Consider the following 282,415-nt stretch of genomic DNA (forward strand, 5'->3'; position numbering starts at 1 on the left):
TACCTTTACTGTATATTTACCTTTACAAATGAGATTTATACTTTCATATGTGCCCTTGTTACTACTTAGCAGCCTTTCTTTCAGCTTAAAGAAGGTTCTTTAACATTTCTTGTAAGGGTAGTTTAGTGGTGATGAATTCCTTTAGCTTTGCTTGTCCGTAAAACTCTTTTATCTCTCCTTCAATTCTGAATGGTAACTTTACTGGGTACAGTATTCCTGGTTGGAAGTTTTTTTTTCTTTCATCACTTTGAATATATAATGCCACTCCCTTCTGGCCTGCAAAGTGTATGCTAAAAAAAAAAATCTGATGATGGTTTTATGGGGGTTCCCTTGTATGCAACAAGTTGTTTTTCTCTTGCTGCTTTTAAAACTCTCTCGTCTTTAACTTTTGACACTTTAATTATAGTGTGCTTGGTGTGGGTCTCTTTGGATTCCTCTCTTTTGGTAGTCTTTGGCTTCCTGGCTCCAGATGTTTGTTTCCTTACCCAAGTTAGGGAATTTTTCATCATTATTTCTTCCAATAAGATTTCTGCCCCTTTCTCTCTCTCTTCACCTTCTGGGACTCCTATAATGCAAATGTTAGTCTATTTGGTGTTGTCCCATAATTCCCTCAAGCTACCTTCACTCTTTTCATTCTTTTTCCTTTTTCCTGCTGTAATTGGGTGAGTTCCACTGCCCTGTCCTCAAGTTGACGGATTGTTTTTTCTGCTTCATCTAGTCTGCTGTTGAACCCTCTGGTGTATTTTTCAGTTCAGTTATTGTATTCTTCAGCTCTGTTACTTCTATTTGGTACTTCCTTATATTTTCCATCTCTTTGTTGAAGTTCTCACTGTGTCTATCCATTCTTCTCCCTAGTTCAGTGAGCATCTTTATGACAATTACTTTGAACTCTTTACCAGGAAAATTATTTATCAGGTAAACAATTAAATATCATTTAATTATTTCACTAAAGTTTTTTTCTGGGGTTTTTATTTTGTTCTTTCATTTGGAAACTATTCCTCTGTTTCTTCATTTTGCTTGACTTTGTGTAGCTTTCTATCCAGTAGATGAAACCACCACCTCTCCCAGTCTTGAAGGAGTAACCTTGTCTAGAAGATAAAACTTGTTCAACCCTGCCCCAACTCTTGATTTTCCCTCAAATTTTGTACTTGTCCAAACAGCCTATTCTATTTTTAATAGCTCCCAGTAGTTAAGAATGTGCCAAGACCTGTCAATGTCCCGAAGAAGAGGATCTCAGTACCTAGATTCATGCTCATGCTGACTGGAAGTCCGACCTTCAGGCAGCAGCTTTTAAAGTATGCAAATACACACAGTCCTGTGGAACTGTAAGCGTAAGCCCTGCGAGCCACCAGAGCCAGGTGATCTGGAGTTATCCCCTGGGCCACAGTTACAAAAATCAGGGCTCCTGATGAGCATAGCTCTTTTCTTGGTGATACCAGTGAGCTGGAGCAAGGCAGGTGGAGAGTGCCAAGATGGTGTCAACAGCCTACACGCCTTGAGAGTGGCTCTGTAAGCCACTAACTGTGGGCCAAACCTGAAGTCTGTCCCTCAAGCTGATGCTCTAAGATAAGCAAAGAAGGCTTCTTCACGGAAAGACTGGAGGGTATGCCTCAGTCCACTGTGCCCCGGGGGTGGCAGCCTGCCAAGAACCATCTCTCCAATTGCCACAGTCCTGTGCGACTCAGGAATGCAAGCCCTCCTAGTCCTCAGAACCAGGTGATCAAGGGGTGTTTCCTGGGTGGCCGCCACCGAAAAATGGGCACCACACAAAAATAACAGAGCACCAATGCAGGTAAAGATACCCTCCAGAAGACATGGCACTCTGTAGCACGGCAGAGGATAAGCAGAAAGATAACGTCCACCCTCCGAGATCTCTAGAAAAGATTATAATTAGCCCCTAAATGCATACCTAATTAGAAGCCTGCCCCTCAGGCCTCAGTCATGATGATTAGCCAACAGGCCTTCTTCATAGAAAGACAAAGCTCCTGGGTCTGTTACTTCTTGCTGAGCCTGAGGATGGCTGTTTAAGAACTCTTTCTCCATTGCTTACAGTCCTGTGAGACCCACGAGTGTACGCCCCACTGGCCACCAAGGCCAGGCAATGTATCAATAGATGTGTCCCCTGGAAGTCGTCACAAAAATCAGGGCACCAGACAAGGGTATGAGCTCCTTTCTGGGTGACGCCAGTTATTACAGTCCTATGGGACGAGGAATGCAAGCTCTTCTGACCTCCAGAGCCAGGTGATCAAGAGGCATCCCCTCGGCAGCAGCCACAAAAATCAGATGTGTGTAGAAGTTCCCTTCCAGGAGATACTGGTGCTCTGGAGCATGGCAAAGGGAAAGCACAAGCGCTACCAGTCTCCATCCCCAGAAAGTGTTCTAGCAGGCTCTTAGATGTGTGTGTTAAATTAGATGCCTGCCTCGCAGGCCAGTGCTTTAATATAAGCAGATGAGCCTTCTTCACTCTAAGTCTGGGTGTGATCGGCTGCCTGTGAGCTGGGCCCTAGAGTGTGTGGGTCCAAGTGCACCAGCCCTTTATAAGAGTCTCCACTCATATCGTTACAGTCTTGTGGGTCTAGGGGTGTGAGTCCCATTGGTCTTCAAAGTTAAATGTTTTAGGGGCTCGTCTTTCAAGTGCATGTCTTAAAAGCTGGCATGCCTGATGTGGGCACCTCTCATCAGAGAGAAGCTCCAGGTTTTGAGCTCCTTCCCAGCCGCTCCTACCCACTTCGATGTGGTTTTCTTCTCATTTGCTGAGTACAGTTATCACTCAGCCAGCCCTTAGGTTTCTCTAAGGGGAAATTGTTCCATATATAGTTGTAGAGTCAGCGTTTCTGTGGAAGGAGGGGAGTTTAGGATCTTCCTAAGTCACAGTCTTGAACTGGAACCAGGACTACATCAAACTAAAAAGCTTCTGCAAAGCAAAGGAAGCCATCAACAAAATGAAAAGGCAACCTACTGAACGGCAGAAAATATCTGCAAGTCAAATGTCTGATAAGGGGTTAATATCCAAAATACATACAGAACTCATACAACTCAACAGCAATAAAAAATAAATAAACAATAAAAAATTTAAAATTCAATTTAAAAATGGGCAGATCTGAATAGACATTTTTCATAGAAGACATACAGATGGCCAATAGGTACATGAAAAGGTGTTCAACATCACTAATCAGCAGGGAAATGTATATCAAAACCATAATGAGCTATCACCTCACACCCGCTAGAAAGGCTACTATCAAAAAGAGGAGAAACGCAAGTGTTGTCAAGAATGTGGAGAAAGGGGAACTCCTGTGCACTGTTGGCAGGAATGTAAATTGGTACAGCTACTATTGAAAACAGTATGAAAACTTCTCAAAAAATTAAAAATAGAAGTACCATACGATCCAGCAATTCCACTTCTACGTATTTATCCAAAGAAAATGAAAACATTAACTCAAAAAGATATATGTTCCCTCATATTCATTGCAGCATTATATACAGTAGCCAAGACATGGAAACAACCTAAATACCCACTGCTGGATGAATGGATAAAGAAATTGTGGTATACACATACAATGGAATATTATTCAGCCATAAAAAAGAATGACATCTTGCCATTTGTGACAACATGGATGGACCTCAAGGGCATTATGCTAAGTGAAATAAGTCAGACAGAGGAAGACAAATACCATATAATGTCTCTTATAAGTGGAACCTTTAAAAAAAAAAAAAAAAAAAAAGCTCATAGATATAGAGAACAGATTGTTGGTTGCCAGAGGTGGGGTTAGGGGTTGGAGGAATTTTTTTTTAATTTAAATAAAATAAAATTTTAAAAAATAAATATTTTCTATAAAGTAAAAAGTATAGGGGACTTCCCTGGTGGTGGAGTGGTTAAGAATCCACGTGGTAATGCAGGGGACATGGGTTTGAGCCCTGGTCCAGGAAGATCCCACATGTCGCGGAGCAACTAAGCCCATGCACCACAACTACTGAGCCTGTGCTCTAGAGCCCACGTGCCACAACTACTGAGCCCAGGTGCCACAACTACTAAAGGCCGCGCACCTAGAGCCCATGCTCTGCAGCAAGAGAAGCCACCACAATGAGAAGCCCATGCACTGCAACAAAGAGTAGCCCCCATTCACCGCAACTAGAGAAAGCCCACGCGTGGCAACGAAGCAAAAATAAACAAATAAAATAAACAAAAAAATGATAGAACTGAAAAATATACTAACCAAATTAAAAACTTTGCTGGATGAACTCTCTAGTAGACTGGAGATGACAGAGGATATAGAATCAGTAAACTTGAAGAAAGATCAATAGAATTTACTCATTCTGAATAACAGGAGGAAAACAGACTGAAAGATAAAATGAACAGAGCCTCACAGATCTATGGGACAACGACACAAGATCCAACATTTATATCGTATCATTCATATCATCTCAGAAGGCAGGGAGAAAGAATGAGGGGGTGAAAAAGTAATTAAATAAGGTCTTTTAAAACATCCCAATTCTTACAAAAGACATAAATGTACAGATTCAAGAAGCTGAGAAAACCCTAAATAGGAAAAACCTAAAGAGACCCACACCAAGACACATCATGATTAAACTTCTGAAAGCTAAAAGCAAAGAAGAAAATCTTAATAATAGCCAGACAGAAATGATGTATTTATAATAGAGGAATACCATTCAAATGATAGCAGATTTCTCACCTGAAACCCTGGTGGTCAGAGGTGAGTGGCACAACATTTTTCAAGTGCAGAAAGAAAAGAATAGCCAATTGCAAAATCCAGTGAAATTATCCTTCAGGAAGGCAGGGGAAATAAAGATATTCCTAGATGAAGAAAAACTAAGAGAAATTTAAAGAATGGCTAAAGGAAGCTCTCCGAATAGAAAATAATAACAAAAGAAGGCTGGAAACTTCTTCAAGAAAAGAACAATGGAAGGACAAATATAAAGATAAACAGGGAATTCCCTGGTGGTCCAGTGGTTAGGACTCTGTGCTTCCACTGCCAGAGGCCAGGTTAGATCCCTGGTCAGGGAACTAAGATCCTACAAGCCACGTGGTGTGGCCAAAAAGTAAATAAAGATGAACACAATAGACTACTTCACTTCATGAATTTCTTTAATCACATTTTATGGCTAAAGCAAAAATCCTAATACCATCTAATGTGGTTCCTCAACGTAGAGGAAATACTGAAGACAGTTGTATTTTAAAATTTGGAAGGATAAAGAGACATTAACCAAAGTGTCTACACTCACTCAAAGTGATAAAATGTCAACACCAATGGACTGTGATCAGTTATATATGTATATGGAAATACCTAGTGAAATCACTAAATAAAAGTATGCAAGGCAATATACTAAAAAATGTTACAAATAAATCAGAGTGGAATTATTAAAAAAGGTTCAAGAAATCCAAAGAAAGCCAAGGAAAAAGAAACAGAGGAATGAGAAACAAAGGGAAAAAAACAGAAAATTTAAATAACAAATAAAAGCCTAACATACCAATAATTAACTATATATGGTCTAGATACACCAATTAAGAGACAGAGATTGGTAGAATGGATAAAAAAACATGCTCCAACTACATTCTGTCTACAAGGAACTCAGTTCAAAATAGAATGAAAATAAATGGATGGGAAAAGTATACCATGTAAACATATACTTTTTATTATTTTTATGATTTATATTAATATAGCAGGAGTGGCTATATTAAGTTGAGATAAAGCAGTATTCAGAGCATAGAAAATTACTAGGGACAGAGATGGACTTTACCTAATGATAAAAAGATATACCAAATAGGTATAGCAATCTTAAGTGTGTATGTATCAAACAACAGAGCTTCAAAATGCATGAAGCAAAACTGGTAGAGCTGAAAGGAGAAATTGAAAAATCCGGAATTAAAACTGGGGACTCTCAGGGAATTCCCTGGCAGTCCAGTGGTTAGGACTCTACACTTTCACTGCCAAGGGCACACATTCAATCCCTGGTCGGGGAACTAGGATCCCACAAGCCACATGACACAGCTGAAAAAAAAAAAAAAAAAAAAAAGTTGAGGACTCTCAGCAATTGATAAAACTACCAAACGGACAAGGATATAAGAAGTGAACAACACCATCAACCAACAGGAATTAATACTTACAGAACACACTCTACACCCAACAACAGCAGAATACACATTCTTTTCAAGTGCCCACTGACACCCACCAAGATAGACCACATCCTGGGTCATAAAACAAACTTTAACAAACTTAAAGGAATTGAATCACACAGAGTATGCCCTCTGACAATAATGGATTTAAAGCAGAAATCAGTAGAAAGACAAGAGTTTGTAGGAAACTCTACAAACACTTGCTTGGAAATTTAACAACATATCTGAAAGAAGAAGTCTCAAAGAAAAGTAAGACACAGAAAACTGAATTTAAAAAAAAGTTGTTGGATGCAGCTAAAGCAGCACTGAGAGGGAAATTTATAGCATTATGCATACATTAGGAAAGAGGAAAAACTGCAGATTAATTACCTAAGCTCCTATCTCAAGAAACCAGTAAAAAGAAGAGAAAAATAAACCCAAAGGAAGGGGAAGAAAATACAAAGGATAAGAGCAGAAATAAACAAAATAAAAAACACAAAGACTACAGAGAAAATAAATGAAGTAAAAAGCTGATTCTTAAAAAAAATCAATAAAATTAATAAAACTCTACTAAGATTGACAAGATAAAAAGAGAAAAGACACATTACCAATATCGAAAATGAAACAGAGGATATCATAACAGATCCTACAACCATCAAAAGGATCATGAGAGGATGCTATGAACACTTTTATACACATAAATTAGACAACTTAGAAGAAATGGACCAATTTCTCAAAAATTACAAACTACCAAAACTCAGACAAGATGAAATAATAACCTGAATAGTCCCATAACCGTTAAAGAAATTGAATTGTAGAGAAAAACAAATACCGTATGTTAACACATATATATGGAATCTAAAAAAAAAATGGTTCTGAAGAACCTAGGGGCAGGACAGGAATGAAGACGCAGACATAGAGAATGGACTTGAGGACACGGGGAGGGGGAAGAGTAAGGTGGGATGAAGTGAGAGAGTGGCATGGAATATATACACTACTGAATGTAAAACAGATAGCTAGTGGGAAGCAGCCACATAGCACAGGGAGATCAGCTCAGTGCTTTGTGACCACCTAGAGGGGGTGGGATAGGGAGGGTGGGAGGGAGACACAAGAGGGAGGGAACATGGGGATATATGTATACGTATAGCTGATTCACTTTGCTATACAGCAGAAACTAACAAAACATTGTAAAGCAATTATACTCCAGTAAAGATGTTAAAAAAAAAAGCCAATTTCATTTCTATATACTGAAAATGAATAAGAAGAAAGGAAAATAAAAGATGCAATACCATTTACAATTGACCCAAAGAATACAAAGTGTTTAAGTACATATGTCATTGACATATATACACTACCAAAGGTAAAATAGCTAGTGGGAAGCAGCTGCATAGCACAGGGAGATCAGCTCGGTGCTTTGTGACCACCTAGAGGGGTGGGATAGGGAGGGTGGGAGGGAGACGCAGGAGGGAGGGGATATGGGGATATATGTATACATATAGCTGATTCACTTTGTTATACAGCAGAAACTAACACACCATTGTAAAGCAATTATACTCTACAATAAAGATGTTAAAAAAAATACTTAGGTACAAATCTAATAAAACACATGCAGAATCTATATGAAGAAAATTACAAAATGCTGATGGAGAGATCAACGATGTAAATACTTGGAGAGACATACCACATTCATGGATTAGAAGATTTAACACAGTAAAGATGTCAATTCTTCTTAAATTGATTTACAGGTTTAGTGCAATTCTTACCAAAATCCGAATGAGATTTTTTGTAGTCTAGACAGGCTTATTCTAAAATTTGTATGAAAAGGGAAAGATCCTAGAATAACCAAAACAAGTATAAAAGAGAAAAAGATTCACAATGTCAAAGCTGACCATATAGCTACAGCACTCAAGACAGTGTGGTACTGATGGAGGGGTAGACACATAACTCAATGGAATAGAACTGAGAACCCAGAATAGATCCACTGAAATATGTCCAATCAATTTTTGATGAAAGAGCAAAAGCAAGTCAGTGGAGGAATGATAGCCCTTTCAATAAATGGTGCTGGAGCCATCAGGGGGTAAAAATAAGAACCTCAGCCTATACCTCACACTGCATACAAAAACTAACTCAAAATGGATCATGGACTTAAATGTAAAACATGAACTATAAAACTTCTAGAAAAAAACAGAAAATCCTTGAGACTTAGGACTTACATTAAGATTTTTTAGATGATACCAAGAGCATGATTCATAAAAAAATTTTTAATAAATTGAACCTCATCAACATTAAAAACTTTTGCTCTGAGGAAGTCTATGCTAAAAGGATGAAAAGATTAATCACAGACTGGGAGAAAATATTTGCAAATGACGTATCAAACAAAAGACTTTTACCTAGAATATATTTAAAAAATTTAAACCTTAACATTAAAACAATCAATCCAATTAGGAAATGAGCAACACACTTGACAGACATTTCACCAAAGATATATAGATGGCAAAAGGCACACGAAAAGATGTCTACCATAGTTAGCCAGTGGAAAGATGCGAATTAAATCACAAGATACCAGGACCCACCTATTAAACTGGTTAAAGTACAAAATATTGACAGTGCCTGTATTAATTTCCTACTGCTGCTTTAACAAATTACCACAAATTCAGTAGCTTAAAAAAAGTTACTTTCTCAGAGTCCTGGGAGTCAGAAGCCCCAGATGGGTCTCGTGGGGCGAGAATCAATGTTGGCAGGGCTGTGTCCTTGTGGAGGCTCTGGGAGAGAATCCTCTTCCTTGCCTTTTCCAGCTTGCAGACCCCACCTGCATTCCTTGGCCCACGGTCCCCTCGACCTGCAATTGCTGGTCAAGTCCTTCCATCATTACAGCACTCTGACACAAACTCTTCTGCCCCCCACTTCCAATATCTGGATGCAGAGGGAGTCCATGGTGGGCAGTGCAGAGTGCTGGGGTTGCAGTATCTGACTGCCCACCTGCTACAGCCATCACCCGGATCCCATCTGCCTGGGCTCCCAAGCTTTCAGGAGAGCCCGGAAACTGAGACTTCTGTAAAATCTCATTTCCAATACCAGCAATGAGTTTAAAAACAAAATTTTTTTTTTTGGCCACGCCACACAGCATCGGGGATCTTAGCATCCAGGATCTTAGTTCCCCGACCAGGGACTGAACCCGCGCCCCCTGCAGTGGAAGCACGGAGTCTTAACCACTAGAACACCAGGGAAGTCCTTTAAAGATATTTTAACGGGTATGAAGTTTCACTTTGGGAAGATGAAAAAGTTCTGGACACGGACGGTGGTGATGACTGCACACCAAGGTGAATGCACTTAATGCCGCTTCAAAATCGTTAAGATGGTAGATTTTGTGTTATGCATATTTACCACAATAAACATGTTAAAGGATGTGGACCTCCTGACTGCCCTGGCGACCAGGTCACCTTCCCACCTTGAGGTCAGGAGAGGAAGGGAGGCCTGAGGAAGTGGGGAGGAGAACAGAGGGAGGAGGGAAAGAGGGATGGGAACAGGGGAGATGAGAGCAGAGGGGAGAGAGGAGAGAAAATTGGAGGTGGGGGAGTGGGATGGAGGAAGGGGGGCAGAGGAGCAGAGGTGGGGGGAGAGAAATGGAACAGAGTTAAGAGGGGAGCCGAGGGGGCCTGGCCAGGGACTGTCCCCCCAGGGCTGGGGCTCCTTGAAGGAGGGCAGGGTGGTGACCTCTGTCAGGGTCTCTGAAGGCAATCGTGAGGGGCCAGCCAAGGCCAGGAGAAGCAGGGGGATCTGCAGGTGCAGGGTGGGCGGGAGGCCTGGCTCCAGGAGGCCGGGGGTGGCAGGCGGTGCTCCTCCCCTGCCCCACTGCTGACCCGCCATGGGGTGGTACCCCAGAAGGGCTGCAGGCACCAAAGGCCCTTCGCAAGCATGGGTCATTCTGCAGCTGAGGAAACTGAGGCACGAGGAGCCAGGCACCCTCCACCTCCCAATGGTGGCCTCCAGCCTGAGGCAAGGTTGGGGAGACTCACAGGTGCACCTCCAGCCATGGAGGTGGGGGTGAGAGGGGGGCAGGTTAGGGGGATCCATGGGGTTACGGTGCCCCTGGAGGGGTCAACAGGTGCCTCTTCAGGACCTGTCGCCCTGCACACCTGGGCCCGGGCCTGCACCTTCCGCCGGCACAGGGTTTCAAGCTTCCTAGTGGAGCAGGTCATGGGCCAGGATCCTGGGACCATGCGAGGTGAGCTGGGACCAGCTGGGCCAGGCGGGGAAATGAGGAGGGAGGACCGGGAGGGGGGGGGGGTAGTAAAGGAGGGAGGAGGGGAGGCAGATAGGACGCAGAAGCTGACAGGGGCTCTAAGGGGCCTGGCCGCCACCCACCCCCACTCCACTCCCCTTCCCCAAGCCTGCTCCTCTTCAGCACACATCAGAAGCTTCTCCCTGCTCGAATCCTCAGGAATTTGGGGTGAAATCCAAGGCATGACCCTGGCCTTCAAGACCTGGACTCCTTGGACGCCCATTCCCCCATCCCTGGCCCCAGGCCCTGGGGTATGTGGGCATGCTGTGGGCTCCACCTGGCCTGCCCGCCCAGATCTCTGTGCTTTATATGGGTCACTAAGCCAGGAAGTCGGGGGTTCCAGAGGCCATGCTGTCTCCATCCAGCGTAAACACAGGGTGCGCCGTCTTGTGACTGGCGCTGGGAGGCGCTGATCCACAGTCCGAGGGGGCACCCAGGATGTCCTGATGCCGTCCAGTCCAACACACTGCGACGGAATGCTCCAGAAACACCGCCTGCCTCCCCCTTGACCAAGGGCTAACAGCTCCCCCGAGGAGTTGGCACAAACCTTGCACCTGGGAGACTAGGGGTGGCCCGCATTGATGCTTTGCCCTCCCAGACACAGATGGGGCTGTTCACCTTGAGGACACACAGGATGTACGGGGCCCAGCAGGGAACGTCCTCTCCCCTCCTTCCTGCCCCTGCTTCCACTTCCCTTTGCTATCCTCCACCCTCTGCCGGCACCCTGCACCCTGGCCCATGGTCTCCTGCCCCTGTGCCCTCTGCACCGGCCCAGCCCTGACAGGTGGTCACTGAGGCTGCTGGCAGCTTCCCCACCTGAAGCCCCCGCTCTGCAGCCCTTCCCTGGCCTCTTGTTAACCCCAGACCCCCTGTGAGACGCTGTGTGGGCCAGGCACACCATCTTTGGGGCCTCTGACTTCCAGTGCCGCAGCTCAGCGATCTTCCCAAGTCCAGGCCCACCGGGGGACACTGCTCTAACCCTAACCGTAACACGATGCTCCTGACCCCAGTCCCTGCAAGATCATAACCTGGGCAGCTTCCCAATTACCCAGCCCCTCAAGGAGCAGCCTTCCCATCCCTGCAGGAGGGACCTCCCCCAAACCCCTGCTGCACCATTGCTTCACCGTGACCTCCGGTGGTCCCGTCCAGAGGTAGCCACCCCTCAGGGTCCTCCTCTGCAACGTCTGGGCTGATAGGGTTTCAGTAGGCGAATGCTGGGGGCCTTCCCCCCTCCTTCCATCATCCACCTACAGAGCATCAGCCAGGGCCAGGCCATCTCTGGGGTGACGCTGGGAATGGGGGCAGGAGCGGGGGCCCAGCTCACACCTCGGGGGTGACACTTCCTCTGTGGCCACTGCACAGTGGGGGTTTGAACCAAAATGTCCCTAATGCCCCATCCAGCGCTGGCCAAAAAGCCTAGGATCCCTCCCAGGAGGAACCAGGACAGAGGTGGTAGAAGGCCTGGCTCGAGCTCCCTGGAGAAGCCCTGACTCACTCTCGGGTCCAGGCACCTCTCTCGCGACGGCCTCCATCTCCAGGGGACAGGCTCGGGCCTGCCCTGCAGGAGGATGGCCGCGTCAAGCCCACTGGCTCTCTGTCCACAGCTGGCGTGACTCTTGTTCTACCAGGCTGGCCCCTCTCCGCACCATCAAGTCCGAGTCAGTCGCCAGACTCTCCCAGGGTGGGCTGCAGTGCGTGACCCCAGCCCCGCCCTCCCCACGCCAGCAGCAGCAGGTGCTCGAGCCTGCAGAGTGGGGCTAGGACAGCAGAGTGGCGTCCAGCTCAGGGCTCCGGGCTAAAAGGGGAGGACCTAGGACCCCCAGCTAGCACCCGACGGTCCTTTCTTCCCTCTGAAGGGAAGCCGGTGACCCAACCTTCAGTTGTAAAGAATAAAACCAAGGACGTAAGATAGAATAGACCAGATAAAACCATGCTCGTGTGGACTGGCTGAGGGGTGAGCTGAGTCTGAGACTACAGAATATATTCATTTTTCCTTGCCCCTGAAGTTGTGACAGGGACCTGAAGGAGGGGCCTCGGGATTCCTAACCACGTCCACGGGGGCATCAGGGAGCTGAGAGAGAGCATGCCAACCTGGTGTCCAGGAAAGGTATGCCGAGCAGCAGCCAGGCTGCAACCACCCGGCTCCCAGACCAGGGGGGAACCAGTCCCACGTGTGCACCACTGTCGAGGGCAGGAGCTCTGCTCTAGAGCCTGCCCTCTGACGAAGAGGGAGAGAGCGCTTACCGAGGAGTGGCGATTGCGAGTCCACACACCATTCTTTATTCACGGAAACAAGTCGTCCAACCTGGGCTGAGCCTGCTGCCAGCTGGCCGTCTGGGGAGCAGAACGGAGGGGGGTTTGGGTCTGTTCCCCAGACTGTGTTCTGGGTGGTCAGGTCTTTGAAGGCAGCTGCCACCTCCTGGACACACTGGCACATAGACTACTCCTGACTCTTCTCCCTCCCGCACACTTTGGAGGCAAACTGTTGAGAGATGGTGCCTCTCCCTCCTGGCAGATTTTTCCTGCCCTGGGAGTTTGCAGTTCGCTTGGTAATTCCACTGCTGAGCCCTTTGCACATTCTTCACTCATTCAAGAAATGCTCACCAGGTCCTGCCCACTGAGCATGGCCCCTGGAATGGGGGAACGGGCGGGGGGGGCTCTGGAGAGGCTGCCATGTGACTGAGGAAGGGGATGTGTCACACACCTGTTATGTCCGGAGCGGGTGCAGGCAGACTCGTGAGCCCAGCGTTCCGGGACCCGTGCAGGTAAATGGGGCACTGAGGACCCTCGGGCTGCAGCCTTCTGACTCCTGTTTGGAAATGCACGCAAGCTCTAGAGCTACAATCTTTTCTCCTGACCAAAACCTTATTAGATTTCTGAAACCTGTATGGAGTCTTGCCAGGATGCAGGCTGGATGAGAAACACCTCTGGGAGATATTTAGGAATTTCCCATTTTGGCGTTTGCTGTGTACGCGGGCCTCAGGGCTAGAATTCAGGTAATGACCACACAATGAGAACTGTCTTGGCAACGATCGTCACACACAGACCCACAAGTGCTTAAATACAGATTTATTGCAAACCAACACCAGAGACAGGGTGATTTCGCAGGTGTGCACCCCACTTCCTTGGACCTCAGCTGACGGAGCTCAGTGGCCGAACTGCTGCTGCCAGGTTTGAAGAGAGAAAACAGGCAGAGTGCACAGGCTCCAGGGCCCAGGCCGGCAGCGAGGGGCAGAGGTCTCCCACGAGACGGCGAGGGCAAACGAGCACTCCCTCCCCTGAAGCCCCGCACTCCCAGATGCCTGCGAGCTGCTGTTACAGCGGGCGGGGTGGGGAGAAACCAACACTGGAAATCAAATCGGGCAAAAGGAAGACAACTGACCACCGAGTCCACAGCTCCCCAAGTCTCCCAAACAGCTGAGGTGCAGGCACCACACCCAACCTGGTCACAGCAGAAGACCCCACGGGGGTGGCGGAGGGGAGGAGGAGACAGGGGCGTGTTGAGAATGGTTCTCTCACAGACACGTGCCAGTGAGACCTTTCACTACGTGGGACAGGTGTGCAAATCCTGAGGGCGCTACAGAGGGGCCTCCAGCAGCTCCGTGACCAGCCTCGGTGACAAGTGCAAACAGCAGGGCCCTGTGCTCCCGTGGTGGCGCTTCCCCCAGCCGCCTGGTGTCCACGCCTCCTGTGATGGCAACAGAGCAAGCAAACGCTTCCCAGGGACCCAGGGATGTGTCTACAGGGCGCTGTGAGCCAGAAACCTGCCCCCACAGACTGTGATGAAGCAGCTCCCACCTCTGCAGTTGAAGGGGGAAGTCTCCAGAAAGAACGCGCCCCGGACAGGGCTCCTTCCTCGCCCAGCCCAGAGAACAGAGCTCACGAGGGCAGGTTCCAGGGTGCAGAGACCTGCAAGGTCACTGCCCGGAAGGGCAGCCCCACAGTCCTGGTGAAGGGCACAGGCTCTGGGTCCTGGGACAGCGGTGGGAGCAGAGCCACAAGCTCTGTGTGGTGCAGTCTGGCCTCAGCCAGGAAAGGACCGAGGGCTGCACCGAGCAGCTGACACACCACGGGGCCTCCTGAGGGTGCCTGGCCCAGCTCACTTTGACAAGAACCGGATCCCCCGAGAGAAAAGTGATAGGCTGGGTGGCAGCAGAGCAGCCCGGTCAGGAGAGGGACAGATCCTGCCGTGCCTGCACCCGAGGCCACGAGACACTTTCTTCCAGCGTCCAGATCCGGCGGCAGGACCCCAGTTTCCGCAGCTCCTCAACGAGGCTGAGGCAGGCGGTGAACGAGTACAAGCAGGCGGGCAGGACCACACGTGAACACACCCAGCAAAAGGTCGAGGCTGCGCTCTCCCCTAACTGGCCAGGAGCTCGGCCCTCAGGCTGCACAGCCCTGCCCACGCTTCAACAGCCGAGCAGCGCCCACGCCCGCCCCAAGCGTGAGAACGGCAAGCAGAGAGCACACGAGCAGCAAGCGGAGGGAGGGGGTGGCTAACGGCCGGGAGGGGCCGGAGCTGCGCCTGCCAGGACACCCCCTGCTCTCTAACACCCGCCCGGCACGGGTCACGCAGCCCCCGCCCTGCTCTACAACAGTCTGGAGATGCAGGGCCAGCGTGGAGGCCGGGTTCCCCCTTGAAAAGAAGGATGGCAAGGGTGAACCAGGCGAGCAAGTCCCCGCCGGCGAGGGCTTCCTTTCCTTCGGTCATTAAAACTGCACAGCCCCGGGGGAGATGTTGAACATGGCCGGGTCGAATCGCTGGCCTCGGAAGGGAGAGCCTTCAGCATCCCACCCCTTCTTCAGCATCTCATGGACTTTCTACAAACAGAAAATAGAAAGGTTAACTGTAGTCACCAGGCCCGCACGTCCTAGAGCAGGACTCTGCTCTGCTTCCTCCGGAAGAGGACCTGCCCAGGGTGACAGCAGACCCTCCGCAAGACTGTGCTTCCCACATGCAGATTCCACCCCCATCTTGTCCCCAGCGAAGCACCGGCTATCTTCCTGGCTCAGATGCTGTCCCTTCTCACCAGAAATACCTGTCTGAACTCCAAATGGCCTGAGGGCTACAGCCCACAGGGCTGACTGAGGTGCAAAGAGGGGTTCTCTGCTCCCCCTTCCCAGGGAGAAGGCTGGTGGCCTCGAGGCCTGCATCCTCAGATAGTCTGGGAATGACCCAGGCTGTGACTCAGAGAGACCTCAGGGAGTCTGGCTGTGGACCCACCAGTCACCGACCCCTGCAGCCCTTGGGGGGCAGAGGTCAAAGCTGCTGGATCACGTATCCCAGCACATGGGTAGCCTGGACCATCCAGCCTTCAGGGGCGGCAGCAGGCCAAGCACTGTGGCCTGGGCCAGGGCACGGCAGGAGGCTGCGCCCGTGAGGGAGGTCCCTCGCGGTGCTGTAGGCCCTCCTTCCCCGCGGGTCCCCGGGTCTGCCCTCTGTACTTCCCCGCGAATACATCAGGCTGGGAACCATCTCCCCTTCCTTCTGACCAGGAGAAACAAAGAGACTCACTGCCGCGGGGCCAGAAAGCCCTGCCCACCTCTGCCCTCCAGGCTGACAGACTGAGCTGAGGGGAAAACTCCCGGTATCTGGCGAGGCTGCAGGACTCCCCTCCTGACGGGGGCCTTCTTTTCCCTGTTATGAAACCTACGTGGTGCAGCAGCAAACACATCAAAGATGGGTAGTACATCTCAGGAATTAATCCATATTACTCCCAACTCGGTACAGATGACACACGCCAGGGATGCTGGGAAGGGCACTGGAGGAGCGGGCAGTGCTGCCCGCAAGCCGCCCCCCGGGGAGAAGGGGCCAGAGGGGCCGGCCCCGCCCACCAGCCTGACTCCGGGGCTTCCTGGCAGCCCTGCTGGGCCAGGCCTCCTCCTCCGTCCCATCCCTCTTCCTCTAGCTCTCGCCCACCTGCCCCTCCGAAGCCCCCTCCTCCCAGTCTCTCAACTCACTCTGTGCCCCTCACCTGAGCACCTCCTCTGCTGAGTGAGCCCTGACCCACCTGACGGGCCCCTCACGCTCCAGCTCCATGGGGCCCCGGCCCGCTGCCCGCGCTGGTCCTGCCGCACGCCCCTCATGGGCACCACCTGCTTTCTTAAGCCGCCCCTCCTCCCCGTAGCCCCCATCTGAAGCCACCAGCCAGTCCTGCTGACTCTCCAGCCCCAATTTCCTTCTTCTCCTGGGGACACTTTCCTCCGAGGACTCCAGAGACTGTCCGTGGCTTCAGCACCGTGAAGCCCAGCTCCCTCACCGCCAGGCCACGCCAGCTCTACTGGCTCCTCGCGTCTCCAAAGCTCTTCTCTCCGTCCAGATCCTGCTCCCCACACTGAGCTTCCCTCAAGGCCCCGTGTACTGAGGACAGTCCACATGGAAGCCTGGGAGGCCCCGAATGTCTGCTAAGCCCAGATGAGTCCCAGACAGCAGTGCTGGTGCTCCCCCTCTACCACCACGGCCCTGAGCTGTCAGTCCTCTACCATCTCCAGCGAGGGCTGGCGAGCTGGAGGCCCCTGCCCATCCAGGAGCAGGTCAGCTGGGCGAGGGGTCACCCCTGAGTCCTGCCGCCTGCACCACCAGCCATGGGCTCCTGTGTGTCTGCTGAAGGTCTCCGCAGGGCACTGCACTCGGCCAGGCACTCACGCCCCTTCATGGTCAGCACACTGCCTGGCACACGGCAAGCCCTTCCAGAATCCCTTTCGACTCAAACCACAGAGGTCTTTCCATTAGACTGCAGGGTCTTCCAGGCTCTTCTTCAGATCCTTCCTGATCGGCCGGCCCCATCCCTGAGCTCATCAACAGGGACTCGGCTTCCTACTTGGGTCTCACAGCCAGGTGCCTGCCCACTTCGGGGCAGCAACACCCACACTTTCGATGGCTGCACAAGGTCCCCTCCCGTCAGGCCAGCGTTCAGAGTGCTCTTTCACCTGGTGGCCACAGGCAAATGCAGCACAACTGGCTAAAACTGCCGCCTAAACGTGCACAGAGGTGGGTTGCACTCCGCGTCCTGTGCCCTGCGAGCTCAGCGATTACAGCCAGGGGCCAGTTTCCGTAGACAAGACCAGCAGATGCCTGTGATCCAGTGGTCAACCGTAGCCCTGGCCTCTAGCCCCAAAAGCCCAGGTGGGTCAGGGAGCCAGACCAAGAGGCGATTCAGAGACTTGGGGAGGGGTGACAGACAAGACTGGAACCAGCTCAGGGTTCAAACCCCAGCCCTGCTGCCAGACCAGCTGTGGGACCTTGAACACGTGCTGTGACCTCTAAACCTCGACCCCCCCCTCTCAGGGGTGCTGCAACAGGGACCATGCACTCCCCTCCATGGCTCCTTGGCCGTTGAAAGAGCGAGGCGGGCCGTTTGCATGCGAGGTCTGAACGAGACAGAAAGGAAGGACCACAGGCACGGGGCAGTGGGCGGGGGCGCTCGACGGCCCCAGGCCTAGAACACTCACAGGAGCCACAAAGTGAGGCCCCTGGGAGACAAAACAGGACGCCTGAGAATCTGAATGGCACTGGGGGTGGGGTGGAGGGCGGGCCTCGCGTCTGACACGTGAGCAGCCTCGGAGATGGGCCGTGGTGCCATGGCTCAAACTCCCGGTGCTGTTCACTGGGAACTAAAAATAACCTGAGAAAAGCAACCCTCACTTCTGCAGGGAGCCACTCTTGGGAGTATTAAAGCAGAAGGAAGACGGTACACGTCTAACTAATCCTCCTCGTTGTGGCCACCACAGGCTCAGGCACGAGCCTCCTCTTCAGTCACTAACTTCCTCCCGTCCCCCCACAGCCGCAGGCACACGTCTCACACCTCTGACGTTTGGAAGTGACTTGGAAGGACTTTCTTCCCATTGGCCCTTTGTGGTCAAAACCGAACCGCCCCGAGGCAGGGCTGGGCCTGACTCTCCCTCCTGTGCTGAGGGTCCTGGAGGGGCTGAGGGGAGGGATCCGTCCGCACGGCCCCAGCGTGTCAGCTAGCAACACGCGATACCACCGGGACCCCCGCGGACAGACAGCTCTTGGCTCTGCCGGCTGGGCACCCCATCCCAGGCGGCCAGGAGGCCAGCGTGCCTGCGCCAGGAGCCCGCAGCAGCACGCCCCGCCCCAGCTCCGGCCCCAGAGGGCCCGTACCAGCTCGTGGCTCTGCGGCTTGCCCTGCAGCTTCTGCTGGTAGTCGAAGGCGAGCCTGTCCAGGACGGCGCGCTCCTCCTCGTCCACCGTGGCCATGGAGCGCTCCTTGTTGATCTGGTCGATGTCGATTTGCTCCTCCCCCTCCAGGATGGCGTTCCACCAGTACTCGCCCACCTTGTTCAGGCTCACCTGGCACACGAGGGCAGAGACACAGTCAGTGTCAGGCAGGTGGCACCGGGGACCCAGCGGAGCTGTCCGGACCCCGGGCACTGAGTATTCCACTGCCCACCACCATGACTGGGCGGTGCCTGCAGTCCTTGTCCCCCAGGTCCTCTCAGAAGACACTGACCCCGTAGGCATCAGCACCCGCACCGCTTGGTCACCAGGAGCCCAGCCCGCTCGGACCAGAGTGGGGCGTTTCCCAGCACTCCGAGCTGCCCCATCCGCTGGTACCCAGACCCCGTCACGGTCTCCCGAGCTGCCGAGGGAAGCTTGAGCCCAAACAGGAGCTTCTGTCAATATCCACCTGCCCGGGCCCCGCTAGCTCACCCCTCTCCCTCCTGCTGACCGTTCCCGCCTCCAAGTGCAGCACCCAGGCTCCTGCCTGCTGGGGGGACCAAGCACTCGGCCTGACAATGACTACCCCCCCAGCCAGACGCCCAGGCGCCTTGTCCCATTCTCTTTCCTGGCCAGGCGGCTGCAAGAGTGGCTCCCCAGCCCTGCGACCGCTGCATGTGGCTCACCTGCCACTCAGCCTCACGGTGCAGCCCAGGAGGGACGGGGGGAGTCGGGGGGACACAAGAACTCAGAGACGGGGACTGCAGAATAGCAGGGCTTTGCCTGAAGCTGATGCCAAGTACACGCATCCCAGGGACCACACAGGGAGGGCCCAGGCCACCTCCTCCCCACGGTCACTGGCCGGCTCATCGGGAAACTCTTTACTGACTGGCCAAGAACTGACAGGGGGGCTGCCCACGCTCCCTCACTCTGTCCACTCTCAGACGGGATGTAAGCCCCACTCATGCCCAGAGGGGCAGGGAGGAGACACAGAGATGGCGGAGCCAGCAGTGAGAGCGGCGCTTCCTCACAGGAGCACCACGAGGAGAGGCTCACTGGCCAGCGGGCAATCCTGACAAAGTGGAGTGCGAGCTGGCCCACGGGCGACATCTGTGAAGACACCGCAGGCCCATGGGTCCTAAGGAGTCGGCCCCGTGGCTCACGGGCTGCGGGGAGCGGTGCTGCCAGCTCCAGCCCTGCTGCCCGAGTCCACGGAGAGCCCCTGCGGAGCCCGGGTCCCACGGCGTCACAGCAGAGCTAAGTCCCGGCCCTGAGAGCGGCTGAGGCGTGGGCAGTGATGAGGGCAGGTCACACAGTGGAGACAACCTCCAGGAAACCACAAGCACAGCACTAATGTCAGCATCTCAGCACATTACAAAAGGAAGTTGCCCCACTTCTGACCATCCTGGGTGGACGCGGGCGTGAAGATGGCAGGGGTGAGATGGCAGGGGTTCTGAGCACCCGCTGCCCACCTGATCAGATGAATGACCTCTACCCTGCCAATGCCACTGTTTACATTCAGGGTGCAGCTTCTGTTTTCAGATGCTCTGTCTAGCCAGCTTCTGGCCAACTGCACTCTCCTGCTTGCACGCGCAGACCTGACCTGGCCCTCAGAGCCCCCAGTGCCGAGCACTGAGCCCCGTCTTTACAGAGCTGCAGATCACTGCGCCAGTGCAACAGAAACCTTCCACGGGGGCAATACATTCTCTTCTTACCATTCCAGGAGAGACTTCTGAGGAAGTCGGCCCTCTGTATCCACAGGTTCTGCATCCACTGAAGTCAACCAACTCCAGATCAAAAATATTTGGAAAAAAAAATTTCCAGAAAGTTCCAAAATGCAAGACTTGAACTTGTCACACTTCAGCAACTGTTTACATAGTATTTACATTGCATTAGGTATATGATGTGAAGTAAACAGGAGGATGTACGCAGGTTACATGCAAACACTACACCGTTTATGTAAGGGACTAGAGCATCCTTGGACGTTGGTATCCTTCGGGGGCGGGGAGAGGTGGGGGGAGGGCTGGGTTCTGGAACCAATCCCCTGAGGATACTGAGAGACGACTGTAAATCTCCAGAGACAACAGACCCTTTAGACTCATTTTACTTGTATCTTCGTTAGTCGTCATCATGGCCAAGATCTCTCTAACATGTATTGTTAGCGTTCACAACCTCTGTAAAATACCCACTATTACCTCTACCTGGAAGTCAGCGCCTCGCCTGGATCGCCCAGCGCTACAGGCAGAACAGAGCCATGCTCGGGCCAGCAGCCCGTGACAGCGCTGTGGGGTCAGCCCAATCCCCGCCCCGTAGAGGTACGTGCTGCCGCTTCTGCACGTACGAACCACACACGGGGTGTCCCAGCCAGGTCCACACACACATCCAGGCCCGACACAGCTCGGGGGCTCAACGGGACTGACCCTGAAAACAAGGAGCCTGGTGGGCCTCGCTGCCCGGGCCTCGTGTGTCCACAGAACAAGTCCGCCTGGGCACTCTGCAGACCCAATAAACATCAAGATGAGCCCAGCACCACAGTAAAAATAATTTAAGGTGAAATTCACATTAACATAAAATTAACCACTTTAAGGTGAACAGTTCAATGCATTTAGCGCCTTCACAAGGGTCTGAGCTATTACCACCTCTTATCTAGTTCCAGAACGCTCTCATCGCCACAAAAGGAGAACCCGTGCCCATGAGCAGTCACTCCCCGCTCTGTCCCTCCCCCAGCCCTGGCAACAAATCACTTATTTGCCTGTTCTGGACATTTCCCAAAAACGGACCCACAGGCTATGTGCCCTGTGCTTGGCTTCTTTCACTCAGCACAACGTCCTCACGGTCCGTTCACACGCTAGTGAGCCAGAACTTCATCCCTGTTTCAGGTGGAATAACAGAGTGCAGCAGCAAGAGGACACGGGTGAAATGTTCTTGGAATGGAGCTCAAGGATTCAGGTCTAAAAGTAACATCTTTGATAAAGCAGTCTGATGCTTTAACATTTGGGTTTGATTTTTTATTTTAACATTTTTTAATTTTTTTTTTAAATCAGGTTTGCGGAGGCGTAAGCTGGCACACAGTAAAATTCACTCTCTTGAGGGTGCCTCCTATGAGTTTTGACAAATGCAGCCACGTAGCCACCACTGCTATCGAGCACACTCCAAAGCTCGCGGTCCCCTTTCGACGGCGATCCCCTCAGCCCCCGACACTTGCTTTGCCATTTCGCTGGTCTGTGTCTGTTGGTCTGCTCTTCTCTTAGCGCAGTGGCCTGGTGTTCAGCCATGCTACGCGCGCATGGGGGTCACCCCCTGACATAGGCCGACGCACCTGTGGGTGGACAGGTGGGTGTTTCCAGGGTTCAGCGGTCAGCTACCAGGCTGCCTGCAGGGCTTTGTGGTCTCCTTTCCCCTTCATAGGTATCCAGCAGTGGGACTGCTAGGTCCTATGGTAAGTGCACATGTAACTTTATAAAAACTGTCAAACTGTTTTCCAAACCACCTGCACGGTTTGGCCTTCCCATCCACAGTGCAGGGGAGCCCCAGGGGCTCCACACTGTCACCAGTCCCTGCTCCTGTCGATTCTTTCCAGGAGCCAATCAAATAAGCGTGAAGTGACATGTCGCCATGGTTTTAATTGGTATTGCCTTAATGACTAACGACGTTGAGCATCTTTTCATGGGCTTATTTGCCATCTCATTTCTTAAAACATTCTATTTAGAGTAATTTCAAACTTATAAGTCATTAGAATTATTCAAGTACAAAGAATACCTTTTCCTCGAGTCACCCACTGTTAACATGCTACGCCTTTTCTTTATCACGTGTGTGTGTGTCTGCACATACGCTCTCACTCTAGTGTAAGTTTATAATATGGGGTAAATTACCGGTATTTTTTTGGAATCATCTTGGCCCTTTACCCCTAATACTTTGGTGAGTGTCTCCTTCCTGAAGGTACGGAAGTTCTTTACTATAGTAACTTCAGCTCACCTTCCCTCCTGCACAGGATCCAGTCCAGGGTCCTGACTACATCTTAGTGGGCCTGTCCCCTTTCATCTGGAACATTCCACCGCCTTTGTCTTCTGTTGTTAAGGACCATCCTTCATTTGGGGTTTGTTTGGTGCTTCCTCCTGATTAAGCTCAGGGATGTGCCCCCACAGGACCTGCACAGGTGATGCTGCAGCCCTCCTGGGATATCCCCCCGGAGGCACAGATGTCACGTGCCACATTCCCGGGGCTCCTCCCTGACCCCATCTGCCCCACAATATGGCAGGGACACGACACTTCCAGCCCCAACAGGTGCTGTGCAGGGGCCAGCAGGGGCCTTCTCCCCCATGATGGAGCCACTTACGCCTCTGTCGTCAGCACCGGCTCCTGGACACGTAGCATCTCAATGGCTCACTCATTCCCATCCCTGATCACACAGCGCTCAGAGTGCCCCATCTTGGCTGGTCACGGGTGGTTGCTGTGACCTGATAACACACCCTCGTTCCTTGGCTTTCCTCCAGGTTCCTTTTAGCAATCGGTCCCAGACCTAGAATCAGTTTCTCAGGGGAACCCCTAGAGTGCTGGTTGAACAGTTTTCCCAAAATGTCCTCAGAGAAACTTCCAACTCCACATGGCTCAGCTCACCTCAGCACCCCGATCTGTGTGGTGATGATGACTCACCCACACTCATCTCCCTCCCCTCCTTTGTCACAGAACGCTGCTTCTATTCAGAGAGGGAGGCAGTGCGCCCGGCGAGGAGGATGGCTCCTTGCAGCTGCCCGTACGTGGGATCAAGCTTGGGCCAAGGAGATGCAGGTGAAAGCTGTGGGATGGGGCTTCAGAGAGGCGCCTTGAAACAAGGACAGAGGACAGGGAGAGGCAGCGGGGGCCTGCTCAGCTCCAGGCGCTTCTGTGGAGAGGACGCGGCCCCAGCCAGACCGCTGGCCTCTCAGGGCTCTGCCAGAGGCGGCACTGCGGTGGGCAACCTCCTGGTTTTAATGTCGTCAACAAGTGTTTTAAGCTCAAACATTAAAGCACTGTAGGGCCAGACAGAACCTGGCCGTGGTGGGCTGTGGCTGCGAGGCAGGTGACCACGCAGTGCCAAGCTGCGTCTCCACTCTCCTCCCCCATGGGACGAGGGGACGCGCGCTCTGTCCACCAGGAGCGTGGTCTTCCAGTTCTGCTCGACACGTCCCTTCTATTCACGGGCAACTTCTCTAGAACATGCGGACTCGGGCTACCTGCTTTCTCAACACCCGGTGGAGATCCAGGGGTTGGTGATGATGCCAAAAATGTGACCACCTTGAGAAACACGACGGGTCCTAGGAGACATGAGCGCTGAAGGCCAAGAACTCGCATTTCAGTCCCTGGACTAATTTCCAGGCTTTGGGCTCTTGCCAAAATACTAACGTAATTTAACTTGTATTTTAAGCTGAACGATGGCCCCTCAGAGCCAGGCAGGGGGCCGGTGGCCACCAGCGACAAAACAGAAGTGGTGAGCCACTTCACAGAGAAACACACATCCCCACTCGCAAACAGCCCAGTGCCAGGGCACACAGGGATCTGCTGATGTCACAGAAATCCGACATCCTTCTTAGGGGAGCCCACGGCAATGGCCGAGGACTACACTCAGCCTGTAACTCTACTTTTGAGAACTGTAATCTAAATATATAATCTAAATACGGGGCACGCAGCTTATATAAAACACTCATAGGTTCAAGCACCAGACACACCCAGTAGCGCGAGCTTTAAGGCAAGCAGATGAAGGTCTGTGGACACTCTGCAGCTACTGCACCAGCTTTAAATGACTCGAGTGTGGATCGTGTCAGCGTGTGGACTGGCATCGCCTCACGAATGGCTACAAACGCCGAGACCGCGGAGCCTCGAGGGCTCGAGGCCATGGCCTGCAGGTGCCCATGGCAGGGCCATTAGCCCCACCTGCAGGGAGAAACCAGGACAGTGAGCTGAGGTGGGTTCTGGGACAGAACAAGGCACGGGGGGAGGCCCCGATTTCGCGTCTCGGGAACCAAGAAAGGAGCTTGCCTCAGAATCAAGAAGCCTCATTTAACATTCTCGAGTGTGGGAGGGAGGGAGGCAGGAGCTGTCATCCGGGTTTAGCTGCCACCCCTGCCTGCTCTGAAAGCCTGCCCGGGCGTGTCTGATGTGGATCCGGCTCTGGCAAGGAGGGAGTGGTGGCTGGGCATCAAGGGGCATGTCTGCACTGGCCTGCTTGGGAGGGCTGGACCCGGACCACGGACTCTGGTAAGGTGACAGGCACGCCTGGGGTGACCCCTCCTGTCCCAAGTGGCCCCCACAGAGATCATGCCACGTAAGGCCTGGGCTAGTGTCCGGGGGCAGCCGTAACAAAGCGCCACGCGCTGCGGGCTTCAAACAAGACACTTATTCTCTCCGTCTAGAGGCTGGGAAGCCAACACCAAGGTGTCGCGGGGCTGCACTCCCTCCAGAGCTTCCAGGGGACCCTGCCTTGCCTTCACTTCACTCTGTGTCTGTCTCTTTTCCTCTTGTAAGGACACCTGTCACTGGATTTAGGGCCCACCTGGATAATCCAGGATGATCTCATCATCGCAAGGTCCTTAACCTCATCACATCTGCAAAGGCCCCGTCTCCAAATAAGGACCTATTTGCAGGTTCTGGGATCTGGCGAGGACATCTGGGGGCCCCTTTCGGCCCACGCAGCCTTTAGGAGGAGGGCCCTTGGCTATTTTCCTTAGTCGCCCCAGTGCCCAGCACAGGGTCTACCACTTAGTGACAAGCAACCAACAAACGTCTGGGGATCAACCAACCAAGGCTCTGGGCCTCACTTCAAGATCGAGGAGCGGAGGTCCAGTGAGGCTGAAGGCGGCCAGTGAGTGGGGCTGAGGCATAAAGCAGGCCTGGCCACCTGGGCAGCCACGCTCTCCCCCTCCAGAGGCTCGAGGGAATGGCACTTGTTCTGGTCAGCAAAGGCCCCAGGGTCTTCACACATCAAAGCCATATGCTTACTGAGCTACAATATCATCTCAGATACGTGGTCCTCAATGTTACCAGTAAATAAATAATTACACTGAGAACACACCCAACCTTTAGCTCCATAAGCAGCAATGTCTCCATTAAGACACTGGCATCGGCTGTACCCGAGGACCGTGGTCAGGAGGAAGGCGGAGACAGGCAGGATCCCCGCAACTCCTGAGAAGGTGCACGCCAGGTGTGCAGGGGGCTGGGCTGGCAGGGAAGCTCCGGAAGAGGATGTGATGCTCTAAATTAAGTCCTCTTCTTTTTCTACAAGTGGTGGAGCAGCATTAGAAATGTGATGCCATCCACGGATGATGAAAGCCACTCGAAGGAACCTCGGGAAAGAACCAGCCCAGCACCTGCAATTCTGAGAGGTGTCTCCGTGGACCTCGCAGGGTTACGCCGGAGCAGAACAGCCAGAAGCCACGCTCACGGGCAGTGACAGGTGCACCGCAGCCCGTTCTGCTTCTTTATAACTCCTCGAGCAGCAGGTGCTTGGCAAAAGCAAACTGGAAAACTAAAAGGCAGTCAGGGCACAAGCCTCCCCCTGGACCAGAGGAGGGCCTGGAACGACCACGGGGCCTGGGAGCATGACCGGACACCGAGGCCGTCTCATCAAGGTCAGCAGGGAAGGCGACGCACCAGTCTCCCTGCTGGCCCGGGGCTGTTGGTCACAAGCTACGCTGCGCCGCTGCCAGCTCTCCTCCCCACGCCTACTCGCTCCTGGGTGCCTTTCAGCTGAAAGTTAGAGAAGGAGGGAAACGGGAGGCTTCTGGGTCTGGGGTCTGGCTCCACCCTGAGCAAGCTCTTCACCCTCTCTGAGCGTCAGCATCCTGATTTGTACAACAGGCTTGCAGAGATGAAACAGCAGCACCAGGCACCTCACAGAGCCAGGGCCAAAGTGTACCCAATAGATGGAGGCCATAATTACAAGGAGTTAATGCCCTGGCCACAAGCCACGTCCGTATTCAGACGCAAGTTGCACAAAACACGCAAAAAAGGTGACACGGCTCTGGAACAGGCATGAGGAAGTCAACATCGCCTCTGGCAACGAAAATCCCAAGAGTGAGGTACCTGGTTAACAACCACATCTCTGCAGAAGCCACGTCAAGTGCAGGGAATCCTCGGTACCCTGATCACAACCCCGACAGACCTGCGTGTAAACAGTGGCTGTGGACCTTCAGCGTCCAGCAACGAGGTCAGTCTTTCCGTCCCAGGCGGGGACTCGAAGACAACAGGGCTGAAGACAACAGAAGCACCCCTCAGAGGGAGCAAAGCACAACCAGCTGTCTGCCGGGACGAGCTCTACGTGCACAGCTCTGGGCGGTCCATCAACCCCACACAGGAGGAGTGAGGCCCGGCATCCGTGGACAATGGGGCACCCAGGATCACGGGTCCACGCTCCCTGTGACCACTTGAGCCATCACAGCGGCACCGGGAGAGGGTGGGCTGCCTGCTGCGGCCTCCCGCTGGCTGCCTGCGTGACCTCGGGAGGCGGGGGGGATAATGAGACCCTGGCTTCCTACTTCCCACAATCGTGGGAGGTGCAAATGAGACCATGCCCATGAAGGTATTCTGCAAATGGAACTGGTGGTTAAGAGCATGGGCCGTAGTCTGGGGAGCGGCACTGGGGGTGGGGAGGCACGGGGTGAACAGACGAGCGACTGAACCCCAGGGTGATAAGGGGGAAATCATCATGACTGTTGCACACTAGTGGCGAGAAGCAGAAACCTCGGAAGGGCAGGGGAGGTGCGACAGAGCACGGTTTAAGCAAGACTCGGGCAGACTTGGCCGGCGCTCTGCCACCGGGTGTTCCTGTCACACAGAGGGGCCTGTGTGTGCTCGGGGGTCCCGGGCATGCCGAGACCTCCAGCCCCCCCAGCAGTGATGGAATGCTCTCCGCTCCACCGGGTTTGTGTGTCTGCGAGCTGCGAGCAGCCAGAAGAGAGCGCCGCGGGCCTTGTCGGTCAGGACCAAGCAGGCAGGCCCATGGGCACCTATTCCCAGAGAGAGTGGATCACGAAGAAACGGCACACTTTGCACGTATAAAGAACATGCCTATATAAAATTCTGAGGTCTTTTGTGCCCAAAGACTTAGTATTTTTCTTTTCATCTTTACCCCTTTCACCACGCCCTGGTTAAGCATCCCAGCAGGAAGGAAGAGGAAAGGAACGGACCCAAATATATAGTCTCCCTTCGCTGTATGAAGCCTCTCTTCGCTGTATGAAGCCTCCCTGGGTGCTGCCCACTGACCAGGTGCAAGGCTCTGACGAGGGAGGATGGAGCCACCGAAGACTCTAGTAACTGGAACACGTACCCCTTCGTTTGGCTCTTGCACCCTTGGCTAGCTTAGCCAGTTGAGACCCACTTTGTCAAACAGGCGGTCTGTTTGAATTTAGTAACTCCGCATCCCCCAGACTGGCATTCATGAAAGCGACCTGCCTTTTAATTTTTAACTTCTTTGGTTTTGCCGTAGATGTAACTGCATCCCTGGAGAGCAGAAGCCTCTGGAACTGAGGGGACACGTCCGGGGTGAGCACAGCCGCGCTCTGGGGATGATGCCCCAGCGGGACCTCCTCCGTGGTCACTGCATGCGGTCTGTGCATGGGCAGGACAGGAAGCAGTGAGAAACACTGCACTCCAGCGCCCCTCCGTTTGTTGTTGACACGGGCCCCACCTCAAGGAAGCAAGCAGTGGGACGCCGAGAGGCCAAGGCTGTAGATGCAGCAGTGACAGTCAGCTGAGGCCCACAAAGGTGCCCTTCGAGCTGCTCAGAAAACACCGAGGAAACTCCCCAGCTGGCAGAAATCAACACCCTCACAGCATCACTGCCCACACTTACCAAAACGCACTTCCCGGGTTCAAGGCTCCAGAGGGAGCTCTCGGTGTTGATCTTGTGGGTGAACTTTCCTTCCATGAGGACGCGCTCCCCGTTTTCCTCCAGCACGGCCACCCGGATGGAGCTGCTGCTGAGGGCCACAGAGACCTGGAACAGAGCGGAGGAGAATCGTCTCGCGCTGGGAAGGTGGTGGCCGGCATGCTCCAGGGTGGGAGGGAACGGAGGTTTCCAAGGCGCCTGACCTCACACTGCAGGAGAACAAGAACCAGCCCGGAGGTCATCAGGCTCTCTGAATGACGAAAACCATACCAACCAATTCACACGTGAAGCAGCCTCTGCATCATCGTCTCCTCCAAGGAAACGCACTAGAAGATGCCTCGATACGCGTAACGGTAACGCGGGGGACTTTGTGGGAACCGCTGGTTTCCTGCCGCAAACTCTACTCCGGTTAGGGGAGGCCAACTCCCTGGGCAGAGGGCAAGCAGGGCCGGCAGCAGGGGCTGTGCTCCCCTGACGCCCACCCTGCTGTCTGGCGTGGACAGCAGCCCTGCCCTGGAGGACACGCCCGGGGGGGGCAGAGCAGCCGCGAGCCCGGCTCTGCTGCCTGCCAGGAGCTGCTGTGCCATCTGTGGCCACAGCTCAGCTTTCACCCAGGAGGGTAAGGCCAGGTGCTCTGGTTTTATATTTTGTCTTTGTTCTCCCATCTCCTCATTCGCTGGAAACGCCCTCTCCCTGCTCTCACTGTCTGTCTCCACAACAGCGCTGGAGCTGCTGGACTGGGGGCCTTATTTCGTGTGTGTACCCCGGCCAGCAGGATCCCAAGCACGTGGACCCCAGGACGTTCGGCAGACCAGTAAACAGAGAGGAAAGAAAACAGAACTCCGGGTTTATTTTTCCCCCACTTCTTCTAAATTCTAAATTTTGTGTTTTATAACGTAAAAATCTTTTATAATAGTATTTGCATAATGTCCGCATTAGGACTTTCTCACGGGTGGGTGGTGTCAGTCAAGGCGCCAAAACAGCCTGGAGATGGCCCTCCCATGTCACTTGCAAAGTGCTTATTAAATGCACTTGAAAAGAAACCCTCGGCGTCACAGAATTTTCAAACTGGAGTCTACACCTGTCAGTGGCATCTGATACTATAACCTACCTGTATTTTAAATAACCATAAATAAGCGATGGAAAAGGAGAGAGATGCCTGCGCACACCGTGTCCGCATGCAGGCCCCAGGGGGGTCCTGTGAGCCCCAGCTCCAATTGCACCCAATTTCTGAGAGAATGTACCACTTAACTCGGTTCTGCTAAGGCACGGGCACAACTCACTTCACTCCCAGCTGCCCAACAGCGGCCCAGCGCACTCCTAGAAAGATGCAGACAATCGCTGGCCAAATCGCGTGTCCCTGACCACGAACTCGGATGTGCGGTGAACACCTGACAAAGCGGACCAAGGCTCCACCAGTCCTGGCCTCCCAGGAACAAGCTCACTTTAACAAATAAAATCCTCCAGCCAACTTTATGTAACGGGATAATTTCCAAACCTGGGTGAGCTTCTCACAACGCTCGTCTCTTATACAAAGGGGATGTACCCAAGCACCAAGGGGAAACCAGACCAGAGATGCTTCCAGGAGCTCCACAGTTCAAGACGTCACTCTGGGAACAGGCGGCCGTCTCCTGAACTCCATGACCCACAGAGATGACAGGAAGAAAGCATGCAGAGAAAAACCCCAGACAACACAGGGAAGAAGGGAGAGGCCAGGACAGAGAAACTTTCAACAACTCTATGGAGAGGAAGGAGACGCATGTGGCGAGAGACAGCACGGAGCAGGGACAAGCACAGCTGAGTGGTGCTTCTGGCTGGCAGTCAGCAGGTATGGAGCATGGAAGCAGAGCGGCTGAGTCAGTCCACGGGCAGCCGTGCCAACGGAAACCCCGTGAGAAGGGATAAGAACCCACTGTGTGCCATGGAGCTACAGGGGGCCCTGCTCCAGAAAAACTGGCCGGCAGTCTGAGGGAACTGGGTGGACACCCAGCCCAACAGACTGCATGGCAAAGGCAGCCAGTCAACTCCTCAGCTGTGAGCAGCGAGGGGAGCGGCAGACCTCAGACACGTAAAGGAGAAAACCATCAACCTCATCCCACACTCCAAAGAATGGGGAAAATTTTTTTTTCTTTTTTGCCCCACCACACAGCATGCGGGATCCGACCAGGGATGGAACCCGTGCCCCCTGCAGTGGAAGTGTGGAATCCTAACCACTGGACCACCAGGGAATTCCCACTATATTTTTAAAATAAAAAACTAACAGGGAACTAAGGATTGCATTCTATGAGAAAAAGCAGCAGCACAAAAAGACAGACTTAAGTTAAAAAAAAAAAAAGATTACAGAGCTAATTAGGAAAAAAGGGAATTCTAAAATATTTCCAATTTATACCCTCAGAGAGATTTGAGAAGATACGGTATCTATAGAACCAGAATAAAACATGAAAACAGAACTAGACAAAACAAACGCTTAGAAAAAAAGAGAGTGAAAATAAGATTTTCAACAGAAAAGCTGGAAGATAAAAGTCAAAGAAATCAAGGTGGGCTTCCCTGGTGGCGCAGTGGTTGGGAATCTGCCTGCCAATGCAGGGGATGCGGGTTCGAGCCCTGGTCTGGGAAGATCCCACATGCCGCGGAGCAACTGGGCCCGTGAGCCACAATTACTGAGCCTGCGCGTCTGGAGCCTGTGCTCCGCAACAAGAGAGGCTGCGATAGTGAGAGGTCCGCGCACCGCGATGAAGAGTGGCCCCCGCTTGCCACAACTGGAGAAAGCCCTCGCACAGAAACAAAGACCCAACACAGCCATAAATAAATAAATTAATTTAAAAAAAAAAAAAAAAAAAAAGTCTCTGTAAAATAAAGAAACTACAACACATGTCAAACAGAAATAAGGAGGGAAAAATACAAAGAGGCCAAACTGAGACCAAAATAATCGTAATAAAAAAAAAAAAAAAAAAAAAAAAAGAAATCAAGGTAGAGCCAGGAACCAATCCAGGCAATCAGTTTGGCATTCCAGAAACTGTGACAGCAACAAGACAATTTTCCAGAGCTTAAGAAAAATATGGCTTCAGTTTAAAAGGACCCACTGAGGGCTGAACAGGACGAATGAAAGACGACTTCCACAAACTCATGACATTTCATACCACTGAGTATTTAAAATAAGGTCTTAAAAGTTCCAAATAGGAGGGGAAAAGTTTACTCACAAAGAACCGGAATGGAAGACATTTCTAGAAGCAGTAACAGCGGATGTAAGAAGACAGGAGAATAATGCCTTCAATCTTGTTAGGGGAGATTTTTTTTTTTTGGCCACACTACACGGCTTGCAGGATCTCAGTTCCCCGACCAGGGATCGAACCCGGGCCACAGCAGTAAAAGCCCAGGCTCCTAACCACTACGCCAGCAGGAAACTCCCAGGAAAGTATTTTTTAAAGTTAGAATTCTATAAAAACTCAAACCACAAAATAAGCAGAAGTTTAAAATAACCGCATTTTAAGACATTCAAGAACGCTGCATTTATTACCACACAACATTTCGAGAAAGTTACCTGAGTCTATACCACAACAAAATGAGGATGAAAACAGAGGAAGATCCTGGATGAGGAGGGGGGTCAAAATCCACTTACAGAATGAGTAAGTTCTGGGGATCTAATGTACAGCATGGTGACTGTAATGAACAATACTAAACGGTACATTTGAAAGTTGCTAAGAGAGTAGAACTTAAAAGTTTTCATCACGAGAAAAAATTTATAACTATGTGAGGTGATGAAGGTTAATTAAACTTATTGTGGTAATCATTTTGCTAAACATACACATCCCAAGTAATTATGCTGTACACCTGAAATTAATACATTATATGTCAAATATATCTCAATAAAACTAGGGGAAAAAAAGAGGAAGATCCAACAAGGATCTAAAACACAGTGAATTTAACCTAGAAGTGCAGTGAAAAGAAGCTCCAGGATGCAAGCTATACAACCGAACTAGAAAATAATCAGTCCGGATGGGAGTCAGAGGCGAGAGGGTCTGCAGGAAGTGATTTCTAAACAATACACAGTACTAGTGAGAGTCTGAATAATTCTGAGATTATGATGAAAGTGTACTATTTTTTAACAAGAAAAAAAGAAAGACAGCCAGAAACTCCAGAAAAACAAAAAACTATACAAGAAACTACTGATCCAAAGGGATGTAACGAAAATGGAGTAAGGACCTGCCAAGCAACTTGATGGGAGGAGCAGCAGAGACCAGAGCCCTGAATGTAAGGGGTGGCGGGCTCAGGGCACTTGCACTCTCCGCGTCCCGGCAGCCTGAGCCAGATGACACGGGAAACCCTAGGTCCCCTGAGACCTTCCCGGGCAGCCACTCTGGCTGGCAGGCACGGCTGAGGCCCTGGGGGCACGGCGGCAAACACCAGAGACCAGAACCGCCCTGGTGGGGCTGACAGAGGGAATGGGGCGGGGGGGGGGGGGGGGGGGGGGGGGGGGGGCGCACATCATCTGTGCTGAAGGTGGGGCCGCGAGGCTATTTATTCATAGTTGACAACTTGACAACATATGCATAGAAAACATCTGCCCAAAGATCCCAGGAACTAGTACTGTGATTTCTGAGGTTGGGGTGGGGGCTGGTATAGGATAAAAGGGCAGAGGCAGGAAAGAAACCTCTCCTTGTACATTTTACAGGTAAATGTCCTATGCATTCAAACAAAAACAATTTTTTAACAGATAAATGCAGCCTATTAGCCTTTTCTGCTATGGAAGTTTCCTATAAAAAAGAGTCTTCCTACATTTTTTCTAAACGCCTTCTAAGAAGGGAACACCGTGTAATAGAGCTTTTAAGCACAAATTCCTACAGCTGAATCAAGCTCTGGGGCACAGCGTCACTGTACAAGACATGCCCAGGGGCCTTGGTGCTGTTCTGGAAGGTTCCCATGGTGAGGCGAGAGATGGCATGCAGCATGGCCGTGAGCCCACCAGCCAGCAGGAAGGGCCTCATCCGTCAGTAAAGACCATGCACAATCTCCGAGAGGAAAGAGAATACTGAGAAGGAAAGTAATTCACTTGTCACTCAATGTCATCCAGTCATGACTGTGTGCAACAATATCATGACATTTTCCACGCAAAAGACAACTGATCAGACAGGGAGGAGGTGGGAGCCGGGTCCTGCGCTCCGCTCCACCACCGTCTCACCGGACAGTGTGGCGCCCTAGAGGTTTGTGTCTCCAGGAGAGCTCTCTCATCTTCAAAATGAGAGTCAGACTAAAACTCTCTGGAGTTCAATTTTCCTGCATTAAAATCCTATGATTCAATGAAATGCCAGGTTTATAACCAGCCCCAGCTGACATTAGCGATCACACACACAACGTCCTGATGGCAAAGTTCCTTCTCCCTACCCCATGGCTACGCTGAGGAAAGAATGCGGAACTCGGCTGCTTTTCCCGTGCAGAGCGGACAGAACAAAGAACGTGATGAAGCAAAGACCTAACTACATTTCACTGATGAATGAAACCAAAGCTTCATGTTGAGAAGTTTTCCGTTAGATGCACCAGCAAAATGATAAAAACAACAGACAAAAAAAACAGTCGCATGTAAAATAAGAACGCTTGAACTTAAAGCGTTACGCACGTGCGTTTATCTGTTCCCCACTACCCTTGAGAGGCAAATACGTTTTCCACAGGGAAAAAATTCGCAAGGAGTAAAGGAGGGGCAATGTTCTGAGGCCTCAAGCACCAAGCTACAGCTGAAGAAGAGGGGGCCCAGGACCCCCCTGCATTAACCCTCAGTGCTCCCACATCTACCCATTACCCCCAACACCCTTGGCCCCTCACACACAGAGCTAACTACAAACCCAGAACAACTGCGACTTCATCAGCTGAGCCGCTACAATCACAGCTACCAGCATGATGCTATCGGATAGGTGCCACAGACAAAAATAAACACTGCTGACAGGTAGCCGTGACAGGTACCGCAGGGAAGAGCTGGAAAGGAGCCAGCCCAGAAAGAAAGTGGCAACTCAGAAAAAACCCTTAGGCCAGCAAAAGCCGAGAGATACAAAATAAACTTATCCCTAGGTTTAAAGTGAGGCATGCCTAAAACTCTTTAGATCACCAAGAACTAGAGAGACCATGCATTTTTCAAAGGTTGCAGTATAAAAGCGACCTGGAATTTGAAAGTTGCTAAGAGAGTAAATCTTAGAAGTTCTCATCACACACACACAGTTCTGTAATATGGTGAGCATGTTAACCAGACTTACTGCGGTGACCATTCTGCAGCACACACAGGTATCAAACCATTATATTGTACACCTGAAACTAATATAACATTGTATGCCAATTATACATCAATTTTTTAATGATATGGGGAAAAATACTATTGAAGGAGAAAAAAAATTCAACCACGTAGGAGACTAGTGTAAATTAAGTCAGCAGGTGTCACAAAGTGCCAACACTAGATAAATAAATGCCTTACGGGGAACACGCCTCTTCCAATCCCGGCGTCACAAACACCCAGGCTCATCCACACCCCGCGAGTAATGGGAGCGCTGGCTCCAGAGCAAGCCAGCCTGGAGAGACCCTCACTGTCTCCGCGTTTCCCCCTGTGCACACCGCAACGCCTCGAAGGGCTGCTGGGAAGAAGGGCCCAAGGGGTGCCAACAGCCTGTTTATGCTCCGCACGGCACCCGCCACACCCTGGAACTGTACTGGCGCACCTGCTGCCATCAGCTGAGCCCCACGCAGGTCAGCTCCAGAGCAGCGATCTTGTTTGAGTCTTGGGGACCATCATGTGGTCAGTAAACGTCTAATGCAGGAATGAGCAAAACCCAGGGTTATCCTCAGTGAAAGCGAGGCCATCTCCTCCCAGAGATCACAACAAGTGGATTTAGGAGGCATAGGTATGACTGAGGCATGACGGTCTGTCCCTCAGCGCGATGAGACGAAGGACAGGCCCCTCACAATACACCGCTCATGGCAGGGCAGCATCGTGAGACTGACACCCCAATGACCAGTGTGTACATCTGAGATGCTGTTTTCAATGGGAAGGTTTCCCGGATGGCTGTGGGAAGTTCAGCAAGAGATGCCAGGTAACCTGTGTCTCTTAAGTCAAAGAAAGAGAAAATAACTAGTTGTTTTTTTTTCTTTCTGGCCGCACAGCGCAGCTTACGGGATCTTAGTTCCCCGACCAGAGATTGAACCCTCATCATCGGCAGTGAAAGCGCGGGGTCCTAACCACTGGACCACCAGGGAAGTCCCCAAAATAACTAGTTTTAGGTTGGGCCTAACACAAGTCCTTCCAGAGAAAGCTCCAGAAGTTCATGGAGAAGTTAGAAGACAGACACTAGACCAGGAAGCTGTAACATTTTTAGCCAAGTAGTGAAGTATAGTTACCAACGCTTTTCATAATTTATTCGCCTACAAACAAGGCAATCCTACCAAAAATCAAAATGAAAATCAACACCTGACCCACTAAAACTCTAAAGGATGCTGAACAAACTATTCTGACAAGGAAGGTCAGCCTGCACCCACTATGACCCACCACAATCAGCGGGAACACAGTCATCAAAAGTAGGACTCTGTAGGGATGACCCCTAGTTACCTGGTCTGACCTGGATCCTAAAGTCCATTGGGTCACTGGTCGCTGAGCCTTGGTGAGATCTCCTGGGATGGGGTGGGAAAGGGAGAAAGGGAGGAACGAGCAGACAGTGCTGCTGCAGCCACCATCTCCATGACACCCTGACGCACACCCACGTGGAGCCGTGAAGGCTCAGGGGCTCCTGTCCGGCTCCTGTCTTCCGTGCTGCAGAATGAACTGCATTTGTCTGACACTGGCGGAAAGTAGCAGTATTCTTAGAGGCTTCCTGGGCCCCACCCGGACTCCTGCACAGGGCAGGCCTGTTTTAGGTAGAGCCTAGGGAACCAGGGAGGGAGCAGCAGGGGCCTCAGGACAGGGGTGGGGTGGAGGGGAGGCCTGGAGGGGCTCACTCACTGCTCAGAACCTGGATCCACACACGTACCCAGACCAGCAGGAGCCACTTTACAGGGCATTGTTTCTCGAAAATGTATATGAAACTCAACTTCTGTTTTACTTGCTCTGGGACCTTCTCTTTGACAGAAGCCAGCAGTTATTTCGCTTTATCAAGTGAGGAGTGGGACACAGGGAAAACAGCATGAGCTTCAGAAGCAAACACACGTGAATCAAACCACGGCTTTACCACTGCACCCATTCAGCCATTCACTCCTTCAGAAACATTCGGGCAGTGCTCACTGGCCCCGGCACAGCAAGAGTGACGGAGACACATGGTGACTTTTCCATGTCACCTGGATAACCAAGTAACTTCTCTCGCCCTCAATTTCTGATCTATAAAACATAAAAGATACTACTTACTTTGCACGTTGTAGTTTCTCATTATGACTGAAATAAGGAAACAGTTTCTGGCATATATCGGAATTTTTTATATTACGGATTATAGTAACAATGTCCCATTTCACGTGAGAGTTTTTCCTTTAAAGTGATGCCTACCTGTTTCCAACGAGCTACAATCATGCTATTCTCAGCAACGTCCCCAAGTAAACATCTCTCTCCTGCTAAAAGATTAAATTTCTACTCACTCAAGCTCATTAAGATGGAGAAATCAACTCAAGCTGTAAATGTTACAACTCCACAGAGCACAGGACTGGAAGTCCACTTGTCACTACAGAACATGTAGTTCTTTGCTTTGCCTCTTGGGACTCCACTTTCTCCATCTATGAAATGGGTATAACAATAATTGCTTTGCCTACTCTGTAGTGCTTTTGCAGAGACTAAAGGCAATAAATGATATGAAAATACTGTCATTAAAAAGCAACAACAAAGCTCAGGTTCTATTCACATAGGGGGCTGAGCTGGGTCTCATACTTGACGTGGTTAAAGAGGATATGGGGTGGCAGGCTTGTGACTGCAGAAAAGAAGTGGTTTTGTGTTGGTGGCGAAACGGGGAGACCAGCTCCAGTGCAGCCCACAGCCTGAAGCCTATGCCCCAAGGAAAGAAGCTGAGCAGAGAAGCTGGGAAGAACCCCCGGGGTTACCTGCTTGCCCTTCACCACGTGCTTGGGCACCGGCACCTTGAGCTCCAGGTCAGTGTAGTCCTGGGACCAAGCGTAGTTCTCACGCACAGCACCATTGTAGCTGTCGGGGTTTCTCTGGAACTGCTCCTGCCTCCTGAGAAAGAACAAGAAGTAAGGTGACAGCCCAGGCCCACACACAGGGCAGGAAGGCCACAGGGGAACCCAGGTACATACTGTCTCTAGGTTGTGAGAATTTTCACCTAATCTCACTTGGTTTTGCATCTAAAACTCTCCCTCTCTCTGGGCAATTTCGTTTCTAACACCCCAGCTCGAGCTTCCTGGGAGGTCACAGGAACAAAGGGAAAAGCCAAGGAGAAGACCCTGAGTGCAGCACCCTTAAGGTTAGGGAAAGTATCCGCCACCATAGATCACGGCACAGCCTGGTCCTCCCGGTCTTCATGAAGCTTAGAAACCAGGCCAGCCCACAAACCAAAGAGCCTCATTAATAAAATCCTGAGGGGACTTCCCTGGTGGTGCAGTGGTTAAAAATCTGCCTGCCGATGCAGGGGACACGGGTTCGAGCCCTGGTCCAGGAAGATCCCACATGCCACGGAGCAACTAAGCCCGTGCGCCACAACTACTGAGCCTGCGCTCTAGAGCCTGAGAACCACAACTACTGAGCCCACACACCACAACTACTGAAGCCTGCACGCCCTAGAGCCTGAGTGCCGCAACTACCGAGCCCGTGTGCTGCAACTACTGAAGACCACACACCTGGAGCCCATGCTCTGCAACAAGAGAAGCCACCGCAGTGAGAAGCCTGCGTACTACAACGAAGAGTAGCCCCCGCTCACCACAACTAGAGAAAGACCGTGTGCAGCAACGAAGACCCAACACAGCCAAAAAAAAAAAAAAAAAAAAATCCTGGGGCTTGTGGGTGCCTGGTTTCTCATAAACTACTTGGCAGGACGTATCTCTTAAAAAAAAAAAAAAAAAAAGGCAAAACAAGTTCAGCCTACAGCTGCTCAACTTCAATCCTAATCCAACACCAGCCTCCATTTTCTCTCGGTAAATAAATGAAAGCCAAGGCAATGCACTAAACTGCAGGCTTTCCTAAGATGCGAGCAGTGTGCTTATGAGACAGCCTAGAAAAAACCCAGTCAGCCAAACCCTCCTGTACACGCATTACCAACCCAGCACAGATGCAAACAGGCATGGCCAAGAAGCTGATGTTAAAAATAAAATACAATAAAAGACTTGCCACAGAATTTAACAGTGTTAATGATAGTATGAACACCATACAAAAATAAGTGTAGAGTCCATCATAGTGAGTTTTAGATCTAAATTAAAGACAGAAGCTTAGTCGGGGAGCAGGCAACACCTATGAGGAAGGACATCCCCCAAAACAGATTCATTCGGCCACCTTCTCCTGCCCCCGGAGAGCCCAGCAGATGCACCTGGAGGGAGAGGCCGACGGATGAGATTCCCCTCACTGTGAGCATCTGCATGTGTGCAGATGGAAACACCCAGAAAAGGGTCAAGAACACATGTACCCCATCAGCCCCTCACCTCTGGTCAGGAGGAGTTGGGAGCGGTGGTTAATGAGGACACACTTTTTCTGGCAAAAGTTTTAAGCCAAGAACATGTTTACCTCCTGTGGGTATGCTTTACACACCTTGTATCTGAGGCTGGGCGTCCATCACAGCCCAGGCTCTCTGGGCTGGTAAACTGGTGGCTGCTACAGGCTGAACCATGTCCCCCAAAATTAATACGCTGAAGTCCTAACTCTCAGCACCTCCTTTGGAGACAGGGTCTACACAGAGGTAATCCAGTTAGAATGAGGTCATTAGGGTGGGCCCTGATCCAATGGGACCGCGTCCTTAAAGGGAGAGAGATCCGGACACGAAGACACACGCACAGAGGGACAACGTGTAGAGACTCGGGGAAAAGACAGCCACATGGCGACGGCGAGGCAGCTGCAAGTCAAGGGACGCTGAGGGCTGTCAGCCACCCCAGAAGCTGGAAGAGGCAAGGAAAGGTTCTACCCAGAGTCCCAAAGGGAATGCAGCCCCACAACACCCTGATCCTGGACTTACGACTGCACAACTACGGGAGGATTTATTTCTGTTGATCTAAGCCACCCAGTTTGTGGTACTTTTTGCAGCAGTTTAGGTCAGGGGCAGGGCTGGGCACTGACCAATCAGAACAGATGCCAGCCCCAAACTACCTGCTCACGTGGCCAGGGAGGGATGGCGGGCCCCTGTGGGGCCCTAGAGCCACAGAGGAAGCAGGGTGGGGCAAAGGAGACGGGAACAGCCAAAGCCTGGCCACAGGGTGGTCAGAGTAAGCCTGATGCGGATGCCACCAAATGCAAGCGTCTGCAGAGGGGCTGCAGTGATGCGAGGAAAGCTTTCAATATACTACAGAACTGACAGAGGACATGCAGCTTTTGTGCATAGTACAGGTTCAGTCTTCTAAGAAAACACACACACAAAGACGTGTGTGTATGTATAAAAGGAAGTCCATTAAGCCTCTGTGGTTGTCTCTGGGTAGCAGGATCACAAGCAGTTTGATTTTCTTTTCTGTATCTTTAGGTATTGTCCGAATTCCCTACAACATGCAGACACTTTACCACCAGGAGAAAAAGAGCTCTCTTTAAGAACACACTGACAGGAGACGGTGATCTGCCCTGTGGCCCCCACTCCCGGGAGCTCTCCAGTGGCCACGCCAGCCTGCTTGCCTGCTGAGCCCCTGAAACAGGTCTGGGGGACAGGGTGGCCCAATACCCACGTGTCCCTGACCCACAGGCTTCCTCCCCGCTCTAGCACCTACTGCAGCTGTAAAGCTCACATCTGACAAACACTTGAACGTGCACAGAATACCGCCAATGAGCACCAAGTAACAGGAGGGGTGGGAGGAGGCCTGACCCTCCCCGTACATCTTCTCTGCATGGCCTTTTGAATCGTGTGTGTACGTTACCTGTATGAAATAATCAAGGTTATGAAAACACGGAAATAAAATACCCACACACAAAATAAAAGCCTATGTGGCCTGGCACTGGCAGAGGTTAGGAAATAAACCTAAGGACCCTCAAAGTGGGGGGACAGCTACTTCCCATGACATACGGCTAAGCCCTTATCGGCTGCCATCCACATGGGCCCTCCGACCAGGACGGCCAGCAGACAGCAGAGGACGGGAGATGCCATGAGGTCACACCTCCTCAAGGGGCCACCCTCCACCCCAGGGCGGCTGTGCTCAGGGAACCCCCTCCCCCAGAGCAGGAGAGGCGCGGCTCAGCAGGCGCTTGCCCCCCTCCCCCCAGACCTGCAGCCTCTTCCCAGCGGAGCCAGGAGAGTCGCTCCCAGCACAGATCAGCAAGCTGCTGGGCGTTTTTAACTCTAAAAATCCACCTTCTCTTTAAATACAGTTGATTACTTCCAGCCAACAGTGCGCAACAGTAAGTCTCCTGCCATGTGCAGGTGCTCTGGGCCCCCGCCCTCACCCTGTCCCCCACCAGCCTGCGGCCACCCCCCTGCAGCTGCTGGCCAGCGCTGGGGGTGGGGAAGGGGGAAGGAGGAGCGTGAGTCAGCAGCCAGGGCCGCGGCGGTGGCGGGCGGCGCTGGCCACAGGCCTCACTGCAGCCCCCACGCCTGGAGCCGCAGCAGTGGATTACAGGGTTGCGACCGTGTTAAAGGAAACGCCAGGCCCTGTGTCTCCAAGGGACCGGCTCTGCTGGGCAGACGCCCACAGCCAGCATCACCTGCACAGGTGGGGGATGAGCTCAGGCCGCCCCCACTCTCCCCCTCCACGCCCCTGCGCCACGGCAGCGTGGGAATTAGAACAGCCAGTGGCAAGGAGGAGTCGTCGCGGGTAAAAGGGGTCACAGCCCCCAGATAAAGGCTTTTGTGCAGCAGGCTGGAGCCCATACAGGGAATGGGTTATAATTCGGGGAGAAGCCGGGGCTGCTCTCAGGCCCCTTCCCAGGCTCCCGGGGTTGGGGGTGGCTCCCCCTACGTGAAGACAGGTGCTGGGCAGTGCTCACCAGGCTCCCAGAGCCAGAAAGAGCTGCTTTCACCCTGGAACATCCTGCCTCCACACACTCACACTTGCCCCTCATGACCTAAGGCAAAGGCCACCTCTCCACTGTCCTCAGTGGTGCCCAGGTGTGACAGCTCTGGCCACACCTCCCTACCCACCTGTAGATGCCACTGCCCCTGAACCCAGTGGGAGGGGCCAGGGCTTATGCGTGTACGAGCACACGTGTCGTGCATGGGTACGTGTGCATGAGCACATCATGTGACCATGTGTGCTGTAAGCATGTGCATGGTGTGTACGTGTGGTGTGCACGTGTGTTATACGCATGTTTGTGGTGTGTGTGCGTGTACGGGGTGTATTAGGTGGTCAGTAGACAGCAGCTCATCCTCTCTCTTCACAGACCAGCTCCATCTCTCATCGACTTCCTTCTCTTCTCACTGATCCCACCATATCCCACATGTGGATGGGAGCCATTGGAAACACAGTGATTTTTCCTCTGGATTTCTGCATCTTCCAACCTATACAAAGTGAGCATTGTTAGAACACCTGCCCACCTCGGAGCCCCAACTCCCTGCTTCGGAAGCCCAGCACCAACTGTGCCCTCCTGGAAGCAGGTCCCCGGGCAGCATTCTCAGCACTGCAATTTGACTGTCGGGGCCTGGATCCTTAGCCATTGTGACTGCCTGGGATGACCACGCCACACCATGTCACACTTCACCTCTGCAGCTGAGAAAGGAAAGCGTCAGATGGCAGCGTCGGTCCACATGACCTGCCCAGAGGGCGCTCTGCGCCAGGCGCCCCACCGTCCTCCCCAGCCTCCTGCCCAGTCTCCTCTGGGGCCCCCCACCTGCAGGATCCTTTCTAGTACCTGCCTCTTCTCAGCTCCTCAGGCAACAGGAGCCAACACCACCGGGCCCCAGGTGCGGGGCTCAGAGCCCTCTACACCAGGCCCAGTGGTCACTGAAAACCCCGTGTCCACAGCACTCAAGGCCCGAGGCCGACCCCATGTCACTGGGTGCCAGTCATGAAACCTCAAGCAGGTCATGGCACTCCGGTCCCTGGTCCCCAACCATAAAACCAGAACACTGACAGCTCTGTCCCAAAGAGTGGCCAAGAAGAATAAGCGAGACAAACGTGTAAAATGGCCCAAACGGGAAAATGTTCAGGGTCACCGCCCTCTGCGCGCTGGATCACTGCCCTCTTCAGTGCCTTCCCACCCAGTTAGAAAGTCTGCCTACGGACGCAAGACTCAACAAGTGACTTTTATGAATAGAGATTTCTTGACCTTCTGGGGCATTCAGGGAGGGAAGTTATGCATTCTGCCTAATAAGCTTCCAGTTCTACCCTTGAGTTTCTTTTTAAAAATCTCACATCAATAAGTTTATCTACACTGATCTCACTAGTTTAGCAACTGCCACCAATCGGTCTCCCCAGATAGTAGCGGGCCTGCCTCACCAACAGGACCAGAGCCCCTGTGGAGAGGTGGCTAGTCTCCAGCCGGCCTAAGCTAAGTAGTCCCCTGAGAGCAAAGATGCCATTCAAGGTGAGGAGGGTCCCACGAGAGGCACACGGGACCCCCAGAGGGCTCCTGCTGGCCAAAGATGGGACAATTTGAGAATCAAAAAGAATAATGTGAAATAGTTAAAGATCCATGAGCTCATAAAACCCCAGTGGTCACCTCTGGTGAGCAGAGCATAGCTCAGTCTGAAAATTAATTTAAAAAAAAAAAAGGTTCTACAGGAACTGGAATTTCAGAAAAGCCAAGTCCCTTTATAAGGATTCCAGAAAAGCCAAGTCCCTCCATAAGATAATAAATGAAGGTATAACAGAATGAGAAAATCACCACTGTGTAAACTACAATGGAAACGTTGAGGCTGGGCAGCATCCCTTGACAGACGCTGAGCGCTAGGTGAGCGGCAGATGGGAGTCGGCCCACGGAAGGATCAGAAAATCACCTATGTCCGCAACAGCCAGATACCAGGCACCTCCTGAGAGAGCCTCACCTTTGCTGTAGTCCTGCACCAACGCTGGGCCTTAAATCCACCCCACCCCACAGGTCTAATCACTAGACTATAGGGAGCACAAGGGACAGAGAACATCTTCATCAAAACCATGTACATTGGGGCTTCCCTGTGGTGCAGTGGTTAAGAATCCGCCTGCCAATGCAGGGGACACGGGTTCCATCCCTGGTCCGGGAAGATCCCACATGCTGCAGAGCAACTAAGCCCGTGTGCCACAACTACTGAGCCCATGCGCCACAACTACTGAAGCCCATGTGCCCTAGAGCCCACGTATCACAGCTACTGAGCCTGCATGCTGCAACTACTGAAGCCCGTGCGTCTAGAGCCCATGCTCCGCAACAAGAGAAGCCACTGCAATGAGAAACCCGCGCACCACAAGGAAGAGTAGCCCCCACTCACTGCAACTAGAGAAAGGCCGTGCGCAGCAACGAAGACCCAACGCAGCCAGAAAAGCAACACCACCAAAAAAAAAAATAAAACCAGCCAAGTCCAGAATCTGGAAAATTACAATAGACAAAACTCTAAGTTTCTTTACAAATAAATGGCATAAAATGAAAAAAGAGAAGGGAAATGATTCTAAATTAAGAGACTTAGAAGATACAGCAACCAAATGTAATGTTTGGACCTGCTGGAATACTATTTTGAAAAAACTAACTGAAAAAAGACATTTTGAGACAATCAGGAAAGAGTGAACACAGACTGGACATTAGATGATTATAAGGAACCATAAATTTATAAGTTACGATAATTACATTAAGCCCTTATTTTTTTTTTACTGAAGTATATATACGGGTGAAGTCTGGGATTTGCCATATCAAAAAAAAAAGTCTGGGATTAGGGACAGAAATGAAACACGAATCATGACATGCTGCTAACAAGGAAGGGGGGAAACCTCGTGGACATTCGTTATGCTACGCTTTCCTTTTTGTGTCACAAAACCTGAAGGGTTTGTCTTGGTTATGCACCCAGGAGTGGGCCTGCTGGGCCAAGAGTGTAAAAGTAAGCAACCCACCCTTAAGAGGCAGCGCGAACTCATTTCCAAGGGCTGCCCCAATTCACCATGCACCAGTGGTGTGCACGGGGTCCCGTCAACCCACGGGGTCATGTTCAACACTGTCACACTTTCTAAAGTTTTACGAAGTAAAAATATATAAAAAATAGTATTTCCGTATGGTCTTGATTCACATTTCTCTGCGTATTAATGTTAACTGGCCGTATATGTGACTCATTTCTGTGAAATTCCTGCCACGGCTTTTGTTTGTGCTTTCCCTGGTTTGAAGAAGTTCTCTATAAACTTTTGATAAGAATTCTTCGTTGGTTTCATAGTTTACAAACGACTTCTCCTGGTTTATTAACTTGTCTTCCTACTTCCTTCCAGATGTTTAACTCAAGCTCCATCACTACCACCAAAAGATCTTCACAGCTCCTCACCTCCTTGAGGTCTGAAGGGTGTCGTCGCGCCTATTTTCTAACAGGAATACTCTAAGTTTTTAATCTCTACTTTTTGGAGTTATTGCTCCCTTTGCATTCAGCATGGTTTCCTTGTGTAGTCTTTTCTTCTCTTGACCAGTTGTACCAGGAGCTTGTCTAAATATAAAGGGAAAGTCCAGCTGAGGAACACAGAGGGGCCAGCTGGGGACAGGACTGGCCCGTGGTCACTGCGTGCACCAGCCTAGCTCCTCCAGGATGCCTTCCATTCCCTAGCGCCCACTCACGGCCAAGACACTGTCAGGAAGGCTCAGTTTAATAAAAAAAAAATTCTTACAAAAAGTATATTTTGAAAATGTGCTTTTAACATTGTAAAATTAATTCTGGGGCTTCCCTGGTGGCGCAGTGGTTCAGAGTCCGCCTGCCGATGCAGGGGACACGGGTTCGTGCCCCGGTCCGGGAAGATCCCACATGCTGTGGAGCGGCTGGGCCCGTGAGCCATGGCCGCTGAGCCTGCGCGTCCGGAGCCTGTGCTCCGCAACGGGAGAGGCCACAGCAGTGAGAGGCCCGCATACCGCAAAAAAAAAAAAAAAAAAAAAAAAATTAATTCTGTAGCACAGTTAAAAATATGAGAGGATTCTATATTTACCTAAAATAAATGAGGCAAGGTGCTTGGAGTCTCATGATAAGCCCATGAATCATCTGACAGGTAAAAATGCACATTTAGGGAACGTCTTTGACAATCTGTATCAGATGGTCAGCCAACAAAAACATAATCAATATTTACTATGAACTCTTCTAATTAACTAAAGATATAAGTTGGTTATAGTGAAACTTTTTCTTAAATCGTGTTAATTACTTCAACAAGGGAAGGAGGCATTCCAATTTTTTACAAGTATATAAATATGAAATATACATTTTAAAACAAAAACTAGATAATCTACTCCATAAATATGCTGAATTCTTAGTCTTTAACTCAATTTTCTATTCCTAGTCATCCAAAATCAGGACAGTTATGACCAGCTTTACTATTTCAAGTCCCAACAGACTTCCCAATTGAGCAATACAAGCACACCGCAGAGATACGGTGGGCTTTGTCCCAGACCACCACACCACCACAATAAAGTGAGTCACATGAATTTTCTGGTTTCCTAATGCGTGTAGAAGTTATGTGTCCTCTACACTACACCATATAACTATTCTGTAGTCTGTTAAGTGTGCAACAGCATTATGTCTAAAAAGACAATGTACATACCTTAATTAAAAATATTTTATTGTTAAAAAATGCTGACCATCATCTGAGCCTTCGGCGAGGCATAATCTTCGTGCTGGTGGAGGGTCTTGCCTTGGTGTTGGTGGCCGCTGACTGATCAGGATGGTGGATGCTGAAAGCAGGGGTGGCCGTGGCCATTTCTTAAAACAGACAACAATGATGTCCGCCGCATCGATTGACTCTTCCTTTCACGAATGATTTCTCTAGCAGGCAATGCTGTTCGACAGCATTTTACCCACAGGAGAACTTCTTTCAAAATTGGAATCAATCCTCTCAAACCCTGCTGCTAAGTTTATGCAATATTTAAATCCTCCGCTGTCATTTCAGCAATCTTCACAGCGTCTTCACGAGTAGATTCCATCTCAAGAAACCACTTTGCTCATCCGTAAGAAGCAATTCCTCATCCGTTAAGTTTTGTATTTATAACAAATATAATAATATTGAAAAGGTTTGAAATATTGGGAGAAGTACCAAAATGTGACACCGAGACCTGAAGTGAGCAGATGCTGCTGGGAAAATGGTGCTGCAAGGTCTGCTTGACAGAGGGCTGCCGCAGACCTCCAACTCGTAGGAAACACAGTATCTGTGAAGCACGGTAAAGCAAAGCACAATAAAGTGAGGTACAGCCTGCAATTAGACCGGAGGGAAACAACACCCAAACCTCAGAAGGGGTGAACCCAGCAACACAGCCACCTGTCAGAATCGCCTGCATCAGAAGCTGCCCGTGGAGACAGCGTAACAAGGGGCAAGAGGCCCAGTGAGGGGATGAAACGGAACCCAAACCAGATGCGTGCGTGAGAACCGAGCACTGCCACACGCTCACCACAGATGCAGACTAGAAGCCACACCTGGCCGCAACATCAACAAGCCTCAGCACTCAGCCCCTGCCGTCACTAGCACTGACTATTCATTACAGCAACTTCCCCAAAGAGCCCTCAACTCTTCCATGAATGTAAACTCAACCCCCACTTTACACCCAGCCTCTGAATCCCTCAAAATCGTAGCCTTGCAGTTTCCACCAATCCTGACTGTCCTCACCCAGTCCTAATCAAGACTCCCACCCCACGTTCTCACGTTGAAAGACCCACCTTATATATATCAAACTTCTAATTCTCAACAAGTTCTGGCCTTACCACCCCCTCCGAGAGGCTGTCAGAGCTCTGGAGGTGGTGCTGTCCCTCCCGAGGTGAGCAGTCCTCAGCTGTCTCACCAACAGATGACATGGTGGTCTCTGGGGCTGCCGTACGCAGGCATGCAATGTGCACATGTGATGTGCATGTCAGGACACAGCAGAGTGGCTCTGAACCCACAGGGTCTGCTCTTTCTGATGCTGACATCCCATAATAAGTGAAGTTCATCAACTCCTGCTTCAGGTGGACCAAGTTGTGACGAATGAAAAGTACCACACTGGAGGAAAGAGATCGGCATTACTTTTATTGAAAGTAAAAATCAAAAAATAGGAAAGAAGGAAACTTGGGAGGGCTGAGGAGGGCTTCCCTGGGCCCAGGTGAAGAGGCGGTGAAAGTGTCAGGGTTGAGGGGCAAGCCTCAGGCCATACAATCGGCTGGCCACCTCTGTCCTGGTGACAAAATGAACTGGTTAATGACACCACCACTATCACTGTCAAAGAATTTACAGCCCAATCCGGGAAAGTCGTGTGCCCAGCCCAAGATGAAAGGTGCAAAGTGTTAGCTGCCAGCGCCAGGCTGCCCAGTACCTGCGAGCACTGAGGGACTTCGGGGGGGCGGGGGGAGGCACGGAGAACGTGGACACCCCGAGATGGGGAGCAAGGCGAGGCGTGGCGACTCTTATCACTAGGACATGTGGTCAGGTCACTTGGGATGCGGGCTCCTCCACTCCCAGGGGCTCCATCCCGGGAAGGGGCAGCATGGAACAGCAGACGCACAAGGGACTCAGGATGATTAGCTACGACCGCTCACGCCCTCTCTGGGCTGCAGGTTCTTCATCTCCTTTTCACCTCCCAGGATTCTTAGGTGAGAATCACATGGAAGTGCATGCGCACAGTGCACCTGCTGACAGGCATGCTCTGTGTGATTTTATCTAGTGCTTCCCTCCCATAAACCACCACCCGCAACTCCTCAAGGAAGAAACCAAATGCCCTTTCATCCTGGAAGCTGTCTGCTGTCCTCTTCTCTCAACATCTTCCTGACCGTCCCACCGACTGGACGACCTCACCCACAGACCGAGGTGGCACGCCTGCATCTCTCCAGTCCAGACCATAGAGAGAGGAGGATAAGGCCCAGAAAAAAGAGAGGTAGGGGAATTAAAATAGAGACCAAAAAGGATGCCAAGAATCACCAAGATAATTCTAAAGAAGAAGAAAAACAAGGGGGGAGAACAGCCCCTGCTGATGTCAAGTGTGATCCTGGCACTCGGAGCAAATGGCCACCAGGGAGAACACCCAGCCCTGAACCAGCCCCTCCCACGGAGACCAAGGTGGCGCACGGGTGGGAAAGAATGGCTGCCTGACAAAGGGCAAAAAACTAAACCTATATGTGAAAAACACTCTTGTCTTTAAAAATTTTATAGGGAAATGTTTTTATTAAATCCAAGTAGAGAAGTATTAACAAGACACCTTATAGCATAGAAACGACCGATCATTTAGGGCTTCCCTGGTGGCGCAGTGGTTAAGAACCCACCTGCCGATGCAGGGGACACAGGTTCGAGCCCTGGTCCGGGAAGATCCCACGTGCCGCGGAGCAACTAAGCCCGTGTGCCACAACTACTGAGCCTGCACTCGAGGGCCCGTGCACAACAACTACTGAGCCCGCAAGCCACAACTATTGAAGCCCGTGCACCTAGAGCCCGTGCTCCACAACAAGAGAAGCCACCGCAATGAGAAGCCCACGCACCACAACGAAGAGTAGCCCCCACTTGCCACAGCTAGAGAAAGCCCGCGCGCAGCAACGAGGACCCAATGCAGCCAAAAATAAATAAATAAATGAATTGGGGGGGAAAAAAAAAGGTAGGCCACAGAGAGGAGGAAGATCTGTGACACATAACCAACAAAGAACTGGAACATATAAACAATCTCTACAAATCAGTAACAGAAATAGGAACGTCGGCAAGGGCTATAAGGAGGACATTCAGAGAGGAGGAACCCGAACTGCCACTGAGCATAGGGCTGCATGGTCTCCCGAGTAACTGCAATCATGACCAAAATGACGGACTCACCCATCGACTGACAAAAAGGAAAGGAAACCACTGAGGTAATCAGAGAGCAGGGCAGGAGGAACATAACTCTGCACACACCACTGGAGGGTGCACACCCTAGAACAACACTTCTCAGAGCACAGGGCATAAAATCTACATGTGGAACAGAACACAAAATGGAACAGACAATGGGAAGCTGTACTGCAGAGAAAGAGCCAGCACAGCTTCATGGCGCTGCCCCCATGTTGGTACCGGGAATCTGAGGGCACAGCCAAGACAGTGTGCAAGTCGCTGCCTAAGAGAACCTATCACACACGCAGGAGAGGAACTGCACCATGGTCAGGAGAGGTCAGGGAGTCGAGAGAGGGTCCTGGGGTAGAAAGGGGGTCACAGAGTGAGGAGGACACCACATCAGAGATTATCTAGTAGCCAGTGAGGGTGAATAAACAAATGACAGCAGGTTCAATCAGTGGCCCGGTGTATGAGGCTGAATAACTGGAAACAGAGCTTAAAGATGAAGGGTAACGACTGAGTGGTGCTAGCGTTGGGGGAAGGACACACCCATCATCACAAGAGAGAGACAGAAGAAGCTGGGGGCTCACAGTCAACCAATCAATCACAAATGTAGGAACACCTCCTCCAGCACACATCCAAGCTGGGACACAGAATTCACCTATTAGAAGGATTTGCTAATTGCATCACAGGTGCAGGTGACAGGCGCCATGCTCTGGTTCTCAGAGAAAGGTACAAAGATTTTAATATATTTCCAGAAAGAGAGATATAAAAATAAGGAGACAAGTATGTACACTGACAGGGCCCAGAGGCAGGGGCGCCCAGCAGCAGTGAGCTCATCCACTGCCACATACGGTTTCTAAACACTGTCCTCACACAAAGCAATCAGGCTCCTTGGAGAATGGGTGGAAGAGAAAATACGAGATGAGCCTGGAGCACCTGGCAGTGCCAGAAAGTAAGGAAGTGCTCAAAAAACCACAGGATGCAGAATGTCAAAAGGACAAAGAAGCCAACCGGAGAGCTCCCAATGGGCAGAGCTGGAACTGATATGAGTGGCTAAATATATAAAACAGCACTGGATTATAATGCAGAGAATAGGGACTTCCCTGGTGGTCCAGTGGGTAAGACTCCACGCTCCCAACGCAGGGGGCCCGGGTTCGATCCCTGGTCGGGGAACTAGACACCGCATGCATGCCGCAACTAAGAGTTGCTCAGAAAGGTCACAGAGCCACAACTCCGGTCAAGGGAGCCACTCGGAGGCTTGACAGGTAGGAGGAGGGTGCCTATGACCCCGGTGAGCAAGGGAGGCGCACAGCTCCAAGCCAGCTCTGCCACTGACTTGCCGTATGACCCTGAGCGGATGCCTCAAGCTTCTCACCTGTAAAATGGGGACGCATTAGTACCGACCTCAGAGATGTGAGGATTAAATGGGTCGAGATATATATAAAGCCCTCAGAGCAGAGCCTGGCCCAGAGCAGGTGTCCCAATCATCAACATCTTTACTCACCTGGATCATCAGTCCTGTAAACACTGCCACTGTTTTGTCAAAGAGAAGAAGCAGTCGTGCCAGGCAAGACCTGGGCTTTTAAAACCAGGCAGGGTTCAGAATTTAATCAAAAAGTCATAGGTAGTCACCACAGCGTTGGAACAGGGAGTGACATCATTTGATTGTTTTAAAAGGTCCCTGCAAGGTTGCCGTGTGGAGGCGATCGGATGGCAGGACGCCCACCGCATGGGAAAGGAGACTGGTCAGTGCCGGCGGGAGTCGGGCTGGTGAGGTGTCGGCAGGGATGGGAAGAGCTGTGGAGGCGAGGGTGCTGGGGGCCCAGCCTGCAGGCGGCACAGGAGCCTGAAGGGTGGCAGGAGGGCGAGCACCTGGAGGGCTGGCAGAGCCCGACACTCAGAACGTGGGGGCTGAGGGTGGAGGGCCGGGTGACCCCCGCCCCGGAGGCCTGCCTCACCTCATCCACCCGCTTTTCTCAGCCCGCTCATTCCATCCTTTTCCCTCACCGCCAACCTCTACCAGGACCAGGCTTCCTCCCTGATGACAAGAGGGGTGAATCTCCCCCTTCACACTCAACACCAGGACACAGACGACACCGCAGACACACCCAGAGCAGGTCATCCTGCACTTACACTCAGGCAGCCACATGCATAGCTGTCATGGGGTCCCATATGAGACCACAATCTTCCAGAAGAAAAACCACACCTAACATGGGGTCTAACACACTGGTATACAGTTGGGACAAATTTTGAACAAACTGAATGTAAACCACAGAACTTAACGAAATACATACATCATAATCTTATGGAAGAACTTCTCCCCCTGTTTCCTTTAAATCCATCCAAAAAGCTTCAAGTTACCAATGTCTGAGTTTTGTTTTCAATCTCCCAAGAACACCCTGGAACTCTAAGTAGAGATGTAGTCCATCTCCTCAGCTGTGAAGGCCTGGAGTTATCAGGGGTGCAGAGGGGTTTCTACTGCAGCCTAAGGCCCAGCCTGAAGGTGTCCTATTGCGGGTCAGCCCTCAGGTCAGCCTTCTGCAATATGCACCAGCTTCCTCTCAGTAAAGTCTAGAATGTCTTTTCTGCAGGCAAAAACACCTGGAATTTAAGATCATAATCCATTAAATTCTGATAAGTAAATATCGATCACAAACTGAAGGCCCGACGCACTGAAACAGGACCCTGGCATAAGACTGGGTGGCCAGCACGGGGCAGCTGCAGGCCCAGGCCCCGTCCGGCCATTTCTATCCTCTCTGCTTTCAAGCTCCCTGAGATGAAGTTGGCCTGGCTCCTCCATCCCCACCTCAGGTTCCCGCTGCCTGGCTCTCGCCCGCCCCCTAGACTGTAAATCCAAACAGAAAAAGTCAAGGCAGGGGAAGCAGCCCTCTTCTCAGCCAGGCATTCGCATCACTCCCTCCACACCTTCTCCACCCTTGGCAGGGCTGCGGGAGGAGGTGCACCAACCCCTGAAGACCTTCACTCGGGTGTGGCGTGGCGCGTACCTACATTTGCAAAGAGAAAATCCCCAATGAACTAAGGAGTCTGCTGCGGAATGGAATCTTCGGGTAAATGCTTTTGGTAAAGCGAAGCATTATTTTGACACAGCAAAGCTCCACTCCTCACTGAACACTATATAACACGGAACTTCGACGTCAACTAGAAATGCTGAGTCCTGGGGACCTGGGCTGTGCTCTTGCTTCTTGCTGTCAAGGTCAACGGGCCAGGCCCCCTGGCCAGCTCCTGCTCGACCCCTCCCACAGATATCCCCTGTCCCTCACAGCCACACTGCTCCAGCCCTCACACCTCACCCAACCTTAAAGACAAACAAACAGGGACTCGAAATGCTGCTCCCACCCTGCCTTCCCTTCAGGAAGTCACTTTCTCTCCACCTCACCTCCCAGCACACCCCACTGTGAAACTCTGGCCAGCCCAGCGACCTCCAAGTGTCAAAGCCAAACTGGCCTTTCATAGGTTTCAGAACCTGCTTTCCCCTACAACATCTGATATCAACATCCTGCCCTAGACACACCTGGTCTCCCCCTCTCTCCTCCACCATCACACCCACCGCCACCTGGTCTCCTTTGGCTGACCTCTCCTCCCCATAAGCTCCAGGCGACACAGCAGTAACCCTGCCTCTTCCACACACACCCCTGGAAACACTGCAACAGTGAGGTATCCTGTCTGCATCCCCAACCTCATCCACTGTGTCTGCTCCCTGTTAACTTTCAAACAAGCCGGAGTACGGAACTCTTGAGTTAGAAACCACTGGGTAGCCCACTCTCCACAAGATAGACCCACTTCTTCAGCACGATACTCAGGGTACTTGACCGCGTCATCCCAGCCCCCCAGGTACACAGACAAGCCCTCTCTCCTCCGACCTCCCGCGGGACCACAAGCACTCCAGCACTGACTGTACAGGAATTCCTCCTGACAGGGTGCCTGCCCTTCTCAGCCTGCTGACCTCCCATGCCATCTCCCCCACAGTTGGGCACAGTCTCCCCACCGACTGCTCCTGGTGTTCCTGTCTGCTTTGTTTTTGGAAGGGAGGAGGACTGCTGCTGTGAGCGTGTGTGCACACACATGTGCACAGCAGAAGGTGCATTCCAGACTCTAACACAGCATAGGCGGTCCACATGGTGTCAGGACCGGAATCAGCAGCTCTGAGCTGATGTGCCACTGAGAAGCAACGAGTACCCGACCCTAGTGAGAAAGTGAAAGACTAGGCAAAGGGGTTCACATGTCAGACCTCCTTAAGGGAAGGAAGGTCTTCGAAGGATTTCAGATTAAAAAAATAAAGCAGAATAATTTAGTGCTCAAGGACACAGACTCTGGAGTCAAAGTCCCTGCTGGCCACAGACCAGCAGTGGAACCCTGGACAAGCTGGCCCCACTCTCCAAGCCTTGGTGTGCTCATCAGTGCAATGAGGGATGTAACCCCTCACTGCGGAAACAGCATGGACTTGCGAGCTAACAGACCGGCAATGGCTGACACCCCCAGAACCCACCTACGGGTTGTGTTGATCCAATCCTTATCCCCAGTTTACACACATGAGGCTGCACAATTCAGGTCCAGACACACGCTCTAGGCCCAGCTGTGACCTCTGGGTGCCATCCACCTGCCCACCCACACGACCCTGAGCCCTGAGAGTGTGTGGTCAGACTTTCACGCTGACAAAACGCACTTCTCCATACACGTCCAGGGTCTTGTGTGGCTGCTTCCGCCTCCTGACAACAGCTCAGCTTGGAAGAGGTGACGGCCCAAGAGTACAGCCAAAGCAACAAGGTGCCATGGGAGCACTAACGCCTGCTGGATTTCAGTCTCTGCAAATAGTACTTTCCGTTCTCATAGTTACAGGCTGCCAGGGAATTTTAGCTGTGAAGACAGTGAAGACAGGCTGGAGAAACACTCCTACTATTTACGAAGTTCTGTGTCAGACTCGATCCTCCCTAACAGCCCCCGCCCCCCATATATATGAGCTGAGACCCTCCAGCAAGTGCTGTTCTGAGGGGGGCTGAACGGATGGCTGGACCAGACCCAGGCCACAGACTGGCCAGGCCCTCCCGCAGCGCCAGCAGGGAGCTGCAGCTCGAGGCCACCCAGCCTCGCCGAGCTTCTCTGCCGCTCGGCTCCTGCTGCCTGTCCCCACACAGCAGGGACTGTTCACTTTACTGCCTCCTAAAAAGTGCTTCCGGGCTGCCCTGGGGGCGCAGTGGTTGGGAGTCCGCCTGCCGATGGGGGGACACAGGCTCGTGCCCCGGTCCGGGAAGATCCCACATGCCGCGGAGCAGCTGGGCCCGTGAGCCGTGGCCGCTGAGCCTGCGCGTCCGGAGCCTGTGCTCCGCAGCGGGAGAGGCCACAGCAGTGAGAGGCCCGCATACCGCAAAAAAAAAAAAAAAAAAAAAATAGTGCTTCAGAGGAGCCTCTTAGACTACGGTATATATTTGCAATCTCTGTAATTTTACCCTTTAAAGAAGCAGAACTAGATGCTCTATCAAACATAATTACCTCATTGGACTAACAATGCCTGAGGAATGCAGCCTGGTTTCTGGCAATGTAGACTGGAGAGTTCTATGTAGAGGCTTATAGAGAAAGGTCTTTCTTACTATAACAAGAGTCACAAACAAAACTAGTGTCAGAAAGGCATCTCTGACAGACAGCCTTTCAAATGCAGCACATCTACTCAGGCTACTGATGAAAAGCAACTAGTTCTGCCTTCACGGGGACTCCCCTGGTGGGGCAGTGGTTAAGAATCCACCTGCCAATGCAGGGGACATGGGTCCGAGCCCTGGTCCGGGAAGATCCCACATGCCATGGAGCAACTAAGCCCGTGCGCCACAACTATTTAAGCCTGCGCGCCTAGAGCCCGTGCTCCGCAACAAGAGAAGCCACCACAATGAGAAGCCCACGCACCGCAACGAAGAGTAGCCCCCATTCGCCGCAACTAGAGAAAGCCCGGCGCGGCAATGAACACCCAACGCAGCCAAAATAAATTTATTAAAAAAAAAAAAAAAAAAAAAAAGGAAATGTTGCCAAGGATATGGAGAAAAGAGAACCCTAGTACATGGTTGGTAGGAATGTAAATTGGTGCAGCCATTACGGAAAACAGTAGGGAGGTGCCTCAGAAAACTAAAAATAGAGTTACCATATGATCCAGCAGTTCCACTCCTGGGTATATATCCAAAGAAAACAAAAACACTAATTCGAAAAGATATCTGCACCCCAGTGTTCATAGCAGCATTACTTACAATAGCCAAGATACAGAAGCAACCTAAGTGTCCGTCAACAGATAAATGGATAAAGAAGATGTGATACACACACGCACACACACGCACACACACACAATAGACTATTACTCAGCCATAAAAAAGAATGGAATTTTGCCATTTGCAACAACAATGGATGGACCTTGAGGGGATTATGCTTAGTGAAATAGGTCAGAGAAAGACACACACTGTATGTTATCACTTATATGTGGAATCTAAAAAATAAAACGAATGAATATAACAACACAAAAAACAGATTCACAGACATAGAGAACAAACTAATCGTTACCAGAGAGAGGGTCAAGGTAGGGGTAGGGGATTAAGAGGTACAAACTCCATGTACAAAATAAAATACAACAATATATTGTACAGCACAGGGAATATAGCCAATATTTTACAATAACTTTAAATGGAGTATAATCTATAAAAATGCTGAATCACTATATGTTGTACACCTGCAACTAATACAATATTGTAAGTCAAATACATTGTAATATAAATCAATCAATCAAGCTTCTTCCATGTCAAAACTGTATGCAAAGAGCACATGAACAGAACAATCTGCTGATTACCAAGTCCTGCCATCCCAAATGTGGCCACATGGTTGAATGGGTGAGTTCAACTCCTCGAACTCACTCTCAGTCCACTGAGTCCCACCCTGCCCCCGCCAGACGGCTCTGCCCGCTGTCCCAGCTCAGGTCAGCGAGTCTTTCCCAAACCGTCTTGCTCTCAGATTCCCCCTCCACCCGTCTTTCCCCTCTTCAGGGATTCCTTTTCTTCCACCGTCGACAGTCCCCAGAGCTTCAGAACGCTTTCCCCCAGTCTCTCACTGGCCGCTGCCCTTCTCACTCCCTTCAGAGACAAAACTTCATTTCCAGGGTTACAACCACCACTGCCAAGATGATGACTCTCACACCTGGCTCCAGCTTTTGCTTCTCTCCCTAAACTTCAGACTGACATGTCCCTGTCAGCTAACCGCTTCCACTCACATGTCCCAGTCACCTCATACCTGAAACCAAACACACACTTCTTATACCACAGAACCCCCAAAGGCTCTCGAGCTGGGGACACAAGTTACCTTAGAAAGTAGGGAAGTGGGGCTAAATACTGAGGACAGGTTAAGGAATCTGTCTAGGAAGAAGTCAGCCCCCTCTTCTATTCCACGAAGAGGCAACTACCCCCCCCCACCCTCCAAAACCCTAGAGGTTTACTCTACAGGGAATTGGAGACAGATAAACACACACACATACACACATCTCCATCCTCGTGTGTGTGTCCATCCTCTCACAACAGTGAGAAGATACTGCAGCCTTGAAACAATAACAGATTATGTAAAAAACAACCCCTTTCAGAAAACAAAGAAAGAACTTGCGGAAATGAATACTGATAGCAGAGTACAAACCAACTCAATACAAGGACTGGAGGATACAGGTGAGGAGATCGTGCATGAGTTTCCCAGAAAAAAAGAGAAAAAAGTCAGAGACAGAATACACAGGCTTACCACATTTTATTGCATTTTGCAGATACTGCATTTTTTTTTTTTTTTTTTTTTTACAAATTGAAGGTTTATGGCAACCTTATGTTCATTGTCAGATGATGGTTAGCATTTTTTATCAATAAGGTATTTTAAATTAAGGTATGTGTATTGTTTTTTATATATAATACTATTGCACACTTAACAGACTTATAGTGTAAACCTAACTTTTTTATGCACTAGGAGTGACTCGCTTTATTTTGACATTTGCTTTATCGCAAAGGTCTGGAACCAAACCTGCAGTATCTGCAGAGTGTGCCCGTCAGTCTGACGGGCCCACCAGGCACAAAGCACATCAAACTGAACTAGAGCCAAACTCAGAGAAGCAGGATACACTTTTGGAAGAGCAGGAACACTGGGAAGAGTAAGCTTCCCACCAAGAGCAAGAATCCGAACACCCTCCAGCTCCCTAGGAGTGACACTGTGAGCCAGAAGAAAACAAGGGAATGCAGGGCACACTGCCAACCTAACACTATATAGAGCCAAACTATCAATCAAGTATAAAGAAAACACAGACACATTCAGACATTTGGTAGAGTGGCCGGCTTGCTGTGGTTTCCTTGGGGCTTTCTTTGCTTCAGCACTGGATTCTCACATCCTGGGAAGCTGCTCAGTCATGGGCAATAGTTTGCCCATAAAACTAAAAGTCCCTAATCCCAAGAACCCTTTAATCCCAGGAAAATCAGCAAGATTGGTGAGGTCTCAAAAACTTTCTCTCAATGGTCACTTTCTCAGGGAGTTACTAGGAGGTGTTCTCAACCAAAACATGAGAGTAAAGAAAGACTAAGGCCCACAGTTCACATCACACTTAAGGGTGAAAGCCTGAATGCTTTTCCCCAAGTCTGGGAACAGGACAAGGATGTCCGCTCTCACAATTTCTAGTCAATGTTGTACTGGAGGTGCTAGCCAGGGCAATTAGGCAAGAAAATAAATAAATAAAAGACACCCAGACTGGAAGAAGTGAAACTATCTCTATTTGCAGACGACATGATCTAGATAGATAGATAGACAGATAGATAGATAGACTGACAGACAGATGCTTAAGAATTCACTAAAAATTATTAGTTAATAAGAGTTAAGCAAAGTTGCAGGTCACAAAATCAATATGAAAAAATCAATTGGGTTTCATAACGGTAGCAGTGAACAATCTGAAAAAGAAATTAAGACAATTCCATTTACAACAGCATCAGAAAGAATAAAATGCTTAGGAATAAATTTAACAAAAAAATGATAAAAACTTACACTCCAAAAAGAAAACATTGTTGAAAAGAATTAAAGAAGAGCTAAATAAAATTGAAAGGCATCTCAAGTACAAGGACTGGAAGACTTAAATACTGTTAAGATGACAATACTCCCCAGACTGATGTACAGAGTCAATGCAATACCTATCAACACCCCCACTGGCTTCTTTGCAGAAACTGGCAAGCTGATTCTAAAATCCATACGGAAATGCAAGTGATCCAGAATAACCGAAACAATCTTAAAAAAGGAGAACAAAGGTTCCAATTTCAAAGCTTACTTACTAACAAAGGTGTAGTAATCAAGACAATGCGGTACTGGCGTAAGGACAGGCATGGAGATCAATAGAACAGAATGGAGAGTCCAGAAACTCTCTAATTCACGGTCAACTGATTTTCAACAAGAGTATCAAGTCTATTCAATGGGGAAAAAAAACAGTCTTTTCAACAAATGGTGCTGGAATAACTCGATATGCAAAAGAATAAAGTTAAACCAATAGCTCATATCATATGCAAAAATGAACTCAAAATGGATCAGAGACCTAAATGCAAGAGCTAAAATAATAAAACTCTAAGAAAATATAAATCTTTGTGATCTTGGGTTAGGCAATGATTTCTTAAATATGACACCACAAGCATATGCAACCAAAGAAAAACCAGACAGACTTCATCAAAATTTTAACCTTTTGAGCTTCAAAGGACATTTTCAAGAAAGAGAAAAGATAACCCACAAAATGGGAGAAAATATTTGCAAATCATTTATTTGATAAGGGCCTAGTATCCAGAACATGTAAAGAACTCTTCTATCTAATGATAAAAAGACAACACAATTAAAAACGGTATTAAAGGGTCTGAACAGACATTTCTCCAAAGAAGATATACAAATGGTCAATAATCACATGCAAAAACTCTCAGCATTTGTAGTCACTAGGAAATGCAAATCAAAATCATTAGGATGGCTACAATCAAAAAGAGAGATAATAACAAGTGTTGGCAATGACGTGGAGAGATTGGAGCCCCATAAAGTGCTGGTGTACAATGGTGCAGCCGCCGTGGAAAACAGTCTGGCAGTTCTTCAAAAGGTTAAACATTGAGTTACCATGTGACGCAGCAATTCCACTCCTAGGAATATGCACAAGAGAAACGAAAACATGTATCCAGACAGAAACTTGTATGTGAATGTTCACAGCAGCATTATTCATGACAGACAACCAAAATATGCATCAATGGATGACTTAACAAAATGTGGTCCATCCATTCAAGGAAGTATTATTCAGCCAATAAAAGGAATGAAGTCCTGACCATGCTATACCACTGATGAATCCCGAAAGCATTATGCTAAGTGAAAGAAGCTAGACACAAAAAGCCAAATATCATATGATTCCATTTAAATGAAATGTTAGAACTAGCAAATATAGACAGAAAGTAGGATGCTGGTTGCCTAGGCCTGGAAGGTTTGGGAGGAAATGAGGAGTGACTGCTAATGGGTATAAAGTTCTTCTGGGGTTAATAAATATATTCTGGAACAGAATTAGATAGCAGTGATGATTGCACAACCTTGCAAATTTACTAAAAACACTAAATAGCGTATGATAATAGGTATTTTATGATGTGTGAATTGTATCTCAAGTTTTAAAAACTGTGTGTGTGTGTGTGTGTGTGTGTGTGTTGTGAGCATGGAGGAAGGTATGCAAGAATATATTTTGTGGTATATTAACACTAGCTACAGAATTAGGAGGAAGAGTTTACTTTTAAATATACTTGTAATTCACCTATTATAGTGGCCAAGCAGTTTCTAATGTTAAAATGATCTAAAAAAAGAAATAGCAAATGTAATTTTTTTAATTGGAAGGAAATTCAACAGTATAGTAATACTGATGGAACTTGAATAATTTTCTCTATTTTCCAAATTTTCTAAAACCTGCCTTTATTACTTTTATAATTAATTAACTGCTTTCCTAACTGCCACGAGCTGTAACGAACAGTGGCAGAGAAAATGCCATTCCTAAATGCAACACGAACATTAAAAACGTGGATATTAATTGAACTCAGGATACATGAAATCTGTCTATAACCCTCCAGGGCAACTTTCTGTAACTGAATTTAATGAGAGAAGGAAAGGAAGCCATGAATAATGCAATGATATACCTGCTTTTAACAGGGTATTTAATGGGAGTATAATGATAACATATACTGCAAGGTAATATGCAGTTTTACCGTAACATCAATTAAAGACCCAAAGGCATATAACACAGAACTTGATCAAGTCACAGTAAAATTCATTTTAAAGAAATCAAACAATATTAAAGAACAGGCTCAAGCCCCTTGCACACAATGGAACGGTACATCCAACCTACGACTTGAAAAGAGAGAGAAATTTCTAAAATCTAACAACATAAAGGAAATCACTGAACACAAGATAGATGTGGCAAACTCCCTGCACAAAGTTCAATGAATCAACTGGAAAAAGAAAAGCAGCAAATAAGAAGACACGTTAAGTTTTATTTGTGAAACTCTACAGAAGGGAAATACCCGGATTCCAGGTACTGGAATAGTTAACAGAAACACCAATTTTAAATCACTGCACAGAAAATGTAATCTTTCTTATAATTAAATTAATGCAAATTAAGGTGTAAGGTACTGTCACACATGTTTAACTGAAATTTAAAACTTGCTTGTTATCCACGACGACCAAGTAGGCCTGTCCCAGAAGAGGCAAAACACAGAGAAATAGGAATGTGCTCCATCCCGTCACCACAAGACTCTCTACAGACAGCATACCAGACTCTACCACAAGCCCTTTTTAAAAAACCATCAGTATGTGTAATATTCACCACCACCAAAGCTAGACTAACCACAGGAAAAAAACTGTCACCACTGATGACCCCTGAGGCTTCAAATCTACCCATACACACTCTCTCCAAAGGACACTAACGAACCAACTACCTCCAAGAAATAGAGGAAAATATGACTGTGGCATGAAAATAAAGGTGAAAAGGACCTGATGCTTTAACTTTGGGGGAAAAAAGAAAAGGGAGATCAAAAGTTTAAGTACTGGATGGAGGGTGAAACAACTGCAGTTTACACTGAATTCATAAGCACAAGACACTCCACATGACGTAATTCCACTACCCAACCTGTGACCATTATACTTTTCACAAAATTTGCAATAAGGGATTTTAGTTTTCTTGGAAAAACTTTCAGTCTTTGTTAAAGTCTATTTGAACTGCATCATGGTTCTTTTCCACGCCCACACATCCTAGGTGGCCCCAGACAGCAGACCCAAGGACTAGCCTGGCCGCAACCCTAACCGTCTCACAAGCTCCTTCAAGGCTGCACCCTTCCGGGGAAGGGCTCTGGCGTGCCCGCCCGCCCGCCTGCCCGCCTGCCGCCACACAGGCTGGAAGACTGGGAAGCCCCTGCCCCTGGCTCCCAGGGCCCTGGCCAGCACACCCTCGCCAGGAAGCATTTCGGATGTCTAAGGGAGCTGTCTGACCTCTTCCTTACACTCAGCACACTGGACTACAGCTGTCTGTCCCCGTCCCCACACCGTGAGCCTGCAAGCACCCCCTGTCCCCCCAGCACCTACAGCAGGGCCTGGTACAGCACGCAAGAGACACAACACGCATGTCGGATGCGAGGGGAGAAGGGGAGGCCCGTGAACAGACACCTCCTCTAACATCAGAGCGGCCTGTGAAACAAGAGGCGTTGCAAATAACCGGAGTTTCCCGTCACTGGCCTGATTGATTCCCACCCTTGGGGGTGTGTGGGAAGGCAGAGGACAACCCACCCGCAGCGCTGAGGGTCAGAACCCGGCGCCCACAGCTGTGAGTGCATACTGGGCCATGCTCTGAATGGAGTGTGGCCATGCCTTTAGCCCCAGCGGCCGGAACAGAGGAAACTGAGGAAAAGGGAAGCCTGGGAGCCAAGCCCAGACAGGTGGGACAGAGCGGCTCCTGGGGACACTGCCACCCTCCTCGGCAGCCAGCCCCGAACCCGTGACCCCACGGAAGCTGTCCACACTTGCGATGAACAGGTGATGACAGGACAACTTCTACAGCAAACATCAGTGCTCAGACCAGTCAGCTGTGCAGGCAGATGTCCGTGAACAGGTGGCCTCCCTAGGAGACTTTCTGTAGCATTGTAAAAATAAAGCCACACACACACTCCCTGGGAGAGAGGGAAAGACAAAGAGAAATGTGTGTTACCTCCAGATCCTTGAGCATATTTCAAGTTACTCAGTCAAAGGGCTGGATATGTTTTGCTTACAAACATTTCACAAATGGCCCTAAAATTTCAACAAAAACTAATTTCCAGGGTTCTAGTCACAGTTACTGAACAAATGTAACCTATAATAAATTAACACACATGCAATTCACCTGCTAAAATCCTCTAATGGTCATGTCTCCAGGAAAAGTCCTAGGTAAGAAAAACTGATCAATATATATAAGCTTAACTTCTAGTGGAATAAAGAAACCCTAAAGCAGATTACTCCGCTTGTTTACATGTACATGAAACCAGGAAAGTCCTACTTGATGGGTAGCTCTCAAAGGCAGGGACACCGTGGAGTGTTGGCGGCCTGGAGGGAGCAGGTGACGCTGGGCCCTATGCACTGTCCTCTGACCCACACCCCTCTACACATCCCTCTAGACAGCAGGCAGGTGGCAGCATGTTTATAATTAATCTGAGCCTGGAAAAGAGCTCAATTTTAGATACAAACCCTAACAATCTTTTGCCTGGTCTCATCACACTGTGAATTTTCCAGGCACACAACCGTATGTGAATCTGTTTGATTCTGGGCTCAAAGTTAGTCACCCTTTTGAAAACTCATGACCAGCACGGCGCTACTGAAGCGACACTGGTAGACTTCACCTAGAATAGTCAAATGCAGTGGCACAAAATATTTCTTACAAACATGGAGCATGGTCTGGCAGGGTTAAGAAGTTTAGGAGGAAACCTAGTTTTCACTTTTAAATAAATGAACGCTTAGCAACTCTTCAGAGAATCACCTCTTGATATAAACTTACGGGTCTGAAAAGCAAACACAACATAAGGAGCTGGCTGTGAGGCTCCAAGCCACACAGCTTTTCCCCACAGACAAAGCCACCCGCCGGCCCTGTGCCCCCCACGAGCAGCACGCACAGGGCTCGGGCCACGCTCAGGGGACGCTGTGGCTCCATGCAGGACAAGTGCTCTGTGCAAATGCTGTGCCCCCAGCATTACAGAACGGAGGGCTGGAAGGACCGCAGAGATCATCCGGCACAATCCCCTCATTTATCCAGGACAGAACTGTGACTTGTCCACAGGCACACAGCTCTGCCACCGCCTTGTCCCTGACCCAGGCTCAGCAGTCAAGTCCGCTCAGACACGTTCGGGGAATAGGTGCTGAAGCGGTGCCTCAGAGACACCCTAAAAGAGGGAAGTGAGGGAGCTTTTCCCTGGCAGGAACACCACTCTACAGGAGTCTAGTGGCCCGTGGGACACGCCTTCTGGACGATGTGCGGACCCGGGCAGTGTCACCAGTGCCTCAGGGAGGACCAAGGCTGAGCCAAAGGTTCACATCCCCTGGGGCTCAGACCTGTCAAGTCCTCTTGCAAAACGCGGTCCCTAACAGATGTCATAAGGACACCTGAAAAGCCATTTCGGAAATGGTAACACTGGATCCACACCTCACACGTACAAAGAGAGCAAATGGATCAGAGGCATAGATATAAAAAATGATACCACACAAGGGTTATTTTCACAGAACTATAGAAAAAAAGCACACAAATACCACAGGAAAATGGGTGAAATCCTTCCTGAACTCAACACAGGGAAAGCTTTCTAACTCAAAATTTAAAAAAATAAAAAACTGATAAAGTTTATGACAAACATTTTAAATATTAAAAAAAAGTTTCGCTTGGAGCAAAACCTATCATGAGCCAAGTCAAAAGACAAACTGGAGGAAAATATTTATAATATATTACAGATAGAGGTCTAATTTCCCCAATATAGAGAGCGAGCTCTTAAAAGTTGAAAAAAGTAACAAACCCTAACAGACAAATGAGCAAAAGACATAGAGTATTCTCAGAAAAAAGATATACAATCAGCCCTTAAATGCATGACACTACGTACAACTTCACACATGATAAAAGAAATAAACATTAAAACATGAGTGTATCTCATCTTTCAAAGAGTAAAAATTCAAAAGCTCAGCACACACAGTCCACTGCCCAGCTGTGGGGACAGGCTCGCAGTAGGGATGCAGACGGCACAGCCTTAATGTCATTGGCTTATCTAACAAAACCACGGACACACACACATGCAGCGACTGTAAGGGAGTGGGTGGCACACAGAAGGAGCGCGTGGGGAAACTTCCAGTTATTTCTCGTTTGGGAATATCTTGTTCTGGGTGGTGATTCACGGCAATGCTCATTTGTAAAAATACATCAGACTGCACTTGAAAACTGCACCCGTAACAGATGTGTGTGCTGTGCCACCCTGGCTAAGGGGGCCCGTCTCTCCGAACCCCCTTCCCCAGGCAGTTCTGAATTAGAGTCGGCCAGAAGCTGCCCAGGGATGGAAGTGAAAGCTTTGAGGGGGTAGCAGCCTCAACTGTAAGACAGGCCCGGGGTGTCTGGTGGGCTCCAGCTCAACCTCATGACTTAGACCTAACTGGGATTACTTCGCCTGCTGGTGGCTGAACAGACCACCGTCAGGCCTGCAAGAGCCACTACTAAGCAGTATGTGGCTAAATCCACCAAGTATTCCAGGGGCCTTCCAGGTCTGGGCCCAGGTGAGCTGGTGACTAGGGACAGAGGAAGATCACGGGGTCGGGGGGCCCTCAGCAGCAGGCAGGGGTGGCCCCGACTCCTCAGCAGAGACGGGGGTGAGCCCTGTGCTGAGATGGTACCTTGCTGAGCAGGTGGACGGAGGCAGCGCCGGTGCCCAGAGTACTTCCCTCCCCAGAATCAGGAGAGCTGGCCAGGCTGCACGTGGAGGGGGCAGTTCAGGCAGGATAACCTTTTGGGTTTCTAACTTACAACCTGCTTCGGATAATTAGCTGCAGGGCGCACCCCTCAAGCCTATGTCGTACTTACGCACACGAATGAAGTCTGAGATGCAGAAAGTGATACATGCTGGGAAAACGCACCCGAGAGACTTCAGGGAGGCCCGGCCTGGACAGCACTGGAGCGAGCGTGCACAGGCCGGAGAGGGAGGCCGACAGAAAAGGAGTCAGCGCGCAGGGGGGAGCATCCTCCTGTGAGGGGGAAGGAAGGTCCACAGAGACATCAGGGGATGAGCCGAGGATGGAGGGGGAACAGCAGGAGACGCCACCCTGGGCAGAAGTCTGAAGTGCAGAGCATGAGACTTGCAGGAGGACAGGGACCGGAGAGAAAGCACCCAACGAGCTTGGGTCCTGAGACGGGGCTGAGTGACTCAAAGCCTCAGGGAGGGAGGGAGGAGGCCACCCAGCTTCAGGGAAGTATTTTACATACCTGCATGAATGTGTATGAGACTAAGTGGAATGGAGACAGGCCACGGACCAAGCAGGAGGCTTCAAGCCCCGGTCTGCGTGGAGGGGTCAAAGATGCAGAGATGGACCCAGCTCTGGTCTCTCCCAAATAAGGAGGGCCAGCGTGCTGATGGCAGGACAACAGAAGGGCCATGAGTCCACCTCCTGCCCCCTTCCCAACACATACAAAATCTGAATCAAGTGGCACCCAGCCCAGAGAGTGTGGGGCCATGTCTGGTGACAGTCGGGAAGTGGAACCCCATTCCTGCAGAACAGCAACCAGCACAGGACACCCTAGGCCACTGCCTAAAAATTTCTAGAGACCAGGTGCGGAACAGTGACAGCATTCACAGACAGGGTAACAGGAGTCTCAAGCACAAAAATGAACACAAAATCAGGAATCACCAAACCCTGGGAAAAGCCAGCTTCCCAGGGCGGAGGTCACCAAATTCTACAGGGAAAGAAGTGCTGCTGAGAGCCACGGAGGGAACCGGGCACCAGGACTCCACAACAGACACGATCACCCTTCCAAGTGACGGGAGGGACACTGCACTCCGAAAACTCAACCAGCCATCTGAGAAACTAAAACCTGTGATCACTGAAATTAAAAAAACAAACACAAAAGGTGAGCTCCAGAAAAGCAGGTGCCTCTGGGAGCAAACTGCAATCGGGGTGGTCAAAGGGGGCCTGAGATTTACCTATGCTTCTGAGCGTACTCTTTAACTATTGTGTAAATTAAAATTAATGAAAAACTTCGAAGAAATATATTTTCTGGATGAAATAAATGAGAACTTAGTACTTCTATAACCTTTCAGGCTCCTCCGAAAAAAAAGTCCCTCAAGGTGACAGCAGGCCAATTAGGAAGGAAGGGAAAGGCCCTGTGGTCTAACTGATTTGGTAAATGCTGGGTTAGATCACACGTTTCTCTCTTCCAGGACCACCAGGTGACGGTGCCACAGCGCAGACCAGTGAGTCACTGATGCTCCAAGAACACCTGCCACAGAAACATTCACGACTGGAGACGCCCAAATCTGCGTGTCAGCTTTCATTCTTTTTTATTCTATGAACCAAAAGCCTTTTGGAAAAAGGCAACGCCCACTCCTGGGCTTCTGGACAGTCTATGCCCCCTCATTCATTTTCCTCAGTGAATACACATTACTTCGGAAGGTATTTTTAGAACTGTTAGAATCTCATAGTCTGTTTAGTCACTGTTCTCCTCTAGTTCCATGAGAAACGAGGCCGACGGAGCAGACAGAGTCACTGAGCACAGTTTACACAGAGGAACACGACAGGTGGCCGCTCCAAAGGAACACAGAGCACCGAAGAGGACACATTTATAAGGTTCACCGTGTGAAAAAAAACAGGGATGAGCAGTGTACACAGCACGCTATCCCCCAGGAAATCAACCCGAAAGGCACGATGGTGACACAGGGAGGCTGTGCGTGTGGGAGCGGGGCTGCGTGTAGACTCTGTGCTCTGCTCACTTTTGCTGGGAACCTAAAACTACTCTAAAATATACAGCCTGTTTTTCTAAAAAGTAGGGGAGAGGAACACATAAGCACCCTCGGATCCTCACAGACTTCCCCTGTGGTGTCCCCGTGGTGACAGGCTCACACCGGGGGGCCTCTCTGCAGACAGAGCAGGGAGGTGGGGTCATGGCGAGAGGAGGACTGATGTTCCACGGCCCCGCTTTCTGCTACTGCGATCTCTTTAAATATCTGCATGTGGCATTTTTCAAAACACCAGTAAAAAAATGGTTTTAAGGAAAAAGGAAGTTCTAGGGCTAAAGGGGTACAAGGGAGACAGATCTAAGTAAAGGCTGCAGCAGCAAAATCAAAGGCGCTCGGCCACAAAGTCACAAAGTGGGGAAGAGACTGGCACAAGGAGGCAGAGTCTGTAAAGAAACGACCACGGAACCCAGGGGCACAGCCTCTACCCTGCAGCCAACTGCGACTGCAGGGCCCAGGGCCACCCTCGCTCGCAGGGCTCTCCCTACCATCCTCCTCATCAGATTTCAGCCTAAACCTGAAAACTGCTGGTAACAGTGAGATCTACTCTGTGTCGCTAAGAGGGCACTGCCAACCTGCTGGAGGACAGGGACCACACCCCACATCCGCTGCATGGCAACCGTCCCCATCCTTCCTGACTCTGAGCTCTGCGAGGTACTTCCATGAGTTTTGCTGCTTTTGTTGTTTGGAGAGTTTGGGACTTGTTTTTCTTGGGAAGGAGAAGAGACTTCTTTCTGTTCTCTTACTCCGGACCCAGCAGGGTGGGCAGGGGTGGGCGGTCCCACGAAGCAAGTTAGGAAATCAGTCGTCACCACACCGCGTTGTGCAGCACCCATCCTGCCAGGCATGCAGGCACTGGGGTCATGGGGTCACCCCGGAGGTACCAAGGTCACAAGGTCAGCTTGTAGGCACCAGGCTCACAGAGTCAGCAGCACTGCCTTCAGAAACAAGAGGCAAGAAGAGACCTGGAAGTTTGTTCTCCTGGGAGAACATGAGCATCTGAAATGACATTCCTCCTACTTTATTCAGCTTTCCCCAGGGACGCCCAGAAAATGCTCAAGTGTTTTTAGGTCACAGCTAGTCCTACCTACCCACTTACTGCAACGCTCCAGCAGCAGCAGAACAGAAAGCTCTCAGGGAGCCTGTCTTCCTGCCCAGGGACACTGGCAGGGGCGGATCGGGTGCCCAAGGCACAAGACTTCGTGGGGGGACCAGCCCAGACCTGTCTCCCACCCCTCCTGCCGTTCCCCCGCAGAGAAGATTCTGTCTAAGCATCTGGGGGCTCGTGGCCACCACTGCAGAAAACTAAGGGGCGCTGGCTGGTTTCCTTCCGACTGCCCCCCTCACCAGCCCCCAGGCTGCACTTACTGCGAGCCACACCCCACTCCACGGAAGAACCGGCCAAGAAAGGCAGAAAGGTTACGCCAGAGGAGGAGGAGAAGTTCCTTCCAACCCCACACAGGACAGTGCCACCCAGAGATGGGCGATGAGCGGGGTGCTTGCTGTCAGAAGCAGAACGTACTGCTAGAACCAGGACTGCTCCTTTAACTGGGGACAGCGAAGCACCCACTCCTCTCTCCCCGCATCCCTCCAGCTGTAGAGCAGCTCGGGATCAAGGAGGCGTCGGAGGCGCTGCCCCTGCACCAGCCGGCCAGAGGCCCCACCAGGCTGGCACTCCCAAACCCCACATGCCCCAGGCCCTGAAACAAACCTACACAAGCATTCATTCCATAAATACTTGCTGAATGAAAGCACCCAACTGAGCACTCAGCGTGTGCTGACCACTCTCATTTTACTCTCTCATTTAACCCTCACAACAACCCTTTAAGCTGAGAATCATCACCCCTACCTGACATGCGGGAAAACTAAGGCCTGAAGGCCAGATGGCTCAGCAAGGTCTGAGCTGGCATCTGAACGCAGGGCTTCTGACTCCGAGATTCACACTCTTAATCCATACCATGAATTTTTCAAAAGGGAGGAAAGAAAACTGGAAGTGAGAAGTTGGGCAGGATGGTTTCAGAGGGTAAAGTAACCAGGAAATGGGCATAAAACAGGCCTAGAAGCCAGGACACCAGCAGCGACAGCACACCTGGTGCCCAGATCCTTGATTTCAGACCATTCTCCAATCAAAAGCCAAGGCTGGGGACTTCCCTGGTGGAGCAGTGGTTAAGAATCCACCTCCCAATGCAGGGGACACAGGTTCGAGCCCTGGTCTGGGGAGATCCCACATGCCTCGGAGCAACTAAGCCCGTGCGCCACAGCTACTGAGCCTGTGCTCTAGAGCCTGCGAGCCACAACTACTGAAGCCCGCGTGCCACAACTACTGAGTCCACATGCCACAACTACTGAAGCCTGCACACCTAGAGCCCGTGCTCCACAACAAGAGAAGCCACCGCAATGAGAAGCCCGCACATCACAGCGAAGAGTAGCCCCCGCTCACTGCAACTAGAGAAAGCCCGCACACAGCAACAAAGACCCAACGCAGCCAAAAATAAATAAATAAATTTAAATTTAAGAAAAAAAGCGAAGGCCACTTGGAGAAAAAGCCGACTTCACAGCAGGATGACATGGAACATCTTGTGGTGCAAGCACACAGAGGAGTGCTCAAAAAATGATGCGAACGTGTCAAAAGGACAAGCCCATTTAAAGGGCACCCTGAGCAACAACCCAAGACAGTGGGGCCATAACTATGTAGTCAACATCTGTAAGGACACGATGACACACACAAACAAGTGCATGAATGAGTGAGTGAGTGGAGGAGAAAGAAAAGCCATTCCTAGCAATGTAATCCCAATTAATAAATGTAGAAAGAAGGATATAAACAGGAAATCGCAATTTGGCAGACACCACAGCAATAACTGATTCAGGCAAGAATAGTCAATGGTTGCTAAGATTAGTGGGCAAAGTATGAGAAGAAACAAGATATTCAGAGTCTCAGAGTATCTCCACACAAGACACTTATTAATCACAAAAGGGAAAATAGTAACTCTTTAGCACAGAAGAAAAGCAGCCACTGCGGCAGCCTTAGCCGGTCACAAGGAAACATCAGACAAAACCACACTGAGAGACATTCTACCAAGGAAAAAAAGAAGTCAGTACTCCTTAAAAGGGTCAAGGTCATGAGAGACAAGACTAAGAAACTGTGCCAGATAGAGGAGACGTGCCCATAATGCAGTGACGACAACGGATGCAACGCTGGCCCAGGAGAAAGGACACTACTGGAACAATGGATGAAACTGGAACAAGGTCTTCAGATGCGCTCACAGCAGCCCCGGGTTACAGGAGGCACAGACACCTGGCATGTTGGGAGAAGGATGTATGGGGTCCTGTGCATGATTTCTGCAACTTTTGGGGGCAGATCTTAATTATCTAAAAATGAAAGTTTTCTTTAGAGACCACAAAATAAATAGACCTTGAGGGTTATATGCGAGAACACGTGGTGGCCCTTGCTCAGCTAAGGACTGGCCCCATTCCATCACATTGTCGAAGCCACGGACCTGACCCTCGAGAGATACTCAGAACCCAGGCTCACAACCAACCAGACACGCAGGATTCAGAGCTGAGTCATCCCAGACGTCCTACTCCAGGGGTTCTCAAAGTGAGCCTGGAGATGAAGCCACCCGTGCCTCGCAGCCCTACGTCAGCCAACTGCTGAGCCCTCACCTGTTGTACGCAGAGGCCTTCCCAGGACTCCACTTACCCACAGGAGGGCAGGTTCCCTGGCTTAAGAAAAAGAGACAAAAAACTCAGGCCGGGCTTCCCTGGTGGCGCAGTGGTTGAGAGTCCGCCTGCCGATGTAGGGGACGCGGGTTCGTGCCCCAGTCCGGGAAGATCCCACATGCCGCGGACCGGCTGGGCCCGTGAGCCATGGCCGCTGAGCCTGCGCGTCCGGAGCCTGTGCTCCCATGTCTGGACCACAACAGGAGAGGCCACAACAGTGAGAGGCCCGCGTACCGCAAAAAAAAAAAAACTCAGGCCTGCTCCCGCTCCCTTGCAGTACAGCCTACAGGGCCCAAGGCCTGCTCACACCAGGGCTCTTGACTCCCAGTCCCGGGCTCTGTCCCTAGAGGGTTCTTCGCCACTAGGGAAGCTGAGTGCCTGGCCCTTCAGTACAGAGACAGGGAAACGACAGAGGCCTCAGGGCTCTATGACCACACAGGACTCAATTAGGGAGTTTACAGAACACTGAGTTGCCCTAAAAGAAGACAAGTATGAACAGTACACAGAAGATGTGAAAGCCCTTACTATGAAAATTCAAGAAAAACTGAATGTTACTGGATAATGGAATTCATTAGATATGTTAAAATTCAAAGGTTTATCATTTTTTCACATGACTTTTAATTTGAATCACTCACTCACTCAGCTGGTTACTAAGTGCCAACTATGCCGCCAGGGACGTTCCAGGCACTGGACACGCGGTGGACAAGATAAATAGACCAAGGTGCACACAGTAACAGAAAAGCTGCACTTTCTGCCGGCTGCCCTCCTCCTGGCTTCCCTGGTGAGAGAACTAGACACACACAAAAAAACGGGGACACACACGGGAGCCACCACCTGGGGCCAGAGACAAGGGTGCGGTCTGAGCCGGAGGCCAGAGAATCACCTGCCACAAGGTGAGCCAACCGCAGAAACAGAAACCAGAGGACAGGTCAGGAGTGTATCCCAAAGGAAAGGGGTGACAAGCGAGCTGAGCACTTCAGGGCTGGACGGCTGCAGGGAGCAAGCGGAGGGTGAAGTAGCAGCGCATGTGACAGTGCAGCGCGTGTCACCACTGGCCTCCTGCCGCATGACAGGACACTCTCCTGATTGCCTTGCTCGGGCCTGCTCCCCCAGGTCACACACCCCGTTCTCCTGGCCCCCTAGGCAGACGGCCCCTCACCTCATGTACGACCCCCCGGCTCTCAATCCTTGGACCTCTTCTCCATCTACACTCACAGCCTCGGTGACCTCATCCAGTCTGTGCCTTTAAACCCACTGATATGCCGATGTTTTTCAAACTCCCACCTCCAGTCCTGCTCCCCTCGGACTCCACCTACATGGCTCACAGCTTCTCAGACCCCAGAGACCCCACTGTGGCCAAAGGCTAACCTGTCAGCCTCAGAACCAGCCGCCCCTGACCCCTTCCCTCTGCAGCTAGTGTCAGCTCCATCCTTCCAGGTGCTCGGGGCAACACATTTTGAGAGGGAGAAATAAAATGAAGTTACATTTAAAATTCAAAATATTAAAAATGTATTTATTACTAACTATACTTGTCACTAAAATACTATAATAAAAACTGAAGAGTTTATATTCCTAGAAAATCCAAGAAAATCAACAGAGAAACTATCAGAAAATAGAGAATTCAGTATCGGTGTACAGGGCTTATTGAATAAAAACATTAAAATTCTACAGAAGAACATAAAACAAGACTTGAATAAATAAAATATACCCTGTTCTTAGACAGAAAGACTCAATAATATAAACCTGTCATTTCTCTCTAATTCAAAACATAAATTTAATGTATTCCCAATGAAAACTTCAACAGAATTTTCACATGGAAAAAGTTTCCAGAAAAGTCTGGGGGCAAGGGATTAAACACTAGTCCCACCAAGTATTAAAATGTATCATAATGAAGCTATGGTAAATAAAACAGCTTGGTACTGGCAAACAAATAGAACAAATGGTTTAGTATCTATGAATAAATGGAATAGAAAAGGGAAAAAAACCCAGAAACATACACAGAGCCAATCAGAACCCAACATACGTCACAGTGAATGGCATTTCAAATAAAACCAATGAAGCAAAAGTAAGAGCAGCCAAGAAATGGGTTAGGGATGCCGGCTGGCACCTGGGGTGGGTCAGGTACCCACCATCAGACAGCCTGGCAGTGAGAGAACAAACTGGTACAATCTCTCTGGGGCCACTTTAGCAACATCCATCAAAATTACACACTTCATACCCTTTGACCCAGTAATTCCTGTTCTGGGAATTCGTCCAACAGATATTCATACACATGTTCCAAGAAACACATACAGCACAGTCACTGCAGCATCATTTGTGACCGCAGTAGACTGGAAACAACCTAATTACACTGCCTGTGGAGACTCACTAAATAATGACGCTACATCCACAGGACAGAACTCTGAGGGAGTCGAGAGAAAGACTGTAGTCAAGTCTGACTCTTGGTTACAGGCAGAGTCACCTGGGAAGCTTCTGAAAATCCTGACACATGGTCGCACCTGGGCCAGTTAAATCTGATCTCCAGGGGCAGGCCCAGGAATCAGCATCTTAAAGCCCCACAGATGTGAGGACAGATACAACGCACATCAGGAAAAATGGCACCTGGCAACAGGGAGGCTGCCTCCTTGTTAGCTGCTTGTCAGCTGCTCGGGGGGATGTAACTAGAAGTCCACACACAGCATATTGTATACAACAGATAAGATATACATAAACGAATATGAAAAATAAAAAGTTTATAAAACAGAAAACTTTTGCAAAGTACACACAATGGCTGCCTTTAGGGAGAATTCACTTTCATTACACAGGCTTATAACTTTCAAAAGTATTGACCCTAAATCCAACTGCCAATTTACTACACCACGTAACAATCAGAGAGTGGGAAACTCAACAAACCAACAACCTGATTTTTTTCTTAACAAATAAATTGAGAGAATAAAAGCAAGAGAAACAGAGAGTCTGCTACAAAGTGATATGTGGTTGGAGCCTTATTATAGATGTAAACTTTTTTTTAAAAATTATGACATTATGAGAAAACTGGAAGTTTAAACACCAGTTGAAAACATTTACAGATGAAATGATGAGGTAGAATTTGCTTCTGAGTAACACAGGAAGGGGAGAAGTGGCCGGGTGTACTTCACAGGGTTGGCAGTGAGTACACGCGGATTCACTGCATTCTTCTGTCTACTCACCTTTGTATTTAAATTCAACCTAATACATTTTCCACAAGGTGCATATACCTTTTTTTTCAATAGAAAAAAAAAAAAAGCTAGCATAAAAAGTTATACTTCTTTAGTGACATAGAAAAATATTCAATTAGAAACTGGTTGTGTTAGTTTTGAAAAGTATCTCTTAGATAGTTCTGGTACTAGTTCCTTTTTCTTAACAACAGCAAAGCGAACATACCCATGTCTGGGCCTCTGAGCGCACTGGGAACTGCTTCAGCTCCCCATGACTCTGGCCCTCCTTTCTAACTACGGTTTCAAGCAAAGCACTTCACCACTGTTCATCTCCATTTCTCCATCTGTTAAAAGGAAGCCGATTGGGCTCTGGCATCTGGAAGTACACACTTCCCAGGGGGAAGAGTACCCTGGGGGACTCACTGGCCTCCTCCTCCGGCCCCAAAACATGCTCTCACTCTCACAGGCTAGGACGCCAGGTCATTTTTACCATCCGGCTTCAGTATCCAACCAACTCAACATAAGTCATCGCTGTAAGATATACAGGCCAACCTCTTCTAAAAATGAAGCCTATAAGCTAGAAATGAATTGCAAAATGAAAACAAAAACACAATGCTTCTAGAGGAAAAAAAATACTTCTAACAAACAACCTTTCCTCATCTGTGATTTAAATCAAATCCCTGAGGCCACTTACACCTGAGGTTCATTAGAGAAGGGGCAGTTTCAGGGCGAATTGGGTGAAAGAACAGCTTCTATACCAGATGAGACTGAAAACAGACCCTGAGGCCGGCAGGCCCAGCACGGCCCCAGTCGGGGAAAGCTGGCAGACATCCCTGGACTGCTGGCTTTCTGTTTACTATTCTCTTGAGTGCATGATTACAGCCAACAACCTCATCTGAGCAAAAGAACCTCTTGGGCACACAACACTCAACAGTGTACAACATGAATTCAAAATCAGCAAAAGGGATGCAGGAAACGCTCAGCATACAATGTTCAGCAAAACAGAAGCCACAGTGTAAGACAATTTTATAAGCATACTTTGGTGTGTGTGTGTGTGTGTGCAAACACACCCACGCACACGTTTATATGCATAGAAAAAACTGTAGAAATATCCCAGAAAGTTAATAGGGAGTGGTAGGATGTTTTCTCTTCTTTACACACTTATCTTTATTTTCCAAACAGTCTACACCGAGCATAATGAGGAAGAAAAACAGTTTGTTCTTGTTTAAGTTAAGAAAAGCAATACTGAGAACAGCTCGTACCTACTTGAGGGCTCACTATGCGCCAGGAATCCTGCTCACCAGGTCTTACACACTGACCTCAGTCAATCTTCACCATAAGCCAACAGGGTGGGTATTTGGGGTAGCATTCCGGTATGTCCACGTGACTCTATCAAAGGGCCTCCTGCAACAGGCACCTGAAAAAGCAGGGACCAACAAAGGAAGGACCCCATTTAGAGACAAATCCAGGAAGCCAGCTCTCAGGCAGCACGACTGCACACAGAAAGGATGCCCCAGCAGAGAGCAGCACCCTTCTGGCTCTTGTGACAGCCTGCCTAAGGGACATCTAAGCCACAGACATCACGAGACATGGGTGAGTGGAACCAAAGGAGAGGCACTAACGAATGAACTCAGCACGCATCGGATGCTCACCTAACACACAGCTGGGAGCTGAGAGGGGCTGAGTAAGTCTCTGCCCCAAAAATGAAAGGTGTAAGAACTAGCCATAAACAGATGTAAGATGAAACCCAGGCTCAGAGGAGACGCGGTTACCTGTGGCAGGGAGCAGAGGGACAGAGGCGCTGGAAGGCCTTGCTGCGTGGACAAGAGCACTGAAGAACGTGAACAGTGCTGTGCTTGGGGCAAATGAACCAGGCGTGATGAAGACGAAGCATGTGCTGAGGATACTATTAGAAATCTGAAGCTTCTCTTCCAAACCACACCATCCCTTTCCCAAGATGGATCCCTGTAACAGCTGGACACAAAGGCCATGCCACCCAAAATAAAAGAAAGCACTGAGGGCTTCCCTGGTGGCACAGTGGTTGAGCGTCTGCCTGCCGATGCAGGGGACATGGGTTCGTGCCCCGGTCCGGGAAGATCCCACATGCCGCAGAGCGGCTGGGCCCGTGAGCCATGGCCGCCGAGCCTGCGCGTCTGGAGCCGTGCTCCGCAGCGGGAGAGGCCACAACAGTGAGAGGCCCGCGTACCGCAAAAGAAAAAAAAAAAAAAAAAAAGAAAGCACTGAGCAGCTTTCTAACACACCCTTGTACTACCAGGATTTCACCACATGGGTCAACACATCAAGTAGTTCCATGACACCCCCTTCTCACGAGGCCCTGCTGTCTGCTTCCCTGTGCAGGACAGAGGGGTAGCTCGGGAGGGACTCAGGGCATGTACCACCATTCAACACTGACAGCGCAGGAGCGGCTCCTCTGTGTCCACAGTTCCACATCCACGATTCAACCAACCACAGATTCTGTGGTACTGTAGCGTTTACTACGGGAAAAAATCCATGTATAGGTGGATCTGTGCAGTTCAAGGTTGTGTTGTTCAGGGCCAACTGTAATTTACTCTCAGTGCTACTTTCTTTCCTTTTTCTTCTTTTTAAAGAATCCTGTTTGTGATTTATAAGGGCAAAAGCCAGAGGTGGCACAGCCTTTTGTACATTTTGCTTGTGCATCCCAGCACAAGCAAATGCAGTTATCACTGTTTTGCCTACAGCGACACCTGCAGATCGAGAGGGAAACTGCAGGACCTATGGCCACCGAAGCGGGACCAGACACAGATGGAACCCAAGAAGCAAACCCCACCAACAGCTCTGAGAGGTGCTCGACTTAGTGATTAGGACGTTGATGCTGTTGGTTTTGCATCCCTCTCTCCTTCCACAGCACTAGTAATGTCATCAGCATTTCTGAAAGCTTCCCAGCTCCCTAGAAGTCCTTTGAGCACAGATCACTGGGTGAAGTACAATATAAACACTGGGGCTCTAAGCAGCACTTTTTACAGTATCTTCACTACGGATAACTCATGAACTGTGAAGCTCCTTTGCAGAGTATGTGCACCTCTCAAAGCTATCTTGTATGGACAAGGAAATTTTTGTGTACCCAAATTCTCTCATCTCTAAGGAATAAAACTGGGCACTTTGAGCACTAGGGTGGTGGCATGTGGCTTTATGTGTAAAAATCTGTACTTTATTTTATGTATAAATGAAAATGTACACTTCAAAAACTTTAACCCACGGTTGGCAGGGCCTAGGCTGGGGACAGGGGGTTGACTCCAAAGTGTGATTTGCCTGTAGATGGAGCGAAGCTGCCATCACCACTACCTAATACTGGGCAGAACCACCAGCAAATGGGTAGCAAGCAGGAGTAATCAGAAGTCAGCGACGTCAGACCCAGATTCTAGGTATGTAACTGGTTTTTGGACAGGGTGCCCCACAAAGGCAGTGCTTCTGTGTGGTCACCTGATCTTAAGTTATTTAATTAACAGAACCCCCAGATCTACAGCTTACAGGATAAGCAATTCTGGGCACTGACTGGAGGGACTTGGGGGGCCACAAAAGCTACAACAAAGATAAGGATGGCTTTCATGTTCCATTTCAGATATGCCACAGAACAGCCTTTCAGATGGAACTAGAGAGATGTGGACCACAATTTCTTGTTTTGTTCATAGAAAACCAGTGAATACCTGAAGGCTGAGAAGGTTCAGTCCATGGAAGCGTTGAGCCTGCAGCACCAAACTAAGGTTTCCTGGAACACACCCAAGTCTTCAGTCTATGCTTACACCACGGTAGGACTAGTAAAACTAACGCTGATACTAACCTGGAATACAACTCATTGGTCCAAGAATAAAGAATAGGGTCTCTACAAGATAACAAGGCAGCTATTCTAATCTATTACTCAGGAATTAAAAACAAATCCCCTCTTTTAATAGAGTTTTTAGAAATTATAAAAAGAATGCAAAAAAATTAGTAAAGCAAAGTGTATAGTTCATTGTAGAAAAATTAGAAAATACAGTAAGGGGCAACGATGGCAATGAAAAACACTCACAATTCCACCACTATTCATAATGTATTTCCTTCTGGGCTTTTTCTCTGCATGTACAGTTAACCCCCCTTGAACAACAGGGGGTTAGGGGCACTGACCCTCCATGCAGTCGAACTTTGACTTTGAGACTCTGCAGTCTTGCCCCAACCTATCTCCACAAAGTTTATTTTCCCCCTACTCTGCATTTTATGCCACTCCAAGTTGTTCACTTTGCTTCATTAACTAGGAACTACATTCAAAGAGTCCCCAAAACAGGTTAGAGGGAGAGTGCAAGGAGAGGGAAGAGAAGCGAAGTTTAGTCAGAGAAGGGCCAAGGGGGAGAGAAAACCCAGGAGAGGGCAGGGAACAGTCCCAAGAAAGAGGGAAGAGAGCAGATTCGCCTAAGAACAGAGCAGGCCAGGAGCAGCAAGCTGTCTTTCAGACACTGCCACAGCTCATACACAAGGAGGCATCAGCTCTTCTCACCCAAACAGAGGCAGGGAAGCACCAGGAAGCAGAACTCCTGAAAAGTGTGGACAAGTACAGCACAGGGCTTGGTCTAAGCCCTACCACTCATCAGCTGCATGACCCTTGGCTCATTCAATATTCACAACAGCCTCTGAGGGAGGTGCTGTTATTATCGCCTCCGCTTTACAAAGGAGAAAACTGAGACAGAGAGGTGACGCAGCTTGCCCAAGGTAATACATTTACTAAGTGGCAGGCTCCGAGGGGACTCTGGGTCCACAGACCCCCATTCCAGACAACCTCTTCGGGTGTACGTCAGACCAAGAGGACTGTGGGCCCATGTCCCAGCAGTTGCTCCTGCAGGGAAAAAACAGAGTCAAGACACACAGACCGGCAGGTCTCACGGGAAAGCATAACTCTATGAGCCCAGCGCTCTAACTCTGGTCTAGCTCTCAACTGGCTGTTTGACTGTGGGCAGATTATTACCTTACCCTACAGAGAGAAAAAGGAAGAATACTGAAACCAGCTGACCTCCCATCCTACAAACTGTAAGGCAGTTTGCAAACAGGAAGAGCTAACTAAATGCTGAAATAGAGTCAGTGTGTTACCAAGTAAGACCCACTTAGGGACAAACCCAACCAGCAGATGTCAAGCAAGAAAGAGGCCACCTCTGACATAAAACTAGCGATGTTTCCTTAGGTCAGTCTCCCAAGGCAAAAGGAACAAAAGCAAAATAAACAAATAGGACGTAATCAAACTTATAAGCTTCTTCAGAGCAAAGGAAACCATAAACAAAACGAAAAGACAACCTAAGGAATGGGAGAAAATATTTGCGAACAATGCAACCAACAAGGGCTTAATTCCCAAAATATACAAATAACTCACACAACTCAACAATAAAAAAACAAATAACCCAAATGAAAAATGGGCAGAAGACCTAAATAGACGTTTCTCCAAAGAAGACATACAGATGGCCAACAGGCATGTGAAAAGATGCTCAAATCGCTAATTGTTAGAGAAATGCAAATCAAAACTACAATGAGGTATCACTTCACACAGGTCAGAATGGCCATGATTTAAAAACTCTACAAATAACAAATGCTGGAGAAGGTGTGGAGGAAAGGGACCCTCTTGCACTGCTAGTGGGAATGTAAATTGGTGCAGCCACTATGGAGAACAGTATGGAGGTTCCTTAAACAACTAAAAATAGAGTTACCGTATGATCCAGCAATCCCACTCCTGGGCATATACCCAGAGAAAACTCTAACCTGAAAATATATATGCACCCCAGTGTTCACTACAGCACTATTTACAATAGGCAAGACATGGAAGCAACATAAGTGTCCATCAACAGATGAATGGATGAAGATGTGAGATACACACACACACACACACACACACACACACTGGAATACTACTCAGTCATAAAAAAGAACAAAATAATGCCATTTGCAGCAACATGGATGGACCTAGAGATTATCATACTAAGTGAAGTAAGCCAGAGAAAAACAAATATCATATGATAACACTTATATATGGAATCTTAAAAAAAAAAAGAAGATACAAATGAACTTCTATACAAAACAGAAACAGACCCACAGACACAGAAAACAAACGTATGGTTACCAAATGGGAAAGGGAGGTGAGGATAAGTTAGGAGTCTGGGATTAGCAGATACACACTGCCATGTATAAAATCGATAACCAATAAGGCCCTACTGCATAGCACAGGGAGCTATATTCAATATCTTGTCATAAACCATGATGAAAAAAAGAAAAGAAAAGAAAAGAAAGAAGCCACAAAGTAGAAATTCTTACTTGGGAAGAGCTGGCGGGCTCCTCGGGACTTCAGCAGCGCCAGCAGCCGCTCCTGGTGGCTCTGCCTCCCTGGCGCGGTGGGCCACTTCCTGTACGGCGTCCTGCGGGCCGGGGGGCTCCTGAGGGCCGCCTGAGTCTGTGGTGGAGTCAACCTCCACCTCCTGAACCGGGGCTGGGACTGGCTCCTGCTCGGCCGCGGCCTCCTCCCCTTCCTTCCTCCTGATCTTCTCCTCCAGCTCCATCCTCCTCTTTTCATCATCCTGACGGGCCATGCGGTCAAAGGTTTTGAATACCTAAAATCAAACAGCAATCCTGCAATGAGTTCATCCGCCCAGTACTGTACCACACATTCTGCAGAAATACAGCAAAATCTGGTAAATAAAGAATGAAAAAGCAGTAGACTAAAAAAATGTTCCCATTGGCAAAATGGAAATGCACTTCAACTTCACCAAATGCCGCTAGGAAAACAATCTTTAAAGGGAAGTTACAAAATCAATGAAAGTGAAACCTTTACAAGCCAAGGCTCAAAATATTTACACGCCTATGAGGCCAACTTTCAAGTCTAAATGATGCATAACTAAATGGTCTCACCTGTCATTACTTTTATAGCCCCAGAGAGCCTTGTTCGAAATGCAAAGAACACGCTGTTCCTGGTACTGAGAGCTGTAAAGGCACCAACAACTCAGACGAAAGAGAGAAGATGGGAATCAGTTGAATTTCAATCCACAAAATACAAGCTGGCTCACTGGACTGCTGCTATCTTCCCACACTGCATGGGCTGAGGGAAGGTGCGGGTCTTAGCCTGGGAATTCAACAAACATCCATGATGTGCCTACAATGTGCAAGGGGCACCCAAAATCCAAATGACAGCTCCCAACCTCGAAGAACTCCATTTTCAGTCACTAATCTTTTTCAGGGCCACAGTCACACCCACAAAAGTGCTGGGACTCTCCATCCAAAAGTGCACAAGAAAATGGCCTTTTGTATGCACCATTCAAGAGCGCACATAACCTGAAGTGCAGCCAGGACAGACCCAGACGTGACAACTCTGACAGGAAGAGGCTGTGACGAATACATGTGATGCCATCAGAATGAGGGTGCAAACGAGCACTTCCGGTGAAAGAGAGCTAAGGAAGTTTCTTGGAAGAAGGCGCTCTGCATCAGACCTTGAATGAAAGGCACACCTTCCAGAGGGAATGACAGGAGGAAGGGTCATCAGGAGATATATCCTATGGTATCTCCTCCCAGAGACAGGAAAGCTGGGAGATCCACCTTGAAAAGTGGGTGGGAGAAGACCCTTACATTCAATCCAGCAACCTCGCTCCAAGGGCATTTTACCCAAAGGAGTTGTAAATATGTCCACCCAAAAACCTGTACACGGATTGCGTATAGCAACTTTATTCATAATTGCCAAAACTTGGAAGCAACCACGATATCCTTCAGCAGGTGAATGGATAAACAAATTGTGGTACATCCAGACAATGGAATATTATTCTGTGATGAAAGAAATGAGCTATTATTAAGCCATGAAAAAACATGGAAGAACCTTAAACGCATATTAGGAAAAGAAACCAATCTGAGAAGGCTACACAGTGTATGATTCCAACTATATAACACTGTGGAAAAGGCAAAATTTTAAAGACAATAAAAAGACCAGTGGTGGCCAGAGGATGCAGGGAGGGAGGTTGGAGGCAGCAGGTTAGAGAGCACAGGATTTTTTTAGGCGATGTGAAAATACTTCGTGTGGTACCACAGTGAGGATTACATGCCATCACACATTTTGTCCAAACCCCGTAAAATGAAGAGTAAGAGAGAACCCTGAAGTAAACTGTGGGTTTAGGTGACTATGATATGTCAATGTAAGTCCATCAACTGTAAGAAATGCACCACTCTGGTGGCAGCTGTTGGTATAGGGGACGCTGGGGGAGGGGGGCTGGGCAGGGTCGGGACATGAGAAATCTGTACCTTCCCCTCCATTTCGCTCTGAACCTAAAACTACTCTAAAAAACAGTCTTAATAAAATAAAAATGTTTTAACGTGTGTAGGAGTCAGTTTCCAAAGGGCCAGAATGCAGACAAGTGCTAAATAACTGTTGCGTGCACTGGGCAGGAAGACAGACCAAAGAAGTTACTAACTGCCAATGTTTTTACAGACATTCTCTCAAAACCCTCGTGAAAACGCTGTGAGGAAGACAGCACTGACATTTCAAAGATAATGGAAAACTAAGCTCGGAGAGGGTAACCTGCCCAAGGTCCTGCCAGTAAAAGAAGAAAGTAAAAAATTATACAGGAAACACACCAAACACTGAAAGGAGATGTAGGCAGAGGAAGATAAGTAAAGCCCTAAGGCTAAAAACTGGAAACAGTATCTCGCTCTACTTCTTCAGAGAACCTGAGCCCCTGACTCACTCCTCTTGTACTCACATCAGTGACACCGGACACCAGACCCGTTGCCCTCAGAGCCATTCATCCTCCTGACGCCACACATCTTCATCTTAACTCCAGAAAACAAGCAACAGCAAGGGCTCTCTCCAAACGCCGGGGGGCTCTCTCCAAACGCCGGGGGCCTCCCTCGGACCCTGGGCCTCACGTTCCTCACTACGCTGCGGCGCCCACCGCCCCTGCTTACTCAGCACCCCGCCTGCCCCCTGGCTTCACCTCTCATGTCGCCACTGACCTCAGCACTCGTTTCAGAATCCTGGACTGCGGAGCTGGAAGAGATGTCCCTGACCTCCAATCAACCTTCTCAACTGACAGAGAGGAGAGTGATTCTCCCAGGACTTCCCAGCAAGCTCAGAACAGATAGAGCCAGCTTTCCTGACTCTCATGGGGGGGACCTCTAAGCTTGCCAAACTGGACTCCGGAATAAACACAGAGGATCCACTGATACGAATGAAACGTCATTCAAAATTATTGTTTTCTTAAAACATACTAATAAATCATGGAGTGCAATACAATTTCTACATGCATCTTTCCTGCTGAGGGTCTGGCAAGCTGTACATTCAGACTGTGCAAGCCCTAAGAATTAGCAGGAAAAGTCTGAGAAGGCTTAAACCTCACCAACAGCCCATACCCCAAAATATCAACGGAGAACTTTTGGGTTCCAGAACAGAGTACCCCAATACTCCCATCCAAACCCTCTTTGCCTGAGTTCTGAAGAGACCCCCAAGCACCCCACTGCCAAATGCCTCTGTGGATAAAAGAACAAGGACTTACCCCAGGACTTACCCTGATCTACCCAACCAAAATACCCAGGGAATATCTGCTCTTTTAAAGTTCCTTGGGCAATACTGATGATTCAGAACCACTTTAAAAAAGCACTACACCCCTCCTAACCATCTGCTGGAAACTGTCCCCCTCGGTTTCCCTGAAACTTACTGCCCTGCCCACTTCCCTCCATCCCCCTCCCACTCACACAGCCTCTTCCGTCTCCCATCCCTTCTCTGAGATCCTTCCCCAAAGGGCTATCCTCCACCTTCAGTTCCTCTCCTTCAAACCACTCAGACTCCTCTACCTCCCTTAAAATCCAGCCCCACAATTCAACAGCCTGTGGGAAGGGACTTCTGCCTGCAACCTCCAATTCAACTAAGCTTCTTCCCCTAAACTCAGGTGACAGTTCCGTGAATGCATTATCATTATTACAGTGCCCAGATTTGAAACCCTGGATCACCTCTGGCCCATCCCAACCCTCTCTCTGCCCTGTTCTCCACCTCCACTTTATTAAACTGTTCACCAAGTCTTAACCTTAAGGGTGTCTGAAACATAGTAGGTGTCTTACATGAATTACCTCTGTCAGTTCACCTGTAAAACAAGGGAAAAGACCAACCTTTCAGGTTGTGTTAGAAATAAATAACATCCTAGAATGTAAATTACATAACAACTGGTACATACTAGGTGCTCAGTAAATGTTCCTTTCTCCTTTACATCTTTTCTGCAAAAGATCACCCTAGACAGGGGCTTCCCTGGTGGCGCAGTGGTTGAGAGTCCGCCTGCTGATGCAGGGGACGCGGGTTCGTGCCCCGGTCCGGGAAGATCCCACGTGCCGCGGAGCGGCTGGGCCCGTGAGCCATGGCCGCTGATCCTGCGCGTCTGGAGCCTGTGCTCCGCAACGGGAGAGGCCGCAACAGTGAGAGGCCCGAGTACCGCAAAAAAAAAAAAGATCACCCTAGACAAAAGAGTTCCCACCCTACAATGGATTGGCTAAATAATAGAACAGAAAGATCTGGAATCCGAAAAATGAAGTTTTGAGTTCCAGCTCTATGATGAGTTTCGTCAAATCACCTAACCTTGCTGAACCGGCACCCTCATCTGCCACATAAAATTCCACCTTATCTATTTCACAGTCTTCCATGAAAGCATTAATTTGACATAAGGACCTCCTAAAAACCGTCTCTGACACACAGCTCTCTGATCACTCAGATGGCACTTAACAACTACAAGGGTGAGGAACAGCCTTAAGTCTTGAAATTGAATACCACCCTCACTCCTCACCGGACCATGTTATCTTTGGTAGTTAAACATTGTAAACTTCTGTTTCTTCATGCAGGCACTGAGGAAAATACCTGACTAACCTGCAGCTTGTAGCAAGTCTTCAGAAGATGAACATTTGAAATCACTTCATAAACTGTAAAACGCTACAGAACCGCAGGAGGTTATCACCAGCATTTCTACCTTCTCAGGCTCCTAGAAACAGGCTCAATGCTTGACTGAGTACCGTCTTTCAATCCCATCCAAGTCCCACCTCTGCGAGTAGCACTGACGTATACACACTACCAAATGTAAAACAGAGAGCTAGTGGGAAGCAGCTGCATCGCACGGGGAGATCAGCTCGGTGCTTTGTGACCACCTAGAGGGGTGGGATAGGGAGGGTGGGAGGGAGACACAGGAGGGAGGGGATATGGGGATATACGTATACATATAGCTGATTCACTTTGTTATACAGCAGAAACTAACACAACATTGTAAAGCAATTATACTCCAATAAAGATGTTAAAAAAAAAAAGTCCCACCTCCTCTATAAAACTTTTCTCCATTTCCAAACCATCATTTCTATTCCTTTCCTTCCAATGGGCTCTGTCACATAATTGGCCTTGCATAGCTCTCTGTTACTGTATTTCACCTCCTTAACTAGACCATAAGTATCCCAAGGAGAGAGACCATTATTTAACCATCTGCATTACCAGTGTATCTCCAATGCTTCTGGCAGCTGAGAGTATAAATACATTCAGTACATAAACTCTTGGTTAGTACATTCCAAGTACCCCGTCAACGTCAGTGAATAAGTATTACTAGCACCTCAAACAGACAATAAACTTAACCTGGGATGTACAGATACCCCGTCAACGTCAGTGAATAAGTATTACTAGCACCTCAAACAGACAATAAACTTAATCTGGGATGTACAGATATATGTTCAAATGTAAACTTATTAAGTACTACTATGACCGTCTTTGACCTGAAAAGTCACACTTCGAACAGGGGGACCACACCCATCACTCACACAGTCTCCCGTCCACGTCCAGTCGTCGCAGTTCTGGGGTGTGCAGGTGTCCGTGCTGCCGCCCGTTCCCCCGTCTAGCCTGCACTATTTTCATTCTCTGACTGGCAGGCCCTGGCACCTCGAAGGGGGTTACACGCTGCGGGAGCTAACCCTGGCCCTGAGCGTCGATGTACTACTTCTGTATCCAAGTGCACCCGGTCGTACCAGGCTGCTCGAGAGCCAGCCCCTCTCGCACGGAAGGAGTAAACTGATACCCCAAGAGCATGTCTGCTGAAGCCGCGGCCCCAGGAGTCTGGTCCGGGGCAGCGCCAGAGGATGAACTGAGGCCGGCAGCGAACGGAGCGGCGGGCTCGCAGGGGTCTGGGCTCCCGGAGAGTCGGGGACTACGGGGGCGCGCTCGCTGGGGTCGGGGTCGGGGCTCCACGGCCTCCCCCCACCCCGAGCTTCCCGCCGGCCGCGCATTACCTGCAGCACCAGAGCCTGCGCGGCCCCCGGCGGGAAGCCCATGCGATCCGACGGGTGGCGCAGCAGGCGGTAGAAGTCCGTCTTGCGGTAGAGGAAGCCGAAGAGCACACGCAGAAAGTCCTGAACGTTGCCCACGTGCTGCAGGATGCCCAACAGGGCCTGATCGTACAGCTCCGCCGCCCCGGGCTCCATGGCGTCGCTGGCCGGAGGGAAGCTCACTCACTGCGGGCGCGGCCCGGACGCCGGCCTGGGCCCACTTCCGGTGCGCTGTGATTACGGCTCCGGCAGCCAGCTCGCCCGTGAAACTTCCGGTCCGCGCTAGTTCGCCCCAGCGGTAGGGCTCGGCTGGGCTGAGTTTGAGTCGACTTGACGCGGGCCCCGCCCCCACCGCCCCTGGCTTCCCGAGCGGTCTCGCTGAGGAGCGGACGTGGGCCCATAAACGCAAGAAAGTCCGGAGCTGCGGGACTGAGGGCGCCTAGTGGCCATGTTGGCAACGGACGGAAGGCGTGTAGCGCGGGCAAGTGTCACGTGGTCTTTGGGTTGTGTTCCCAACTGGGTGTCCCGAGCCCCAGGCGGGACGGCGGGAGCCTTTTGCTGGCGCGTCAGAAGAGGAAATGCGAGCGCTTGCGGGTGGTGTCTGTCCTGTTAATAACGGAGCCGTGGGTGAAATGTAGGGTGAAGTGCATAAATACAAAAAGACAAGAATGTAAAGTGAGTGCATGCACAAATATTAAATGGAAAGAGCTAGGTGCAGAGTAGAGAATCTGGCGTGCCATCCTATGAAATATACACATACGTATGTATTTGTGTGTAGTATATACATTGTATGCGTAGTATACACCCAGCGTGTATACGTGTCCTAAGTGTCTGTCAAGCATAGTCTTTAAAAATATAACACTCATACAAATATATAATGAACACATGTGAAACATTTATACGTTTTAAGTAAAGTAACCAGTGATATGACAAAGCTAGTTTGGAGAAGCTTTTGGAGAAACTGGATATTTATCAACACTTTGAGAAAACAGAGTAAGATTGCTAGGTGGGATATGAAGCTGGCTGGTGTCCTACAAAATGATGTAGATTATCTTTTCCAGTGGATAGAAATGATTTGCATCTCTACTGGCCTAAAATCTACACGTTAACATATATCTTCATAGTGCATGGGCGCTAATGAATTGTAAATAAAGGCAAACTCAGATAAATTGCCCTAGAGCAGTGGTTTTGAAACTTTCTGGACTTAGGACCCATTTACTGGGAATTCCTTGGTGGTCCGGTGGTTAGGACTCTGAGCTCTCACTGCGGAGGGCCCAGGTTCAATCCCTGGTCAGGGAACTAAGATCCCACATTTCGTGAGGCGCGGCCAAAAGAAAAAGAAAAAAAAAGGACCCATTTTCACTCTTAAGATTTATTGAAGACTCCAAAGAGTCTTCAATATTTTATGTAGATTATGCTTATCGGTAGTTACCACATTGGAAATTAAAACTGAGGAAATTTTTAAATATTTATGCATTCTAATAACCATAAAAAACACATTACGTATTAACATATTTTTATGAAGAAATAATGTTCTTCAAAACAGTAAAAGTTTATGAGAAACAGCATCCTTTTAAATTTTGCAAATCTCTTTACTATCTAGCTAATTGAAGACAGCAAGATTCTCTCATCTGCTGCATTCACTGCATTGCAATATGTTGTTTTGATTGAAGTATAAGAAACCCAGTCTTGGGGCTTCTCTGGTGGCGCAGTGGTTGAGAGTCCGCCTGCCGATGCAGGGGACACGGGTTTGTGCCCCGGTCCGGGAGGATCCCACATGCCGCGGAGCAGCTGGGCCCGTGAGCCATGGCCGCTGAGCCTGCGCGTCCAGAGCCTGTGCTCCGCAACGGGAGAGGCCACAACAGTGAGAGGCCTGCGTACCGCAAAAAAAAGAAAAAAAAAAGAAACCCAGTCTCATACAAATAATAGCTTGTCTTTTTAAATAAATGTGAGTATTATTCTTGGAAACTACACCAAAATTCTACAGATTGTAGTTTCTCAGTGGTTAGTTGCAATATGGAAGCTGAAAACCCAATCAATAAATGTTTCCTACTTTGTCACATTAATACCCATTGGTCTATCCTATACTTTGAATGGATCTTTGTTGGTTCACAATCTAGCCCCCGTACACCCAGGGCAAGGAGAGACCGAAGAAAGAGGCAAACCACTTCAGATTGGTAGGTGGCAGGTTTAATAAGCAAGGGAAGTAACTTACAAGGCTTGCCTGGGCAGCCACTCTGCCAGGATCTTAAAAGTTTATACAGAAGCCTTAACTGGGTTCAGTCACGTACACTGACTGGATGGTCTCATCAACACCTTACTCTCACAAGGCCGTTTCCCTGAAAACAGCTCCCACTGTGGGAATGGTAGGCAGAGCGTACATTACAAGGACAGCAGAAGGGGTGAGGGGTCTCCTATGGCCTGGGTCCAGCTGGAGGGTCAACCAGGGATAGTGTTCTCTTGATTACCCGCCCCCAACAATCTTTTTTACACACATGATTTTGTAACACCAGAATGGAAGGAAGAATGTGACACAAGAATCTAACTGTATTAAAAATGTACGAAACAGCCTCTCTGAAAGGGGTGGTAGAAGAAGATGCTGACCTAAGTAACTTTGGAAATGAATGGTGTCTGGAAGACTAAAGGCTAAAGGAACTGTACATAGTAGACACTTAATTCTAAGGTTGTTTTCCACAGGGATATGAGTTATCATTTCTGAGACTACTACATATGTACAGAGGAAATGAACAGTTATGTAAATGGTGAAGGTGGTACAGCCGGGCTTCTCACTATTGGCATGGGAGGCTACAGATAAGCAAGAGAGCAGTCTAGAATTATTCGCGTGGTTATGGGTTAGAGGTGGAGGCATCAGCATAAACTCCTGTTTAGCTTAATATAGATACAGATGGCTACATATAGCAATATTTATAGAAATGTGTACATACATGGGTCAGTGTACACACGTTTCCTTGCTCTCTCAGCTGAGAGGACCCAGAAGCAGCAATGCCCCAGCAGCAACACACACACTGAACACCCCGATCCTGGTTTCTAATCCCATCTCCAATAGAAGGGCTAGAACTCCTGGGAGAAACAACTGACTCTAGGACTGGGGCAGAAATATACAAGTTGAGCCTGGATCATCTTATAATGCCAGAAAGTAAGGAAGTGCTCAAAAAGGGGAAAAAATTCCACAGTGATGGGAGTATGCCAAAGGGACCCAGGAGCCAACTGAAAGAGCTCCCAATGGCCAAACGTGGAACAATTTGAGCCTCAAATAAAGTAGTATATTAGAACCCAAAGTTCAAAATGAGTATCCGTGAGTCCATACTGATATAGATATCATACCGAATAAATAAATAAATGGAGAGGAATAGACAATTTTCCTGTTCAGAAGAGTTCCGAATAAGTTATGTAAACACCCCACCTGCCAGGAAGTGGAACATAACTCCCCCCTCCTTAAGTGTGGGCTGTGCATAGCGACTTCCGTCCAAAGAGCACAGCGTGGAAACAGGTGCAAGATAACTGTACAGGGAAGACGCCTGGCCGTTGCAACCTCAGCCAGGTGGTCAGAGTCAGCATCACAGCGATGAGTGGTGGCGACTGCAGGCACCGTTGGCACGATATGCTGAGAACGGTGCTCTGCCTCTGTGGTCTCCCTCCCTAAAGCCCATCACCCTAGTTTAATCAGGAGAAACACCAGACAAACCCCATTTGAAGGACATTCTATAAAATGCCTGACCAGTCTTCAACTGTCCGGGTCATCAAAAACAAAGAAAAGGAGAGTCTGACAAACTGTCACAGCCCAGAGGAGCCTAAGTAGACATAACATCTGAGTATTATGTGGTGTCCTGGATGGGATCCTAGCACAGAAAATGGACACTAGATAAAAGCTACGGAAATCTAAACAAAGTATGGGCTTTAGTTAGTAGTAATTATCAGTACTGGTTCATTAATTGTACACTGACAAGTGTATTATACTAATGTAATATGTTAGCAGGGTAAACTGGGTGGGGGGCATACAGAAACTCTGTACTATCTTTGTAATTTTTCTGTAAAACTATTCTAAAGTTTAAAAGTCTTCTTTTAAAAAAGTGTTTTTAAAAAAGGGATAATCGTCCATAATCGTACCCTCCTGCCTCTCAAAAGTAAGTGGAGCGTTTTGGTGGTATCGGTGCAGGGAGAGAGGCACCCTCATCCGCTGCTGGTGTGAACAGGGCAACCCCTCTGGGAGGCATTTGCCTGTGTGCTGTTCAGTGCTACAGCGATGGTAGCTCCCCACACATAGACAGGAGACGTGTAAGCACGTGCTCATCACACAGGTCCATGGTTCCATACCTGAAATCCCACAGGTGAGCTGAATTTCAGGATCGAGAACATTTTTTAGAAAGGTAATTTGATGCTTACAGTACATTAGATACTAGACCCCAGGAGGATCTGGGGCAGCAACACAAAATCAAACTCATTAATGCACTGAAATGTATGACTATTCACAACAAGCTGGTTGGACAGTGTAAGTATCCTATTTATAAAGTATAAATAGATACATCTTGTCTGATCGGTTTTTGCCACCAAATGAGTTTGTCCCAAACTTACAGGAGAAAAAGAGACAAACACAGTAGGTTTTCAGAGCTTTGGGAGCTCTGAATTCCACAAAAGTGACTGTGGACTTATAGCAGAAAAATAATTGGGGACAATGTGATTGCCCACTAGCTGGGGAATGGATAAAAACACCGTGTTCGTTCACACAATGGAATGCTGTGTCGCAGTTCAAATGATTGGACTAGATCTCCACGTATCAACATGAATAAATCAAAAAAATGTATGTTGCGTGCAAAAAAAAAAACAACCTCATTGCAAAAGGATAGGTCAAGTATAATATCAATTAAGGAAAACTTTTAAATGTGCAATAATATTATATGTTTACATACACAGAACTAAAGTTTTAAAACTTGCATGAGGAGGACACACGTCAAATTCAAGAGGTGGGTCAGGACCAGATCACACCCACGCCACGGCGCGCCACCTCCATCACAATCGTGTGTCCCTGTGGGTGAGACCTCATGGCCAGAGGGTGACCTGTCGCAGGCACTCCTGTGGGGACAGCCTCTCCCAGGCCCTGAGGGCGGGGATGGGTCAAGGGACCCCACAGAGGAGCCCTCATGGCCCCTCAGATCAGGGCCGGTGAGCTTGGACAGGGGCTCCGGCTCCATCAGAGCTTCTGCCTATTGTGAGGCCGAGGGCTACCCAGGCCACCCTCGCTCTTGGCAGGACATTCAAAGCCGTAGTTGACATAGACACTGTTGGCCGTGCTCGTCGGGGCAGGGCGCTTTGACCAGGAGGCCGCCTTGGCTGCAGTCACCTCCCCCTCCTGCTTCTGCAGCTGCACCAGAGCTGGGTTGACATCAGGCCCTGCAGAGGGATAGGTACAGAGGACCACGGTCAGGGAAGCGTGTGCTGGATGCGGGGCGCAGGCATTTGCTGTGGCCTAAAAAGGAAGCCCGAAGCCCTCCACCTCCACCACTGCCCCTCGCCCCAGCCCTCGCTCCACCCTACACCTAAATGCCAGTAGCCGTTTCAGCCGCCATCTGCGCCCAGCCCCTGGCCCACCTGCCTTCCAGTGCAGACCCCCGCCATCCGGAGATCTTGCAGGGGAAGCCCCCAGACGCCCATGGCCTGTGACTGCCACCCCCTCCTCTCTTCATGGACACCCTGTGCAAGCGCTCCTTGCCGAGAGAAGCCGTTCCTCACTCTGTTGTCAGACTCAGGTCAAGAAGGGGCCCAGGGGTCTCTGCGCCTGCCACTCGCCTCTCGGTCAAGATCCCAGGCCACTCTGAGGGGGCAGGACCTGCGAGCTCCTTCCTCACTCCCGGCCACTCGGAATCTCCAAGGGGTGGCCACGACCTGCGGGACCTGTAGCTCCCCAACTGGGTGACCCCTGGGGCTGTCCTCCTCGCCACCCACCATCCCCAATACACTCTCCTCTTCCAAAGGGGGTCAGGAAGTTTCTACAAGGTGCTGGTGCCTTGGGTAGGGGTGCTGGAGCTGTGTGGCCTCCAGAAACACTGCGCGTGACCAGCTCTGTGACTGGGGTGGGAGTCTCAGTTTCCTCATCGGTGAAATGGGGATGAAAACATCACCTACCTCCAGAGGCGATAAGACGATTAGTGCACATATATTAGAGCACAAACACACCCTTCTGTAAATGTTTTCTCTAAAATTACCATTGTTATTATTCCGGGTGTCAGGGAATGGTGCAGCATTGAACTGCTCTCAGCTTGCCCACCGTAACAGGGGGGACGCTTCGTCCTGCGGGCCCAGTTTAAATCTCTGTGGGGGTGCGGCGGTGGAATTCCCTGGTGGTCCAGCGGTCAGGACTCCGTGCTTTCACTGCCGAGAGCACGGGTTCAATCCCTGGTCGGGAACGAAGGTCCCGCAAGCCGCCCAGTGCGACCAAAAAAAAAATCTCTTTTGGGGGACGGGGTGTGTAAATGACTGTGCTCAACAATGAGGAAACAGAAATGCACGTGTTGCCGGTAGGAGTTTAAATGATAAAACTTGCTGGAGGGCGTTAACCATTGGCATGAATAATCAACATTCACAGACTGGACTTTCTCCAGGAAATATTGGAGGATGAGGTCAAAGATTCAGCCACAAGGATGGTCATCGCGGCACTGGCAATAACATGGAAAGTCAGGAATAGTCTAATGTCCAGCAGCTGCGAGCTGGTTAAATGGATTGTGGCTGATCCATAGGAGAGGATATGTTTTTCGACTGCAAGTAGTCACCCATGAATGAGTCATGAAATCAATTTCGCAGATAACACCAGCATTTTTTTAAAAATCAATGATAGACTAGAACAGAAAATATCCAAGGCTTCTCCGGCAGTGTCATTTTGTGAAATGCTTGTTCTACTCTGCCTGTCCGTGTCCGTGCCTGTACACATCACCTCTCAGTGTGAAAATATATTGCCTGCTGAAAGTCACGATCAAAAGTTCAACAGCACACAGCACAGAACCATACGGCCACTGAAAGTGTTTGAAACACACATCTGACAAAAAAAAAAAAAAAAGATGTTTTCACATGTTAAGTGAAAGACCCCAGTTTTTCCAAGCCAGGAGGAACTGTGTGCTCGCAATCTGGGCGGTGACTGTCCCGAGTAAGCAGGGCTGTGTGTGTTCGTGGCATTTTGCCTGTGGCCTGGAGTCATGAGGGAGGGGCCTGGCAGTGTCAGAGGAGCCCACGCGCTCACCCAGGTAGCTGAGGATGACCGGCAGGAAGACCAGGCCATGCAGCAGGCCCAGCACAGTGATGAGGAGGTTGAGACGGAAGAAGAAGATCTGGATGAGCTGCGCCTTGGCCAGGCCCAGGACGAGGATGCCGGGCAGGTTGGTCATGGCCACTCCTGCGAACACCTGGGGGTCACAGGTGGGCGTCAGGCTGGGCACGGGGCAGCCGGCCGAGGGCTACGTGAGGCAGCCCATCCACTCACCGCGCTGCCCATGGAGATGGTGGCCTCCTCGGCCCTCTCAAGCCGCGTGGGCTTGGTGCTGATGGCAAAGGAGCGGGTGATGTGGGACACGAACTCCACAGAGATGCCCACCGCCTGTGGGGAGAGAGGGGGCTTCAGCCACGAAAGGGCGGGGGCAGGGGTCTCCACCCAGACCAGCGGGCAGCACCTAGACTCTAGAAAGAGCTGGGGTCGTCCTATGAGGCCAGCACCCCTCCTGCCCTGGAGCCCCGCCCCTTCGGCCAGCAGGTTACCGTGACCAGGTTGATGAGGGACACAGCATTGTAGCTGATATCCCACAGGGTCATGAAGCCCACAGTGTCCACCAGGATCATGATGATGGAGAACAGGTTGAGGAGGCCAGAGCAGATGTCCATGCCCAGCAGGAAGCAGCAGACAGCGAAGGTGGGCAGCAGGCAGACGGTGAGCAAGAATAACCCCTCAGGGACCACGGTCAGGTACTGCTCATAGAACACGTTGGTGATCCTGCGGGTCGCAGGGCACAGTCACCGCTCCATGGCTTCCCACGCCCACTTCAGGATGAGTATGCAGCTAGGGGAGGGTGTCGGGGGGCCCGGGCCCAGGTGCAGCCCGAGCCTCCCTGCTGCAGCCCATCCCCACCCAGCAGCCACCCTCACCAGCCCAGCACCCTCACCCGGGCCCACCTCCCTGCATCCCAGTGCCCAGGGACTCACGTGTAAGGGAAGACCTCGAAGTCTGGGTCGGTGCCCGGCACCTTCCGCAGGTCGGCGGTGATGCTGGCTGCCAGCGCCCGAGCTGCCCGCAGAGCCTCCGTGTAATCCTGAGAGTTCTTCAGCGGCTTGTGGTAGGCCATGAACCGCGAGGCTGCAAAGGTCAGGGCCTGTGCCAGGCGCCCTCAGAACCCCCAAGGGACAGCGCCCGGCTGGGTTCAGGGCTCTGCCGCCACCATTTGGGAATTCTTAACACATTTTGAGCAAAGGGCCCAGCATGTTGGTTTGGCCCCGGTCCTGCAAACCCTGCAGCTGGTCCTACTGTTGTGCAAGAGTCAAGTCCCAGCCCTGCCTCTGAAGGAGAGAGCTTGCAGAGATCTCCCAGGACTCCCTGGTGGCGCAGTGGTTAAGAATCCGCCTGCCAACGCAGGGGACACGGGTTACAGCCCCGGTCCGGGAAGGTCCCACATGCCGCGGAGCAGCTAAGCCCGTGCGCCACAACTACTGAGCCTGCGCTCTAGAGCCCGGGAGCCGCAACTACTGAGCCCATGCACCACAGCTACTGAAGCCCACGTGCCTAGAGCCTGTGCTCCACGACAAAAGAAGCCACTGCAACGAGAAGCCCAAGCACCGCAAGGAAGAGTAGCCCCCTCTCACCACAACGAGAGAAAGCCCGTGCGCAGCAACGAAGACCCAACGCAGCCAAAAATAAAATTAAATTAAGAAAAAAAGAAGAGATCTCCCAGATGAACCCAAACGCTGCTCTGTATGGTTTCAAAACATGCATTGGATTTTTTAAATTCATTTAATTACTTTTCCAATGTACATATTCCTATAGGAAAGGACCAGAAAGGGAGACAGAAAAATGGAAACAGCTTACTTAACAGAGCTGTGCATCAGGGCACCCACTGGGTAAGTCAATAGTCATTCATTTAACCAGCTGCCCACTGCCCACATCTGGGTGTGACTTGTGCCTGAGAGAAAAGGATGTGGGTGGCTCCGGGGTGTGGCATCAGCCACTGAAAAGTCCATGAACGTCACACTGACCTTGGATTTGGGGGTGGGGAGAAGGAAGCAGGGCAGAAATGGGGTAAAGTCTGAGGATGTGGAGCTGGGCAACGTGACCTCTGAAGCTAGGGCCAGGGCAGTTAGAAGTCCTCCATAAAGGAGGAAGGAGAGAAGGTTCGAGATGGAGAAGCTGTTCCCTGGGACTCGTGGGGCCCCTGGAGCAGCTGACTCTGGTCTTCCCCTCCAGTCGAGGCTGTGCTTACCTAAGACCTGGCCGTCTGAGCCCAGATTCACGGAGGTGCTGTACGCTGCCAGGCCGCTACAGGGAGAAGAGCAGAGCAGGTTAGCCAAGGATCGGGCCCCTCCGTGTGCCTGGCCTGTGGCCACTCCCAGAGAACCCACACTGCCTCCTGCCCCTCTGTGCCCCCGCCTTGGGCACCCACACAGCTGTCCTCCCTGGTGGACCCGCCACCCTGGCCTACCCTTTGGGACATTTGATGTTGGGCTCATCGCTCAGGAACCAGGGAAGATACTTGTGGAACTGCTCCACTGATGGCCGGACAGACCCTGCTGTGTGTCTCATGCAGTTCTTCAAGCAGGCCAGGGAGTCTGCAAAGAGAGCAGGGGCTCCAGGTGGCGGCACCCACAAGGCCAGTCAGCGCCCCCTCTGCCCACCTTGTGGTCCTTTCCCATCGTGATCCCCACGCACTGCCACTGCCGCAACAGGCATGGGTACTTCTGGAGAGATTTGCATTTGTCTCTAACTATGGGAGGAGTTCCCCTCTCAGTTATGGCAACAGCTGGTACCTATGAGCAAGTGAGGAAGAGAAGTTTGGGACAGAGAAGCAGCCACCACGGGGCCTCCCCGCTCCACCTACAAGCGCAGCTGCTCCAGGGTAGGGCCATGTGCCGATCCCAGCTCTCACTCGACTTCCTTGGCATGTGAGCAGCAGCCTGCCCGGCAGGTATGGGCACAACTCAGCAGGGGCATGAGGAGGTGATTGCCTGGTGGGCCAGCTGGGCGTCCACGCATACGGGTGCAGTCCCCCACACCTGTGCACCAAGACGGGACCCCCCCCGCGCTGACTGACCCTGCCGAAGAGCGGGAGGGGCTAAGAGATCCTCCACCAGTCCTCTCCTTTTTCTAGCCTCAGTTTCCCCAAGATGTAGTGGGCCCTGAGCCCCCAGAGGCCCCATACTCACTGACAGTCGAGGGGCAGAACTCATCTTTATTGGGGCCAAAGACATAAAGGCGGCAGCAGGAAGATGAGGACAGCCAGTCAATGAAGTCGTCCACCCAGGAGGAGGCAGGGACGGCCAGGTAAGACCTGAGGGTCGGGGAGAGGAGCTCAGGGGACAGGACCACACAGGCAGGCTGTGGCGGGTCCTTCCTACGGTCCAACCTTCACTCTGGGCCTCCCCAGGCACATGGCAGCAGGTGGGCAGCAGAGCAGGGTAGGGGGACAGCCAGGGGTGGGCTGGGGCACTCACTCATCAGGGAACTCGGTGGCGTACTGGATCTTCTGGGTTAAGGAGAAGTTGTTGCAGCCTGCGCTGGAGCAGATGGCGTTCAAACCTGCCTCACTGGAGAAGTTGTAGCCCCCAGTGGTTACAAAGTAGACTGGGACCCCCACCTCAAAGTAGCGGTTCAGAAAGAGGAAATAGTCAAGCAGGTACGAGTCCTGGAACAGAGGACAGTCAGTGAGGCCAGGGCCAGACACACCCCAAGAGCCTCACTCCAGCAAATGCTCAAGAGGTACACACACAGAGGTGCATGCTCACAGGGGTACAGAGATACGTGCTCACAGAGTCACACGTACGGTTCCATTACAGATGTACATGGTCAGAGGTGTGCCCATAGAGGTACACACTCCAAGGTACACACATCCAGGTATAATTACAGGTACATGCACAGAACACACTCATGGAGGTACATGCACAGAGCATCACATGCCAGCCTGCATGAACACACTCTGATACACACACAAACATATACACATAATTTTACCCCTTCTTATCATCCCCAGTTTGGTACAGCCACAGTCTAACAAGTGACCACAGACTGCACAGACACGCACATGTAAACACCCATGTGCACACCCTCAAGGCCATGTGCCAGGCATCTGCATGGCCTGTTCCCTTCTCCTATAACGTAAAACCTCAAAGTGACATCAGGGATGATGTTGGAATAGGAAGAACCAGGATTCCACCTCCCCACCTAGACTCCAACTGCACTGGCAGAATCTGTCTGATGTAACTATTCTGGAATTCTGGGGTCGATTGAGGGCTTAAAGCTTCCAGAGAAAGGCTTGGATGGTTCTTAGCATGGTACTGGCTACTCATCCTTTATCCTCCCAGCCTGAAGCAGGCAGCCATGCACACATTCCAGGAACAGTTTGCACACAGCTTGCAGGATCCAGGGTAGGCTATAAGGCCCATCTCTTAAATATCAAGGATATGTGTTCTGATCACTCATTGCTGCTTCTGATATCCGTAGAGCAGACACAGAGTCAGGCACCATTAAAACCTTCACCTCAAGCTGAAGTTACTTCCAAGATATTTAAAGAGCAAGTGCTTGATTTATTGTTTTTCCCCTTCATATCTCCCTTTTTCTCCTTTTGAGAGCCAGACCTTTAAGAAACATGACACTCAAAATCATCCACAAATACAGGGGAATTTAAACAGTCACTGCTCATGCCCAGGAAAAGGTGAAGGCTCAGAAAAGATCTGGAAAGACTTTAACTTTACATCTCAGGCTGATCTCCATGACAGAGACATCAGTAACAATTAAGTTTTTAAAAATAAATAAATAGGGCTTCCCTGATGGCACAGTGGTGGAGAATCCGCCTGCCAATGCAGGGGATATGGGTTTGACCCTGGCCCAGGAGGATCCCACATGCCGCGGAGCAACTAAGCCCATGTGCCACAACTACTGAGCCTGCACTCTAGAGCCCGCGTGCCACAACTACTGAAGCCCATGCACCTAGAGCCCGTGTTCTGCAACAAGAGAAGCCATGACAATGAGAAGCCCACGCACCGCAATGAAGAGTAGCCCCCGCTCACTGCAACTAGAGAAAGCCCACGCACAGCAACAAAGACCCAACACAGCCAAAAATAAAAACAAATAAATAAATTTATAAAAATAAATAAATAAATAAGCAAACCCTGGGGAAGGAAGAGAATCTGATCTCTAGAGTTACTGTGGACTCTCAAATGTCCATTTTTCAACAACAATAACAAAAAAAATCATAAAACATACAAAGACTCAGAAAGATATGGCCCATACCTAGGAACAAAAATTAATCAACAGACACCATCCCTAAGAAAGACCAGACAATGGATTTATTAGAGACTTTAAAACAACGATCTTAGAGATGCTCAAAGAGCTAAAATAACATATGGACAAAGTCAAGAAAAAGATGTATGAACAAAATGGAATGATCAATAAAGAGAAAACATAAAAGAGAACCAAAAAGAAATTCTGGGGCTGAAAAGTACAATAATTAAATAAACAATTCACTATAGGGATTCAAAAGCATATTTGAGCAGTCAGAAGAAGAATTACCAAACATGAAGATAGGACAATTGAAATTATCAAGTGAAGAAGAGAAAGAAAAAAGAATAAAGAAAAATGAACCTGTGGGACATCATCAAGCAGACCAACATACGCATAATGGGAATCCCAGAAAGAGAAGAGAGAGAAAGAAAGAGGAAGAAAGATTATTTGAAGAAATAACAGCCAAAATTTCATAAATCTGATGAAAGATATGAATATAAACATCCAAGAAGCTTAACAAACTCCAAGTAGGATAAACTCAAAGAGACCCACACCAAAGCACATTACAATTCAGCTGTTGAACGATAAAGACAAAAAGTGAATTTTGAAAGCAACAAAAGAGAAGAAGCTTATCATATACAAAGGATCCCAAATAAGATTATAAGCACAGTTCTTATTAGAAAACTTGAAGGCCAGAAGGTGGTGGGTTTGTATACTCAAAGTACTTAAGGGGAAAAAACTGTCAACCAAGAATCCTACTTCTGGCAAAACCATATTTCAGAAATGACGGGAAGATTAAGACATTACCAGATAAACAAGTGCAGAAGGAGTTTGTTGCCACAAGACCTGTCCTGCAAGAAGCACTAAAAGGAGTCTTTCAAGTTGAAGTGAAAAGATGCTAGGGTATAACTCAAAGCCATATAAAGAAATGAAGATCACTGGTAAAGGTAAATACATCGAAAATTATAAAAGCTAGTTTTATTGTAACTTTGGTTTGTAACTCCATTTTTTTATTTCTACACAACTTAAGAGACTAATACATAAAAAATGATTAGTCTGCATTTTTGGATACACAGTACATAAAGATGTAATTTTGTGATAGCAATGACTAAAAGGAAATGGAAAGGAACTGTATAGGAACAGATTTTTTTCTATGTAATTCATGTTAAACTAGGATAAATTCAACAAATTTTAGGATATTTAATGTAATCTCCCTGGTAACCACAAAGAAAATAGCCATGGAATATACACAAAAGGAAATGGGAAAGGAATTTAAGCATTTCACTATCAACTAAACAAAAAGAAGATAGTAATGCAGGAAATGAGAGACAAAAAAGCTATAAGGTATATAGAAAACAAATAGCTCAACGACATAAGTAAGTCTTTCCTTATCAGTAATTACTTTACATGTAAATAGACAACTCTCTCCAGAAAGAAGTCAGAGGTTAACAGCATGGATAAGAAAAACATGATCCGACTACATGATGTCTATAAGAGACTCACTTGATATCCAAAGTTGCCCACAGGTTGAAAGTGAAAGTATAGAAAAAAGATATTCCATGCAAATAGTAGCCAAAGGAGAGGTGGCTATCCTACTACCAGGTAAAATAAAAAGGTTACAAAAGACAAAGAAGAACATTATATATTAATAAAAGATTCAACAAAGCAAGAGTAAGTGTGTATAAACAGTTACACACCTAATGAATGACCGTCAAAATCTATGAAGCAAAACTTGATAGAAATGAAGGGAGAAATAGAAAGTTCTACAATAATAGTAGGAGAGTTCAATACTCCAGTGTCAATAATGGTAGGACGCACAGACAAGATAATTAAGGAAATAGAGGACTCGAACAACACAATAAACCAACTAAATCTAACAGACATATGCAGAAACTCTGCCCAACAACAACAAAATACATATTTCTCTCAAATACACATGGAACATCCTCCAGGATAAACCATGTGTTTGGCCACATATTAGATCTCAACATTTAAAAAGATAGTTATATTATATATATTCTCAGACCACGACTACATAAAGTTAGAAATCAGTAACAGAAGGAAAAATGAAAAATTCACAAACTTGTAGAAATTATACATCACACTCTTAAACAACCAGTGGGTCAAAGAACAAATCAGAAAGGAAATTAGAAATTTACAGATGAATGAAAATGAAAACATAACATGCCAACACTTATGGGATGCAGTGAAAGCAGTGCTAAGGAGGAAATTTATAGCTATAAATGTTCACTATAAAAAAGAAGAAAGATCTCAAGTCATCATCCTAACTTACAGAACCAGAAAAAAAAAAAAAACTAACTAAACACAAAGCTGCCAAGACAAAAGAAATAATAAAGATTGGAGCAGAGATAAATAAAATAGAGAATAGGAAAACAATATAGAAAATCAATGAAACCAAGAATTGGTTCTTCAAAAAGTTTAACAAAAGCAACAAAGATTTACTTATGTCGACTAAGAAAAAAAGAAAAGACTCAAATTACTAAATCTGAATTGAAAGTGGGGACACAACTACTGATTCTACAGAAATAAAAGGAATTGTAAGTAAGTACTATGACCAATTGTATGCAAACAAGTTGAATAACCTAGATGAAATGGACAAATTCCAAGAAACACAGAGCCTACCAACATTGTGAAAAGAAGAAATAGAAAATCTGAATAGACCCATAACTAGTAAGGAGTTTGAATCCATTCTCAAAAATCAACTCAACATAGAAAAGCCCTGTACCTGATGACTTCACTGGTGAATTCTACCAAACATTTTAAGAAGAATTAACACCAATACTCCTCAAACTCTTCCAAATAATTGAAGAGGAGGAAACACCTTTAGCTCATTATATAAGGCCAGCATTGCCCTAATACCAAAGCCAGACAAAGACACTACATGAAAAGAAAGACTACAGACAAATATCCCTTATGAATATTGATGAAAAAAAATCCTCAACAAAATACTAGCAAATTGAGTTCAACAATATTTTAAAAGGGTTATACACTGTGACCAAATGGGATTTATCTCAGAATTCAAGAGTGGTTCAACACATGAAAATCAGTCAATGTAATACACCACATTAATAGAATGAAGAGAAAATCACATGATCACCTCAACTGATGCAGAAAAACTTTTGACAAAATCCCACATCCTAGGAATTCCCTGGCAGCCCAGTGGTTAGGACTCAGCGCTTTCACTGCTCTGGCCCGGGTTCGACCCCTTGTTGAGGAACTAATATCCTGCAAGCCGTGCAGCGTGGACAAAAAAAAAAGAATTCCACATCCTTTTATGAAAAAAAACCTCAGAAAAGCAGGAGTACAGCAGAGTTCCTCAACATGATAAAAGCCATAGATATGAAAATCCCACAGCTAATATCATACTCAGTGGTGAAAAACTGAAAGAATTTCCTCTAAGATTGAGAACAAGATAAGGATGCCTGTTTTCACCACTTCTATTCAACATAATACTGGAAGTTGTAGTCAGAGCAGTTAGGCAAGGAAAAGAAATTAAAGGCATCTAAACTGGAAAGCAAGTAAAATTATCTCTGTTCATAAAATACATGATCTTATATACATATATAAAACTCTAAAGATCCACCAGAAAAAACCCGTTAGAACTAATAAATTCAGCAGAGTTGTAGGTTACAAAATTAACACACAAAAATCAGTTGCATTTCTATACATGAGCAATGAGTAATCCAAAAAGGAAATTAAGAAAACAATTCCATTTACTATAGCACCATAAAATACTTAGGAATTAACTTCACTGAGGAGGTGAAAGACTTAAACACTGAAAACTAAAAATCATTGCTGAAAGAAATTAAAGAAGACAGAAATTGAAAGACATCCAATATTTATGAGCTGGAAGATTTAATATTGTTAAGATGTCAATAGTACCCAAAGCAACCTATAGATTCAGTGAAATCCCTATCAAGATCCCAATGATTTTTTTTGGCATAAATACAAAACTTCATCCTAAAATTCATACTGGAATCTCAAGGGACCCCAAATATTAAATAATCTTGGCAAAGAAGAACAAAGTTGAATGACTCATATTTCCTGATTTCAAAATTTACCACAAAGGTACAATAATCAAAACAGTGTGACTGCAAAAAAAACAAAAAAAGTGAAATTTGGGGGCTTCCCTGGTGGTGCAGTGGTTGAGAGTCTGCCTGCTGATGCAGCGGACATGGGTTCGTGCCCCGGTCTGGGAAGATCCCACATGCCACGCCACGGAGCAGCTAGGCCCGTGAGCCATGGCCGCTGAGCCTGCACGTCCGGAGCCTGGGCTCCACAACAGTGAGAGGCCCGTGTACCGCAAAAAAAAAAAAAAAACAGTGTAGTACTGGCACAAAGACAGACATATAGACCAATGGAATAGAACAGAAAGCCTAGAATTAAACCCTCACATATATGGTCAAATGATTTTTGACAAGGGAGCCAAGATCATTCCCACCAGCAAATGGTGCTGGGGAAACTGGATATCTACATGCAAAAAAATGAAGTTGGACCTTCAAAAGTATACATAAATATATATAAAAATCAACCCAAAATGGATCTAAATTTACGAGTTAAAACTACAAAACTCTTAGAATAAAACAGGGGGAAAACTTCAGTACATTGGATTTGGCAGTGATTTATTGTTTTTTGTTGTTGTTGTTGTTTTTGGCCACGCCACAAGGCTTGCGGGATCTCAGTTCCCCAACCAGGGACTGAACCCGGGCCCTGGCAGCAAAAGCCCAGAGTCCTAACCACTAGACCATTAGGGAACTCCTGGCAAAGATTTATTCTTGAATATGACACTAAAGGCACAGTTAACGGACAGAAAAATAGACAAATTAGACTTTATGAAAATTAAAATCTTTGGTGCATCAAAGCATACTACCAATAGAGTAAAAAAAACCGACAGAAATGAAGGAAATATTCACAAATCACATATCTGATAAGGGATTGATTATCCAGGATATCTAGAGAACTCTTAGAACTCAACAACAAAATCCAATCCAATTCAAAACTAGACATTTCTCCAAAGGAGCTATACAAATGGACAGTAAGTACATGCTTAACATCACTAACTGTTAGGGAAATGCAAATCAAAGCCACAATGAGATACCACCTCACACCCATTAGGATGGCTATTATCAAAAAAGAAACAAACAAACCAACCAAAAAAACCCAGAAAACAAGTGTTGGTGAGGATGTGGAGAAATTGGAACCCTGTGCGTTGTTGGTAGGAATGTAAAATGCTACAGCTGCTGCTATGGCAAACAGTATGGAGCTTCCTCAGAAAATTAAAAACTAGAATTGCCATATGATTTAGCAATTCTATTTCTGGGTATATACCCAAAATAATTGACAGCAGGATCTCAAAGAGATACGTGTAAACCCATGTTCATAGCAGCATTATTTCACAATAGCTAAAACGTGGAAGCAACCCATATCCATCAACAGAAAAATGGTTAAGGAAACTGTGATGTATGTGCATTCGTATACATATGAATATTCTTCAGCCTTAAAAAGGAAGAAAATTCTAACACGTGTTACAACATAGCTAAACCCTGAGGACATTATGCTAAGTGAACGAAGCCCATCACCAAAGGACAAATAACGTATGATTCCACTTACATGAGGTGCCTAGATTAGGCAACTTCAGAGACAGAGGGTAGGATGGTGGGTGCCAGGGGCTCGGGGGAGGGGATGGGGAGTCAGTGTTTAATAGGGACAGAGGTTCAGTTTTGCAGCATGAAAGATGGAGATGGATGGTGGTGAGTGTTGCACAACAATGTGAACGTACTTAACGTCACTTTAAAATGGTTAAAATGGCAAATTTCATGTTACGTATATTTTACCAGAAGAAAAAACGGAGAGAAATAAGTTTTATAACCTCATAAGAAACAAACAAATCTCCCCCAAAGAAAAATAAACAAAGGGCATAAACAAAACCTCAGCTGGGTCTTGCAGCCCATCACCACCTTCCTTCTCGCTCATTGGCTCTGCCCACCAGGTCCCTGATGCCCATCCTGGGGGCACTGGGGACCCTCTTCTCTTCAGCCCTGTGAGCAGCCCCCAGGGCCACCATGGGTGGCAGGGTCATTCTGCACCCTTGCTGGCTTTGCTGCCTCCTCTCCCTCCCTATGATGGCTCGAAGGTGCCGTCCTGGCTTTCGGCTCTCCTCCCACCTCATCTTGCTTCCAAGGCCAGCACCACCTGCAGATGGCTACCCAGACTACTCATCCCAGGGCTCCTGCCAGCAACTGGACTCCCATCACCCTGCCCAGGGTGGCCCTGGGTGTCCGAGCCCTCATGACGCTCTCCCCCCCCGGAGCGCGGGCACGCAGACTTGCTTTCCCCCAGCCACCAGCCCACACCACCTCTGGTTGCACATCCAGACGAGCCTCTCCGATGTGTGCTTGCTGGCCCCAGCCTGGCAGTCAGCACGCTTCCCCACCCCCGAGCCCCGGCCTCCTGCTCTCGGGCTCTACCACCACTCCTCCCCACACCCAGTCACTCCCACACCCAGGAAATGCACCTGAGTGAGCCCCAGCCTCCCATGGGTCCGTGCCGTCACCCTTGCTGCCTTCCTCTGCAAATCCCACTCATGCTCAGATGCCCCTCGATCTCTCCTCTGCCCAGGACCCTCAAGTCACAGAGGTCTTTCCTTCCACTCTGCTGCCAGCCTCCAAGAACTCCCAGTACCTGGTGGGGAGGGGCTGCCCCGGCTCACCTAGGAAGAAGCCCCTGACCCTCACTGTCTTTCAGAGGACGGTACCGTGACATGGGCTGCTGAGGAGCCCAGGTCTGAGGATGTGGTGTGCCCAGAAGAAGGCAGGTGCTCAGCGAGCCTGCCCTGACAATCATCTCGATCGGCTCCCATGGCCAGCCCCTCGGGTGCCTGGTCGTCTCTCTCTCTCGGGGCCTGGGGCTGGTGCTGAGCTCCTGCGCTTTCCATACATGACGTGGCTTCTCTTCCCAGCCCCACGTGATGAGCGGTCCCGCACTCCTACCACGCCACTGCTCCATGCCGCCCCACCAGCTGTGTGCTGCTGACCCTCCCCACGTCCCTGGGGGCCGAGGGCAGGGGAGGGAGGGCACCCACGGGTGGCCCCAGGGCCCGCTCACCTTGGGCAGGGCCAACTCCTGGTCCAGCCCCACTTTGATGTAGCACATGAAATAGAGACTTGCTCCAAACATGGCCAGGAAGAGCAGCAGCTGCGGGGGGAAGCGCCATGTGAAGGCCTCCTGCCCAGCAGCTCCCCAGGCTGGGTCTGGGCGGGGTCTCGTGGGGAACATTCTGGAGTTGGGCAGGCTTGAATCTCAGCCTCCCTCTTGCTTCAGCTCCTGGACCTGGGCAAGCTCGACACCCCTCCAAAGATGACGGACGAGGCGAGGGTCCAGGCTGAGCAGACCCCTGTCCCCGGGTGGTGCGAGGCCCCCCAGCTTTCCCTCCGTCCCCACTCACCACGACCACACGGGTGAACCGGTGCAGCAGGAACGGGACGTAGAACTTGCGGAAGCATCGGAGCAGTACTCCCTCGTCCTGGCTAGGCGGGGGCAGCTCCCGGGCGCTCTTGCAGCAGCAGACGTCCAGCCGGGAGGCCTGGGAGGAGGCAGGCGCTCAAGGTGGCCCCAAAACAGACCCCAGGGACCACCTCCCTCCCATGGGGTGGGAGAGCCACCTTCCACAGGTGGCCTGTGCCAGCACCACCCAGCGGGGACATGCCACTGTGCGTTGCCTTTATCTCTATTTTCTACCTTGATAAAACACCTTTGAATTTTGCACCATCACGGAAACAGGAACTCCCTCCCTGTCAGTCTCTCATTTATATTTTATGTCATGACCTCGTGTACTTTAGGAGGGTTGATCATATTCCCCCAAATTACCAAGATGAGGTTGCTTCGGGACGTTGGGGACTACGTGGCCCAAATAGTCCAGCACTCTGTTGCCGTGCTCAAGGCCACACTCTGACCCTTTACTTCTACACAGTAAAGCCACCCCAGCCCCAGCCAAGATGAGGGTCCCTTGCTCTCTCCACCTCCCCTACCTCCTGCCTTCTGCTGTCAAGGGAGAGCAGGGCCACGAAAGCCGACATCTGCAGCAGGAAGTCGAGAAGCAACGCGAAGCCGGAGGTCAGGGCAAAGGTCCGCACGGCTGGCATGGGGGTCAGAGCTCCTGGTGGGGAAGGGGACCAGGGTTGAATCTCAGGGCCCGGCACCCACTCAGACGGTACAAAGGGAAAGCAGGCTGCCAGCCTCCAAGAACTCCCAGTACCTGGTGGGGAGGGGCTGCCCCGGCTCACCTAGGAAGAAGCAGATGGCCTCGGAGAGGCTGCAAAGCAGCATGCTGGGGGCCACTCTGCCCAGGGCTCGGCCGATGTGGGCCTCCCGCCCCTCCCCAGGCCTCCGTGGCAGTCTCTGTGTGGGGATGGCAGGGACACGGTCAAGATCCAGCCAAGGGCTCTGTCCCTCGCAGGCCAGCAGGGAGCTGGCAAGTGCCACCCGCTCCCCCAGGCACGGCCATCGCCTGGAGACCCAGCCAGGCCTGAGGAAATGGCTCCACCCTCCCCAGTGCGAGCAGACCCTGCCAACACTGTGCTCGGCCACATCTTCCACTTCTCAGGGCCTGGCCCAGAGAAAGGCTTGGCACGTCTGGGGATCATCCTTGCTCTGACCCATCGTGGAACCCTGAATGTTCACTAACGGGAGAGGCTAAATGGACCCTGACTTGTCCTTCCATGGAATGCTACCTAGTAGCACAAAGACAGAGGCGGCTGTGTGTGGGACAGAGAAGAACAAACCTGACTCCATATTGGATCTCTAACCTTTGTGCTCTGTTGCCTGTGCTTAGTCATGCTGGCTCTGAATCTTTTGTTCAAGAATGTTGCCTATGGTCTGAAATATACATGATGGCCCATTCTCAAGGCTCTGACCTTTCAAGGTATAACACTTTTCCATTCACACAGAGATAAAAAAGTTGCAGAGTCTAACGTGTCTTATCGGAGGTTTATAGGAACATTGTGACCAGACCTACACGGACAGCTGCAAGAACAAAGGATTCCCGGCACCAAAAAGTTTGTAACAACAAGCCACACCCCCTCCCCTTTTAGTATAAAAGAAGCCTAAATTCTAACTCGGGTAAGATGGTTCTTTGGGACGGTAGTCCACCACCTTCTCAGTCTGCTGGCTTTCCGAATAAAGTCACTATTCCTTGCCTCAACATCTCGTCTCTCGATTTATTGGCTTGTCACACAGCAAGCAGTATGAGCTTGGGCTCAATAACATATGTGCTGTGTGACACTCTTACCAGACAGTATGTGGGGCTGACAGAGAGCAAGTTCAGGTGACACAAATGGTATGAATACATCTATGTGAAAGATAAATAAACACAAAGCACGTTTTCTACAGGAATTGTACACATGGACATCAGCGCTTAGGAAGAGGCCATAAGAAGCCCAGCAAACCCATGCAGGGCTGCACCTGGGCATGTAGGGGCGGTTGGGGGTATATAGAACTCCTGCCCCCTTACCTGGTACTCGAGAACGAAGATGAAGATGTTGTCGGCCCCCACGGCGAGCACCAGGAATGGCACCACTTGCAGGATCACCAGTGAGGAGGGGACACCCAGGTAGGAGAAGAAGCCCATGGAAGCCATGACTGCTCCCAGCACCACAGCCACCCCACCCAGGCCCAGCGTAGCCTTGGAGTCCACCTGCAATGGGATCAGGCTTAGCCTCCTGGCTGCGGGGCTACCCGATGTGCCCCCAACCTGAGTTAGAGGAGGGCAGAGGGCAGGCTTGCTCCATGCTTCTGTGTTTTGGCCGCTCTGCAGAGCCATCCTCCCAAGGGCAGACCCTGTGAGCCTGCCACTTCTTCCTCAAGCATGCATTGTAAGATAATGTAAATATCAGCTTTGCATTTGCACAAGTTGGGGGTGGGGTATTGTCAGGGAGCAGAATGAAAACTTTTGAAACAGGACACCTCAAGAAGCATCACCCTTTGCGGGAGCCACTCTGGGTGTGTCCACTCTGCTGCTTTGAAGTGCTCTGGAAAGCAGGTTGGAAAGGTTCTAAGCACCCCATGGGCCATCCCCACCCTCACTGCTCCCCTCACTTCTCACCAGTACTCGGCTCCCCTCACTTCTCACCAGTACTCGGCGCCAGCTGGAGTAGCTGCCCAGGGCCAGGGAGATATACAAGAAGATGACGAGGTAGCTGACAGCGAAGATGGGCAGGTCCTCGGCTGTTGTGCTGTTGATCTCATCCTCCAGGGAGCGCTGTGGACGCACACCCGACCAGCCCCAGTGACCCAAGGGCTCGGCCAGCAGGCACTGTGTGCGTGAGCCACCGTGAGCCCCGGCAAGGCTGTGAGAACAGCTGTCGCATCACCCCATTCTCCTGGGCAGGCAGACACTAGCTAAAGGTCACTCAGGAGGGGCGAGGACATGATGGGGACACAGGACCCCACCCAGAGCCACTTGAACTGTCCTCCCCAAAGCCAGGGGACCCTACCTCCGCCATGAATGTGACCTGGAACACACCAGCCATCCGACGCTGGAAGGCTCGCATCTCCTCCAAGAAGGCCCCCTCCCAGAGCTTAGCCTGGGCCAGGCGGGGGTCCCCAGGAGGGTAATTGTTGAGGGAGAAGGTCATGATCAGGGCCTCCGCCTCAGAATAGTCCTTCCCTGGAAGGAGAAATGCTCAGCTACCCTCCAAGCGCACCTCTGCTTTCCTCCCCGACCCCAGCCGCACCGCTGTTTCCCCTCCCCCTCCCCTCCTCATCCAAGTCATTGTCGAATGACTACACCCCACTTCCCTCTCTCAGCCAAAGGCAAAGTCTATGGGCCCAGGCACAGAACCAGAGAACCTGGGCAGGGCTGGGACAAAATGAACGGGGTGGCAGAGGAAGGACAGAGGATGGGCGGGTCTGCAGCCACTCCCAGGCAGCAGGAAGCCCTTTGCCACTCCCATCCTTCTGCCTTTGACTCCTGCCCCGTATGTCCCCTCACTGTCCTCCCGGGGGCCACCCAGCTTACCTTTGTAGCCCCCCACGGCGAGGAAAGGGAAGACGGGCGCCCCGTAGTCAGCCATGCAGCTCAGGGCCAGGGCCGTGCCATCTTTGTAGGTGAGAGGGGCGCTGGAGGGAGAGGAACGCACCTTTCCTGATCCCACTCCCATCTCCGTGGCCCGGGTGCCCCACCCTGGACCCGCAGCGCCATCGCCTGACCCTGTGGTCAGAACATTTCTGGGCCCAATCCAGAGTGAACTGGAGCTCCCTGAGTGAGGCCTCAAGCTCTCTCTCCCCTCATCCCAGCCTCACCCTCCCGGCTCCGCCATCATGTCCTCCCGGATGCGGCGGGTGGGTGAGTGTCACACACGCTCCCCTGGGGTGGGGGCCGGAGTCCGGCACACAAGCCCCCCCGGGTCCTAACCACCAACAGAGCCACGCAGGCCTCACGCTGCCCTTAGCCTCCTCCTCCCACCAGCCCAGAAGCCTCCAGGCCCAGAGGTGGGAACTCCTTCTTTCCTTGGACAGCGTACCAGCCCTGCAACCTTGGGCAGGTCTCCATGCCCTCCACTGAGCCCTTTCTGCGAACACATCACACGTGTGTGGACGAAGCGCTCATTGTGCGCAAGTGTGTCCGTCAGTCACCAGCCGGCTGGGAGTGCTGGTTGCTGTGTGACCTTGAGCAGCTCACCATACCCCTCTGAGCCTCAGTTTCCATATCTCTGAAATGGGGATAATCGGGCCACCCAAGAATTGTTGTGAGCATCCAAAACCAAAGTAAAGCCAACTCGAGGACTGGAAACCTGGGGTCAGAGCGTCCTCCCTGACCTGCCTGTTCTGAGGGCCAGCCCTGGGGCTGAAGCACAGACTCTAGGAAGCAGCCCAAACTTGGCTCACCTGAAGGGTGGGAGCCCTGGCTCCCCTGTCCAATCCAGAGGTTCTCAGGGTGGCATGGGGGCCTCGGGAGCCCTGGAGACCCTTTCAGGGGTCTGCAAGGTCAAAACTATTTCCATAATAACACTAAGATGCTGTTTGCAATTTTTACCCTTCTTCGATCTCAAGTCTGTGGAGTACAGACAATTCACGGACATGGCTCTAGTTTCCATATTGCCACTAACATCTAAGAAAAGATCACTTGGGGACTTCCCTGGTGGTCCAGTGGTTAAGAATCCTCCTTCCAATGCAGGGGACGCGGGTTCGATCCCTGGTCAGAGAACTAAGATCCCACGTGCCAAGGGACAACTAAGCCCATGCGCCTCAACTAGAGAGAAGCCCGCATGCCGCAACTAAGACCCAACGCAAAAAAGAAAAAAAAAGATCACTTGCTGAGCTTTGGTGACGTATCAGAGCAAATCCACAATTCTCTGGAAAGGCTATTACAACACTCCTCCCTCCTCTGGCTACACGAGTGCGTGGCCAAGCATTCTCGCTGAGCTTCAACCAACAGGCCAAACGCAGAACCAGATGCCAGGATCCATCCAGCACCTTCTGCTAAGCAAGACCCTGACGAGATTTGCAAAGATATACAGAACAATGCTGCTCTTATCACTCCAGATATTTTTGGTACAGAAAATACCATTATTTTTCATAAAAATATGTTATTTGTGGCAGCATGTAACGGGCCTATTATTGTTATTTTTTAAAGAATTAAGAAATATTTCTCCGTTTTACTTTCTCACGTGGTAAATGTCAGTAGATATAACCTCTATCCAAACCCAAGCTCTCTGGAGTCCTCGGTCTTTTGTCAGAGTGTGAAGGGACCCTGAGACCAGGCTTTTGAGGACCTCTGCCCATTCCAACCCCAGAGAGCCTCAGTGGCTGCCTGTCCACCTACCTGCTCCCCTCCAGGCTTGGTAGCTCTCAGACCTTCGCTCTTGGTCCCAAGGCCCAGCGCCTTCACTGGCCTCCTGTTTGCACCACGGCAAAGTGGACACAGCCGGGGACAAAACCCCAAACAGCATGAAGGGGTGTAGCTGCAGCCTGCACAAGGGTACCCAGCCCAGGCGAGCAGGACCTAAAACCAGCCCCGGCCCCTGCCCTGGCCCGGGGCACCTCACGGGCTACCCATGGCCCTGCTGGCGTGCATCCAGGCCCAGCACAAAAGCAGAAAGGAAAATAACGAAGCACACCCATGAGCAGGGCCCTCGGATTGCTCTGCGACCCTTAGACCAAGAACATGCAAGGATGGGCCCTATGTCAGGAGCGCTGCAGAAAGACCGCGTGGAGGCTCTGACGGTCAGGTGCAAACCAGCTACAGTGAGCACGCACCCCGCTTACGGCGTGCGGGTCCGAGAGGGAGCACGGAAGGAAATGGCACGTCACCGCCCCTGCAACCGAGGCCCAGAGCCACACGGGGCCTCTCAGTTTGGGCTGTGTACCTGGCCTGGGCTCCAGGGGGCCCACGCCAACCCCAGCAGCCACGCCCGCGAGCACTCACTTGGCGCAGTAGAGAAAGTGGTCCTTCCAGTCCACCTGGGAGGTCTGCCCCAACAGCGTCTGGTTGGCCGTGAGCAGCAGGCGCGTGCGGTTGTTCTGGAAATACTGCAGGAGGCTGTTGACGCAGCAGTCGGAGAGACTGGCGTTGTGCGGGTTGAGGGGGGCGTAGCAGGTGTCCTGCAGGGAGACGTTTCGCTGCTCCTCTGGCGACCACACCTGCAGGCGCCGCAGCCTCTCCTGCAGCTCCAGCACCTCCAGCAGCAGGTCAGAGGACAGGATCCCACTGAAGTTCTTGGGCCCCAGCAGCAGGGAGTCATACCTGTAGCGGGGCCGGCCAGGTGCCGTCAAGATCACCTGGTTGGTTCGGAAGAAGGGGCCAAAATGCTTGTCGTGGAACGCCTTCTCACTTCGGGCTTGGCTGCTGGGGGCTGACCACAGCTCCACGGGGTCTGTGGTCAGTTCTATAAAAGCCAGGCCCCCTGCCAGGGGCACCACCACAACAGTGGACACCACCAGGATGGTCACTGGCCACGAGGCCACCCACGTGCCCCAGCGCTGGAAGCACTGGCTGAGGACGGTGTGGGTGGAGAGGCTGAGCCGGTGGGCGAGGCTGATGCTCGCCTCAGGGCTGGGCGTCTTGCGTTGGCGCCGCTTGGCCAGGCGGGACCACAGGAGGAAGGCGGTGAGCAAGGCGAAGAGAGAGCAGAGGATGAGGATGAGGGCCAGGCTCCCTACCATGCGGCCCAGGTAGAAGGTGGGGTCCAGAGCCGGGGGCCGGGCGATGACAGGGCAGGAAGCAGTACAGTCCTGGCAGGAGCAGGCCGACGCGCCGTAGCCCAGGGACTGGTTGCAGGGCACGACCTCATCGTTCAGAGGTTGCATCACGCTGCCCTCGGCTTGGCTAGGCTCCCACAGGTGAAAGGTGATGTCCAGGGGTGCCAGGCCGTTCCCCGTGTCCCCCTGGAAATTGAGCCAGCGCTGGGCGTTGCAGAGGGCAGAGCCGTAGACACCGCACATGGAGCCCACCACCAACGTGGCGGCCGCAGGGATGCGCACCCGGCTGCAGGAGTTGTAGGTCCGCTCGGCGAAGCTGCGCTGGTAGTAGGCCTCATAGGCCACCACCGCCCGGGGCTGGCTGCCCCCCCGCCCGGCCACTCGGGTCACATTGATGAAGAGGCTCTGGTTGGAGCTGCAGGTGTTGTGACAATGCAGGCTCACGAAGTTGTCAGAGCAGGCAGGGCAGCGGGTGAGGAGGGCCTTGGTGACCCCCAGGCTCATGTCCAGGGCCACCAGCTGTTTCGGGGAGCAGCAGGCGTAGGTGGTGTTGGGGCCGGTGTAGAGGCGGGGACAGATGCTCCGCAGGAGGGTCAGGTGGTCACCCGTGACGTGGCGAGCAGGCGTGTTGTCCAGGCAGGACACGTTGGTCAGTGAAGCCAGGCTTCCAGACAGCTCCGGGTTCTTCCCACACTCGTCATAGAAGGCGCAGTATCCGGGCCGGTGTATGGGCGTGTACAGCTCGCTCTGGGCCTGTGGAACAGGGCAGCATCACCCAGAGCCCCAGCGCCGGCCAGCACCTCCGGGTAGCTGATGGGGCAGCGGGCAGCCAGGACAGGTGTGGAGAAGGAAGCAGAGCAGGGCGGGTGAGGGGTGGACGCCAGGCAGGTCCAGGATGCCAGGGATCCTGGGGGAGTGCTGGAGGAGGTGGGGCACCAAAGCAGCACGTGGGGCTCCCAGTGGGGTCTGAGGGTGGTGAGCGGATGGGAACAGCCAGGCCTCCACCCTGAGCGACAGGGTCACTGGAGAGTGAGGTGACCTAGCACATCTGCCTTTAGCAAGGTCACTCCGGAGGGTAAGGGGACAGTAGTGACAACTGGGTCACCCAGGAGACCCCTGGAAGCCACTGTGTGGTCCTGCTGAGAAACGATGACCCCTGGACAGGTGGAGGGCTGCTCCAAGGGGCCGTGTGGATGCAGGCCCTGTGCACCTGGGGCACCATTGTCGTTGCTGGCGGCTGCCACCATGCCCAAGCTGCAGCCAGGGCCCCTCTTGGAGATTCTGAGCTGAGCTTCCCCTGCCCTTACCTGCTGGGGGCTGAAAGCCTTCACCCACCTTCCCAGACGTGCAAATGAGCAAGAAACTTGCAAGGCAAGACCTCCTCCCAAACCTAGATGCTAAATCCTCATTAGGTGATTCTCCCCCCGAACCCGTGCCGTCAGCACCCCGGGACTGGCTCCTCCCTTAACCTTCCACAAACCGTCTTAGGCCAGGACACCCACAGAGGACCAGGAATGGGAGGCACTCAGTCACACCCAGTCCAGCTACCCCCTGCTCAACGCTTGTGTCCATCTAACCCCGCGACCTGAAGACTTGAGCAGCTCAGGGCCCTCCACCTGCACCCCTCCTCTGGGGAGCCTGGGATCCCTCATCTGTTTAGAAACTGCCCCCTCCCCAGACCCCAGGCCCTCTCTCACTGTTGCCAAGCAGCCCCCTGCCCGGGGTGGACATAGGGCCTGGGACTCACCGACTTCAGGAGCAGAGCCCAGAGCAGCCAGCCCTTCAGGCCGACCTCCACCATCCTGGCACTGGGAAGGGGTCAGAGGGTAAGTAAGGCCAGGACTTGGGGACAGCCAAGGGCTGGCTCCTGGCAACACACAGAGCTCACTGCGGCCGTACATATACTAAAACTGGGGACGGCCTACGAGGCAGCTTCCCCACCCGGGACAGTGTCACCCGATTGAGCTGGGGACCAATGGGGCTGAGCGCTGCACCTCCCAGGGCTCCCAGCTGGTTAATGATCCACCTCACTTGTCCCTCCAACCTTTGGCTGCACCCTCTCAGTTGAGCCTCCCGGGGTGTCCCCTTCACCCACTTCCCAAAGTGACCAAGGCCAGAGGGCTGAGCGAGCCAGAGACTTCCCGTGAGCTCCCCAAGCGGCCTCTGTTGCAGGAGGAGGTCCCAGGCCCAGGGACGAGTGCAAGACGTGGCTGGGCCCGGGCACCGGCCCTCTGAACCTCTCTTCGCGCCCCCAAGCCTCAGCCTCAGACCCCCCAGTCTCCCCAGCACCCTCTTGGGTCCAGGCCAGCTCTGGCTGGGACACACCCTTGCACTGTCATCCTTGGCAACTGTTGTTAATTAATATTAACAACCCGATAACAGAGGGGGCAGTTAGGGGTGGAGTGACACAGTGACAGCAGTCTCCTCTGGGTGGAGGGGCAAACACCAGCTCACTGGGGTCTGACAGTGCACAGAGACCCCAGGTGTGACGGGTACACACAGCCTCGCTCCTCCGCCCCCGGCCCCTCCCTTATGTCCCGTGCCCAGGTCTGTCCCCACCAACCACAGAGGGGCTGAGTGTCGCTGGGAGCCCCAGGCAAGCAGCCCCGACCCCCCTGGGCCCAGGTTACACTTCATTCACCTTCTGCTCCTTCCAGATAGGGAGCTCTGAGGCCTCCCTCGGGCTCTCCCTATCACCAGAATGGGTCAGACCTTGGCCCCCATGCCAAAGCTGAGCAGATAAGGTCAGCCCGGTGGGGGAGCTATCATGTGGCCACCTGCCAGAGGCAGCTGCTGGAAGGAAACTGCTGTCTCCCTGGTCTTGTGTTTGCTTCATAGACCCTGGCCTGACTCAGAGGGAGCCACCCAACACATACAGGGGAAGACAAGCCAAGAGCGGGGGAACCAGACGCCAAGGGGGGATGCCAGGGCAGGTGCAGGCGGACCCCTAAGCCCCCAGTCAGCCACGGTGGAGAGGAGAGCCAACAGCCCAGGGGCTGCCGTGTGCAGTGACCTCCATCCGGCACCTCCCGGGCCCCGCCCCCATACACCCTGGCAGGCAGATGCTGGGACTCCAGCTCCGTCTCCCAGATAGGCTCTGTCCTCTCTCCTAGATGTCCATCCCCCGAAGCAGACGCTGAGGCAGGGATTCCACTGCAAAGAGTTGATTTGGAAGGTGATCCCAGAGGGCACCAGCAGACAGTGGGGATGAGCCAGGGGATGGAAGGAAGCAACCAGAGTGCATTGAAGAGTGGGCTCCTTGGACTTCCCTGGTGGTCCAGTGGTTAGGTCTCCATGCTTCCACTGCAGGGGGCACTGGTTCCGTCTCTGGTCGGGGATCTAAGACCCCGCATTGTGTGCTGCGCGGCCCACAAAAAAAAAAAAAAAAAAGTGGGCTCCGGCTCGAGTACCCACAGCCTCACGGGGAACCTCTGGAAGATGATGTGGAGCCTGCCCCAAGGGTGTGTGCTTGTCCATCACCTTCTTTGGTCGCTGATTGAGGACATTCTCTGCAGCTTCAGCCCCAGGCCCCTCTGGCACTTGTGGAGCCCCCGGGCACACCCCTTGACCTAGTTTGTCCCTAGGGGAGGCCCACAGAGACGGAGCCCAGACGTGTGGCCTCTGGGATCTTCTCTGAAACACACACAGGGGGAAAGCAGCAGTATCCAGCTCTGAGTAAAAGACGAAAACTCTCAGCCACAATCTCACCACCTGGCTCCCTGGGCATGTGTGGGGTCTCCGAGGCCACGCTCCGGGCACAGACTTCTGTTGTGAGCACAGTTTTTGTACACTCCCGTATCCCACTTTATCTCCTGACATTTAGCACAGACTCAACACTTCCTTCAGACTCTGACTAGCGTGTGTGTCACTGGGCTGTGTCCCACAGAGTGATGGATTGCCTGCTCTCCTAGTGCCAAAGGTCGGCTGCTTCCAATAAAGAAGTTTTGGGTTGATATCTTTGTGCCTAACTGTATTTCCTCTATTTTGTATTTATCTTCCTTAATCCAGGATTCCAGAGATGAGATGGGAGTGTTGACGAGTACCACGTTTACAGCCCTAAGTACACACAGTTCATCAGCTCTCCCCGTGGGCTAATCTAATCTAGGATGTCTTGACTAATTATCAGATTCTTGCTTATGTGTCGGGTGAAGGGGTCAGATGGTGGACACACATGGATTCCCCAAGGGTTGTGACTCTTTTCACTGACACCAGCAATAACCAAAAGTGCCAAGTCACTAGCCTCACCTTCACTGTGTGTTCAATCTGTTGTCAGACTTTACAAATTTAATAACTGTAAAAAGATGTCTCGTTTTCAATTCTCCTTTATTACTAGCGGGATAGAACCTGCCCCAGCAGTCCCAGAGAGGGAACTGGAGCTGAACACTGTTGCTAAGCTCAGGAGGTGGCGAGGAGGGGCCAGCTGCCAGCATAGGAGCCTCCTGCGGTCAGGGATGCCCGGCCGACGCAGCACGCCTCACTGGCTTGCCTCTCTGGACCCCAGGAGCGTGCTGAGGGTTTGCAGTCTGGGCTGAGAGGTCAGGGTAAGACGGTGATGCTCCACCAGTCACTGGTCCAGGCCATGGCACCTGGCTAACTGTGTGTGCAATGCTCTGACCAGCAGTGATGTGAACAGTTTATGGTCATTTCCAGCTCACAGGGGTAACCAGCCTACAGGTTGAGATTTTGGAACCTGGTCACTTAGTGGACCCTTCGTCTTCTTTGCCATCAGACCCCAATTCTATTTGGTGAAGGACTGTGTCCACAGTCCAGGTGAGAGATGCTGCTCCCTGCTCTCCCAGCCTCCTTTGCAGCCAGCAGGGGTCCCGTGATCCTGTTCTGGCCAATGTGAAGGCTTCTTTTAAGAAAAACTAGATTTAATTTTTGAGCAGTCTTATGTTTATAGAAAAATTGAGCAAACACAACATTGTAACAACTATATTTCAATTTTTTTAATTTGGGGGGACTTCCCTGGTAGCGCAGTGGTTAAGAACCCACCTGCCAACGCAGGGGACACGGGTTCGAGCCCTGGTCCGGGAAGATCCCACATGCCACGGAGCAACTAAGCCTGTGTGCCACAACTACTGAGCCTGCACTCTAGGACCCGCGAGCCACAACTACTGAGCACACGTGCCACAACTACTGCAGCCCACGCACCTAGAGCCCATGGTCCGCAACAAGAGAAGCCACCGCAATGAGAAGCCCGAGCACCACAGCGAAGAGCAGCCCCCGCTCAATGCAACTCGAGAAAGCAGCAACGAAGAACCAACGCAGCCAAACATAAATAAATAAATAAATATCCTTCTAAAAAAATTTTTTTTTCTTAACTGAACAGAAGGTACATAGCTCCCTCATGCCCTTTCATCCCCTCAACAGTTTCGTCTATTACGACTCTCTTGCATTACTGTGTGGCACATTTGTTGTAATCAATGAGCCAATATTGACACGTTATTATTCACTGAAGTCCATAGTTCACCTTAGAGTTCACTCTTGGTGTGTACATTCTATGGGATTTGACTAGTGTATAACGACATGTATCCACAATTATAATATTATACAGAATAGTGTCTCAGCCTAAAAATCCCCTGTTCATCCTTTGCTCTCCCTAAACCCGAACCACTGAAAACCGCTGCTCTTTGTGCATACATTTTTTTGTGTTCATAAAATACACATACCATAAAATTTACCTTCTTAACCTTTTTTTTTTTTTTTTTTTGCGGTACGCGGGCCTCTCACTGCTGTGGCCTCTCCCGTGGCGGAGCACAGGCTCCGGACGCGCAGGCTCAGCGGCCATGGCTCACGGGCCCAGCTGCTCTGCGGCATGTGGGATCTTCCCGGACCGGGGCACGAACCCGTGTCCCCTGCATCGGCAGGCGGACTCCCAACCACTGTGCCACCAGGGAAGCCCTCTTAACCATTTTTAACTGTCCAGTTCAGTGGTCTTAAAGACATTTACACTGTTGTGCTACCATCACCACCATCCATCCTCCTGACTCATTTCATCCGGGAAAACTGAACTTTGGTACCATTAAATGTTGACTCCCCATCTTCCCCTCCTCCCAGGCTCTGGCAACTACCATTCTTCTTTCTGTCTCTATGAATCTGACTAAGTACCACATATAAGTAGAAGCATACAGTAGTTGTCTTTTTGTTACTGGCTTGTTTCATTTAACATAATGTCTTCAAGATTCATCCATCTTGCAAAATTTCCTTCTTTCTTAAGGCTGAATGATATTCCATTGTATGTACACACCACATTTTGCTTATCCATCCGTCAATGGACACTTGCTTCCATTTTTGGGCTATTGTGAATAATGCTGTTGTGAACACAGGTGTACAATATCCCTTCCAGACTCTGCTTCAGTTCTTTGGAGCATATACCTAGGTATGGAATTATGGGACCGTATGGCAGTTCTATTTTTAATTTTTTGAGGAACCGCCATACTATTTTCCACAGCAGCTATACCATTTTATGGTACCACCAACACTGCACAAGTGTTCCAATTTCTCCATTTCCTTGCCAACACTTGTGCTTTTCTAGTTTTTTGATAGTAGCCATCCTAATGGGTGTGAGGTGGTATCCCATTGTAGTTTTGATTTTCATTTCCCTAATGACTAGTGATGTCGAGCATCTTTTCATGTGCTTATTCGTCATTCATATATCTTCTTTGGAGAAATGTCTATTCAAGTCCTTCGCCAATTTTTTAATTAGGTTTTTTTCTTGTTTGTTTTGGTTTTTGATGTTGAGTTTTAGGAGTTCTCTCTATAATCTGGATGTTAATCCTTTGTCAGATATATGGTTTGCAAATATTTTCTCCCATTCTGTGGGTTGTCTTTTTACTATGTTGACAGTGACTTTCGATGCAAAAAGTTAATTTTCATTTAGTCAAATTTCTCTATTTTTCCTTTCGCTAAATGTGCTTTTGGTGTCATATCCAAGGAATCATTGCCAAATCCAATGTCATAAAATTTTGTCCTATGTTTTATTCTAAGAGTTTTATACTTTCAGCTCTAAAGTTTAGGTCTTTAACATCCTAAACTTATAACACTCTAGTTTTTATTTATACCAGCTTAAGTTCAATAACATATAAAACTCTGTTCCTTTACAGCTCTGTCTCCACCTCTTTCAGCTGTTGTCACAGAATTACATCTTTATATATTATGCATCCAAAAACATAAACTAATAATTATTTCAAACGCATTTGGCTCTTAAATTACATAAGAAGTAAGATTTGGGGTTACAAACCAAGGTACAGTAATACTAGTTTTCACAGTTTTTTTAAATTAGTTTCTTAAATCATGTAGGAAACAAAAATTGCAGTTATAAATCATTGTTACAGTGAGATAGCTTTTATAATTGCCCACGTACCTTTACTGAGATCCTTATATCTCCATATGGCTTTGAGTTACTGTTTAGTGTCCTTGTAGCACTCCTTTGAGCATTTCTTGCAGGGAAGATCTAATGGTTACGAACTCCGTCCATTTTTGTTTATGTGGGAATGTCTTAATTTCTCCCTCACTTTTGAAGGACAGTTTTGCCAGATACAGGATTCTTGTTAACAGCTTTTTTCCTTTTAGCATTTTGAATATATCAGCCCAACATCTTATGGACTCCAAGGTTTCTGATGAGAAACTTGCTGATAATCTTTTTGAGGATCCCGTGTATGTAACAATTTGCTTCTCTCTTGCTGCTTTCAAGATTGTCTCTTTGGCTTTTGTAAATTTGATTATAATATGTCTTGGTATGGATCTGAGTTCACATTACTTGGAGTTCATTGTTTCTTGAATGTTTATGTTCATTTATTTCATCAAATTTAGAAAGTTTTCCACCATTATTTCTCCAAATATTCTCTCTGCCCCTTTCTCTCTTTATTCTCCTGAGACTCCTTGATGCATAGGGTGGTATGATGGATATTGTCCTACAAGTCCTTTAGGCTCCATTTGCTTTTCTTCAAATTTTTTCCTTTCTCTTTCTCAGACCTGATAATTTACATTATCCTATCTTCAATTCATTGATTTTTCTTTTTTTTATATAAATTTATTTATTTTTTTAGTTTATCTTTGGCTGCGTTGGGTCTTCGTTGCTGCGTGGGGGCTTTCTCTAGTTGTCGCGAGCGGGGCCTACTCTTTGTTGTGGTGCGTGGGCTTCTCATTGCAGTGGCTTCTCTTGTGGCGGAGCACAAGGTCTAAGCACATGGGCTTCAGTAGTTGCGGCACATGGGCTCAGTAGTTGTGGTTCGCAGGCTCCAGAGCAGAGGTTCAGTAGTTGTGGTGCATGGGCTTAGTTGCTCTGCGGCATGTGGGATCTTCCCGGACCAGGGCTCGAACCTGTGTCCCCTGCATTGGCAGGTGGATTCTTAACCACTGTACCACCAGGGAAGTCCCTTTCCTTTAGTTCTTTCAACATCTTTAGGACAGTTGTTTTAAAGCCTTTGTCTAGTATTTCTGCCAGTAGATATTTTTCAAAGACTGTTTCTGTCGATTATTTTTTCCCTTTGAATGGGTCATACTTTTCTGTTTCTTTGTATGCCTTGTGGTTTTTGTTGTTGAACACTGGACATGTGAATTTAATAATGAGGGAACTCTGGAAATCAGATTCCTCTCCTTCCCCAGGGTTTGTGGGGGTTTGTTATTGTTTTTGTTTATCGTGTATTGCTTTCTTTTTTTAAATTTTTATTGGAGTATAATTGATTTATGATGTTGCGTTAGTTTCAGGTTGTTTATTGTGTATTGTTTTCTGATTGTTATAGGCTGTCTCTGTGCCCAGGATCAACCTAAAGTATAAATTTAAGGTCTTCTCAAGTCCTTTTTTAGAATTTTCCTGGGCATGCAGGATCACTTTCTAATTTTCTCTGTATATGCAGTTGTTTTTGAATGTCCTAGATTTTAATGTCCTGGCCCCTGAGAGAGCAAAAAGTGAAAAATGAAGGTGGGAATAAAAGAGCACTGGTCCTTTAAACCTTCTGGAGGTCGCTTCACCTGCAGGGGGAGGGGCTTGCAACAACGAGGGAGGTGATGACTATTTGTCTGCACCTCTGCGACCTGAACCAGCAATCAGCCATCAGAGCACAGATCCCCAGTATCTGGAGGATAGGGTCCTTTTTGTCCACCCTGGCTCCAACTAGCTGTTGCGCACAGCTGCCTGCCTACAGGCTGGAAGTTGGGGATGGGTAGGTGCTACTGTACAAAGGGCTGAAACTGAGAAAAATTAACCCCAGTTTACCCTCCAAGTCTTCCCCTGGAAGTTGCAAGCCTTCAACAGACTCCAGATTTCCAAAATAGTTACATCAGACAAGTTCTGCCAGTGCAATTGTTGTCTAGGTGGGGAGACAGATTCCTGGTACATCCTACTCCATCAGCTTCTCATGATCTTCTTTCTCCAACATGAAGGCTTCTGTTTCCCTCATTAAATGGGATGTATGCAGCGGGCATGGCATTCTAGCATTTCTCCCTTTTCACTGCCCTAGACATAGATGGAATGTCTGGAGGTGTAGCAACCACCTTGTGGCCCTGAGGCATCAAACATGAGGAGAAAGGCAAGATGCACAAAATCACAGAGGGAGTGATATCAGCAAAATGGTGAACTAGGAAGCTCCAAGCTCTTGTTTTCCCACAAAAACACTGAAAAAACAAGCAGAGGATTTCCCTTGTGGTGCAGTGGTTAAGAATCTGCCTGCCAATGCAGGGGACACGGGTTCGATCCCTGGTCCAGGAAGATCCCACATGCCACAGAGCAACTAAGCCCATGAGCCACAACTACTGAGCCTGAGTGCCACAACTACTGAAGTTCACACACCTAGAGCCCATGCACTGCAACAAGAGATGCCACCGCAAAGAGAAGCCCATACACTGCAACGAAGAGTAGATCCTACTTGCTGCAACTAGAGAAAGCCCATGTGCAGCAACAAAAACCCAACACAACCAAAAATAGATAAATAAATTTATTTATAAAAACAAGCAGAACTGTCAGAACCAACTTTTTAGGAGCTCTGGAAAAAATTCAAAGGTCTGCAGCAACCAAGCAAGTGCTCAACCAGGAAAAAGCCATCTTCAAGACAGTAGGGAATATGACAAACCCACAGCCAACATTGTTCTCAATGGTGAAAAAGTGAAACCACTTCCTCTAAGATCAGGAACAAGACAAGGTTGTCCACTCTCACCACTATTATTCAACATAGTTTTGGAAGTTTTAGCCACAGCAATCAGAGAAGAAAAAGAAATAACAGGAATCCACATCAGAAAAGAAGAAGTAAAGCTGTGACTCTTTGCAGATGACATGATACTATACATAGAGAATCCTAAAGATGCTACCAGAAAACTATTAGAGCTAATCAATGAATCTGGTAAAGTAGCAGGATACAAAATTAATGCACAGAAATCTCTGGCATTCCTATACACTAATGACGAAAAATCTGAAAGAGAAATTAAGGAAACACTCCCATTTACCACTGCAACAAAAAGAATAAAATACCTGGGAATAAACCTACCTAAGGAGACAAAAGACCTGTATGCAGAAAACTATAAGACACTGATTAAAGAAATTAAGTATGATACAAACAGACGGAGAGATATACCATGTTCTTGGATTGGAAGAATCAACATTGTGAAAATGACTATACTACCCAAAGCAATCTACAGATTCAGTGCAATCTCTATCAAGCTACCAATGGCATTTTTCACAGAACTAGAACAAAAAACTTCACAATTTGTATGGAAACACAAAAGACCCTGAATAGCCAAAGCAATCTTGAGAAAGAAAAACGGAGCTGGAGGAATCAGGCTCCCAGACTTCAGACTATACTACAAAGCTACAGTAATCAAGACAGTATGGTACTGGCACAAAAACAGAAATATAGGTCAATGGAACGGGTTAGAAAGCCCAGAGATAAACCCACACACATATGGTCACCTTATTTTTGATAAAGGAGGCAAGAATATACAATGGATAAAAGACAGCCTCTTCAATAAGTGGTGCTGGGAAAACTGGACAGCTACATGTAAAAGAATGAAATTAGAACACTCCCTAACACCATACACAAAAATAAACTCAAAATGGATTAAAGACCTAAATGTAAAGCCAGACACTATCAAACACTCAGAGGAAAACATAGGCAGAACACTCTATAACATAAATCACAGCAAGATCCTTTCTGACCCACCTCCTAGAGAAATGGAAATAATAACAAAAATAAACAAATGGGACCTAATGAAACTTAATAGCTTTTGCACAGCAAAGGAAAACATAAACAAGATGAAAAGACAACCCTCAGAATGGGAGAAAATATTTGCAAACAAAGCAACTGACAAAAGATTAATCTCCAAAATATACAAGCAGCTCATGCAGCTCAATATCAAAAAACAAACAGCCCAAGCCAAAAATGGGCAGAAGACCTAAATAGACATTTCTTCAAAGAACATATACAGATTGCCAAAAAACACATGAAAGGATGCTCAACATCACTAATCATTAGAGAAATGCAAATCAAAATTACAATGAGGTATCACCTCACACCAGTCAGAATGAGCATCGTCAAAAAACCTACAAACAATAAATGCTGGAGAGGGTGTGGAGAAAAGGGAACCCTCTTGCACTGTTGGTGGGAATGTAAATTGATACAGCCACTATGAAGAACAGTATGGAGGTTCCTTAAAAAAATAAAAATAGAACTACCATATGATCCAGCAATCCCACTACTGGGCATATACCCTGAGAAAACCATAATTCAAAAAGAGTCATGTGCCACAATGTTCATTGCAGCTCTATTTACAATAGCCGGAACATGGAATCAACCTAAGTGTCTATTGACAGATGAATGGATAAAGAAGATGTGGCACATATATACAATGGAATATTACTCAGCCATAAAAAGAAATGAAATTGAGTTATTTGTAGTGAGGTGGATGGACCTAGAGTCTGTCATACAGAGTGAAGTAAATCAGAAAGAGAAAAACAAATACCATATGCTAACACATATATATGGAATCGAAAAGAAAAAATGGTTCTGAAGAACCTAGGGGTAGGACAGGAATAAAGACGCAGACGTAGAGAATGGACTTAAGGACACGGGGAACGGGAAGGGTAAGCTGGGACGAAGTGAGAGAGGAGCATGGACATATATACACTACCAAATGTAAAACAGATAGCTAATGGGAAGCAGCTGCATAGCACAGGGAGCTCAGCTCAGTGCTTTGTGACCAGCTAGGGGGGTGGGATAGGGAGGGTGGGAGGGAGATGCAAGAGGGAGGAGATATGGGGATATATGTATATGTATAGCTGATTCACTTTGTTATAAAGCAGAAACTAACACACCATTGTAAAGCAATTATACTCCAATAAAGGTGTTAAAAAAAAAAAAAAAGACAGTAGGGGACTTCCCTGACAGTCCAGTGGTTAAGACACCATGCTTCCATTGCAGGGGGTGCAGGTTTGATCCCTGGTCGGGGAACTAAGATCCCACATGCCATGTGGCGCAGCCAAAACAAAAAACAAAGACAGTAGGAAAGTTTTCCGGTGTTTCTACTCAACCATGCCCCACCCACTCTCTGGCACAGTGGAGGTCTTTGTCTTGAAGTGATGGTAACACAGTTTCTAATCCCCTCCCTCAAACCAGTGGAAGCTGAGGCACCCTTATTTGCAAATTACTGTGTATATACATTCTAACCTGTGTTGGGGAGATCTAAAGAACTGCAACATAAAGAAATGTGAGGCACTTGCTTCTCTTTCACGTCAGGTGGAAGTCAGGTGGACAGAGCAACAGCCACTGCTCCTAAAAGACATCTGAGGCAAGGGATTATGAGTGGAGACACACAACAGATCATATACAGCCCAGAGGAGAAGCTTGGAAAGTTAGTACATTCAAAAGCAGCTGTGTATATGGGGTATTTAGAAAGCCACATGCATGCACAGCACAAGACACATATCCAGAAAAGACCTGCAGAGACCTGATGCTTTCACCCTGGGCTTATGCCTAGGCTCAGAGCAAGCCTGCATAAATATTAAAGGATAATCCCAGCACAGAGCCAATCTGAAAAAAAGGGAGAGGTGGAGTTTTGTTTGTTTGTTTTTCTGTTTCTGTGTGTGTGTGTGTGTGTGTGTGTGTGTGTGTGTGTTTTGTTTGTTTGTTTAGCTCCTGGCATTCAAGGAAATCTCTACCAAAACATTAGCTGATCATGAGCTAAAGGAGCAGAGATTTCAGTGAGCACACACAAGGAATAGTCTTTGCAAAAATAGTTTGGAAAAGTATAAACATAAGCAGACCACTACAACTTTCAACAGTAAAAACATAAACAAACCAAAAGAGCAAATGCTAGGGAATAGGGAGAATCTGATTTCCAAAGTTAGCACATTTTAATAATCAAATACCCAGTTTTCAACAAAACAATGATAATGCATACAAAGACACAAGAAAATATGCCCATTCAAAGTAACAAACAAACAAAAAAATTGACAGGCAATTCCCTGGCAGTCCAGTGATTAGGATTCTGAGCTTCCACTGCAGGGGGCATGGGTTCAATCCCTGATCGAGGAACTCAGACCCCACAAGCCACACAGTGAGGACAAAAAAAAAAAAATTGACAAAGACCATCCCTGAGGAAACCCATAAGAAAAGATCTTAAAACAACTGTCTAGGGAGTTCCCTGGTGGTCTAGTGGTTGGGAATTGGTGCTTTTACTGCTGTGGCCTGGGTTCAATCCCTGGTCGGGGAACTGATATCCCACAAGCTGTGCAGCGTAGCCAAAAAAATAAACCAAAACAAAACCAACAACTGTCTAAAATATACTCAAGAAGGTAAAGAGGAAAAGGTACAAAGAACCAAAGGAAATCAGAAAAAAAAAGTATGAACAAAATTAATAAAGAGATACAAAATCTAAAAAGAAATTCTGGAGCTGAAAAGTACAATAACAAATGAAAAATCCACTAGAGGGGTTCCACAGCAGATGTGAGGAAATAATCAGTGAACTTGAAGATAGAGCAATTGAAATAATCAAGTTTGAGGAGAAGAAATAGAAAAGTAGGACTTCCCTGGTGGCGCAGTGGTTAAGAATCCACCTGCCAATGCAGGGTACACGGGTTCGAGCCCTGGTCCAGGAAGATCCCACATGCCACGGAGCAACTAAGCCCGTGCACCACAACTACTGAGCCTGTGCTCTAGAGCCCACGAGCCACAACTACTGAGGCCGCGTGCTGCACCTACTGAAGCCTGCGCGTCTAGAGCCTGTGCTCCACAAGAGAAGCCACCTCAGTGAGAAGCCCACGCACCACAACAAAGAGTAACCCCCGTTCCCCGCAACTAGAGAAAGCCCGTGCGCAGCAACAAAGATCCAATGCAGCCAAAAATAAATAAATAAATTTATTTTTTTAAAAAAAGAGAGAAAGAGAGAGAGAACTTCCTCAACATGATAAAGGACATTTACAAAAATCCCACAGCAGGGCTTCCCTGGTGACGCAGTGGTTTAGAGTTTGCCTGCCGATGCACGGGACACGGGTTCGTGCCCCGGTCCGGGAAGATCCCACATGCCACGGAGCGGCTGGGCCCGTGAGCCATGGCCGCTGAGCCTGCACGTCCGGAGCCTGTGCTCCGCAACGGAAGAGGCCACAGCAGTGTACCAAAAAAAAAAAAATATATATATATATATATATATATATATATATATACCTGATAAGGGGCTGATATTAATATGCAGAATCTATTTTTTTTTTTTTTTTTGTGGTACGTGGGCCTCTCACTGTTGTGGCCTCTCCTGCCGCGGAGCATAGGCTCCGGGCGCACAGGCTCAGCGGCCATGGCTCACGGGCCCAGCCGCTCCGCGGCATGTGGGATCTTCCCGGACCGGGGCACGAACCCGTGTCCCCTGCATCGGCAGGCGTACTCTCAACCACTGCGCCACCAGGGAAGCCCCAGAATCTATTTTTTTAATTCCACAAATTCAATAAAAATAACCCACCCAGGGAATTCCCTGGTGGTCCAGTGGTTAGGGCTCTGCACTTCCACTGCAGGGGACACGGGTTCAATCCCTGGTGGGGTAACTAAGATCCCGCATGCTATGCAGTGAGGCCCAAAACAAACGAACAAAAAAAGCACCCAACTCAAAAACAGGCAAAGAACTTGAACAGACTTTTTTGCCAAAGAACATAGACAAATGACCAGTAAGTAAGCACATGAAAAGATGCTCAACATCGTTAGTCTTTAGGAAATGCAAATCAAACCACAATGAGATACCACTGCACACCCATTAGGCTGGCCTTTATTTAAAAACATGGAAAATACCAAGTGTTGTTAGTGCTATGGAAAAGTTAGAAAGCTCACACATTGTTGGTGGGAATATAGACTGGTGCAGCCACTATGGAAACAGTTTGGCAGCTCCTCAAGAAGTTAAACATGGAATTGCCTTATGATCCATCAATTCTACTCTACTCCAAGGTATATACCCAAGAGAACTGAAAGCAGGAATAGGTGTACACCAGTGTTCACTGATGTACTATTCACAATAGCCCAAATGTGGAAACAACCCAAGTGTCCATCAACAGATGAATGGATAAAAACGTGGCATATACATGCTTGGAATATTATTCAGCCACAAAAAGATATGAAATTCTGATACATGCTACTACCCGGATGAACTTAAAGACATTATGGTAACTGAAATAAGTCAGACACCAAAGGACAAATACTGTGATTCCACTTATATGAGGACCCTAGAGTGGTCAAATCCATAGAGACAGAAAGTAGAATGATGGTTGCCAGGGGTTCGTGGAGTGGGTCAGAAGTTATTGTTTAACGCGTATTGAGTTTCAGGTTGGGAAGGTGAAAATGTTCTGGAGATGGATGGTGGTGAATTCACAGCAGTGTGAATGTACTTCAAATACTTCACACTTCAGCAATGTGGATTGTACACTTAAAATGATTAAGATGGTCAATTTTATGTTATGTATATTTTACCACAATTTACAAAAAAGAGGGCAGGGCAGGAAGATGGAAGAACTCGGATCCCTGCAGCCATCCAGCTCCAGTTATCCGACCCCTCTTCCTTTACATCCCTGTCATGGGGCTTTTCTTACCGCAGCTAGACGCACTCCTAAGTGATGTGCCCGGAACTCCCTGCTCTCTCTCACCTGGCTCTCAGCATCCCCTACTGATGCTTTGCAGGGCCCAGTTGATATTTTCAGCCAGATACCTCTTCTTTGTGGGGACCGCCCTGGGCACTGTCGGATTTAACAGCATTCCTCCTTCTACCCACTAGATGCCAGTAGCATCCACCCCCAGATGTGATGATCTAAACTGTCTCCACTCCTTGCCAGAGGCCACGTTGGGGCAAATCACCCCAGTTGAGAACCACTGCCCCACGAAGCCTTTGCTAAGCCAGCTAACCTGCCCACTGTTCTCCACGTGTCCTGTGGGTCCCTTGCCCCCAGCTCAGCTGTGACACTACAAAGGCCCCTCCACGTCTTCCCGATTCCTACCTGTCCTTCACAACTCGCGTCAAATTCTTCAGCGTGGTGGGGACTTTGCCCACCACCCCAGGCCCAGGTGGGCTCTCCATGCTCTAGCCATCACAGCATTTGGCCTCTCTGTTGCCTTATGTGTTTTGCTCCTGGAAGCTGAGTTCCTGGTTCCTGGGGCAGGGATATTGCACATATAAGGGTCCAATCTATGCATTTCAGTGAACATATGAGATTGTCTTTCCCTGGGGCCCAGCCGCAGCCAGGAAGCACTGGTGTGGAAGCCAGAAAGCTCAGGGCTGTCTGGTCCTTTGTCCCCATCCCCGGTGGGGCAGCCACCAGCATCTCGGGAATCTGCTCACCCAGCCTGCTCGCACAGCATCTCAGGAGCCTGAGGCGGGGAAGGGCCTGCAGGTCCATGGAGAGGATGGCCCAGGACTATGGCCTGGCCTGGTCTCTGCCCTGAGTCACAGAGGTGACTTGGAGGGAGCATCCAGCCCATTGCATCGGGGGCAGAGTCCAGCCTGCTTAGCACATCCTTCCTTCCACTTTTAACTGGAACTAGTGCTCAAGAGCCTCAGGCAGGAGAGGGGCTTGTGACAACGAATTACCCTCAAGGTACCAGGGACACTCTCAGGGGAAAAGCTTTTAACGAACATGGGCGAGTCCTGGTTGGGCCCAAGAACCCACTAACAACTTGGCATGGTGCATGCTTCCAAGAGCTCCCAGGCCAGAGTAAAGACCAGGCCCCAGAGACAAGCCTAATGAGGTCAAGGGCAGTATTAGGTACTCACCAAGAAAAAGGTGCCCAGCCCAGGCCAAGGATCAGGAAGCCTTCCTGGAGGAAGCCATGCCCAGGCAAGAAAAGTTCCACACTCTAGGGTTGCCAAATTTAGTAAATACAGAGGAAGACGCCCAGCCAGTTTTAAATTTCAGATAAACAACTAATAATTTTTTAGTATGTCACAAATATTGGATGGGACATATCAATACTTAGGCTAGAAAGTTACACCCTTTATCACTGCCCCTCACAGATGAAGATGAGACTCAGAGAAGGGACAGGACAGGGCTGGACCTTAGGTTCTAGAGGGGAGCCCACTGATCTGACCACCCTCCTACTCTGCCACTCAGCTGGCTGGCACTAAGGCTGGCTACTTACTCTCTCTGAGCTTCAGTTTTCCAACCTGTACAATGGGATGGGTGTGTGAACAGTAAAGCTCGCCTCTCAAGGGCTGGTGTGGGGTCCAGCAGCATCAGGCTCCCACAGGAAGGAGGTTATTAGAAATGCAGAGTCTCTGGCCCTGCCCCAGACCCGCGGGATGAAACCTGCATTCTGAGAAGCCTCTGCGATCCAGGTGTGCATTCAAGTGTGAGGGCGCTGTGTGCAGAGCCGTCCCACGGGACCCAGGGGCTAGCACAGAGCCAGGCACGGGGCGGGGGGCACTGGGGCACAGGGGCTCCCAAGCCTCATTGGCTCATCCTACACACAGGGACACTCGGAGAGGGCACTCGACACCCACTTACAGCTGAGACCCCAGAGGAGGCCAAGAAAAGTGAGGCGCTTCCCTGGAGGCCGGGCTGGCACATCTCGGGTGCCACAAAGGCAGTTCTTGGAGCTGGTCTGAAGACCTCGGATACACCCATGCTCTCCAGCTCAGCCGTGCCACGTCGATCTGCTTCTCAGCAGCCTTGAGGATGGATTCGTGGGCAAACAGACACTCGAGCTCTGAAGAGGCTCTGAGCTGAGTGAGGGTGAGTCTGCCCAGCGAGGTGCCTGGCGCACCGTGGGAGGCTGGGCAGAGGTGACTTTTCCTGCCCAGAAGGATCACGTCTTCTTTTTCCACATAAACATGGCTGTGGTGAACACACGAGAAGTGGCTCTTGGCCCCGCTGAGAAGCAGGACACCCTAAGGCTTTCTTCCAGGGAAGAGGATGGCATTTGGCAGGGGTGCCTCCCTGCGCGAATTCAGCTTGATCGACATTGCCTTCCTCCAGGAAACTGCCGCTAAGGACCAAAGTCCCGAGAACAACCAACTCCCCGAAGGCTGAGTCACCGATCCTCAGCAGATGGGGAGAGAATTAGCTGGAATGGGAAATGCACTTGAACTGGTTCGTGCTCTGGGTCCAGAGGTTTCTAGGGACACTCTGTTCTCCCATGCGTTATCGCCGTGGCTAAATCTGATCAGGGTGCTACCCTGCTTCAAATCCACTGGCACCTTTCGGTATCTTTTGATTTTTTAACATGTGACTATTATCTTTTTAAAATAAATCAGGTTAGTTTTTCAGTCTTTGCCTGTTTTGGTGACGACCACTTTGGTTTTCTTTTCATCCTCAGATGTGCCGGGTTCCATCCCACCCGGAGCACTTACACACACTGTTCCCTCTCAGAACTGCTGTTCCCCCCACCCTTCCAGTCTCACCTGACTCCTCCAATTGGGTGAGGCCCCAGGTAACCCTCCTGGCACCATGGACATCCCAGAAAGGTGCCAGTCTAGCCACCAGTGCGCTGGCTGGAGGGCCCGGCCCGCTCCCTCCTGCCCCCAGCCCAGCACCTGCACCTGGCAGCTCCAACAAGCGTTGGCGGAGCAGAAAGGTGCTTCAGGAGTCTGTAGCTTGGGGGAGGTTGGGATGCACTGAAAGCTTGGTTCTTGACCCCTCTAAAGCTCCTCCCATGCAGGGGCTGTGCTCTGTCCATCTCCCCTAGACCCTAGCCCACAGCCAGGAACACAGTGGCACCCATTCAAGCCTACGCGTGGGTGGGAGTAGGCCAGCCAGGGGTGAAGAAAGTCCCTGCACTCTGCTGCCCCCTTTGCCGTAAGCTCTGTGCGTAGCCAGCCTGGAAACGGCTGGAAACAGGCCAAGCTTATCTGTTGCTCAATGAAGCTGAGCTTAAGGCAGGCTAATCCCACCTCTTTCCTTCCAAGCCCATATAACCCATCACATGCACGCCTGTGTCCCAGCGCCTGTCCAGCTCTGTTTTGGACGTGCTTAACTAGGGCACAGGTTTCGGTATCAGATACACAAGTTCAACCTCTGAGGGCCTGTTTCCCCACGTGTAAATGGACAGCAGTGCCTCCACCCAAGACTGTGTGACTGAATGAGACATCCGTACACCTTCCCTCTGCAGATCCAGGGCATGGGGACACACCACTCTCCTCAACCCCCCCAATTCATATCCCACCAAGTGCCAGGGCCCATTCCAGCTGAGCGAGGGTTATGTAAATACAGCCCAGGGTTATGTAATAAAGTGCCTAGGATGGCACCTGCCCCATGCTGGTGAGAGCGCCAGCAGCGCTGGCTACTCCTCCGTGGGCGTGGATAGCCGGGCCAGCCCGAGACACCAGAGCAGGCCTGTGCTGACCTCCAAATCCTGCCACCACCTGCCCTGTGACCTTGACGCCAGGCTAAGTTCTGAGCCTCAGCCTCCCACCCAGGAATCGGGAGTAGCCTTATGTTGGTAGAATGCTCAGCACGGCTCTCGGCAAACAGCCTGCATCCAGCACGCAGCCGCCAGGCCCCAGCTCTGTGCCCAGGTGGGAACACAGCCCAGAGCAGAGGCCCCTTTGAGAAGCAACATCACTGGGGGAACCCGAGGTGCCCACTCTCCTGCATCCGGGCTGACTCTGGGTGTAAGCTCATTGGCCGGGATGCCTGGAGGTGGCAGGCAGAGGAACAAGGAAGGTTACAGTGCGAGGTTGGCACACATCGTAGAGCAGACTGCCTCCTCGATGGCCCGGGCTGCCGTGTCCCCAGGGTCAGGCCTCAGCTGTTCACCTGCCTCGGGCAGCAGGTGGGGAGGTCTGGCAGAGACTGAAGGCAGCAGCCAGGCGGGGGCCAGGAAGCTCTCCAAGGCCGGCTTGTCCCACGTGCAGTGACACCCACAATGCTCTCGGTACAGTTCTGGGACCCAGCAGACACTCGTAAGCAGCCATCTTTGTTCAGCTCCATTAACCGATCTCCATTAAGGCGCCCGAGCCAGGGCAGACCGCAGGAACGCTGGCCGCACTGCACTGGCCGCTGTTCCACTCACTGATAAACCCACCCGAGCAGCAACCCCTACCACGCACACCCTGGCTCCCTGGAAATCCTCAGACAGGAGCAGGAAATGTGGAGACCCCAAACCTGAGGTCCCAGCAACCCCAAGTCCCAGCACACCGTAACAGCAGCCAGAGACCCGGGCTCCTCCCGCCATGCAGACCAGATGGCGCTGAGGCCTGCTTTTCTTTCTGAAAGAAACTCAAACACTTTTGACTTTCTTCCCCGGCACAATCCAGAGCACTGAGTCATCAGTGTCGTGCCTCCTCCAGACAGCAGCTGGGAGGCCCAGATGTGGGTTGGGACCCTCTACTGTTACAGCCTTGCAGCTAAGGGCGTGTGGGCGTCACACTGCCACTCGTGCATTTAAAACCCAGGTGGAGTCCGGCCCCCACGAGCTCCTGAGTGGTCCTGAGCTCACACCCAACTTCTCCTTGGCCTTAACCTTTGCGCCGCCATCGCCATCATGCTAGGCGCCGCTGACCACCGGCGCTCGGTAGCAGCAGCCGCAGTCGCCTGGACCAGCCCTCGAGTCCTCCGGCACCCCACTCCAGTCCCCGGCCTTGCTGCCGCTAGCCAGTCAATTCGCTGCTAGTCCCATGGGTCACGTGAGACAGAGGAGGCGTGTGATGCTCGCTGGGTGACATACTCCAGTAAGCCAGATACTGACACTTGGGAATTGCATAAAGGGACGAACATGCTAGCTGGCTATGATCTGGTTCCAGAACGCAAAATCACTGCAGGCATGCAGACACTTAAATGACTGCTAGTGCAGTTCACATCCTAGAGGTTAAGGTCAAAGCACGACCTCATAAGGAAATCTACCCTAACGTCATCCAGGAACCTAGACGAACTTTAAATGAACTGGGAATCTCCACTCCAGAGGAACTGCGCCTTGACAAAGCGTAAACCCCATGGATGGGCTTCCCAAGGATTTACTGATACTGCTACTTGACTGTAAACAACCACCTGGAAATACTGATAACATACTACCTTACCTGAACAAGTTTTCCTTTTTGAGTACCAAACCATGTAATATATCGATAACTTGGACGTGAATAAAAGGAAAATGAGTTTGAACTGAAACAAACAAACAAAAACACCGCACCCAGGTGTGCTGAACGGAGCAGAGCAGAGAGCAGTTTGGGGAGGAGAGACAGCTGTCCCTGGCTGCCTGAGAGAGTGGAAGGCTGAATTTACAACGTGTCCATATCTGGAGAAAGACCATCTTCCCTGCAGGCGAGAAGTCGTTTCCAAGCTTCAGGGAAGGGAGGCTGTCAGCCTAATCCTAGACAGGAAGGCTGGAGCTGCTGGCGGTTAGGCCAGAGACCCAGAGGAGGGCAGGTGTCTCCTGGGCCCGAAGGCAGCAGGTTGCAGCACTGCATGACTTACCTCTTCTGGCCAAGGAGGCACTGTGCACAGCAGGCAGAGAGCCAGGCACTGCTTACTGGAAGTGGTTTCTGATTCCCAAGGTTTCCAGGGATGGCCCCTTCCTACAGGTAGGAGGCACAAACCAGGGCAGCCAGGATTTTTATTCTGTTGTTAAAGGCAAAGCACCACCCTGGCCATAAGTCTAGAGGGCCACAGTGCTGCCTGCCCCGAATCCAGTCCATCCAGTGCGGGAATCAAGCTCCCTCCAGGCTGGGAAGCCTGCTCCACACCCTGTGCTCAGCCCCGGGAGAGGCCCTGGACAAGCTTAGGAGGGCGCTGCTGTGGGTCCGCGCTTCTCTTCTCTGTGCCTGAAGCTGCGCAGTGGGTTCTGGGTTTTCACCTTCTGTGGGGGCAAAACTGTGGATTAGCTGTGGCGAGTGGACGTCCGTGTGAGCAAAAGGAGACAGACTCAGAAAAGGGGGTGCCGTTGCCACTTGACAAGCCGTACAGGCCGTGAGCCAAGGACAGGAGCTGCTGTGGACACCGCAGGGGCCCACCTTCTACCTCCTGTAGCTTGAAGGATGAGGAGGGCAGTGGGGACAGAACAACAGGTCCCCCTTTGCTCCTGAAGCTGCCCCGTGGGTGGCCAAGGCAGAGCCCCAGTACCCACAACCTTGTTCAGGGGCCTGGAGTTTGGGGCCAGTCCTCAGGACTTCTCTCCTCCCTCCTGAGGGCAAGGGGTAGGCACATCCTGGAGACAATGGAGCAAGGTGGGAGGGGAGCCCTGCAGCTGTCACCAAGGCCCCAGGGGACATACCTTGGCCTTCTTAGAGGAAGGGGGCTTCTTCCGCTTCTTGTGAGGGTGGAGGAGGCCGCGAAGAGCAGGAGGAACTGGAAGAGACATCTGGCTCAGCGGCCACTGCCCACCCCCTGCGCCAGCTCCACCCTCCAGCTGGCTCCACCCTCCAGCTGGCTCCACCCTCCAGCTGGCTCCACCCTCCAGCTGGCTCCACCCTCTCCAGCTGGCTCCCAGGGTGCTCTCTCCCACTCTGAGCCAGTGCCTGGCACTCCAATACACACTTAAAATGCCTAAGAACACACGACTATCTATTATCACACATGCACAGGGCCAGAAGAACAGCTATCCCCAGGGGTGGGATTCTGGGGACTTTCACCGTCTAAAACACTTCTTTACAGTATTTAGATTTGTCACAGTAAGTGTGTAACAGAGAAAAGAAAATGCTGAGACTTCCCTGGTGGTTCAGTGGTTAAGACTACGCTCTTCGAATGCAAGAGGGGCCCGGGTTAGATCCCTGGTCAGGGACCTAGTTCCGTATGCCGCAACTAAGAGCCCTCATGCTGCAACTAAAGATCACACATGCCACAACGAAGATCCTGCGTGCCACAACTAAGACCCGGTGCAGCCAAATAAGTATTAAAAAAAAAAAAAAAAAGGAAAGAAAATGCTGCTGAAACAAAAACACCCTACATGTAATTTCTTCCTATGTGGCCCCTCCTCCCATATCCTTCCTCACCTGTCAGGTGCCACCATCACTGCTCGTGACCTGCTACATGATCCCTGGGCTCTGCTGTCACTCCCAACTGCCCAACAGCACAGGGTCCCATCCGGCCAGGCCACACAGGTCCTGACAGGCCTCTGGGCATCACACCGCCACACCCTCCCACATCACCTTGACCCCTTTAGGTCACACGCTTCTGGCAATGACTTTGCTCCTTTGTGACAGAGAGGATGGAGTTCCCTCCTGAGGCAGGAGATAGATGGGCCCCAGGTTAGCCATTTACAACTAGCCTCCTGTTTACACTTTGAAAATAAAGATAATAATAGGAACAGGATAAGCAGCTGGACTTTGTTTCCTGTGGACACCTCAAGGTAACAGGAATGGCAGGAACAGAGGGGTTAAGCACTGCTTAGGTAAAAGATAAGGAAACCACATATTTCCCATTCTTGGGGTCAAGGAGACCTCCCAAACTATGCATGAGCAAACAGTTCCTCAGGGGAGGGGGCGCTAGACCATAATATGGTCTGCTAACCTCCCCAACACCCTTGTGCTGGAATCCATCTTGGCTAAAAGATGCACACACACATCTGGCAGGGCCTTGAGTCAGACCAGGTATGGACCTGGAGCCAGATAAAGCAAGATGACTGGCCAGATGAAACTGGAAAGCTGCCTCCACAGAAGTGACTTGAAGCACCCCAAAAGCTCCCAGCTGGCTCGTGCTCTCTCTCTCGAGCCCACCCATGCTTCTCTGCACCCATCTTCCCTCCTAATAAAACTTTACTTACCTCACTACTTTTTGCTGAATTTTAAAGAATTGCTGAACTCTTTCTTCAAAGCAGACAAAAGCCAGGGCCCTGCTCCTAGGCACTACTAGTCTCTGGTGGTCTAGGGGCTAGGATACGCCCCTCTCACCACCACGGTCCGAGTTCGACTCCCGCTCAGGGAACTGAGATCCCACCTCAAGCTGCCACTCCCAAGAGCACTCCCACCCCCTCTCCCTCCCCGCTCCCTTCTCACTCCACAGACCAGGACCCCGGCTGGTGTCCCCTCTAGCTCACTGTCTTGGGGGAAGTTGGTATTTTCCCGTATCTCCTGGATCCTTCCCTTCCACTCGCTGGGGCCTCTCCTGCCACACCTGCCAGTTTATGCCAATCCAGAGGGGTGCTGGGGAAGGGGTCTGCACTCACCACTCCTCTTCCTTAACCCACTTTAAACATCTTCAGCATAAAAGTCACACACACTCGTTACCAAAGACACAAGGGACATTGCTACCCAGGTGTAAACGGAGCCAGGCTCCTGAACACCTCGGCTGGGCTTTGGCCTCCTCTACGTCATAGAAACCATCTCAGGGTCCATTCTTGTCCTCACAGCTGCAACCCAGACATCCCTTGTGCCCACAAGGTCTGTTCTCTGTCCCCTCTGCCAACTGTTCTAGGGACTCCAGCCACCTCCCACGCCCCGGCTTGGCCCGGTCACTAATCCCGAGTCTTCTCCAGCACGCGCAGCACTGCCTCTTACCTGCGACGCCCCACCCCCACCCCCGCACCTGGTCACTCCCTTCCACGCCCAGGCGGCTGCTTGGCCAGGTACTGGCTCGCACTTTCCCTGGGCCAGGCTCTGGGGCAAAAACCCCTGGCCTTGAATGCCCGGTTTCCTGTCTCCCCAACAGAGACAGCAATGCCTACCCAGGAGGCTGTGCGGCTCAGTTCAAGCGACTGAACAGAGGTGCGTTTGTGTCTGTGTGTATGCTTGCTGCCCAGTCCCCATAGTCCTGTGTCAGCCCAGTGCACGGCAGCTGAGGGACAAACGCCCACCGCGTCCCCCAGCCCTGCTCACCCAGGTAGTCAGGGACGTGGCCCAGGTGGGGCTTCACCACAGCGGGGTGCAAGGGTAGGTCGTGCCGCAGCAGCTGGAGATCCCTGGGGTTGTCTTCAAAGTACGTCTGGCAGGGGAGAGAAGTGGGCACTGCGGGGTCAGTCCTCCTTCTGCAATTTCACAGGGGAGTTTCTGAACTGGTAATCGGTCTTCCAGAATTTCAAGGGCTAAGGTCTCACACCGCCTTCATCTGTGGTCACCTGGTCCCCCTCCAGAGCCAGCTCCTGACCTGGTTTCTCACCTCCCCTCAAGTGCTCTGCACACATGGGAAGGCATGTGTCCCCGTTCCCACTCCCCTTTCTGTGGGGAGGTCAGGAGCCTGCCGCACCCCCCTCACTGATCATCACCCCACGGGCCGTCCTGCACTGACACACAAACAGCCGCCTCTTCCTTTTCTGTGTAACACGCACCGCGTGGATGCACCCGACTTGGCTTCCTGCGTCTCTGAGGAGGACTCCCGGGTGTTTCCACCTGGGGAATCATGACGAACGCGGGCACACGTGCGACTGTGCACGTCAAGAAAATAAACTCCAGGAGCTGTGATTCTGATGGACACAGCCACTGTCCACCACAGAGGCCAGGCTGATTCACCTCCTAACAGGACAGCTGGCGTCCTTCACCCGCTCTTGGCCTGCTTCCTCCCCACCGACCTGCTGAAGGCACAGCTAGCTGTCCAGTTCACTGCCTCTCATGCTCATAGCTGGGCCAGCCTCCCTGAAGGGCGATGTCCTGAAGCCTCGCCCCTCCCTCCCAACGGCCCCTCACCTTGAGCTTCTCGGAGTGCAGAAGCTCCTCCTTGATCTCCTTCAGCCTCGCCTCGCGGATGGCTTGTTTAGTCACTGAGCGCATGGCGTCCTGGGGGCAGACACCAAAGGTCAAGACGTGGGGCTGTGAGCCAGCCCTCCTGCCGTGCTGGGGTGCTCAGCAGCAAGGGCCTGACACTGGGTCCTAGAGAAGCTCCGAGCACTCCCGACCCCAGGGGGCCCCGCTCACCCTGCAGCGGTAGCGGAAGCCCTCGATCTCCTCCATGCGGAACTGGTAGGGAAGCAGGACGGGGGCTCCGCTCCCTGTGGAGGAGACGGCAGTGAGGCTCCCCTGGGCTGAATGCTCAGGCTGGGGTCTAGTGGGGGCCTACTGCTTAGAGGTAGGGGTGAGGCACCCCTCATGCTGGGGCGAGGCAGCCAGGGAGCCAGCCCACTCCTTCCCCGCAGCGCACACGTGCGCAAAAACACCTGGGTCTCACGGACAGTTCACAACAGGCGATCCACTCTGCTGTGGCCAGGGCGGCTTGTTGTCCCCACGTCCTGGGTTTCTGTCACATCTCTCAGCCTCAGGACCTGCCCACCCGCCCACTCTCCTCCTTCCAGGCCACTCCAGCCACGAGGTACCCGTGATGACAGCCGCGGAGAACTAAGGAGCACCAAGGAGCACCAGCCCTTTCCGTCAGACACCGGTCTGTCATAGTAGCGTCCTGGGTCACTCGATGTTTACAAAAGAAGATGGGGTGGGGGGGCGGGGTTTGGCGGTGCAGCAGGGGCTTCACCCATTTCAGGTAAGGAAACCAGGGCACAAAGAAGCAAGGCCCAGAGTCGTCCCTCGATCCCCCGTCACGCGGTGCCCCAGGCCACCTTCTACACAAGCCCAGGGCTCAATGCCAGGCGGTGAGCATGTCATTTCTCGGCTCATGTGGCGAGCAGCAGTGAGGCCCCACAGGAAGCCCAGGCTGGACCCTCCACCCATAACCTGCTGGATGGTGGAGCGGCCCTGCCCAGCCCCGGCTAGCGTGCCCTTCCTGCAGCCTGGAACGCCGCCCGGCTGCCCCGCTACAGCATGACCTCCCGAAGGCGCTAGCGCAGCAGCCCCCTCTCCCAGGGTCTCCTCTGAGATGCCACCAGTCCCACCCTGTCTCCCAAACCTCTTCCCTTGGCCCTTCTGCCCCATGAGGCAGAGAATAAACATGGCTTTGGCCAATTACACGACGGCTCTGGACCTCAGCTGGCTTGACTGTGAAGGGGGACAGTGCCTGCCACCCAGGGAAAGGCAAGGACAGGTGGAGCGACATGGCGCACAGCGTGGCCAAGTGCGCGGGCGGCTGCTGCTTGTGCCGGTGTCCCTGCTGCCATCACCACCACCACCACCGGGTCTACGGTGTCATGGCAGAAGCCTGGCCCTGGCGCAGGCCAGTGAGAGCTGGGCTCTTACCTCCGCTGAGAAGCTCCTCGATCTTGCCCAGATGGGACTGCTCCGTGGGCAGCACGAAGGTCAAGACGATGCCTGGGTTGTTGGCACGCGCCGTCCTGCAAGGAGAGACGGCCCAGCCCGTGTCTCTGGCTATGTGTCCTGCAGTGTGCCCTCCGTCCAGGTGCCCAGCCCGCCACACCCCAGTTCTCCTACCTGCCGGCCCGATGTATGTAGGCCTCGGGGGTGGGGGGGAGATCAAAGTTGAGCACAGCACACACGTGGTGGAAGTCTATGCCGCGGGCCACACCAGCCTCCGGATCAGCGGCCCTGCAGGAAAACGCCCCGACCTCAGACAGACCCCTCCTCTCCTCCAAGGCCACGTTCTCAAGCTTATTTAATCAGCAAAGTCTCTACACAAAGCCTTATATGGAACTACAGGACCCTGACACGTGTAAAACTCTTAAGCATCTGAACTGGAACAGGAACTAGGGTAGTGGGGGCAGCCAAACCGGGCTCTGACCTCAGCTCTGGGGCAACACTGCCCACCGTCAATCTGATAACAATTCCCAGCCAGCCAACCTGTTAGGCAGACAGAGACTGGGGACTCCTCTTTCCCCCTAAGAAAGATCCGTCCCGAAAGTCACAGCCACTGGAGGCTGGGCCACCTCCCCACACAGGATGATGGCACGCCAACAAACCAGGCAGTCTGGCCCTTCCTGCTGCCCATGCAGCACGTATGTTGGCCCTTCACTCCCTGCCCCCATACTCCCAGTCTTCTGAAAGGCTGAAAAGCAGGTCTCCCTGCGGAGGGCTGGGAGGAGAGAAGCATGGACTCACCTGTTCCGCTTGGGTCCTTTGCCCCGATCCTTGCCCTTGACTGGAGGCCCCAAAACTTCAGCATCTGTTGCTATGACGCAGTCATAGAAGCCTTGGTTGAACTGTGAGATGATGTGGCACCTGTGGCCCAAGAGCAGACGGAAGTGAGCCCCAAGAGCAGGCTGGAGGTCCCTCTCCTGCCCCCTGCTTGGTCATAACGGTCACCCTTCCTGACTCTTCCCTCTTCTTCAACTCTTCCCCGACTTAATCTTTGTGCCTCAACCTCCTCAAATGAAGATGGAATTACAGTAGGTACCGCAGAGTTGTGACAGATAAAGTCAGCGAGGATCAGTCAAGCCCAGAGCCTGAGCACGATCTTCAACCAAAACATGGGAGATGGCACACCTGGAGCGCAGCGGGAGCTCTCCATTGAGCACACAGGCGGGGATGCTGAACTGCTCCAGGAACAGGCGCAGCCGGTAACTCCGCTCCATTGTGTTGACAAAGAGCAGAGACTTTCCCCGAATCAATGACAGTTTGAGCAGGGCATACAGCAACAGAAATTTGTCTTCCTCAGTCTCACAGACCACCTGAAACTGCTGTAACTGGTCTGGCCCTGGCAGCTGGGACTCCTGTAACTTGAGGGTAACCTAGGGGAGGACAGGCCTGTGGTCAGGAAAGAAAAGAAGACAGAAATGCTACTGCAAGCCACTGGCTCACCAACCACAGCACAAACGTGTTAGTGCAGGGCACCGTGGGTCCCCTCCAACTGTGTAATGTAAGAATTCAAAGCACGCTAACCGTTGCAGTGTACAGAGAACATAAAACTACAAACATTTGGGGCACAGAACACAGAGAAACATGCTATAAATGACTGTAATGAAGAGAGAACCCCTACAGCAGCAACCTTCCTGAAGAGTAAAGTTCACCTAAGGGGAGAACTTTAGCCCTGCTGCTCAAAGTAGCCTTTGTGCCCCTTGGGGGTCCCTTCTCAGGCTTTAGGCAAAGCATGGTTTGAAGCCCCTAGCGGACATCTGGAACTACATAGTGATTTTAGGTTGGGGGATAGGGGGATGGTTACAACTACCGGCTTCTAGCACATCAGAACCAGGAATGCTAAACCAATCATTTCCCACCCCAAATAACAAAGGGCTCCTTTGAGAAGGGAGAAGCAAGTCCTTTTGAGTATCATGTCAACGCCTCTAGATGCTTCCAAAGGACCCTTACCGGGTTATGCAGTACCAGCTCCTTGAGTGCTTGTACGTCCTCATTAAAAGTAGCCGACATCAGAAAAGCCTGGTAAATCCGGGGCAAGTGACTAAAATGAAACAGAGCCCCATCAGACGCCAGCTCGAAAGCCTCTAACTGTGGCAGATGAACTGCCCCCTCGCTCTAGGTCCTAGTGTCTATTCACAACCCCTTTTCCTTACCAGAGAAGACTCTTGAGTTCCTCCTCAAAGCCAAAGGAGAAAAGAAGATCAGCCTCATCGACCACCAGCAGCTCCAGGGAGTCTTGCAGTTTCAAGTTGTCTTGTTGCAAGTGGTTTAATATGCGGGATGGGGTCCCCACCACTACATCGGGCTTCTCCATCAGCACAGCTCTGCAGGTGGGCAACACCTCAGTATTGGGGAGAGGGTAGCAGCTGGGACCTCACCCTGGATTAGCCCTCTTTCTTGCTGCACACACACCCAAACCCACATCCCAGTGCCAACGCATTCCCCTACAGCCCTGTTGCTTTCACCCACCTCTGAGAGGCTGAGTCTTCAGCGGCTGAGACATTGGCCACCCGGATGTCTCGAGCACAGTAGGCAGCCAGCTGTTGAATCATGGACTGAGCCTGCCGTGCCAGTTCCTTGGTCGGCACAAGGACGAGGGCTCTCACAGCCTGCTCTACCGCCGGGCCTGTCTGCAAGGGACGAATTAAAGACTTCAGCCGGTCGGTTCATGTCATCACAGCCACCGCACGCTTCTCTCTACCTCTTCCAGACAATCTGACCCAACTGCTGTGGCTTCCTCACAACAATCCAGTTGAGGTCTGGTCATCCCTTCACTTACTTTACCCACCTCTGAATGTAGATAGAAGACTCTTTTCCCAGGCACTGACCTCAAAAAGGATAACTTACTTCATGGTTACAAAGTTACTTAAAATGTACCAATTACGACATTGGCTTTTCTGGAGGAGGAAATGTGCCTACTTCTTACAGTATAAACAAGAGAAAGCGATTTACTCAGGATTACACAAAGAACGGTGGTCGCAGGGCCCGGACTTAGAACCCAAGAAACCTGAATCCCAGGCCAGAGCGTTTTACCCCAAAACCACCAGGTTCTCTCAAACCACGCTTCACGGGTAAGAGGTCAAAAGAAAACCCGGTTCTTGAGAAAGACTTGGGTGCGTGCGGGGGGCGGGCACAGCTTTCCAAGAGGGCACAACGCAACTCAGACGTCTGCTGCTCCCTTTCCCGGCCCCTCCCCCGACTCACCGCCTTCTTGCGGAGCAGCTGCTGCAGCATCGGAATGGCATAAGCGGCGGTCTTCCCTGAACCCGTGCGGGCCCGAGCCAGGAGGTCCTTCCCCTCCAGGGCCAGTGGGATGGCCTTTTCCTGGATCAGCGTGGGTCGCGACCAGCCCAGGTCGGTGACGGCCTAGAGGAGACAAGGGACGGCTCAGGCGGCGCGCTGCCCTGCCGCCGCCCCTCTCCACGTCAGCCCGGCTCCTCAGCCCTCCCCGGTACCTGTAAGAGCCGGTGGTCCAGGCCCATGTGTTCAAAGCCCAGCGTTTCGGGATCCTCCATGCTGCTGCTCTGTAGTGACAGCGCGCACGCGCGACAGGAAGAGCACGCGATGACGCGTGGGCTGCTCAGAGCAGCAACCAATCAGCTTCAAAGGAGTCAGCACGTCCCGGAAGTGGGCTTCCGGTGTTACGTGGGGTGCTGCGGCTACGGTGGCTTGTGCGGCCGGGGGTCTCGGGGAGGGGCGGCGAGGGGCGGCGAGAGGCGGCGAGGGGCGGGGACCCTCCCGGGCAGGGACCCTCCCCTTGAGTCCTCGCCGGTTCCCTGATACGACCTCCAAGTGGCGTGCTAGGTTAAGGTTACCAGCGGCAGGGGCAGGCTCGCCCTAGCAGTAATGCCAGCATTAGTTATATTGACAAATACATCAATGTTTAGAGTGCTCGTCTGTGTACTACCTAAGAACAGGCGTGCTGCGGGTGGTAGCTTACCACGTTTGGGAAACACTGGTGAGTCCTGCGCCCTTTCCTACCATTAGGCATCTGGGGGATCTCTGTCAGGTTTATGTGTAAGCACTAATTGCTCTACCACCTGCTGTACTCAGGAAAAGTGCACCAGCGTATGTGTTCCAGGGCTGTTTGCCTGTAGCAGTGGTGGGAACCGTGGGAATCTGTAACGGGGCAATGGCTTTGAGAGTAGAAAGCGACGCTGGGTGTACCAGCATATAACACAGGTCACCGAGGCTGGGCTAAGGTTCAGGGCCACAGGCAATCCAAAGGACAGGCCATAGCAATTGGATTGTACAAGGATGAAGGCTGGAAGAATGAGTGGCATAAGAAACAAAAAGGTAGGTTGCTCTGGGGTTCCCAAACCTAGCAGTCCATGTTGCCTGCACAGCTTGGTTAAAAATAATAATTCTTGGGAGTTCCCTGGTGGTCTAGTGGTTAGGATTCTGGGTTTTCACGCGGTGGCCCAGGTTCAATTCCTGTTTGGGGGAACTGAGATCCCACAAGTGGTGCAGCGTGGCCAAAAAAAAAAAAAAGTTTTTTTAGTCTCCACCTGTATTAGTTTCCTATTGCTGCTGTAACAAATTACCATAAACTTAGTGGCTTAACACAAACTTATTATCTTATGGTTCTGTAGGTCAGCAGTCTGAGGAGGCCTCACTAGGCTGAAACTACAATGTTGGCAGGGCTGCATTCCCTTCTGGAGGCTCTAGAGGAATCATCCCTTTTTTGCCTCTCCCACCTTGGCTTGTGGCCCCCTTCCTTTATCTTCAAAGCTGTTAATGGAGGGTTGGATCCTCACCTCACATCACTGCAACTTTCTTTTGCCTCCCTCTTCCATTTTTAAAGAAACTTTGTTATGATATCGGGCCCACCCCAATAATCCAGGATAATCGCCGTATTTTAGAGGCAGATGATAGCAACCTTAATTCCTCTTTGCCATGTTTGGTAACATAGTCACAGGTTTCAGGAATTAGTACATCTAACTGGACATCTTTGGGAGGCTATTATTCTGCCTACCACACCACCCCAAACATAAACCTACTTAAACAGCTGGACCTGAGTGTTGCCCAGGAATCTATATTGACGAGTTTCTCACATGACCCTATGAATCTACTCTGACGTGGGCCCAGCATGAGAGCCAGAGGTTAGGCTCTGGCTGTTGTTAGGGTGAGAACTGAGAGCAATTCATGCACCACAGGTAAAGTGGGGCTGGGACCAAAAGATGGAGATGGGGACTACCAGTCCGAGTGAGAGCTGGGGACTGGGCCAGGGATGATGGGACGAGTAGAATGGCTCCTACGCCCCACCCCCTTTTTGTGGTAAGGAGGTAGAAGGCTGTTTGATAAGGATGTTATATAACCTAAGAAAGCAAGACTTTCAGAATGGAATCAAGGTAGTACTGGGGGGGAAAAAATCACCAGAATTCCTTGGATGTAGCCAAACTTTCAGAAACATTTTCCTAGGCCATAATGTGTCTGAATACCACACACCAGTATGGAAATCCTTCTCTTCCCCATAGCCACCACCTATTAGCCTGTCCTCTGGCAATCTAGATTCCAAGTGCCCATGAGTGTAAAGGTGTGCTATACTCCCACCTTTGTCCTCACTCCACTCCCCTTCCTATCAAAAAATTCACAGGAGAAACTGAGGACACACTGATGTATCAGCATAATTAAGATGCACAGCTGGACAGACTGTTGAAGGCCAGCCACCCCAGCTCTTCTGTGTAGTTTCCTGTATTCCCACAGTCCAGGCTCCAGTGTCTGATTTGCTGGCTAGATTCCTAGTAACGGCCACAGAGCAGAAATGTGTTCCCCTCCTGACACATCCCATGGTCCCCAAGAGGCTCAGGCCAGATGTCCACAAGCTGACTAGTTCCAAGGCTACCTGATTTTCCCTGTGTTAATTCTATGAAGACCATTAAGAACTATTTTAAATATCCAAAGAATTTTGGAAGAGTCATTTATGGCATTTCACCTCACTGGACCGTTAACGTGGCCATCCAGAGTTAGAATTTTTAAAATATCTACAAAAATATTAAATGACAAAAAGCCTATACAACTAAATTGCATGTACTTTTGTAAGTGAAAGTAGGCACACACGTGGGATAGCATAGAAAATAAAGAGAAAAACAAGAAGGGCAGAATTTAGTTTTGTACGTCAGATAAATCATGTATTTTAAGTAAATAAAACCACGAAATAAAACGTCAAGAATGGGCAACTAAGGGCATGAAGCTTTATACAGCAGAAGGGCATGAGGGAGGTACACTAAGATGTGTTTAAATTTATGATCCCAGGGAGCTAAGAAACGGGTACGTAATCTCCTCACAGGATTCCTTGCCGACAGGTCTACTTGGTTGAGCTCTGTGAATGGCTGAGCCACCACCCCGTCCGTTCCCACAACCCCGGAGTCTCCAGTCAGGCCAGGCTCTAGCACCACAAGCCCACATGCTGAAATCCACTCCGGGTCAGCCGCAGAGGCACCCAGACCAAGAGCCTTTCCTCCATTTCCCTTTGTGCCTCCCCTCTGCCCACAGCCTCTTATTTCATTTCAAACACAGCTACTACAACACGCTTTATTTCACTGGAAAAATCTGTATAAAGAACCAGATCTGGTTCCCATGAAGAAAACATTTACCACAGCTTAAATAAACGTTAAGGGAAATGGGAGGGTAAGAGTGCCCTGCCTTGTGCTAGCTCTGTCACTGCCTCAGTCTGAACTCAGGCCCTGTGTGACGGAAATCACAGGTGTCCCAGAGAATTCTCTGCCTGGCCCTCTGATTAGGCCTTGAGAGCAGCTGTCATGTCTGCTTTCTAGCCCTGAGAACTGAAATCCTGAGAGCTGCCGTGGTAGTTAGTTATCAAGAATGCATTGGTAAACAATGCAGAAGAGACTGCATTGGTGTTTTCAGCTAGTCACACAAAGGCAGTAACACTTCAACTAGGAAGGAAAATATATAATTTTATCAAAAAATAGTTCTAATATATAGAAAAACATTTCAATCCTCTGGGGCCTTTGCCCCTTATTTACATTCACGAAGCCACTGAGTGAACCCAGGACTGACGGGAGCAGTGAGGTGGGGCCTCCTCGGTGGGGCATTTTGGTCGCCTACTTTCTAAGCAGACGAAGAGAGAGGTTAAAGCAGGAGAGACATTTGCTCATTTTGTGACAGGATGGAGAGGAATCACTAGTGGCGAAAGCGGCAAGACAGTCCTGGGTCAGTTCTGACTCCCCACAAACCCCAAGACAGATCTTTGAAAGCTTGGACCAATGTCCTGTGTCCTTGAGAACCAGTGTTAACAAGTGGCTGATCTGAATGCTTTGTTGCCATGGAACCAACGTGGCTTATATTCTTTTTTTCACTGTTTCTTCCCTCAAAATCCAGATGGATAAGGTATTGGGTGGGGAAAGTACCAAACAACTGAGGTGACAGGAAAGGGTCATGGAGAGGGCACTACACCAGCTTCTTGGCCTCAAAGAAGCTCTTGAGGTGACGCATCTGCCAGATGCCAGTGAGGATGAGGATGGCGGTCTGAGCGATGGACCACCACAGGACTCTCTGGTTGGTGCTCTCACTGATCAGACGGAAGCGCTCTTCACGATACTGCGTAGGACAATGGACGCAGGATTAAATGTGCAGGAGAGACAGTCCCAGCATTTGCGAGGCCCCTCCCTCCTGTGCCACGACTCAATTGTGGGACCAAACGCCTTTTGAAATGCTGCCTCTGGTTCCCCTGAAAGTGCCCCAAGGAAGTGACATGCTGCCCCTCCATAAGCATCTCTGCTAGGACAGAAATCATGCTCTTACCATTTCAGCAAGATCCCAATGTAAAGAGGTAGGCAATGTCTATTGATAGAGTGTGAACTGTCCTCTCTACCCTTTATTCTACGGAGCTGAAAAAACGGCTGATAGCCCTCCGTTCCAGTCTTTGAACAGCTGATCTCCCAAGCAGGGAAGGCCCCAGGCAGAAACTTCCAGTAAGTGTAGTGGGTATAAAGGTCAACTGCCATGTCCAAGTACAGTGACATGCCCTTACCCTTTGGTAATCCTGCTCCTTCTGGATCTGTTCCACCTGATCCAGCAACTGGCGGGCTCGGAGCTGCAGCTCCGTCAGTTTATCCTTGGCAGCAATCTCGGGGTAGTTGTTGGCATGCTCCCCGACCTGGATGTCTAGGTGCACACGCTAGAAGGAAACATGGTTGGACCCCAAAGTCGTAAGGTCAGAGACACTCTGTGGTTATGGTGTCTAAGTGGTGGGACCTCCGATGGTCTGTTCCAGGCTATGGAACCCACTCTTGTCCCTGGCTGTGGGACAGAAGGGCAACGTCTATTTCTTGCTTGTGACTGTGCCAGAAAGTGTTACAAATGATAAGGATAATAAATCAAAATTTTGTAACCAAGTGAGAGATTCTGAGCTATGGCCAAAGAGCAAATTCTCTTACCAGTCTGCCGCCAGCAAAGAGAGCCATCCTGGTAGAGTTGGAGTGCAGGCAGATCTGATGGTCACCAGGAGTGTGAGAAGTGAAGGTGAAGCGGCCCTCTGAGCCGTACTGCCGGGACAGCACCACCTGCAGCACAGCAGTCAGTGAAAGCCCCCGCCTCTACTCTGACCTCTCCAAGTGCAAGCTCATGTCTTCTGAGCCCTGTCCACCCCAAGAGCTCTAGTGAAGGTGGCCTTACCTTGCCTTCAGGGTCCTTCACCTCCACATGCATGCCCAGGCCGGGGGTCGAGGGTAGGAAGATCTCCTTCTGCTTATCCCACATTTGGGTGCGGTAGTTCCCTGCGGAGCAGACAGAGCTGTCACAACCTACCTAGTCCGTCTGGCTCCCACGCTCCGCGGGGCGCCGCGGTTCCCAGGACGCCGGGCAGGGGGCACTGCTCCCCCGGCCACGGTCCAGCGTCCACAGGGCGCCGCTAGGAGCGGGGAGCTGGACCGCGTCGGGAGGACACGCAGGGCCCTGTCCACCCTCGCCCCGCCTGACCGATAACCATGGTCTCGTCGGGGATTTCCTCGATGAAGCAGCGCTTTTCGGTCTCGCCGATGTGGAAATAGAGCCCTCGGGCGCCCGGCGCGCACAGCGCGATGAGCAGCAGCGCCAACAACCCCATTGCCCGCCGACGCCCAGCCCAGACACCTGCCAACGCGCGCCCCTCCGCCCAGTGCGCATGCGCGCACCTGCGCCCAGCTCTCAAACGACGCAGCAAGACCCGGCGCAGAATACGCGTGCGCGGTGCCTCCCTCCCTGCGTCCGCTCTGCCCCGCCTCGCGCGCGTCTTCCAGGCCAGGATGCATAGCCGAGAGGCGGGTGCGCACGCGCAGGACGCTCGGGGCTTCCCTCCCGCTCTCTGGCTGCGGTCTGTTTGGTCACCTGCCAACGAGCGGTTTACACCCAGTGCGCATGCGCGCGCCTACGCCCAGCTCCCAGTAAACGCGGCAAGGAGGAGTGGAGAGTAAGCGTGGACTGACGACTTCTTTGCAGATCCTGCTTAGAGTTCTGCTGGCCTGCGCCGGGGCTTGTGTCCCAGATCTGGACGGTTGGAGGGCGGGCCCCAGATCTGGAAGATTGGGTCCCCCGGGGCGTCCGGACTCGGGGTCCGCGCAAGGCGGGAAGGTCGGAGCCCAGGGGCCGACGGGCACTTCCCGAGACCCAGGCTGGGCGGGTGTCGGTGTGAGAGCCCTTCTGGCGTGCAGGGGCCTTAGGCGCGTCCGGTGCCGCCTGGAGGAGAGGCCCGCCCGGCTTTTGGAGTCCCTGACCCGGGAGAGGAGGCCTTGCCTGGATGGGGCTGCAGTCCAGCCGACAGGAAACGACATTCCGAGCCAGTGGGGCTCCAACAGGCTTTTAGGTGTTCCTGATTTTAGGAGTTTGTCGGGTTTTTTTGCATGCGATGTCGGTGTTGCAGTGGTTATTTTCTGACACTCCCCTGCTAGGGGTATACACTGAAGTATCTACATATAGTCACCCGGGGGTGCTGACCTGGGAGAGGAGGTGGAGATTGGGCTCCAGGTGAGAGATGTGTGGGAGGAGGGACGATGCGAGACGGTCCAGTTGTCGCTAGACTGCTCCCGAAGGGCGGGGCGAGGCTTGGCGGCGTCTCCAGCCCGTATTGCTCTCTCAACTTGTCCGACTGCCCATTGTCCCCTAGGTGAAGGTGATATGGGACATGCAGTCCCTTGGACTGCGGGTCTACTCCACTGGCCCGCAGTGGTCTGGGGCTCAGAGTGGAGAGAGATGTGGAGCAGAACGAAACCTGTCCTCGTGGCTCCTATGGGCCCGTGACAAGTGCAAGTGGGGGCCCATTGCTTGCTCTGCTGCCTGCCTTCCTTGCTAAACACAAAGAAACCCTGTAATAGCGTGCTTAGTGTTGCATATGCTCCTATTTATCGCGTAAGAAGTGGGATTGAACCAAAGCAAACATCCTTGTGGAATTAAAGAAGTTTTACAAGGCAAACCTCCCTGAGCAGCAGCTGTTCTGCGGTGAGGATGGAAAATAAGATCTTTTTAAGAAGCTGGAAATTTGGGTTTCAGTATGAAATCTGATTGTTAAATATTAGCCCGTGACTCAACTCTTCTCTAATGGAATGAACAACAAGGCACAATCTGGCCACATTCAGCAGTCATGTGAACAACATGTGATCTCATACAAATCCAGTGGGGGACAGTCTTCTGGTTTAAGTGACTTAACCTGTTTGCCGGCTCCTCCCTTCAGGGTTCTCTGCGGTCTTTCTCCTTTCTTTGAACAAACTGGTACAACTTGAGACTGAAGATCTGGGCTAAGAAAATTGAGGAAAACTCAGAATGAGTAGGTCCATGAGGCCTGTTTACATCTCCTAGTTACAGCACCCCTCTTTTGGGATGGAGGAAGGTGAAAATCAAACCAGAAAGTTTCTTACTGGGCATGGAATTAGAACAAAGAAAGGTTGAAAATTTGTTTTAAATTTTCTAATAAGAGAATTTCGAAACATAAAAGTAGAATAACTACAATGAACTTTCATATACACATAAACCAGTTTCAACAACCGTCAAGATTTTGCCTTTCTTATTTCATTTATCCCTTTCTGCATTTTTGTTTCCTCAAGTGTGTTAAAGACTCCCTGGATATCATATAGTTTCACCTATAAATATTTCAGTGTGTCTCTAGCAGAAAAGGACCGTTAAAAATACCATTATCATACCCAACACAATTAAAAATCATTCTTTAATAATTCTAATACATAGTATATATTCAATTCCTCCCCCCTCCCCGTCTCAAAAAACTTTGGATTATTTAATCAGGTCTAAACAGGTCTGCTTACTGCATTCATTGATATATCTCTTAAACCTCTTTTGATACGCAGTAGTCCTCCCTTATCCAAGGGGGATACATTCCAAGACCCCAGTGGATGCTTGAAATGTCAGATAGTACCAAACTCTATATATACCATGTTCTTTTTCTATACATACCTTAGATAAAGTTTAATTTATAAATTAGGCACAGTGAGAGATTAACAATAACAAAATAGAACAATTATAATAAGAGTTATGTGAATATGGGCCCTCAAAATATTCTGTTGTACAAATTTAATGCCTCTTCCATCTTAAGTTCTCATCATGCACTGTGGTTATAACTTTTGCAGTTTGAGATTCAACAGCAAAACCAGCATGAATTTTTTTTCCTTCTTTAAAATTCCACAGAAGTTTCGTCCTTAACATAGATCTTAGCAACTTCAGCATATGATTTTTTTTCTTATTAAGTCAATAACTTTCACCTTTTCAACTTAAAGAAATTTACGGCTTCTTTTTGGCATATCTGAATTGCCAGCATCACTACTCTTGCACTTTGGGGCCATTATTAATTAAAATAAGGTTTACTTAAACACAAGCACTGTGATACTGGGCTAGCCAATCTGATAACTAAGAGGGCTACTAAATGGGCGGGATACACTGGACAAAGAGACGATTCATTTCCCAGGCAGGACAGAGCAAGATTTCATCACGCTACTCAGAACAGCGAGCAATTTGAAATTTATGAATTATTTCTGGAATTTTCCATTTAATATTTTCAGACTGCAGTTGACCACAGGAAGCCAAATCCATGGATAAGGGGAACTACTGTATTAACAATTCCCCTTCCCTTTTTGTTGTTGATGGTGATGATGATGCCATTTACTTATTGAAGCAACTGGATCATTTGACGGATAGAATTTTCCACATTCTGGATTTGGTTGATTGTTTATTCATGTGTCATTTAACAGGTTTCTCTGTCCTTGGTACATCCTTCAAACAGTTAAATCTAGAGCCAAGGAGTTACAGTAAGACAAAATGTGTTTAAATCCATTAAACCCATTACCCTTTTTTAAAGCTCAAATTCTCTCATAAAACACTTTTGCTATGCTCTTTTTTGACACAATTCCAGTAGCGTTTAGGGGCTTCCTTACATTCCATTTTGTACATTTCCTGCCCTAGACACCAAATCAGCCATTTATCCAAGGAATCACTTTCAGCAAGAAATGTTATCTGTATTTCTAATTTTTTTTTAGGAGGACCCTGAAGTTTGTCCTAATTGATGGGTAATTGTAAGACGATTGCATTCCCCACAGGAAGAAACCTGCCTTAAGTAATCTAATTCCCGAGGTCCCAAACCTTTTCCCCTCAAAGGTGGGAGGCGGGAATTTTTGCCAACATTTACCTAGGCTAGCTACCCCTTCATTCATTCAGCCAATATCTGCTGAGTACCCATTTGTGCCAGACACTGTTCTAAACCCTGGGAACACACAGGTTAACAAAACACAAAAATCCTTGTCCTCAAGGATTTATCTTGGTTATTGTCTGTCAATAACCAAGATAAATGAGTAAATATATAGCATGTCAGATGGAGGTAAGTATCGAGGAGGAGAATAAAGGGAGTATAATGAGTTGAATGGTGGCCTGGAAAAAGACATGTCAATGTATGAGTCCCTGGAACCTGTGAATGTCACCTTAATTGGAGAAAGGATCTTGCAAATGTAATTAAGGATCTTGATGAGATAATCCTGGATTATCTATGCAGGCCCTAAATCCAATGACAAGTGTCTTTATGAGAGACACAGAAGATACCTCACACCCACTAGGATGGCTACTATTAAAAAAAAAGAAAGAAAAACAGAAAATAGCAAGTGTTGATGAGGATGTGGAGAAACCGGAACCTTTGTGAACTGTTGTTGGAAATGTAAAATGGTGCAACTACTATGGAGAATTGTATTGAGTTTCCTCAAAAAATTAAACACAGAATTACCGTATGTCCCAGCAATCCCACTTCTGGGTAGATCTCTAAAAGAACTGAAAGCAGGATCATGGAAAGATATTTGCACATCCATATTCATAGCACTATTCACAATACCCAAGAGGTAGAAGCAACCCAATGTCCATCAATGGGTGAACAGATAAGGGATAAACAAAATGTGACACATATATACTATGGAGTATTATTCAGGCTTAAAAAGGAAATTCTGCAATGTGCTACAACATGGATGACCCTTGAGGACATTAGATAAGTACAATGGTGGTTACAAGGGGACTCGGGGGAAGGGGAGAATGGGAAGTTGCCTAATGGGTACAGAGTTTCTGATTTGTAAGATGAAAAAGTTCTGGAGATCTGTTTCACAACACTGTAAATGTACTTAATGCCATTCAACTGTACACTTAAGAAAGAGAGAGACAGAAAAGGAGCTGGCCGTGTGATAACAGAGGCAGGCATTGGAGTGAGGCAGCCACAAACCAAGGAATGCCTGGAGCCACCAGAAACTGGAAGAGACAAGCAATGAAATCTCTCCTAGACCCTCTGGAGGGAGCACAGCCAGCTGACAACTTGATTTCGGACTTCTGCCCTCTCTAATTGTGATAGAATGAGTTTCTGTTGTTTCTAATCCAGTATGTTTGTGGTAATTTGTTATGGTAGCCACAGGAATCTAATATAGCGAGTGTCTGGTCAGATGTGGGATGGGATACAGAAGAGTGGCCAAGGAAGGTTCCCTGAGAAGATGCTGTATGAGACCCTTAAGGGGCATGTTACATGGATACCTGAGGAAACAGTGAAAGCCCCAAGGCTGTTGTGTGTCTCGTGAATTGAGGAAGCTCAAGGAGGCCAGTGTGGCAGGAGGAGAGAGAGTGAGGGGGAAAGTAGGAGGAAATGAGGCCATAGATGGGCGTGGGAAGACTAGGTAGGGTTCTTAGACCATTTAAGGACCTTGGAAAATAAATGAGAACCTCTTAGGTGAGTTTTGAGTAAGGAATGACTTGACCTGTCTTGGATTTTTTTTAAATAAATTTATTTAATTGTTTGTTTACTTTGGGCTGCGTTGTGTCTTCATTGCTGCATGCAGGCTTTCTTTAGTTGCGATGAGCAGGGGCTACTCTTTGTTTTGGTGCACAGGCTTCTCATTGCGGTGGCTTCTCTTGTTGCGGAGCACGGGCTCTAGGCACACGGGCTTCAGTAGTTGTGGCTCGTGGGCTCTAGAGCACAGGCTCAGTAGTTGTGGCACATGGGCTTAGTTGCTCTGCGGCATGTGGGATCTTCCTGGACCAGGGCTCAAACCCGTGTCCCCTGCATTGGCAGGCGGATTCTTTTTTTTTTTAAAAGTATTTTAATTTTATTGGAGTATAGTTCATTTACAGTGTTGTGTTAGTTTCAGGTACACAGCAACGTGATTCAGTTAAACATATACATATAATCTTTTTTTTTTGGTGTGTGTGTGTGTGTGTGTGTGTGTGTGTGTGTGTGTGTGTTATGCGGGCCTCTCACTGTTGTGGCCTCTCCCGTTGTGGAGCACAGGCTCCGGACGCGCAGGCTCAGCGGCCATGGCTCACGGTCCCAGCCGCTCCGCGGCATGTGGGATCCTCCCGGACCGGGGCACGAACCCGTGTCCCCTGCATCAGCAGGCGGACTCTCAACCACTGCGCCACCAGGGAAGTCCTGTCTTAGATTTTTAAATGATCCTGTTCAGGCAAAAGATACTCACTGTAAAACGTAATCAATGAATACAAAATATTTTTGTAAGTTATGTTTAATTTCAGTGAGGCCTTTGTCCATCTTGCAGTTTACAGGAAATTCAGAAGTTAGAAGACATCATGAGGAAATAATAAGGTAAATCCAGAATATGGAACAATTGACTCCAACCTTTCAAAAACTAAAGCCAAAAAAGGGGCGGGGGGAAGTGGGAGAAATATAAATACTAATTTAAGAAACTAAAGATGGATAATACTAATTAAGACATGAACCTTGATTGGACCTTGGTGTGGTAGAATGTCTGTGAAGACCTTCTCCAACAATCCCTCCTATCCCCATGTGCACATGCTGCTCTTCCCACTGAGGAGTGGAATCCATTTCCCCTCCACTGGAATCTGGTTTTGACCCTGTGACTTGCACTGACCAATTCAATGCAGTGGAAGAAAAGCTGTATGGCTCTGGCGCCTGGACCTTAAGAGGCCTTGTGGCTTCCATTTTCACTCTCTTGGAACCCAGATGATATGAGATCCAGCCTGAGCCACCAGTTAACAGAATGAAGCTCTTTTGGATCCTTCAGTCCCAGAGGAGCTGCCTCAGTCAATACCATATGGAACAAAGATGAGCTGTCCCCACCAAAACCACTCTATGCAATTATGCCACTGGAAAAAATGAAGATACTCCTTATGAACTGATATATTTATAAACATTTCCAGGATATTTTGCTAAGTTAAAAAAGCAAGGTGCCGAAGACAGTACATAGTATGCTATCTTTGGTGTTTGTATTTGCATGAAAAATGCTGGAAGAATATATAAGACTATAATATAAGTGGTTACTTATAGGTAACATGAATATTCAGCAAACATACATCAGTATGGCTGTGCTGTGTAAACTACAGAAATACTTCTGTCCTAGTTAGTAAATGGCCACTCTCCAAGCCCCTGAATTCCCTCCATCTCTGCTCTCCTCCTGGGATACCTGATTGCTCCATGATCCAACAAATAAAGAGTTACCCCTGGCAGGGAAGGGGTCTGCCAGGCCAGCAGATAATGACGTGGATGGTAACAGGGGTGGTGCAAGGGAGACTTTGCAAACTAGACCTTTTAATATCTTTCTGATTTCTGAACCAAATGGATGTGTTACCTAGTTAATAAAATATATTTTAAAAACAAAAGCAGTGCTACCGTGATTCTCTATCACAGCACCTTGTTTTATGGATTTCAAATCATCAATTTCTGTCTTGTTGGTTTACCCTAAAAGGTCAACACTATGACAATACAGATCCTGCCTGTCTGTTGTGTTCACTTCTGTATCCCCAGCACCTAGACCCAAACTGGTAGAAATATTTGTTGAATGAATGCAGAATGTATATTTTGATGAAAAAGCATACTGAACAAAAGCCACAGGATGCAGTGAAGGCAGTGCTCAGAGGAAAATTTATAGTTGTAAAAGCCTGCATTAAAAAAGAAGAAAGAAATCAATAACCTCACTTTACACTCTGATGAACTAAAATAGAAAGAATAAAGAAAAAAAGCAAACTAAACCCAAAGTTAGCAGAAGGAAGGAAATAATAAAGATTAAAGTAGAGGTAAATAGGGAATTCCCTGGCAGTCCAGTGGTTAGGACTCTGCACTTTCATTACTGAGGGTGCAGGTTCAATCCCTGCTCAGGGATCCTGCAAGCTGCACAGCACTGCCAAAAAAAGAAAAAGAAAAGAAAAAAAGGAAAAAGAAAGTAAGAAAAAATGGCAAATGAGGCTATCTTAAAAATTATATTTAAAAAAGTAGAGGTAAATAAAACAGAGAATAGAAAAGCAATACAGTCCATGGAAGGTGTAAGTTGATTATTTGAAAAGATTAATAAAATTAACAAGGCTTTAGCTAGACTGACAGAAAAAAAAAAGGAAGATATAAATCACTAAAAAATCAGAAATTTGAGGCATTACTACTGACCTAACAGAAATAAAAAGAATAAGAGAGGGCTTCCCTGGTGGCGCAGTGGTTGAGAGTCCGCCTGCTGATGCAGGTGACACGGGTTCGTGCCCTAGTCTGGGAAGATCCCACATGCCGCGGAGCGGCTGGGCCCGTGAGCCATGGCCGCTGAACCTGCGCGTCCGGAGCCTGTGCTCCGCAACGGGAGAGGCCACAACAGTGAGAGGCCCGCGTACCACAAAAAAAAAAAAAAAAATGCTTGACATCATTAGTCACTAAGGAAATGCAAAACAAGACAACAATGAGATCGCCTCACACATACTAAGATGGCTATAATACAATTTTTAAAAGAAAATAAGAAGAGGATGTGGAGAAATTGGAAATGTCATGCATTGCTGGTGGGAATGTAAAATGGTGTGGCAACTATGGGAAACAGTTTAGCACTTCCTCAGAAAGCTAGACATAGAATTACCATATGACCAACCACTTACACTCCTAGGAAATACACAAAAGAATTGTAAACAAGTACTGGATGGATACTTGTAAGCCAATGATCATTGTAGTGGAACCATGAAGCACCTGTGGGACCTTCCCAGGGACAGACCCCAGTGTCCCCTGCCTCTTTTTTTTTTTATATTTAATTTTATTTATTTGGTTGCACCGGGTCTTAGTTGCGGCAGGCAGGCTCCTTTAGTTGCAGCACATGAGCTCCTTAGTTGTGGCATGTGAACTTGTAGTTGCAGCATGCATGTGGGATCTAGTTCCCTGCCCAGGGATCGAACCCAGGCTCCCTGCGTTCGAAGTGCGGAGTCTTAACCACTGTGCCACCAGGGAAGTCCCTCCCCTGCCTCTTGTTCGTAGAAAAGCTTTAGCCTCCTAGGCCCACCCCATGTTCCAAAGAACAAATTTAATCAGAGAAATGCGAAAATGCAGAAACAAAGGAAAACAGTCAAAACAAGACCAAATAATAATAGTTTAGCCATAAAACAAAGGCAAGGAAGGACCTTTAGTTCCTCCTCAAGGGCCACAGATAATACTCTGAACAATCTCCCTGTTTTGCAGATACGAAAACCCCTACTAGGTGGAAGAAGTTAACTCCATGCTGACCACAAGCACATAGACCTCAGACCAGTTGGAACCAGGTTGATGTTGCTGACTCCCGAAATACCACCTAGTTACTCCACCACCAACCAATGAGAAGAATGTCCACGAGCTGACCAGGCACCCTGCAACCCTCTCCCCTACCGTTGCCTTTAAAAACCCTTTCCTGAAAGCCCCTGAGTTCTGGTCTTTTGAACATGAGCTGCCTTTTCTCCTTGCTTGCCCTTGCAATAAATGCTGTATTTTCTTTCACCACAACCTGGTGTCAACCCAGTTTCGCTACCAGTCTGGTGAGCGGACCCAAGTTTGGTTCAGTAACAGCAGCAGTATTCACAAAAGCCAAAAGGGGGAAATGACCCACGCGTCCATCAACAGATGAATATATAGACAAGGTGCAGTATAGCGCTGTAATGGAATATTATTCAGCCATGAAAAGGAAGGAAATTCTGACCCATGCTACAGCATAGATGAACCTTGAAAACATGCTAAGTGAAATAAGCAAGACATAAAAGGACAGATAAATACTGTATGATTTCACTTATATGAGGTAGGTGGAGTCATCAAATTTATAGGGACAGAAAGGATAGTAGAGGTTACTAAGAAACAAGAGGGGAGGGGAATGGGACTTTATCACTTAATGGTTACAGAGTTTCTCTTTGGAGTGGTCATGGTGGCACAACATTGTGAATGTGATTAATGCCACTAAATTGTCCTTTAAAATGACAAATATTATTTCTTTTATATATTTTACCACAATAAAAAGAGAAAGGAAAAAAAACACTGAAGTTTTTTCCTTGGTTCCTTCACTTTCTGTCTCCAGATCCTTATCCCACATATCAGCCCAATTTTGTTCTTTCAAGCACTTATACTTCCTACATAAAAAACAAAAAAGAGAAAAACACCTCCTACTTTGCCTTTCCCTTTTAGAAATTTAGAAATCGCTCTAAGTCTATCACACCTGTGAGCAGGTGGCAAAGTCCTCAGTTTGAATTTCAGCCCAGATTCAGACACTTGTGTCCTCTATGGAGCTTTCCTGGTCAGATCCCTATGGTCAGATTGCTGGCCTTTGTCACCCCAGTATCCCTGGCTATGCCACATGACACAGCCCTTGTCTTCAAGTTTTGGGGAATAAACACCGAAGAACAATTCAAGACAGGGTGGAACAGCGTTTCCCTAACGTCAGTCATTTGGATGCCACCTTCCCATACTACTATCTAGTTAATATAGTCTTAAAATGGAAAATTTTATTACAAAAGAACACTTTTTAAATTATATTCTCTTTTTTAAGATTTTTTTGATGCGGACCATTTTTATAGTCTTTATTGAATTTGTTACAATACTGCTTCTGTTTTATGTTTTGCTTTTTTGCCTGAGGCATGTGGGAATCTTAGCTCCCGAACTCAGGGATCGAAGCCGCAACCCCTGCGTTGCAAGGCGAAGTCTTAACCACTGGACCACCAGGTAAGTCCCCAAAAAGAAAACTTTTTATTACTGCAAATCAGAAAACCAGTATCACTTGCCATAAATGTCAAAGATAAACTGTCACAAATCAGACAAAGTTACTTAAGTTCTACCTATATTATTATTATTATATATTATATATATATTTATTATATTTATATATATTTATTATATTATATATATTATTACTACCTATATTATTATCCACCAAAAGTTTTCAGCCTAATTTCTTATCTCTCTTTGTCAAAAAAGGGAAAGAAGAAAAAGTGGAGCTAAGGATACACTAGCACGAAATGAGGCTTTCTCCTTGCTGTAATGAAGATAGAAGAACTGCAAGGGCTTTCTCAGTATGTGATTGACTACAATTTACCATATTTCATCAAATCTGACCGTTTTCCCCCCACATTTTGAAATAGAGCAGCATCTTACGATCGAGGTGTCCTAGTAACACAGTTTTTTCTTTTTCAGCAGTAAGTAAAATAAGCTCTGAAAGCAGATGACCATTTGTATTCGATGAAATGGCATGATACACCGTCCAAGCAACGTGAAGGTCCCCGTGATCCCGCTGCGGGAAACCGTTGTGTCGGCGCTCGGGCTTCCTGGTTCTCACTCCCCCGGGCCACTACCTGCTGCGCCTCGAGCGCGCCTTTGCCGATCAAGTTTCCTTTCTGTCTGGCAGCACAGACTAGGTCAGCTCTCCATCAGAGGACTCCTGACAGCCCACTGCAGGAGACACTACTTAGCAACGTGCAGACCCCCTTTTCAGACCCGTCACGCGTCCCGGTAGGGACCGGCCGGACAACTCCCGGCCGCAGCCTGGGTGTCTGCACTGCTCCCCCAACAACGCGCCAAGAGCAACGAGGCCGCAACTCTGTGACGTCAAGACCCCGCTCACGAGTTAGGGGCGGCCCCTCTCCTCCCAGGGCGGGGCGGCGTGCTGACGCCACACGCCGGGGCGGGGCCGAGAGTTTGGTGCCCCGGGGTGGGGTGTCGGCGCCTCATTCGGGTGGAGCTGAGCCGGAGACAGGTAGGTTCGGGCTGTAGCCGGGCTCGGCCGGATTTGGGAGGCTCCGCGCCGGTCGGGCAGGAGGCGGGGGTCGCGGCAGGGAGCAAGGCCGTCGCGTCCTCGTTGCGGCCGGCGCCCTGGTGACAGGGAGTGAAGCTGGCTGGAGCGGGGCTGACGGGGGGAGGTGGGTGGGACGGGGCCTGACAGACGGGCGTGGCAGCCAATGGCGCGGCGGGCGCCTTCTGGCGGGCGGAGATTGGCGGGTGCGGGCGTGCGCAGAGGTCGCGCGGGGCGCGGAGCGGCGCTCCATTGGCTGTAGCGGGCAGGGGGTGGGCCGCACGGCGGATGTGAGGGAATGGGCGCCGCGGCGCGGGTGACCCCCAAGGTCGAGGAGGCGTCACGTGGGAGTCGCCCGGCAGTGTCCTCTCCCCACCCGGACGGATGGAAGGGTGGCACGGCCTTGAAGAAGCGGCTGCGAATTGTGGGCAGTCCTCCCTTTCCCCAGAGCGCGGAGACGCTGGTCGGTTTCTGTCCGGGCTGATCCTTCGCTCCTGGGGTGAACCCTTGAGGAACGGATTACCCCGCAGTACCCCCACTTCTTCAGTACCCCACCGTACTAATCCTCCCTGTGTTCCTTGGGGTGACTCCCTTGAGGAGCGGATTACCCCTCAGTATCCTCTGTGTTCAGTACCCGCTATATCCATCCTCCCTGCCCTTTCCTGGGGTGAACCCTTGAGTGGATTACCCCGCAGCATTTACCTTACTCAGTATCTCTACTGTACTCAGGACGCACCGTACCCATTCTCTCTGTACTCCTCAGCGTGATGCCCCTGATGAGTGGATTACTTTGCCGCAGCATACCGTACTCAGTACCTATATACTCAGGATCCCTCCATACTCAGCACCCTCGGTACCCATCCTCTCTGTGAGCTCTTTGGGGTGACACCCTTGATGAGCAGAATACCCTGCGGTACCCTGCCGTGCACGGTACGCCACCATACTTCTCTTTCTTCCAGGGGTTTGATAGCTCATGTTGAGATGAAGTGCATTTCCTCGAGGAACACACTAGTGTACCTTTTCCCTTTTACCTGATGTCGGTGTAAGTTGGGTACGGAGACTTAGAAAACCAGTGGCGAGAGACGAGTAGATAAGAAACTGCTTTCTCTGCTTTTTGCCCAGAACAGATGACTCAGGCCTGAGGTGTGAACTCTGTCCTGGGGTTTCTCTGCGCCTTGTTCTGCAGTCCTGCGCTTTGAAGCAGGGACTAGAGGCCCACTTTCAGGTACACTGCTCTGAGCACCTTTAGGATGAATCACCTGGGATGAAGTGTTGTTTGCACTGTGTCAGGACGTGCAGCAGTCCAACCGCACAGATTTTTGTGCAAGACCTGCGCGGTATGAAAGTATATAATACTGTTCTAGCTTTGCATATTAGCTGAGGACTAGCTCTTGAAAGTTGGAGAAATATCAGAGTATCCTGATTATATTTTTGAGAGCAGTTTCCAAGTTTCGAGTACTTTTTTTTTCCTTAACAGCTTTATTGAGATACAATTCATGTATCATACAATTCACTCTTTCAAGTATGCAGTTCAGTGGTTTGTAGTATATTTACAGTATACAGCCATCACCAAATTTCAGCATGCGGGATCCGGGATCCAGCCCCGCGCCCCTTGCAGTGGAAGCACAGAGTCTTAACCACTGGACTGCTGGGGAAGTCCCAAAATTCAGTTACTTTTAAAGACTAACTTTAATTTCAGAAATATGAATTTCTGTTGATTTCGTTTAAATTTGAATGCACAGTTTATTAAATGTGAAATATTTACCATGTTTATTACATGTATATCTTGCGTATACATCTATGTGTTTCACATCTGCTTTTAATCAGTCTTACTCCTCACTGCCCCATTTGACCAAAGTACTGTATCATCTCCATTAAAATTTTTAGGTAGTTTTATTTTGGGATAATTGTACAATTATTGAGAAATTTATTTTAGAATGGTATAATTTTGAGAAATAGTACATGCAAATCTATTATATGCAGTTATAACAGATGGTACAGAGAGGTCTCAGTGTCCCTTTACCCACTTTTCTCAAATGATAACATTTTACAAAAACTACAGTATTATATCACAACCAGGTATTGACATTGATAACAGTCAAAATGGAGAACATTTCTATCACCACAAGCATCCCCCTGTTACCTTTTTATGGCCATACCCACTTCCATCCTGCTTCCAATTCCTTAGCTTGTGGCAACCACTAATCTGTTTTCCATTTCTGTAATTTTGGCATGTCGGGAGTGTTACATAAGGAGACTCATACAGTAAGTAACCTTTTGCGGTTGGCTTTTTTAATTTAAGCGTAATTCTCTGAAAATGCATGCAGGGTGTTGTCTGTGTCAGCAGTTTGTTCCTTTTTATGCATCCAGGCTATTGATGTACCACAGTTGATTTAACTCTCCAACCATTGAAGGACGTCTGGATTGTTTCCGTTCTTTGGCTATTAAGCTGTTATAAACATTTATATACAGGTTTTTATGTACACATAAGTTTTCCTTTCTTCGAGGTAAATGTCCAGGAGTGTAATCACTAGGTCATATGGTGGTTGCATGTTTAGTTTTTTTTTTTTTTAGAAATAGACAAACTGTTTTCCAGAGTGACTACCATTTTACATTCCCACCAGTAATGTATTTGTGACCCAGTTTCTCCATATTCTTGCCAGCATTTGGTGATGTTACCATTTTCTCAAATTTTAGCCATTGTAATAGATGTGTAGTGATTGTGGTTTTAATTTGCATTTCCCTGATGTCTAATGATATTGAATGTCTTTTCATGTGTTTATTTGCCATGGGTATATCCTCTTAAGTGAAATACCTCTTCATATCTTTTGCCCATTTTATAATTGGATCATTTGCCTTTTTTAATGTTTCATTTTGAGAATTTCTTATACGTTCTAGTACTTTCCTGGATATGTGGTTTGCAGATATTTTCTCTAGTCTGTAGCTTGTCTTTTCATCTTCTTAACAGTATCTTTTGCAGAGCAAAAGCTTTTAATTTTGATCAAGTCCTGTTTATGAATTTTGTCTTTTTTTTTTTTTTTTTTTTTTTAATGCGTTACGCGGGCCTCTCACTGCTGTGGCCTCTCCCGTTGCGGAGGACAGGCTCCGGACGCGCAGGCTCAGCGGCCATGGCTCACGGGCCCAGCCGCTCCGCGGCATGTGGGATCTTCCCAGACCGGGGCACGAACCCGTGTCCCCTGCATCGGCAGGCGGACTCTCAACCACTGCGCCACCAGGGAAGCCCTGAATTTTGTCTTTTATGTGTTGTGCTTTTAGCGTCAAGTGAAGAACTCTTTGCCTGGCTCTAGTTCCTCTTACATACTTTTCTAAAAGTTTTATAGTTTTGTGTTGTACGTTTAAATCTATAATCCATTTTGAGTTGATTTCTATATAAGGTGTGAAGTCTAGTTTGAGTGGTTTCTTTCTTTTCTTTTCCTTTCATTCTTTCTTTTTTTTCCCCTCCCCATAGGTATCCAACCAGCAGCATTTGTTGAAAAGACTGTTCTTTCTCCATTGAATTGCTTTTGCTCTTTTGTCAAAAATCAGTTGGTTGTGCTCATATGGGTCTGTTCTAGAGTTCTCTGTTCTGTTCCATTGGTCTTTTTGTCTATTTCACCATCAGTAGCACAAGTCTTGATTATTGCAGTTACATAATAAATCTTGAAATTAAGTAGATTGGTTCTTCCCACTTCATTATTCTTTTTCAAAATTGTTTCAGCTGATCTAATTCCTTCGCCTTCCCATATAAATTTTAGCATAATCTTGCCTATGTCTATAAAAATTCTTGCTGCGATTTTGATAGGAATTGTGTTAAAGTTGTTTATCAATTTGGAGATAACTTCTCTACTATGTTCAATCTTCCAATCCTTAAACAAGGTATGTCTATTTATTTAGGTTTTTTCTTTCCTTCATCAGTGTTTTCTAGTTTTTAGCATGCAAGTCCTGCACATGTTTTTTTAGACTTACACTATTTCCTTTTAAAAAATTTTTGTTTTCATGTGTCTGTTGATAGTTTGTACAAATACAGTTGTTTTTTGTATATTTATCTTGTATCCTGTGACCCTGCTGAATTCACTTATTAGTTCTATAAGTGTTTTTGTAGATTCCTTGAGATTTTGTCATAGATAATCATGTCATCTGCAAATAGTAGTAGTTTTATTTTTTACTCTCTGATATATATGCTTTTTAGTTCCTTTTCTTGCCTTATTGCTCTGGCTGCAACTCTCAGTGCTACGCTGAGTAGTAGGGATGAGAGTGGACATCCTTACGTTGCTCCCAGTTTTAAAAAGATGCGTTCAGTCTTTCACCATTAAGTATGTGTTTGCTGTAGACTTTTGTGGATGCTTTATATTAAGTTAAAGTTCCCCTTTATTCCTACTTTTCTGAGAGTTTTTATCATGGGTGTTGAATTTTATCAAGTGCTCATCTGCATCTATTGATATGAGCGTGTGATTTTTTTCTTCTCTAGCCTGTCAGTATGGTAGATTACATTGTTTTTTGAATATTGAACTAGCTTACATCCCTGGAAAAAACCCCGTTAGGTCATGGTATATAATTGCATTTATATATTGCTTAATTCTATTCGCAGTATTTTGTCAAGGTTATTTATTTGCATCTGTATTCATGAGGAATATGAGTTTAAAGCTTTTTTTTCCTTTTTCTTTTTTCTATCTTTGTCTGGATTTCATTTCAGGGACATACTAGCTTCATGAAATGAATTGGTAAGTTCTCCTCCTTGTATTTTCTGGAAGAGATTGTGTAGGTTTGGAGTTAATTAATCTTTAAACGTTTGATAGGATTCTGTAGTGAAACCATCAGGGCCTGGAAATAACGTTTTCTTTTTTTTTTCTTTCTGCACTGCGTGGCTTGCAGGATCTTAGTTTCCCAACCAGGGATCGAACCCATGCCCCTTGCAGTGGAAGTGCAGAGTCCTAACCACTGGACTGCCAGGGAATTCCCTGGAAATTACTTTTTCAGGAGCTTTTAAATTACATGTGAAATTTCTTTAATAGTTATTTCAAATTGGGTGAGTTGTGGTAGTTTGTACTTTCGTTGAGTTTCTCTATATCCTTGCTGACCTCATGTCTAGCTTTTCCATCTCTTGTTGAAAGGGGGGTTGAAGTTTCCAACTATAATTGTAGCTTTGTCTTTTTCTCCTTTCTCTTTTATTGGTTTGATTCACATATTTTGCAATTATGTTGTTTGGTGTGTACACATTTAGAATTGCTATATTCTCTTAGTGGATTAACCGTTTGTCATTAATATCTCTGTATCTGGTAATTTTCTTTGCTCTGATGTCTACTTTATCTGATAATATAGTCCTGCTTTCCTTTGATTAATGTTTTCATGGTATATAATTTTGCATCCTTTCACTTCCAACCTTCCTGTATTGTTACATTTGAAGTTTCTTATATTATTAGATCCTGTTGTTTTATCCATTCTGCCAATCCCTGTTTTCTAATTGGTGTATTTAGGTCATTTACATAACATATCAAGTAATTATTGATATGTTAGGACTCAAGTCTGCCATTTTATCCTTTATTTCCTTTTTTGTTTTTTGTTCCTCTGCTTTCTTTATCTTGACTTCTTGTGGGTTACTTGAACACATTTTTAAATTCTTCTTTTATTTATATGTAGTGTTTTTGAGTATATCTGTTTGTGTAGCTTTTTTAGTGGTTGTCTAGGTATTATATATACATAGTTTATCACAGTATACTGATGTCATCATTTTATCAGTTTGAAGTATAGAAACCATATCTCTGTTTACATCACTTTATCCTACTCCACTTAAAATTGTCTTTTAACACATTTTTGACTGGAGACATATTACGGCCACAGGCGTTAGTTTCTGCAAAAATCCCCCAGTCAGTAATGTGTTAAGTATTTCCTTTACAGATATATCATTAGAACCACATCAGATGTGTTGAGATTTTTGTTTCATCAATTACCCATCATTTAGAAGACTTCTAGAGGAAAAGGAAATTATATTTACCCATATATTGTCTTTCTGTTGTTCTTTCTTTTCTTCATGATGTTGCAAGATTCCTTTTATCATTTACTTTCTGTTTACAGGACTTCCTTTAGCCATTCATTTGGTCTTCATGCCAGTAGCCATTCATGCCAGTAGGTCTTCTGGCAGCAGATTTTTTTAGTTTTTCTTCATCTAAGAAGATCTTTATTCCCCTTTTGTTCCTGAAGGATGTTTTTGCTGGATATAGGATTCTGGATTAACAGTTATTTTCCTTCAACACTTGAAAAGTGTTATGCCACTTTCTCCTGGCCTCCATAGTTTCTGGTGAGAAATATGCTATTCAAGTTGTTTGTAGTTTTCAAAAGCTTGTGATGGGTCTTGGAGTGGATTTCTTTGGGTTTATTTTGTTTGGGGTTCTCTCAGCTTCTTGAATCTATAGGTTTATGTCTTTCTGCCAAATTTAGGAAGTTTTCAGCCATTATTTGTTTGAATACGTTTTCAGCCCCTTCCTCTTTCTGCTCCTCCTGAGGTTCTGATGACATTTATATTCAGCATTAGGTCTTTTGTTATAGTCCCACGTGTTCCTGAGGTCCTGTTCTTTCTTTTTTCCCCCAGTCTGTTTTCTCTGTTCCGATTGTGAAATTCCTTTCGTTCATGTTTGTTCATGTTCATATTCACTGTTTCTTCTTTCTTCAGTTTAACCTATCCATCAAGTTTTTTATTCTGGTTATTGTAATTTTCAGTTCTGTAATTTCCGTTTGGTTCTTCTTTATATCTTCTTTTTCTTTACTGAGGCTTTCTACTTTCATTTGTTTCAAGTATGTTCCTAGTTGCTTGTGGAAGCATTTTGATGCTGGCTCTTTGGAAATCTTTGCCAGATAATTCTAACATCTGTGTCATCTTGGTGTTGGTGAGCTTCCTCTGACACTGCTGGGGGGGTGGGCGGTGCTCCCTGGTTATGGAGGTAGAGGCTCCTCACCTGGACTCCTTGGTATCTGTGGGTAGGGGACTCCTTGTTACTGCTGTGTGGGTGTAATTTCCCAATTACACCTTTGGGATTCCACCCTGCCTGGGAAGGGAGAGGTGCTGCCCTGTTATTGCTGGGCGAGAGTAGAATCCAGGCTCCCTCCTAGATTGTTGGGGTGGGGAGGGTGGCTCATTGTCACCTGGTGGGGATGGAAGTCCCTGATCTCCTCTGACACTACCAGGTGGAGTGGGAGTGGGCCACAGTGTTTCTGTGGGGTTGGTTGCAGTAGAGTTGTTATTGTCTAAAAATATTCTGTCCTGCTAGGCTGCCCCATTCCTGGTCCTTTGGCCAGAGAGGGCAGGCTTTTACTGTAGCTTTTTTTTTGGTCTACATTAGTTGGTATTTCTGGGTTGTCAGCTTCTTCAGCATCTAGCCTGGAATATATGAGGCAAAAGGAAAACCGAGAACTCAATGCTCAGTCTTTTGGGACCCCGAGGCCCCTTCCCAGTCTGTCTCCTCTCCACCTTTCAGAGTCTTATGTTTTGTTTTGTGTTAAATGAAACATCTCATGTTTTTAGCTGCATTTAGTGGGAAACAGAAGTCCTGTATGTGCTTTTTAAATTTTTAATAAATATTGACAAGTGTCCTTGCTTTCCATAAAAATTTAATAATTTCTACTTTAACCAACACCTTTAAAAAGTGCCTATTTACCTATACCATACACCACTGCATTCAGGGCACCTTTGGAAACACAGTGCCGGTCTGGGCAGGATGGATCAGTCTTCAGACCCATGCACTGAAGCTTGTTTGGGGTTCCCACTTCAGAGGTGGAAGTCCCCCCCAGCAATCTGGTCAGCTACCCACTCCAAATTTACTTCTGTTTAGTTTTACCTTGGGAACTTCAGCTTTTTAAGACATATCATTAGTTGTGGGGTGGGGTTTTTTTTTTTTCTTCTGGTAGGTTGTAGTCCTTTAGTCATAAAAATACTTTAAAAAAATAAATTTATTTATTTTTGGCTGTGTTGGCTCTTCATTGCTGTGCGCAGGCTTTCTCTAGTTGCAGTGAGTGGGGGCTACTCTTCGTTGCGATGCACGGGCTTCTCATTGCAGTGGTTTCTCTTGTTGCGGAGCACGGGCTCTAGGTGTGCGGGCTTTAGGAGTTGTGGTACGCAGCCTCAGTAGTTGTGGCTCACAGGCTCTAGAGAGCAGGCTCAGTAGTTGTGGCGCATGGGCTTAGTTGCTACACGGCGTGTGGGATCTTCCCAGATGAGGGCTCAAACCCGTGTCCCCTGCATTGGCAGGCAGATTCTTAACCACTGCGCCACAAGGGAAGTCCCATAAAAGTACTTTTAAAGTGTGCAAAGTTCTTTCATGTTTGTATTATAATTACAAAAAACATTGAGGGAGCAGAAGTGATTGCATCCTTCACTTTATGGCAAAGGAAACCAACACAGATCAAGTGATACATTTAAGGCTCACACAGCAAGGAAGAGTCACTCTGCCTGTTTGCCCTGCAGGCTCAACCACCGTTTCTGTGTAATAATGGCAAAATACCTTTGTAGTTTAAGAGTACTCTGCACTACCTCTCAGTCCCTCAGTTTATGTTTGATGGGGCATCACAAGTGAAAGACATTGCATTCTCTTGAGATTCTCAGCCACTAAAAGAAAATTGGTACCTGTGCTCTCCGTGTACATAATGTCTTTGTATCACTGCTAAAACTAGAATAATGGATTAACAGCGCTAGGTATGTAACAAGCATTGTTTTCTTGATTCATCACGAAAATCTTAATGAGTCCAAAACCAAAAGAAAACAAAAAACAAAAAGTCTCTCAAGGTAAGTTTTTTTAAAATGGTTCTTAGGCAACACACAGTGGTAACAGTCATTTAATGATGCATGTGCTTTTCCCTAAAAGACGCATGTCCTGAGAAATGCCCAGGCTGTTTTTGCCTCTTTAATTACTCCTCTGCCTAGCCAGCATGAGGGTGGTAGACGTCAGCAGTCAGTTTATCTCCTCATCCTGTGAATGGGGAGGGGCCTTGGGTAAGATGTGTGCTGCCTGACTGGGGAATGTCCAGGCACAGATAAACTGTTTTATTTTCCTAAGGGCAGAGCACTGAACCCTTAAAAACAAATTTTGCTTTGGTTTTGGGGGTTTTTTTTAATGTTATTTTTCTCAAATGTATAGATTTATACTTGCATCTTGAAATTAATGGGTTACAGATAGTGTCACTTTGTGTACTTTGTTGATAGGGATAGGCTCGTTTATGTTTCTTCTTAGACTTTTTTAAAAACAACTTTATTGAGGGGCTTTCCTGGTGGTCCAGTGGTTGGGACTCCATGCTTCCACTGCAGAGGGGCACGGGTTCGATCCCTGGTTGGGGAACTAGGATCCCGCATGCCACGCAGTGTGGCAAAAAAAATAAATAAAGTTTAGGTTTGGGCAAATCTGTTCACAAACATTTAAAAACAAAAAACTTTATTGAGGTATAATGCATATACCATACAATTCACCCATTTAAATTGTACAATTTAACATTTTACAGTATATCATAAGGTTGTGAAACCATCAGCATTATCTATCAATAGTTTTAGAACATTTTCATTCCCCGCCCCCCCCCCCAAAAAAAAAAACCCATACCCATTAGTTGTCATGTCTTATCCTTGCTACCCCCAGTCCTGGGCTTTCTGTCTGTATCAATTTGCCTCTTTTGAACATCTTCATATAAATGAAGTCATACAACATGTGTTTTTTGTGTGTGAATGACTGTTTTCACTTAAAAGTTTCAAAGTTCATCTGTGTTGCAAGAGATACCAACATTTCATTCCTTTACATTGCCTAATACTATTACATGGTATGGCTATACCACACTCTGTATACCCATTGATCAGTTGATGGACATTTGGGTTGTTTCCACTTCGGGGCTCGTATAATGCTGCAGTGAACATCCGTGTACAAGGTCTTGTGTGGACGTATGTTTTTGTTTTTCTTGGTTGTATACCTAGGAGTGCAGTTGCTGAGTCATATGGTAATTCTATGTTTAACTTTTTGAGTAACTGCCAAACTGTTTTCCAAAGTGACTGCACCAGCTTACATTCCCACCAGAATTGTATGAGGGTTCTAAATTCTTCACGTTCTCTCCAACACTTGCTTGTGTTGATTGTATCTAATCTAGTGGGCATGAAGTGGTATCTTGTTGTGGTTTTGATTTGCATTTTTTTCCCTAATGACTAATGATGTTGAGTATCTTTTAATGTGCTTATTGGTCATTTGTGTATCTTCTTTGGAAAAATGCCTGTTCGTATCCTTTGGCAATTTTTTAAAAATTAATCAATTTATTTATTTGGCTGTGTCGGGTCCTAGTTGTGGCACGAGGGCTCCTAGTTGTGCTGCATGTGGGGTCTTCCCTGTGGCATGCAGGATCTTTAGTTGTGGCACGCAAACTCTTAGTTGCATCATGTGGGGTCTAGTCCCCTGACCAGGAATCGAACCTGGGCCCCCCTGCATTGGGAGCGTGGAGTCTTAACCACTGTGCCACCAGGGAAGTCATTTTTGACAATTTTTTGATTGGGTTATTTTTATTTTCATTATTGAGTTGTAAGAGTTCTTATCAGCTCTATGATTTGCAAATACTCCTTTTACTCTTAGACTGTCTTCTCTTTTTTGATGGTGTCCTTTGAAGCACGGAAGTTTTTATTTTGATGAAGTCCAGTTTGTCTATTTTTTTTGTTGTTTGTCCTTCTGGTGTCCTAACTAAGACACGTTGTTTGTCTCAAAGCTATGAAGATTTATTCCATTTTAACTTGGAAGTTATAAAACTTCTAAGAGTCTTACAGTTTTAGCTCTTACATTTAGGTCTTTGATCCGTTTTCAGTTAATTTTGTATATGGTGTGAGACAGGGGTCCAAACTTCATTTTTTCACATATGGATCTCCAGTTGCCCCAGCACCGTCTGTTGAAAAGACTATTCTTTCCCCACTGAGAATTTTTGGCCCCCTTGTCAAGTAGAAATATTGTTCTAAACCACAAGTCAGAACGCTTGGACTTCTTGGACAACCCGAAGCTTTCATGAAAGTGTTTGAACTATTCAGTGTTTCTACCAAAATGGTGCACTATTCGTAATGTTGACTCTGGAATTGGAAGGATGGAATCTGAACCTACCAAAATCTGAAATGTATATATACCTGCTGTCTGCTCTGTGGGTCCATAAGATCGTGGATAGAGAACAGCTGTTCTTGGTCTTCCCAGGGTGGAGGCCGAGGATGTTGAGCCATCTGCTGAAGGGCAGGTTTTCCGATGAGTCATCTTAAGGGAAGTTTGAAAATTGCTAGTAACAGTGCTCGGCAGCACTGAGCTATTTGTCAGATTCGGTGACTGTAGATAGCTAGGTAACGTGGTTTGTTTATAGTATCATATTGGAAGGACCGCACTGGGAAGAACACATGAAACGAGCAGTTTTGTGCTTGTCAGTGTGGTGCCTGTTAATTGGGTATCGCAGCAACTGAATAATGACAGTTAATGGTGGTGATGATACTAATGGAGGTAATGATACTGCTGTGTTCTAGGAGAAAACCCCAGCTCAGGGGCCATCGAGTGTTTCAAGCTGCCTAGATAATAATGACATTGGAGGAAAAAAATGAGTGTTTTCCTTTGGACCTGAATTTTTAAAAAAAATTAACGTGGAAAGCAGCAGTAGTAGTATTTTTGCCATCAGTGTCTTTCTTTGTTTGCCTGTTAGAGAAAATGGGAGTATAGTTGGAGGTAGGAAGAACTACTGAAGTTACTTAAGGTTAAAAAGAAAAGGAGTTAAGATTGCATTCTATAGCAAAATATAAGCTTGTTCATCTTTAAATTTTAAGGAACAAGTTTTTGTTTGTTGTTCAGTTTGTTTTTAAAGTACCTGTTCTGCTTTTCCCTTTTGCTGACCTGTCTTTTCTGAGCAGGAGAACAGGCCAGACACTCTCTCTGTCAGTGTCCTTTATGCGTATTCTGATCGTATTTGGCTTAAGAGGAAGGGTTCGTATAAACTGTATAGAGGATAGTTTATGTAACATTTATTTCTGGGTAATTCTCAGCATGTCTCAGAGCTTGGATTTCCTTCAGGCAGGAGTGGAGGTGGGGTGTAATTCCAACTTGACAGCCCAGGCACTTGCTTTAAGGCAGATTTAAGGGCAACCATGTGTTAGGCCAGCAGGCACCGTATCTCAGGGCAGAGGGCTGTGGTGAACCTCGTCCCTGCCCTGGGGCTCCCTTTCCCTCCCACAGCCTCTTTCGCTTTGACTGGAAGGTGCTGGGATCTTTATGGGGAGAGGAACTGCACAGTGTCCTTATCCCTTCCTGACTGGGTCCCCTGGAGGCATCTGGATTCTGACTGGTGCTTGGAAGTGGTTCAAGACCCCTCTGGGGACAGTCTAAACTCTTTCATGATCTGCTGGGTGCATTAGCTGCTTTTGTAAAATGGCTAGCGTATATAGAGTTACATACTAGATTTAGTAAAATTACAATCCTCAAACTCAGGGTCTGTTCAACCTTGGGGAAAACTTAAACTCAGAAAGGTGACCTGTAAAACAGAAGAGCTAGCGCCTGCCTTCTAGGGAGTTGGTGGGGTTCGTGAAGAATCCTAACATGTCAAGTTGATGACCACAGAGCGCCCCAAGGTAGGTAGACACTTGTGTAGTCACTGCTGCCCGTGCTTCCTCCCACAGAGCCCGCTCCCAGTCCCAGGAAACGGGGCTCAGGACCCCTGGCTGTCCAGCCAGTCCACCTCTCCTGCCAGAAGAGACGATTCTTGCTCTTCCCCTGTGTTCTGCTCGCCTTTCCACCTCTCTGTCTTTCCTCCTCCTGATTCTTATATTTAGAAAGCCTGCCGTTCCGCCTCTCCAGAGCAAAATCCTCCCTGTGCTCCGCCCCTTCCCCAAGCTTTCCCAGCCACCGGAAAGGAACACCTGGGAGGAGCGGCTTCTCCCATGGAGTTGTGTTGGCATTTTCTGTGCCTCTCAAGCGCTCAGTGCTGTCGCTGTAATTTTTAATTAAAAAAATTTTTTTTCTGCTGCTCAAAGATAAATTATTTGAGGGTGAGCAAAATATTTTTCCAATGTCTCCGTGTTCTCCAGAATACCGTGAGTCCAGCGGGTACTCGGTAGTCTCCGAATAGATTAGAAAGTATCTTTCTCATTTTATAATTACATTAATCTAATCATTCATTAATCTTTGTTGCCTTTGCCTATAATTGTTTTATACAACGTATAAACTTACAGAGCGTCACATATTTATCATGATATATCGTATCCCTCAAACTAGATCGAAACTTGGAGGGGAAGACCATACCTCTACAGCTGTGTTCTCTCCTCCCCATGTGGAGCACAGGCCCTGTACATAGGAGGTTGTTCAGTTTGACTACCTCATGCTGTGTCGTGCTCTCTGAAGCAGGTCACGCGGCCACAAATGCATTTACAGGGTCTTTCTCCTCCAGCCACAGTCTGCGAGGTTTTCCCCCAGTAGCCTTGGCTGCTACAATGCTCTTTCTAACTTTTCTTTCTTTTTTTGGTGCAGACAGTCGTGAGAGACTTCAGGACAAGAATGTTTCACTTAAGGACTTGTGCTGCTAAGTTGAGGCCATTGACGGCTTCCCAGACTGTGAAGACATTTTCACAAAACAGACCAGCAGCAGCTAGGACGTTTGGGCAGATCCGGTGCTATACTGCCCCCGTTGCTGCGGAGCCCTTCCTCAGCGGGACTAGTTCGAACTATGTGGAGGAAATGTACTATGCTTGGTTGGAAAACCCCAAAAGTGTACACAAGGTAAGGCTCAGAGGAGCAGGTGTCTTCGTGTGTTTGGAGTCTTGGCCGATGGTGGCTGGCCGTCCAGGTAAGTGCATGTGTTCTGAGGACCGTCGAGAAGGAAGGCAGGCAGGTGGCTGGAAGCCCCACCGACCTGAGTTCTCTGCGTCAGCCCAGCTCGGCCGTCACACCAGGCCCAACTGGAACCGCCTTCTCTGGAGGGGCGTGTCCCTCTCTCCGTGTGCGGCGCGCTCAAGGCCTTGCTCCCTGGAACAGCCAACGTGTTAAGCCGGCAAGGATGTAGAGGGCACTTGCACCACTCCCAGGCTGTCACCAAGGCTGCTGCAGGATGATGATGCTGCAGAAAGGAAGCCCACAGAAGGAGAGGCCCCGCAGGAAGCTCCTCTGTCCCGCTGTCCTCGGAACACCTGAAAACCATTTCATGTGATTTCTGTATAAATGACATTTTAGATCAGTATGTTCACGTTTTTCTCTTGTATTTGAAAGTAAATTCTGTGAAGGCTTCCTTCTAATTTCTCTGTGTTAACCAGTGAGGCTCTTCCTTAGAGCCTCTCTCTTCACACGTTTACTTGATACAGAGCGTGCCTAGTGGGAGAACTTCTTCACAGCATTTTGGCCAGTGATATTTATGGGTTTTGATGACTGTTTCTTGGTTTTCAGGTCAGGCAGCTGGCCCAGCAGAAGCTGGAGGGTAGATCCCCAAGTTGCTCAGACTCCTTGTGCCCCATTGCGGGGTGTGTGAAGGAGACAGTATGTGTGAGGTGCTCAGGGTCTGCGCAGAGGAAGTGCCCACCGGAGGCTGGCTGTCGTCACTGTTGATCTGTCTCTTTCCTTGTGAATTTTGGGGACTTGTTATCTAAAGGCAGCCTGCTTCCATCGGGCCCTTGAGTGTAAGCTTTACCCTTTTACCCTGAAGCACTAGTGACATTTAGATTGGGTACATTTGACTGCGGGAGCCACCAGCCCCGTTTCATCAGGAATGCCGCCTCTTGGTCTGAACCTCCTTGCCCAGCAACGTTTCCATGGCAACCTGGAAGCTGCATTGCTCCATGAGCAAGATGAGACCTGGTTTCCTATGGGAGGAGATCTGCGGTATGTTTCCCAAGACTGTAGACAAATGCACTGCCCGGAAAGAAGTGCCTCTGCCTGTGATGTCAGATATTAGCGGTTTCTGAAGACAGTTACTACAGGGTTATCTCTCAAATAAACTTAGCCCAGAGGTTTCAGAATCAGACTTTCATCTTGTGTCCAGGCTGTCCCTTGCCTTCCTTTTCTCAGACGTAACCTCTTTGTGGAACCAGCCTAGTCTTCTTAAGTTATATTTGGTTTTAGGGAGAATAACACATGAGTGAGCTATTGCAAGTTAACAGGGATCTAAGTTGGGGAACGTCTGTGTGTGAATGCCTGGTGTCACGGGAATGGGTTGCAGTGGTGAAGCACACTGTGGCTCTGTGGTGCAGAGCTCTGGAAAGTGGGGCTGAAAGCATCACAGTGGCTGTTACCATTATTAGTATTTGTATTAATATCGTTATCGTTATTGCTTTAAAAAAATTGTTTAGGGCTTCCCTGGTGGCGCAGTGGTTGAGAGTCCGCCTGCCGATGCAGGGGACACGGGTTCGTGCCCCGGTCTGGGAAGATCCCACATGCCGCAGAGCAGCTAGGCCCGTGAGCCATGGCCGCGGGGCCTGTGCTCCACAACGGGAGAGGCAACAGCAGTGAGAGGCCCACGTACCACAAAAAAAAAAAGCAACAACAAAAATTGTTTAAAAGAGTTATTCTGTAGAGCAGTTTTAGGTTTATAGCAAAATTGAGGGGAAGGTACAGAGATTTGCCATGTACCCCCTGCCCCCCACATGCAGTCTCCCCGCCATCAACATCCCCCACCAGAGTTACAACATTTGTTATAATTGATGAACCTACATTGACGTGTCATCATCACCCAAAGCCCATAATCTACATTAGGGTTCACTCTTGGTGGTGTGCGTTCTGTGGTTTTGGACAAATACATAATGCCATGTATCACCATTATAGTATCATAGAGAGTATTTTCACTGCCCTAAAAATGCTCTGTGCTCCACCTATTCTTGAAAAGGATTTTTTTTTTTTTTTTTTTTTTTGCTGTACGCGGGCCTCTCACTGTTGTGGCCTCTCCCGTTGCGGAGCACAGGCTCCGGACGCGCAGGCTCAGCAGCCATGGCTCACAGGCCCAGCCGCTCCGCGGCATGTGGGATCCTCCCAGACCGGGGCACGAACCCATGTCCCCTGCATCGGCAGGCGGACTCTCAACCACTGCGCCACCAGGGAAGCCCTTGAAAAGGATTTTTATCACATGGTGTCGAGGAAGGTAACACTTGGGGGTTCTCAGGCTGCGTGGGAGGGTCACCGTGTCCATCTGTCCCAGGGATGAGGACAGTACAGTGAGAGGGCTACTGACAGGCACAGATGCAGCCTGCTGAGGAAGAATGCAGAGTGAGGACTGGGTCCTTGGGCTCTGCAGGTCAGAGCAAGCACCTCTTTAGCACCTCTTTGAGAGATTCTGCGGGGGATATGGGTAAAGGATCTCAAAAAAGGACTTTTCAGTTTAATAAGAGAATACACGCAGGTTGGCGTCTTTGGGCCAGATTTTATGTGCTGGTTTCTGTTGTCAGTATTCTCCAGGGGACACAGCGTCTCCTTGAGGGAGAGGGACAGGATGGTGTAAATCAGTGGACATTTACAATGGCAGTGTCCCTCTGCGGCCATCCCAGCAAAGTAGACTTGATCGCCTCTCCAAGTTGAATTAGGCCCAATACCTGTTGTATGCTCATTTTTTGAGGGACAGGATCCAGAGCTTTCATCGGATTTTCAAAGGCATTTGTGACCCACGGAAGGCCTTGGAAATCGTTGGTTTTATTAAGAATGCTTTGTTTGTGCTCTGTGTTAGAAAAAATAGTTTAGGGAGAGATAAAGAAAATTAGGTTTTAAGATTTAGATTGATCATCTTTCTGATCTCTCATTTCTGCATCAGATAAGGGATGTCACATTCCTTGTCCTGAGAGCTGGTTCTGTCATCATTCTCTTCCCTCCCTTTGCAGAGGGCTTATGAGGAACTGCTAGGACTGAATTTGTGTCCAGCAGAAACAGCACAGATTTAGTATCTCCCCCCTCCCTGCTCTGCTTTCCTATTATTTTTTAAACTTTTTATGGCGTTTTCAAACACACAATAGGAGTGTCAATTACAAATTGACACTTAGCATCTACCTCTACAAGGATCAGATTATGAGCTCTGCAGCTGCTGACCCTCAACACCCCCTGAAAGGAGTTCAGGGGGTGGAGATCAGGAATGAAGCACTCTGTGCTCTGGGGAAAGCTGGGAGAACAGGTCTTCAGATAGATATCTTCAGGAGAAGATTTTATGAGCCCAATTCTGTCATCTCCCTGTATCTAGAGAAGCACTAAAATCCGTCATGGTGCCGTCTGCTCCTCGTGACTAGCAGAAACCTTCTGCAAAAAATGTGTGCTCGATTGCATGGACTCACCCTTCATGAAAATCACAAATATACTGACCTTCCCCCCACCTCTTTAGAGCAGTTTCTTGGAGCTCTCTGAAATGCTGTCTCTCGGGCTATAGTCCTCATTTTGCCGCAAATAAAACTTAACTCACAACTCTCACGTTGTGCTTTTTTTTTTTTCTCCCAGTTGACAGGAGTGTGAAATGAACCTCCGTGAGGAGACCCATCACACAACTTCAGTAGCTCTCTGCAGTTTGCCAGTCTTTAAAAATCTATTCCTTCCCCACTTACTTTTCTGTCATAAATGCATCTGAGTGGCTCTATCAAGGGAATGGTTTCTTCACCACACCTAACAAAATTAACAAGATACTTCTCTAATACTGTAATCTCATTCTCAGTCTATATTCAGCTCTTTGTGATTATCTTAAAGCTGCCCTTTCACGTTTGACTTTATAATTTACTTTATAATTTTGTCGTATCCCTATTTTTAAAGAAAAATTTTACGGCTTCCCTGGTGGCGCAGTGGTTGAGAGTCCGCCTGCCGATGCAGGGGACACGGGTTCGTGCCCCGGACCGGGAAGATCCCACATGCTGTGGAGTGGCTAGGCCTGTGAGCCATGGCCGCTGAACCTGCACATCCGGAGCCTGTGCTCCACAACAGGAGAGGCCACAACAGTGAGAGGCCCGCGTACCGAAAAAAAAAAAAGAAAGCTTTTATTTCTAAATGTTTAATGGTGAATGTTATGTTTGTGGTAAAGTAATCAAGCAGTTCAGGGGTGCAAGCCCCCGAGCGCTCCCCGTGCCTCTGCGCCCAGTTACCTGGGTCTGCCTTTGCACCCCGTCTCGCCGTCCCTGTGCTCTTCGTCCCTTGGCGTGGTCCTCTCCTAGACAGCCGTCTCTTCCCCATCATTTTCTCCAGTCCGGCCTCTGCGCTCCAGTCTTAAGCACCTTGTCAAGTGTAGCTCGCCCCTTGCCCCCCTAGGACCCGTCAGCCAGGGCCTGTTCTGTCAGCGTGCAAAGCCCTCCCTCATTAAGGAGGGCTTAATTAAGGTCTTGGCCATGTTGGGGACAAGTCAGATGGTGGCATCTTATTTTTGTTTATGTCTTTAAAACAGAGTCAAAGCCAGCTTGCCCTTGTTGATGTTTCACACAGACAGGTAATTGAGAGTTGCTGAGCCCTCACTGAGCCCCTCCTATGCAGCAGACGCAGGTGCCTGCCCTCACCTCCACCCCCACCAGTCACAGCGTGGTGTCAGCCCTGCGGGAAGATCCCAGGGTCGGGCCCTGTGCCCTCCCCACCCTGTGGTGCCCTTTGTGCCCCTGCTCACTGAGCCACCACGGCCGTCCTTGGTGCATCAGAGCTCACTTCCCCTGCCTGGGCCTTCTGAGTGACCCCTGCCCACTTCCTAAAAGCCTGTCTTCCTCATCTTGCTGACTGTGTCCATTTCCTCTCCTTCCTTCTGCGGGCCAGCTCCCACGTGTAGTAACAGCTCTCTGGTCCAGTGTGGTCTCCACAAGAGCTCTGTGTGGCACTCGACATGCAGATCCTAGACTCTGGGTCCCACCTCTCTGAGCTCGGCCGTGCCACCCTTCTGGGCCGGGCACTTCTGCTTCTTCCTTCCATGCTCGTGAAACACAATGCTGTTATTTTCTGTAATTGAACCAGACAAGCAGAGCAGAAACAGACACACGTCGTCCCCAGTATGGGGTGACACCGTTCCTTTTCATTCTGCAGCTTTGAAACTGCCTTGGCTGCACTTTAAAAACTCAGCCGCTGTTCGCCCTAGTTCTTTGCTGGCCTTGGGGAAAAGCACACACGTGGTATACTTCAGGGGCTTTCAGTGATCGAGGCTGTTAAACCTCACTTTGAAGTTCCCCCTCTACGCTCAGCTTCCTAAATCAGGATGACTCTCAACCCTGGTGACTTTTTGTGTTAAATCGACTAAACCAACAAAGAACATCTTCCCTAACTTCAGTATAGTATTTTACTCTTAAAGAATTTGTGTTTATACCGTAAGGAACATAAAATTAACACCTTTGGAAAGTGTAAGGGTCCTGAAGCAGTGCCCTCACCTTATGTGTGTAGCGGTTCACAGCTCGTGACAGTTTTATTGGAGGACTGCGTCGACTGGCTGCCAGGTGTGAGTGTGCAGGGCCCGCTAGCTCGCGGGCCCGTGGGGACTTCAGTAAGCCGAGCACAGTTAGAATACAGAGTAAACCCCGCCAGCTTCTGCAGGGAAGCGCCAGTTCTGAGTTTTGAAGGGTAAGGAAGGGGCCTGGCCAGGGACAGGGTGGCTGTACCCAGAAGAGGCACGTGTGAAGGCAGAGGGCTGCAGGGGCATGGGAAGGGTCGGAGGGCACTCAGCGAGCACTCACAGAAGCTCCTGGGAGGCTCGGCACCAGGAGCCCAAGGCAGCAAAGTGAAGACCAGCAGTTTGAGCTGCGACATACGTGGAGAGGCCCCGAGATCAAGCCGAGGGGTGTTGGCTTAGTTTGTGAAACGCTGTGGGAGTGTGGACCCCTGAGCAGTTGGCAGAAAGTGAGGGTGTCAGGCGCTGATGGAGAGCTAACTAAGCCTGCGGTGGCCGGAGGGCGGGCTGGGAGTAAAGGCGTGCTGCATCTTTGGGAGCGTGATTTTTTAATGCCTATCCTTTTATACTGTATTTTAAGCAAGAATCGTGGGTTTTTAAATGTCAGTGATAACTGGAGAGAGAGATCCAGAGCGACCTCAAGGGGAAGGTGGACACCAAGAGCAAGAAAGGAGCGAGTCAACCTCGGGGCCGGGGCAGCTCCTTTTTTTTTTTGGTCGCACCAGGTTTTAGTTGTGGCAGGTGGACTCTTTAGTTGTGGCATGTGAACTCTTAGTTGTGGCATGCATGTGGGATCTAGTTCCCTGCCCAGGGATTGAACCCCGGCCCCCTGAGTTGGGATCGCAGAGTCTTATCCACTGCGCCACCGGGGAAGTCCCTGGGGCAGCTCTTGAGAAGGGCGCAGCGAGCTCTGCCCCAGCCGCCTGCCTGGCACCTCCTCTCTGGGGAAGGGAAGAAGGAGCGCGTTGTCAGCCGGAGGCCTTCTTTGGGGCCTTTCCCAGAAAGGGGCTGTGGTGGTGATCACATCGTCAGTCCAGAGCCTCTAAGCCACTCACTCCCCGACTCCGCCTGTGCCAGGCCCCCGCGAGGGGTCTGAAGGTCTGCTGGGCTCTGCGCTCTGCTGTCCATGGGCAGGTTCTGAGTTTAGGGCCTTCTCTCTTAAGTGGTCCCGACTCGCAGAGCCAGAATTCTCTCGGAGCCTGAGGCTTGGCTCCGCTGGGCTAGGCCCTCCAGGTGGGACCATCCACTAGGCGCATGGGGACCAGATGCCCACCGTGGTCCCGCACAGCCGCCCTTGAGAGTTGCAATTCTGAGTTGACAGAATGCACTGTTGGGTGCGGACCGCCAGGCAGAGGGCAAGGGCTCTCACTTCCTGAGGAGTGCCAGAAAAACTGCGCGTGAGAGGCGTCACAGGCGTCCTGCGTATAATATTCTCCTGCAGTAAAAGTCTGTTTTCTATGAGCGTTTGTGTAATAAACCAGCCCAAAACTTGGCAACTCGAAACACCACCAGTGAAGTCTTTCTCATGGTTCCCAGCTTCCGTGCAGCTGAGGTTTGGCCAGGCTGCAGCCCCGCAAAGGACCCCCTCACATCTGGTGCTTGATGCTAGCTATCCATCAGGCCCTGCCATCAGCCAGGGGACCAGAGAGACTCCCTCACAAGTCCTCAGTGTAGCTCCAAGAGGAGAAGAGAGGAGAGAGGAGGAGAGGCTGCAGGCCTTGGATGCCCCACCCAGAGCTCACACTGCCACTCCCACCCATGGCCTTGGTCAAAGCAAGTCTCAGGCCAGCCCCCAAGGGCTCACCTCCAGTGGAGGAGCCACATGGCCACTGCAGGGGGCCTTTTGTGGACCTGGGAGGACGTGTGGCCACTGGGCAGCCTACCACAGTCCTTTCTATAATGATCTGATGGGGCCACTTCCTTTAGGGCAGAAACCCAGGGAGTATCATTCCTCTATCAGCAGATTCCTTAGAGCAGAGCTGAGGCAGCTTTTCTTTGCTAATCTTGTGTGTTTATTGGCATTTTACCTGCACGCCCATACAGAGAGAAGATAGTAGAACTTGTCTGGAGATGTTCTTTCGCCTGTGCTACACTGTGTTTTAAAAATAACAGCATCGCTCTAATCGAGCGGAATTCATTTGGCTTCTGTGGCTGAGGCATCCCCGAGCAGAACGCCCAAGTTTAAGTGCTCCCAGTATAAATAGATCAGTGGTGACAGGTCAGGCAGGCCCTGATCCTGGTGCCTCCTAGACATGGTGGTGGGCAGTGAGCTGGGTCGGGACATGGCCCTGCCCGTCCTCAGCTGGGGACAGTTTGAGCAAGGCCCTGCCTTGGTGGTTGGAGGGGTCTGCAGCCCAGCACTATGCATGTTCTTTCGAGACTGCCTAGCCCTGAAGCAGGAACCTTTTGTGCAGGTCTGTAGCTGTCCACCGCGGGTCTTCTCCCCGCCTCACCCCGGGCATCGTCTCGTCGGGACGTTTGGACAGTCCCACACGGTGTTTTCGGGAAAGGCATGGAGCCCAGCAGTTGGCACAGACAGGGCACAGCAGGAGGGTTGTAGACACTGCCCCATGCAGACTTTTCATACACAGCACAGACAAGAATCGCTCAGCTCCACGCCATAGCTGGGCTGGCGTGCACAGAAAGCTAGGCGCTTAGGAAATAATTGCAGAATTTACCAGCGCACTTTCTAAGCTGGAAGAGCCCCTGTGCAGGGTGGGTAGGGAGACGTGCAGCCTCAGAGCAGTGCCAGCTCCCTCCAGGGCACTGGAGTCCTTGAGGAGCGGCACCTCCTCAAGGTGCCGAGTCACAGGTGACCATCCTTGGCTCAGGGAGCTGTTGCCTGTCCATTTATTTGACTGAATTAGCCTGGACCCACCAAACCCTTGTTTGGCCATGCGTGTGTTTTCCTTGGTCACTTGTTCCCTTGAATTTCACGTTTGTGGCAGTTAAAAAGCATTGTCAGTATGAGAACACAATGATATGGTTGTTTGTGACAGTGCTGGCATCTGACGTCCAGACCCGGCAGTCATTAGTTTATCAACTGTGGTGGCCTTTGAGCCTGGGGTTTGGTCCATTCAAGAGGTGGCCAGAGGCTGCCCCGCCCGCTCCCCCGCGTGGTGTTTTACAGCAGGGTCCTTGGCAGGGCGCCCAGCAGAGGGTGGTGGTGGCTAGCAGGTGACATCATGTTCTAGACCAGGGTGCATAAGGCGGGTGGGTGGGGTTTGTTCCATAGCTAAGGTGGAGACGAGACAGCAGGGCATCTGAAGGGGACTTTGCACGAGAGGAAGTGGTCTGGCCAGTCCCGAACCCAGAGTCATAGAACTGAGCAGCTAGAATAAGCATTAGTAACCCTGGGGTTAAGCTTTGATCACCAGCTTCTTGAACAAATATGAGTATACCTACAGGTGCTTTTTAAGGCGTAAAAAGCTACACAGGTACAGGGCTGTCCTAAGTAAGTGCTCCCTACCTTTATAGGCAAGCAATGAGGCACAGAGAGCTGACGCGACTTCCCTGGCCCTCGCCCAGCCTGTGGGGGTCAGGACTGGGGCTCCCAACGCCCAGGAGCAGGCGGGCAGCAGGCAGGCCCACTCTGGTGGGCTCAGCCTGTGCGTGGCCCCGGTAGGTCACACGGTTGCACTGGCCCGCGTATCTGACACACATCGGGGGACTTTGAGACGGGGTGGGGAAGGGCGCTTGGTAGCAGGTTTGTGACCCCTCCAAAGCCAAACCCTTCGTGAGCAAGTCTCTGTCATGACCTTCACAGTCAGGAACTTGGCCCTGACACTCTTGCGATCTGCTGACAATCAACAGGGTAGAGTCTGCTTGCCTCACTGAACCACTGACACCCGCGTCCCCTGGTTAGCACTCCCACAGCCACTGAGGTCAGCGCCTTATCTGAGATGAGGACTCTGGACGGTCCATGGTCTTACAGCTGTCACCACACCCACTGCTGCACCTGACACCCTGCCTAGCACAGCACTTAGCACCACACCTGACACCATACCTAGGACCACGCCAGACCGAGCACCTGGCATCCACCTCGCATCACACCTAACACTGCATCTGATACTACCCTAGAACCACAGCTGACACCCCCCAGCACCACATTTGACATCCCAGGGAGCACAGCACCTAGCATCACACCTGATACCAGCCCTACCACTGCACCTGACATTGCATCTGACACCACACCTGTCAAGATGTTCGCCTTTGAAGGAGTCTGACCTGTCTGAACTTAACTCGGCAGGTGTGTTGAGCACTTACTATGTGCAAAGCACCGGACCAGCTTCCGTAGACATTACAGAGAAGGGATGTGTTTGCAGCTTTGAAGAGCTCCCTCTAACTGGGGAGAAGAGGACTGGCAGCGGGCGGCAGGGAAAGCCCGTTGGGGCTGTGAGAAGTCTGGGAGGTGTATGGGGGAGCAGAGGAGCTAATGGCCTTTGAAAACAGACCTTCATGTACTACAGTTAAATGCTTTTAGTTATCTAAAATTAAATGTAAGAATTCTGGTTTCATTTCACCCAGAATGTTATACTTATTTGTACTTGAAATATATCGTGTTTTGGTTTAAGTCATTTCAGCAACAAGTTGATGGCCTTAAACCCATTCATGGGAGGTGGGTGGCCGGCCTACACCTCCGTTGACGGCCAGGGCTGCTCGCCTCTATGGCACGGAGGCCGTGAAGCTCCACGTGCAGGGGGCATGTGGGACCACACAGGCATCCTCTTCTTGAAGTTTTCTCTTCATTTGGGAAAGGGCCCACTGACCGGTCACTCCAGCCTTGTGGTCACCTGTCCCTACAGCAGGTCTGCAGACACTTGGTTCTGACAGCAGGGAGGCCGCTGCCGGGGAGAGAACTGGAACTGGCAGCAGGTAGACATACGGGTAAACAAAGCCTCAAGTTCAGATGTGTGCAAATGAGGGCTGCGATTATCAGAAGGGGAACCCTCTCCAGATAGTGGCAGAGCCACAGGTTGAAGATGACGCGGGTCAGTGTGTGGAGAGGGGATGAGCGCCCCAGGCAGCAGGAGTGGGGGAGGTGCAGGCTACTACCGAAAGAAGCCGGAAGCCAGTTCAGGTGTGGGGAGGGGAGGGGTGGAAGAGGCATCTTGGAGAAGATGCTGGAGGGAGAGAAGCTCGGCCTCTGAAGGACGGTGAAACCTACAAGCCAAAAAAAAATGACCTTCATTTTCACAGCCTTTTTTTTAAATCAACTTTTTTTTGAGGTCTGACTTACATGAAAATTTACCAGTTTTAAGCTGCGGTGCGAGGGTTTTGCAAAGTGTATGCCGCCAGGAACTTTCTGTCACCCACGTGTGCAAACTGATCGGATCTGGTGGAAGGGGGCTTGCTGGGGTGGGCTCCTTGGGCGGGCCCTCATCTGAGTTCAGGTACCCACACCTGCCCAGAGCGTGCAGGGGAGGGCCTGCCGGAGCTGCAGGGAAGCGTGCGCAGCAGGGGGTGAATTACGGGACCGGAGGAAGCTGCATTCCTGGCATATTCTTTCCCAGTGGTTCCCAGCTCTCTGCAATACTGGTAGGAACCAGTTTTTTCTGACCGCCTCCAGCTTGAGCAGAATTTCAGTCTGTGTCGCTGTCCTCAGCCAATTGAAAATCACCTGGAGTTTTATCCCAAGCACAAAAGAAGGTCAGAGAGAGGAGGCCCGATGACTGCGATTTCCCTCCCCGCCCCACCGCCACCCAGGGGCCTGGCCTGCGCCCTCCGGGTGTCAGCCCTGGAAATCCTTTGATTTTATTGTTTGCTGGCTTTGGCAAGGGTAAGCCAGCCTGAGAGACGCTGTTTATGTAAGGGTTGCTCTGTCTTACTTAACCTGATCAGTATCTCTGCCTGGTGACCACACTGTGTCAGTCCTGCCTGCCTGAATCTCTCCCCAGGAGGCTGCAGTTGGCATTCCAGGTGCTTGGAACATCAGTGTGGTAACTACTCCTACCTCTGTGGCTGCCACTACTGTTCTTGTTATTCAAAGCTGATTTTTCTAAAGAGAGGTGAACTTGTGGTTTTTGCTATGCCTTTTGGCTCTGGGTCTGTCAGCAGCTGGTGCCCATCAGGGTGAGGGGTCGGCGTGCAGTCAGGGGACCCTCTCCATCCAAGGTCTTGTTGGGCGACTGCCGCTGCATTTCTACACATGTGTTCATGCGTTCTGTGGGGAAGAAGACAGTGTTTAAGGCTTGAAGAAAGTTGGGATCCTGTGTGCTGCTCTCCAGAGGCTACTTGGTTTCAGGGTCATGCCCTGTCCTTCAGCCCCCCTGTAGCCCCAGGGTATATGTCCAGAGCAGGACTTGGCGTGGACACACGTAAGGGTGGGGACGCCAGTGCTAGAGCCCGCTGGGGGCAAAGCAGAAACTAGATGAGGTTTTACAAGGCAGGAACAGTGTGCTGTTGGTTCTTGCCGTGCAGGGCTGGGCTGACTCCTGCCGCATCCCCTACCCTATCAGCGGGGCTCCTTTTAGTCCAGGCCCTTGGTTACTGGAGGTATGGGTGGGGGTCAGGGAGAGCCCTGGGCCAGAGCTGCTCCCAGAATGCGTGGAGCTTGCATGGCCTGCTGTACGAGCTCATAGAATCAGAAATGTTTGGGGGTGTCTAGCGTGTCTGTTCCTTAGGCCTTTGTAAGGAACCAGGTGGGTGCCGAGCTTGGGGCAGCCTTACCTTACCCAAGGCTGCTGATCCTGGGGCATCCTCTCCTTTCTCTCCCAAGAGTAAGTCGGTTGCTTTCTCTGGTGGGCCTCCTGCTTTTACCCCTGTTAGAGGACTCAGAGGGAGAGAATGGTCTTGAGGTTCCAAGCCCTGGGTGTAGAATGCCCCTGGTTGTCAGGTCACGTGATGCAAGGTGCTCTGCAGTCGGTGTTATGGCCTTTGCCAACAGAGAACCCCAGAGCTCCCTTCTACCATCACCTGACATGCTGAAAATTAACCAGAAAGGTAAAAACAGTAAAACCTTGAATAGTGAGATATGTTAAAACATTTAAAAATTGTTATTGAGATAGAATTCACATGTAAAAATTGTACAGTTCTGGTTTTTAGTATATTCACCGTGTTGTGCTATCATCTCCCTAATAGTTTGATTTTTTTAATCTTTTTGAATATGAAAGGACTATGTTCGTATTGTAGAATGATATAAACATTCTGGAAAGCTCCCCTCAGAAACACTTTTAGTGAGAGGCCGGGCTGCCCTGTGTGATGCTCCAGGCCTGTGCGCATCCCAGGGGTTTGTGACTGGCGGCAGCATGCAGCCATCTCTCAGACCGTCCAAGTCTGTTTGTCTACATGTCATAAAGAGCCTCCCTGAAAAAGCCAGAAGACCTTCAGGCTTCAGGACCAGTCTCAAGGTTTCTGCCCAGACATAGATAGACCCATTCGATACCTGCCCAAGCTCCCAGATGAGCCCATCTGGACAACATCTTGGTAGCACTTAACTGGGAGGGCGAACAAAAATCTAGTGAAGTTTCTCCTCTCCAGATTTTTCAAGAAGTCTAACCAGAGTTTATTGACAGAAGAATCTTAGAAACTGGAAAATGCATGGCAGAGAAGAAAGACAATGTTTTCACGTTTCTAAACTCTCTGATTTTTAATACATACTTTTTGGCAATGGAGTTTTATTAAGTCTTAGTTTCTCTGACCTTTAAAATTTTATTTTAAGCTTCACGTCTTTATATGAGATAAACTATTATAGTTCACAGTGTCTATGCAGATTATAAATTGAATCAGGGAATTCCCTGGCGCTCCAGTGGTTAGGACTCTGAACTTCCATTGCAGGGGGCACAGTTTCGATCCCTGGTCTGGAAACTAAGATCCCACAAGCCTCACAACATGGCCAAAAAAAAAAGAAAAGAAAAAATTGAATCAAATAGAAAATAGCCAAAAATAATAGGAAGAGGAGTTAGTTCACATTAGCACAAAGGAAGTTGAAACCAGTAGTAATACCAGTTACTACCAGTAATGCCAACTGCCTACCAGATTGTGTGCTAAATGCCTTTAGTCTTTACCCAAAAAAACCTATGAAGAATATATAGTTTTTTTTGTCCTCATCTTACGGATGAAAAAACTGAGCACAGAAATTTAGGTTATTTGCCAAGATCTCAGAGCTCAGATTTAAGGTTCTGCCTCCGACTGCACACCCTGAGCCCTTAGTGACAAGACTATTTCTGTAGGGGTCAGTGGGGACGCTTCAGGCTTCACAGGTCCAAGCTCCGGGCTCTTACATAAAGGCCTTGATTCTGTTTGGGGTTTTTTTGTTTTTGTTTTTAATATTTATTTACTTATTTGGTTGCGCCGGGTCTTAGTTGCGGCAGGTGGGCTCCTTAGTTGCGGCTCGCCGGCTCCTCAGCCACGGCGCACAGGCTCCTTAGTTGCGGCATGCAAACTCCTAGTTGTGGCATGCGTGTTGAGATCTAGTTCCCCAACCAGGGCTCGAACCTGGGCCCCCTGCGTTGGGGGCGCAGAGTCTTAGCCACTGTGCCACCAGGGAAGTCCCCCTGATTCTGTTTTATGTCTGGCGAGAAAGCACAAGCAAGCAGGCCTGGGCTCCAAAAGCTGTGCCACGCCTCTGTGGTCTGGAAAGAGGATCTAAATGCACTCATTTCCCCTGAGGAGGCCCAGTTGGGGTTTGAGGACCTGGGGCAGCTGCAGCCCTACAGGCAGGAGGGCCACGAGCATTGGTCTTCCGGATGACTAGGCAGGGAACAGATGGGGCAGGAAGGCCTCTGTTCACCTGCCTCCTGGGCTGCCTGCCATGGAAGCAGTTGGCACCCGCAAGCCGGGCAGAGCTGCTCGGCCTTGGGCCTTGGGGCTTTTGATGGGAGGGCATCTGTGTCGTAGGGTTGGGGTGAGGAGGCGCATCTGAGGGAATGATGGAAGCAGGGGCCCAGCCTCTGAGAGAGCCACCCTCTGGGGGCAGAAGCAGGCTGTCCAGAGTAGGAAGAAGTTGACCCAACCAGGCTACTGGTAGATGGGCATAATCAAGGCTTATCTGCCAAGAACAGTTCTCTTTTTGGCTAAAAATGAGTCCTAGCCCTTAGGGGAGCAACGGAGTGACATGTGTGTTCCTTCTTTGTCTTCAGTCATGGGACATTTTTTTCCGAAACACCAACGCCGGAGCGCCCCCGGGCACCGCCTACCAGAGCCCGCTCCCCCTGAGCCTGGGCTCCCTGTCAGCTGTGGCCAGCACGCAGCCCCTGGTGGAGGTTCAGCCCAACGTGGACAAGCTGGTGGAGGATCACCTGGCAGTGCAGTCTCTCATCAGGGCCTACCAGGTAAGGTGGCTGTGGCCAGCCATCCGTGACAGAGTGCCCTGCTGACCCCATGAAGGTTGTCGCTTAACTTTCACCCCCACCAAACACTAGGCTCTCTCTCTCCCTGCTCTGGGCTGGAGGGAGGCAAAAATGACATATGACAAGAGAAAAGGAGCCCAGGCAGTCTCACCCTGTTTGAGCAGATCCTCTGCCGCCTTTAGCACCTGCCCTTATTTCTTCCCATAGCTTGGCAAGAATGATTTGTGAGCAGGGAAACGCGGTCAGTGCCCGGGCGTCAGGGGAAGTGCCGATGCCCAGGAGGGAGCAGTGACCGGGAGGGGTGTGCTGCTCCCCTTCTCAGTTGCTAGGGCCCAAATGCAATAAGACAAAATGAACCTGTAGGGTTTGGGGACAGAAGCAGAGCCCATGGAAGCAGGGAGAGGCAGGTGAGGGGCAGCTGAGCCTGCAGAGGGGCCACCTCTCCAGGAGCATTCCGGTCAGTGGTCAGCCCCGTTGGAGGAGGCTCATGCAGAGCCAAGGGCTTCCATGGCCTTTCTCAGAGCCCAGAAGCCCCTTCCAGGATATCCGCGTGGTGTGGAGAAGAGCCCAGAATTCAGACCTTACCACCTGGTCTGTGAATAGTTCTCAGGAGGAAAGGAGGAGAAACCGGGCCCGGGGAGGCCCTTCTGGGAGCTCCCAGGACATGGGCTCCCCTGCTGCCTCTTCTGGCATTGCTGCAATGTAGCAGGGGTGTCACACCACAGAGTTCTCTCTCCGATGTTCTTTTTCCTGGAAACGGCCATGTGGACCGTTCCCCTCCGCCCACGGGGCCAGTTGCCACAGGTGTCAGGACAGGTAGCACAGGGTGGGTCTGTCCTGTTGGAGCCTGGCAAGTCAGGCTCTCTCCCCAGGGCAAATGACGAGACGCACACCATTCACAGTGGGCGTTTCTGTAGAAAGAGGCACAGTTGGTGTGTGCTGACCACTGCCTGACTTATTCAGCCTCAGTCATTTCTGTTAGTCTTTAAGTGACTTCTCAGCAGCTGCTCCCCTTCCCAAATTGTTAGCAAGAAACAGTGGATAAAGTATCCAAGACTTAAAGAAACAAAATTGGAAGGGATTTTACGTGTCTTTTTGCTTTTAAATGGTTCAGATCAGGCACTGAGGTCCCTGTTGTAGCCGTCTGCTGTTGTGCCCCCTGTGCCCTGACCCACGCAGCAGGGCCGCACCCACCCCTTCCTTAGGGACTTCGTGTTCTAAGCTGAGTGGTCTTTGCGCTGGAGCTAAAGTCCCCAGCATATCCCATTTCTGTTTATCCCGGAAAACTGTGAAGGATCCCGAGAAGTGGGTCCTTTTAGACTGCCAGGTTTATCAAAACCTGAGGAGCTTATCCCCTTTTTATAAAAGTGCATTTATGCACAATAGTGCTTTAAAACAAACTACTGTAAGGCTTTTTACAAACTGACATTGTTGTTTGGGTTCATTGGCACTCTCAGGGAAAGGTTTGACCAAGCGCAACTTTTACCCCTCGCCACAGCCCACAGGACCTGCTTAATGACTGCTTGTATTATTGCTTCCAGGTCAGGGGTCACCACATTGCAAAACTTGATCCTCTCGGAATTAGTTGTGTAAATTTTGATGATGCTCCAGTAACTGTTTCTTCAAACGTGGGTGAGAATTAATCTGTAAACACTAATTTTAATGTAATTTTACTTTTTTTTTTTTTTTTTTACCCCTTCCCTCTTTTTTTTCTCCTGTCCTTTTGTGTGTGTCCTTCCCTCTCCATCGCTGGCCCATTTGTAGATACGAGGGCACCATGTAGCACAGCTGGACCCCCTGGGAATTTTGGATGCTGATCTGGACTCCTCCGTGCCCGCTGATATTATCTCATCCACAGACAAACTTGGTGAGGGTCTGAGAGCAGCCAGCGCTGCGCTGCGTGGCTCCTCTCTCTGTGTCCCAGCCTGTGGCAGCCAGGACGTCCACAGGCGGAAGGGAAAGACTCTTAAGTTTCCTTCGTTCTGATCACTTGACATTTATCAGTCATGTAGCCTTAGTGTGTTTTGGGCAAGTTATTTTTATCTCAGCTTTTCAGCCAGATCGTATGAGCTCAATTGTCTAAGTCTCAAAATTGGAAAGTAAAATTTGGGGGCAGAAAAGGTTTGTGGCACAGAGAAAAAGATGACCCACCCAGGCAGGCGGGTCAGAAGATATTCCAGAGACCAGCTCGTCTGGCTTCGGTTTCCAGATCTCAGGGCAGTGCTGCCCCAGACGGGGCACTGCTCAGGACCGTTGTCACACACTGTCTGCTCTGAAGCACGGTGTGGCCTGCCTTTGACAGGGTGAATTCCAGAGCAGGTGGTGCAGTTTGGGTGTCTCGATTCTCAAATGCCGGTGATCATACTGAGGAAACTTTGGAAGGCGTCCCCGCGGGCGCTTGTAGTCCCGTTCACCGTACCCCCTCTGTCTTGAGCAGAGGGGCGTGGCTGGGCTCACACCTGCGGTTGCTTTCTCAAGTTAACCTGCTCTAAGTCACCGTGCTGCTAACCTGTGCTGCAGAAATGACGACGTGACTAATTTTTAAATGGCCAGGTTGTTTTCGAGAAACACTATGCATGCTAATAAAACTGATGATTACCTACCTGCCTAACGCTGCTCTTTGGGAGGGGACGAAATTTGCCTCCTGAATAACAGTCACTAACGCTTTGTGGTGCCCGAATGCCCTTAAGAGGCGTGTCCCGAGTTGTGACGTGGGAGGTCAGGCACTAGTCAGGTAAGGCTGGATTTCAAACAGTGTTGGCCCTGGGACTGCCGTTAGAGGTTCGTCTCTGCTCCGTCTTCATTTCAGAAACACTCCTAGGTAATGCAGGGTTTCTTCTACTTTGTACCTGCACTTTAGCAGTTTTTGGAAGAAAGATTAGAGAAGCCGTCCTGAATATGATTAAATAGGGCCAGTTCAGTTTGTCGGCAGGACGTGAGCTTAATCCTGCTACTTTATTGAGTGGTGACAACTGTGCACCCCAGAAGTGAGCTTCTCTTTGCAGTGTCCCCGAGGACACTTGGAGCTCCTTTCCTCTTCCTCGCCACTTAGTCCCTGCAGCACCCAGGCCCGACCCAACCTGTGCTCACCAGCGCTGAAGCCCCCTCAGCACCGTGAGTCCCCTCCAGGTCCAGGGCAGAGCACCCCCTCTACGTGAGAGGCCTGCGAGCCCCAGGGCACCAGCTGCCTGATGAGAGCTCAGGGCCCTGTGCCCTGGAGCTGTCTCTCCAGAAAAGGATGACTGCAGAGCCAGCTCGGCACAGGCCACAGAGGCTGGCGTTCCCATGCACAGTCAAGCATTTAAACAAGAAAGGCACAGGGGAGGTGGGGTCTCCTTCTCCCGTCGGAAACTGCACCTCCCCTGTTCCTTGTGCCATCCCTGGTTGCTAGTTTCTTGGTATAAAAACGGACCTTTTTCGGTGGTTCCCAGCTCATTAGTACTGCCTGGGGAGCCCGGAGCTCTTCTCTGTCCCACGCAAGACTGGTCAGGGTGGGATGGCGCCCGCCGCAGCCCACAGGCACAGGCGGGGCTTTCTTGGAAGCGCCCCCCAGGCCATCCCAGCCCAGGAGTCTGTGAAGGGTGGGATCCCCCAGGCCTGTTGATGCTGCCTGGCTCCTCAGTTCACAGCTCTCATCAGGGGCAGGGGCAGAGGCAGGACCTCTGTCCTTCTTCCTAGTTCTTTCTTGGCCATCTCGGCCTTGCCTTACATTCTACTCTGGAATAGTGCCCCGAGTGTGCCCCTGTGAGGTTCTGCGTCAGCATGGCGAGGCCAGAGACAGAGGTGGCCCAGAACTTCCTGAGCTCATTGTGGAAGACTGGGCATCCTCCAGCTGGGAGCCCTTCAGAAACAGCAGGAGAAGTTGGGCAGCAGCCCCCTCCTGTGCAGGAGAAAAGGTCACTGCATCCCGAGAATTCAAAATAGTGTGACATGAAGGTCATGATCAATGGGGTTAGTGTAGGAAAGTTAGTCTTAAATTATCTCACTCTTGATGTATGTAGGTCTTTATGAAAACAACTGGTCCAACGTGACCGCTCTGTTCAGGGACACTGGACAGTCCCTAGAGCACTTTCCTGCCCACCATCTTATCCGAACCTCAGGGCCTGGGTTCGAGCCAGCTCCCTATGTGGAAGCCCGGCTCTGCCAGGACTAGCTGTGTGCTTCTGTCTCTGTCTCCTCGTCTGTTAGGTTGTTTCAGAATTAAATAAACTCCTGAGAACAGTGCCTGGAGCTTACTAAGCTCCATGAAGGTGTGAGCCACTGTGATTGTTAATAATCTTTTGAGATAAGTAGCTGCTGGTCTCTCTGGTAAAGATATATATTTAGAAACCAAGAAATGGAGCAAATAACCCAGAGTGGGTCCCACAGGAGTTGGTAGTAGTAAGGACTGGGCTGCACCCTGAGTGACGAGACAGGGTAGCTCCGGGGCAGGGACCTGCCAAAGCGGGGGGTCGGCGTGGCCCACGTGTTGGTCTGGGGTAAGTGAGTGACTGCATTGGTGTCCTGTGTTGCACAGAAGCCTTCCCCAAGCCTGCGTCCCACTCGTAACACCTCTGAGCTGCCCTTCCTTTCTCCCGGTGGATGCGGCACGATTTCTCCATCCTCTTGAGGGGAAACCGAGGCCCAGGCGGTGATCACCCCTCAGGCATTTGAGCATTGTGCTGTTGCTGGAGCAGTACGAGGGCCAGAGGACCAGCTGCGAGCCTTGGGTAAAGTCAGGAAGCCGTTCCCAAGGGCAGCGCTAGCCAGTGCAGGTCTGCAGGGCAGGCGGGGCTGATGTCCCCTCAAATTTTTTTTAATAAGGTGGAAAATATGAAAAGTTTCCACTGAGTTCTTGCCCTTTTCTGACCAATTCTGAGAAGGTTGGGAAACGCTGGCCTAGGTTCCCTATGCTAACATCCTAGAAATACTCATGGCCCCTGCAGTCACTGGTAGCCAGTGTTAACAGGTAGACAGCCGACTTGGCCGACATGCTCCAGCTGCTGGATGGTCCCAGCATGTCAGGGTCACCGTGAGACACGTGCACACAGAACATACTGTGAATGCAACAGAAATATCATTCAGATGGTGGGGTTATCGATTATTTTGATTAAAATTTAACAATGTTAGAACAGTTTCTCAGTTAGGTGTGGGTTATGGTCTAGAAATGTGCGGTGACTGCTTAGGAAAGGGGGGCCTTTTCCCAGGATGTGTTATGTTAGGAGCTAGGTTCCAGGTGTCCCCCAGAAGCGCATCTTGATTTATGTCGCGTCGGGTGGAGGAGAGTTGAGCTCCAACCTGAGATGCCTGGGCACACATTCCACATTCCTCCCTCGGGAGAGGTGGGAAGTCTCCAGATGGGATCAGGTTTTTTAGCGAGGCCTCTCCTGGTTGGCCCTAAAGAAGGGTCAGCGTGCAGCTTTTGACAGCGAGTCCCTTGGGGTCGGGGTTGTTGCCACCTTAAGTAGAAACAAATCAACTCCAGACAGCCTGTGCGCTCTTCCCCCTCCAGGCTGCAGTCCTGCGCTGGCATGCAGTCCCTGCTTCGCTGGGGTGAGGACGGGGCGTGGGGAAGTCTTGTTTCTGGCCTAAGCAGAGCTGCCCTTGGCTGGGTGGGGACATGGTGAAAGTTCTCATTAGCTCTTGCCCTCCATTTCCTCTCCTCTTCCAAGGGCAGCATTTGAGTTAGATTCCAGCTTAAAAGTGCCATCGTCTGTGGTTTCTATATAAATTCTATAGTATAACTATTCACAGTGACAAAACGATTGAAATTTACTTAAATGTGAGATTTAAACATAATTAAAGGAGAACTCAAAACAAATTCTGTAAATAGAGAGGAAGGCGTGAAACTTGTATTTACCATTAGTGTTTGCAAATTGTCAGTCTTAGGAAATGAGCTTGAGTTAAATAGTTAAAAGGGCAATTCAAAAGTCCAGATTACGGCAACATTTTAGCTACTTCATGTCCAGCACAGCAGGAAATGAAGTCTCCCCACCCTTCTGACCTTCCAGAGCGTTCTTTCTGGTTGAGTTTTGCCCCCTTGATGGCTGGGAAGAATGAGCTAAAAATAGAGTTGAATTTTAATCTACTTTCATAATTTCAGAACAATAGGGAGCAGTTTACTTAGCATTTATTGGCTGCTGTGTGCAGTGAGTGTGTGGTGCCACCAGACCACTGAGTGAAGAGTTGGGATCAGGTTCCCCAAGTGACTCAGGAGGGCAGGCTAAGCTAAGGTCATTGTGGGTACATCCCCTTGCAGGGGTGTCCTCCGTCCTGGATGCCCAGGAACTGGCAGACCAAGGCACATCCCTGCTTATTGCCGGCTATGCTTCACTTAGGAGCAACACGGCCAAATCTCAGCCGTTCTCTGTCTCTCAAGCAGAGCATCTTGTGCTCACCAAGAAGTAATTTTTAAAAATGTTTTAAAGCGCTCAGGTGCTGGGAATCCCTTGCGCTTTCTGTAAATGACAACCAGAATATCTATTCTCTTTCCACTCTCCTTCGGTTTTTGTCTTTTCTTTGTGTTTTATTTTTAAAATATCCAAAAAGTGCAGATAAGAATAAAAGCATCCACGTATCCAGTATCCAGAGTGAACAAATGTAAACATTTTACCGTATTGCCTTTAGATTTTTTTTTTTTTAATTTTTTTCATTATTTTTTGGCTGCGTTGGGTCTTTGTTCCTGCGTGCGGGCTACTCTTCATTGCGGTGCGCGGGCTTCTCATTGCGGTGGCTTCTCGTTGCAGAGCACAGGCTCTAGGCGCGCGGGCTTCAGTAGTTGTGGCACATGGGCTCATTAGTTGTGGCTCGCGGGCTCTAGAAAGCAGGCTCAGTATCGTGGCGCACGGGCTTTGTTGCTCCGTGGCATGTGGGATCTTACCGGGCCAGGGCTCGAACCCGTGTCCCGTGCATTGGCAGGCAGATTCTTAACCACTGTGCCACCAGAGAAGTCCCTAGATTTTTTTTAACAGATGCACGTTTGCAGTTCCCTTTGAGGCTGGCGGCGGGTGGGGAGGTGGCAGGGGAGGTGGGGAGATAGTCCCACAGGCAACGCTTATGGCTCCTTGGCGTGGTCGTATGTCTTGATTATGAGGATTGAAGGAGAAAATGAAGAGTCTTCATCCTTGCCTTAAGCAAAGCATCCATGCTTTTGTGTAGGACCTGGACGTTCCATTGTCTTGAGAGCCACTGGCTCTGAGGTCTTTGGTAGGTGCTGCCGTCCTCGAGGGCGAGGAGGAGAGCTTTACTCACTCAGAGCAGGCATCTCTGTCCTCTCTGAGTCAGAGCTCTTGCCATCAGCGTCCAAGGATGCATTGGCTGGCCTTCCTCTCTACTCCCAGGGCAGGGAGCAGCCACAGTGCCGGTGACCATGCTCTGACCCCTCAGTCATCAGGCCCACCCTCCCAGGGAACCAGCGTCAGGAGGCATTTTGTGTGTCCAGATCAACATCTTGATTTTCACTAGCGCCAGGCAAGCTTCCAGGTGTGGGGCAGGAGTGTGTGCAGCTGTGCACGTGTGTGGCTCTCAGCCTGTGTCCTCAGCAGCTGAGTTCCTCCATCCTGGTTCTACCTTATCGAGAGGGGAGACCAAGGACCTACCTTCTACTCTTTAGAATCCAGCAGGAGCTTGAGGTTTTGGGTCTAGTCTGCTGCCTGATGCTCCAGTTCTGAGGAATGGGACACAAAAATTAGACTTTTTCATTTTCTTTTCCCCAGTTTTTTCATCCCAAAGCAGTCTGGACTGGGTGGATTTGGCTTCCCAGGAGAGCTCTGTGTCGCCCACTTGTTCAGGATGGGGAAGTGAGGAGGTCTCAGCTGCCACCACACGGTGGCTTCTCGGTCTCAGGGAGCGGCCTTTCCCTCCTTCAGATTCACCTTATTCCAGCTGTTCATGAACCGTTTCCATGTTTATCAAAGTAGCTCTCAGACCACATATCCCCCCTCCCTTGTTCTCCTTCAGTGTCTATGTCTGTGTGACAGTGTTTGTGCTACCTGTTCCTGCGGTAATGGTGTAGGGTTTTGGGTGTTTGGGGTTTTTTTAAACTAACTCACCTGTCTTTTTCCCTCTGTACTCACCCATGCTATCCCACTCTGCCTCTCAGACCTTGCAGTTTTCAAGGAACGACTTCGAATGCTAACAGTAGGAGGTATGAAAATAACGAGCCTTTCACTTTTCTGGAGCTGAGGACTTCATTTGAGCAGGATGTGCAGCTTTCCCCAGCATGCAATTTGGGGAAAGTTGACACAACTCTGTCGAGTGTTTTGAAGTTTGTTAATTGTCTTGAGATATGTTTTTCCTGTCATATAGCTGTTATCCAACAGGTAGAGCTACTTACCATGTCATATTAGCTTCTGTCCATTTGTGTTCTGAAGAGCACTTTCACCTCCACGTGTGTCTCACCATCGCTTCGCTGGGCTTCCGTCTTTAGCGTAGGCTGTCTCTAGCTCCTGCTGTAGCCAGCGGGGACCTGAGGCCACACTACATTCTGCATGTTGGCACATCGTTTCCTCCACATCCTGCACTATGCCTCTGACTGGACTCTGGATTCTTTCAGATTCTGCTTCCTGGGCATTTTTTCCCTTTTGATCTTCCCATGTTTGAAGGACAACTGAAGTACTGATAAAACATTACTTAATGAAGTAAGGAGTCCTTAATGACCCTTGGTTCTGGGCAGAGCACCTTTGAAGAATCCAGAGTGGGGTGCCGGGGGTCATCTGCCTGCTGTCACTCACCACAGTGGCCAGTCTTCCTTCCATGCCAGGTGTCACTCAGAAGTTCTCTTTTCCTCCATCTTATAATGTCTGTGAGACTCTAGTTTTGATTAAACTTTTCATTTTGAAATAATTGTATGCAGTTATGAAAAATAACAGAGACATTCTCATATGCCTTTCAGCTAGTTCCCTCAGTGGTACCATCTTGTAAACCATAGTACATCACACCAGGATACCGACACTGACAGCAGTCAAGCCACAGAGGTCTACATCACTCCAGCGGTCATTCCTGCTGCCCCTCTGTAGCCACACTTACTCCCCTTCTACCCCACCCCCATGTTTGACGCCTGGCAACCGCTCTTCTGTTCTCCATTTCTATAATTTTGTCACTTCAAGAATGTTTTACAAATCACAATATGTAACATTTTGGAATTGGCATTTTCCAGTCAGCATGCTTTTCTAACACTAATTTTTTCCTTCTTAATTGCTGAGTAGCATTCCTTGCCATAGATGTCCCAGAATTGTTTTAACCATTTACTCACTGAAGGACCTTTGTGTTGTTTCTTCTGTTCTTCGGCTAATAGGGTCTTTTACAGAGCAAAAGTTTTAAACTCTATAGTCCAGTGTATCAATTTTCCCTTTTATGGATCATGTTTTTGGTATCAAGTTTAAGAACTCTCTTCTTAGCTCTAGATCCTGAAGATTTTCTCCTGTATTTTTCTAAAGGTTTTATAGTTTTGCATTTAACATTTAACTCTGTGATCCATTTTGAGTTCATTTCTGTATAGGATATGAAGTTTAGATCAAGGTTTGTTTATTTTTGGCCCGTGGATGTCAATCACTCCAGCACCATTAACTGAAAAGTTTGTCTTTCTTATCATTGAATTGCTTTTATACGCTTTTATCAAAAATCAGTTGGACTTATTCAGTGGGTCTGTTTCTGGGTTCTCTATTCTTTCAATAGGTGTGTCTCTCCACCAGTACCACACTGTCTTGATTACTGTAGCTGCTGAACTTTATTTTCCGTTTCCAGAATTGCCTTGGCTGTTCTAGGGCCTGTCTCTTTCCATGTAAATTTTAGAATAAGCTTGTCTACATTTGCAAAAACTCTTGCTGACATTTTGGTAGGAATTGTGTTAAACCTATAGATGAATTTAAGGAGAATTGACATCTTTACTATGTTGCCCTTCAATCCATGAACATAGTATGTCTCACTTATTTAGATCTTTGATTTCTTTCATCAGCTTTTTGTAGTTTTCAGCATACAAATTCTGTACATGTTTTGTTAGATTTACATGTCAGTACTTCCTGTTTTTAAAAAAATTTAGTGTCCAATCTATTCATTACTAATATCTTGAAGTACAATTGATTGTTTCTATGTTGTGTCCTTGCTGAGCTCACTTATTCTAGGACTTTTTTTTTTTTAGTAGATTCTTTAGAATTTTGGGGGTAGACAATCATCTCAATTGAAAATAGGAACAATTATTTCTTCGTTTCCAATCTGTTTGCCTTTTATTTCCTTTTCTTGCCCAATTGCCCTGGTTGGACCTTCCAGTACCATGTTGACTAAGAGGCATAAGAATGAACATCCTTGCTTTGTTCCTGATCAATGGTGGATTACATCGATTGATTTTCAAGTATTGAACCCAACTTACATGTACTGCTGGAATAAACCTCAGTTGGTCATGGTATATAATTCTTTGTGCATGTTGCTGCATCTATATATATATGTATTTGCATCTGTATTCGTAGGGAATATTGGTCTGTAATTTTTTTTTTTCTGACTGTTTTTGTCTGCTCTTGGTATCAGGGTAATTCTAGCTTTGTAAAATAAGCTGAGAAGTTTTCTTCCTACTCTAATTCCTGAAAGAGACTGTGTAGAGTTGGTGTTAATTCTTCTTTAAACATCCAGTAGAATTTCCCAGCAAAACCATATGGGTTTGGATTTCTTTTTCAGAAGCTTTTTATTTATGAATTCGATTTCTTTAAAAGTTAGAGCTATTCAGGTTATCTCTTTCATAGTGGGTGGGTAACAGCAGTTTGTGTTGTTCTAGGAATGGTTTGTTTACATCTGAGTTGTCAAGTGTATGTTGTTCATAGTATTCCCTTAGTATCTTTTTGATATCTGCAGGATCTGTATTGATATCCCCTTTTACTCCTGATACTGGTAATTTGTGTCTTCTCTTTTTCTGTTAGTCCTGTTAGAAGTTTGTCAATGTTACTGATCTTTCCAAAGAACCAGCTGTTTCATTGATTTTTCTGTTTTGCTGTTTTCAATTTCATTGATTTCTGTTCTTATTTTTATTTCCTTACTTCTGCTTTCTTTGTGTTGTTTTTTTTTTTTCCTTCTTTTTCTAGGTTCTTGTGGTAAGATCTTATAGATTACTGATTAGAGCCTTTTCCTCTTCTCTAATGTTTGCATTTACTGCTATAAATTTCCCTGTCAGAACTGCTTTAGCTGTCCTACAAACTTTGACATACTGTATTTTCATTTCCATTCAGTTCAGTGTATTTTCTGATACCCCTTAATATTTCTTCTTTGACTCATGGATTATTTAGAAGGTGTTGTTTAGTTTCCAAGAATCTGGAGATTTTCCTTTTATATTTCTCTTATTGATTTCTAGTTTGATTCCATTGTTGTTGGAGAATGTACTCCATATAATTTCAGTTCTGCTAAATTTTTTTGTTTTTGGCTTCATCGAGCCTTAGTCGCAGCACGCGGGATCTTTTGTTACAGCACGTGGGCTTCTCCAGTTGCATCGCACTGGCTTCTCTCTAGTTGCGGCGCACAGGCTTAGTTGCCCCATGGCATGTGGGATCCTAGTTCCGCGACCAGGGATCGAACCCACATCCCCTGAATTGGAAGGCAGATGCTTAACCACTGGACCACCAGGGAAGTCCCTCAGTTCTGCTAAATTTGTTGAGGTGTTTTTATGGCCCACTATATGGTCTGAATTGGCATTTGTTCCATGGAATTTGGAAAGAATGCATACTCTGATGTTGTTTGGTGAAGTGTTCTATAAATGTCCATTAGATCCTGTCAGTTATAGAGTCTTTCTATATCTTTGGCAACTTTCTATCTACTTTTTTAGTCGATTATTGAGTGAAGGGCTTTGAAGCCTCCAGACGAACTGTGGGTTTGTCTGTTTTTCTTTTCAGTACTCAGTTTTGGTGTGTTTTTTTTCACATATTTTGCATCTCTGTTGTTTGGTGCACACACATTTAGAATTGCTATGTCTTCTGGGTGGATTGATCTTTTTATCATACAATGTCCCTCTCTGTCTCTAGTAATTTTCTTTGCTCTAATATATACTTTATCTGATGATAATATAGCTACTCCTGCTTTTGTTGGACATGTTTTACATGACATATCTTCTTCCATCCTTTTACTTTCAGTCTGCCTAAATCACTGTATTTGAAGTCAAGCATATAGTTGAGTCCTGTTTTTTTAATCCACTCCGTCAATCTCTGTCATTTAAGTAGTATATTTAGACCATTTATATTTAATGTAACTATTGATATGTTAGGGCTTAAGTCTACCATTTTATCCTTCATTTTGTTTGGCCCTATTCATTTCTCTGCTTTCTTTTTCCTGACTTCCTCTAGGTTTTTAAACCTATACTTTAAAATTCCATTTTTATTTATATGTAGTCTTTTTGATCATCTCTCTTTGTGTTTTTAGTGTTTTTTAGCCCTTTTAGTGGCTGTTTAGGTGTTATATCACTACATAACTTATCACAATCTAATGGTGTCATCATTTTACCAGTTCAAGTGAAGTGTACTTACCTCCCTTTACATTCCTTCCTTCTCTCCATGTAAAATATATAGTTATCTTAAACATTTCCTCTACATATGTTTAGAACTGCATCAGATAATATTACAAATTTTGCTTCAATCATCAAACATAATTTAGAAGACCCACGAGGAGAAGGAAAGCCTTTTATTTACCTGTATTTTTTAGTTCCATGTTCTTTCTTCCTTCCTCCTGTCTGATTCCTTCTGGTATCATTTCCTTTCTGTTTACAACTTCTTTTAGCCATTCATTTAGGATGACAGATTCTCTTACTTCTCTTCATCTGAAAATGTTTTGATTTCTCCTTCATTCCTATAGGATATTATCACTGTATATAGGATTCTGGGGAAGCAGTTCTTTTCTTTCAGCTCTTGGTAAGTGTGGTGCTACTTCCTTCTGGTCTCCATGGCTTCTGTTGAGAAATCCTCTATTATTTTGTCCTCTGTTGTTTTGTCCTCTGTTGAGAAATCCACTATTATTTGAGTTGTTTTGCCCTCTAGACAAAGTGTCACTATATTCTGGCTGCTTTCAAGATTTTTTGTCTTTAAATTCAGAAGTTTAATTGTAACATATTTTGACATGGATTTCTTTGGCTTTATTTTGTGAGTTCACTGAGTTTCTTGAGTCTGTGGAGTAAGTCTTTTGCCATATTTGGGAAGTTTTCAGCCTCCCGCTTTCTCTTCTCCTTCTGGGATTCATCAACACAGCTGTGAAATCTTTTGTTACAGCATCACATGTCCCTAGGACTTTCTTCCGTTTTTTTCCCCCCCAATCTGTTTTCTCTGTCTTCTTCAGGTTGGTTTATTTCTGTTCTCCCTTTAAGTTCACTGATCCTCTGTCCTCTGATAATGCCATTGAGCCTGTTTACTAAGTTTTAATTTGGGTTATTATATTTTGCAGTTTCAAAATTTCCCATTTGGTGCTTCTTTGTATCTTAATTTTTTGCAGAGACTTTCTGTGTCTTTGCTGAGACTTAATTTTTTTTTCATGTCTCATGTTTTAATTGCTCACTGAAATCATTTGATAATGGCTTCTTGAGAATCTTAGATAATTCTAACATCTGTGTCATTTTGGTGTTAGTGTCTATTGATTATCTTTTCTCGTTCAATCTGACATATTCCTGGTTCTTGTTATAAGTGATTTTTCTTTTTTTTTTTAATATTGAAACCAGGACATTTTGGGTATTATGAGATGAGATCTTGTTGAAATCTTTGTTATAGCAAGGCTCCTCTGAACACTGCTCTGGTAGGGAGGGGCCCACCTAGTTACTCCCCGGTGGAGATGGACATTCTGGGCCCCAAAGTCTCTGTTGACATTAGGGTGGGGGAGTGGGCTAGTGCATTACCTCCCAGAGGGAATGAAAGTTTGGGCTTCTTCTTGGGCCTTCTTTGAAACCTTTGGGTGGGGTCAGAGGTCAGAGTGCACTGCAGCCTGACAAGGGTGTTGATGGGACTGCAGTGTGTTCCGTATGTTTGGGTGGAACAGAGCAGTTACAGTCTAAAAGTTTTCTGTCCTGCGAGGCTGCCTTTCTCCTAGTCCTTTAAAGAGAGCAGCTTTTGTTGGGGCTTTTTCTGTGTACACCTGTAGAAGTTTCCACATTCTTTGCTCCAAGTCTGGGATATGGGAGCCCAAAAGGAAACCCAGGGACCTCCTTGGCTGGTTGGCTTTTTTCTCCACCCTTTGGCGTAATCTTGCATTTGTTTTATATATGATATCTGGGGTTTTTAGTTGCACTTGGTGGGGGAATAGGTAGGCATATGTCTATACTTCCTTCCCAGACATCTGTAGATTTAAGTTGTCAAATGACTGAAGAACTCAGAAGCAAGGCCAGCAGTTTTGAAGTTCAGTAGTAGAGCCCAAGAATGATCAGTTCACGGTGATGGAAATGAAGAATCACCCATGTGGTGAGGCCAAGGGCTCTTCATGCTGAAAGGTCACGACAAGCCCACGTTCTCCTCTGGGACACACCAGTTGTTGGTTAACTCCACAATCAAAATGTTCAAACTGTTCCCAACAGAGTGTGCACTCCTTGGATACCCTGGTTCCCTTAGCCCCCACTGCTGAGTGTTCCCATGAGCTAGGAAAAGTGTCCCCCAAATAACTCTGGTTTTCCTCCATAAACACTGAGAGCTGAGCTGTGAAGGGCCAGAGCCATGCTTTATCAGGCCCACGGGATGGCCCATCCTCATTCTTGATAGAATAACAGCAGGAAATGGGTGCATAGCTTAACCAAGCCACTCTGCCATCACCACCACCACCCCAAGGTGAAAAAAAGCCAGGTTGCTTTTGTTTTAATAAAACAAAAAAAGGTTGAAAAACATAGAATTTGCTTTTAAAAGTTAAAAAAAAAAAAGTGTCCTAGAGCATTAGATAAATAAAAGCTGTGGTTCCCAAACCAGCTTGATAGGATCATCCAGGGATGTTCATGGCCCATCCATGACCAATTGAGTCAAGTCCTGGCACTGGAGCCTGGAAATGTGCATTTTTACAAATCTCCCAAATTCCCTAGAGATTTGGATACACAGCTGTGTTTGCAAGCGACTGCTTGGGTCCCTTACTGGGCCTTCTGTCTTATTTACACTTAATTAGGCCAGGAAATGGGAGACTGTCTGACCTTGCACAGTCAGGTGTTAGGGACTGTGGGTGCTCGTTTCACATTTCATCCTGGCGTCTGGGATTGTGAACTGCACCTTGCCTCACTCCAGCCAATATCTTGTGGGTGGGAGCCTAACCTATAGTGTCACTGGACAGTTTTCCTCCAAGTCTCTTCCCCTTTGATAATTATTGCAACATGAATCAAGCGCATAATGCCCTGGAAAGAGCCCCTCCACTCTATCACGTGTTTGTCAGTTTGAAATATGCTTTCAGATGAGGAGGCACCTTGCACGTGGTGCTCAGCAAATAGCAGTGATGAGTCAGTGATAGTCGGTTCCTTAGCCATTAGTCAGTAAATACGTGTCGGTATTGGACTGGGGAGAGCGATAATCAGATCTGTGACTCATGAGCGCTGTCTGGAGGATGGGTCTTTATGTGCAGTTGGAGGTCTTCCAGGAGATGGCGCCGTCCTTCATCAGAGGTGGCTGTGGAAGCCTCTGCCCTGCTGCCTGGCAGCTCTCCCGCAGGCCACTGGGCTTCTTGGTGACTGTCCCTCACTTCTCAGTCTCCTAGCTTCCACTCACCACACACAAACGCCATCACCATTAAGACATATATGACCTAGTCTAGTCCAGTTCCTCATTTTCTACTTGAATTCTCTCTTTAACTGTTTTTCATTTGCTTTCTGATTGACTTACCCAGTGCCTTTTCAAACCTAAATCGCTTTGTGTCTGTGGGGCCTTGAAATACGTTTTTCTCTAAATTATGAATAATTGGTGCACTGGACTAATATATGCATCATATGAATTTATCCTCCTTTACCTGTGATGCCAGTAATATACTCAGCTTCTGTTTGTTGCTAAAGTTTGTGTTTCTGGCTGTAATATAGTATTTATTTTCATACATAACAGAGGTTTTTATGATTTTGTTCTTCTTTTTTCTCTCCCCTGGGGAGTCCCTCCCCCTTTTCCTAAACTGTGGCCCCCGTATGGCTGTGCCCATCTCTCCTCACCCCTGTAGGGTTCTACGGGCTGGACGAGTCTGACCTGGACAAGGTCTTCCACCTGCCCACCACCACGTTCATCGGGGGACAGGAGTCGGCCCTTCCGCTGCGGGAGATCATCCGGCGCCTGGAGGTAAGAAAACACAAGTCGTTTCCAGAAAACTCCAGTGGACTTGCTAAAAACTTGTGTTGGCAGGAGACCTCCAGACTAGGTTGTTTTTCTCTTGATCCTATATATTTTTTTAATGTAAGGGAAGGGGAATTGTTTTGTTCTGTTTTTTGCTATTTTGTTGATGAAATTCCATGCTTTTTTATTTTTACAATCAACCATAACAAAATGTAGACTTTGCTTCCGACTTTAAAAAATGTGTCCTGGGCTTCCCTGGTGGCGCAGTGGTTGGGAGTCCACCTGCCAATGCAGGAGACACGGGTTCGTGCCCCGGTCCGGGAGGATCCCACATGCCGCAGAGCGGCTGGGCCCGTGAGCCATGGCCACTGAGCCATGGGCCATTCCGGAGCCTGTGCTCCACAATGGGAGAGGCCACAACAGTGAGAGGCCCATGTACCAGGAAAAAAAAAAAAATGTGTCCTAAAGCATTAGGTAAATAAATGGTGTCATTCCCAAAACAACTTGAATAGGAACGCCTGGGGAGATTCCTGGCCCACCTACGACCAACTGAGTCAGCTCTGGTTTTGGAGCCTGGAAATGTGCATTTTTACAAATCTCCCAGAGATAGGGATATGCAGCTGTGTTTACAAGCGACTGCTCGAGCCCCAGGTTGTACTGATCCAGCATTTGAAAGGGGCAGAGAGGCATGCACGGCTCTCATTTCATCCAGTGCCAGAACCCAGGAGTTGGGCTGTTGTGGACACTTGGACCTGGACTCCAGGGGTCCCAGCCATAGCACCCCCTGTCCCCAGAGGGCCCCACGTCCAGGGCTCTTCCAAGAGAGCCTACCATTCTGACTTGTCCCAGTTCGGAATACCCCTTCTCGTTGTTTACAGATATTTGTGTACACTCACCCAATGATGGTGGGTTAGGTATGTTTGCACGTGACATGTGCGTGCACTGGGCGGCTGTGTGAGCTGACAGAGCTTAAGTATGTTCTTGGTCCCGTGACATAATAATCAACTTGCAGCTCTTTGAATATTTAGAGCGAGTGCAATTTCTTGGCCTCCTAACGTCTCACTAGAGAGAGAAGCTAAGAATCGGCACCTAAAACTCCCTGCCCTTTTCTCCTGGGGATTGAGCCAAGAACAGGAGAAACAAAATATGATCCAGGGGCCCAGTAACTATGTGTCCAAGTTAATAGCTAAATTCATGCTGATAATAATGGAGACATACTATTTTTGACCCAATAATTTCCTTTGAGCCTTTAATTGTTCAGTATTGGACATACTGCCCATCAGGCATAAGGAGCACAGGCGTGTTCTCCTGCCTCCATGGGTAAAGGAGGGAGCCCCTCCCCCTCCCCGCCTCTTCCCTCCCCGCCTCTTCCCTCCCCACTTCCTCCCTCCCCCTCCTCTCCCCCTTTCCCTTCCTTCATTCTCTTCCCCTCCCCTCCCCTCTCCCCTTCCCCTCCCCTCTCTCCCCACCCCTTCCTCTCCTCTCTGCTAGGCTTACAACTCAGACTTGGGTCCCAGGGAAGATGCACCCTTTTTTAAGCTGATGGAGGAAGGTTCAAGGTTCACGTTAACAGACGCTGTGGCTGGGCCATGTTTTCTCAAATGTGTTTGTGTAGAAATACACTTTCTTCTGTGGCTCAGTAGATCAGGGCACTGTCACTGTACAGCTCCGGTGGAAGTGGTGACTCGCGCTGGCTCTGAAGTCAGGGAAGGCAGGCCAGCACCCCCCATCCCTGGGCTTCTTGTGCATCCAGTTTAAAAGTTCCCAGTTTATCACATGAGGTGTCCTCAGGGAAATATAGTTTTGGAGTTAATGAAAACACCTTAAACACCAAGGTCTTTCCCAGATCCATTTCCTCTTTTTGTCCCTAGGCAAGATTTTCCTCCTCTTGCCTAGGATGATAGCGAGAGCACGTTGTGGTTGGCCATTATTTTGAGTTCAGGCAAATGTCCCTTTGTTTCATTATCATAGAATTAACATGCAGAGGTGCCCACCCCTGCTCTGGTGTCACATCTAGACCCACCACTGGGATCCCAGGTGCATCCTCACCCTGCACTGTGCCAGCCAGTTTCCGTGTCTGTTGTGAAAACCAAAGGGGGTCACGGACAGAACCACCAAGCAGAACCTGGCCCTCTAAGTGCTTGGTCAGCATGGCTGCTGCGAAGACGTTGAAAGGCATTTGTGGGCTCTAAAACTTATTGTCGGGAGTTTCCTGGTGGCCTAGTGGTTAGGATTCAGCGGTATCACTACCATGGCCTGGGTTTGATCCCTGGTCAGGGAACTGAGATCCCACAAGATGTGCGGCGTGGCCAATATATATATATTAATTAATTTTTAAAAATTATTGTCACACCAGGGCATTGCTTTTTAAATTCCTAAAAGCAGTGGTTAAGAATCCTCCTGCCAATGCAGGGGACATGGGTTTGATCCCTGGTCCGGGAGGATCCCACATGCCGTGGAGCAGCTAAGCCCGTGCGCCACAACTACTGAGCCTGCGCTCTAGAGCCCATGAGCCACAACTACTGAGCAGCCCGCGTGCCGCAACTACTGAAGCCTGCTTGCCGCAACTACTGAAGCCCGCATGCCTAGAGCCCGTGCTCCGCAACAAGAGAAGCCACTACAACGAGAAGCCCGCGCACCGCCACGAAGAGTAGCCCCAGCTCGCCGCAACTAGAGAAAGCCCACACGCAGCAACGAAGTCCCAATGCAGCCATAAATAAATAAATAAATAAATTTTTAAAATAAATAAATAAAAGCCTGCTAACTTAAGTGGCCACTGAGCTGTGATATCCACCGGCAGCACAGGGCCTTTCTTTCTCAGGGTGGTGGGCACAGTCTGACCTTGAGATCAGAGAACCTGTCTTCCCCAGGAGCTTCCCCGTCCCTGGGCTGGTGCTTCTGTCCTCCCGCCATGAGGGGAGCATGTCTCGGCTTAGTGGTTCTCACTGTCCCCTCCCTGCCTATTGGGCTCTGTACTCTGTGGAGGAAGTATTTCATGGCCAGGTTCGGAGTGAGAGGAGGTTGTGGGCCCAAACTTGGTGCCCCAGGTCACAGCTGGCTCTGTTGCATTTGAAAGGGAGGCCACCTGTTCTGCCAGCCTTCTGGCTGAGTGGGCAATCAACACCCCTGGGGGGACATCCCCTTGATCGTGTGTGTGTGCGTGAAAAACAGATGGCGTACTGCCAGCACATTGGGGTGGAGTTCATGTTCATCAATGACCTGGAGCAGTGCCAGTGGATCCGGCAGAAATTCGAGACGCCTGGGATCATGCAGTTCACCAATGAGGAGAAGCGGACCCTGCTGGCCCGGCTAGTGCGCTCCACCAGGTATGGGGCTGCACTGGTCCCGTCAGTGTGGCACAGCCTGTTGACAGGGGTGGGTGGGTTTGGAGCGTGGCCACAGCCCCATGAGAGCAAGGTTGGCCCTGGTGACTTGGCTCTTCAGAGTGGCTTGGTTCCTGTCCAGGTTTGAGGAGTTCCTGCAGCGGAAGTGGTCATCTGAGAAGCGCTTTGGTCTCGAAGGCTGCGAGGTGCTGATTCCTGCCCTCAAGACCATCATTGACAAGTCAAGTGAGAACGGAGTGGACTACGTGATCATGGGGATGCCTCACAGGTACCTGGCTGCCTTTCATGCATCCAGAGCACGGGGTGGGGCACTAGGCAAGCAAGGAGGCTGGCTCGCCTGGAACGCACTTGCACCCCTGTCCTGGGACAGCCATCGCCACAGCATCCCCCTCCCTCGGTAGCCACTGTCACACTCAAGGCCACAGTGGTTTTAGGCAGGCATCTTGGCCTCATGCCCTTGTCGGGATCACCACTGAGGGAGGTTAACCTAGAGGGAAGGCTGCTCGGTGACGTGGAGCGGAGACCTCAGCTTGAGGCGGCAGCGGAGGCTGAGGGTGGAGCGTTCGCCGCAGGCCGGCAGTGTTTCTCCGTTTTCTACCTTTCTTCCTCCCACCTCGTCGTGGCCCTGGGTGCCGGGCAAGCAGAGGCTGAGTGTCCCACATCAGCTCTGCTCTCAGCTCCTCTCGGGCTGCAAATCGAGGCATTGCCTGTCCATCGGGGGAGGAAGGGGCTAGAACAGCATTGCCTGCTGCCTGGAACACAGCTCAGGCCCTGCTCGCTCCTCTGTGTACTAGAGGGCGGCTGAACGTGCTTGCAAACGTCATCAGGAAGGAGCTGGAGCAGATTTTCTGTCAGTTCGACTCAAAGCTGGAGGCAGCTGATGAGGTGAGACACCTGATTTCTTTTAGAAACTAGCATAGCTCCGACCCACACCAGACCCTGGTTCCACTTGTTTCTCCGGAAGCACCTGGGCCTGGGATCCTCCATACCACTCGCAAAGGAGGTGGCCGGTGGCCGACCTCCCGGAGAAAAGAGAGATCAGAGGCTTGGCAGCCCCCGCAGTCCTCCCCGCTGGGGTTTGGGACATGCGCCTCTGGTTGAGGGACCTTCTCCCTGTGCCCTAGGTAGAGCCATTCTGGGGAAAGGCTTTCCATCCTTCCAGGAATGGGGGTTCTGGGAGGAGAAATAACACAGGACAGGGCTGTCGTGAAGAGTAAGCATCTCCATGCCCAGGATAAAGGCTGACTGTTTGTACCTTCAGGGTTCTGGAGACGTGAAGTACCACCTGGGCATGTATCACCGGCGGATCAACCGTGTGACCGACAGGAACATCACCCTGTCGCTGGTGGCGAACCCTTCCCACCTGGAGGCTGCCGATCCCGTGGTGATGGGCAAGACTAAAGCTGAGCAGTTTTACTGCGGGGACACCGAGGGAAAGAAGGTAAGGCCACGGGGGCTGGCCAGGGGCAGCCCTGAGGCCAGATGGTCCAGGACCGGCTCACAGCCTCAGGCACGTCCCAGACCTCATGTTTCTGGAATTTAACAAAATATTCTGAATGGATCTTGAAAGAGTAGCCATAGTATTAATAAATTAATCCATTACAGATAATGCTTCCTTCCAAGGTGTGACCACCAGAGCTAGGTGGGGAGTAGATTGCTTTCATTGTCACCACACCTGTGGAGAAGCTAGTTTTGTACAGTATCATGGCGGACGAAGAGGCTTTGTCACTGAACAGGAGGAGAGAGTCTTAAGGAAAAGATGTGGGTGAGCCGCCTGCTCACCCACATATCCCTCTCATGTGGGAGAGGCCGCCTGCCAATGCAGGGGACACGGGTTCGTGCCCCGGTCCGGGAAGATCCCACATGCCGCGGAGCGGCTGGGCCCGTGAGCCGTGGCCGCTGGGCCTGCGCGTCTGGAGCCTGTACTCCGTGGCGGGAGAGGCCACAGCGGTGAGAGGCTCGTGTACCACAAAAAAAAAAAAAAAAAAAGAAACAGCAGGATTTAGGTAGACGGGAAGAAAAGGACATTCTCTGGAGATGAAAGAAGGACAAGGATGGAGGTGGGGTTGTGCTGTGGGCAGAGCAGGGAGGAGCTGGGCAGGGCAGCCTGGCCCAGGGATGCCCTGGAGAGGGGTCAGACTTTTTAGAGGTGGAACCAAGCATTAGTCTACTAGGTTCTATAATTTTTTTTGTATTCTTTTTTTTTTTTTTTGCGGTACGTGGGCCTCTCACTGTTGTGGCCTCTCCCGTTGCAGAGCACAGGCTCTGGACGCTCAGGCCCAGCGGCCATGGCTCACGGGCCCAGCTGCTCCGTGGCATGTGGGATCTTCCTGGACCGGTGCACGAAGCCGTATCCCCTGCATCGGCAGGCGGACTCTCAACCACTGCGCCACCAGGGAAGCCCTAGGTTCTATAATTTAAAACAGTGAGACTACTCGTACTGTGTTTGGACGGTTAGAGGGTAACGGGATCCCGACCAGAGGTGGCATTGGGAACAGGAAGTGGTTCCTGCACCACAAAGAGTGTGGCCCATGGGGAGGGTGTCGGGACATGAGAGTTACTTTGCTGAGCTTGGGGGCCTGGATGGTGCCTCAGAAACTCCAAGAGGGTAGAAAGTGGCTTCCTGTGCAGTCCCCGAGACCACCAGGGACACAGTGGCCAGGGACGGATAGGGAGGAAACCAGCATCAGTGACCAGTGCCTCCAGCATTTCCGCTGTCCATGGCTGGGACCCTTGCCCAGGCATTTGGGGCCAGGGAAGGGAACAGGATTGCAGAAAACTTTGTGACATCCACGTTCATAAATTACAGACGAAAAGCCACTCCAGCATCGCTTGCTTAGAATGCTGGAGACATCCTGAAAAGGAATGAGAGAACTAGGGAGAAGTGGTGGAGGGTGTCTAACATGCTTCAGATGATCACAGCAGTCCATCCTGTGAGGCCAGGAGAGGCTGATTAGCCCTGTGTGGTCACCAGGCACTTGTCTGAGGGAGTGCCCTGTCCATGGGAGTGCCCTGCCTGGCGTGGACGGCCCATCCCTCCAGGGCCCTGCCCCCGCCCCTCTATCTGAGCCCACCCTTGCCCGTGCTCAGCGGGTGGGTCCAGACCCCACCAGTCCTTCACACCTGCTCTCCTGGCTACTGTTCCCAAACCCTTAGGCAATTATCTGATTTCTGTTAAACCCAGAATCCAGGGAGCTGGAGTGTTTGTTACATAACCTTCAAGGCTGCAATCCTCTGAGGAGGTCCCTGCGCAGACCCGACACTTGTGTCCACTTCCACCTGTCCCAGACAGTGTCCCTGTGTCCCTCAGGGCAGGACACATGGGGTTCTGCTAAAAAAAAAAATCTAGATTTTTGTCCCCGAAGAGCACGTGGACCTTCCCTTCCTGGCGCTGCGGACCAGGGAGGTGACAGGAGCTGAGTAAACACAGCAAGAGGGCGTCAAGGAGCAGGGGTGGCAGGGCCGTGGGGCTGTACCAAGCAAACAGGTCATGTGTTGAGGACAGTGGGAACAGTGTCTCACGGTGTAGGGGATGTTTATAAATGCAGAAGGAGGAAGGCCCAGAAAAAGGATTGGAATTGGAGGCATCATAGTTGTACAGTGTGCAGATTTAGAAATCTCCGTGTATGTGAACCTGTGCGTCTGGTTCTTGGCTCTGTGCTGAAAGAGCCTAGAAGTGTGATGCTCTAGTGGCGATGAGCACACAAGTACTAGTCTTCAGTGCCGCCCTCCGCTGACGGAACCAGGCTCCTTAGAGAAGTGTCTGATTCCAGGGCTGGGCAGGAACAGTGCGGCAGGGGGCTGAAATCTCTGTTGTGCCAGAAAGCACGGAGGCCCCCACGAGCCATGGGGCCTGTCCAGATGGCACGGGACCCCCACGCCAAGTATGGGGCAGCGTGAGCGTCCACATAACTACAATACCAGTCAGTTACAGCCAGTTGAATAAAACAGGAATCCGGGAGCACATATTTATACAGATAAATAAAAGTCGAGAAGAGAAAGCTTTTATGGAATGCCAACGCGTGAAGGTAGGAGTGACACCTGGCAGCATCCCAGGGGTGCCGCTCAGGCTGCTGGGTGGGTGCAGGTGTGGTAAGGAGCAAGATCCAGAAGTTCTCCTCACTGTTCTCGTTACCGAGGAGAAATGGCGAGTTTAAAGGGAGAAACACAGACTTCCTGGCGGTCCGGCGGTTAAGACTCTGCACTTCCACTGCAGGGGGTGCAGGTTCGATCCCTGGTTGAGGAACTGGGATCCCACATGCCGCGCAGCATGACGAAAAAAAAAAAATAAAGGGAGAAACAGACAGCTACCTGTCCATGTGATCCAAGTCAACTTCATCCACGTGGGGTAGGCCAGCTCTGGCGTCCCCTGGTACGGAATGCACCACTCCTGAGTCTGGTCACACAGGACCATCGGAGCCCAAGGCCTGTCTGCGACGTGGAGACGGGAGACACAATGGGCTGCTCCAGGTCGAGAGGCTAAAGAGGCGTGGCCCTAAGAGCACATCCACGTGGGGTCTGGGCCAGCATTGCTTTCCTGATGAGAGGGTCCTGCGTGGTGGGTTCAGGGGTGGTGGGCATTGGCTCTGCAGCAGATGATGGCAGGGTGGCTGGTGTGCAGACATGGAGGGCACCCTCGTGGAGCACATTCTCGGGGGAAGGGGGTGCTGCGGGGGGCCTGGGGGTCTTTGTGCCTTCCTGCCATTTTCTTTCTAAGTTCGAAATTATCTCAAAATACATCATTTTTTGAAAAGTGGATTGTGACTGAATCTCCAGTGTGCCTTGTGGACGTGATGGTCAGGACCATGTCACATTTGGGGTCTCCTTTGCATGTCTGCAGGTCATGTCCATCCTTCTGCACGGGGATGCTGCATTTGCCGGCCAGGGCATCGTGTACGAGACCTTCCACCTGAGTGACCTGCCGTCCTACACGACTCACGGCACTGTCCACGTGGTCGTCAACAACCAGGTAACCTGGGCTCCAGGCGGGCTCTGGGCTCTTTGCAGCAGAGAAGGCTGTGGAGGCCACAGCATCAATTAGACTTTCTCCTCAGGCTTCTACGCTCACATCAGCCTTACTTAGAATGACATGGTTTCATTATTTAATACATTTGTTGTTTTCTGATTAATAAACTTGGACAAACAGGAAACTTTCTTTAAAGTGGAGAGATTTTAATTACAGTGTTTAAGATCATGGTGTTATTTCAGAATATTTTCTTCCATATCCACAAGCATATAGATGGCTTTCCTCTTTTAAGAAACTGTGTTCTATACACACAGTTTTATATCCACTTCTTATTTACCACAGTGTTTTCTCATGGCATTATATATTCTTAAAATATTAATTTTAATGGGAATAATTCATTATAGGTTGTTTCATAAAATAGATATTGAAAAGGTGCCAAGGAAAGAGAAAGGTCTAAAAACAACCTGTCTCTGAACTGTGTTTTAAACAGATGACCAAACACAGAGAGTCTTTACTGCTTTTTGGGTAGGGGCTGAGATGCTAACAGGAATGGTCTTCAATCTGGAAGAGTACAGCAAAGATCATTCACAGGGATTGGAAGCCCAAGACACAGGGGGATTTTTTTTTTTTTTTAAAGAAAAAAGTTTTTCCATGAGTAGTCTCCAGAGTCAGGTGAATTCCATCCCAGGAGTTTTTTGCTTGGTTGATTGGTTGGGTTTTTTTGGTGCAGTTTTTTTTTTTGGTTTTTTTGATTATTTATTCTTTTTTTAAAATTAATTTATTTGTTTATTTTTGGCTGCATTGTGTCTTCATTGCTGCACGTGGGCTTTCTCTAGTTGGGGCTGCTCTTCATTGTGGTGCGCGGGCTTCTCATTGCGGTGGCTGCTCTTGTTGTGGAGCACGGGCTTTAGGCGCGTGGGTTTCAGTAGTTGTGGCATGTGGGCTCAGTAGTTGTGGTGCGTGGGCTCTAGAGCGCAGGCTCAGTAGTTGTGGCACACGGGCTTAGTTGCTCCGCGGCATGTGGCATCATCCCAGACCAGGGCTCGAACCTGTGGTCCTTGCATTGGCAGGCGGATTCTTAACCACTGCGCCACCAGGGAAGTCCCTCTCCATTTGTTTAGATTGGGTAATTTCTGTTCCATCTTTAAGTTCTCTGAGTCTTTCCTTTCTCCCTTCCATTCTGCTATAGAGCACCTCCATTCAGGTTTGGGTTTTTTTTCCCTGATTTCCACTCCCCCCAGGGGGGTTTGTTTGTTTGTTTTTTCAACTCTAAAGTTTCCACTTGGTTCTTCTTGTATCTTCTGTTTCTTTGCTGAGTTTCTATTTTTTCATGTATTTCAGGAATGTTCATAATTTTTATTGAGGTATTTTTATGAAGTTTGCTTTGAATTTTATGAATTTTAATTTTATGAAGTCTTTGTGAGGTAATTCTAAAATCTGTGTCATCTCAGTGTTGGCTTCTAATGATTGCTTTTTCTCATTCAAGCTAAGATTTTTCTGGTTGTTGGTATAACACGTGATTTCTTATGAAACCAGACATTTTGAGGATATGTTATGAAACTCAGAATCTTATTTAAATCTCCTGTTATAGGAGGTGTCCTCTGGACATTTCGGGTCGGGGTTGGGGGACACTTGTTACTGCCAGGTGGGGTAGGGGTCCAGGTTCCCCACCCCAGGTCTGTTGATACCCAGGGAAGGGAGGGGACGGAGGGTGGGACAAGGGTGCTTTGTTACTGCTTCCCAAGTAGCCTCCACTAACACCAGGAATGGAGTGGTTGCCTAATTACCAGCAGCCTAGGGGGACTGCTGGGGACACAGGGCCTTTGCCTGGGCAAGTGGGGGTGGCCACGGTGTTTTCTGTGGGGTTGGCTGCAGCAGGGTGATGATTGTCTAAAAATCTTCTGTACTGCTAGGCGGCCTGTTCCTGGTCTTCTGGCCAGAGAGAGCCACTTTCCTTGAAACGTCTTTTTGATATGCCTGTTGGCGTTTCTGAGTTGCCTGCTTCCCTAGCCCTAAATCTGGGCTATATGAGGCAAAAAGATAGCCCTGGGAATGATCACAAGTCATTCCTCAGGACCGGAGGTCCCCGGCTGATCTGCTTGCTTCTGTCTACCTTCAGTGTTTGTTTTATATATATAATGCCTTGGGTTTTTAATTGTACTTATTAGCAGGAGAAGGAGGGAAAGGTACATCTCCTCCGTCTTCCAGAAGTGGAAGTCCCTATGAGCACTTTTTTCTAAGTGTAAATTCCATTTCTTTAGTAAATACAAGACTATTCAGGTTATCTGTTTCTTCTTGAGTGAGCTCTGGTTACTTCTGTCTTTCATGGAATTTTTTCATTTCATTTGAGTTGTAAAATTTATGAGCATAAAGTTTCCAATGTTCTCTTATTAGGGTCTGTTGTTTTATCCCTTCTTTCATTCCTAATATTGGTAATTTGTGTGTTTTCTCTTTTTCTCGGTTATATAGATTTGTTGTTGGTTTCAAAGGAACAGCTTTGGTTTCATTGCATTTTCTCTGTTGTTTTCCTGTTTTCTATTTCATTGGTTTCTGCTCTTTGTAATTTCTTTCCTTCTACTTGCTTTGGGTTTAATTTAGTCTTCTCTTTCTAGTTTCTTATAAATTGACTTGAAACCTTCCGTCTTGGCAATATAAACATTTAACAGTATTTCAATTTAAGAATCACATTACATGGGCTTCCCTGGTGGCGCAGTGGTTGAGAGTCCGCCTGCCGATGCAGGGGACACGGGTTCGTGCCCTGGTCCGGAAAGATCCCACATGCCGGGGAGCGGCTGGGCCCGTGAGCCATGGCCACTGAGCCTGCGTGTCTGGAGCCTGTACTCTGCAACGGGAGAGGCCACAACAGTGAGAGGACGACATACCACAAAAAAAAAAAAAAAAAAAGAATCACATTACACAAATACAGTACAGGTAAGCCTTTGGTTTGTCAAACTTCTTATGACAGAAGGTCAAGCATTTTGGTTGAACTTAAGTGAGACTGTGTCCAGAGGAGAGAGTCTTAGGATGGCATAGTGTCTGGAAAATTACCCTAAAAGGAAGCCGTGACCATGTAGCCCAGAAGATGGAAGACTTCTAGAAGCATAAGAGCTGTTTTCAAATAAATGAATGCTTCACAAAGCAAGGAATATAATGGGCAGAGTCAGCACCAATGCATAACAATTACCAGGAAGCAGCAGATTTCAGCTGAATGAAAAGAACTTCCAACAATCAGACCTGTTCCTTTTTTTTTTTTTTTTTGCGGTACGCAGGCCTCTCACTGTTGTGACCTCTCCCGTCACAGAGCACAGGCTCCAGACACGCAGGCTCAGCAGCCATGGCTCACGGGCCCAGCCATCTGCAGCATGTGGGATCTTCCCAGACCTGGGCACGAACCCATGTCCCATGTCCCCTGCATCGGCAGGCAGACTCTCAACCACTGCGCTGCCAGGGAAGCCCCCTGTTCCTTTTTTTTTTTTTTGCACCGGATAAAATTTAATAGGGTGGGGAAGACACTGAAAACGGGACAGGGAAGAAGGTGCAGAGTCCGGGTTGGGTGAGGGCCTTAGTCAGCCAAATCTGGGGCCTTCAGGCCCACCCAGCTGCATTGGCAGGTTGACGCGGTAGCCCTGAAAGCTGCAGAGCGCCCAGCACATGTGGGAGCATGTCCCCTGGATGGGGACAGCCAGGGACAGAGCTGCAGGGTTGAAGGAAACAGGGCTCCAACCAGGATAGACCATTTGCCTCTCGCTTCCCCTCTGTCTCTCAAACCCAGCAGTTCCACTTTGTGGGGTTTTCCTACTACTACACTCATTCCCAAATGTCTTCTTTAAAGATATCACTTGGGGAATTCCCGGGCTGTCCAGTGGTTAGGGCTCGGTGCTTTCACTGCCAGGGCTGTCCAGTGGTTAGGGCTCGGTGCTTTCACTGCCAGGGCCAGGGTTTGATCCCTGGTCAGGGAACTAAGATCCTGCAAGACACACAGTGTGGCCCAAAATATATATATATATATATTATATGTACATAATATATATGTCACTGCTGCACAATTAATATCTTAATAAAACTGGAAGAAAAAATAAATGTACAAAACTGAAATAAGTAAATAATATGGAGGGGCATTGTGGGGAAGCTATGACTGCTGCAGCAAGACTAGAAACCAGAATTTCTACCACTACATCAGTAGGGAGCTGGTTAAGTAGTTTATGATGTATCCATCCATGTGTTACAAGGCTTAAATGAATTAATACATATAAATTAATATACATAAAGTGCTCAGAATAGTGCCTGGCCCATAAATAAGCACTAATGTAAGTTAACTGCAACTGCAGTGTAATAAAACCATTTGAGAGAGTAGGATCTATGTATACTGTTGAAATGAACTATAAGGTACGTTAAGTGGGGAAAAGAAGTGCAGAGCAGAACGTGGAATATAGCTGCATCTCTGTGTGTGTGTGTGAGTGGGTGGGTATGCGTACACCCACCATATGTGTTTAAAGATGAAGAAGTCAGGGACTTCCTTGATGGTCCAGTGATTAAGACTCCGAGCTCCGAGTGCAGGAGGCCTGGGTTCAATCCCTAGTCAGGGAACTAGATCCCGCATGCCACAACTAAGACCCGGCACAGCCAAATAAATAAATAAATATTTTTTAAAAATAAAATAAAAAAAATGAAGTCGGTAACAGTGGTGGATATTGGGGAGGGCAGCTGGGGGACTGAGGTCTCAAAACTTCGAAGCAGTTCACTTTCTGTGGTGTTCTAGCTGTAATGTTCATATTATGAGCACTGTCTTACCTGGTCCCTACCCTCATTTCCCTATGGGGAGACCCAGACCCAGATGGACCATGGGATTGATCAAGGTTCTCTGTAAGTGCTCATCAGAATTCTCCCTGGTACATCTTTTTTTAATGTTCTCATCAGTTTGTGACTATTTCTAATCTTTTCTTTAGTCAGTGTAATAAAGGAGTTTATGTAAAAGCAATTCATCATAAATAAATAAATAAAGAAGTCTCAGACTTCTGTAAGAACTACAGTATTGCTAATGTTTTCTTAAATCTTTTTACTGTTTTTGATAACATCAATCATGACATGGGGCCAGTAAGATCTGTAGCAGGAAAGGAAAGACGTGCTTTGCTGAGGCTCTTGTTTCTCTAAGGACACACGTAGGATTTCCTATTCTGAATGTTTCTTCTAAGGAAGCCATCAGTTGCTAAATGCTTTTGTATAAGAATGTTTATGGGCGGGGTGGGGGGGCTTCCCTGGTGGTGCAGTGGTTAAGAATCCGCCTGCCAATGCAGGGGACATGGGTTCAAGCCCTGGTCCGGGAAGATTCCCACATGCTGCGGAGTAACTAAGCCTGTGTGCAACAACTGCTGAGCCTGTGCTCTAGAGCCCGCAAGCCACAACTACTGAGCCCGTGTGCCACAACTACCAAAGCCTGTGTGCCTAGAGCCTGTGCTCCACGGCAAGAGAAGCCACCGCAACAAAAAGCCTACGCACCACAATGAAGAGTGGCCCCCACTCACCACAACTAAAGAAAGCCGGGACGCAGCAACGAATACCCAAAGCGGCCAAAAATAAAAATAAAATAAATTTTAAAAACAAAAAAACTTACTAAAAATAAAATGTTTATCGGGCTTTCCTGGTGGCGCAGTAGTTAAGAATCTGCCTGCCAATGCAGGGACACGGGTTCGAGCCCTGGTCAGGGAAGATCCCACATGCCACGGAGCAACTAAGCCTGTGCGCCACAACTACTGAGCCTGCGCTCTAGAGCCCACGTGCCACAACTACTGAAGCCCATGCACCTAGAGCCCATGCTCTGCAACAAGAGAAGCCGCCACAATGAGAAGCCCGTGCAGTGCAACGAAGAGTAGCCCCTGCTTGACCAACTAAAGGAAGCCCATGCACAGCAACAAAGACCCGATGCAGCCAAAAAAACATAAATAAATTTATTTTTTTAAGAGAAGATTTTTCAGGGAAAAGTTAAAAAAAAAATGTTTATAAAAACCAAAGAGGGGCTTCCCTGGTGGCGCAGTGGTTGAGTCCGCCTGCCGATGCAGGGGACGCGGGTTCGTGCGCTGGTCCGGGAAGATCCCACATGCCGCGGAGCGGCTGGGCCCGTGAGCCATGGCCGCTGAGCCTGCGCGTCCGGAGCCTGTGCTCCGCAACGGGAGAGGCCACAGCAGTGAGAGGCCCGCGTACCACAAAAAAAAAAAAAAAAACCAAAGAGTCTTTGTATAAATTTTGGCAAAGCCGTAGGAAGCAATATTATATAATCATTAAAATATTTAATATTCTGGGGAAACGGTCACAACATGGTGAGTGTAAATGCAGGTTACTCATGCTGCTAGTAGGAGGGTGAGTGGTACAACCACTTTGGAGAGCACTCGATGGTATTTAGGTGCAATGTTCTGACCCTGTGGCTTAGTTTTCCCTTCTTAGGAGTACTGCAGAGAAACTCAGTGCTTGCTGGAGAAAACCTCCGTAAGAATGTGTACAGTAACAGTGTATTAACCACAAGTTGGAAACAACTAAATGTCCAACAACAGGAGAATGGATAAATGAACTGTGGTATATACTATTCAGTACTTAGATTTCACTAAGCTCTACTACAGGAAGTAGAGGTACATGTTTCAACCTGGATGAACCATGAATATAAATATTGAACAGAAAGCAAGTTGTAAAGGATTTGCACAGCATATAGAGTATGACACCATATGTAAGGTACATAGACTGTATATCTCTGGTTTAAAAGACATGGAAATACTCTTCCAAAATGTCAGTGCTATGAAAACCCAAGAAAAGCAAGAAGGCTTCAAGATTAAAGGGGACTAGAGAGAGGTGACAACTAATGCAGGGTGATGTGCTGGATTGGATACGGGACTGAGGCAAGAAAGACTGGGTATCGTTAGGACAATTGGTGGAATGTGTCTACTGAGGGTCAGATAACGGTATTCTGTAATATTAAATTGCTTGGGCCGAGAACTGCACTCTGGCTGGTAATGAAATGTCCATGTTTTAGGGAATAGGGACGTCTACTACTTACCTGCAAATGGTTTAGAAAAAATGTGTGTGTGTGCGTGCGTGTGTAATGGAAAGAGCATGAATAAGAAAAGGGGCAAAATGGCAACAGTTGGTGAATCTGAGTAAAGACTGTGTGGGAGTTCTCTGTATGCTTTCAACTTTTCCATAAGTCTGAATGATATCACAATTTTAGTGAACAATAAGCCTAAGAAGATACCATATATTGTTTATGGACACATGGAATACATATTGCAACACGTAGAAACTATGTCCTCCACTTTCAGGGCCGTGCTCTCTGTGTGTGGGCCAGCTGTAGCAGAAATGTATAAAAAGTCCTGAAACTGTTAAGATTTGTTCTTTTTGGCTTGTGAGTTCATGAGTGATCATTATAGTATTATCATACTTTCTATATGTTTGAAGTAGTCCATAAAAATAAATTTTTGGTATTTGTTTTCTTTATTTTCCTTTTTATTTTTTTGGTTGCGTCAGGTCTTGGCTGTGGCATGTGGGATCTTTTGTTGTGGCATGTGGGCTCTTCGTTATGGCATGCGGGCTCCTCTCTAGTTGTGGCGTGTGGGTTTTCTCTCTCTAGTTGTGGCACGTGGGCTCTGTAGTTTGTGGCACGCAGGCTCTCTCGCTGAGGCGCGCGAGCTCAGTAGTTGTGGCTCGCGGGCTTAGTTGCCCCGCAGCACATGGGATCTTAGTTCTCCGACCAGGGAATGAACCTACATCCCTGCACTGGAAGGCGGATTCTTTACCACTGGACCACCAGGGAAGTCCCCATGAAAATAAATGTTAAATGCAGGTTATAAAATTACGAATATATGATTAAGTTTTAGTACATCTAAGTGGTGAGGCCTTTAATTTTCTTTTCAAAGAAAAAAATGCTAATGTGAAGTGACCAAAGTGCAAAACTACAGAAATGATAGGATCTGAAATTTTATATTTATATTTCATGTGTATGCATGCAAAGAAAATCATCTGGAAAGGAAAACATCAAAATATTTACACTGAACCTGGTAGAATATAGTGACTTTGTTTAATTTTTCATTAAACTGTCTTCCAAACTCTGTTGAACATGTATGAATTTTGTTACCAGAATAGGAAAAAAAAAAACAATTAAAAAAAAATAGCCTTTGGGAACTGTCTTAGAGTAGGCCAAGGGCAGCCAAGTGGCCTCCAGCAAGTGGCCTTCAGGCTCCACCCTGCCTGCCGTTAGCCCCGCCCTCACCCTCAGACACATACATTCCTGCTCCTGCCCTGCCCTCTTATCCTGCCCTGCCCTCGGCTCCATCCCCTGTCCTGGTTCCACCCTGCCATTGGCCTGGAGGGTGGGCCTGCTCTGCCTCGCCCCACCTCTGCCCCACCCATGCTCAGCAGCGTGCCCAAGCCCCCTGGCCAAGCTGCCTGTCTCTTGCAGATCGGCTTCACCACCGACCCACGCATGGCCCGCTCCTCACCCTACCCCACTGATGTGGCCCGAGTCGTGAATGCCCCCATTTTCCACGTGAATGCGGATGACCCAGAGGCAGTCATGTACGTGTGCAAGGTGGCAGCCGAGTGGAGGAGCACCTTCCACAAGGACGTGGTGGTGGACCTGGTGAGTGACCTTAGCCCGTGTCCTGAAGAGAGGGGTCAGGGCTCCCTAGAGCCAGGGCACCTCACTGCCCCTCCTGAGGGCTCCTGCATCTTTGGCCTGGGTGACCTGACCTGGGGAAGAAGGTAGTTGGAATCCTGTCCCGAGATAGCCCCAGGTCACTCTCGTTTCATCTCACGTGACAGTCAAAGCAATTCTAGCCAGTGAAGGAGTGAGAGACAGGACCCTAATTCTAGAAGAGGTAAACTGAGGTGTCACATAGGAGAAATGGGGGCAGGTCCTCGTGGGTCCTGGGTCCCAGCCAACATGGTCCGTGATGCTGGCATCTCCTGGCTGTGTTCAGGTGTGTTACCGACGCAATGGCCACAACGAGATGGACGAGCCCATGTTCACACAGCCGCTCATGTACAAGCAGATCCGCAAGCAGAAGCCCGTGCTGCAGAAGTATGCCGAGGTGCTGGTGTCGCAGGGCGTGGTCAACCAGCCTGAGTATGAGGTGCGTCCCCCGCTCGGATCCCAGTGGGCCTTTCCAGAGCCAGGGAGGGATAGAGAAGGCCCACCACAGGGCAAATGCTCGCTTTCGCAGAGTAATTAGGATCCAAATGAGAACACGTGAAATATTTACAACTATAGCATTTCGGTGCATAACTTCTTGGAGAGTCCAGGCTACTGAGGAGTTGCGTGAGGGAGGTGGGACCTGAGAGCACTTTGGCACAAGGCAGTGCACAGGGGTGAGAGGACGAGAGGCTGATGAGGGATCCAGCTTGTAAAGGGCCTGCTGTGACCTGGTCAGTTCTGGCTGGTTATGAGTGCGAAGGCCCGTGCAGGGTGACGGAGAAGTGGAGCAGGGCTGCGTATTCAGGGGCTGTGCTCGGAGCCATGAGAACTCATCCAAAAGAATATATGGTGAGAGGGTGGGCGGGGACAGGGCTCCAACCTAGAGCAGGATCTGCAGCCAGCAACTGTGGAGAAGCAGCTACGGGAATGAAAACAATAAAATGGAAGCTTCCCACAGACCTCAGGGGTGATGCGTGTTGGGAGGAGAAGGCCTGGAGGCCAGTGGAGTCTGAGGGACTCTGCACTCAGGAAGTGCAGGCGCGCACTGGCCGTGTGGCTGGCGTGCCCTGTGCAGAGCGGCCCTGACGGCTGTGTCGGGCCCGACCCTCCAGGAGGAGATCTCCAAGTATGACAAGATCTGTGAGGAGGCCTTCACCAGGTCCAAGGACGAGAAGATCTTGCACATCAAGCACTGGCTGGACTCCCCCTGGCCTGGTGAGTGAGGAACGCCTCCAGTGAGCCCCCTCCCCGCTCCACAACACCCTGTGGGCCCTGGACTCGGACCCCTGACTTCGGCTCTCGGTCCTGGCCACCGCTGCACAGCGTCTCGCGTGTCCACGGCTCCTTGAGGAGTGGCACCAGTGCGTCAGCTTGCCCCTTGCCTGCTAGGCTTCTTCACCCTGGACGGGCAGCCCAGGAGCATGACCTGCCCCTCCACGGGCCTGACGGAGGATATTCTCACGCACATTGGGAACGTGGCCAGCTCCGTGCCTGTGGAGAACTTCACCATTCACGGAGGTAAGGGCACCACCAGGACCTTTGGAAGTGTTGGGCCGAGTCCAGTGCCAGCTGTGTCCCAGCATGAGACCAGTCCTCGCCCACCTTAGGTCCCTGCTTCGTTCAAGGCCGGGGTGGCTGGATGAGGGAAGCCCTCGCCTCACCTCAGCCCTGCCCCGGCGAGGTCCTCGGCCGGCGGAGCAGTGGAGGAAGGGATGGGATGTCACGGCCGCTCTGGCCTGGTCTCCACTCAGCTCCCTTCCCCACTCTCCCGGTGAGTCAGGACTCCCAAAAGCTGGGGCCGAAGGAAGCTCAGCTCTTGTCCCGAGAGGGTGTGCCGGGCGGCTGGTGAGCACCCTGTCTCTGCAGGGCTGAGCCGGATCCTGAAGACCCGTGGGGAGCTGGTGAAGAACAGGACGGTGGACTGGGCTCTGGCGGAGTACATGGCTTTCGGCTCCCTCCTGAAGGAGGGCATCCACATCCGGCTGAGCGGCCAGGACGTGGAGCGGGGCACTTTTAGGTAATGGTCCCGGTGCTCTTGCGGGCCCTTCAAAGCATGGGAGAGGGAAAGGAAGGGCTCTGGAGTTCCTCTCCCAGAAGACAATCCCTGCCGGGAGAAAATCACTAGATCCCATTGCTCAGACCCAGAAGCACCCTCTCCCTGCTCTGATCAGACGCTTCCGTTGGGCACGGGGCTTTGCGCTCCCCCGGCGGTGCACGGGGCTGGCTTCTGCCGCTCATCTGTGCTGCCCCCGCAGCCATCGCCACCACGTGCTTCACGACCAGAATGTGGACAAGAGGACCTGCATCCCCATGAACCACCTCTGGCCCGGCCAGGCCCCCTACACCGTGTGCAACAGCTCGCTGTCCGAGTACGGCGTCCTGGGTGAGCGCCCCAGCCTGCGAGGCCCTCCTCCCTGCGCCTCCCCGCTGCTTCCCTCCTCCCCTCTGCCCCACTCTCCCCTCCTCCCTGCAGCCCCCTTCCCGCCCGCCGGCTGACTCCTGTCCGCTCTTCTCCCTCCCTCCTGCCCTGCAGGCTTTGAGCTGGGTTTTGCCATGGCCAGTCCTAACGCCCTGGTCCTCTGGGAGGCCCAGTTTGGTGACTTCCACAACACGGCCCAGTGCATCATCGACCAGTTCATCTGCCCGGGACAAGCCAAGTGGGTGCGGCAGAATGGCATCGTGCTGCTGCTGCCCCACGGCATGGAGGGCATGGTGAGGCCCCCGCCCCTTCCCGGCAGACCTAGAACGTGGGAAGGGCCTGCCTAGGACCCTGACCCCGAAATTGGCACCGTACGGGCTCTGCTGGTGTTCCCCACCTCCCTTGGAAGGCAAGAGGCAGTTCCTGCTCCGTTACTGATGAGAAGTGGCAGTGCGGACGGGGACCTCCCAGGCCCCGGTGTTCCCTGTTCTCTTCCCTCCTCCTCCGCCAGGCCCTGTGGGGGGCTTGCTTAAGAACCGGGTTTGGAAACCAGGAGGAACCAGGAGTGCTGGGCCCTGTCCTGACGTGGAAACGCCCCCTCCACGCTCCATGTGCAGGAGGAGAAGGAATTGAACTGCCAGCAGTAAAGAGACAGTTTGGTGTTTTTCAGACCAAAATGAGCAAGTTGGTTAAGGAAGAGATGTACTGAATGCAGCGGTCGGCAAGGGGGAAGCCCCTGATCTGTAACTTGTGTGTCTGGTTCCAGGGTCCGGAGCATTCCTCCGCCAGGCCGGAGCGGTTCCTGCAGATGTGCAATGACGACCCAGACGTCCTGCCGGTGAGTGGCGCACCTGGGCGTCTGTGGGCAACTCTGAAGGCACGACTGCTCTGTGCCTCTTGGGAGACACAGGTGGGCCCCGAGCCTGCTGGTCACAAAGTGAGAGGCCTTCTTAGAGCACAGAAGACAGTGCCGGGCTGCCTCCTGTCGTCCCTGCTGCTGTAGAAAGCAGAGGCGCTGAAAGCTACAGCAGAAGCTTCTAGGAGTGATACTGCCTGTATTTTGATTCAGGCCAACAGTTTAGAGGAAAGAACTCTGGGGTGACTCTAGTGAAATTTTAAGAGCTAAAAGGAAATTTGGGGGGTTCTGTTTCTAAGGAACATCAGAATTGGTTTTAGGTAGAACCTGTGTCTGTCCCAGACCAGGCAGTAGTTTTCAGAGAAATAGGGATTACATGGGACTGAGAATCCCATTCAGAGTGTGGGGCTGGCTGGCTGAGCTCTCGTCAGTGCCCCCTGTGTGTGCATCTCTGGAGGAGCTGTGGCACCCTAAGGCTGCGGCCGTGAGGCCCTCTGCCTTGATGCCCCCTGCGACGGGGTGCTCAGTGCCGCCTGGCCTCTGGCCCTTTCCCTCCTTGCTCCAGGACCTTAAGGAAGCCAACTTCGACATAAATCAGCTGTACGATTGCAACTGGGTTGTCGTCAACTGCTCCACCCCTGGCAACTTCTTCCATGTGCTGCGTCGCCAGATTCTCCTGCCCTTCCGGAAGCCGGTCAGTTGGGGGTGTCCCAGCTCAGAGAGGCCTGGCCTGAGAACTCCAGGGCCCCAGCCCAATGGGAGGATGGACTTGTGGGCGGGTGGTCGTAGATGGTGCGTTGAGCTTGGAGGAGAGCTGAGCCCCCAGGAAGCAGTCTCCTTGGTGAGGTGTGGAAGGGTGAGTAGGAGTGTGAGTGAAGGGTCCAAGGGGAGAACGCCCCCTGCTGCTGCCGGCCACAGTGCAGGGCCAGGCAGGCCCATGGGACAGGACAGCCCTGGCCACAGGCAAGGACGTCAGGAAAGGCTCAGGGGTCTTCCCCAGGTATAGGGTAGGGGGCACCCAGGGCTCCGAGCAGGCTGGGACAGACCCTGGAGGAGTGGATATCCAATGTCTCAGGGCGGAGGAGAGGGGACAAGGGGAAACCACATCGTTCTGTTTTCCTTCTCTTCACCTCTACCCTGCGGATCCCGCTGACCTGACCGTAGAGCTGGGAGGGCAGCATTAGATGCCTGTTCTGAAGGCGAGGCCTGGGCAGCCCCTTGCTGTCGGCCCTCCTTCTGGAATCCTTAGAACCTGAGCCTGTGCTTCTGTGTTTCAGTTAATCATCTTCACCCCCAAGTCCCTGCTGCGGCACCCTGAGGCCAGATCCAGCTTTGATGAGATGCTTCCAGGTAGGCTTGAGGGGGGTGGGCATTTGGAGTGGGTCTTCACTGCTACTCTGTGGGGGGCTTATCCTTGTCAGTCTCACTCTGGTCCTTGCCACATTTTTTGGTTGTTGGGTAAAGACCACTGAACACGACAGCCTGGATGTCAGAGCTCACGTGCAAATTGGTCAAACAGCATGTCTCGCGTCCCACTGGGGTCTGTGGCCCCTGCCTGGGTGCACCCCCGCAGGACTCTTCCAGAGGCAGTGAAGTGAGCCTGGGGTTAGAGTTCACGCTGCTGCCTGGGCACTGCTCCTGGGGGGCTGATGGCAGCTCACCGCCAGGGACAGAGGAGAAGCACCGGTGGGTAGGGGCTGCCACGTAACATGGCAGCTCAGTGGTGTGAGGTGAGGCCCACAGCACTGAGATTTCCCCCCGGACATCATCAGACATCAGGTGGCTGACAGCACACAGTGGCCCCGCACAACCCCGGGCTTACAGGGCCAGGGGAGCCCACTTGCTCCCAGCCATGGAGCCCCCTTTAATCTTCGGTCAAGGTAAACCCCTTCTTTGTTTTTTTTCCCATTTTTTTTTATTATGGTGAAATATACATAATATAAAATTTACCATCTTAGCCATTTTTAAGTGGACAGTTCAGTGGCATTAACAAACACGTTCACGTCATTGTGCAACCATCAACCCCGTCCATCTCCAGAACTTTCTTCATCTTCCCAAACTGAAACTCTGCACCCATTGAAGAACTCCCCCATCACCACTCCTTCCGCAGCCCCTGGCACCCACCGTTCTGCTTTCTGTCTCTGTGGGTTTGGCTGCTCTAGGAGCTGCATGTGAGGGGGCTCACACAGCATGTGTCTTTATGTGACGGGCTTATTTCACTCAGCGCGGTATCCCCAAGGTTCATCCATGTTGTAGCAGGTGTCAGAATTTCCTTCGTTTCTAAGGCTGAATAACGTTCTGTTGTATTTTTATACCACTTTTTGCTTATCTATTCATCTGTCAGTGGACACTTGGGTTACCTCCACATTTTAGCCGTTGGGGATAATGGCTAAAATTATTAGTACACCTATGAACATGGGTGTACAAATCTCTCTTCAGGACCCTGCTTTCAATTCCTTTGGGTATATACCAAGAAGCAGATTGCTGGGTCATATGGTAATTCTTCAGGCATACCATACCGTTTTCCATACTGGTTCACAGGATTCCAGTTTCTCTACATTCTTGCCAACACTACTGTTTTCTGTTTTTGTTTTCTTGGTTTTTGTTTTTGTTTCATAATAGCCACCCTAGTGACCATGAAGTAGTATCTCATCGCAGTTTTGACTTTTGTTAACCTAATGATCAGTGATGTTGAGCGTCTTTTCATGTGCTTATTGGCCATCTGTATGTTATCTTTGGAAAAATGTTTAATCAAGTCCTTGCCCATTTTTTAATTGGGTTGTTTGTTTTGTTGTTGGGTTGTAAGATTTCTCTCTGTTTACTGGATGTTGATGCCTTATCAGATATGTGACTTGCAACTATTTTCTTCCATCTGTGTGTAGTCTTTTGTTTTCCAGGCCTGTTTGTGTGTTCGTTTGTTTGTTTGTTTGTTTGCTGCACCACACGGCATGTGGAATCCTGGTTCCCCAACCAGGGATCAAACCCGTGCCCCATGCATTGGGATTGTGGAGTCTTAACCACTGGACCACCAGGGAAGTCCCTGTGTGTTGTCTTTGGATGCACAAAATTTTTAAATTTTCATGAAGTCCACTTTTTCTCTTCTTTTTGTTGTTGTCTGTGCCTTTGGAGTCACATCTAAGAAATCACTGCCAAATTCAATGTCAGGAAGCTTTTTTTTTTTAATAAATTTATTTATTTTTGGCTGCATTGGGTCTTCATTGCTGCGCGTGGGCTTTCTCTAGTTGCAGCGAGCGGGGACTACTCTTCATTGTGGTGCGCGGGCTTCTCGTTGTGGTGGCTTCTCTTGTTGAGCACAGGCTCTAGGTACGTGGGCTTCAGTAGTTGTGGCACGTGGGCTTAATAGTTGTAGCGCACGAGCTCTAGAGCGCAGGCTCAGTAGTTGCGGCACATGGGCTTAGTTGGTCCACTGCATGTGGGATCTTCCAGACCAGGGATCGAACCCCTGTCACCTGCATTGGCAGGCGGATTCTTAACCGCTGTGCCACCAGGGAAGTCCCAATGTCATGAAGCTTTTGCCTCATGTTTTCTAATTCTGTAAAACATGCCGTTGGTAATTTGATAGGGATTGCATTGAATCTGTAGATTGCTTTGGGTAGTATGGACATTTTCACAATATTGATTCTTCCAATCCAAGAACATGGTATATCTCTCCATCTTTTTGTGTCCTCTTTGATTTCTTTCATCAGTGTCTTATAGGTTTCTGAGTACAGGTCTTTTGCCTCCTTAGGTAGGTTTATTCCTAGGTATTTTATTATTTTTGTTGCAATGGTGAATGGGATTGTTTCCTTAATGTCTCTTTCTGATCTTTCATTGTTAGTGTATAGGAATGCAAGAGATTTCTGTGCATTAATTTTGTGTCCTGCAACTTTACCAAATTCATTGATTAGGTCTAGTAGTTTTCTGGTGGCATCTTTAGGATTCTCTATGTATAGTATCATATCATCTGCAAACAGTGACAATTTTACTTCTTCTTTTCCAATTTGTATTCCTTTTATTTCTCTTTTTTCTCTGATTGCCGTGGCTAGGACTTCCAAAACCATGTTGAATAGTAGTGGCGAGAGTGGGCAACCTTGTCTTGTTCCTGATCTTAGAGGAAATACTTTCAGTTTTTCACCATTGAGAATGATGTAGCTGTGGGTTTGTTGTATATGGTCTTTATTATGTTGAGGTAGGTTCCCTCTATACCCACTTTCTGGAGAGTTTTTATCATAAGTGGGTGTTGAATTTTGTCAAAAGCTTTTTTCTGCATCTATTGAGATCATATGATTTTTATTCTTCAATTTGTTAATATGGTGTATCACATTGATTGATTTGCGTATATTGAAGAATCCTTGCATCCCTGGGATAAATCCCACTTGATCATGGTATATGATCCTTTTAATGTGTTGGTGGATTCTGTTTGCTAGTATTTTGTTGAGGATTTTTGCGTCTATATTCATCAGTGATATTGGTCTGAAATTTTCTTTTTTTGTAGTATATTTGTCTCCTTTTGGTAATAGGGTGATGGTGGCCTCACAGAATGAGTTTGGGAGTGTTCCTTCCTCTGCAATTCTTTGCAAGAGTTTGAGAAGGATGGGTGTTAGCTCTACTCTAAGTGTTTGATAGAATCCACCTGTGAATCTGTCTGGTCCTGGACTTTTGTTTGTTGGAAGATTTTCAATCAAGGTTTCAATTTCATTACTTGTGATTGGTCTGTTCATATTTTCTGTTTCTTCCTGGTTCAGTCTTGGAAGGTTATACCTTTCTAAGAGTTTGTCCATTTCTTCCAGGTTGTCCATTTTATTGGCATAGAGTTGCTTGTAGTAGTCTCTTAGGATGCTTTGTATTTCTGCGGTGTCCGTTGTAAATTCTCCTTTTTCATTTCTAATTTCATTGATTTGAGTCCTCCCCCTCTTTTTCTTGATGAGTCTGGCTAATGGTTTATCAATTTTGTTTATCTTCTCAAAGAACCAGTTTTTAGTTTTATTGATCTTTGCTATTGTTTTCTTTGTTTCTATTTCATTTATTTCTGCTCTGATCTTTATGATTTCTTTTCTTCTACTAACTTTGGGTTTTGTTTGTTCTTCTTTCTCTAGTTCCTTTAGGTGTAAGGTTAGATTGTTTATTTGAGGTTTTTCTTGTTTCTTGAGGTAGGCTTGTATAGCTATAAACGTTCGTCTCAGAACTGCTTTTGCTGCATCCCATAGGTTTTGGATCGTCATTGTAATTTGTCTCTAGGTATTTTTTGATTTCCTCTTTGATCTCTTCACTGATCTCTTGGTTATTTAATAATGTATTGTTTAGCCTCCATGTGTTGGTGTTTTTTACATTTTTTTCCCTGTAATTGATTTCTAACCTCATAGCATTGTGGCTGGAAAAGATGCTTGATATGATTTCAATTTTCCTAAATTTACTGAGGCTTGATTTGTGACCCAAGATGTGATCTGTCCTGGAGAATGTTCCATGTGCACTTGAGAACAAAGTGTAATCTGCTGTTTTTGGATGGAATGTCCTATATATATCAATTAAGTCTATCTGGTCTACTGTGTCATTTAAAGCTTGTGTTTCCTTATTAATTTTCTGTGTGGATGATCTTTCCATTGGCGTAAGTGAGGTGTTAAAGTCCCCCACTATTATTGTGTTACTGTCTATTTCCTCTTTTATAGCTGTTAGCAGTTGCCTTATGTATTGAGGTGCTCCTATGTTGGGTGCATATATATTTATAATTGTTGTATCTTCTTCTTGGATTGATCCCTTGATCATTATGTAGTGTCCTTCATTGTCTCTTGTAACATTCTTTATTTTAAAGTCTATTTTATCTGATATGAGTATTACTACTCTGGCTTTCTTTGATTTACCTTTGCATGGAATATCTTTTTCCATCCCCTCACTTTCAGTCTGTATATGTCCCTAGGTCTGAAGTGGGTCTCTTTTACACAGCATATGTCTAAAAGCCTGTGTCTTTTGGTTGAAGTATTTAATCCATTCATGTGTAAGGTAATTATCGATATGTATGTTCCTATTACCATTTTCTTGTTATGGGTTTATTTTTGTAGGTCCTTTTCTTCTCTTGTGTTTCCCACTCAGAGAAGTTCCTTTAGCATTTGTTGTAGAGCTGGTTTGTTGGTGCTGAATTCTCACAGCTTTTGCTTGTCTGTAAAGCTTTTGATTTCTCCATCGAATCTGAATAAGATCCTTGCCGGGTAGAGTAATCTTGGTTGTAAGTTCTTCCCCTTCATCGCTTTAAATATATCATGCCACTCCCTTCTGGCTTGTAGAGTGTCTGCTGAGAAATCAGCTGTTAACCTTATGGGAGTTCCCTTGTATGTTTTTTGTTGTTTTCCCTTGTTGCTTTCAGTAATTTTTTCTTTGTCTTTAGTTTTTGATTACTATGTGTCTCGACGTGTTTCTCCTTGGGTTTATCCTGCCTGGGCCTCTCTGTGCTTCTTGGACTTGGGTGGCTATTTCCGTTCCCATGTTAGGGAAGTTTTTGACTATAATCTCTTCAAATATTTTCTCGGGTCCTTTCTCTCTCTCTTCTCCTTCTGGGACCCCTATAATGTGAATGCTGTTGTGCAGGTCTCCTGATGCGAGGGGCTGGTGGTGGGTAGAGTTGGGTGTTGCTCTGGTGGGCAGAGCTCAGTAAAACTTTAATCCACTTATCTGCTGATAGGCGGGTCTGAGTTCCCTCCCTGTTGGTTGTTTGTCCTGAGGTGACCCAGCACTGGTACCTACAGACTCTTTGGTGGGGCTAATGGCAGACTCTGGGAGGGCTCATGCCAGGGAGCACTTCCCAGAACTTCTGCTGCCAGTGTCCTTGTCCCTGCAGTGAGCCACAGCTACCCCCCGCCTCTGCAGGAGACCCTCCAACACTGGCAGGTAGGTCTGGTTCAGTCTTCTATGGGGTCACTCCTCCTTCCCCTGGGTCCCAGTGCGCACACTACTTTGTGTGTGCCCTCCAAGAGTGGAGTCTCTGTTTCCCCCAGTCCTGTCAAAGTCCTGCAGTCAAATCCCACTAGCCTTCAAAGTCTGATTCTCTAGGAATTCCTCCTCCCGTTGCCAGGCCCCGAGGTTGGGAAGCCTGACATGGGGCTCAGAACCTTCACTGCAGTGGGTGGACTTCTGTGGTATAAGTGTTCTCCAGTTTGTGAGTCACCTACCCAGCGGTTGTGGGATTTGATTGTTTTGTGACTGCACCCTCCTACCATCTCATTGCGGCGTATCCTTTGTCTTTGGATGTGGGGTGTATTTTTTGGTGAGTTCCAGTGTCTTCCTGTCGATGATTGTTCAGCAGTTAGTTGTGATTCTGGTGCTCTCACAAGAGGGAGTGAGCGCACGTCCTACTCTTCCATCTTGAACCAATCTCTGCATGTTTTCTTCTAAGTTTTATAATTTCAGTCTTGTGTTTAGTCTTTAATCCATTTTGAGTTAGTGTGTCTGTATGGTGTAAGGGTACAGCTTCATTTGCATGTGGATATCCAGTTTTCCCAGCACCATTTGTTGAAGAGACTCTCCTTTCCCCATTGAATAGTCTTGGTTCCCTTGTCAAAATCATTTGACCATATACGTGAAGGTTCATTTCTGGTCTCTCTGTTGTCTTCCATTGGTCTATATATGTCTTTATGCCACTACCACTTTGATCTTGTAGCTTTGTAGTAAGTTTTGAAATCAGGAAGCATGAGTCCTCCAGCTTTGTTTTTCTTTTTTCAAGATAGTTTTGGCTATTCAGGGTCCTTTGGGAGTCCATGAATTTTAAGGTGGACTTTTCTATTTCTGAAAAAATGTCATTGGGTTTTTTTTTAAGATGTATTATTTATTTAGGCTGTGTTGAGTCTTTGTTGCTGCACACGGGCTTTCTCTAATTGCGGCGAGCGGGGGCTACTCTTCGTCATGCTGAGCGGGCTTCTTATTGCGGTGGCTTCTCTTGTTGCGGAGCACGGGCTCTAAGAGCATGGGCTTCCGTAGTTGCAGCACGCGGGCTCAGTAGTTGTGGCTCTCGGGCTCTAGAGCGCAGGCTTAGTAGTTGTGGCTCACGGGCTTAGTTGCTCCACAGCATGTGGGATCTTCCCAGACCAGGGCTCGAGCCCACGTCCCCTGCATTGGCAGGCGGATTCTTAACCACTGCACCACCAGGGAAGTTCCTGTCATTGGGATTTTGATAAGGATTGCATTGAATCTGTAGATTGCTTTGATAATATTAACATCATGGCAATATTAAGTCTCCCAATCCATGAACATGGATGACTTTCCATTTATTGGTATCTTCTTTAATTTGTCTCAGTAATGTTCTATAGTTTTCAGTGTACAAGTCTTTCATTTTCTTGGTTAAGTTTATTCCTAAGTAATTTTATTTATTTGATGCTGTTTTGAACGGGATTTTTTTTTCTTAACTTTCAGATTGTTCATAGAAATACAACTGAATTCTGAGTGTTGATTTTCTATCCTGTAACTTTGCTGAATTCATTTATTAGTTCTAACAGGGTTTTTTTGTATGTGGAATCTTTAGGGTTTTCTACATGTAAAACAAACAGATAATTTTATTTGTTCCTTTCCAATTTAGATACTTCTTAGTTCTTTTTTTTTTTTTTTTTTTTTTCCCTAATTGCTCTGGCTAGAAATTCCAGTGCTATGCTGAATAGAAGTGGTGAGAACGGACATCCTTGCCTTGTTTGTGCCTTAGGAAAATGCTTTGAGTCTTTCGCCATTGAGTATGATGTTCACGGTGGGTCTCTCATATCTGGCCTTTCTCACGTGAAGGTAGTGTCCTTCTAATCCTAGCATTCGCGTGTGTACGTGAATGTGAGCATGTTGTGTGTTGCTTATGTGTCCTTCAGGGAACCCCTCACTTTGAATGCAGCTTCCTGAAGTCGGCCTCGTTCGCAGGGGAATGGGCCCGGCCGTGAGCATCTGAGTATTTGCTCTAGTTTCCAGTGTGGCAGGTTTTAGTATTTGTAAGCTCGTGAGGAGTCTGAGCAGAGTGCTCATGGAATGGTCTTCTAGACCTGGTTGTCCCTGAAGTCTGAGGTAGGCCGTTCTGAAGAATGAACTGATGTCCCTTGCTCCTCAAGGCTGGCCTTGCCCCTGGGCCTGTCAGGCTCTCTCAGTGTGCGTTAATGCAAGGGCGTCACCGGCTGGCGAGCGGGGGAGAGCCCAACCCTCAGAAACTAAATGTTCTGGTGTCAGTTGTGGCACAGCCCCACCTCGTGGAGGGAGGGCCCTGGACACCCTCAGCCAAGTCCTGAGCAGAGCCCCAGCTGTGGGGATTCTCTTGTAGGTACCCACTTCCAGCGGGTGATCCCAGAAGATGGCCCTGCAGCCCAAAACCCAGAAAACGTCAAGAGACTTCTCTTCTGTACCGGCAAAGTGTACTATGATCTTACCCGAGAGCGCAAAGCGCGGGATATGGCAGAGCAGGTGGCCGTCACGAGGATCGAGCAGGTGAGGGCAGGTGGTGCCCAGGCCGGTCCTGGCGTTCCTCCTCTGGGTGTCTGGACCCCAGAGCTCTCCCAGAGTTTCCAGAACATCCTTTAGGGGTCACTGAGCTCCTCACCTGGGACGCCAGCCCCTCTAGGACACCAGCCTCGCCCAGTACTCTGAGCACCTTCTCCTGACAGGAGCTCCTCTCTCTCTCCCCAGCTGTCGCCCTTCCCCTTCGACCTCCTGCTGCAGGAGGTGCAGAAGTACCCCAGCGCTGAGCTGGCCTGGTGCCAGGAGGAGCACAAGAACCAAGGCTACTACGACTATGTGAAGCCCAGGCTGCGGACCACCATCAACCGCGCCAAGCCTGTGTGGTAAGGTCGCGGGCAGTCGGCTGGGGCCCGGGGAGGGCAAGGGGGCCCGCACCCCTCGGGGGCCTTCGCCATCACCGCGCACTGTCGCTCCCCTCAGGTACGCCGGCCGGGACCCAGCAGCGGCTCCAGCCACCGGCAACAAGAAGACCCACCTCACGGAGCTGCAGCGCCTCCTGGACACGGCCTTTGACCTGGACGCCTTCAAGAAGTTCTCGTAGATGCTGCCTGGGCTCCGCCTCACGACCGCCCCTCGCTTCTCCACTACAGAATAGTGCTCCGCGCTGCCCGCGCCTCCGCCCGTCCCTGCACCACACACACCCCCTCCTCGCTCACTTAGGAATTAAGCTGCTCCCCCACGTGCTCGGCTGCCCCCAGGCCAGGTGCTCCCCAGGCTCTGTGACTTCTGTCCAGCTGAGCAGCCTTCATGGAGGCAGTGGAGAGCGGGGGGGAGGAGAGGCAGCCCCCGCAGGAGTCCTGGGAGGGTCACATCTGCCCTCACCCCCGGATCACCCCCAGGGCCCGCCTCATGTGGCACACCCTTGTGCTGGCGGTCCCTGTCACCCAGCAGGGTGGCTTCCTCTCCTCAGGCTGAGCCCCAGACCCCTCAGAGGAGCCACCACGGTCAGAGGCTTTGTGGGGTGGGAGGGCTCTGTCAGGACCCTCGCCGTGCAGTGAGCAGAGGGCACTGCCGCGGGCTGGCTGGTGGGAGACGGCCCGAGACTGACCTGCACAGAGAGGGCGGGTCCGCTCTCCTCGGCGTCCACTTCCTCCCCTCGAGAGGGTCCCGGGCCGTGCACACTCCACCCACCTGGAGCTGGGTGGCACCCGGGCCCGTGGGGTGTGCGTGGCGGGAAGCGCCACTCGGGGCTCTCGGGCCGAGGCGCAGGCTGCTCATCTGGGTCCTGCCCTCCCTTAACCTCCAGTTCCACCTCCTTTTCTCTTTCCTTCTACACGATGGAGACTCCGAAGCATCCTTCCCTCTGCTGTGCCAAAGCTGGTCCGAAGGGGAGAGGAGGGCCAGGAGTGAGGGGCAGCACTAGGCCGGGGGCCAGCTCCCCTGACCTGTCACAGGGACAGATCTGATTTATTTATTTTGGTTAAAAAAAAAAAATAACGAAAACAACTTTGCATTGCATTTGGCTTGACCCATAAACTAAGTTATCCTTGGGCCCGTGTGGTGTCATTCTTTCTGCTCCGCCCTGCCTGGGAAGCAGCCCCTTCTCGCTGCAGGGCCTGCGTGCCCGTGGGGCAGCACAGGGGTGGCGCCTGGCCTTGCCGTCATCATTGTTGCAGACTGTGTTGGACACACCCTGGTTTCTGAGTGTCCCCTGCCCCCAGGTCCCCCAACACTCCACCTAAAAAAGTACTCTGCAGTCTGTGCTTCAGCCAGCGTGCGTGGTAGGCTCGCCCTGGGACGTTGCTAGCAGCCTCCAGGAGCCCAAGCAGCTCATTGGACCTCTGGAGGGGAGCGGGCCGTGCCAGCGGAGCCCTTTTGAGGCCGTGTCCCCTCTTGACAAGAGCCCCACTGCCTTCAGCCCACAGTACGCCAGCCTTGGTTTTCTGGGGGGTGGAGAGGTCCCGGCACTGAAAAAGAGCTCAGGGAAAGGCCTGGGTGTGGACTCGGGGTACCCTCCAGCAGTGGGGCCCCCTGCCGTTCACCCCATCCTTTGGGCCACACCCAGGTCCCTTGTCCTTGAAGCCTTTTCAGAATGTCTTCATTTTGTCCTGTGGCTTGCCCAAGAGTCTTCCGGGCCTGGCATGCCTTGGGCAGGTAGTGGCAGGGGAAAAGCTGTCATCTGCCCCTGTGCTTCTGTGTGTGCTCCAAAACCAGCACCCTGTCCCCGTGTCTGATGCGGTCAGCCAGGCAGATTAGAGCTAAAAGGCAAAAAAGGAGTCAGGAGCCCCTTTCCCTGGAGAGAATCCTGGTGCTCTAAGGGGGCAGCCGTCCCCATCCTGCACTCTGTGTGGTGAGTTAGGGTTCCGCTCTTACCCCGAGGCAGAGCACATCGGGGTGAGACACGAGATGGAAGTTCGCCCTCACCTCTTGCTGCTTCTAATCTGGTCGGTGGGTACAGGGGAGCCAAGAGCCCAAGGGGGTCTGGGCACTTCCTGGTGGGGTACCTGAGGGAGTCCAGGGCTCACAGGAGCCACCACCACTGGCCCATCTGCAGGAGCCGAGGCAAGGGACAGGGCGAGGGACTTGGGTCTCTCCCACTCCCACAGCTCTGCGTGGGTCTGCAGAGGAGGGGCAATCAGGCCACGCTGGGCCACCCACCAGACAAACGCTTCTCTGGTCAGCTCTGTTCTGCTATGGTTCTCAGTCGCCCCTTTCCTAAAACAAAATGAGCAATGGTGAGAAGGAAGAAGCCTCACAGTCTAGGACAGCAGCCTATATGCTTAGACTTCCAGAGGCCCCGGACCAGTGTGTGAGAGCGTGCGTGTGTGGGCATGTCAGTGTGTGCACGTGCGTGTGTGTGTGTGTGTGTGCGTGCTCGAGAGTGCCTGGGCCACTTGACGTGGATTCCTGGCCTTTCTGGATATTAGAGGCCCATCTGGGCTTCCCTGGTGGCGCAGTGCTTGAGAGTCCACCTGCCGATGCAGGGGACACGGGTTCGTGCCCCGGTCCGGGAGGATCCCACATGCCGCGGAGCGGCTGGGCCCGTGAGCCGTGGCCGCTGAGCCTGCACGTCCGGAGCCTGTGCTCCGCAAGGGGAGAGGCCACATCAGAGGCCCGCGTACGGCAAAAAAAAAAAAAAAAAGGCCCATCTGACAGCCGCACCTGTGGAAGTGTAGGAAGAGGGTCAGCCTGCCACGTCCCTGTTCCCAGGAGCGGCCCCCAGGACAGGTGGGCCTGGGGGGTGCTGGGGGGAGAGGAGGGGCTCGGGGTGAGGCACAGGTGGGGCTGAGGCCTTACCCATAGTTCATCCTTGATGTGTCAAGTGTCCACCCACTGGGGTGATTTTATCTCCTTTGGAAGTGGAGTTGGAATCAGTGTCAAACCTATTTCTGCCCTCAATTAGGTGGGGCAGTGAGCTGCCCAGTAGGGTAGTATTCACCTGGGACCGGACTACAAAGCTAACCACACCTCTCAGATTTCCCCCAGCTCTTGTCCCCTGGGAGTCCCAGCTGCCACACCCAGCTCATGGCATCCTGAAAGGAATGGGGTCCAGGTCCCCTCCAGCAGGGCTGCTCTGCCCCTCCCCGCGCGGCCTCACCCCCAGGACTTAACCTTTGCACTATAGTCTACCCTCCCCCACGCCCTCGCCTCCGCCAGGGCCTCACTCCCACCAGGGCAGACCCCTTCACCGCAGCTCCATCACCTCCCCCCAGGACCTCAACTCCCTCTCGACCCTTTTTTTAATTGATATATTTGACATATAACATATTAGTTTCAAGTGTACAACCTAACGATTGGAAACCAACAAAGACCTACTGTAGAGCACAGGGAACTCTACTCAACATTCTGTGATAACCTATATGAGAAAAGAATCTGAAAAAGAATGAGTATATGTATGTGTATAACTGAATCTCTTTGCTGTACACCTGAAATTAACACAGCATTGTAAATCAACTATAATCCAATAAAACTGACGGCATGATGATTCGATATTTGTATATATTGTGAAATGGTCACTACAATAAGTCTAGTTCACATATGTCAACACGTTTCCATTTTTTTTTTCTTGTGATGAGAACATTTAAGAGTTTGCCCTTAAACAGTTCTCAGTAATAATGATCTTAAGGGAAAAAAAGATCAAACTGTTATCAGGCAAGAGAAGTAACACTAGCAAAGATAACAAATGACCTGTTATCCAGACTCCCAGTTCTGCTTCTTTGGTAAAGACTGGCCTGAAGCACTTTCTTGAGCCATTTTGCAGAATTTAAGCCCCCCTCAGGTGCTCAACCACTAGATCAACAGGAACCTAAGGTTAATGATGATGTTGACATCTTCTGACCCTCGTGACGTCAATCAAGTAAAGCTTGGACTCTCTCCAATACCCAAGCCGCTACATGAACATGCATGTACTCTTAGCTTAAAACTTCCCCAGGTTTGCTCTTCGGGGAGAAACTGTGTACGGTCAGGCCACTCAAGGTGGCTGTTCTCTTGCTCTCTGTCCATCCTCTGCTCGACCAGTGCTACACGCTGCTCACAGGACTGACCTTCCTACTTGCTCCAAACCCCAGCTAATGATTGTTCTTATCAAAGGGGCGGTGAGGGGCGTGCCCCTCTGCTGGTTTCCCTGGTAACCGATGAGCCAATCTGACTCATCAATTCCCCCTCTAGCTGGCAACCTCCCCCGCCCAACCCCCCACCCCCCCACCTCCAGAGCGTCGACTTCCGCCAAGTCCAGCACGCCCAGGGGGGGAGTCGCTCCAGGGCCTCGCTCTAGAACTGTAAGCTCCCCCATCCATTAAACCGTTGATGTCTCTGTGGCCGACTCTGGGCTCTTTCTCAGGTCTGGAAGCTGAACAGGTACAGGCCTCGTAGGCCTGTGGGATGTAGCCCCACATATATATTCCTTGAGGAGGAACTAGGACTCTGTTTTTTATCACTGAACTATTGTTTCTTTTTTTTGCGGTACGCGGGCCTCTCACTGTTGTGACCTCTTGCGGTACGCGGGCCTCTCACTGTTGTGACCTCTCCCGTTGCGGAGCACGGGCTCTAGGCACATGGGCTTCAGTAGTTGTGGTGTACAGGCTTAGTTGCTCCGCGGCATGTGGGATCTTCCCAGACCGGGGCACGAACCCGTGTCCCCTGCATCGGCAGGCGGACTCTCAACCACTGCGCCACCAGGGGAGCCCTGACCTATTGTTTCTTGATTGCTTCTCCCTTCTTCCTACACTCCCTCACTATCCTTAGGATTTTTAATTACTGAGACCTGTTCAAGACCAAGCATTCTGATCTGGCTTAGATCACAAAATGGCTTAGGCTAAAAACGTCTCCTCTCATGTCAAGAAAGCCATGCCTGGTTCTCTTTCTCTGGGACACCCTAACCTATCTGCTTACGTGGAGAGTCTGACATATCTCGTGGCTGTGGTCCCCCCTCACCCGATGAGTCAGAACTCTCAAAACACGATATTGGGGCTTCCCTGGTGGCGCAGTGGTTGAGAGTCCGCCTGCCGATGCAGGTGACACGGGTTCGTGTCCCAGTCCGGGAAGATCCCACATGCCGCGGAGCGGCTGGGCCCGTGAGCCATGGCCGCTGAGCCTGCGCGTCCGGAGCCTGTGCTCCGCAACGCGAGAGGCCACAACAGTGAGAGGCCCGCGTACCGCAAAAAAACAAAAACAAAAACAAAACCAAACAAACAAAAAAACCCACGATATTGGTGCTCTACCCTGCTCGATTGGTTTCAGTTTCCTATTGCCTATATAAGGAAAATCATGACGCACCTATCAAATAAATTAGGCAGCCATCAAGAGTATTTTAAAGAATTTTAAATAGTTTTTACCAAACCTACAAATAATGCATCCATCCTTACAGTTTGGCTCATTCCTTCCTATCGTTTTTTAATGCCTTTAAAAATACTTTTTTTAGATTTCCCAGCTAACGCTGGGAAATCTAATTTGACACATTCCTTTATTTCTATCTACACACACTTAGTTGTTTTGGTTTAATCATGTGAGCTTAGTTGCTGACCTCATGACCCTTCACCTTAAATACTTCTCCTTGACAGTCTCCTAAGAAGAAAGGCATTTTCCAAGCCCACAATGCAGCCATCACTCTCGGGGAATTTCACATCCATTCAATGCTATTATCTCACCTCTGGCCCTTATTCAAATTTCCCTAAGTGTCCCAATAATGTCTTTTTTTTTAACCCTTTTCTCTCTTTTTAAAAATTTATTTATTTATTTATTTTTGGCTGTGTTGGGTCTTCGTTGCTGCACACGGGCTTCCTCTAGTTGCAGAGAGCAGGGGCTACTCTTCATTGCGGTGCACAGGCTTCTCGTTGTGGTGGCTTCTCTTGTTGTGGAGCACGGGCTCTAGGTGTGCAGGCTCCAGTAGTTGTGGCTCGCGGGGTTTAGAGCACAGGTTCAGTAGTTGTGGCGCACGGGCTTAGTTGCTCTGCGGCATGTGGGATCTTGCCGGACCAGGGCTTGAACCCACGTCCCCTGCATTAGCAGGTGGATTCTTAACCACTGCGCCACCAGGGAAGCCCCCCCAGTAATGTCTTTTTCCTCCATCCAGAGTCCAATCAAGGATCATGGCACTGCATTTACTTCTTGGTCTTTCTGGTGTCCTTGAAATAGAGCAGGACCCTGTGGGGCCCTCTAGGGTACAAAAGCCTTTGCATGTCCCCCGTTTCTTATTTATAGGAAAAAGGCTTCAGCCTCCTAGACCTTCCCTGAGTTCCAAAGGGCAGATTCAAACAGTTACTAATTACGGGAGTGAATGAATGCAGAAACAAAGGAAAGGCAGTCAAGAATTTCTCATGATTCGATTCAGGTTGAACCTTTCTGGCTGGAACTTCCAAATGCAGTTTTCTGTGTCAACACTGAGCATCACACCAAGGGCATAGGATGTCAGCTGGTCCCACACTTGGTGATGCTGACTTGGTTAAGGTAGTGTCTGATCCATGTCTTATTGTAAAGGTACCTTTCTCTACTCATAATGATTAGTGGCTTGTGGAAGATTGTCTGCTCCATAAATGTTTTTTACCAGCTAGCATCATACAACTTTGTATCCTATTTTTCTTTTCTATTCTTTCTTTCTTTCTTTCGGCCATGATCCCACGGCATGTGGGATCTCAGTTCCCCGACCAGGGATAGAACCCGTGCCCCTTGCAGTGGAAGTGTGGAGTCTTAACCACCGGACCACCAGGGAAGTCCCTCTCATACATTTAAATATTTCAAAAACATGATTTTGGGTGCTGCATAAATTCCAGCCTATGGGGGTGTTTTACTAAACTATTACCTAGGAGAATTGAACTATTGGCTTACTAATGAATGCTCCACAACAGTGGGATTTTTGTCTGTTTTACTAGCTGCCACATTTCCAGCACTGAGAACAGTGTCTAGCAAATAGAAGCCCAACAAAAGTTTGTTGAATGAATGAATACAGCTTGTGTCTAATTTTTCAATATCATAGATAATGCCACAGCAAGCATCCTTTTATATAAATCTTTGCAGCGTTTATTTTATGAGGATCACAGATAATGATAGTAAGAAGGGAAACGTTTGTTAATAGAGTGAAAAAATAAGGATGCAAAACCACATAAAGGCTATAATCTCCAAACCACACAGATATGCAGAGAGAACCATCAGAGATAAAATAGACCAAAATAACAAGGATTCTCTCTCAACATTTGTGGGGTTTTTTGCGGTACGCGGGCCTTCCACCGCTGCGGCCCCTCCCGCCGCGGAGAACAGGCTCCGGACGCGCAGGCCCAGCGGCCATGGCTCACCGGCCAAGCCGCACCGCAGCATGTGGGATCTTCCTGGACCAGGGCACGAACCCGCGTCCCCCGCATCGGCAGGCGGACCCCCAACCACTGCGCCACCAGGGAAGCCCTCTCTCAACATTTGGACAGTGGAAGGTTTTGATTTGTTATGAACATTTTTCTGTATTCTCTACAATTAGAATATGTTGCAAAAAAAGTAGCAGTTTTTTCTTTTAAAAGTTAGTTTTGCAAGCCGAGATCACGTCAAATTATTGTGCTTAAGAGCCATTCATAATAACTGAAGGTCCTGGTTAAAAACCAAATTCAGGTTTAGGCCACATTAACTGCAGGAAAGAGCAGGCCCACAGAAGCCCCCATGCTGTGCTAGGTGGGCCACATTTAGAATATTGTCTCCTGTTCTTGGTGTCACTTTTTTTTTTTAATTTTTACTTTTTAAAATTATTTTTAGCTGCATTAGGTCTTAGTTGCGGCAGGCGGGACCTTCATTGCAGCATGCGGGCTCTTTCGTTGTAGCATGTGGGTTCTTCGTTGTGGTGTGTGGGCTTCTCTCTACTTGTGGCATGTGGGTTTTTCTCTCTCTAGTTGTAACGGGCGGGCTCCAGAGTGCTTGGGCTCAGTAGTTGTGGCACGCTGGCTTAGTTGCCTCATGGCACGTGAGATCTTAGTTCCCCGACCAGGGTTCCAACCTGCGTCCCCTGCATTGGAAGGTGGATTCTTTTTTTTTTTTTTTTTTAATTTATGTATTTATTTGGCTGTGCCGGGTCTTAGTTGCGGCATGCGAACTCTTAGTTGCAGCATGTGGGATCTAGTTCCCCGACCAGGGATTGAACCCAGGCCCCCTGCATTGGGAGCATGGAGTCTTAGCCACTGGACCACCAGGGAAGTCCCGGAAGGTGGATTCTTTACCACTGGACCACAGGGGATGTCCCTCAGTGTCACTTTTAAAAGGATACTGTCTAACTGTCGTGCATTTGAAGGAGAGTGGCCAATCCGTATGGGGTCTGGAAATCCTGTGGCTGTTAACACTTAAAGAACTGGGTGTGTTTGTCTTCCAACAGCAGATTCCAAGGGAGTAAGTTTCTTCTAATACCTGAAGAGCTGTCAAATACCAAAATGAGGATTCTCATTTTATACAGTTGTAGAAGGGAGATTTTAGGGAGGCAGATTTTTTTCCAGTAAATAAGGGAGACTTTTTTTTTTTTTTTTTGGCTGCATGGTTTTCAGGATCTTAGTTCCCTGACCAGGGATTGAACCTGCGACCCCTGCAGTGGAAGAGCAGAGTCTTTTATATTTATTTATTTATTTGTTGTTTTTTTTGGCTGCATTGGGTCTTCGTTGCTACATGCAGGCTTTCTCTAGTTGCGGCCAGCAGGGGCTACTCTTTTTTTTTTTTTTTGGGGGGGGGCTACTCTTCATTGCGGTGTGCGGGCTTCTCATTGCAGTGGCTTCTCTTGTTGCAGAGCATGGGCTCTATGTGTGCAGGCTTCAGTCGTTGTGGTACGTGGGCTCAGTAGTTGTGGCACACGGGCTCTAGAGCGCAGGCTCAGTAGTTGTGGCGCACGGGGTGAGTTGCTCCGCGGATCTTCCCGGCCCAGGGATCGAATCCATGTCCCCTGCATTGTCAGGCAGATTCTAACCACTGCGCCACAGGGAAGTCCCGGAAGAGCAGAGTCTTAACCACCGGACCTCCAGCGAAGTCCCCTAAGGGAGACTCTTCTAACAATCCACATAATCAAAGATGGAGTGGGCACCAAACAGCATCTCCCAGTGGCATTGGGAGGAGGTAACAGAGCTGCCTGCAGAGTTCAAATGCAGCACCCTGGTGTGGCCACTTCTGGCCTCTTCCAGGAACCTGCCTGCAACTCCCCCAAACTCACAGCCTCTTGGAGGCAGAAGACGGTCAGGTTCCATGGGGCCTGCCTCCCCCTTCACGCTGTCTCTTCTCGGGGCCAGCTCTCTAGAGAATTCCCCCCTCCCATTTCCCAGCATTCCCATCCTCCGGTCTTGCTTTATTTTTCTTCCTAACCCTTGCCCTGATGGAAACATTGTTACCTGGTGAGTCATTTCCTTCTCTTTGTCCCTTCTAGTGGGGCCAGAGAGGACTTTCAAACGTGGTCACTGGGGCGTTCAGAGCACAGACCAGTGACTGGCACACAGCAGGCCGGCCACATTTGTTCAATGAAGTAATGGTTCTCAAAGGATACAGAGCACAGGGTTCAGATAGCCTTGAGGGAAGAAATTTCAGCAATATTAAAAGTTAATTGTGGGACAAGCCACAACTACGGAGCCCGCATACCACAACTACTGAAGCTCACGTGCCTAGAGCCCATGCTCCACAACAAGAGAAGCCCCCACTGGCCGCAACTAGAGAAAGCCCCCGCTCAGCAACAAAGACCCAACGCAGCCAAATTAAATAAAAATAAATAAATGAAGAATTGTTTAAAAAAAAAAAAAGCTAATTGTGGGACTTCCCTGGTGGTTCAGTAACTAAGGTTCTGCACTCCCAATGCAGGAGGCCGGGTTGGATCCCTGGTCAGGGAATTAGATCCCACATGCCACAACTAAAGTTCCTGCACGGCACAACAAAGACCCCATATGCCACAACTAAGACGCGGCGCAGCCAAATAAATAAAAATTTAAAAAACAGTTAATTGTGAGGCATCCATTGATAGAGGAATGGATAAACAAAATGTGGTATACACACACAATGAAATATTATTCAGCCTTCAAAAGGAAGGAAATTATGCCAGCTGCAACAGGGATGAAACTTCAGGGCATATGCCAGTCACAAACAAATATTGTACGATTCCACTTCTAACGGGAACCTAGAGTAGTCAAATTTAGAGGCAGAAAGTAAAATTGTGGGTGGGAGGGGGGTGAGGAATTATTGTTTGATGAGTACAGAGTGTCAGTTTTAGGAGATGAAAAAGCTATGGAGATGGATGGTGGTGAAGGATACACAACAGTGGGAAATGTGCTTAATGCCACTGTACACTTAAAACTGGTTAAGATGGTAAACTTTGATATTGTATTTTACCACAATAAAAAGATTGTGGGTAATGGGGAGAACGTGGTCTTCCTAAAGGAAGGGTAGAAAATAGTTGCAAATAAAGGCTGCTAATAGCATATGAAGATGCCAACTGATCAGAGGTTGCTTCATCTGACTAGAACTCGAATGACTTTAAGAATGCTTCAACAGGGCCGCCCTCTGGGAAGAGGGAAGAACAGCGAGGAAAGCGACTTGTCTGGTTCCGCGTGGTTTTCCTTACAAGACCCTTCCCAGAAGTGGCCGGTTGACGCCGGGTCACCTCCGTAGGCCCCGCCCTCTTATAGGCCACGCCCCGTCCCACCCCTCCTCCTGGACCCGCCCTCTTTCTGGACCCGCCTCCTCCGCCCCGCCCCGGCGGAGAGCGAAGAGGAAGCGCGGGTGACTCTGCAGACGCCGCGTTTGGAAAGGTGTGAAGGGGGCGGGGAGCACAGGTCGCCCCCAACCCGCCCTCCCTCCCCGCCCCGCCCCCGGCCCGCCCCCGCCCGGCCCGCCGCCCGGCCCGCCGCCCTGGCCTGCGCAGGCCCGCGGCCACTCGCTCTTGAGCGCCGGCTCGGGGCTCCACTGCTCTGGCCTGGGGGCGGGGCCGGCGCGCGGCGTCATGCATATGCATGAGCAGCGCGGCGGCTCCATTGTGCCCTCGGAGCGGGCGGCGGCGAGATGGCGCGGACGGCGGCGGCCCCGGGGCGGCGGGCGGCGCTGAGGGCGGGCTGAGCGCATGGAGCGGCGCGGACCGGGGGCCGCGGCGGCGAGGGGCCTGGCCGGGGCGCTTGGAGGTGAGCTAACCGGGCGGGCAGGTGCGGGCGGCGGGGGCGGCAGGTGCGGCAGGTGCGGGCGGCGGCAGGTGCGGCGTCCCCGGGCCCGGCTCTGCAGCGCCTCGGCGGGGCCCCGGCAGGGCTGGAGCCGGCCCTGCCGCCCACCTGCCGCACCTGCCGCGCGTGCGTTGTGGTCCTGGGCCGACTGGCCCCGTGCGCGCCGAGGCGACCCTTCACCTGAGCCTTTGTTGGGGCTGGCCGGAATCCGGCCGAGCACCCGAGGGGTCTGGGGCAAGAGGCTGACCCGGGCCCTCGCCCAAGCTGGTCCCGCTGCCTCTTCTCCGCGCTGTGGCTTGAAAGCTCACCTTTCGGGCCCCTCCGGGCCGTGCGCGCCGCCGGCACGCGGATGTAAGGTCCGCGGAGATAGGCTCTGGGGCTGGCGACCCTGACTTTCCAGCCCCCAGCCGTGCTTTTGGTGGAGATACCCTGTTCCCAACAGGACATATTGAAGTCAGGCGGGAGGGTGTCCTGCCCCTCGGCGTGTCTTGCCTTAGCCTCCCGCATCTGTTCCCCGCTGCCCTGTACCCCCCACCGCGCTACCCTGCTACCCCTGCCCTCCTCTTCCGGACCTTCCCCACCTCCCCCCTGACCTGCTCCCCTACAGCCTGCTCCCCATACGTTCTTCCCGGTAGTTGCAGAATATCCATGGTGATGTCTTTAAGTCCTTCGTATAATATTATCTCAGAAGATTTCATAGGGAAATACACAGAACATGTGACTCGATCTGTAAGACAGTTGATAGGGTGAACACAGACTCACCCACCAAATCCTGTCATACTAGAACCAGAGAGCTTCCGTTGAAGAAGCTTGAGAGAGGTAACAGGATAAGTGAAGGAATCTCAGCCTCACCCAGTGAGTACTGGCCTTGGGGACTTGTCACACCCAGAGGGTGGCTCTTGGCTGGGAAGAGAAAGGTGAGATGATGAATGACAGATTCAGAGCCACTCGTGAAAGACTGGTAGGGTAAGCCCGGGGAGCATTCCTGATCATTGGGTTATCGCCAAGGGCAGCCAGGCCTCCCCATGGAGTGTCCACTAGCGCTTGGGTCCAGGATGGGATGGGGGCTGATGACTTAAAGGTGGTCACGTGTTCTCCCTTTTCCTAGTCCTAGAGTGGCCACCGCGTACCTGTTTTACACATTGTAAACTGAGGCCCAGAAGAGTGCAACCCTTCAACTGTTCTCTGAAATGACCCACACCTGGGCCATTCAGAAATGCTCATTCCTGGGCATTTTGCATGAACTCTTTTTATTTATTTATTTTATTTATTTTGGCTGTGTTGGGTCTTCGTTGCTGAGTGCAGGCTTTCTCTAGTTGCAGCAAGTGGGGGCTACTCTTCATTGCAGTATGCGGGCTTCTCATTGCGGTGGCTTCTCTCGCTGTGCAGCACGGGCTCTAGGCGCACCAGCTTCAGTAGTTGCAGCACGCGGGCTCAGTAGTTGTGGCGCACGGGCTTTGGCTCTGCGGCATGTGGGATCTTCCCGGACTAGGGCTCGACCCGTGTCTCCTGCATTGGCAGGAGGATTCTCAACCACTGTGCCACCAGGGAAGCCCCTGGATGAACTCTTAACACTTACGCTAGTCAGTGTGTGGTCTCCCATGTAGACGGGCAGGACTTTGAGCCACTGGAGCACGTGACACCCCCCCCCCCCCCACAGTGTCCTGCGATGCTTGAGCTATCATTCTCCATTCTCTGAGCGTGTCCGATGTTCTTCTGGCTGGGGCCCAGCACTGGAACCTTGGGAACTGTGGGCCCCCTGCTGCGGGGGGAGGCAGCGAGTCCCTGTCCTCCTGGGGTCGGGTGGTGTGTCGCGGGGCCTGCTGCTCCTGGGTGACTAGGCCAGGGTAAGGGAGCAGGGGTAGAAGAGGGCGGACCCATGTTAATTAATGTCTGCCTTTGGAGACTGTGGTGCAGGCGCTGTGAGGTCCTGGGGAACAAGGGTCTGGGTAGTGAGCTGTCTGTAGCTCTTTTTCGGGAGGAAGATGTAATCTGACCCCCAGAAAACCCTGTGGCCTTCTAGACTGACCTCAAGCCAGGACGTTCTGCCGAGGTCCTGGCTTCCAGCGAGTGTCCGTGTACAGGGAGGGCCCCCAGCCGGCAGGAAGCACACACACCCAAGCTCGCTCTTACCTCTGCCTCTGAGGCCAGGAGGTGGGAGGAGGGTCTGTGCTCACAGCACGCCTCTCCCTTCGTCAGGAGCAGAGGGTCACGGGGTCCCTGACCTGGAGAGTTTGGGGCTTCTCAGGGAGGAGACCAGACTTGGTTCAGGAGCTTGGCAGGAAGTCAGGAAGTCGCTGCCCCCGCACAGAAAGCTCAGGGGGAACTGGAAATGTCTGTGGTCTCGTTCCACAGCCGTGGGGGTGGAATTCCCCAGAGTCACGTGATGTAGGAAGCTGCCCTGGGCCCCAGGCCAGCACCCTCCACGCCCCCCCCCACCCCCCCCCCCGCCCTGCACCTGCCCTGTCCCCCTCCTCCCCAGCTCCCCTGGGCTCTCAGACTGTGGTCTGAGTACCAGCAGGGGCAGCACCTGCAGACTTGTTAGAAATGCACGTCTTAGGCCCCACCCCACCCTGCGAACTCAGAGTGGGGCTGAGCAGTCCTAGATTCCAGCGTGCTCCACCTGCCCTGAGGCTCTGACGCAGGCTGGGGGGCCTGTCTTCCCGTCTTCCTCCTGCTTTTCCCTGTCCTTTGCTTCTGGGACAGCAGAGTGGGCCTGGCCAATCCAACCAGCTTTGGGAAAGGATTGCCCTGGGCATCTCTGTGGGGAGAGAGAGCTGGTCGCGGTTGTACATTAAGTAAATTTTCATTTTGAGAGAATTAATAGATTTATAAGCAGTTATAAGAAATAACACAAAGAGCTCTGTATCCTTTACTGGCTTTCCCTAGTGGTAACATCTTGCAAAACTGTGGCACAGTATCGCAGGAGGGTACTAACTCCATCAATACAGTTGAGATACGTGTATTTCCATCCCCACCTTCTTATATTCCCACTCGCTTCCCTTCTCCCCACGTTTAACCCCTGGCAACCACCAGTGTGCTCTCCATTTCTATAATTTCGTCATTTTGAGGATGTTATATAAAGGGAATCATACGGTGTGTAACCCTTGGGGACTGGCTTTTTCCACACATCATGATTCTCTGGAGATTCCTGCAGGTTGGTGCCTGTATCAGTAGCTCTTCCTTTTTATGCCTCCAGGCTCACAGTTGATTAACTCTTCACCGCTGAGGGACATCTGGGTTTCCATTCTTTGGCTATTAGGAATAAAGCTGCTGTAAACATTCACGTACAGATTTTTATGTGAACATAAGTTTACACTTCTCTGAGATACATGTTCAGGAGTGCAGCTGGGTTGTATAGTGGCTGCATGCTTAGTTTTATAAGAAACTACTGAATCGTTTTTCAGAGTGGTTGTACCATTTTATATTCCCACCAGCCATGCACGAGAGATCCAGTTTCTCCTAGCCAGCATTTGGTGGTATCACTATTTCTTATTTTAACCATGGTGATAGGTGTGTAGTGATACCTCGATGTGGTTTTAATTTGCATTTCTCTGATGGCCAGTGATGTTGAACATCTTTTCATGTGCTTATTTGTGGTCTGTATTTCTTCTTTGGTGAAATGTCTTTTCGTGTCTTTTGCCTATTTTCTAATTTTTTTTAACTTTCGCATTTTGGGAATTCTTTATATACTCTAGATACAGATATGTGGCTTGCAGATATTTCTTCCAGTCTATAGCTTGTCTTTTCATCCTCTTAGCAGGGTCTTTCACAGAACAAAAGTTTTCAGTTTTTCCTTTTATGGATCATGCTTTTGGTGTCAAATCTAAGAAAGTTCTTACAGTTTTGTGCTGTACATTTAAATCTGTGACCCACTTCGAGTTAGTTTCTGTATAAGATGTGAAGTTTAGGGTTTTTTTGTTTTGTTTTGTTTTTGTCTTTTGCTTGTGAATGTCCAATAGCTCCAGCACATTTGTTGAAAATGCTGTCCTTCCCCCAGTGCATACTTTTTGCACCTTTGTCAGAAACTCTGTCTGGGTCTGTCTTGGGCTCTCTAGTTTGTCCCATTGACCTGTGTGTCTGTCCCTCTGCCAATACCACAGTCTAGAGCAGCCCGCCTATATTCTAAGTCCTGAAAGCTCTGCGTGTTGCTCCAGGCCCCGCTCGGCAGGTTTAGGGGGCGTTTCTGGCTGTCGGCAGCACTCCCCGCCCCCAGCCTCCCACTGCAGTGTCACCATCCTGGGGGTTGTACTCGCTGGGGACAGCCAGCCTTCCTTTGCCTGGCTCGGTGATTCTGGCTCCGAGGGCTGAGTCCAGGGGTCCCTGAGCCCTCTGGAGCCACCAGCCTCCTGCTTTCTTGGCCTTTGCTTCCTGGTTGGCAGGTGGTCTGGGGCCCGACTCCTCTGGGAGGGGCGTCAGGAAGGAGAGCAGGGCCAGGCGTGAGGTGGGCAGGCACGCCAGCTGCCTCACTCCTCTTGTCTGACCGGTCCGTCATCTTCCCTCCCAGCCCTGGCTCTGCTGCGATTCTGGGAACCACTCACCCCAGTGCTCTGTGGGAGGCCTTGGGCCCAAGTCACAGCCCCCACTGTATCCCCCACCTGCGCTGGGGCCCTGGTCAGGGACTCGGCCCCCGCGTGCCGCCTTCAGGACTGTATTTGCAGAGGACATGATTATATAATCCTGCCTCGCTTGGGCTGCCCTGACGGTGAGGTCCTGGTCAGCACTCAGGAATGTGAGCCTTGGGGTTGGGTGGGTGGCACTGTGAGTGCTGAGGCGGTGGGATTGAGCCACCAGAAGTTAGCTTGCCCAGGTGGTGTGTGCGTGCGTGTGAGGCCTTGCAGCCCCTAGAAGGCAGTGGTGCTCTAGGATGGAACCTCGACCCAGAGAAGGCAGACAGGGGCCTCCCCGGAGACCCCCAGACAACCACAGCCAGCATGCCTCTGTGGTTAGGCTGGGTGGAGGTGAGTGTGAGAGGTGGTCCTGGCAGTGCCAGCAAGGGCCCTCGGCCTGGTTGGTGAAGGGTTTGCTTGTGGAGGTGTCGGAGGCGTTGGCAGCCAGGAGGAGCAGCCGGCCGCTGCCTCGCTCATTTTCTGAGGTGCTAAGGGGAAGAGAGCCAGCCCCATCCCGGCACGGGCTCACAGATTCCATGCGTGTCCCCCCGGCCATGGCTGCTGTGTCCCCACTGGCCCCTTGCCATGTCTGTTGGGTGCCCACCAACCCTCCGCCCTTTGCGCTGCGTGTGCGTCCCCGCCTTGTTGGGAGCTCACCGTACCCGTGATCTGTGGGGGTCAGTCTTCCCGCCTTGCCCCTGTGTGCACCTCGCCCTTCTGCTGCTCTGGGGAGAAGCCCTGGGGCTGGGAGGCTGCCAGCCAGGGATGGGCTGCTGGCTCCACACCTAGTTCCGGCCCCTGCCTGGCCCCAGGCTGCAGGTTAGCTGACCTGGTGCCGCACCCCCACCCCCACCCCTACCTCCGGCATGCAGAGGCCCCTCCCCATAGTGGGCAGGCCCCAGACCCTGAGCAGGTGAGCCTGCTGTCTGGCACCCCTAGGCCTCTGGCCTTGTCTGCCCCGCCCCCGCTCGCCCCCCCCCCCCACCCCCACCCCACAGCCCCGGGCCTCAGGTGGGGTGGAGGCAGGGGATTCTGGCAGCTGGGTTCTGGATGTCCCCTGGCTTTTATGCGTATCCAGGTTTTCGTGTGGGGGAGGGAGAACGTGGAAAGTTTGGGGGATCAGAAAGTCTGCTTCCAGAACCATTCCGGGGGCTCCAGGTGGCAGGGCCCGGTCAGAAAGGGTCAGTGCTGGCTTCCGGGCTGGGGAGGGCAGAGATCTGCCAGGGTGGGCAGTGCGGTAGGGCCAATGCTGGGCTTCCCTGAGCCCCCTGAGCGGGCCCCCGGGTCCCCGTCTCACCTGCCCTACCCTTCATCGGTTGGAGCAGAGGAAGGACGGGGCTTGGTGCTGATAGGGGTCTCCCGGCAGCATCTCCACTGACTTCCTTCCCTCCTGTCCCAGCAGCCAGAGCATCTGAGTCCCACGTAAGCACCAGTGAGGGCTGCTTCCTGCCACCCACAGACCTGGCCTTTAGGCTGCTCCCAAGCCAATGAACCCCATGAACCCCATGAAACCCGCCCTGCCCCCCGCGCCACACGGGTGAGTGGGGTTTCCTGCTGCCCTCCCCGCTCGGGCCCCAGGACACGGGTGGGTGGTAGAGCGGGACCCCTCTGCTCCCAGCCTTCGCTTCTTCCCAGGCGGGGTTCTAGGCACCTGCGGCCTCCTGACCGAGCCTCCCCACCTGCCCCTCTCCTTGTAGTGATGGTCCATTCGCTTATGAGGCGGTGCCTTGGCAACAGAGTGCCACTCAGCCAGCAGGATCGCTGTCCGTGGTCACAACCGTGTGGGGAGTCGGCAACGCGGCGCAGAGCCAGGTGAGCCCACACCTGGGCCCCGTCCCGAGGGGCGCCAGAGCCCCCCTCAGATCTCGGAGAAGTGGAGCCAGGGCTTCCTGAGTCTCCCACGTCCTCAGAGACCAGTTCTTCCACACGTGGCGTGGGATCTCCTCCTCCTGTCTTCACCTGGCCTCCACACCCCACCTGTGAGCAGCTGCCCCTCCACTGGACCACCCTCCCCTCTGCCCCCACCTCCACCTCCTCACCTGCCCAGTCTCTCCTTTCCAGCACTTTAGAAGCACGGCATGAAGCAGGTTGTTTGGATGGTGTCCTTTGGTGATTCTTCCTTCCTTGTAGGTTTTGGGGAACCCTATGGGCCCCGCAGGGAGCCCCCCCGGCAGCTCCATGATGCCCGGCATGGCAGGTGGCAGCTCTGCCCTGAACTCCCCGCAGTGCCTGGGACAGCAGGCGTTTGGTGAGGGTGGTGCCAACAAGGGCTACGTGCAGCAAGGGGTGTATGGCCGCGGGGGCTACCCCGGGGGCCCCGGCTTCACCGCTGGGTAAGCAGGACCCCTCCCCTGGCAGGCGTGCTAGGAGCCCTCTGGGGGCGACACTGCTAACTTGCTGGGCGCCTGGGAGCTGTGTGACACTGATGGGTTGAACGTTGCATCTCTGCGGCTCCTGCTGGCTCCCACACTAACGAGGGGGGTGTGTGGGAAAGAATGGGGCTCCCCTCGGGTGCTGTGTACCCCCCGGGAGATGGCAGGGGAGCACCTCTGAGCTGAGCCGTCTGTCTGTTACAGGTATGCGGGCGGCCCGGGGGGGCCGGGGGGCCTGGGCCTTCCCTCACACGCCACACGGCCCTCCACTGACTTCACTCAAGCAGCGGCGGCTGCTGCCGTGGCTGCTGCTGCCGCCACGGCCACGGCCACAGCCACGGCCACCGTGGCCGCCCTCCAGGAGAAGCAGAGCCAGGAGCTGAGCCAGTACGGAGCGGTGAGGCCCCGCAGCTCCTCCTGTGCGGCCCGTGTGCGTTGGTGCAGAAGGCAGGGTCTTGTCAGGCAGCCAGGATTGAGGCCCTGGGGACACGCACGCTGTGTGCTGGGGCCAATAAAGATGAGGCGGGAAAGGAGTGGGGAGCTGAGGGGAGAGGACCCAGGCCGGGGGGGCGAGGGGGAGCCTGCCTGCAGGGGGTGGGCACAAGGCTGGCACCCACAGCGGTGGGTAAGGCCTGGACGGTTCCTCTCTTCTCTTCCCAGATGGGGGCCGGACAGTCTTTTAACAGCCAGTTCCTGCAGCACGGTGGTCCCCGGGGGCCCAGTGTCCCCAGCAGCATGAACCCTGCCAGCGTGGGAGGGCTGATGGGCCCCTCCGGCATGAGCCCCATGGGCATGAACCCCACCCGAGCAGCGGGCCTGGCGCCCCTATATGCAGGGCAGCGCCTGCCCCAGCACGGGTACCCTGGGCCCCCCCAGGCCCAGCCCCTGCCCCGACAGGGTGTCAAGAGAGCCTACTCCAGTGAGGTGAGTGGTCAGGCCCCCCACCCCAAGCGCCCTCAGAGCCGTTGTGTGGAGGGAGAGTCGGCTGTGCCTGACAGGGCGGGTACCGCCCTCCCTCCCCGGGAACGGGCTTCCCCAGCACCTCTTCTCCTGGCCATTTTGCCTCTTTCCTCCTTCAGGTGTATCCCGGGCAGCAGTACCTGCCAGGAGGCCAGTACACACCCGCCGCCACCCAGTACGCGCCTGGCCCCGGGCAGCCCCCCGCCCCGTCCTCCTACCCTGGGCACAGGCTGCCCCTGCAGCAGGGCGCGGGCCAGTCCCTGTCCACCCCCAGCCCCGCGGGACTGCACTACAAGGTAGGGCCGCTTCTCCCGGGCCTCTGCAGCCCCTGCTGGCCCACGCCAAGCCCTGTGGGACACAGGCGGACCTTGAGGCAGCCGGGGCTGGCGAGTGGGCTCGCGTGTGCTTGGGTGGCCGAGCAACCAGGAGCTTCCCGGGGGCCCTGATCAGCGTAGGGCAGCTCCCAGGAGGGGAGTCCAGGTACGAAAGGCCCCTCTGTGAGATTCAGTGTATGGAGCAGCAGGCAGGCACCCACGCCACCAGCGTGTCCTTTAGGGACAGTGTCCCCATCCCCTCTGCTTGCTGCAGAGAAGCCCAGCAAGGGGACAGGCCAGAGGGGCCAGGAGCTCGTGAGGGGAGGGGCCCGAGCGATAAGAGTGCCGCTGGAGGGCGGAGAGGAGGTGTGTGTACCTGTGTCCTTTCAGCCTCTCTGTGGCTTCATCGTAAACCTCTCTGATGCGTGAGGTCAGCTCTTTTTCTGTAGTGGTCATTCTTAAAATTATGAAATCAGCACGTGCTCCCTGTAGATTATTTAGAAGACACGAAAAGTGTATAAAGAAGAAAGAAGCCAACACCCGTGTGTGTGGTGGGCCCCCCTGTCCCCAGCCCTCTCCTAGGGTCAAGTCCAGGACCCTGTGAGCGCTCAGGGGCAGGCGGCAGTCCCAGGCACACGCGGTTTTCTCTCCTGCAGCCCGCAGAGCAGTTCAGCGGGCAGGGTGCCAGCTTCAACGGGGGGAGCGTCAGCTACAGCCAGCCCAGCCTGAGTGGGGTATGGGCGGCGGGGCAGGCGGGCAGGCGGGCGGGAGGCTCATGGGGTGGGTGCCCGGAGAGAGGGCGCCCAGGCAGGAGGAAGCGTGGACTCCCTGCCCGTTCCTGGTCTGACCGTTCCCATTGGGTGCTCCAAGAACAAACTCTACCCCTACACCACTCCACCTTGACTGTTTGCTCAACCCCACAGCCCGCCCGTTCCATCCCCGGCTACCCCAGCTCCCCACTGCCAGGGAGCCCCACGCCGCCCATGACCCCCGGCAGCAGCATCCCCTACATGTCCACCAGCCAGGAGGTCAAGTCGCCCTTCCTGCCTGACCTCAAGCCCAGCGTGAGCAGCTTGCACCCGTCACCACCCGGTGAGTGAGGTCTGCTCTCAGGACAGATGGGCAGGGCTCCAGAGAGTCCTGCAGGGACCTTGGCGGGGGCGGTGGGGGGCCTTCACCTGCATTTTCTATTAATGGATCTCTTTGCAAATCCATTTGAAGCATCCATCTTCTCTGTAGAAAAATAGCCATGTGCACAGTTTTGTGTATGGTTTCAGGGGCCCCCTGAAGCCCACTTCTGGTTAAGACCTGCTTTCCGGGAGACCACTGCAGCAGCAGTTGGGGGTCCTAAAACCCTAGCTTGAGCACTAGGGTGACGACAGGTGGCCCGTTCGTACCTCTTCTGCCTCCTACCCCCTCTGAAAGCACCAGAGGCGCCATCTTTTTGGGTTGGTGGGGCATATTCTCCAGTCATGATTCAGGGATCTTCTCGGGGCTCCTACTGGAGCAGGACAGAATGGCGGGACACCAAGATCTGTTCCCGTTGGAGGTGGAGGCCGAGCCCAGGGTCCCAGGAGAGATGCTGCCCAAGCCCCAGCCCCATGGAAGGGGAGGAGGGGCCACGGCCCCCGCGATGGGGCGGGGGCAGGCCGCTCGGCCTGGTGGCCATCCTGTAGGTGGCCTGTTCACACCGGCATGGCCTGCTTCCAGGCAGCGGCCCCTGTGACGAGCTGCGGCTGACTTTCCCCGTGCGGGACGGGGTGGTCCTGGAGCCCTTCCGCCTGCAGCACAACCTGGCCGTGAGCAATCACGCTTTCCAGCTCCGTGACTCCGTCTACAAGACCCTGATGCTGAGGTGAGTGGGCGCCTGCCCCCAGCTTGCAGCCCCTCGCACCGCCCCCTCGCTCTCAGCATCCATCCTTCCCGTGCAGGCCGGACCTGGAGCTGCAGTTCAAGTGCTACCACCACGAGGACCGGCAGATGAACACCAACTGGCCGGCCTCGGTGCAGGTCAGCGTCAACGCCACCCCGCTCACCATCGAGCGCGGCGACAACAAGACCTCCCACAAGCCCCTCTACCTGAAGCACGTGTGCCAGCCGGGCCGCAACACCATCCAGATCACCGTCACGGCCTGCTGCTGCGTGAGTGCCCTCCGCGGGGCTGGGTTGGGGGCGTCATGGCTAGAGAAAAAGGCACTGGCTCTCCTCCTAACCATCCTGGGCCTTGTAAGTAAAGGATCTCATAAAAATGCCCTTGCTGCTTTCGGGTTAGGTTCAGTGACTAAATTTGATGCTCATGTTAATTATGTAAGGGAAACTAGCTGGGCCTGCCTCTTCCCTGGAGGAAGCTCACAGGGCCCTGAGTCCCAGCTGACCGTCACTGAGTCTTTGTTAAGGAGTCGTTCAGGTTCCAGCAGGCTCCGGATCCAGGACTAGAAGAGGCAGGATGCACTTAGCTGCACAGCACTGATCAGCCCGGGTGGGAGGGGGCAGAGGCGGGCAGCCCCGATGCGGTTCTGGGATGTTTTCACTTGGACCAGCGTGGATAAAGGTGGATGCTGTAGGCAGGGCACATTCAGGAGCCTCTCAGATAATTGTGTTCCGACAGAGAGGCCGTGGTTGGTGCAGACACACAGTGAGCTTTCCAGATAGGTGTGGGCCTGGTCCCCTGGGCTCCCCGGGGAGGGGCAGCAGGTGGCCTGCCTGTGCGTTAGCCACAAGAGAACGGGCCTGCGCTGCGCCTCCCCGGGCCACGTCCCGCTGACCGGGTCCTCCTGTTGCAGTCCCACCTCTTCGTGCTGCAGCTGGTGCACCGGCCGTCCGTCCGCTCGGTGCTGCAGGGTCTCCTCAAGAAGCGCCTCCTACCTGCCGAGCACTGCATCACCAAGAGTGAGTGGCCCTTGCTTTCCTTGGCCCCAGGCAGCCGGCCCCATGACAGACAAGGCCGCCTTCTCTGGGGTGGGGGTGGGGGCTGCGTGCAGAGAGCAGCAGTCAGCCCTGGAACGCCCCTCGGAGGTGCTGAGCCAGCAGTGGCCGGGTCCCGCTTGGCGGCCCTCACCCACGTCCTCCTTTCCCCTGTCGATGTCAGTAAAGCGGAACTTCAGCAGCGGCACCATCCCTGGCACCCCTGGGCCCAACGGAGAGGACGGGGTGGAGCAGACGGCCATCAAGGTGTCTCTCAAGTGCCCCATCACCTTCCGCAGGATCCAGCTCCCTGCCCGAGGCCATGACTGTCGCCACATTCAGGTAGGTGGCCACTGCAGAGCTTTGCCAGAACTTCCGTTGCCCTTTAACTGTGTTCAGCGGGAGTGGCCTCTGAGCACCTCGGCTGGCAGGTGACAGGACAGGCCGGCCAGTGGGCAGGTGGCCTGGCTCCCCTGTCTTCTCCCCTCAGACTGGGCTTTTGTTTCTTCTAACATTATTCTAAGCGTAACAGCCGTTTTACTGCGTTCTCGGGGCTCCGATTTTAAACGGCATCCTGGATGCAGGGCGCTGTCCTCTCCCCGCCCTGCCCCCAGGAGCAGCGCCTTTGTTTGTCTCTGCAGAAACGCTCTGCGTGCAGACAAGTACGTGCACACACACCCTCCACCACCCAACCCCCGCCCACCTTTTGGTTACATAAACGGTAAACATCGCTCTGCATCATGTTTTTCCTCCACACCACATCCTGGAAGTCATTCCCTGACTGGGCAAAGCTGCCCAGTTCTTGCTTTGGCCACACGTCATTCCCAGGGAGGGCTGCGTAGGCTGTCCCGTCTCTTACGTCTGTTAGGATGATGCCGTGGTAAAAGCCTGGGAGCCGAGCCTTCTCACACAGGCAGTAAATAAGCCCCAAGTTCCTGAAACCACAGAGCATGGCCGGGTTGCCCCGGCCCCAGTGTGAGGAACTGTCTCGCCCTTTCTCTGCAGTGCTTTGACCTGGAGTCCTATTTACAGCTCAACTGTGAGCGAGGGACCTGGAGGTGCCCTGTGTGCAAGTGAGTGTGTCAGAGACGGTCCCCACGGCTCTGGGGGCGGGTGGCACTTTCTCTGAGGCTGTTAATGGGCGTTTCCTTCCACAAGCCAGGTGTGGGGCTCACAGCACAGGCTAGGAGGGATGAAGTGGCTCAGGGCAGCGACGTCACGCAGGGTTACCTCACACCGGGGGCTGAGACATGACAGGGCCTGTGCCCGGGAAGAGGTTGGGCCAGCCCTCTGAGCTGTGTGTCCCCTTGGTTTTCTACAGCAAGACGGCATTGCTGGAGGGCCTGGAGGTGGACCAGTACATGCTGGGCATCCTCATTTACATTCAGAAGTGAGTCTCCTTTCCTGCAACCCCAGCATCTTTGGTCAGCAGAGGGCAGGCAGCCCTGGGACAGGTGGGGAGACACCCCATGCTGATCCAGCGTGGAGCGGGCTCGACTCCAGGCCGTGGATGGAATCCACATCCGACCCAGGCCCGCAGCCCACAAGCACGTGGAACGTGCTGGGTGGCCACGAGCATTTGAGTGGGAGGTCTGCCTAAAAATGGCCCAGGGCCAGGAGAGGCAGCAGGACAGGTGGTGACCAGCCGTGCATGTCCCCGCCCAGCTCTGACTACGAGGAGATCACCATCGACCCCACGTGCAGCTGGAAGCCAGTGCCTGTGAAGCCTGACGTGCACGTCAAGGAGGAGCCGGACGGGCCGGCGTTGAAGCGCTGCCGCACCGTGAGCCCCGCCCACGTGCTCATGCCCAGCGTGATGGAGATGATCGCTGCCCTGGGCCCTGGGGCCGCGCCCTTCGCCCCCGTCCAGCCCCCCTCAGCCCCAGCCGCCGGTGATTACCCCAGCCAGGGTGAGTACAGGGGGCTTGCCCTAGAAACAGACGGCCCTGGGCAAATGATCCGTCCTCTCCCACCAGTCTGCTGCCTGTGGACGTGTCACTCCGAGGGCCGCGAGCCTGGGGGCCTGGTTGGGGACTTGGTGGCATAGGTGCAGCCTCGGCCGAGCCGGCGGGGATGGGCAGCAGGGCCTCCGGCTGCAGCTGCACGCACCTCCCCAGTGGTCTGGAACGAAGGTCTGTGCCGGCACACTTCATGGACCGGCCCCGTCCGACCACGCGTGCGGGAGTGTCTGGGTGCGGTGGGTCCCATTCCTGTCCCCTCGCAGCCTCCTGGCAGTGTCATCAGCCAGTTCCCCTAGCAGCAATGAGAAGAAATGCCCTTTGCCGAGTAGCAACTTCCATAAAGTCAGACGTTATCTGGGCGAGCTCAGTGAGTCCTGCCCACGCTGTGGCTGGCCTGTTTCCGTGCTCTACCGGCATGAGCCCCCTGGCTCTCCTCTCTCAGGTTCCAGCTTCCTGGGACCCGGGACGTTCCCCGACTCCTTCCCGCCCACCACGCCCAGCACCCCGACCCTTGCTGAGTTCACCCCGGGGCCCCCCCCTGTCTCCTATCAATCCGACATTCCCAGCAGCCTCCTGACACCGGAGAGATCTGCCCCCTGCCTCCCAGGCCAGGTCAGTGCCAAGGCGGGGGGCTGACGAGCTGTCCACCCAGAGAGCCCCTGGGCCGTTTTACTAGGTTCTTCTCTCCTCCTTCAGATGGCACCAGCGGGTCACCTGGACCCGGCCCATAACCCTGGGCCTCCGGGGCTGCACGCCGCCAACCTTGGAGGCCCCTCAGGGCCCCAGCTGCACCATCCAAACCCTCCCCCGGCATCCCGGCAGCCCCTGGGCCCGGTGAATTCGGGTCCCATCGGTGAGCTGGCCTTCAGTGCTGCCACAGGCATGATGGGGCCCCCCGTGTCTGGGGCAGGGGAGGCCCCGGAACCGGGCCTGGACGTGAGTACTGGGCCCCGTGCTGGGGAGCATTTGGAGCCGGGGCTGGGGTGTGGCTTATCTGTCATCCCAGGGTCCACATGCTTCATAGAAGGGAGGACAGTGATACCACCGTGACTTCCAGACGCAGGGAGAGCTGGTCGGGTGACGTCAGCGCTTTTGTTGACGAGTGTGAGGTATCCAGAGTAGCCGTGGGTGATTGTGTCCAGACATCTGGCCCTGGGGACCTGGGTGCCACTGTGGCATGGGCAGAGTCCCCGAGAGGACTTGGCTTGTAGCTGGTGACCCTGGCCTTAGGGTCTGATTTGACCTGTCTGACTCACAGGTGGTATGTGAGCCAGAATCAGTGCAAAAAAGACAGGTGACTGTCCCTTGACCATGATAAATGAATACAAAGTTCAACGTGAAAAAATGTAGAAAGCACAGCTCAAAGCAGAAAATCCCAGGGAGTGGGATCCCACCTTCTGCATTCGCCCTGTTCACGTCAGGGACCCCTCACGGTCCTGGGTGTCCCATGTTGTCCTTGAACAGCTTGTCACAAGCGATGCCTGGTCACAGAGCAGTCTTTCGCTGGAAGAGCCCCTGTGCAGAGCAGGCTGAGGGGCTCCAGTGCCAGCCTGTGTCGGGGAGAGGGGTGTGCCGCATCCTGGCCGGGGACCCAGGCCCAAAGCTGGCGGGTTTGCTTTGTCCTCAGCTGCTCCCAGAACTGACTAACCCTGACGAGCTGCTGTCCTACCTGGGCCCACCCGACCTCCCCACAAACAGCAATGACGACCTGCTCTCTCTCTTCGAGAACAACTGATCCTGTTGACCACCTGGCCGACGGGGACATGCCCGCAGATGTCACACACCCTTCTCTCCAGCCCGGCCCCCCCGACACCAGCGGCCCTCCCCACACGTACACCTGGAGCCAGGATGCGCCCCGACGCCTGGCCCTGGAGGCTGGAGGCGGCCCTGCACTGGCTGGGAGGGGACCCCTGGGCGGTGGTGCTCGCTGGCCCAGTTTGCAGCTGCAGAACTGTTTTTGATGAGATCCCCAGCCCCGCCCTTGTCCCTGCCCCGTCCGCACCCCACCCATGCTTGTCCAGCCCTGCCTGGTTCATGCACACCTGCTGCCCCTGACCCCCTGACCCCTGCCTGCTCTCACCGGCCTGCATCTTGTCCAGCGTTGACCTTTTTACTTCAATGACCCCTTGGCCCTGGGCCGGTGAGGAGCGGGGCTGCTCTGTCCCGGGGCCCCGAGTCGCCCAGCCTCCTGTGGCAGGGGCTGGGGGCGTCCCTCCTCCCACCCGAGGCTTCAGGCTGATGCTGGGGGTGGGGCCTCTACAGCACAGCAGTGTACCTAGTGTAGAAATGCTGACAGATGTAGGGTGGCTGGGCCTCTGTGCAGCCGGGGGCTCCTGCCCTGGCCGTGTGCAGATGGGGGGGGGGGCGGGGGGGGGGCGGCAGCAAGCTCCCTCCTGCTGGAGGCAGGACTCGGACTCGGCTCCCCCAAGTTCCCCTTCTCTGTGAAAGTGAAGAATTGGTCTCGCTGTGTTTTTTAAAACCACACCTCTCCCGTGTCCACCCTGGGGCCACGCCAGGTGGGGGAGGAGCCGCCGCACTGCAGGTGCAGGGCTGAGCTGTGTCCCCTGTCCGCCCGTCTCTATTAAAGGACTCCCTCGTGGTGGACCTGGTGAGTCCCTCCTTCCTGCTCCACCTGCGTCCTGCGCCTGGGCGGGGCTCCCTGCTCCAAGCCAAGGCCCAGCTGTTCGCAACCCCGGGTAAATTTCCTTGTCCCTGGAATTTCCCAAGTTGGCTTTGGCAGGAGAGCTGTTTGGTGAAGTGTCACCAGGGCTGGGAGACGCATCTGCCACCACGTCACTGTGTGGGCTTGCCTCAGGCAGGGAGCCAGCTATGGGGCCAGAGGCCTCAGGAGGGGCCGGACCAAGTGCCTTCGTCTGTGTGCTAGCTGCCTGAGCCTCCCTGAGGGCCTTCCTGTCCAGCAGAAAAGGCTTATGTGTCCCATGGGGGAGGAGGGAGGGCGCCCCCGGACACCTGCCGCCGGGGGGAGCGTCCGGTGTGGGCGGGCTCCACGTTGCCTGCTGACATCTTGGAACCCCAGGTGTGGGCCTTCCTGTCCCTCTGCAGCCTTGCTTCTGGCTTTTCTGGCTGAGGGAACGGAAGTGGAGAGAGGCTGAGGGAGGAACGGCGCCCCCAGTGCTGCAGGGAGCAAAGAGGCAGGTCCCGGGGTTTGCCCAGAAGCCCAGACCCAGCAGAGTCCACCCCCAGGGGGTGGGGGGCTCCTTTCTGGGGGATGTTAGGCACAGCTGGAAGTGCTGTCCCACTGTGTGGGGCAGCTGTGCACCCTTGGCCTGTGATGTGCTGGGTAGAGTGGAGAGATCAGGAGATGGGCTGCTCGGGCTACACCCACAGAGAGGTCGGGAAAGGTCTGAGGGGCACCTCAGCCCCGATGTCACCGTGGCCACCTCAAACAGTGAGGGATGAAAGCAAGGTGTGGGGAGTTCACGTGGTGTGATGCCGTTTTTATAAAGCGCAACACTAGGTCTGCATTTCATGGGATCTGCACACGTGCAACAGGAAGGAAAGCAAGGCGGTCAACACAGTGGCCACAGTGCTCCCTGTGGGGACAGCACAGGGGTGCATCTGGGGAGAGTGACAGTGGCAGTGGTGTTCTGACCCTCAAGGGGAGCGGTGGTTTCACGGGTGTTCACCTTATGCTTCGTGCTATATGTCCTTACGAACGTACCAAATATGCAACTTAAAAAGCTAACTAGGCCTGACAGACACACAGAACACCCAGCAACGGCAGAATACACGTTATTTTTAAGTGTATGTGGGACGTTCTCCAGGAGAGACCACACGTTAGGCCACAAAACAAGCCTCAATAAATTACCAAGATTGAAATCATACAAAGTACCTACTCTGACCACAGTGGAGTGAAGCTAGATAAGAGAAGGGAAACGAAAACTCACAAATGTGTGTAAATGAACACACTTCAACAGTCAGAGGGTCAAAGGAGAAATCACAAATAAATTACAAGATAAAACACTACACACCAAAATCTAAAACACAATGAAAGCAGTGGTAAAGAGGGAAATTTATAGCTGTAAACGTCTATATTTAAAAAGAGGGACTTCCCTGGTGGTCCAGTGGCTAGGACTCCATGCTCCCATGCCTGGGGCTAAGGTTGGATCCCTGGTCAGGGAGCTAGATCCCACGTGCTGTGGCTGGGGGTTCGCATGCCCAAGTAAAGAGTCTGCATGCCGCAACTAAGACCCAGCACAGCTGAATGAATGAATGAATACTACAAAAAAAGAAGTAGCAAAAAAGAACTCAGTTAACCTAACTAGGACTGAAGGCAGTAGAAAAAAGAAACTAAATCCGGAGCTTGCAGAAGGAAATAACTATTAAACAGAGGGAATAGGAAGACAATAGAGAATCAACGTAAGCAAAAGTTGTTTCTTTGAAAAGCAACAGAATGAAGAAAGCTTTAAGCTAGATTGACTAAAGGAAAAGAAACAAATGACGTTAAAAGGATAAGAGAATACTATGAACAATCGTGCACCAACAAATTAGATAACTTAGATGAAATGGACTAATTCCGAGAAATACAAATTACCAAAACTGACCCAACAAGAAACCAAAAATATGAACAGACCTACAAGTAAGGAGATTGAATCAATAATCAAACCTCCCCCAACACAGAAAAGTCTGGGACCAGATGCCTTCATGGGTGAATTCTACCATTTAAAGGCTTATACCAATCTTTATCCCACTCTTGTAAACACTGCAGAGGAGGGAATACTTCCTGAGCGTTTCTTCTCGGCAGCTCCCTGCCAGCAGCACTGCCATGTTCCTGGCCTTCTCTCGCTCCAGGCTCGGTGGCCTGTGTCCTCTCCCTGCAGCAAGGGGCTGCCACCCCTGCCCCCTTAGCTCTACCCCCTGCAGCCCTGTCCTCCTTAACAACCTTTCAAGCTTGGGTGGCCCCTGAGACCATTCATCCTGCCTGCCGCGGGTTCTACGAGAGAAGCAGGGACATCACGGCAATGGCTGGAGGGAGAAGTCTCTAGACAGGATCAAGGGAATGTTTCATGGGCCCAGGGACTGATGAAGCCTTTTTTCTTTTCTTTTTCTTACTGTTTAACCTTTTGTGTTGGGAGTCATTGGCCACTGGCCTGATCCACTTTTTTAAGCTGACATACAGAACTGAGTTCTGTAAGGTCAATACACCTGTGGAACTGCTGTCCAGGTGAAGACAGATGTTTCCACCGTTCCCCCCACCCCCTCAGCTACTGCTGCTCTGGCCTCTATCACCAGAGGTGAATTTGGCCTGGTCTTGAACCTGATATAAGTGAATCATAGGTCTGCACCCCTGGGTTAACTGACCCTTAAAGCTCATGTTTTTATTTTCATTTAACTGTAAGTTGTTCCTAGTTATGACTAGCAGTGATTAACACTGCTCCCCAGCCTCCGACACCCAACTCTTTCTGGCCAGGGTGCTCCTCGGCTGAAACCCTCTCCATGGGGTGTTAGCCACGACCCAGGTTGCAAGTGACCATGACCCACTCGGGACCATCTTGGGGCAAATTATGGACAAAAAGACCAAAAAAAAAAAAAAAACCCAACTGCCGCTTCTGAAGAGCCAGGAGCAAAAACGGTGTCAGAAGCAAAAGCAGGGTACTGTGCGTGCCCGCTGCGCACAGCACCACCAAAGGGGTGGGCAAACCACCTAAGCTGGACCCCTGGACACACCCCTACCCTCACCCCATGTAAGGAACCAGCTTGGCCCCGCCTGGGGGAGCGGGCAGGGGAAACTGTTACTTGTTCTCTCTCCCCCCTGCTGCAGCAGGGGCCCCAGTAAAGCCTTGCCTGAATTTCTTGTCTGGCCTCTGGTCAATTGCTATTGATTGGGGAAGGCCAAGAACCTGGTCAGTGTCAGGGACAGCTGGACATGGGCAGGCACACCCCAGGATGGCATTCCTCCCCTTTCTGAAAGGTTTGTTCTCCAGACCTGAGCTTCCAAGCCTGGCTCAAGTTGACTCACCACAGAAAGGCACTGACCGTCTGTTTGCTTTCCAGTCTGGCTCTGGTTGGCTCAGCTAGGGGGGCCCCCGTGACTAGAGTGGGATCATGAGCACTTCCTGAGAGAGGGGGTCAGTTTTCAGAAGGGGGTGCAGGTGGCCCCCAGGTGCCCCAGGATGAGGTCCACATTCCTTAGCCCAAAGCCAGACCAGCCTGGCCTCACCTCCTCCAGCCAGGCTTCCCGGCCACAGAGACCAGCACCTCTGCCTCCCCACTCCCCACCCCGTCTGAAGATTTCCAGGTTTCTCAGTGTCTTACCCTAGCTCAGGCTTTGGTTGAACTGCCCCTTCCCCAGGGAGCTCTCTGTTTCCAGAATGAGTCGGAGCCTCTTGCTCTGGCCATGGCTCACCTGTGGGTTGCTGTCATGGTCCCCATTGTAGCTGATCAATTACAGACAATTATAGTTTATCTTTGTGAAGTTAAAACATAGTACAGTGAACATCCACACCACCTTTGGATTAACCAACTGTCAATATTTTGCCCTGTTGCTTTACTGTTCCCTCTCACTCCCTCCATATATCTGTGTTTTTTTAATGCACACACTCGCTTTTTTTGTTGCCAGCTTCAGAAAGTAAGTTGCAGAGAGACACTTCATCCCTACTTTTTTTTTTTTTTTGGCCACACCATGCAGCATGCAGGATCTTAGTTCCCCTACCGGGGATCAAACCCATGCCCCCTGCAGTGGAAGCGCAGAGTCCTAACCAGTGGACTGCCAGGGAAGTCCCCACACTTCATCTCTAAATACTTCAGCACACATCTTGGAAAAACAAGAATGTTCTGTTATAAACACGTTACCATTATCACACCTAAGAAAACGAATGGTAATTCCACAGCTTCACCTATTATATTCAAAGGTCCCATTTGTCCTAAAATGCCTTTTATCACTTCTTTTTTTTTGCAATCTGGGATTCCATCAAGGTTCACTTTTGCAACTGGTTATTAGTCTCATTCAATCTAGAACAGTCTTTGGCCTTTTTTTCCCCCTTACATTGATTTTTTTTTTTTTTTTAACAGTTCAGTCAAGTCACCTTATAGAATGTCCCACATTCACCTGGTTGTTCCCTCCTGGCATTGTTCACTTTCTCCTTTATCCCCTGTGTGTCCTGTCACTTACAAGGGAAGTCTAGAGTGTGGTTAAACATTCTTGGTCAGAGGAGATCATATAAGTTTTTAATTTGTTTTCCCCATGAGACAGTGAACTCCATGAGGGCAGGGAGCAGATCTCTCCTGTGTCCTGGATTATTCCGGTGCCCAAAACATTTGTCAGAGAGATTAAGGCAGGAACGAATGGGGTGGATGCAAAGCTGTCTTCCGGAGGTACATGCGGCCTGGCCCATTCTCCCCGAGGGCCGCCGCGTCTGCCCACCGCCAAGCACCTCGCAAGCACGCAGAGCTTCTGCCGGCATCTTCTCCACTCAGCTTGTGACTGTCCCCTGCTAGGGACTGTGCCCTGCAGGACCACTCTAGGACACTCAGCAGGTGTCCAGAAGAGCATTTGCTGGTTTGATTGAGGAAGAGTTCGGCCATCTGCTTCGATGGCTGGTGGCAGAGCTAGATCTGGGCACAGTGACCCTGCTCTCTAGCTGGACCCCTACCCGCCCCCCCACAGAAGCGGCTCCCCTCCCAGCTCCTCTGCAGCTCCTCGTGGCCCCCTTTGGGTGCTGGGACACTGGCTGACTGCGACGAGGCCACCTTCTCCATACTGCTCTTCCTTCCTGTGGCTGGATGTGGATGGCGGTCAGGATTTGACCACGAGGTGGAGCGGGGTGGCGCAAGCTCTGGTAACGCCAACTGGACTGGAGAACCGACCCTGCTGATGTCAAAACAGGTCCATGTGGCCAGAGCCAGCGTTGTGTGGTATTTTCTGTCTATAGCCAAAACTCCTCCTGACTGAGCCCGCACAGGACCACAGAGCCCGAGGTTTCTGGCGGCTGGTGTCGGTCTGCTCTTTTCTCCCCCAACCTATCCGCAGGAGCCCAAGACAGCAGAGGCCTCGGTGGAGAAGCCGTCACCTGCCAACAGTGTCACCGTCTGCTTGACTTCCTTGCAACATGAGCAGGAAACACTGCTTTTGTACAGTAAATACACACTCATGATAAAAAATAAAACACGAAAGTGACAGGAACCCTCATTCATTGCTGGTGCAAATGCAAAATGGTCCATCCACTTTGGAAGACAGTTTGGTGGTTTCTTATAAAACTCAACATACTCTTACCATACAATCCAGCAGCTGGGTTCCCTGTTTTTTTTTTTTTTAATTTTTTTGGCCACATGGCACACAGGATCTTCGTTCCCCAACCAGGGATCGAACCCTTGCCTGCTGCAGTGGAAGCACGCAGTCTTAACCGCTGGACTGCAAGGAAGTCCCCGGGCTCCTTGGTATTTACACAAAGGAGTGGAAAATTTATGTCCACACGAAAACCTGCACACAGATGTTTATAGCAGCTTTATTCATAATTGCCAAAATCTGGAAGCCACCAAGATGCCCTTCAATAGGTGAAGAGATAAATAAACTGTGGTACAACCAGACAATGGAATATTATTCAGCACTAAAAAGAAATGAGCTGTCTGTTGTACACCAGTAACTTTTGTTATATTGCACGTCAATTATGCTTCAATAAAAAAATTTAAAAAGACATAGAGGAACCTTAAATGCATAGTACTAGGTGAAAGAAGCCAATCTGAAAAGAACACATACTGTATAATTCTAACTATATGACCTTCTGGAAAAGGCAAAACTATGGAGACAGTAAAAAGATCAGTGGTTGCCAGGAGTTGGGGGCTGAAAGATAACAGGTGGAGCACAGAGGATTTTTAGGGCAGTGAAAATACTCTGCGTGATACTGCAATGGTGGGTACATGCCATTATACATTTGTCAAAACCTACAGAATGCATCGATACAACACTGAGAGAACCCTAATGTAAACGGCGGGTTTGGGTGGCTATAATGTGTCAGTGTAGTTTCATCGATTGTAACAAATGCACCACTCTGGTGGGGGATGATGATAATGGGGGAGGTTGGCCAGGGGCAGGGGTGGGGAACAGGGGATATATGGGAAATATCTGTACTTTCTCCTTAATTTCCCTATAAGCCTAAAAACTGTTCTTAAAAAAGTTTCTTTTTAAAAAGTCTGTTAAACAATTGGTACCTTACATATTATTTGTAAATACGATTCTTAATTATTGTTACTGACTTTAAAAGAAACAAACAGCCTAAACAGGTGGAAAGCAGGAAGGACCCCTATACGGTCTGCCAGAAGTCCTCCGTGTGCATGGAGTCCAGGAAGACATCTGCTGTGTCTACTCAGAGTCTGGAGTCCTGCCCAAGCAGCCTCGTTGCATTATAAGGTCAGCTGTCTCATCATTGGCTATTTTCAGTGGTAACCAGCAGCCTCCCTTGGTGAAAGGGCCTCTCCCCTACTGTATTTGTAAGTGGGCTGCAGAGTAAGGACATTCAGCGTGATTTCAACATGGTTTTAGCCTCCATTGAGGGTCCTCGACGATGCCCATGATTGCACTGCAAAGTGATTTTTTTCCTTTGATCTTTCCTTCTATATGCATTGCCTGGAATTCTGTGAAGAGTGACCCCCCCCATACATACACTTTTGTTATCTAGAATCACTGTGGACTTGGATTTGTTTCTGTCCAATGTGTCGTAACTACTCTCATCATTTTTTTTGATACTTCAATTGACCCGAGTTTGACAGGTGGTACCCTGGCTCCTTGACCCGTTTGGACGTGAATACTCTTGCTTTCTGGCCCAAGCTGTTCGGGGCTCACCTTGCCCTTTCCCTGCCTCTGACCTTTGGTCGGGCATTTTCCCAGTGGTCCCTGGTTTCCTTGCATGGGAAAACCACATATTTATTTCTTTATTTTTTGCGGTACGCGGGCCTCTCACTGCTGTGGCCTCTCCCGTTGCGGAGCACAGGCTCCGGATGTGCAGGCTCAGCGGCCATGGCTCACGGGCCCAGCCGCTCGGCAGCATGTGGGATCTTCCCGGACCGGGGCACGAACCCGTGTCCCCTGCATCGGCAGGCGGACTCTCAACCACTGCACCACCAGGGAAGCCCTGGCTCCTCTTTATTGTTTCTATCTCTCTGTTGAAAATCTCACCTGTCGTGACATCATCCACCCTTTGCAGTATATCCTATTACACATTTACCATGGTTAAAGTCTCTTGTCTTATAACACAGGCTATGTCTGGGTCTGGTTCTATTGATTGTTGCCTTTCTAGATGATGGGTCACATTATCTTGGGGTTTGTTTGTTTTTGTTTTTGGTGTCTACATTTAGTCAGAGTTCTCCAGAGAAACAGAACCAATAGGAGATATACATATTTGTTTGCTTCTCATGAGGAATTAGCTCACCTGATTATGGAGGCTGACGAGCCCCAAGATCTGTGGGGTGAGTCAGCAAGCTGGAGACCCAGGAGAACCAATGGTGTAAGTTCCAGTCCAAAGACAGGAAAAAGCCAGTGCCCCAGTTCAAAGGCAGTCAGGCAGGAAGGATTTGTCACTGAATACCAAGCACAATGTGTAAAGAATAGCAGAGGCTGAAGTAAAGAGTTGGATGCCCAGGAAACGGCACATCCTTCTGTGCTGGCTGTTGGTGCTGGGCTCAGCCCATCTGGCCTGTGGGTGAGCTGAGTCTGGACTTTGTTGCAGCTTTAGATTCGGCTCGCCACAGGCAGCAGGATCCCTTCCTTTAGCAGTGCTGGCATCTGAGTGTGTGAGGGTCTGTTGCGGCAGGCCCTGTGCCCCTGCACCTTGGCAGGTGGGCTCACTCTGCTCTTTCACTCCTCAGCGGTCGACGGCCATTGCCTGGCAGTCGGTGTGGCCTGGGGACACCTGTAGTGTTTCTCTTGATCCCCCTGCTCTCAGAGGCCCCATGTGCCTGTCCTTCAGGAGGTCTCAGCTCTCCTGACACACCCCCACTGGTACACAGTGTAGGGCCTGGCATGTCCACCCTCAGCCTCCAGTAGCACCATGTGCCTGACCCTCGGGCCAGGTCTTACTCATGATCCCCCAGGGCAGACAGTCACTCCCAGGTGCTTACTGCAGAGCCCCTGTCCTTGGAGGGTCTCTCAGGACCCCTGCTCCTCCCCCAGAGCCTCAGGGAGTCTCCTCCATCTCCTGGACCAGCCTCCCGTCTTCCTCATGAGCACTTGGTGATGACTCTTGGAAAAGAGCCAGGAGGTGAGTGTAAAGTCCCCTGTGTCTAGGGCTCCCAGGGATTGACGGTTTGCCACCAAAGGCAGTGGCAGGGCCAGCGACCCATGCAGCCACACAGGGCTCCGTGCTCAGAAGGGCCCTGTGCTTGGTTTAATGCTCTGCCATCCCTGTCTTGGAATCCTTGACCATTTTTGAATAAGGGGCCCCACATTTCATTTTGCTATGGGCTCTATACATGACGTAGCTGCTCTTCAGAGGACTGAATGGTCCCTGCCTAGTTTCCCCTCCTGGTTCTGTCTTCACCTGCTGTAGTTCCACCTTCAGCATTAGAGGAGGAGGTCAGGATGGTCACCACAGGAACTTTGCTGAAATCACCCCAGGAATTTGGAGAACTGAGCTTTGTGAGTAATGTTGACCTTCCCTTCGTGGTCAGACCCACACACACGTCAAAACTGAGTGTGAGTTATCACGCAGCCAAAGTTGAGATCCAGCCAATGGATACAACCTGGGCGCTCAAAAAAAAAAAAAAAATCATGACACTATCAACAGAATGAAAAGGCAACCCACAGAATGGGAGAACATAGTTGCAAATCACATATATGTTAAGGGGTTAATATCAAGAATATGTAAAGTATTCCTAAAACTCAACAGCAAAAAGCCAAACTTGAATAGATGTTTCTCTGTTCAAAGAAGACACACAAGTGGCCAAAAACACAAGAAAAGATGCTCAGCATCACTAATCCTTAGGGAAATGCAAGTCAAAACCACAATGAAGTACTGCCTCACACCCATTAGGATGGCTACTATAAAAACAAACAAACAGAAAATATAACATGCTGGTGAGGATGTGGAGAAACTGGTATGAATGTAAAATGGTGCAGCTGCTGTGAAAAACAGTATGGCAGGCTTCCCTGGTGGCTCAGTGGTTAAGAATCCGTCTGCCAAGGCAGGGGACACGGGTTCGAGCCCTGGTCCGGGAACATCCCACATGTCGCGGAGCAACTAAGCCCGTGTAACACAACTACTGAGCCTGCGCTCTAGAGCCCATGGGCCCCAACTACTGAGCCCGTGTGCCTAGAGCCCGTGCTCCTCAACAAGAGAAGCCACCGCAACGAGAAGCCCGTGCACCACAAAGAAGAGTAGCCTCCGCTCACCGCAACTAGAGAAAGCCCGCGCGCAGCAACAAAGACCCAACGCAGCCAAAAATAAATAAATAAATTTAAAAAACAGTATGGCAAAAAAATAAAAAATAAAAAAACAAAACAAAACAAAACAGTATGGCGGTTCCTTAAAAAATTAAAACAGTATTATTGTCTGATTCAGCAATTCCACTTCACAGTATATACACAAAAACATTGAAAGAAAGGACTCACCCATGTTCATAGCAGCATTTGTCACGATAGCCAAAAGATGGAGGCAACCCAAGTGTCCATTGATGGAAGGATGGATAAACAATGGAATATTATTCAGCTACTAAAAGGAAGGAAATTCTGACACATGCTACAACATGCATGGACCTTGAGGACATTATGCTAAGTGAAATAAGCCAGTCACAAAAGGACAAATATTGTATGATTCCACTCACATGGAGTTCCTAGAACAAGCAAATTCATAGAGACAAGCAGCAGAAGAACGGTGGGTGTCAGGAGATGGGGAGTTAGTGTTCAGTGGGGACAGAGTTTCAGTTTGGGAAGATGAAAAAGTTCTGGAGTGGATGGGGGGGATGCTGAACAATAATAGGAATGTACTTAATGCCTGTGAACGGTACACTTAATAGTGAAAATGGTAAACTTTATGTTACGTACATTTTACCATAATTTTTTTAAATTTCAGGATGTGGCATGGTGGTGAGGCGCACAGGGCCCAAAACCAGGTAGAATGGACATCTGGCTCTACCTCTTCGCAGCTGTGTGAGCTTGAGGAAGTTACTCAACTTCTCTGAGCTTCTGTCTCCTCTTGTGAAAAATAGGAGAAATAGGGAATCCCCTGGTGGTCCAGTGGTTAGGATTCCATGCTTCCACTGCAGGGGGCACGGGTTCCATCCCTGGTCAGGATTCCTGCATGCCGTGCCATGCAGCGCCACCAAAAAAAAAAAAAAATAATCAAAATAATAGTATCTACTTCAAAGGACTGCTATGAGAATTAAATAATGATCGTAATAATGGCACCCGATATTTTCTGGAATCTTGAATTAACTAACTTAGGCCTCATTTCCCCCTTTTTTGGTTACTGTGCCCCTTTCTGTGTTAGGGAAATTCCCCACCTTATGTGAGAACACCAGACACCACCTTTCCCAGCCTCCGGTGATCTGGGGTGATCCAGGGAGATCGGGAATGATCTGGGCTTCACTAAGCAGATGTAGCCCCACCCCGGTCCCGCCCTGCCATCAAATCCAACGTTTGGGGGGGTGGTCCTCCCCCAGGCCAGGCTGAGGTGGGTTTCTCTCTGTGCCCTGATGTGCAGGTTTCCTAAGGGCTGAGAACTCCCAGTCCCTCCCAGTCCATCCCTTTTCTGCTGGGTCAGCAATAGTTGCTGCCTCGGATGTTGCCTGCTGTCTCCCCAAAGCAGCCATCTTGCCTTCCTCCTTACTATCAGAAGCCGGGTGGCTCGGGTGGCAATGTGCCCAGATCAAAATATTCATCTTCCTGGATTCCTGCTGCCAAGGGTGAAAGCCGCTGGGTGGGGCTCCTGGGAAAGCTTTGCAAACAAGGCTGTGATGGCACCACTCCCGAGCCTTCTGCCCTTTTCCTTTTCTCCCCCTTCCTCAGTCTTTGCGGCAGTCAGACGATCTTGAACATGAACTTGGGGGGATGCGGGAGGGGAAGGGAGGTGGTGGCACCTGTGAAGCTGTGAAGTGATAGGGCTGGAGCTGAGGACGGGGTGGCGGGGTGAGGAGTAAAGTCCTCTGGGTTCCCTGACGTAAGAATTGGAGCCCTGCATCTTTTCTTAGGTAGCAAGACTACTCAGGAGTTATTTTGTTATATTTTAACAACTGATATTTAATTTATTAAACTACAGTTTAAAACACAGTTCTTCAGCTTACACATAATATTTGTCTCTTTATAGGTATGGCAGATTTGAACTCTTTTAATATATCTTCAAATATTTAAACTGCATTTATAGATGTAATACATTTGGTTTCCTTTTAAAGTACTTCATTGTCCAAATTAACAATGAAAAAACCTCCCTGGGCATTAAACAATTCTGATAAACTTTTAAATAGGTTGAACCTAAAGTTCTCTTAAATGTTAAAATGCAATATGTAGGGACTTCCCTGGTGGCTCAGTGGTTAAGAATCCGTCTGCCAATGCAGGGGAGACGGGTTGGATCCCTGGTCCGAGAAGATCCCACATGCCGCAGAGCAACTAAGCCTGTGCGCCACAACTACTGAGCCTGCGCTCTAGAACCCATGAGCCACAACTACTGAGCCCTTGTGCCACACTACTGAAGCCCATGCGCCTAGAGCCCATGCTCCGCAACAAGAGAAGCCACCACAATGAGAAGCCCATGCACCACAACGAAGAGTAGCCCCCGCTCGCCACAACTAGAGAAAACCTGCGTGCAGCGACGAAGACCCAATGCAGCCAAAATAAAAGAAAAAAAATGCAATATATAAACTTTAATATTTCCAGTTGAAACCACAAGTCTAAATCAATTTTTAACTACACAATTTTAAAAGCAGTTATTGGGTGGAAACAGGGAGTTACTAAAAATGGGCACAAGGTTCTTTCTGGGTGAGGGAAATGTTCTAAAATTAGATTGTGGTGATATCTGCACTGCTCTGAATTTGCTAAAAAGTCACTGAATTGTACGCTTAAAACAAGTGAATTTCATGGTATGTAAACTACATCTCAATAAAGCTTCCATACCATGAAATTCATTTGTTAAAAGCTGTTAAAAAAGAAAATGCAGGGAATTCCCTGGCGGTCCAGTGGTTAAGGGCTCCATGCTTTTACTGCCGAGGGTGAGGGTTCGATCCCTGTTTGGGGAACTAAGATCCCCACACGCCGCACAGTGCAGCAAGAAAAAGAAATGCACACATAAGTCAAAGAGACAGAGAGAGAAAAAAACAAAACAAAACAAAAAACTACTGCACATTTTACCACCTAACTCAGGTCAGTAATGCCCAGGCTGGCCTGGCTGCAGACAGGATCCTTTTGGCCATGCCTGCGTGCCTGCCACAGAGACCCCCGTCTTTGGGGCCTGCACAGGACATAACCTGGCTTCCCCTCACTGCCTCTAGCCCTCGCAGGTGGAGGGTGCCCCTCTGAGTTCTTGGTAGAAGAAGTGAGTGAGAGACTATGATGATGGTGAAGAGAAGGGAGGGCCCTGAATAGTAATGTGAGGAAGTCATAAGTGACAACCTTATTATTCATTCATTTATTTCTTAGGAGGGGTTCCTAACTGCTTTAAGGTTCAGAGTGGAGGAGAGAGAAGTTGAGGGAGTTTATGCCTGAGGGCCTCGGGTCATTTTTTCAGTGTCAGATAAGGACAAGCAGCTTCCTCAAGGTCAGAAAGCACCGGTGCTGGGGAATGGGCAAAAAAGCAGTTGCCAGTTCTGGCTGGTTACTCTGAGCAAGCTACTTAACATGAAGGATGCTCACTTTCCGCATCTGTAAATGGGGATTCTGGGGTGGTTGTGAGAACAAAACCGCACTCTTATAAATTCTGAGCAGATGTAGGCTCACAATGCCATTATTAATAACGATGGCATGATGCCAGACACTGGATTTCATCTTTCATAAGGACTCTCATTTGCTTCTCACAACCCTATCTTGGTTTTGGAGATACTAAATAACATTCTGAATGTCAAAGGATATATAAATTTTCTTTTCAAGGTTTTCCGAACAAAAGACCAGGGCCATATAAGTGCATTTAGTACTAGTAATAAAAGTATTATTAATATCTTTGCCTAAGGGAGTTCACTTTTCTTTTTTTAAAAAATAAATTTATTTATTTTTGGCTGCGTTGGGTCTTTGTGGCAGCGCGCGGGCTTCTCACTGCGGTGGCTTCTCTTGCTGCGGAGAAGGGGCTCTAGGCGCCCGGGCTTCAGTAGTTGTGGCATGTGAGCTCAGTAGTTGTGGCTTGCGGGCCCTAGAGCACAGGCTCAGCAGTTGTGGCGCAAGGGCTCAGGTGCTCCACAGCATGTGGGATCGTCCCGGACCAGGGCTCAAACCCATGTCGCCACATTGGCAGGCGATTCTTAACCACTGCACTACCAGGGAAGTGACAGGCTCTTGTTTTAATGTCTTCCTCCTGGAGAAAATTCAAGCAGAGTGTGCCAGATATTTTCGGAAAGTAGGGTATTTTGGAAGCATTTCATAACCTTTCATACTAGGGGAGAAAGGGGGAAGGGAGAGAGGGCGGCGGCTGCGCCTCATCCTCATCTGCAGTGGGAAAATGGTGATGCCCAAAGCCACCTGGCCTCCCAGAGCGGCATGGGCCCTGGACCCCGAGCGACCTTGGCGGGCGGCGCGACCTTGAGGCCTGCGTTTGCCTCAGTTGCCCCCTCTGCGCGATGGGAAGACGTCCTGGCCGCGGGCCCAGGCAGGTGCGTGTCTGTCGGTCTCCCACCGACCCAATCGGCCCACCAGGGCGGTCTCCAAGCCCCGTCTCCAACCCGATCGCCTGAGCGCGACCCCACACCGCAGCGCGGAGACCGAGGCGGCGGGCGGGAACCCGCCTGCAGCTGCCAGCGCGCACGCGCGTCTCCCGTCCCTCCTCTCCGGCGCCATCTCCACCCATAGGCCCAGGCACACCGTCACTTCGACTGACCCGCGGTCGCGATTGGCCAGAGACGAGGCGCGCGACCGGCCATGGGCGGGGCCTGAACCGGCTATAAAAGAGGCGGGCGGTGGGGCTCGTGCTGCTTTGCAGACGCCGCCACATCGGAACTTCCCGCGCAGTCCAACCATGGTCAACCCTACCGTGTTCTTTGACATCGCCGTCGACGGCGAGCCCTTGGGCCGCGTCTCCTTCGAGGTTGGGGCGGGCGGCGGCGCGCCGGGTGGGCCTGAGCGGGCGGCGGGGGGGAGGCCGAGGGGCTGGGTGCGGGCGCCCCGCCTGAGAAACGCGGGCGGCGCGGCGCCATTTCCTGACGAGGGGCCATTTTGGGAGGCCGGGGGCGGCGGGCAGACAAAGGCGGGGCGGGCGGGGGAGGCGCGGCCGCGCCCTTCCGGCCGCGCACGTGCTCCGGCCGCGAGCCGTTGGCCGCCGCGTGGGACTGCGGGGCCTTGAGGGTCGGCAACGCCCCAGACGGAAGGCGGGCGCCGGCCCTGGGCAGCCGCGACCTTCCCGGGGCCGCCCTCGAGGACTCGGAAGCCGCTTCCTTCGAGCCGACGCGGCGGCCGCACCTGAAGGCTGCCTTTTCCCGCGCCGGGCGCGTCAGGGCCGGTGGGGATAGCAGCCCATCCCGTGTCCCGAAGGACGCTTGCTAGTTCAGGGTTGGGTTATAAGGGTGCGGGGTCGGCCGGCTCGAGGGCTTCCCCGGGTGTTTTAAAATCGCGAGGTTGATGTAGAAAGAGGCTCCTCCCCGCCCCCACCCCGAGCGGAAATGTGCCGGCCGCCTTCCCTCCGCTGGCGCCGAGGCCCGCCTTCCGCTGCGGTGACGGCGGGTGGGAGGCGCCCGGGCCCCTCCCGGTCGTCCCCGCGCAGAACGGGCTAGTCGAGACCGGCAGCGCGGCAGGTCTTCTCCGCTGTTTTCCTAATTAGTTCAGGCGTGTTATGGGTACTTCTTAATCAGTTTGTAATCACAGCAGGGTAGCTAAGTAAGTCGGCGGGCTCTTCAAACGGTAAATGGGATTCCGTTCCAGTTAACCCAGCATGGTAGGTCTTGGGGTGTAGCCCTAAGTGGTTTTATCCTCTTTTACCACTTCTCAAAGAGCCGCCAGTGACCAGTCGTAGGATCTCAGTCCAAGCTTAGATAGCCCCCCATGCAGATCCGCCTGTAGCCCACTCTCACTGTAGTCAGAGCTAAGCATTGGTAAGGGCCCATGTGGAAACTTGCCCTGACGTAAAAACTGGAGAAATATTACATCCAGTAGATGTATACTCCACCTTTATCCGAAGTCAGCTGATAATTGGCCAGGGGCCACGTGGAAACTTGGCCTGAGCCTAACCCTTTGTAACTTGTGTGTCTCAGGTTAGCCAGAGGGCTTAATGGAAATGAGATAGACGCTCTGACAGATCCCTTGGTGAGAATGGACGTGGAACTGCCACTGCGAACTTGAACTGCAGTAAGGGTCTAAAAGGGAAACGAGTTAGTACGAGGGTTGGAGACAGGCTAATACTTAAAGGAGACCATACGTTTTATATACAGTACTTAGACGCTAAATAGCAAGTCTTCTAAGAAGCATCCAGGGATTTCAGTAGATGATATAAGTCTCGGATCTGTGGAATAGTTCATTAAGTAAACTGTCTTTATGCAAGGGCTTGCGTTTTCTATGGTATTTAAGCTTTTTTAGCCAAAATGTTTGATATATGCAGGAAAGGTTCGAAGCAGTTGTACTAGAAACCAATCTTTATTTTTTACCCCACTACTAGGTAAGGGACCTGGAAACCAAGAAGTGACTGCTCATCCAATCCATAAAGCTATGTTAACAGATTGGAGGTAGTAGCATTTTCATTACCAGTGACTAAAATTACAGCTATTTACTCCCTGATCGTGCAGGAGTACTTGCTATTCTTGAAAGCTCTTGTCTTTAGGTTCAAGTTGAAGTTGGGGGAGGTGATGTACCTTTGAGAGACCATATATTTGTTTAGAAGTAGGTGTGATACACATAAAAGTTTTAAGTCACTTTTTAGAAGCCTCACACTATCTTGAGTCATTCCTGGTTCTGGAGTTTTGGCATGTCTTTGGGTGTCATGTTGCTAACCCAACCCCGCAGGACCTTAAGGCTGTCAGGAGCCGTTCTTATTTGGGATTCAAAGTAATTACTGAAGAAGCATTCTCTTCTAGTGAGAAAATGAATTTATGATTCAGAGGCCCCTAAAGACAAGGGTACTAAGCAACAAAACATGTAAGCAGATGTTTTTCATTAACTGTCATTTTCTCTTACAGCTGTTTGCAGACAAAGTTCCAAAGACAGCAGGTTAGTTTTATTTCTTTTTTAAATGTTTAACAAAGGTATTCTGATTTTAACTGTTGTGTCTATATACATATACACTTTATTTTAACAGAAAACTTCCGTGCTCTGAGCACTGGGGAGAAAGGCTTTGGTTATAAAGGTTCCTGCTTTCACAGAATAATTCCGGGATTTATGTGCCAGGTATAAAATTTACTGATACTGATTCGGGTTCTCTTAATTTGGGATTGAGCCAGAACACTTCAGGATGTGCACATATGGTCTGTCTGCATTGGTGCCGGTCTACTTTTATACTTTGTTTTCTGTTACATTTGTCTATTTGACAATTTTGCACTGATAACCATGCCATCTAAATTGCTGTGGTCTGTAATAAACAAATGTTTGGTTTTTTTTAAGTGCATATATGAACTAAAATGTTAATTCTACCATTTTGGTTCCACTTGACCCTTTTAATTATTTTAAACTTGAGTTTTAAAGTTTGAACCTTGCAGACTTGGCATGTTTTCCAACTGTGTTGCCAGAAGTGACAGGTTCCTCTTTTATGTTCACAGGGTGGTGACTTCACACGCCATAATGGCACTGGTGGCAAGTCCATTTATGGGGAGAAATTTGATGATGAGAATTTCCTCCTGAAGCATACGGGTCCTGGCATCTTGTCCATGGCAAATGCTGGCCCCAACACAAACGGTTCCCAGTTTTTCATCTGCACTGCCAAGACTGAGTGGTAAGAGCAGAACATAGCAAAGGCAACCTTTCCCTGCTGTTCCTGCTCTAAAGTAGTAGAAGGGCATGAATAGTCACAAATTTAGATAGTGTGCTATAGAAAGTGAGATACTCTAATAGCAAAACAGGGCACTTCGTTGAGTAGTTGAATTTAAGAGTGGTGGTTTCATCTAATTAGCATGTGATTTGTTGGCTCTTTTTTAGGGGTCCATTCTAAAATTAGGATTCTTAACAGTGATTAGAGACTCTTGGAGACCACCTTTTTTAGACTGGCTTAGAGTAATCTGGTGTTGACACTTTTTTTTTTAGGTAAAAGGATAAAATGTTTCCAGTATTTAACTAGTCGGCGTTAGCTAGTGCTAAAAGCTGGATAAACCACTCTTCTGGTCTTCTCTTGCTTGGGTATGCTATATTGATTTGTGGGACACTGTTCTTATCTCAATGCACAATGCAGGCTGCTTATTTCTCTCTTATTTCATTACTACCTGCAGGTTGCAGGTAGTAATGTTTATTCTTCTGTTTCCAGGTTGGATGGCAAGCATGTGGTCTTTGGCAAGGTGAAAGAGGGCATGAATATTGTGGAAGCCATGGAGCGCTTTGGTTCCAGGAATGGCAAGACCAGCAAGAAGATCACCATTGCTGACTGTGGACAAATCTAATAATAAATTTGACTTGTGTTTTATCTTAACTACCAGACCATTCCTTCTGTAGCTCAGGAGAGCACCCCTTCATCCCCATCTGCTCAAAATATACTATAATCTTTGTGCTCTCATTGCACTTCTTTGGGTTCCATATTTTCCTTATTCCCCTCCAAGTTTAGCTGAATTGCAAAGTTAAGTTTATGGTTATGAAATAAAGACTAAACAACCGTTGTCTGTCCTTGTTTGGTTAGGGTATTGATGTAGATTTCATTTTAATCAGCAACACGTTACTTCTAAGACAACAGTTGCTGTGTTTGTTTAAACGTATCTTGTTTTTTTGCTTCCCTGATCCAAGAATAAAGTTTTGCTGATCGAGTATCCCAAGGGCAAGCTGTGAGTGGAATACGGAAGATGTAGGCTCAGGCAGGGAAAAAAGGTGGAACTTCAAGATTGTGACCATGTTGGAACAGTACTCCTTTAAGGGTGACAGTGGAAAATTCTCATTTGGCACATTTAGGGTTATCCATCAAAATTACTATAACAAATTGAAAATCAGCTAATTTTTTTTTTTTTTTTTTGTGGTACGCGGGCCTCTCACTGTTGTGGCCTCTCCCATTGCGGAGCGCAGGCTCAGTGGCCATGGCTTACGGGCCCAGCCGCTCTGCGGCATGTGGGATCTTCCCGGACCGGGGCACGAACCCGTGTCCCCTGCATCGGCAGGCAGACTCAACCACTGCACCGCCAGGGAAGCCTGAAAATCAGCTAATTTTAACAAAGCGTAATTTGAGCGTATTCTGTGGTGGCCCTCCTTGAGGGAAATATGTCAAGCTTTAGCCTCTGTGGGGAGGGGTCTTTGGACCATGTTCTTGGGATATTTAGCTGTTTGAGAATGTAGATGCAGAGTACAGGGTTTATGACAGCTCAATTGTGAAGTTCAGTCTGCTAGAGAAAGGCAGGCAGACCTGGTGTGGTGCAGTCTACCTGCAGAAGGCATCTGGGCTCTGCCTTGCTCCAGACCAACTGGTGACCAGGTAACTGTCTATAGATGAGGGAACTTCTCCCTGGCTAGTTGTAGAGGCCCTCATGGTCATTTGAGGTCTTCTCATTCCATTGTGCAGACCTGGTAATCTGAGCCATAATGTGGTCCAGTTGAGGTCTTTATGTTCGTGAACATGGTTTCCT

The 282,415-nt window shown here is 50.0% G+C and overlaps 7 protein-coding genes across 22 annotated transcripts; 3 read left to right on the top strand and 4 right to left on the bottom strand.

Annotated features, from left to right (window-relative positions):
* Nucleotides 1-13,446: 13,446 nt before the first annotated feature.
* On the bottom strand, nt 13,447-86,886 carry NUDCD3 (NudC domain containing 3). Of its 2 annotated transcripts, XR_004351394.1 has the most exons (7): nt 86,622-86,886; nt 80,658-80,950; nt 37,490-37,622; nt 28,403-28,546; nt 28,003-28,158; nt 18,520-18,708; nt 13,447-15,215 (listed from the first exon to the last, which is right to left on the bottom strand). XR_004351394.1 is itself a non-coding variant. In XM_032642738.1 (6 exons), the coding sequence occupies exons 1-6, from the start codon at nt 86,811-86,813 to the stop codon at nt 15,105-15,107; spliced, it is 1,062 nt and encodes a 353-aa protein (XP_032498629.1). In that variant the 5' UTR covers nt 86,814-86,882; the 3' UTR covers nt 13,447-15,104. The 2 variants fall into 2 exon arrangements, 1 of the variants encoding a protein (XP_032498629.1); XM_032642738.1 differs by lacking the exon at nt 28,003-28,158 and having other exon boundaries at nt 86,622-86,882.
* Nucleotides 86,887-88,831: 1,945 nt separating this feature from the next.
* On the bottom strand, nt 88,832-133,908 carry NPC1L1 (NPC1 like intracellular cholesterol transporter 1). Of its 3 annotated transcripts, none has more exons than XM_032642976.1 (19): nt 133,571-133,843; nt 112,586-114,111; nt 110,177-110,277; nt 109,653-109,825; nt 109,289-109,417; nt 108,671-108,853; nt 107,445-107,559; nt 107,190-107,317; nt 106,607-106,744; nt 106,267-106,356; nt 97,356-97,546; nt 97,068-97,192; nt 96,347-96,473; nt 96,128-96,183; nt 94,860-95,010; nt 94,419-94,650; nt 94,147-94,260; nt 93,907-94,069; nt 88,832-92,066 (listed from the first exon to the last, which is right to left on the bottom strand). In XM_032642976.1, exons 1-19 carry the CDS (start codon nt 133,742-133,744, stop codon nt 91,867-91,869), a joined length of 4,116 nt encoding a protein of 1,371 aa, XP_032498867.1. In that variant the 5' UTR covers nt 133,745-133,843; the 3' UTR covers nt 88,832-91,866. The 3 variants fall into 3 exon arrangements, with proteins under 3 accessions (XP_032498867.1, XP_032498868.1, XP_032498869.1); XM_032642977.1 differs by lacking the exon at nt 133,571-133,843 and adding an exon at nt 115,106-115,883; XM_032642978.1 differs by lacking the exons at nt 88,832-92,066; nt 93,907-94,069; nt 94,147-94,260 and having other exon boundaries at nt 94,503-94,625; nt 133,571-133,908.
* Nucleotides 133,909-135,345: 1,437 nt separating this feature from the next.
* On the bottom strand, nt 135,346-144,415 carry DDX56 (DEAD-box helicase 56). 2 transcript variants are annotated; one of them, XM_032642979.1, is made up of 14 exons: nt 144,327-144,415; nt 144,076-144,237; nt 143,341-143,501; nt 143,025-143,195; nt 142,822-142,912; nt 142,000-142,244; nt 141,616-141,735; nt 140,992-141,105; nt 140,800-140,894; nt 139,591-139,664; nt 139,363-139,452; nt 138,559-138,664; nt 136,020-136,093; nt 135,346-135,605 (listed from the first exon to the last, which is right to left on the bottom strand). In XM_032642979.1, the coding sequence occupies exons 1-14, from the start codon at nt 144,384-144,386 to the stop codon at nt 135,528-135,530; spliced, it is 1,641 nt and encodes a 546-aa protein (XP_032498870.1). In that variant the 5' UTR covers nt 144,387-144,415; the 3' UTR covers nt 135,346-135,527. The 2 variants fall into 2 exon arrangements, with proteins under 2 accessions (XP_032498870.1, XP_032498871.1); XM_032642980.1 differs by lacking the exons at nt 135,346-135,605; nt 136,020-136,093 and having other exon boundaries at nt 138,571-138,707; nt 144,327-144,413.
* Nucleotides 144,416-147,391: 2,976 nt separating this feature from the next.
* On the bottom strand, nt 147,392-150,036 carry TMED4 (transmembrane p24 trafficking protein 4). Its single transcript, XM_032643812.1, has 5 exons — nt 149,815-150,036; nt 149,512-149,612; nt 149,274-149,399; nt 148,868-149,014; nt 147,392-148,434 (listed from the first exon to the last, which is right to left on the bottom strand). The coding sequence occupies exons 1-5, from the start codon at nt 149,939-149,941 to the stop codon at nt 148,285-148,287; spliced, it is 651 nt and encodes a 216-aa protein (XP_032499703.1). The 5' UTR covers nt 149,942-150,036; the 3' UTR covers nt 147,392-148,284.
* Nucleotides 150,037-161,219: 11,183 nt separating this feature from the next.
* On the top strand, nt 161,220-237,385 carry OGDH (oxoglutarate dehydrogenase). 5 transcript variants are annotated; one of them, XM_032643842.1, is made up of 24 exons: nt 161,241-161,312; nt 174,839-175,087; nt 189,749-189,940; nt 191,500-191,586; nt 191,723-191,825; nt 206,057-206,172; nt 209,338-209,492; nt 209,632-209,778; nt 210,305-210,395; nt 210,772-210,951; nt 214,351-214,479; nt 222,917-223,096; nt 223,437-223,589; nt 224,263-224,365; nt 224,540-224,668; nt 225,017-225,167; nt 225,406-225,533; nt 225,684-225,862; nt 226,336-226,407; nt 226,991-227,119; nt 227,703-227,775; nt 235,700-235,863; nt 236,062-236,216; nt 236,314-237,385. In XM_032643842.1, exons 2-24 carry the CDS (start codon nt 174,866-174,868, stop codon nt 236,432-236,434), a joined length of 3,159 nt encoding a protein of 1,052 aa, XP_032499733.1. In that variant the 5' UTR covers nt 161,241-161,312; nt 174,839-174,865; the 3' UTR covers nt 236,435-237,385. The 5 variants fall into 5 exon arrangements, with proteins under 5 accessions (XP_032499736.1, XP_032499735.1, XP_032499733.1 ...); XM_032643845.1 differs by lacking the exon at nt 191,723-191,825 and having other exon boundaries at nt 161,220-161,312; nt 191,500-191,590; XM_032643844.1 differs by lacking the exon at nt 191,500-191,586 and having other exon boundaries at nt 161,220-161,312.
* A 9,619-nt stretch (nt 237,386-247,004) lies between these two features.
* Nucleotides 247,005-263,200, top strand: ZMIZ2 (zinc finger MIZ-type containing 2). Of its 6 annotated transcripts, none has more exons than XM_032643539.1 (19): nt 247,005-247,073; nt 253,488-253,622; nt 253,783-253,897; nt 254,216-254,418; nt 254,662-254,887; nt 255,118-255,381; nt 255,537-255,713; nt 256,388-256,465; nt 256,655-256,823; nt 257,442-257,586; nt 257,663-257,873; nt 258,515-258,620; nt 258,820-258,977; nt 259,641-259,708; nt 259,957-260,025; nt 260,301-260,545; nt 261,039-261,208; nt 261,293-261,532; nt 262,224-263,200. In XM_032643539.1, the coding sequence occupies exons 2-19, from the start codon at nt 253,573-253,575 to the stop codon at nt 262,329-262,331; spliced, it is 2,802 nt and encodes a 933-aa protein (XP_032499430.1). In that variant the 5' UTR covers nt 247,005-247,073; nt 253,488-253,572; the 3' UTR covers nt 262,332-263,200. The 6 variants fall into 6 exon arrangements, with proteins under 6 accessions (XP_032499430.1, XP_032499428.1, XP_032499431.1 ...); XM_032643537.1 differs by lacking the exon at nt 247,005-247,073 and adding an exon at nt 247,327-247,439; XM_032643540.1 differs by lacking the exon at nt 247,005-247,073 and adding an exon at nt 247,328-247,439 and having other exon boundaries at nt 254,662-254,854.
* A 14,428-nt stretch (nt 263,201-277,628) lies between these two features.
* On the top strand, nt 277,629-281,611 carry PPIA (peptidylprolyl isomerase A). Of its 3 annotated transcripts, XM_032643301.1 has the most exons (6): nt 277,636-277,767; nt 279,328-279,394; nt 279,845-279,875; nt 279,964-280,052; nt 280,421-280,593; nt 281,119-281,471. In XM_032643301.1, exons 4-6 carry the CDS (start codon nt 280,044-280,046, stop codon nt 281,249-281,251), a joined length of 315 nt encoding a protein of 104 aa, XP_032499192.1. In that variant the 5' UTR covers nt 277,636-277,767; nt 279,328-279,394; nt 279,845-279,875; nt 279,964-280,043; the 3' UTR covers nt 281,252-281,471. The 3 variants fall into 3 exon arrangements, with proteins under 3 accessions (XP_032499191.1, XP_032499192.1, XP_032499193.1); XM_032643300.1 differs by lacking the exon at nt 279,328-279,394 and having other exon boundaries at nt 277,629-277,767; nt 281,119-281,611; XM_032643302.1 differs by lacking the exon at nt 277,636-277,767 and having other exon boundaries at nt 277,939-279,875.
* The last annotated feature ends 804 nt before the right edge of the window (nt 281,612-282,415 follow it).

The sequence above is a fragment of the Phocoena sinus genome, chromosome 9, assembly GCF_008692025.1.
Source record: "Phocoena sinus isolate mPhoSin1 chromosome 9, mPhoSin1.pri, whole genome shotgun sequence".
NCBI classification, from domain to species: domain Eukaryota; kingdom Metazoa; phylum Chordata; class Mammalia; order Artiodactyla; family Phocoenidae; genus Phocoena; species Phocoena sinus.

Excerpts from the sequence above, each read along its gene's own strand:
- NPC1L1 (XM_032642976.1), bottom strand. The coding sequence starts at position 133,744 with ATGGAGCTGAACAAAGATGGCTGCTTACGAGTGTCTGCTGGGTCCCAG. Across the intron at positions 108,854-109,288 it reads CCAGCTGGCGCCGAGTACTG|GTGGACTCCAAGGCTACGCT; the intron begins GTGAGAAGTGAG and ends ATCCCATTGCAG. Across the intron at positions 95,011-96,127 it reads CTCAGACGGCCAGGTCTTAG|CCTCGCGGTTCATGGCCTAC; the intron begins GTAAGCACAGCC and ends TGACCTTTGCAG.
- PPIA (XM_032643302.1), top strand. The coding sequence starts at position 279,758 with ATGATTCAGAGGCCCCTAAAGACAAGGGTACTAAGCAACAAAACATGT. Across the intron at positions 279,876-279,963 it reads CAAAGTTCCAAAGACAGCAG|AAAACTTCCGTGCTCTGAGC; the intron begins GTTAGTTTTATT and ends TTATTTTAACAG. Across the intron at positions 280,053-280,420 it reads TTCCGGGATTTATGTGCCAG|GGTGGTGACTTCACACGCCA; the intron begins GTATAAAATTTA and ends TTATGTTCACAG.
- ZMIZ2 (XM_032643539.1), top strand. The coding sequence starts at position 253,573 with ATGAACCCCATGAACCCCATGAAACCCGCCCTGCCCCCCGCGCCACAC. Across the intron at positions 256,824-257,441 it reads CTTGCACCCGTCACCACCCG|GCAGCGGCCCCTGTGACGAG; the intron begins GTGAGTGAGGTC and ends GCCTGCTTCCAG. Across the intron at positions 257,587-257,662 it reads TACAAGACCCTGATGCTGAG|GCCGGACCTGGAGCTGCAGT; the intron begins GTGAGTGGGCGC and ends CTTCCCGTGCAG.
- TMED4 (XM_032643812.1), bottom strand. The coding sequence starts at position 149,941 with ATGGGGTTGTTGGCGCTGCTGCTCATCGCGCTGTGCGCGCCGGGCGCC. Across the intron at positions 149,613-149,814 it reads CGACGAGACCATGGTTATCG|GGAACTACCGCACCCAAATG; the intron begins GTCAGGCGGGGC and ends TCTGCTCCGCAG. Across the intron at positions 149,015-149,273 it reads TCTTTGCTGGCGGCAGACTG|CGTGTGCACCTAGACATCCA; the intron begins GTAAGAGAATTT and ends GTTTCCTTCTAG.
- DDX56 (XM_032642979.1), bottom strand. The coding sequence starts at position 144,386 with ATGGAGGATCCCGAAACGCTGGGCTTTGAACACATGGGCCTGGACCAC. Across the intron at positions 139,665-140,799 it reads CGAGGAGCTTCTCAGCGGAG|GGAGCGGAGCCCCCGTCCTG; the intron begins GTAAGAGCCCAG and ends TCTCCTCCACAG. Across the intron at positions 138,665-139,362 it reads TGCACTCCGAGAAGCTCAAG|ACGTACTTTGAAGACAACCC; the intron begins GTGAGGGGCCGT and ends CTCCCCTGCCAG.
- OGDH (XM_032643842.1), top strand. The coding sequence starts at position 174,866 with ATGTTTCACTTAAGGACTTGTGCTGCTAAGTTGAGGCCATTGACGGCT. Across the intron at positions 209,493-209,631 it reads CGGCTAGTGCGCTCCACCAG|GTTTGAGGAGTTCCTGCAGC; the intron begins GTATGGGGCTGC and ends GTTCCTGTCCAG. Across the intron at positions 224,669-225,016 it reads GAACTTCACCATTCACGGAG|GGCTGAGCCGGATCCTGAAG; the intron begins GTAAGGGCACCA and ends CTGTCTCTGCAG.
- NUDCD3 (XM_032642738.1), bottom strand. The coding sequence starts at position 86,813 with ATGGAGCCCGGGGCGGCGGAGCTGTACGATCAGGCCCTGTTGGGCATC. Across the intron at positions 80,951-86,621 it reads CGCAGGCTCTGGTGCTGCAG|GTATTCAAAACCTTTGACCG; the intron begins GTAATGCGCGGC and ends GTTTGATTTTAG. Across the intron at positions 18,709-28,402 it reads AACCCGGGAAGTGCGTTTTG|GTGAGCCTGAACAAGGTGGG; the intron begins GTAAGTGTGGGC and ends CTCGTGTGCCAG.